The 243,505-nt window shown below is 40.7% G+C and overlaps 63 protein-coding genes and 1 pseudogene across 70 annotated transcripts; 31 read left to right on the top strand and 33 right to left on the bottom strand.

The window, feature by feature from the left end:
* Positions 1–6,898: 6,898 nt before the first annotated feature.
* Positions 6,899–12,260, bottom strand: LOC108064666 (zinc finger protein 91). Its single transcript, XM_017152287.3, has 5 exons — positions 12,132–12,260; positions 11,757–12,076; positions 11,619–11,699; positions 10,025–11,558; positions 6,899–9,971 (listed from the first exon to the last, which is right to left on the bottom strand). Exons 1-5 carry the CDS (start codon positions 12,258–12,260, stop codon positions 7,743–7,745), a joined length of 4,293 nt encoding a protein of 1,430 aa, XP_017007776.3. The 3' UTR covers positions 6,899–7,742.
* A 222-nt stretch (positions 12,261–12,482) lies between these two features.
* LOC108064682 (zinc finger protein 420) lies at positions 12,483–16,623 on the top strand. Of its 2 annotated transcripts, XM_017152309.3 has the most exons (6): positions 12,483–12,621; positions 12,699–13,198; positions 13,263–13,520; positions 14,069–14,924; positions 15,214–15,762; positions 16,038–16,623. In XM_017152309.3, the coding sequence occupies exons 1-6, from the start codon at positions 12,502–12,504 to the stop codon at positions 16,569–16,571; spliced, it is 2,817 nt and encodes a 938-aa protein (XP_017007798.3). In that variant the 5' UTR covers positions 12,483–12,501; the 3' UTR covers positions 16,572–16,623. The 2 variants fall into 2 exon arrangements, with proteins under 2 accessions (XP_017007798.3, XP_070072496.1); XM_070216395.1 differs by lacking the exons at positions 15,214–15,762; positions 16,038–16,623 and adding an exon at positions 15,029–15,085.
* Positions 16,624–16,838: 215 nt separating this feature from the next.
* Positions 16,839–18,519, top strand: CHKov2 (CHK domain ov2). Its single transcript, XM_017152190.3, has 5 exons — positions 16,839–17,064; positions 17,117–17,613; positions 17,672–17,846; positions 17,905–18,096; positions 18,161–18,519. Exons 1-5 carry the CDS (start codon positions 16,890–16,892, stop codon positions 18,349–18,351), a joined length of 1,230 nt encoding a protein of 409 aa, XP_017007679.3. The 5' UTR covers positions 16,839–16,889; the 3' UTR covers positions 18,352–18,519.
* Positions 18,520–18,773: 254 nt separating this feature from the next.
* On the top strand, positions 18,774–20,348 carry LOC108064758 (uncharacterized). Its single transcript, XM_017152448.3, has 4 exons — positions 18,774–19,005; positions 19,065–19,558; positions 19,620–19,986; positions 20,050–20,348. Exons 1-4 carry the CDS (start codon positions 18,831–18,833, stop codon positions 20,244–20,246), a joined length of 1,233 nt encoding a protein of 410 aa, XP_017007937.3. The 5' UTR covers positions 18,774–18,830; the 3' UTR covers positions 20,247–20,348.
* Positions 20,349–20,509: 161 nt separating this feature from the next.
* Positions 20,510–22,197, top strand: LOC108064770 (uncharacterized). The gene is made up of 4 exons (XM_017152459.3): positions 20,510–20,882; positions 20,935–21,428; positions 21,496–21,862; positions 21,920–22,197. Exons 1-4 carry the CDS (start codon positions 20,708–20,710, stop codon positions 22,111–22,113), a joined length of 1,230 nt encoding a protein of 409 aa, XP_017007948.3. The 5' UTR covers positions 20,510–20,707; the 3' UTR covers positions 22,114–22,197.
* Positions 22,198–23,356: 1,159 nt separating this feature from the next.
* LOC108064442 (uncharacterized) lies at positions 23,357–24,913 on the top strand. The gene is made up of 4 exons (XM_070217008.1): positions 23,357–23,546; positions 23,602–24,095; positions 24,158–24,524; positions 24,598–24,913. Exons 1-4 carry the CDS (start codon positions 23,372–23,374, stop codon positions 24,792–24,794), a joined length of 1,233 nt encoding a protein of 410 aa, XP_070073109.1. The 5' UTR covers positions 23,357–23,371; the 3' UTR covers positions 24,795–24,913.
* Positions 24,914–25,728: 815 nt separating this feature from the next.
* LOC108064589 (uncharacterized) lies at positions 25,729–27,218 on the top strand. Its single transcript, XM_017152181.3, has 4 exons — positions 25,729–25,998; positions 26,059–26,540; positions 26,607–26,973; positions 27,034–27,218. Exons 1-4 carry the CDS (start codon positions 25,791–25,793, stop codon positions 27,216–27,218), a joined length of 1,242 nt encoding a protein of 413 aa, XP_017007670.3. The 5' UTR covers positions 25,729–25,790.
* Positions 27,219–28,503: 1,285 nt separating this feature from the next.
* On the top strand, positions 28,504–30,030 carry LOC108064535 (uncharacterized). The gene is made up of 4 exons (XM_017152113.3): positions 28,504–28,753; positions 28,811–29,295; positions 29,363–29,729; positions 29,788–30,030. The coding sequence occupies exons 1-4, from the start codon at positions 28,546–28,548 to the stop codon at positions 29,970–29,972; spliced, it is 1,245 nt and encodes a 414-aa protein (XP_017007602.3). The 5' UTR covers positions 28,504–28,545; the 3' UTR covers positions 29,973–30,030.
* Positions 30,031–30,668: 638 nt separating this feature from the next.
* On the top strand, positions 30,669–32,317 carry LOC108064429 (uncharacterized). The gene is made up of 4 exons (XM_017151941.3): positions 30,669–30,878; positions 30,944–31,434; positions 31,502–31,874; positions 31,940–32,317. Exons 1-4 carry the CDS (start codon positions 30,689–30,691, stop codon positions 32,134–32,136), a joined length of 1,251 nt encoding a protein of 416 aa, XP_017007430.3. The 5' UTR covers positions 30,669–30,688; the 3' UTR covers positions 32,137–32,317.
* A 1,020-nt stretch (positions 32,318–33,337) lies between these two features.
* LOC108064477 (uncharacterized) lies at positions 33,338–36,209 on the top strand. The gene is made up of 6 exons (XM_017152032.2): positions 33,338–33,434; positions 34,585–34,802; positions 34,865–35,355; positions 35,419–35,601; positions 35,662–35,845; positions 35,903–36,209. The coding sequence occupies exons 2-6, from the start codon at positions 34,592–34,594 to the stop codon at positions 36,088–36,090; spliced, it is 1,257 nt and encodes a 418-aa protein (XP_017007521.1). The 5' UTR covers positions 33,338–33,434; positions 34,585–34,591; the 3' UTR covers positions 36,091–36,209.
* A 72-nt stretch (positions 36,210–36,281) lies between these two features.
* Positions 36,282–37,853, top strand: LOC108064635 (uncharacterized). Its single transcript, XM_017152240.3, has 3 exons — positions 36,282–37,208; positions 37,385–37,568; positions 37,629–37,853. The coding sequence occupies exons 1-3, from the start codon at positions 36,363–36,365 to the stop codon at positions 37,799–37,801; spliced, it is 1,203 nt and encodes a 400-aa protein (XP_017007729.3). The 5' UTR covers positions 36,282–36,362; the 3' UTR covers positions 37,802–37,853.
* A 911-nt stretch (positions 37,854–38,764) lies between these two features.
* On the top strand, positions 38,765–39,507 carry LOC108064399 (uncharacterized). Its single transcript, XM_070216597.1, has 3 exons — positions 38,765–38,968; positions 39,048–39,446; positions 39,484–39,507. Exons 1-3 carry the CDS (start codon positions 38,765–38,767, stop codon positions 39,505–39,507), a joined length of 627 nt encoding a protein of 208 aa, XP_070072698.1.
* A 738-nt stretch (positions 39,508–40,245) lies between these two features.
* Positions 40,246–43,368, top strand: LOC108064888 (uncharacterized). Its single transcript, XM_017152643.3, has 4 exons — positions 40,246–40,328; positions 40,837–41,063; positions 42,161–43,027; positions 43,087–43,368. The coding sequence occupies exons 2-4, from the start codon at positions 40,850–40,852 to the stop codon at positions 43,281–43,283; spliced, it is 1,278 nt and encodes a 425-aa protein (XP_017008132.3). The 5' UTR covers positions 40,246–40,328; positions 40,837–40,849; the 3' UTR covers positions 43,284–43,368.
* Positions 43,369–44,227: 859 nt separating this feature from the next.
* LOC108064456 (uncharacterized) lies at positions 44,228–45,781 on the bottom strand. The gene is made up of 3 exons (XM_017151992.3): positions 45,197–45,781; positions 44,490–45,015; positions 44,228–44,425 (listed from the first exon to the last, which is right to left on the bottom strand). The coding sequence occupies exons 1-3, from the start codon at positions 45,749–45,751 to the stop codon at positions 44,244–44,246; spliced, it is 1,263 nt and encodes a 420-aa protein (XP_017007481.3). The 5' UTR covers positions 45,752–45,781; the 3' UTR covers positions 44,228–44,243.
* Positions 45,782–46,106: 325 nt separating this feature from the next.
* LOC108064816 (uncharacterized) lies at positions 46,107–47,966 on the bottom strand. Of its 2 annotated transcripts, XM_070217530.1 has the most exons (4): positions 47,905–47,966; positions 46,951–47,776; positions 46,370–46,883; positions 46,107–46,313 (listed from the first exon to the last, which is right to left on the bottom strand). In XM_070217530.1, exons 2-4 carry the CDS (start codon positions 47,455–47,457, stop codon positions 46,147–46,149), a joined length of 1,188 nt encoding a protein of 395 aa, XP_070073631.1. In that variant the 5' UTR covers positions 47,458–47,776; positions 47,905–47,966; the 3' UTR covers positions 46,107–46,146. The 2 variants fall into 2 exon arrangements, with proteins under 2 accessions (XP_070073631.1, XP_044251489.2); XM_044395554.2 differs by having other exon boundaries at positions 46,951–47,940.
* Positions 47,967–48,168: 202 nt separating this feature from the next.
* On the bottom strand, positions 48,169–49,318 carry LOC108064824 (uncharacterized). The gene is made up of 3 exons (XM_070216596.1): positions 49,069–49,318; positions 48,519–49,032; positions 48,169–48,462 (listed from the first exon to the last, which is right to left on the bottom strand). The coding sequence occupies exons 1-3, from the start codon at positions 49,204–49,206 to the stop codon at positions 48,338–48,340; spliced, it is 777 nt and encodes a 258-aa protein (XP_070072697.1). The 5' UTR covers positions 49,207–49,318; the 3' UTR covers positions 48,169–48,337.
* A 282-nt stretch (positions 49,319–49,600) lies between these two features.
* On the bottom strand, positions 49,601–51,212 carry LOC108064783 (uncharacterized). The gene is made up of 3 exons (XM_017152486.3): positions 50,472–51,212; positions 49,889–50,414; positions 49,601–49,830 (listed from the first exon to the last, which is right to left on the bottom strand). The coding sequence occupies exons 1-3, from the start codon at positions 51,012–51,014 to the stop codon at positions 49,646–49,648; spliced, it is 1,254 nt and encodes a 417-aa protein (XP_017007975.2). The 5' UTR covers positions 51,015–51,212; the 3' UTR covers positions 49,601–49,645.
* Positions 51,213–53,240: 2,028 nt separating this feature from the next.
* LOC138913489 (uncharacterized) lies at positions 53,241–54,836 on the bottom strand. The gene is made up of 3 exons (XM_070217353.1): positions 54,112–54,836; positions 53,529–54,054; positions 53,241–53,470 (listed from the first exon to the last, which is right to left on the bottom strand). The coding sequence occupies exons 1-3, from the start codon at positions 54,643–54,645 to the stop codon at positions 53,286–53,288; spliced, it is 1,245 nt and encodes a 414-aa protein (XP_070073454.1). The 5' UTR covers positions 54,646–54,836; the 3' UTR covers positions 53,241–53,285.
* Positions 54,837–56,897: 2,061 nt separating this feature from the next.
* Positions 56,898–58,489, bottom strand: LOC123003323 (uncharacterized). Its single transcript, XM_044395519.2, has 3 exons — positions 57,742–58,489; positions 57,159–57,684; positions 56,898–57,100 (listed from the first exon to the last, which is right to left on the bottom strand). The coding sequence occupies exons 1-3, from the start codon at positions 58,282–58,284 to the stop codon at positions 56,916–56,918; spliced, it is 1,254 nt and encodes a 417-aa protein (XP_044251454.2). The 5' UTR covers positions 58,285–58,489; the 3' UTR covers positions 56,898–56,915.
* Positions 58,490–58,694: 205 nt separating this feature from the next.
* On the top strand, positions 58,695–62,028 carry LOC108064776 (uncharacterized). The gene is made up of 4 exons (XM_070217029.1): positions 58,695–58,956; positions 60,762–61,264; positions 61,321–61,690; positions 61,759–62,028. Exons 1-4 carry the CDS (start codon positions 58,749–58,751, stop codon positions 61,962–61,964), a joined length of 1,287 nt encoding a protein of 428 aa, XP_070073130.1. The 5' UTR covers positions 58,695–58,748; the 3' UTR covers positions 61,965–62,028.
* An 884-nt stretch (positions 62,029–62,912) lies between these two features.
* Positions 62,913–64,697, top strand: LOC108064850 (uncharacterized). The gene is made up of 4 exons (XM_017152595.3): positions 62,913–63,182; positions 63,366–63,868; positions 63,928–64,297; positions 64,356–64,697. Exons 1-4 carry the CDS (start codon positions 62,978–62,980, stop codon positions 64,562–64,564), a joined length of 1,287 nt encoding a protein of 428 aa, XP_017008084.3. The 5' UTR covers positions 62,913–62,977; the 3' UTR covers positions 64,565–64,697.
* A 9-nt stretch (positions 64,698–64,706) lies between these two features.
* LOC138913535 (uncharacterized) lies at positions 64,707–65,760 on the top strand. Its single transcript, XM_070217474.1, has 2 exons — positions 64,707–64,914; positions 64,974–65,760. Exons 1-2 carry the CDS (start codon positions 64,710–64,712, stop codon positions 65,282–65,284), a joined length of 516 nt encoding a protein of 171 aa, XP_070073575.1. The 5' UTR covers positions 64,707–64,709; the 3' UTR covers positions 65,285–65,760.
* Positions 65,761–69,533: 3,773 nt separating this feature from the next.
* Positions 69,534–72,791, top strand: LOC108064861 (uncharacterized; annotated as a pseudogene).
* Positions 72,792–72,978: 187 nt separating this feature from the next.
* LOC108064409 (uncharacterized) lies at positions 72,979–74,533 on the top strand. Its single transcript, XM_017151919.2, has 4 exons — positions 72,979–73,278; positions 73,338–73,834; positions 73,892–74,261; positions 74,328–74,533. Exons 1-4 carry the CDS (start codon positions 73,074–73,076, stop codon positions 74,531–74,533), a joined length of 1,278 nt encoding a protein of 425 aa, XP_017007408.2. The 5' UTR covers positions 72,979–73,073.
* A 693-nt stretch (positions 74,534–75,226) lies between these two features.
* LOC108064908 (uncharacterized) lies at positions 75,227–77,809 on the top strand. The gene is made up of 4 exons (XM_017152681.3): positions 75,227–75,720; positions 76,249–76,748; positions 76,818–77,181; positions 77,237–77,809. Exons 1-4 carry the CDS (start codon positions 75,516–75,518, stop codon positions 77,428–77,430), a joined length of 1,263 nt encoding a protein of 420 aa, XP_017008170.2. The 5' UTR covers positions 75,227–75,515; the 3' UTR covers positions 77,431–77,809.
* Positions 77,810–78,205: 396 nt separating this feature from the next.
* LOC108064790 (uncharacterized) lies at positions 78,206–79,995 on the top strand. The gene is made up of 3 exons (XM_017152500.3): positions 78,206–79,143; positions 79,329–79,545; positions 79,601–79,995. The coding sequence occupies exons 1-3, from the start codon at positions 78,301–78,303 to the stop codon at positions 79,792–79,794; spliced, it is 1,254 nt and encodes a 417-aa protein (XP_017007989.2). The 5' UTR covers positions 78,206–78,300; the 3' UTR covers positions 79,795–79,995.
* LOC108064797 (uncharacterized) lies at positions 79,920–81,440 on the bottom strand. Its single transcript, XM_017152511.3, has 2 exons — positions 80,332–81,440; positions 79,920–80,272 (listed from the first exon to the last, which is right to left on the bottom strand). The coding sequence occupies exons 1-2, from the start codon at positions 81,395–81,397 to the stop codon at positions 80,088–80,090; spliced, it is 1,251 nt and encodes a 416-aa protein (XP_017008000.2). The 5' UTR covers positions 81,398–81,440; the 3' UTR covers positions 79,920–80,087.
* A 781-nt stretch (positions 81,441–82,221) lies between these two features.
* Positions 82,222–83,620, bottom strand: LOC108064526 (uncharacterized). Its single transcript, XM_017152101.3, has 3 exons — positions 83,063–83,620; positions 82,471–82,999; positions 82,222–82,406 (listed from the first exon to the last, which is right to left on the bottom strand). The coding sequence occupies exons 1-3, from the start codon at positions 83,612–83,614 to the stop codon at positions 82,222–82,224; spliced, it is 1,266 nt and encodes a 421-aa protein (XP_017007590.2). The 5' UTR covers positions 83,615–83,620.
* Positions 83,621–85,530: 1,910 nt separating this feature from the next.
* Positions 85,531–87,051, bottom strand: LOC108064517 (uncharacterized). The gene is made up of 3 exons (XM_017152090.3): positions 86,466–87,051; positions 85,876–86,404; positions 85,531–85,809 (listed from the first exon to the last, which is right to left on the bottom strand). Exons 1-3 carry the CDS (start codon positions 87,009–87,011, stop codon positions 85,625–85,627), a joined length of 1,260 nt encoding a protein of 419 aa, XP_017007579.2. The 5' UTR covers positions 87,012–87,051; the 3' UTR covers positions 85,531–85,624.
* Positions 87,052–87,571: 520 nt separating this feature from the next.
* Positions 87,572–89,128, bottom strand: LOC108064544 (uncharacterized). Its single transcript, XM_017152125.3, has 3 exons — positions 88,485–89,128; positions 87,897–88,425; positions 87,572–87,830 (listed from the first exon to the last, which is right to left on the bottom strand). Exons 1-3 carry the CDS (start codon positions 89,037–89,039, stop codon positions 87,646–87,648), a joined length of 1,269 nt encoding a protein of 422 aa, XP_017007614.2. The 5' UTR covers positions 89,040–89,128; the 3' UTR covers positions 87,572–87,645.
* Positions 89,129–92,521: 3,393 nt separating this feature from the next.
* Positions 92,522–93,559, bottom strand: LOC138913320 (uncharacterized). The gene has a single exon (XM_070216595.1). It carries the CDS (start codon positions 93,557–93,559, stop codon positions 92,522–92,524), a length of 1,038 nt encoding a protein of 345 aa, XP_070072696.1.
* Positions 93,560–95,042: 1,483 nt separating this feature from the next.
* On the bottom strand, positions 95,043–96,604 carry LOC108064436 (uncharacterized). The gene is made up of 2 exons (XM_017151955.3): positions 95,435–96,604; positions 95,043–95,370 (listed from the first exon to the last, which is right to left on the bottom strand). Exons 1-2 carry the CDS (start codon positions 96,549–96,551, stop codon positions 95,171–95,173), a joined length of 1,317 nt encoding a protein of 438 aa, XP_017007444.2. The 5' UTR covers positions 96,552–96,604; the 3' UTR covers positions 95,043–95,170.
* Positions 96,605–98,675: 2,071 nt separating this feature from the next.
* Positions 98,676–100,114, top strand: LOC108064569 (uncharacterized). Its single transcript, XM_017152163.3, has 2 exons — positions 98,676–99,746; positions 99,812–100,114. Exons 1-2 carry the CDS (start codon positions 98,711–98,713, stop codon positions 100,015–100,017), a joined length of 1,242 nt encoding a protein of 413 aa, XP_017007652.2. The 5' UTR covers positions 98,676–98,710; the 3' UTR covers positions 100,018–100,114.
* A 1,300-nt stretch (positions 100,115–101,414) lies between these two features.
* On the top strand, positions 101,415–102,857 carry LOC108064466 (uncharacterized). Its single transcript, XM_017152004.3, has 2 exons — positions 101,415–102,516; positions 102,581–102,857. The coding sequence occupies exons 1-2, from the start codon at positions 101,442–101,444 to the stop codon at positions 102,778–102,780; spliced, it is 1,275 nt and encodes a 424-aa protein (XP_017007493.2). The 5' UTR covers positions 101,415–101,441; the 3' UTR covers positions 102,781–102,857.
* Positions 102,858–103,543: 686 nt separating this feature from the next.
* Positions 103,544–104,928, bottom strand: LOC108064552 (uncharacterized). The gene is made up of 2 exons (XM_017152138.3): positions 103,838–104,928; positions 103,544–103,778 (listed from the first exon to the last, which is right to left on the bottom strand). The coding sequence occupies exons 1-2, from the start codon at positions 104,904–104,906 to the stop codon at positions 103,582–103,584; spliced, it is 1,266 nt and encodes a 421-aa protein (XP_017007627.2). The 5' UTR covers positions 104,907–104,928; the 3' UTR covers positions 103,544–103,581.
* A 593-nt stretch (positions 104,929–105,521) lies between these two features.
* On the bottom strand, positions 105,522–106,916 carry LOC108064491 (uncharacterized). Its single transcript, XM_017152053.3, has 2 exons — positions 105,846–106,916; positions 105,522–105,785 (listed from the first exon to the last, which is right to left on the bottom strand). Exons 1-2 carry the CDS (start codon positions 106,888–106,890, stop codon positions 105,589–105,591), a joined length of 1,242 nt encoding a protein of 413 aa, XP_017007542.2. The 5' UTR covers positions 106,891–106,916; the 3' UTR covers positions 105,522–105,588.
* A 248-nt stretch (positions 106,917–107,164) lies between these two features.
* LOC108064641 (uncharacterized) lies at positions 107,165–108,485 on the bottom strand. The gene is made up of 2 exons (XM_044395687.1): positions 107,426–108,485; positions 107,165–107,361 (listed from the first exon to the last, which is right to left on the bottom strand). Exons 1-2 carry the CDS (start codon positions 108,483–108,485, stop codon positions 107,165–107,167), a joined length of 1,257 nt encoding a protein of 418 aa, XP_044251622.1.
* A 1,080-nt stretch (positions 108,486–109,565) lies between these two features.
* On the top strand, positions 109,566–111,001 carry LOC108064629 (uncharacterized). The gene is made up of 3 exons (XM_017152226.3): positions 109,566–110,151; positions 110,216–110,744; positions 110,817–111,001. The coding sequence occupies exons 1-3, from the start codon at positions 109,600–109,602 to the stop codon at positions 110,999–111,001; spliced, it is 1,266 nt and encodes a 421-aa protein (XP_017007715.2). The 5' UTR covers positions 109,566–109,599.
* Positions 111,002–111,277: 276 nt separating this feature from the next.
* LOC108064560 (uncharacterized) lies at positions 111,278–112,613 on the bottom strand. Its single transcript, XM_017152150.3, has 2 exons — positions 111,554–112,613; positions 111,278–111,487 (listed from the first exon to the last, which is right to left on the bottom strand). The coding sequence occupies exons 1-2, from the start codon at positions 112,611–112,613 to the stop codon at positions 111,291–111,293; spliced, it is 1,257 nt and encodes a 418-aa protein (XP_017007639.2). The 3' UTR covers positions 111,278–111,290.
* A 380-nt stretch (positions 112,614–112,993) lies between these two features.
* LOC108064509 (uncharacterized) lies at positions 112,994–114,333 on the bottom strand. The gene is made up of 2 exons (XM_017152077.2): positions 113,246–114,333; positions 112,994–113,190 (listed from the first exon to the last, which is right to left on the bottom strand). The coding sequence occupies exons 1-2, from the start codon at positions 114,300–114,302 to the stop codon at positions 112,994–112,996; spliced, it is 1,254 nt and encodes a 417-aa protein (XP_017007566.2). The 5' UTR covers positions 114,303–114,333.
* Positions 114,334–114,691: 358 nt separating this feature from the next.
* On the bottom strand, positions 114,692–116,023 carry LOC108064500 (uncharacterized). Its single transcript, XM_017152064.3, has 2 exons — positions 114,952–116,023; positions 114,692–114,894 (listed from the first exon to the last, which is right to left on the bottom strand). The coding sequence occupies exons 1-2, from the start codon at positions 116,006–116,008 to the stop codon at positions 114,698–114,700; spliced, it is 1,254 nt and encodes a 417-aa protein (XP_017007553.2). The 5' UTR covers positions 116,009–116,023; the 3' UTR covers positions 114,692–114,697.
* On the top strand, positions 114,998–121,947 carry GlnRS (Glutaminyl-tRNA synthetase). Its single transcript, XM_017152424.3, has 2 exons — positions 114,998–115,137; positions 119,464–121,947. Exon 2 carries the CDS (start codon positions 119,561–119,563, stop codon positions 121,886–121,888), a length of 2,328 nt encoding a protein of 775 aa, XP_017007913.2. The 5' UTR covers positions 114,998–115,137; positions 119,464–119,560; the 3' UTR covers positions 121,889–121,947.
* RIOK2 (RIO kinase 2) lies at positions 117,032–118,951 on the bottom strand. The gene is made up of 4 exons (XM_017151979.3): positions 118,653–118,951; positions 118,217–118,595; positions 117,969–118,160; positions 117,032–117,914 (listed from the first exon to the last, which is right to left on the bottom strand). The coding sequence occupies exons 1-4, from the start codon at positions 118,858–118,860 to the stop codon at positions 117,077–117,079; spliced, it is 1,617 nt and encodes a 538-aa protein (XP_017007468.2). The 5' UTR covers positions 118,861–118,951; the 3' UTR covers positions 117,032–117,076.
* On the bottom strand, positions 121,919–122,491 carry LOC108064750 (peptidyl-prolyl cis-trans isomerase NIMA-interacting 4). The gene is made up of 2 exons (XM_017152436.3): positions 122,332–122,491; positions 121,919–122,269 (listed from the first exon to the last, which is right to left on the bottom strand). The coding sequence occupies exons 1-2, from the start codon at positions 122,405–122,407 to the stop codon at positions 121,953–121,955; spliced, it is 393 nt and encodes a 130-aa protein (XP_017007925.1). The 5' UTR covers positions 122,408–122,491; the 3' UTR covers positions 121,919–121,952.
* A 407-nt stretch (positions 122,492–122,898) lies between these two features.
* Positions 122,899–124,881, top strand: Kdsr (3-ketodihydrosphingosine reductase). Its single transcript, XM_017152019.3, has 3 exons — positions 122,899–123,222; positions 123,282–123,850; positions 123,913–124,881. Exons 1-3 carry the CDS (start codon positions 123,006–123,008, stop codon positions 124,135–124,137), a joined length of 1,011 nt encoding a protein of 336 aa, XP_017007508.1. The 5' UTR covers positions 122,899–123,005; the 3' UTR covers positions 124,138–124,881.
* A 231-nt stretch (positions 124,882–125,112) lies between these two features.
* Positions 125,113–127,033, bottom strand: LOC108064806 (protein RER1). Its single transcript, XM_017152524.3, is given in 2 exon segments — positions 125,113–126,432; positions 126,492–127,033. Coding segments are annotated over 2 exon segments (822 nt in total). The 5' UTR covers positions 126,561–127,033; the 3' UTR covers positions 125,113–125,679.
* A 396-nt stretch (positions 127,034–127,429) lies between these two features.
* On the bottom strand, positions 127,430–139,904 carry Nup358 (Nucleoporin 358kD). 2 transcript variants are annotated; one of them, XM_070217815.1, is made up of 7 exons: positions 139,534–139,904; positions 135,325–138,349; positions 131,633–134,679; positions 130,371–130,877; positions 130,154–130,301; positions 128,548–129,663; positions 127,430–127,933 (listed from the first exon to the last, which is right to left on the bottom strand). In XM_070217815.1, the coding sequence occupies exons 1-7, from the start codon at positions 139,603–139,605 to the stop codon at positions 127,566–127,568; spliced, it is 8,283 nt and encodes a 2,760-aa protein (XP_070073916.1). In that variant the 5' UTR covers positions 139,606–139,904; the 3' UTR covers positions 127,430–127,565. The 2 variants fall into 2 exon arrangements, with proteins under 2 accessions (XP_070073916.1, XP_017007766.2); XM_017152277.3 differs by having other exon boundaries at positions 130,154–130,877.
* A 787-nt stretch (positions 139,905–140,691) lies between these two features.
* Nup37 (nuclear pore complex protein Nup37) lies at positions 140,692–141,778 on the bottom strand. The gene is made up of 3 exons (XM_017152201.3): positions 141,635–141,778; positions 141,159–141,567; positions 140,692–141,101 (listed from the first exon to the last, which is right to left on the bottom strand). Exons 1-3 carry the CDS (start codon positions 141,776–141,778, stop codon positions 140,692–140,694), a joined length of 963 nt encoding a protein of 320 aa, XP_017007690.2.
* Positions 141,779–142,294: 516 nt separating this feature from the next.
* Positions 142,295–143,774, top strand: RpS27 (ribosomal protein S27). The gene is made up of 4 exons (XM_017152618.3): positions 142,295–142,387; positions 142,520–142,549; positions 143,279–143,498; positions 143,564–143,774. Exons 2-4 carry the CDS (start codon positions 142,544–142,546, stop codon positions 143,590–143,592), a joined length of 255 nt encoding a protein of 84 aa, XP_017008107.1. The 5' UTR covers positions 142,295–142,387; positions 142,520–142,543; the 3' UTR covers positions 143,593–143,774.
* Positions 143,775–144,570: 796 nt separating this feature from the next.
* Positions 144,571–147,019, top strand: bam (bag of marbles). Of its 2 annotated transcripts, XR_011419265.1 has the most exons (4): positions 144,571–145,353; positions 145,760–146,130; positions 146,195–146,729; positions 146,791–147,019. XR_011419265.1 is itself a non-coding variant. In XM_044395685.2 (3 exons), the coding sequence occupies exons 1-3, from the start codon at positions 144,869–144,871 to the stop codon at positions 146,659–146,661; spliced, it is 1,323 nt and encodes a 440-aa protein (XP_044251620.1). In that variant the 5' UTR covers positions 144,571–144,868; the 3' UTR covers positions 146,662–147,019. The 2 variants fall into 2 exon arrangements, 1 of the variants encoding a protein (XP_044251620.1); XM_044395685.2 differs by having other exon boundaries at positions 146,195–147,019.
* Positions 147,020–147,239: 220 nt separating this feature from the next.
* On the bottom strand, positions 147,240–148,635 carry LOC108064845 (protein takeout). Its single transcript, XM_017152582.3, has 4 exons — positions 148,325–148,635; positions 148,031–148,268; positions 147,606–147,745; positions 147,240–147,544 (listed from the first exon to the last, which is right to left on the bottom strand). Exons 1-4 carry the CDS (start codon positions 148,401–148,403, stop codon positions 147,240–147,242), a joined length of 762 nt encoding a protein of 253 aa, XP_017008071.2. The 5' UTR covers positions 148,404–148,635.
* A 632-nt stretch (positions 148,636–149,267) lies between these two features.
* to (takeout) lies at positions 149,268–150,748 on the bottom strand. Its single transcript, XM_044395600.2, has 4 exons — positions 150,594–150,748; positions 150,296–150,536; positions 149,696–149,835; positions 149,268–149,636 (listed from the first exon to the last, which is right to left on the bottom strand). Exons 1-4 carry the CDS (start codon positions 150,652–150,654, stop codon positions 149,332–149,334), a joined length of 747 nt encoding a protein of 248 aa, XP_044251535.1. The 5' UTR covers positions 150,655–150,748; the 3' UTR covers positions 149,268–149,331.
* Positions 150,749–152,594: 1,846 nt separating this feature from the next.
* Jhbp7 (Juvenile hormone binding protein 7) lies at positions 152,595–154,220 on the bottom strand. The gene is made up of 4 exons (XM_044395601.1): positions 154,078–154,220; positions 153,781–154,018; positions 153,011–153,256; positions 152,595–152,945 (listed from the first exon to the last, which is right to left on the bottom strand). The coding sequence occupies exons 1-4, from the start codon at positions 154,145–154,147 to the stop codon at positions 152,744–152,746; spliced, it is 756 nt and encodes a 251-aa protein (XP_044251536.1). The 5' UTR covers positions 154,148–154,220; the 3' UTR covers positions 152,595–152,743.
* A 2,189-nt stretch (positions 154,221–156,409) lies between these two features.
* Sil1 (Sil1 nucleotide exchange factor) lies at positions 156,410–158,579 on the top strand. Of its 2 annotated transcripts, XM_070217271.1 has the most exons (3): positions 156,410–156,690; positions 156,752–157,907; positions 158,433–158,579. In XM_070217271.1, exons 1-3 carry the CDS (start codon positions 156,555–156,557, stop codon positions 158,461–158,463), a joined length of 1,323 nt encoding a protein of 440 aa, XP_070073372.1. In that variant the 5' UTR covers positions 156,410–156,554; the 3' UTR covers positions 158,464–158,579. The 2 variants fall into 2 exon arrangements, with proteins under 2 accessions (XP_070073372.1, XP_017008119.2); XM_017152630.3 differs by lacking the exon at positions 158,433–158,579 and having other exon boundaries at positions 156,752–158,056.
* Positions 158,580–160,134: 1,555 nt separating this feature from the next.
* Positions 160,135–169,709, top strand: Cad96Cb (protocadherin Fat 4-like Cad96Ca). Of its 3 annotated transcripts, XM_070216836.1 has the most exons (6): positions 160,135–160,277; positions 161,732–162,092; positions 164,607–164,908; positions 166,547–167,590; positions 168,028–168,763; positions 169,226–169,709. In XM_070216836.1, the coding sequence occupies exons 2-6, from the start codon at positions 162,020–162,022 to the stop codon at positions 169,471–169,473; spliced, it is 2,403 nt and encodes an 800-aa protein (XP_070072937.1). In that variant the 5' UTR covers positions 160,135–160,277; positions 161,732–162,019; the 3' UTR covers positions 169,474–169,709. The 3 variants fall into 3 exon arrangements, with proteins under 3 accessions (XP_070072937.1, XP_044251465.2, XP_070072936.1); XM_044395530.2 differs by lacking the exons at positions 160,135–160,277; positions 161,732–162,092 and adding an exon at positions 164,126–164,468; XM_070216835.1 differs by lacking the exons at positions 160,135–160,277; positions 161,732–162,092 and adding an exon at positions 164,138–164,468 and having other exon boundaries at positions 169,238–169,709.
* A 10-nt stretch (positions 169,710–169,719) lies between these two features.
* On the bottom strand, positions 169,720–172,164 carry Alg9 (alpha-1,2-mannosyltransferase Alg9). Its single transcript, XM_017152413.3, has 4 exons — positions 171,916–172,164; positions 171,492–171,854; positions 170,954–171,431; positions 169,720–170,896 (listed from the first exon to the last, which is right to left on the bottom strand). Exons 1-4 carry the CDS (start codon positions 172,074–172,076, stop codon positions 170,024–170,026), a joined length of 1,875 nt encoding a protein of 624 aa, XP_017007902.2. The 5' UTR covers positions 172,077–172,164; the 3' UTR covers positions 169,720–170,023.
* Positions 172,165–172,301: 137 nt separating this feature from the next.
* Positions 172,302–174,423, bottom strand: LOC108062885 (synaptic vesicle glycoprotein 2C). Its single transcript, XM_017149738.3, has 9 exons — positions 174,333–174,423; positions 174,111–174,272; positions 173,887–174,049; positions 173,668–173,789; positions 173,192–173,606; positions 173,001–173,127; positions 172,654–172,937; positions 172,470–172,597; positions 172,302–172,414 (listed from the first exon to the last, which is right to left on the bottom strand). The coding sequence occupies exons 1-9, from the start codon at positions 174,403–174,405 to the stop codon at positions 172,368–172,370; spliced, it is 1,521 nt and encodes a 506-aa protein (XP_017005227.2). The 5' UTR covers positions 174,406–174,423; the 3' UTR covers positions 172,302–172,367.
* A 642-nt stretch (positions 174,424–175,065) lies between these two features.
* LOC108062883 (synaptic vesicle glycoprotein 2C) lies at positions 175,066–177,546 on the bottom strand. The gene is made up of 9 exons (XM_017149736.3): positions 177,378–177,546; positions 177,149–177,310; positions 176,860–177,022; positions 176,484–176,605; positions 176,120–176,426; positions 175,956–176,063; positions 175,767–175,899; positions 175,245–175,656; positions 175,066–175,181 (listed from the first exon to the last, which is right to left on the bottom strand). The coding sequence occupies exons 1-9, from the start codon at positions 177,478–177,480 to the stop codon at positions 175,147–175,149; spliced, it is 1,545 nt and encodes a 514-aa protein (XP_017005225.2). The 5' UTR covers positions 177,481–177,546; the 3' UTR covers positions 175,066–175,146.
* Positions 177,547–179,155: 1,609 nt separating this feature from the next.
* Positions 179,156–185,657, top strand: Saysd1 (SAYSVFN motif domain containing 1). The gene is made up of 3 exons (XM_017152358.3): positions 179,156–179,369; positions 179,432–179,618; positions 185,129–185,657. The coding sequence occupies exons 1-3, from the start codon at positions 179,226–179,228 to the stop codon at positions 185,329–185,331; spliced, it is 534 nt and encodes a 177-aa protein (XP_017007847.2). The 5' UTR covers positions 179,156–179,225; the 3' UTR covers positions 185,332–185,657.
* On the bottom strand, positions 185,560–201,873 carry LOC108064698 (uncharacterized). Its single transcript, XM_044395466.2, has 6 exons — positions 201,486–201,873; positions 189,371–189,734; positions 189,202–189,313; positions 189,012–189,151; positions 187,538–188,738; positions 185,560–187,274 (listed from the first exon to the last, which is right to left on the bottom strand). The coding sequence occupies exons 2-6, from the start codon at positions 189,684–189,686 to the stop codon at positions 186,161–186,163; spliced, it is 2,883 nt and encodes a 960-aa protein (XP_044251401.1). The 5' UTR covers positions 189,687–189,734; positions 201,486–201,873; the 3' UTR covers positions 185,560–186,160.
* Cad96Ca (tyrosine kinase receptor Cad96Ca) lies at positions 191,952–203,937 on the top strand. The gene is made up of 11 exons (XM_017149768.3): positions 191,952–192,117; positions 193,232–193,412; positions 195,953–196,218; positions 196,504–197,313; positions 198,865–199,132; positions 199,924–200,012; positions 202,578–202,717; positions 202,777–202,882; positions 202,939–203,078; positions 203,140–203,281; positions 203,336–203,937. The coding sequence occupies exons 2-11, from the start codon at positions 193,277–193,279 to the stop codon at positions 203,558–203,560; spliced, it is 2,322 nt and encodes a 773-aa protein (XP_017005257.2). The 5' UTR covers positions 191,952–192,117; positions 193,232–193,276; the 3' UTR covers positions 203,561–203,937.
* A 1,354-nt stretch (positions 203,938–205,291) lies between these two features.
* On the bottom strand, positions 205,292–206,063 carry LOC108062891 (uncharacterized). Its single transcript, XM_017149744.2, has 2 exons — positions 205,907–206,063; positions 205,292–205,839 (listed from the first exon to the last, which is right to left on the bottom strand). The coding sequence occupies exons 1-2, from the start codon at positions 206,061–206,063 to the stop codon at positions 205,292–205,294; spliced, it is 705 nt and encodes a 234-aa protein (XP_017005233.2).
* Positions 206,064–208,309: 2,246 nt separating this feature from the next.
* On the top strand, positions 208,310–240,198 carry lobo (lost boys). The gene is made up of 9 exons (XM_070217226.1): positions 208,310–208,854; positions 208,931–209,059; positions 237,427–237,786; positions 237,863–238,577; positions 238,845–239,026; positions 239,091–239,306; positions 239,376–239,597; positions 239,651–239,845; positions 239,901–240,198. The coding sequence occupies exons 1-9, from the start codon at positions 208,438–208,440 to the stop codon at positions 240,156–240,158; spliced, it is 2,694 nt and encodes an 897-aa protein (XP_070073327.1). The 5' UTR covers positions 208,310–208,437; the 3' UTR covers positions 240,159–240,198.
* On the bottom strand, positions 211,619–219,564 carry dan (protein distal antenna). Its single transcript, XM_017149818.3, has 2 exons — positions 219,495–219,564; positions 211,619–214,540 (listed from the first exon to the last, which is right to left on the bottom strand). The coding sequence occupies exon 2, from the start codon at positions 214,485–214,487 to the stop codon at positions 212,469–212,471; it is 2,019 nt and encodes a 672-aa protein (XP_017005307.2). The 5' UTR covers positions 214,488–214,540; positions 219,495–219,564; the 3' UTR covers positions 211,619–212,468.
* Positions 240,199–243,505: the final 3,307 nt, after the last annotated feature.

Genomic DNA, 243,505 nt, shown 5'->3' with positions numbered 1-243,505 from the left:
TTCTACCGCTTTAGCAAAATAATCAAACTTCTTGCTTATGCAGGCATTTTTTATTGCAGCCCACCAAATAAATGCATTTTTTCGTCATTAGCATTCTTTAGAATCAAAAGATGTTTCCATTTATCTTTAGTCCCCATATGGAGCCAAACAAATCACTATTTTCTCGAAAGCAAAGCAACAAATTAAAAATCAAAATATGGAATGTTGCACCGTGTATTGGCATTCAAATCTCAGAACTTTAATTTTCTAAATAATCAAAATATTTCTACCCGAAAGTGGTGTTGGTTGTAAGCCTAAAGTGGGCAAGGCAGTAAGCCTTTAAGCTAGGACACCTAGGAACCGGAAATTAAAAGAAGAAAAAAGTTCTGTTTACACACATACATTTTTTATACAGCTCTGCTTTTATTTAGTTAGGTTTGTTATAGAAAATCCCCATGACAAATTGTATCCCCCGATAACGTGGCAAAGTGATCGTGTTTTACACATTTACTTTTTTAATAGAGCTCTGCTTTTATTTACGTAATTTTGAAATTTTGTGATGTATATTCCGGGACTTTCTTCTCATGGAAGACATCAATGTCAAAATGTATACCTTGAGTATTTTTCGAAGTGAACGTCAGCGTTGCTTCATGAAAAGGGGGCTCTTGACTGATCGAGACCTCAACGTCATTTCGTAATTTATCATATAATTTAACACAACTGACTAGGTTTCTAAACTTTAATTTTACAGTACGGGTAACACTTTTTAGGAGCTCCCAATCTGCCTTTACCTCTTTACTGTGTATAACATCGCCTTCGTTTGGCCAGCCGAACATCTGACTCTGATCATTTCCGAAAGTTCTGTTCAAAAGTGTGACAATCAGAATTGCCAATAAAATGGTATGTGGCTTCATCGAAAGTACTTCTTCCCTTGGAAAGACGCTGCAATGTAAGTAACTATTTCGCTATTTCGCTACTTTATAAATAGTTACTTAAACTCATCTATATTCATACATCTATATGAAGCATGACAGTGAATAGTTATAAGTAGCGAAATAGTTGCTTACATTAATTTTTATTCATTCTTCGACATGGAGCATGCCAGTGAAAGGTATAAATAGCGAAATAGTTACTTACATTAATTTATATTCATTCTTCTATATGAAGCATGACAGTGAATAGTTATAAATAGTTAATTACATTGCCACTTTTGAACCGGAACATTTCAAGAAATCAGTTTAACTAATTTGGAAAACTCTATCTATTTTAATAACACTTCTAAATATCGTGTATACCTTTTTTGAAAACAAATATGCTTTTTATTTACGACCATTTTTTTAAGACTAACCGAAAAAAGAATCTTAATAAGCAAATAAAACAAATGTATGTAACAATTTTTATAAACAGCGGGACATTTAAAAATAAATTTATTAATATTTGTAGCATTGGGATTCTTTCACTTGAAATTGCCATTAGCCACCCAAGATTCGAGCTAGCTTACCCCTTTTTAAAATTTTGAAAAAAAAAACAAGCAAAAGAAAGCTAGCTTCGGCCAACCGAAGCCTAAACATATACCCTTGCAGATCATTCCTATTAATTTACAAATCGCCAAAATGTTAAATTTCGTATAATTTTGACATTATTTTTTATTAGCTTCCCATTACAGCTATATAATATAGTCGTCCCATTTTTGTTATCTTTAATTGGAAATTCGGAAATATTAAAATACAGCCATATCCTAGAGTAGAAAAGAATACAAAAGAAGCTATAATTTACTTTCTATTATTTTCCCATTATTTTCCGATCGTTCCTATGGTAGCTATATGTTAAAGTCGTCCGATTTTTTTTTGAAATTTATTCAGAAAGAGAAGAAGGTAAAATTTAAAAAACACCGAAGCTATAATTCGCTTCCATTATTTTTCCGATTATTCCTATGGGACATGCACGGATCCACGGGGGATAATATGGGTGATAAATCACCACCCCACTCGTGTGAAAAATGAATGGAATTTTGGTATTCAAAAAGTATGCAACAAATTATAGATCCGCCAATGCTATGGGAGATATAGGATATAGTTGTCCGATCCGACTGGTTCCGACTTATATACTACCTACAATAGAAAGAAGACTTTTTTGAAAGTTTCATCCCGATAGCTTAAAAACTCATATACTAGTTTGCGGTCAGCCTTTAAGCTAGGGCACGTAGGGAGCAGAAGAAAAAAAGTCCTATTTTCACACATACATTTTTTATACAGCTCTGTATTTATTTAGTCGTCGATAAGTTCAGTGATAGGTCTGCGTGTGATCCACTCTTCTTTCTTATGAAAGACCTCCATGTCAAAATGTATACCACGAGTATTTTGCGACATAAACGAGATCGTTGATTCATAAAAAGGAGGCATTTTAGTGATCGTGACAGTAACGTCATTTTTCAGTTTATCCCACAATCTAACACAACTGACCAGGCCTCTAAACCTTAATGTTTCATTATGGTAAAGAACTTGCAGGAACCTCCATTCCTCCTTTACCTCCTTTCTCCATACAATATCGCCTTCGTTTGGCCATCCGAACATCTGACTCTGATCACTTCCGAAGGTTCTGTTCAAAAGTGTGACAATCAGAATTGCCAATAAAATGGTATGTGGTTTCATCGAAAGTACTTCTCCCCTTGGAAAGACGCTGCAAAGTAAGTAACTATTTCCCTATTTCGCTACTTTATAAATAGTTACTTACATTCATCTATATTCATACATCTATATGAAGCATGACAGTGAATAGTTATAAGTAGCGAAATAGTTCATTACATTGCCCCTATTGCTTTAATAGGATTAAACGGGAACATTTCAAGAAGACAGTTTAACGCTTTCTAAAACCAGAAATGCTATTATATAATGAAACAAAATTTATTTATACCTAATAAACTCCCTGCAGGAAACGGAATCAGTTTTGGACTATTAAAATACTAGTTGGGTCAAAAAGGTTAACTAGTTTAAGTTATGTCCATTTCCTTGTAACGAAGTGGTCCATTTTTCATATGCTTGTCGTCGGAAACAACTAGTCCATTTGCTACTAGTTTTGCACTAGTGACTGTTAACCAATTTATAGTTACAGCTGTTAAACTACACTCAAAAAAATATTTTCACGAAAAAGTTAAAAATAATCTCTAAACCTTTAAGTGATTGAATTTCACTAGTACTTGACGATGCCTAACTTGACGCTCTCCTAATTTAGTATCCAATCAATAGACGCAGTCCTTAGAGAATTTCTGATAATTATTATGTAATCAAATACAGTAAATGATAATTAAATGGAATTAAAACAAACTTACTTTTTTTGAGGCAAGTCGCCCTCTCTAGGAATTGAACCCGGGACCTTTGGATTTGTAGGCACACTAACTGATTGAGCCATACACGCATCACATTTTGTAATGCCCTAACAAGGTTTATGAATTTTAGTGTGACATAATTCATAAACATTGATTTTTCACATATATATTGCCTCGGACAGATTAAACAAAGTTTAAAATAAAACTAAAGCATCACCTAGCAAACAAAAACAAAAAAAAATGTACAGAGACTGGGGATTGAACCGAGGACCTCGAGTGATTGATTTGTTTATTGTTAAATTTCCCAAGACATTTACCCTCTAGGCTATATTTTTGGATCATATGTGTTTCATTTGCAACTAGTTAAATTCCAGTTGCCTTTTAACTAGACCCTAACATGTAGTTGTTCTACCAGTTAAATATTTTTAAGGTTTTTTTTTGTCAGAAAGGTACTAGTCCGAGACAAGTTTATTTTTTACTAGTTTTGTATTAATCATTTTTTCGACTAGCACAAATTTTCTAGACCCTGTGTAGTCCAAATGCATTCAGACAAATTCCGGTTGCTTTATATTATTTATTTAACTAGTTGTTTTTCAGACTAGTTCGCATTTTTCCTGCAGGGCTAATTTGGAAAGCTCTATCCACTTTAATAACTCTTTTAAATTTCGTTTATACAAACCCTTTTTGAAAATAAATTTGTTTCGATTTACGATTATTTTATTAGGACTAACCAAAAAAAGAATCTTAATTAGCAAACAAAAAGAATGTATATAACAATGTTTATAAACAGCGGGACTTTTAAAATTTAATTTCAATTTCTTTCATTTAAAATTGCCATTAGCCACCCAACATCCAAGTTAATGTCAGCTTATCAAAAATTGCAAAAATAATTGTTTAATTGTACCCGAAAGTGGTGTGGGTTGTAGAGCTTGAAAATTATCGATGTCAGTATCGATATTATCGATACTTCTGATATATTTCAAACATCGATATTTATCTATAACATCGATGTTTTTCTGACGTTTTATTAGAGAGAAACGAACAGATTTCACTCTTTAATTTTGAGGACCAAAATAACTTTAAATACAAAATCACTTTAAGTAGGGACAAATTACCATACAAGAACCGCGAGTTCTTGGTACTTTATTCTTCTTTGGTCCCATAGATATTATGAAATACTTAAAAGTAGGCGAAAAGGGCATAGGTTATGGCAAAAAATGGTCAATAAAAGAACCGCGAGTTCTTGGGAAGAGGAGGAACTTTGGTTTTTTTAGTACCAAAAACAAAATCTTGGTTGCAGCTACCGACCTTCTGTCCGCTATTAAAAAATCTCAAGAAACCGCGAATTCATAGCCTTTGATAGGAATTGGTCGCTTTTCGAAGATCGTTTGAGCGATTTGGACTCAAGGATCCAAAAAAAAACAACCGCGAATTCTTCAGAAGAGGAGGAATTTTTACTTCTTTATGGTATAGTATCAATTAAAGTAGGGGTAAATAACCATAGGTTATGGCATAAAATCGAAAATGAAAGAACCGCGATTTCTTGGGGAAAGGAGGAACTCTCGTTCTTTTAATACCAACAACAAACAAAACGAAGACCGTTTGAGCAATTTTGGCAAAGGATCAAAAAAAAAAGCAACCGGGAATTCTTCAGAAGAGGAGGAATTTGTTCTTCTTTAGTACCAAAAAATGGGATGGGACAAAGGTTTGTTCCATTATTTTACATAAGTATTTCCTCAGAAGATATTTAAAAAAAAATTCTTAAGAAGCCGTGAATGTCTTTGACTAAGAATTGGTGTCTTTCTAGACATGTGACGCAACTCAACTCAATGTTAAAAAAAAAAAAAAACCACGAGTTCTTAAGAGGAGGATCCTTTAGTCTAAAATTGCATTTTAATAATGAAAACCGGAAATTAAAATTAAATAAATTAACCGCGATTTTTTCTAATAATAATATTAATAATAATGCAAGTGTATTATGCATGTATATAATAATAATACGTGGTATTAACAGAATTATAAAATTGTTTTTAATTTGTCTTTGCTTTCCTTGAAAACATCGATATTATCGATACGATAATGATAAAGTATCGAAAATATCGATACTATCATTTATCGATAATTTTCAAGCTCTAGTGGGTTGTTAGCCTAAGTTATAACGTGGACAGTCAGCCTTTAAGCTAGGACACCGGAAATTAAAAGAAGAAAAAACACATACATTTTTTATACAGCTTTGCTTTTATTTAGTTATCCCCATGACCAAATGTGTTTTACACAATTACTTTTTTAATAGACCTCTGATCTTATTTATTTAATTTTTTTTGATATCTAAAAGAACTTCCGGGACTTTGTCCTCACGGTAGACCTCAATGTCAAAATATATACCTTGACTAGCTTGCGAAGTAAACGTGATCGTTGATTCATGAAAAGGGGGTTCTTTAGTGATCGAGACCTCAACGTCGTTTGAGTATTTATCATACAACTTAACACAATTGACCACGTTAGCAAACCTTAATGTTACATTACGGATAGAAACTTGCAGGAACTTCCATTCTGCTTTTATGGATGATCTCCATATAACATCGCCTTCTTTTGGCCAGCCGAACATCTGACTCTGATCATTTCCGAAAGTTCTGTTCAAAAGTGCGACAATCAAAATTGCCAATAAAATGGTGTGTGGCTTCATCGAAAGTACTTCTTCCCTTGGAAAGACGCTGCAATGTAAGTAACTATTTCGCTATTTCGCTACTTTATAAATAGTTACTTACATTCATTTATATTCTTTTTTCCATGTGAAGAATGACAGTGAATAGCGAAATTGTTAATTACGTTCATTTATATTCATTCTTCTATTTGAAACATGACACTGAATAGTTATAAATAGCGAAATAGCTACTTACATTCAGCTACATTCATTCGTCTATATTCAGTCATCTATATGAAGCATGACAGTGAATAACTATAAATAGCGTAATAATTAATTACATTGCCACTATTGAATTAATAGGGTTAAACTGAAACATATCAAGAAGACAGTTTAACGCTTCCTAAAACCTGAAATGCTATAAAAAACACTATACTTTTATTTTTAATAAACTTATTTGGGAAACTATGTCTATTTTAAAACCGCTTTTTAATTTCGTTAATATCAAACCTTTTTGAAAATAAATTAGTTTGAATTTTACGATCATTTTTTAGGACTAACCGAAAAAAAATCTTAATAAGCAAGTAAAAAAAAATGTATATAACCATTTTGATAAACAGCGGGACATTTAAAATTTAATTCTTATTATTATTATTATCTAATGCTAACTTATAGTTAAATATTCATAAATGTATGCTAGCAGTGGGCTTATTTTAGAGCTACCAAATTGAACTTATTAATACCTTAGCATTGGGATTCTTTCATTGGAAATTGTCATTAGCCACCCAAGATCCGAGTTAATGTCAGCTTACCCCCTTATAAAAACTTGCAAAAAAAAATATAATTCTACCCGAAAGTGGTGTGGGTTGTTAGCCTAGGTTATAACGTGGACAAGGCAGTCAGCCTTTAAGCTAGGGCACCTAGTGAACAGAAATTAAAAGACGAAAAAATTTTTGTCTGCACACATACAATTTTTATACAGCTCTGCTTTTATTTAGTTTCTTTCTTTAATTTATTCTTCTTTGAATTTGTTCTCATGGTAGACATCCATGTCAAAATGTATACCTCGACTAGATTGCGAAGTAAAAGTGAGGGTTGATTCATGAAAAGGGGGTTCTTTACTGATCGTGACCTCAACGTCATTTTGTAATCTATCATACAATTTAACACAATTGACCAGGTTTTTAAACCTTAATGTTACATTATGCATAAGAACTTGCAGGAACCTCCATTCTTCCTTTACCTCTATTTTGTATATAACATCGCCTTCTTTTGGCCAGCCGAACATCTGACTCTGATCATTTCCGAAAGTTCTGTTCAAAAGTGTGACAATCAAAATTGCCAATAAAATGGTGTGTGGCTTCATCGAAAGTACTACTCCCCTTGGAAAGACGCTGCAAAGTAAGTAACTATTTCCCTATTTCGCTACTTTATAAATAGTTACTTACACTATACCCATACATCAATATGAAGCATGGCAGTGAATAGTTATAGGTAGCGAAAAAGTTACTTACATTCATTTAGATTCATTCTTCTATATGACGCATGACAGTGAATAGTTATAAATAGCGAATTACTTATCTACTTATATTCATCTATATGAATCATGACATTGATTTAATTGTTTAAACTTAAACATTTCAAAAATACATTTTAACGCTTCCTTAAACCTGAAATGCTATTATATAATGAAACAATATACTTAAATATTTAAATTTCGTTTATATCAAAGAAATTAAAAATAAATTTGTTTCAATTTTACGATTACAATAGGGAGTTATTTTATTCCTTATTTTACACACTAAACTGCTCCAGAACCGTGCGCCTCGTAGGCTCGCCCAACTCCTGGCCATCCTCGTAGTGGCCCTGCTGCATCCGATGGTTCTTGAGGGCGGTGCCCTGGATAAAACGCTCCCCGCAGACGCCGCACTGGTAGGGCCGCTCGCCTGTGTGCCGGCGGATGTGGAGAGTCAGGTCGTTGGACTGCGTGAAGCTCTTCTCGCAATAGGTGCACTTGTAGGGACGCTCCCCGCTGTGGATGCGCATGTGCTGCTGCAGCTTGTACGAGCGGGCGAATCCCTTCTGGCAGACGGTGCACACATGCGGACGTTCGCCGGTGTGCGTCCGACGGTGGCACTGGAGGTCAGAGGATCGGGGGAAGGCCATGGGGCAATAATCGCACTTGAAGGGCTTCTCCCCGGTGTGGCGGCGCATGTGGATGATCAGATTGGACGAGGAACTGACCGCCTTGCCGCAAAAGGCACACAGGAAGCGCTTCGGTTCCTTGGGCGATGTGGCTCTATTCGAGACCTTCGCTTGACCGGGGCCCTGGCCATCGGGACCATGGAACTTCTTCAAGTGCGCCGTGAGCCGATCCTTGCGGTTGTATTTCCTCGTACAAAGGCCGCACTTGAAGACCTGGCACTCGGCTTTTGGTTCATCGCCAGACGCCTCCTTGGATTCATCGAGATCTTGATCCTCCACCTTTTCATGCTGCAACTGCATGTGCTGCAACAGATTGGATTCCCACATGAACTTAAAGCCGCAGCGAGTGCAGGTGAATTGCTTTTCCCGGTTCTCGCACTGCGTCCTCTTATGATGGGCAATGATTTCCGGACAGACGCTCTTGAAGATGCACCTGTCACAGCCGTCGGGGATCTTCTCCAGCCGGTGCATGGCCTGCTGGTGCTGATATAGCTCGTACTTCCGCGAACACCTCAGTTGGCACATGCCACAGGTGTAAGGTGGTTTTGTATGCCCGCTAGCGTCACCATCATCAGTCTCCGAATCATCCAGATCCATCTCGTAGCCCAACTGGCTGGTAATCGAGTAGTTTTGAAGTGAGTGGAGGTCGTGGTGACTTCCGGTAGGCATTGTTTCCAAATGCAAGCGCAACGCCGCGATTGTGGGAAAGCTCAGGCTGCACACCCGGCACTCCACCTTCTTTTGACCTCCGGGATTCCCGTACGAGTCCAGGATGGCCTCAGCATAGGGCAGTTGGCCTACACTTATCCCATGCCGTGCGATATGCTGCAGCAGATTGGCCCTACGATAGAAGCGACGTGCACACCAACGGCACCGGAAGATGTTCGACTCCTGGCCGTGCATGAGTGTATGACGCGTGAGATCCTTCTGCATCTTGAAGCTGCGCTGGCACTTTCCGCACTGCAGATCCCCTTCCGCTTGAGGGGATTCATCGGGGGCCGCAATTTCGGCTTGCTGATGGAACAGCTCCATGTGGATCTTGAGATTCTCCCGCCAGCGGAAGCGCAGCGGACACTTGCGACACTGAAACAACTTCTGCGCATTATGACAGAGCGTCCGGGAGTGATGATCGAGCAGAGATTCGTTGACGAACCTGGCCTGGCAATGACAGCATACAAGGGACGCTTCCTCCCACTTGTGCTCTGCCTGCTGGTGGGCATACAACTGATGCTTTCTCCTCACAACCGCTGCACACAGATTGCAGGCATAGCTGCGAGCTGATTTATCCTCCTCTTGCTCGGACTCAGTATCAGTTTCACTGCTGTCGAGATTCAGTTCTAGGCCAGCCTCACTTGTGATGGAAACAAATCGATCCAACTCGAATCCCCTTTCCACATCAGCCATAATCCTTTCGGCAAGTTCGTTTCTCTCTAAGGCAGTTTCCAGTTCGGGGTAAAAAGCCTTCGAGGCACTGGGAATATCCCTCCCTTCGGTGAAACTTAAGCCGTATTGATGGGCGCCCATGTGAGTCCTCAGATCACTGATCTTCGAGTGGCGTGAGAGGCATATCATGCACTGAATCAACTTGCAGCCATGAGGACGACTAAGCCGGGACAAGGTCAGTAGTCCTTGGGCAGCGTTAGGCACTGTACGCAGCTCCCTTACTTGAGCCGGTTCTCCCGCATGAACTTTTAGGTGGGACTTGAGGTTATCCTTGCGGTGAAACCTGCGCTGGCAATGGGGACAGTCGAACTGGGCTGCCGACTGCGGTTGATGGAGTCGCTTGTGACGGTTTAGATCCTTGTGCCAGATGAACACCTAAGAGTTAAAGTGTTAAATATAATTATGTATAATAAAATAACATAGCTTACCTTATCGCATTCGTCGCATTGCAGCTTGGTGGCCAGTTCTTCGTCTTCATTCTTGTTGTGGTGCGACTTTAGGTGCCGCTCATAGTTGGACTGCCACACGAATCGCACACCGCAACTCTGGCAGTGGAAACGAGAGTGTTTCTTGGCGCACCGATGCCTGCGGTGCTGTTGCAGCAAAGCTTTGCTGACGAATCGAGCTCCACAATTTTCGCAGGGACAGGGAAGATCGGTGGCACCGTCCGCATGCAGCGTCTTTTGGTGCTCCATTAGAATCGTTAGAGTACTCGCAACCTCTCCGCATAGCAGACAAGTGTGTGTCTTGTTGGTCTCCTCATCGCTCTGCTCGGTTTCGGAATCAAAAAGATCCAGTTCCTGTCCACTTTCAGTACAGACGTTGTAGTAGCGATCAAACTCCTGAATCTCAAAGTCCTCAGCTATGCGAGCCGCAAGATCCGAGGCCGTGCAGTCCAATCCATCGGGGTAAAAGGAGCGAAAGAAGGAGGAATTGTACTCCGGACTAATGCCATTCAAATCATGCTGGTGAGTGGTCAAGTGAATGCGAAGTTCAGCCAGACTGGGCAGCGCAGCATCGCACAGGGAGCACGATATCTGCTTGGGTATCGTCTTGTCCTCGTCGCGGCGATGTGAGCACGCGTGGTTTAGCAGGTTATCCGGCCACATAAACTTCCCTGGACACTTTCGGCAGCGATATCGCTTTGTTTTGCTGTGGCAATGGTGGCTCAAGTGTTGGCTGAAGAGTGTTGGGCACAGGAAACCCACTTTACAGGAACTGCAGCGCTGCCAGGGAAGGTTTGAAGCGTTGGATTGCGAGTGCTCCTCCAGTGTGTGCTTAATCAAGCGATATTTCCGAGTGAAAAACAGATTGCACGCAATGCAATTATATTTGGACTCTTTGCTGTCACACTCTTCATCAGAGTCACTGAGTTCCAACTCATATCCGTGGAAATTCACAATGCAGGCAAACTTCTCAGAATGCCCTTCGGCTATTTCGTCGCAGATCTGTTGCTTGATAGTGTCCAGGTCGCAGGGAAAGCCAGGGAAGTGCTCCCTGACCACATCGCTATCCTTTCTCAAATTCCCCAAGCTCTCGACGTTTATATGACTCTTAATGTGACTGCGAAGTTCCTCCATTCGCTGACAACTCAAGCCGCACAGCTTGCAGTCGATTTTCTTCAATTTGCCGGAGCTGTAGAGACGCTCGGCGAAGCGCCACTCCTTGCCCACCTGGAGAGCCTTCCACTTGGCCTCGCGCTTCTTGTGACAGCGCAGGTGGAACATGTACTTGTCCTTGCGCAGGAATCCCTTGCCGCAGGTGTCGCACACGAACGAGGCCTGCTCGAAGTGCATCCTGGCGTGGCGCTGCATGTCGCGGTACCAGGAGAAGGTCTTTCCGCACACCTCGCACGCGTGGCGGCCATCGGTGGTCATCGATGTGCTTCTAGCTGGACCAGGTGGACGTCCTCGCCGCCGCTTGACGGGCGATGGTTCAGGTTCAGGTTCTGGTGGTTTAAAGCTGGTAGGGAAAAGGGCTTTAGTTTAGCCAGCACAGAAGCTGTACAGAAATTAGACTTACTCCTCATCTTCGCTTTCCACTGGCTGCTTGACCTTCCGGGAACTTCGACGCAGATGATAGGTCTTCTTGTCCACTTCATCTCTATAAGGAAATCTGGATATTATTCGAATCTGGATAGAGTAAGCCCAGTAAACCTACTCAACGCTCTCCGCTGCATCAAGAAACTCCTCATCGCTGCCACTTTCCGGCTGCCATTTGAGCTCCAGAGTAGCTAGTCCAGTGGATTCCACATCCTCGCACTTGGTGCCCTCGTCATCGAGATCCACCTCGGTCTTTATGTTCTGCTCCTCCTGCGGAATGTCGATGGGCATTTCATCCAGACATTCCCTCAGCCGAGCTAGGAGTTCTCCACTGACCCTTTTGGCCTGCTCCACGAAGGCATGGGCATTCTGCAATCTCGTCCAGCAATCGGCGCACAGATGCTGCGGCAGATTATCATCGGAGCTCTCCAGCGGTGCCTAGAAATGAGATTGAGTTGGTAATCCATAAAACCACCTGGTTAAAGCCACTCACATCGATTTGCGTCAGTTCCTGGAGCACTTCGTAGTAACTTTTGGAGGCGTCTCTGTCTAGGGAGGTGGACAAAGCTACCAACTGACCATTTTGCAACCCACAGGTGCGACAAATGTCCGGGGGAAGCATATTTGCTTACAGTCAGCTATAAACTTCCTTTACACATTATGCATTAATTAAATAATAAATAATAACAAATCCGAAAATCAAGCGAATGCAACAAGAGCCTTTTTAGTATGACCGTTGCAGGCGAACAGCTGTTGTGCACTACCAAACTGCGTTTTGCAACACTTACCCAACAGCTGTTTGTCAAATCAGACACTTCTTATCAACAATTTTTTCGGAAAAACTTAAATAAATGTTTTAAGCAATGACGCGGACTTGCAGAATATGTGGCGGCGACGACGGTCGCTACTGGATTGAAACGCCCGTGGAGAAGTACGCCGAGAAGACCTTTGGCCAGCTGCTGCTCGAACTAACGCGCATCGAGGTGGGTCAATTGTCCTTTTGTCGTCCAATTGCCACCCGCATTTATATTAATTTTATGTACTTAAACGACAATAAAAGGTGCCCATGGCGCAGGCGGAAAAGTTCCCACAGTGGTTGTGCAACGCGTGTGCCGAGAAGCTAGAGAGCACCTATGATTTCGTGCTGCAGGCGCGCCAGACGCACGAACTGTGGGTGCAGAAACTGGGAGAGGATGACCAAATGGAAGGCACAGAGGTCACCGAGGCTTTGGAATGCCTCCGTGAGGCACCCATCCACCTGTTCGAAATCGAGGGCGTGACCATCAAATCCGAGGATCTGCCTACCACGCAGCCAGCGGCCAAGGCCGATCCTTTGGTGCGCACGCGCTTCGTCAAGAGGAGCATCGTGCACTTCAGCGACTCGGACGACGACCAGGACGACGTGCCCCTGCGGCAGCGCAAGATGACCTCCTCGCTGTGCGCCTCGGAGCCGCCGAAGCCCAATGTTTGCGAGCTGTGCAACAAGGCCTTTCGATATGTCACCAATTTGTATCGCCACAAGCAGCGGGACCACGGCATATTGGGAAAAAACGGAGAAGAGTAAGCCAGCTGCTCCTATCTGAAGTTGCTATACAAATCCTTATGTACTGCTTCCTCTCCAAAGCTATGAAGACGACTACTACAAGTGCGACCAGTGCGACAAGACCTACAAGTACGTGATGGCACTGGTGAAGCACAAGCACAGCGAGCATGGAGCCAGTCTGCTACCCTCCAAGACTTCCCGGCGAAAGTTACCCGGCAGGCCGTCGACTTTGCCGGAGGATGGCAGTCCATCCAGTCCAGCCTCCACCTCGGGAACCTCCACGCATCGCAGCAGGACCAACAACGACACCCTGGTGCACAGCATCATCAAGGCAGTGGAGTAAGATTCTTATAATTACCTATTATGCGGGTTGATCCTAGCCGGAAGTCTTTTGTATCCACCCGCATTAGAGCCCTGCATGAATGGATTCAATGAATTATTTTGAATTTTTTGTTTTACATAATTAACTAATTAATTAGAATTTTGAGTTTAATACAATTGAATGAATGAATGGCATCAATTCCGAAATAATTCAAACGACACTTTCTTTTAAAAAAGAAAGGCCCATAATTTTGTTTTTAAATCTGCCCGAACTTTATTTACTAAGCAGTTAACATAGATTTGTTAAAAATTTTTCACTTTTTGTTTTCAAAAAAAAGCACAGAATAAAACTGGCAAATTCAAATAATTCATAAAAATTATTCATTCATTCATTCAATTCAAAATTAATCTGAAAAACTTTCAATTTATTTCACATAGAATTGAATTAAACAAATCAGAAATTTCATGGCATACTATGATAAAGCAAAAATTTAATGATTCACGCAGGGCTATAACACGCATCTTTTCTACTCCTCAATTGACAATTTTATTAATCTATTGTCCAGACTATCGGATGAGGATGGCCACAGCAGCGCCGACAACTACTACAAGTGCGATCAGTGCAGCAAATCCTACAAGTACATAGTCAGCTTGATCAAGCACAAGCACAAGGAGCACTCGGACAAGCAGTCCGATAGGCAGTCGGAGACCGAGGACGATCAGCCATTGGCCTCCACATCCTCGGCCTCGGCACTTCCACCGGCAGCCGCCAAGCCATCGAGGATCAACCGAAGAGTCGACGGCTTCGACTACCATCGCTGCGAGCCAAATGGCGCCAAGGAAATCAAATGTATGATCTGCCTGCGCCGGTTCACCAAACTGCGTGAGCTGAGGGATCACCTGCAGGCCCATCCCACGGACTTTGGCTTCGAGGCGCATGGCGAGCCGATTGAACGCATTGCCGAGGGGTTTTTCAAGACGGCCGTGGAGTCCACAGCGGAGGGCTTGAAGCGGCGCATCTTCCGGGATCTCAGGATGGGCGTGTACGGGCGCTACTACTCCATCACCAATCAGGCTCGCTACGAGATGACCCTGGACAGCTCGGATACGGACAGTGATGGCGATGTCGAGTCGGATGTCGTCATCAGGCGTAGCTATTCCTGCGAACTCTGCGACTCCCCAGAGGCCAGGTGGCCGCGCAAATACCTGCTGCACCAGCACCACCGAAACGAGCACACCTGGCTGGAGGCGCCGCATGTCTGCCAGCGCTGCGACTCGCGGTTTCTCAGTGCCCAGCTTTTGGAACACCACACCAGCCAGCTGTGCCAGAACACCCTGAAGCGCTTCATGTGCGACAAGTGTCCCCAGCGATTCTTTTGGCGACGCAATCTCCGCGCCCATCTCGTCGAACACAAGAGCAAGGTGAGGAGCTGTACAAGTCAGAGGATAACAAGAAGTTGATTAGCATAACATCATTTTAGTTTCTTTTGTTAATTTTCGTTTAATTTTCACTGATTTTACACTAGACAATTTTAATTAAATTTTGTTTAACCAAAACTTTGGACTGATCGACCATAAATTCATCGTTTTAATTCTGTTATCAATTTGATTTTATAACGGGGAAAATTCTTTAATAGGAATACCAGGTTTGACTTAAAAAAATGCATATAAATTTGTTTAGTTTTCAACTAAATCCCTTTATCCATTTCAGCAAGAGACCTACCCATGCGACCAATGCTCCCGCAGCTTTCAGGACAAGAGCGCCGTGACCAAGCACAAGTTGATGATGCACCGCGATAGTAACATGCAGCTCCTTCCTTGCCGCTGGTGCACTCGCACCTTCTACCGCCCCGCCCTTCTCTACAAGCACTTGCACAGGCACGGCTTCACGGGTCAGGATCTGCCTCTGGCTGAAACTCTACTGGCGGATGCCTCAAAACCGGCCGGACCGAAGAGCATCCAGTGCAAAATGTGCGACATTCAGTTCATCAGCGTTGCGGACTTGCGAAGGCACATCTCGATGCAGGGCCACAGCGATCAGCCTTCGGCCTACATGATTAGCACTGCAACTGGATTTGAGCTGCTGCTGGAGGATACGGATGAGAGTGATGAGGAAAGCACCGGGAGGTCGTACACTTGCGATCTTTGTGATCTGAACTTCCGGCGGCGGCGGGAGATGAGTGAGCATCAGTACTCGCTGCACAGCTTCGACAAACTACCACATTCCTGCGAGCACTGCATTTTTAAGACAGTGGATAAGGTAAGATTATAATTAATTAATCCGATCTCTAAGATTTTAGGCGAAATCGGTTTTTTTTAAATACGATTTAAAGCTACATTTGATTAGTTACAAATTTTATTTATTAAGTTATAATTAGATTTAGGCAAACTTCATCATTTTTGTAAAAAAAATTTTAACCAATCAAATGTGACTATAAATCATATTTAAAAAAAACGTTTTTACCTAAAATCCGATGTCTAAAAATTACTTATATTTTAATAAATTCGTAATTATTTTTAAATATTATATTTCAGTTCATGCTGGATCAGCACCTGCGCACCCAGTGCATGAACACCGAAAAGAAGTTTGTCTGCTCGCGCTGTGGCTACAAGTTCATGTGGGAGGAGAACCTGTCGCTGCACCTGGCCACCCAGCATCCCAAGCAACCCACCGTTCCGGAGCAGCAGCCGCCGTTGAGGAGGAAGCGGCGCTTCCGCTACCAGTGTCCCCACTGCTGGCGCTCGTTTGTCGTGCAGCCGAGTTTGGAGAAACATATCCGGGACATGCATGTGGCCAAGAAGAATCCGGGAAAGAAGTACCTCTGCTCGCTGTGCGGCCTGGAGTCGCTGACCCCTAATAAGCTGAATATTCATATGCGGCGACACATGGGCGAGAAGCCCTTCAAGTGCGATCTCTGCGACATGCGCTTTACGGTCCACTACGAACTGAAGGTTCACCGCCGGAAACACACCGGCGAGAGACCCTACCAATGCACCTTCTGCGCCAAGGACTTTGCACGACCCGATAAATTACGGCGGCACGTCTTCATGCACAACGTCAAGTCATAGGGTAGTTAATTTATATTTTATTGGTAAATAAAGCTTAATATAGAATCCATTAGATCATCAAACTCTGATATATATAGCCTATAAAATCCTCCAAAAACGAAACTTGTATATACTTTCATTCATCTTTGGTGATAAAGAATTCAAATGCTCATCCGAATGCAATATCCTCTCTTAAAAGTTGAGTATCTGTAAAATGAAGAATGACGTCAGGGTCTTTAAGAGAGAAATCTAACGAGCTTTTATTCAGCGAAACACTTTGGGGTCCAGTTACTACTTGGAAGGCATTAGCATCAGACGCTAGCGCATCTAGTTAAAAACATGACGGACCAAACAACTCCAAAATGGGTCAATAAAGAGATTTTCCATGGCTTGTTGGAACAGAGTAATCAAAATTTCAAGGCGATACTTAAATTTGTTCCCACATCGGCGATCAGCAAGGGGGAGAATTATTTGACAATCGTGCTACGTATACAAATTGAAATGCAGCTGAAAGGTGAGTAAGAATGCCGAAAGCGTCTTTTCAAATAACTCACGATAAGATTCAGATGATAGCACAGAAGATGTCAGCTATATACTGAAGATTCCCTTGGTGCCGGAAGATCAGGAGAACGATTTTCATGATATGTTCGAGGCGGAGATGGACATGTACGATCATCTCATCCCGGAATTGGAGGACCTGTATGCCAAGAATACTCCAATCTCACCGAAATTCAAGCCTCTGCACTTGAAGTTCCCAGGCTCAGAGATTAAGAGCGACTACATTCTGTTGGAGGACCTACGGAAAAAGGGATACAGAAATGCCGACCGATCTAAGGGCTTGGAGCAATTCGAAGTGGAGGCAGCACTCAAGAAGTTGGCCCAGTGGCATGCAGCCTCGGCCAAAAGAGTCGTTGAACTCGGGGAGTACAAGAAGGGTATTAGGGAAAGTTACTTTACGAGCGAGCATCAGAAACTGTTGGATGATTTTAACATAAATTTCTGTATGCCCTTCCTGGAGTGTATGCAGAAATATAATCTGGACCCAGGACAGCTGGTCCTAATAGTGTGTTTTCAATAAAATTATATATAGAAATTTATTATAATAAGTAATTTTTTTCCAGAGCGACTACACATCTAAATTGACCGATCTGAATATAGAGTTCGGAAAGAACGATCCTATGGAGTTAAGCGTGCTAAACCATGGCGATTTCTGGTGCAACAATTTTATGTTCAAATACAAGGATAGTTCAGAGGTGGAGGATGTTTGCTTTGTCGACTTCCAACTGCCTAAATATGGTAATCAAATTGTTGCCATAAAAAAGAAATGATTTAATAATTAAATTCCTATTTTTAGGCACTCCCGCCCAGGATCTTTTCTGCATGCTAATGACCTCCCCCAAGTTCTCGATCAAACTGGCAAAGTTCGATCATTTCATAGATTATTATCACCAGCAGCTTGTCGATCATCTCGCTCTGCTCAACTACAATCGGAATGCTCCCACACTAGCTCAGTTTCACACCCATCTGCACAGATACAGTCTCTGGGGTAAGACTTTTATGCGAAGCGTATTTTATAGTTTTATTCTAAATGCAAACCCCCTTAATTTCAGCTTTTATATGTGCACAGCGAATGCTGCCTATAGTGCTGCTCCCGCCCGGTGTCGATTCAAATATAGGCAATATTATGGGAAACTCGGAGGAGGCGATGGCGTTCAAGCGTAAGATGTTTCTTCTGCCGGCTTACGTGGATCAGATAAAAGTCATACTACCTTGGCTTATTAACCGGGGTTATATAAGATAAACTGCATGCAATGATAAACAGGTTCTAGCAGAGCTCAAAGTGTAATACAAGTATTATAATAGAAACTCAATTTAAACATATTAATCACAAAACATACTAAAAATGTAGATAATTTAGAGATAGAAATAAATTTTTTGTAATTTTAATAATTTGTACAAAAATTTAAATTATTATTTTTGTGTGTAAAACATTTAAAATAATAATGGTAGGTGCAATTTCGGGGATTACCACGAAAATTGCTCATGGTGAAATAAAAACACTACAAACGCTTTTTCCGCCAACAAAATATTTGGAATGTTATTAGCAGAGCTTTCGAGAGAAGATCGAGAGAAACCTGCCGAGCTCCACGGAACTACGAAAGCTCCTCGCTGATATAAAAATATCTAATTCTCAGTTTTCGTCAGTCAACGCAACACCGTCAAACGAGGCGTATACGTATTCCCAGTGTTTCATTAATAAAATTCCCGACTAAATCTACAATGGCGGCTAGTAAAGTACCCGAATGGGTGAATGCGGAACTCTTTGAGGATGTTCTCAAGTCCACCGTGGAGGGGTACTCAAAAGTGAGGAATTTTAAGGCGGAAAGTGGTTCCGCTGCCGGCGACAACTACGCCACTATTATGCTACGCGTTAACATCGAAGTGGAGCTGCAAGGTGTGTTGGGTTCGCTTTTAACGGGGGAGCTTTATTGATTCCGAATTTCTGCCCTGCAGATGGTACAATCAAACAGGTGTCCTACATGGTCAAGTTGCCCCACCAGCTGGAGGTGTACAAGGAGATGATGAAGCACACCAATATCTTCGAAATCGAACGCACCATGTATAATGAGGTTGTTCCTGAGATGGAAGCACTTTACAAGGCGGCCGGTGTGGAGGTTACCTTTGGAGCCAAGAGCTACGATCTGAAGAATGCCAAGAGCGAGTACATAGCTCTGGAGGATCTCTGCACCAAGGGCTTCAAGAATGCCAATCGTCTCGAGGGACTCGATCAAGCGCACACGGAGAGGGTTCTCCGGAAATTGGCCCAGTGGCATGCTGCGACCGCCGTGAGAGTGGCCACCAAGGGGCAGTATCCGGAAATAGTTCTAAAGGGATTCTTCAAGGAGGAAAACAAGCCGATGATGAACGAAATGATGAACGGCATGGGTCAGGTATTCCTCAAGTGCTGTGCCACCTACGAAGGCAACGAGGCCTACATAGAAAAAGTGGTAAGTTGTAACTATAATTTTAATAAATATTATTTATACTTATTTATTATATTGTTATTAGAAAGCTCTGAAGGAAGTGATAATAGACGAAATGTTCCGGCTGGGTGAAGTTGATCCAACGGATTTCAATGTGCTGAACCACGGCGACTCCTGGTCGAATAACATTATGTTCCAGTACGATGAATTTGGTAAAATCAATGAGGTCTATATGGTAGACTATCAGGTCTCGAAGTACGGATCTGTTGCTCAGGACCTGCTCTACTTCCTGATCTCTTCCACTAAGCTGGAAGACAAATTAAGCAAATTCGATTACTATATAAAGGTGTACCATGATAATCTGGTGGAACATCTAAATATCCTGAAATATTCAAAGCCAGTGCCAAGTCTGCGAGACATACACAAGGTGCTATTCAAATATGGTATTTTCGGTAGGTATATTTTACTTTTGGTGTTAAGGGATAATGTAATAATAAGATTTTATAATTTTACAGCTTATTCAGTGGCCACAGGTGTAATGGCTGCCGTTCTTGTAGATCCCACCGAAAGCGCCAGTTTTGAGAACTTTATTGGCGACTCTGCCGAGGGAGTGGACTTCCAAATGCAAATGTACAACAATGCGCGCTACCGAAAACACATTCAGGTCATCCTGCCATGGTTGCTAAATCGCGGAGCTCTGGATATCAATTAGGGAAATTGCCCCCCTTCCCTAACTCATTCCGCTTGAAAGTATTAAACAAAATAAATATAAATAACAGCTTTTTTAAAGCGTTAGATATAAATATTTACTAAAAACATTTTGTTTTATGTTGGGAATTTGGGAATATGACTTCCCTTCACCCTAACGACGGATCATAAGTAAGCCCAATTATAATGGTCATCGCCCCGAAACAGTGTATATAGTAAAAAATCTACAACTATGTATGCGATAAAGTGATCAAAACAACAGAATTAGTTAAAGTGCAATTAGAAAAGCTTGCTCGGAAAAAACAGAGAGAATGCCCACTTGTTCTACGAACTGAGGTATAAAAGCTCCCCAAACAGATATATAACTATTGATCCTCCCTAACTGGCCTCAGTCCACTTGCTCAGCACAACTAGGCGTATACGTGTTCTACGCTTCCATAGAAAAGCAAATAACGATTATCTATAATGGCGGCCAGTAAAATTCCCGATTGGATAACTGCTGACTTGTTTGAAGATATACTCAAGGCGAATGTGGAGGGATACTCGAAAGTCAAGAGTTTCAAGGCAGACATTGGATCAGCGGCAGGGGAAAACTATGCCACTATTATGCTGCGGGTTAACATAGAAGTAGAGCTGCAGGGTAAGTCAGTTGGGGTTAAGGTCGAGCAAAATGTCTAATTTCCCTCCCCCAGATGGCAAATCAAAACCGGTTTCCTATATGGTAAAATTGCCCCACCAACTGGAGATGTTCCAGGAGATGATGAAGCGGACAAACATCTTTGATATCGAGCGCACAATGTACAATGAGGTAGTTCCGGAAATGGAAGCCCTTTACAAGGCTGCGGGAGTGGATATCACTTTTGGCGCCAAGAGCTACGATCTGAAGAATGCCAAGACTGACTATGTGGCCTTGGAGGATCTGGGGATTAAGGGATTTAAGAATGCCAATCGTCTCGAAGGACTCGATCAAACCCATACGGAGAGAGTGCTACGAAAGTTAGCACAATGGCATGCTGCTTCGGCCGTGCGAGTGGACACCAAAGGACCGTATGCTGATATCCTGTTAAAAGGTTTCTTTAGGGAAGACAGCCGTCCCATGATAACTGAGATGATGAAAGGAATGGGCGCAAATTTTGTGAAAAGCTGCGCTACCTACGAAGGTTACGAGGTCTTTATAGATAAAGTCGTAAGTAGGAAATACTTGAAAGTTCTGATTAGCCTTGTAAATATTTTATTTTGTATTATTTTACTAGAAAGCCTTGCAGCCTGTTTTAGTCGACAAGCTTTTCGAGTTTGTCAAGGTTGATCCCACGGAGTTTAATGTGCTGAACCACGGCGATTCCTGGTCGAATAATATTATGTTCCAGTATGACGCCTTTGGAAAGATCAAGGAGGTTTATATGGTCGATTATCAGATCCCAAAATACGGAACCGTGGCCCAGGACCTTCAGTACTTCTTGCTCTCCTCCACAAAGCTGGAGGATAAGCTCACAAAATTCGATTACTATATTAAGGTTTATCATGAAAACCTGGTGGAGCACCTGAAAATTCTAAAGTACTCAAAACCCATCCCCAGTCTGCGGGACATTCATTTGGCGCTCTTTAAATACGGATTTTTCGGTAAGTATTTGCGAATTTTTAAAGCTACACCATTAAAATTCTAAATTTCATATCTAGGCTATACCGTGGTCACTGGTGTGATGGCTGCCGTTCTGCTGGATCCCACAGACTCGGCAAGTTTTGAGAACTTTATGGGTGATACTGAAGCAGGAGTGGACTTCCAGATGCAGATGTACAATGGCCCTCGGTACCGCAAACACATCCAAGCGATTATGCCCTGGCTGCTAAATCGTGGCTGTTTAGATATCTAGAGCAACCAACTAAATAATTTCCAATTTTCACAATAAACAATACAAATTGAGTCATAAAAATGTGCAATCCCATGATAGTGTTATCTCTATGCGCGATAATGGCAACGAGTGTATTTTTGGAGGAAAAGCGGTTATGAGAATGACATGAGGGGTAAGCCAACCGTGGCTTGAAAATAAAGTTGCCATATAAGGAAGTAAACAAAAAATATACTTAAAATCTCTGTTAGGCGTGACAGATAAAATTTTTTTTCCATAACATAAACTAGAAAACTTTTTAACAAATAATTCTTTAAATTTTGGGGTATTTTTGAAGGAAACATAGTCTGTAAAGAATCCTGGCTTAAATATAAAGTTGCCATATAAGGAAGTAAGTATAAATATACTTAAAAACACTGTTAAACGTGGCAGATACAATTTTTTCCAATAGCATAAACTAGAAAGCTTTTTATCAATTACTTCTTTAAATTTTGGGTTATTGTTGAAAAAAAAACGTTTTCTATAAAGAATATTAATTTAAATAGTATACTAAATATTTAAGAATTTTATTTTTTAAATAATAAAATTTGTATTTTTTTTTACAATTAACACGGTGACTCCCCAAACTAATTTAGTAGTTTGTTGACACACAATTTGTATGATACAAAGTGATTAAGAGATAGAGGTAGAAGCCGAAACCCATATAAGGTCATAAGCGGACAGTGTAGCAAAACAAAAGTCCGAAAACATTGGCTTCATAAGCTTATATTTATCAGCTCTTTCAATAAACCGCACTATCTTCTCAAACAAAAAAGCTCACAATAAAATGAGGGAATAGTAACGAGCGAATTTGAGGTTCAAACCTTTCTGGGGAACAAATTTTTAATACTATTTCAATTGTTAAAAAAAATTGTAAATAAAATTAAAGCGATTTAAATGTTTAAGATTGTAGCTAATAGCATCGATAGTTCTTCATTCTTAAACTTTCAATAAAGCTGGTAAACATTTTTAGAGACCCATTCCCTTATATGGAACTGAAGAGACCGCCTTCCATTTACGGACAAATTTACTCGCCATTACTCACTTATTGAGAGCTTTATAAGAGACAGAAATGGTACAAGTGAAATAATCAAAGAGAGAAGATCGATAGAAAGCCCTTGGTGAAAGCTCACCAGTTTGTATAAGAATATGGGTCCCCGATTTCTGCAGTCAGTCAACACAACACAGTGCATCCAATTAACTTAATTGTTCTTGAACAAAAAACTATAAATTCTAAATAGGAATGGCGGCTTCTAATATTCCCGATTGCGTAACTGCGGAACTCTTTGAGGATGTGCTCAAGAAAAGTATCGAAGGATACTCCAAAGTAAAGACTTTCAAGGCGGACTCGGGATCTGCGGCTGGAGAAAACTATGCTACCATTATGGTGCGAGTTAAGATCGAAGTAGAGCTAAAAGGTAAGTTAGTGCAAAGTGGCGATATCTGGAAAAATATCTGACTTATATTTTATAGATGGAAAAACCAAGCAGGTGTCCTATATGGTAAAGTTGCCCCACCAGGGTGAAGTGTTCAAGGAGATGATGGAAAAATCAAACGTTTTCGATATCGAGCGGTGCATGTACAACGAGGTGGTTCCCGAAATGGAGGCTCTCTATAAGGCGGCGAATGTAAATGTCACTTTTGGCGCCAAGAGTTACGATCTCAAGAATGCCAAAACTGACTATGTGGCGCTGGAGGATCTGGGCGCTAAGGGAGTTAAGAACGCTAATCGCCTGGAAGGATTCGATCAAACTCACACCGAAATGGTGCTCCAGAAGATGGCACAATGGCATGCTGCAACGGCTGTGCGGATTGCCACAAAGGGCCAGTACCCCGATATCGTATTGCATGGCTTCTACAAGGAGGAGAACCGGCCGATGATGACTGGAATGATTAAAGGGATTGGTGGAAATTTCGTAAAAAGTTGCGCCACCTACAAGGGTCACGAAGAATACATTGATAAAGTTGTAAGTAGAAAATAGTTAGATATTAAACAGTTATGCCATTTAATTTCTCTTACCTTTCTTAGAAAGCCCTAACTGATGTTTTTGTCGATAAAATGTTCGAGTTTGCCAAAGTCGACCCCACGGAGTTCAATGTGCTAAGCCATGGCGATACCTGGGCCAACAACATCATGTTCCAGTACGATGCCTTCGGAAAGGTCAAGGAGGTATTCCTGGTGGACTACCAGCTACCCAGGTACGGAACTGTGGCCCAGGACCTGCTCTACCTCCTGATCTCCTCCACAAAACTGGAGGATAAGCTGTCGAAATTCGATCACTACATAAGGGTGTACCACGAGCATTTGGTGGAGCACCTTAAAATCTTAAAGTACTCAAAGGCTATTCCCAGCCTAAAAGACATTCACTTGACGATTATCAAGAATGGATTTTTCGGTAATTAACATATTAGTTTCCTTAAAACTTAATGCATTACTTTAATGGGTTTTCTTCTTTTAATTCTCTCCAGCATATTCAGTGGCCAGTGGTACGATGGCCGCCGTTCTTTTAGATCGTACGGATAATGCCAGCTTTGAGACCTTTGCAAGTGACGGTGAAGAGGGTGTTAATTTCCAGATGCGGCTATTTAACAGTCCCCGGTACCGGGAACACATCCAGGTGGTGTTGCCTTGGCTGCTCAATCGTGGCGCCCTGGAACTGAATTAGTAATATAACTTCACAGACCAAAAACTACATTAGCATTTCAACATATTTATGTTATATTTGTAATATTATATTTGTAGTATTTGTAATTACAATAAATAGTAAAATTTTGTTGCTTAAAACCGCTGTCTTCTTTGTAGTCAAATACGAACCTGAGTCACCAAAGAAGAGCGAGGTCTTTTAGGTATACGAATATTCCTTATATGGGCATAAACAAACAACCATAGCAAAACATAACGAAAGACGACCACAAGCAAACTTTTTTGTTTTCTTCCCCTTCTTTAGTATCGCTTCTATAGCAAAAAGCTTTTTTCGACCGAAAAAGATACGAACTAATGATAAGTAAGCTAAGAGAGAGAGAGAGTCATAAAACGTATACCATAAAAGGTAGTTAGCGAAAAGGGTAGCAAAACAAATCCGAAAATAAAGCCCCAGTATGTACTTTTTTAGTTATCTGTATTTATGTACTACTATGTATATACATATCTCCATTATTTTGCTTACTCACAATAAATAATAATCACAATTAACTGCCTCGAGAGCTAAACAATCTATACGTTGCCTCAAATTGTACTACCAACTTACATAGCTTTAATTTTATGTTAGGTAGTAATGTATTGTGATTTTATTATCGTTTGGGTCTGTATATTTAAACACAGAAACAAATTATGTTCCAGTCCACAGAAAAAGGAATCTATTTTGAAAAACTATACGAAAAGTAATATAATAACGACAGAAAGTTATATCCTCGCAAAACTGCAATGTCAGGTTCAAAATTAATGTAATGGGATGGTTTAGGCAAAACTAAAATGGTCCAAAGGTGGGAAAATGTGCGCTGTCATTCTGAACATTGCAATTAAGGAGCAATTAAGATTGTCTGTGGGGATAAAGATAATGTTTATATTTCTTATCGGTGCTCTAAACCAACCGTATTTAAGTGAAGACGCTGCTAAAGAAAGTTCATATTAAGTGAGATCAAGTCCAGTAGATCTTTCAAAAATGCCGCCGCAGACGAAGGACGAAGAAATTTGCCAAAGGGAAGTACAAATACCGGACTGGGTAAAGCCGGAAGCATTTCAGGATCTGCTTAAAAATGAGGTCAAGGATTACAAGGAAACGAAAGCTTTAAGGACCACGGCAGGAGTCGCTGCTGGCGAGAACTATGCCACCATAATGCTTAGGGTAGAACTGGATGTGGAGACCAAAGGTTTGTTCATTTTTTCAGAACCTTCAAAAGTAATTCCAAAAAATACTTTTATTATTATAGATAAATCAAAAATTACCAAGGCATTTATGCTAAAAACACCCCACCATACTGAGGCCTATCGCAGACTTCTCGAAAAGTCGGATATTTTCGATGTGGAACGTGGAATGTATCTGGAAGTGGTCCCCGAATTGGAGCAACTGTATCGCGATGTGGGTCTTGAGATTAAATTTGGAGCTAAAGCCTACGAAATAGAAGCCAGCGATTACTATGTCCTGCTGGAGGACCTCAAGCCTCGAGGATTCAGAAACTGTGATCGCCTCCAAGGTTTGGACCAGGCTCACACTGAAAATGTCCTGAAGAAATTCGCCCAATGGCATGCGGCCTCTGCAGTTCGCGTGGACCTCAAAGGACCCTACAACGAGAAGTATACACAGGGTATTTTCAGTTCGGAGGAAATTACTGATGCTTTCTGTCGGAGTGGTGAGAACTTATTAAAACATATCGATCAGTTTGAAGGACACGAGGCTTACGTAAAGGATTTGGTAAGTAAACATTTATTTTAGAATCCTTAGATCTATTTTTTAACTTGTTCATCCTTTTTCCAACAGCACAGTGTCTCAGAAAAGTTAATTGATGTGGTAAATGATCTGAAGGAACCAAAATCCGACGAGTTCAACGCCCTGAACCACGGCGATGGTTGGTCTAACAACATTATGTTCCAGTACAATGACAAGAACGAAATTCTAAGTACTTATTTCGTTGATCTGCAACTGCCCAAATGGGGATCAGTAGCCCAGGATTTGTACTACTTTCTGATTTCGTCAACTAGCCTGGACATTAAAACGCTGAAATTCGATTACTTTATTTGGTTCTATCACTCAGAGTTGGTTAAGCATCTAAAAATTCTGAATTACTCAAAAACATTACCCACTTTAAAGAGTATTCGCGACGCCCTTAACAAATACAGTGGGTGGGGTAAGTAGTATCATCTTAATAAAAATGTATATAATTTTCACAATTATCTCCATTCTGCAGCCTTCATCTGCTCTGCATGCGTAATGGGAGTTGTCCTGCTGGATCCCACCGATGATGGTGATCTCGATAAAATCTTATCGAAGGAAGACTCCAGCTTTAAAAATTCCATTTACACTAACCCCAGATTCCGCAGACATATGGAAGTCCTATTGCCGTGGCTACAGCACCAAGGGGCCCTAGAGTAGAATTAAATCATTCTAAAAATCAATAAAAGTTTTATTAAATTTAATTTTATTTCTACAATCAAAGCATTTAAGGAGTTATATACCTTTTTTGAGCGAAAAAATTGAGGGAACTTTGGATTTTTTTTTGGTGTGTAGCAATTATTTTATGACAGTGAAGTTATTATTTATTAATAGTACATGTTTTTATCAAAACAACAAGCCTTTGTTCTTGAAAAAATATGAATAATTTACGAAGTTATGGCAATTCTTTCGGAACCCTTTTTTTAAATAGCGGCTTGCGGTGACCACGATGGAAGTCCAGCAGGTCAACTTATATCAAAAAACCAAAAATAGTAAGTATAGTATTATTTCCAGTTCGTGAACGATTATTTTTAAGAATATTTGCTTTTTTCTGCATACAGTAACAATTTTTCCAAAAAGTTGATTTTTCGAGTTCTAAAAATTTTATTAAAAAAATCTGATCTGCGAAATTAAAATTGGCGCATAAAAACTGAATCGTTCACGAACTCGGCACAATCATTACGAATAATTAAAAAAAAAATTGAAGAAGATCGATCAAATAGTTCTTGCGCAATCGTGGTCACAGCGAAGGCACTTTTGGAAAAACACGACTTTGAGATAATCGCATTCAAAGTTTTACGTTGACGTTGCAACTATTGAAGTCGAGCGCGGCAAAACGCTGTTTTCCTATCGAACTATTATTCGGATCTCTATGAAAATTTGGGAAGATGTTCTCTAGGGGATATACTTTAGGATTCCGCAAAAAAAAAAATTTCGTTTTTTTGAAAAAAAAAGGTATATAACCCCTTAAAAAGGTCTGGCTTTTATATGTATTTATTTTACTGCTAACAGTATTCTTAACAGATAAGATAAATGCATTTATTGCACCAAGTAGTAAATATCTTTTATAATGACACTCTTTAAAACACTTTATAGATAACGTTTTGTAATAACATTTCATATGTGGGTTGAAAGATAAGATATTTATAAAGACTTATTTTTAAAATATAACTTATTAAATAAACCTTTAAGCAAAAAAAACGATTGTATTTTCCACCACTGACCCAGAAATCGCGATGTCATTATGTGAATCTAATCTGTGGGGGGGATTGTATTAATTATTCTAGCCGCATCAACCGAGTAAAGGTGTAACAGACTGCCTTGTCACTTTGGCACAAGCGAATTAAAAACAGATGGCTGATTGTTAGGTAAGAGATAAGGTTTATCGCTCGCATTGTCATTAAGATTCCTCCACAAGTATTTAATAGATGCTCTTAGTACTCCAAGCTTCCAGTAAATGTGCTGAATTCATCGAGACCTCTTCAAAATGCCGCCCCAGACAAAGGACGAGGAGGTCAGCGAAAGAGCAGTCACAATTCCGGATTGGGTGAAGCCGGAAGTCTTTGAAGATCTGCTTAAAAAGGAGGTTAAGGATTATAAGGAGACGAAATGCATGAGGGCTAAAGCAGGAGTCGCTGCTGGCGAGAACTATGCCACCATAATGCTGAGAATAGAGCTAGATGTGGAGACAAAAGGTTGGTATTATTATATATTTATTATACTTCCTTAATTTTCCCAAATAAATCTCCTAGATAAATCCCAAACAACCAAGGCATTCATGCTAAAGACTCCCCACCCCTCTGAGATGTATCGCAAGATGATAGAAAAGACGGATATTTTCGATGTGGAACGTGGAATGTATCTGGAAGTGGTGCCCGAATTGGAGCAACTATATCGCGATGTCGGTCTTGAGGTAAAGTTTGGAGCAGAAGCCTACGAGATAGAAGCCAGCGATTACTATGTCCTGCTGGAGGACCTTCGTCCACGGGGTTTCCGGAACATCAATCGCCTCGAAGGAATGGACCAGGCTCACACCGAGAGTGTCCTGCGGAAATTCGCCCAGTGGCATGCTGCTTCTGCCGTCCGAGTGGAAACCAAGGGTCCTTACGAGGAGAAGTACAGGAAGGGCTTTTTGGAGAACGAGGAAATCGTAGATGGGTTCTGTACGCGCAGCATGAAGGTTTTCATGGATAACATCGAGCTGTGCAAAGGTCACGAGACTTATCTAAAGGATTTGGTGAGTGCAACTTATCTTGCCATATCCGTATCTCTGATTCTTATCTCTTAGGTAACAATCGCTGCAGAAAATCGCCTCTGCCAAGACATTGGAAGTTGTGGACAGCCTAAACCATCCGGGACCTGATGACTTCAAAGCGTTGAATCATGGCGACGGTTGGTCCAATAACATTATGTTCCAGTACAATGAGAAGAACGAGATACAGGATACCTATTTCGTTGATCTTCAAATCCCCAAGTGGGGCACAGTGGCGCAGGATTTGTACTACTTCCTGCTCTCTTCTACAAGTTTGGATGTCAAGACCTCAAAATTCGATTACTTCATTTGGTTTTACCACTCCGAGTTGGTCAAGCACCTCAAATTGCTGAATTACTCAAAAGAACCGCCCACTTTAAGGAGTATTCGTGATGCTCTTAACAAATACAGTGGATGGGGTGAGTTCATCGTTTTAAGAAATAGTGTTCGGAACTTATAAATAATTTAATTCTCAAGGTTTCATCTGCGCCTCAACTATAATGGCATATGTTCTGCTGGATCCCGTAGATGGCGCTGATATTGAGAAAGTCCTTGGTTCCGACGACACCGAGTTCAAAAGGTCGCTCTACGTTAATCCCAGATTTCAAAAACATATGGAAGTGCTACTGCCATGGCTACAACATCGAGGTGCTATGGAATAGTATTTATGTTTCTACCCACTTATGTAAAATTTTAGAAGTAAACGGATATAAATATTGTATTATAATATATTTGGGAAGATAGGAACCCAAGTTGTTAATTAATAGAAAATATACCTTCATGTATACATTACATTTTTAAACTTTATCTTATAAAGATATATCATTAATTTTTTAAAATTTCCAAATCGCGAAGAAAGGAAATCTAAGAGGTTTGCTGTAAAAAGCAATGGCGTTAATTACCTGTACGACTAAATTGATACAATCTATGGAAAATATTCCTAACGAATAATCAATTTCATGAAATAATGGTAAATTGCAACATTATAGGCAAAATAATCTAATCTATTTTCCTTTGAATTTGTAACTTACCATTATTTAATGAAATTTATTAGTTTTTTTCCATTACGTTTCGATTTGATATGGTACAAAAGAGAGGCATCAGGCCCAAATATGGCTTTTATATACTTAGTATTCCCTCAGTTTGTTTTGGTTGGTATGGGTGCTGTATACACTTTATGTGTTTGGAAACAAGTTGTTTTGAGAACTCTCTGTTTGCCGGCACTCTCTGTTTTGTTTGCCCAAGCTTTTTGAGCTTTCCGATCGGCCTTTGTTTTTGTTGAACAAGCTATTGGACAAAGAGATAAAGGGAAAATAAGTTTGTGCGCTCTCATATTTTAACACCACCAGCCGGCCAATTGACATTCAGTTTGTTCACGATGTCGGAGGAAACAGCAACGGTTCCACTGCCCACCTGGCTGAAGGCAGAGCTATTTGAGAAATTGCTGAGTGAACGATTCGGCGATAAGTATGTGGGAATCAAGAGCTTCAAGCCGGTGGCTGGTCTCAAGCCGGGAGAAAATTACTCCACCATTATGCTACGCCTCCACTTCGAAGTCGAGCTGAGTGGTAAGTGTGAGTCATTCGCCTGGCCAGACAATGGAAAGTAACGCCGAAGATTTCGTCATCATCAGATCACACCACCGAAAATGTGAGCTATATGCTGAAGACGCCGCACGATTTCGAGATGTACCGCGAGATCCTGAAGAAGAACAACATGTTTGTGGTGGAGCGGGATGTCTTCCTGCAGGTGGTTCCCGAGCTGGAGAAGATGTACAAGGACGCGGGTCTGGAGGTCCAGTTTGCGGCCAAGGCCTACGAAATTCAAGCCCCCGATGATTACGTTTTGCTGCAGGACCTTGGACCCTTCGGTTTCAAGAACGTCGATCGGCTGGTGGGTCTGGACATGGCCCACACCAAGAGTGTGCTGAAGAAGATGGCCCAGTGGCATGCGGCCTCGGCCAATAGGCTTCATCTGAAGGGTCCCTACACCCAGAACTACTTGCAACCCACCTATTCGGATACCATGAGGGACAATATCGAACAGGTGGCCGAGACTCTGGGCAAGTACCTCTTGAAATGTCTGCCTCTCTACGAGGGCTACGAGGAATATAGCGAGGCGGTGGTGAGTAACAGTTTCGAAAATGTATAATTTATGGATTATAACTAATTAAAATACGATTACTATGCAGCACAAGATCCAACCGAAAATGGTGGAACGTATCTATGCCATGAACACGCCGGATCCCGAAGATTTCAATGCTTTGAATCATGGGGATTGTTGGACCAACAACATTATGTTTAGATATGAGGATGAAAACCCTGTGCCAGCTGAAACCTACTTTGTGGACCTCCAACTGCCCAGGGTGACCTGCGTGGCCTTTGATCTGATGTACTTCCTCCTCGGGTCGACGCAATTCGACATCCAATTGAGTCAGTTCGATTTCTTTATCAAGTACTATCACGATCAGCTGGTCGAGCACTTGCGACTGCTCAAGTACCCCGAGGCCAAGACCCCCTCGCTGCGATTCCTGCACACTCAGCTGTTGAAATATGGCAGCGTTGGTAAGGCGAAAAGCTCTCTCTGAAAAGCTGGGAAATTATTAGTTTTCTTTTTTTTATACTCATAGGATATCACGTTGTTCTGATGCTCTGCCCACCGGTGCTACTCGATCGAACTGATGACGCCAATTTGACCGATTTCGTCACCGAATCGGATAATGGCGATGGTCTCAAGATGGCTATGTACTCGAATGCCCGCTACAAGAAGCATGTTAGCGCCATTCTAACTTGGCTTAACAACCGAGGTGCCCTCAGTACTAACTGAAATCGTTTGATATCCGTAAAGAAGCTTTAAAGTATTAACATTTTGGTGGAGGTCTTCGCTTTCATGACAATTATATTACTAATGAAACAAAAGAAGAAAAGAAAACAAATTAACAAGAAATGCTATTATCAGACAACTAAAATAAAATTGAACATGACATTTAATAAAACTGCAAAGCAAATTTTTTATTTATTTATAAAGGGCAACTTGGGAAACAAACGAAATTATTATATGACCGGTTCTCATAAGCACAATCATAAAAAACAGAATTTTATGAACTATTCCGTTTAATTTGATGTCGATCGAATCGATTTACAGGTAAGACAATAAAAAAGCACAACAAGAAAAATGGATTTTATTTAAAAATGCAATATGATTATAATTTGGCTGCCAGCATTTTAAGCATTAATGTAGTAAGAAATTCAAAAACATTTTTAATAATCGGAATTTAAACTAAAATAAATAAAATAGAAAATTCTTTTTAAGATTTGATGATGAAATCGATGGCATGATATTGAAACTCGTGTCATCCAACTGTTTTCACCTGACCAAAAGCTCGCCTAAAAAAATAATCCACATAACGTGTTCCTCGGAGTGTAAGATATTTACTTATGGGATAGACTTACCACATTAAGTTAACCAGAAAGTTAAGTTGATTGGTAAAATGAAGTCAAACCATGGGTATCAAAAATGATTAAATAAAGGCCATTCACATTGAACGGAAAAGCTCGATTGTGTCTTGTTTATGCCTATATTTAGTATGGTAGGACTACTAAATTATTCTAATAATAATTCAATGAGTGTCTGGCGCTCGTGCAGAAATCACAGGAGATCCCCGGGAAGGGGTATGCGTATGTCTATCTATCTACTCGTCACATGTCACGCCCGCAAACAGCAATTAATGAGGAAGCACGAAATAATTAGAGCGAATGGCGAGCGCAAAGAGGAACATGGGTGGCCGATAAAGAAGTCGAAACAAGAAACAGTTTTTGTTATCAATCAAACAATTGACGGCGTTCGCCTCCATATCATATATCACTTGCCTCTCGCTCTGGCACACACTATATCTCCCTCCCGCTCTCGCCACCGCAGATTGCCACCCTTTTTTCGCCGGTTTTGGCGAACTGAACTACAAAATAAACTTCAATCGAATGCATGCGATAAGGAATTTCTTTGCCCATAGCCAAATCGGGGCAATAACGTTGCTCCCGACTATCGCGACTCGTATTTCCCACTCGACAGTTGCGCGGACTGCAGTCGATCTATCAGAACGCTCCGTTTACCTATTAAGGAAAAAGGTTTGCTACCGCTGTGTACTTTCCCAGTGACACATTCCCTGGTTCGAGGGATCCAATCTCTTAGATTTGATTATCAGAAATGAAAATTTCTATAAAAACGTAGCTCAGATTGGCCTAAAATCTAGTATAACAACATATATTGTGGTGGAAAGAACGCATTATATTTGAAATAGTTTAAAAACCAAGTATAGTGAATAGAAATTATTAAAAGTGAAGTTTTCGCTGCCCTCAGTCAATATTTGATCCTGACCCAGGTAGGATACCTCATTCTCTATGTCGTAATGGACAGCAGGTGTTTCACTAACTGACATGTGACCTGATTTATGATTTTTGTTCATTAAATAGCGATAATTCTGATAATTGCCTAATCATTGAAAGCCCCACAAACGGTTGGTAATTAACGGCATTCGAATGAGCACCGTTTGTTAAATCACGTATTCGTAACTATATTGATGATGATTTGACTGAATTTATCTAAAGGAAAAAATATATTTTCCATGGAATAGGAATACTCACTATACTATAGTACCAGCTAACTACATATAAAATAAAACCCTAGATTATCAGGCGCTGCACCAACTATCTTCAAGTATTAGTAAAAAAACACTTGAAAAAGGCATTAGTTTACCAGCTATTACCAAGTATTTGTGTTCCTTAAAGTAGCAGATTCATACATATAAGTGGACTAAGATAGCCCAGCCTTTTCTTAGAAAATCTCATAGAAAGTGTATTCGATTTGATGGTCCTTCAGATGTAGAGAAACATTTATACTGCAGCAATTAGAGTACTTGATACGATATGGTAATAATTCGCCGCCGCATTAGACCCCTTCCTCAAGATAAAGTTCTTCGCCTCAAGTGATGCAATTTCTAAAAGTATTCACATTTCTTATAAATTTTATGGGATGGGTTGGGCCAAGAGCAGAGCAGAGCAAAGCATTTTGTTATTCAAATATTCCGCGCCTTTGACCAAACAAAAAGCGCAGTGGCGCCATCTATGTTTGATAATTGGTCGAACAGTCGTTGTGTATACGACCTGTTGGCCATGTTAACATTAGAGTAAAAGCGTTAGAATCGTTGTTATCAGCCCGTCATTTGTGTTGACCAAACATTTTAAATCCAAGTAAATAAATCGGGGTCTTTTATGGCAGATTCATAATGTCTGAGGCCACCAATACCAATGGACATCCTGAGGTGCCAGCCGATAATCTACCCAAATGGCTGCCCAACATCACTTTGGAGAAGGCGGTTCAGGCGCTGATCGGGGACTTTGAGAAGGTCATTTCGATTACCCCCCAAAAGGGCAGCGGCGAGGGCGAGAACTATTCATCCCAGTTCCTGCGACTCCTGGTGGAAGTGGAGCTGTTGGGTGAGTGATAATCAAACCTCTAAATAAATTTGGATGGATAATAAGTACTTTATTCCTCACAGATCACAGCACCAAGAGCCTTTCCTTCGTGCTGAAGGCTCAGCACAACAACGAGGTGATGGCCGCCATTCTGACCAGGTTGAAGCTCTTCGAGAAGGAGGATCAGATGTACCACAGCATTCTGCCCAAGTTCGAGAAGCTCTACGCGGATGCCGGCAAGCCGATTCAGTTTGCTCCCCAGGCCTTCAAGGTGGATCGTGACCTTGGAGTCGACTACATTCTGCTGGAGGATCTGCAGCGCAAGAACTTCAAGAACGCCAATCGTCTGGCCGGTCTGGATTTGGTTCACATGCAGAAGGTCCTCGAGAAACTGGCCGCCTTCCATGCGGCATCCGCCTGCTATGTGGAGCACCATGGATTCTTTGGCGAAGAGTTCGTGGTGGGCGTGTTCAGTGAGGCCAACCGCCAGTTGCTGCAGGAATTCAATGCCTCCGGTGCCTTTTTGGCGCAGCTTAAGAAGTGGAAGAATGCCCAGAAAATCTACGAGAAGCTGGTGCGTTTCTTTCGATGGGAAAACTGAAATTCTTTTATAAATATATTTTTTTGATTTTTCCAGGCTGATAGCGATGACTACTTGGTAGATCGTCTGCTGCAGGATCAACAGTACAATGCCAGGGAATTCAATGTACTCAACCATGGCGACTGTTGGGCCAATAACATAATGTTCCAGCACGATGCCTTTGGAACGATCAAGGAGACTCTCTTCGTGGACTTTCAAGTGGGAAAGTACGGAAGTCCGGTAAGATTATGAATTATGTCTGCAAGTTCTTTACTAATATCTCTAATTTTACTCTTTCAGGCCAATGATCTGTACTATTTGATCTTGTCTTCGGCTGCCCCCGAACTGAAGACTGCCAAGTTCGACTACTTGGTGCGCTACTACTTCGATAATCTGATCGAGAATCTGAAGCTGCTGCAATACCACCGGCCACTGCCCAAGTTGAAGAATCTGCATGCAGCGCTTTTCCGCCACGGATTGGCTGGTGAGTAATTAAATCTAACAATTATAAAAACAAATATTCATAATACTTTGTCAACAGCTTATATGGTGGTCTCTAAGGTGCTGCCCGTCGTCATGCTGGACAAGACCAACAACGCCAATCTGGAGAGCTATATAAGCGACGAGTCGAAAATGAAGAACGCCATGTTCACCAACCCGAAATATGTCCAGGTGATGACGGAGGTGCTGCCATGGTTGGACAACCGCGGTCTGCTCGACTGGAAGTGATTAACTCCCAAAATGATATAATGATGTATTCGTACTATAATAACGATTATTTAATAGCGTCATCTACAAATTGTTGAAACGCTGCAAGGTTAATAAACAACTAATTATATTCGAAATAACCTTTGACTCTCTATTAAATATTTGGTATGCTAAATATAAAAACAAATATAATTTCAGCTTGAGCAGCTTCCTTTAGTAATTTCACTCAGTAGTTACATAGTTTTATATCTCTTAAATTCAGGGGTAAAAATTTATTAAGTGATTTTAGAGCGATGAAAGTACCAAAAACTCCCGATTGGGTTTCCACATTGTCCCTCAACCAGGCGGTTGCCTCCATCCTGGGGGAAGGACACCACATCGTGACGGTCATTCCAAGCATTAACCACATCCAATTCCGCAACTGCACGGTCCTCGTTCCCATCCGGGTAAAGGTCCAGTTGCCGGACTTCACGGTGAAGAAGTTATCCTTTGTGCTGAAGGCTCCGCATGGCAGCGACTTTCAGGCCAGGGTGATGAGTCAGCTGAAGATGTTCACGCGGGAGCACCATGTCTACCACAATCTTCTGCCCAAGCTGGAGCAGCTCTACAGGGAGGCGGGTAAGGAGATATCCTTCGGACCGAGAACTTTCAGGCTTGACCACGCAATCGGTGTTCAGTACATCCTGATGGAGGACCTGAAGTCCCGGGGATTCCGAAATGTGGAGCGACACGAGGGATTTAATGAAGAGTGCCTGAAGCAAGTGCTCAAGAAACTGGCCCAGCTGCATGCCGCCTCCGTAGTGTTTGTGGAAAAGAATGGAGCCTTCGGCAAACTTCTGGCCAACGGAGTCTACACAACGGCCAACCGATCCGTTCTCCGGGAGCTAAACGATCCGGATACATTTCTCTCCCAGCTGCGAAGGTGGCGCATGGGCGACCATTTCCACAAGCGATTCGTGGAGAAGGAGCAGCACCTGGTCGATCGGATATTGGAGCTCCATGCCCCCAATCCCGAGCAGTTTAACGTCCTCAATCACTGCGACTGCTGGGTGAACAACGTAATGTTCAAGTTTGACGATATCGGTCAAGTGGAAGATACCGCCCTGCTGGATTTCCAGGTGGTCAAGTATGGCTCTCCGGTAAACAAATAAATATTAATCAATATTAAAATTAAACAAAAAATTAATTTTATACATTTAATATTCAGATATGTAATTTAACCAATCGAATTTTTTTAATAGTATAATATTTAACTCATTTTAAGTTTATCTGCTTACAAACAACAAATTCCATTTACTTAATTTTCGATTTTCAGGCCATTGATATTTACTTTACCATCCTTTCATCCGCCGAGAAGGACATCAAGCTGGTCCAGTTTGATGATATGGTGCAGTATTATTTCTACCACTTACTGGATAATCTCAAAGTTCTGAATTGTCAAGGCACCCTACCGCAGCTGCAGGATATTCGTGATTCCCTAAATAAGAATGGCCTGGCTGGTAAGTTCTAGAGTAAGTTACTATTAAGTAAATTAAATCTAATCGGTGGGGTAATTTCAGCCTATGTGGTGGTGACCCGGGCTCTGCCCATTGCGATGATGAGTCAGTTCGAGGACGAGGTCAACGAACGATATGCCTCCAAAATGAAGTGTGCCATGTTCACCAATCGAAAATACATCCAGGCGATGAAGGAAATTCTGCCCTGGATGGAGGAGCGCTTACTGCTCAATTAGGTCTTAATGAAATTAAAATAAATGATTTCCTCTTTCTTTTTATAAGATTTAATGAATGGTATAACTAATCATATGTTCATTTTAAAATAGGTGCTAAAACAATGATTAAACACCTTATCAATACTGTTTGGACTGATTTCCTTTTTAAAAGCCAGTCATGTCGCTACGCTCTTTTTACACATTATTTCGAATGTTCCCCATGGGTTACGTTTGCTATTGATAACGACATAATCGTTGACGACAAACTAATTTTAATTGAGCCTCAATCTAAACTGATAATATTTATTATCAGGCCACAACGGCCACAAGCAAATACTCATGGCACACTCCCTGAACTTGGACGAGCCCCAATTATTTCAATTCGGGATGACTGCGCTGCTTCAACAAACATTTCTCAGTTGTACAATATACTATATGGCTAGGCCAGAATATGTGTATCTATAGAAATAGGAAAAACGACAATGAACAGCACTATGCGGAATTTTAATTAATTTGTTGGACAACAATTGAATATTTCTATGTGAGCTCAACAAATACCGAGAGGAGATATACGTATAAAATTACAACTGCTTTATGCGAATTTTATTATTTTAACTGCTTGTTATTCATGGATGTTTCAATTAATGTATTACTGCTTAAAAGCTCAATTATGACAAGAACTGTAATATTTTATAGATATTTATAAATATAGAATGTAAATAACCTCGAATATTAAGGCGTAGACAATTCGATGGCATAAATGTATTTTTATTGCATTGGCGATATCAAATCGCTAATTTTTGCTAATAAGCGTTACCCTTATATTCAAAGTACTTCATTGGCTATTTAACCTGAGCCACCGGTAGAGTAAACTTTAGTATCACTTCGTTCCTTCGGTTAAGCAGAACTTTCTTGTAATAACATTCGTTGTACCGGTCGGTCAATAATAACCATCGAAATAAATTTATTAACTACATTGTAATCATGCCACCAAAACCAATTAATCCCAACGAGCACTTGGTCATTCCCGGGTGGATAAACGAGGACTACTTCCGACCGATTCTTGAGAAAGATGTGACTAACTTTGATAAAATTGTAAACTTCACTCCGATTGCGGCTACGGCTCCCGGCGAGAACTATACCTCCATTATGGTTAGGGTGGTAATAGATCTACTTTTTAAAGGAGTCGTAAGAGTCCATGTTTACGCCTGAAAACAAACCGATGGCCACTAAAATTAGGGAGATGAGAGACCCTGGTTTTCTCAAGGCAATGCGCGAATGGGGCATTCCAGATGTGGAGAAATACATTCGGAAATATCCCATTCCTTCCAAGTTCTTTGACGAGGGAATCAAAATGAATCAAGTGGACGAGAGTGACTTCAATGTGCTGAACCATGGCGACTCCTGGTCAAATAATATAATGTTCAATTACAAAGATAACGGGGAGATTGATCGCACCATTTTTGTGGACCTTCAAATGTGCAAGTGGGGTTCCCCGGCGCAGGATCTTCTGTACATGATCATCACATCGGCCTCGCTGGACATTAAGACTAAGGAATTCGATCACTTTATACAGATCTATCACGAACGATTAGTGGAGTGCCTTAAGCTTCTCAACTACGCAAAACGAATTCCTACTCTAAGGGATAAACTGAATTTTACCGAGGTAATAAAATTAATTTAAAATGTTTTCCCCATTTCAGCACCTTTCACGGCCAATGGAGTGATGGTGGCCACTTTGATGCCCTCGGATAAAGATTCCAATATCGATAAAATTCTGGCACCCGGCCCCGAAGCTGATGCGATCCGCTACAGGACTTTGATAAATCCTTACTATGTGAAGGCCATGCAGCAACTGCTTCCCTTCTTGGATAGAAAGGGTTTCCTGGACTTTGAGTAGTCCGCTCAACGTTTTTGTAAAATATTAAAAAAAATATCTATAAATAAAGAATCAGTAAAGAAAATAAATATTATAGTGCATTAAATAAATTAGGAATAAGATTTTAAAAACACTTTATAGGCATGATGAAATGGAATACCAAATTTCTGAAAATATATCTGAAATTCAAAGTTCTTTTAGATTATGAATGAAATTTCATAGGTCTCCTAGGAAAGCCGTCCATTTTAATGACAAACCCATAAGTTGATAAGATAAGTTAGAAGGCTAGGCATGCCTAAAACAAAAGCGTTACCTACAAATGCGTTTGCAAAGGGTCAACGATGATTTCTTTTACGGCTACGGCTATCCAGAGATATTGGAAGCGATTACATGGTTCTATTCTATTACTACCTTTGTTCAACACCACATGCAGTATCGTCAGTCAGTCAGTCCGCCTAAACAAAAACGAGTTTACGCTATCAGCTCGGCCCAAACACATAGACCTCTACACACAAACCGCCACACTTGTCTACGCGGGGTCTATTCGTATAAAAGTATGGGAATCGCACGGAGAGTTCAGTATTTGTTTGTCGTTAGAAATCGTCGGACACAGCCGCAGTCTTTTCTCCCAGCGGGAATTTAAATTCAATCTAGAAATCCACAAAGTCGGTCAGTAATAAATAACAATTGTGGCAAATTTGGTGGGCGGTTCGGAGGCAATCATTTAATGCGGAAATAAACTTTGCTCCGTGCTAAATCTACGGAAATACCTTCAAATAAACAAATGATTTAAAGCTGGTTGAGCAAGTGATTTTTTAATACATTGAAAATATAAAATAATTATATGTCGTTTACAAACATGAGTTTCAGTGAATTTCAAACAGAAAATTATTAAAAATTCAACTATTGTAATAAACAATGTAAAGAAAAGCGTATAAAAAATGTAAATCCCCAAAATGTATTATCTAAATTAGACAAAACGGAAAAGAAAGAAAGTTTTTATATTTTCGACTTTGATCACCCATCACTTTTAAGATTTTCACGTAAAAGGCTGCTTTCTCTGTCGTAAACATTAATTAAAATGAACGGGAATTGTAATGAAATTGTTTAATTATTTTGATCTTGAACCGCTGATCATTTCCGTCGAGAGTCAATTAATTGATTTCCACGATTACAGCATCAGAACAAAAATGTCGCCGAACAGCAACTCGGAAAAGCCAATCAATCCAAACGAGCACCTGCACATTCCAAAGTGGGTGAATGAGGACTACTTCCTGCCAATTCTCCAGAAGGATGTGGAAGCCTTTGACAAGATCGTGAACTTTATACCCATTGCGGCCACCGCGCCTGGGGAGAACTATACTTCCATTATGATACGGGTCATTGTGGATATACTTTTAAAGGGTAAGAAAAGGGCATTTATTTAAAACTGTATCTCTACACTGATAAAAATACGTAGTAAATCCATTAATTGTATTGAATAATATGGAAATGTGACTTAATATGGAAATATTATATTCAAAAATTTTTATTAGTTTACTGATTTTAAACTATGATTTCAATATGACATTTTCAATTCAAGAAGCTTGTCGTAATTATTACTAACATCCTAACCACACCCAGAAAAATGATGGACAACATTTTAGGTCATGCATAGCCTAAAACATTTTAAATGGACTAAAAGTTCCTTTTTAGGTCATGTACTGCCTAAAAATTTAAATTTTTGGTATATTTGCCCTACTATTTAGGTCCCGTATAGCCTAATATTTTAGGTCAGCGTGGGCCTTAAAATTAATGCCTTTTACCTAAATAAATTTGCACGGAACTTTGATACCGTTTTGGCGACGCTATAATTCCCATCCAGTTATAGCGCGGCTTGCATGGTAACCCACTTCGATCGTTGAATAAGACAGCGATTTCACTGCTGAACTGTGAAGCCTCCTCGCTCCTTTTTGTGTGTTGGCATAATGACGACTTCTTGAAGACTAAGCCCGACATTGACCTCGAGTTTGCTATAAACTTTTCTGTATTTACTTTATATTATTATAAATTTTTCAGTACATATTTTTAGGCCAAAGAAGGCCTAAAATTTTGGATAGGGGTTTTCTCATATTTTTAGGCAGCCAATTACCTAAAATCTAGGCCAAAAATTACCCTCATTTTAGGCCTATAATGGCCTAACAATTTAGGTCATGGAATCCTAAATTTTAGGCCATTCAAGGACTTAGCTCCAGTTTTAGGCCAATTTTACCTAAATTCTAGGCCATTTTTTGACATTTTAGGTAATTTTTTTTTCTGGGTGCAGTATTTTCGACACCAATTTACAAATTTTTAAATGGTAAAATTTAGTTCTATTAGTTTAAATATTTAATACGATATTTTGACCATTCCACTTTTCTTCACTTTAGATTTTCCTTTATTTAAATAAAACATAATTACAATCTCAAATATTTAAGCCCAGAGAAATACAAAATATTTATGTTGATTTTCTTTACTTTCAGATGGCAGCGAGCAGAAACTCTCGTATATTTTGAAAACCATGCTGGAGGCGGACAGTGGAGCGGATGTGGTCAATGGCATGGGACTGTTCCCCAAGGAGAGGAAAATGTACGAGGTGCACATACCGCAGTTCGTGAAGCTCTACAAGGAGGCGGGCCTGGAAATTGAGTTGGCGCCCAAGTGCCTGCATGTCGAGGCCACCGCTGAGTTGATTACCCTGGTCTTCGAGGATCTGAGTCGGCAGCATTTCAAGAATTTCGATCGGCTAAAGGGATTCGATATGCCGCACATGCGCCATGTGCTCCGGAAATTGGCCGAACTTCACGCCGCCTCCGTGGTGGCGAGGGAAATAAATGGACCCTACGATCCTCTGTACTCCATGTCGATGTATAATGAGCAGAGTCGTCCTCTTTTCGAGGCTCTGGGCGAGATGCGTCAGGTGATGTTCCTGAAGGCGATGAGGGAGTGGCAGCTCGAGGGCGTCGAGCGATACATCGCCAATATGTGGAGCCCCGTGGAAGTGTTCGAGGAAGCTCTGGCCATCAATCAGGTGGACGAGACCGAGTTTAACGTGCTCAATCACGGTGACTGCTGGTCCAACAACATTATGTTCAATTACAAGGACAACGGTGAGATCGATAGAACCATATTTGTGGACCTGCAGATCGGCAAGTGGGGCACTCCGGCCCAGGACCTTTGGTACCTGATCACAACCTCCGCCTCGCTGGACATCAAGGTCAAGGAGTTCGATCACTTCATTCAGATCTATCACGAGCGCCTGGCGGAATGCCTGAAGCTGTTGAACTACTCGAAATCCATTCCCACACTCAGGGATCTGCACATCATGATGCTGAAGTATGGATTCTGGGGTGAGTTGGATATTTAATTGGATATTTAGCAGATTAACAATATATTTATTGGATTGCAGGACCCCTGACCGCCATGGGTGTGATGGTGGCCACACTGATGCCCACCGACAAGGATGCCAACATGAAAATGATGATGGCCCCAGGACCCGAGGCCGATGCCCTGCGTTACAGGACCTTTATCAATCCCTACTACGCCAGGGCCATGAAGTTGCTTTTGCCGTTTTTCGAGAACAAAGGACTTTTGAAGTCGGTCTAGGTTTCATTTCGTGTAGCCCCATTGTACATTATTTGTGATATCATAAATCATAAGAGCGAACAATAAATAAGCAAATTTTATTTAATTTAAACATACTTTCGACCGTTTTCCCAATGAAATCGCTAGCTTGGACCTTGGACAGTAACAATTCGCTTGGCGGAATCGTATAAAACAATCATCATGACTGGCTAAAAATGGATACGCGTGCGTTGAGCTCGGAATGGGGGCTTTTTTTATTGAGCCCAAAGAGAAGAGCAGTTCATCAAATAGTATTTTATTTTTATTAAAGTGTAAATTCTTCAATTCTCTCTCTAGAAATTGGTGGGTGTCAAAATAGTGACGTATGTGTCAAAAGCAATACGCAGTTGTTGATCGTTGTTATCACTCAATCAATTAACGGAAATTGACATTGTCAAGGCGATAACCATTTATTTGACTCGTTTCGCACAACTGGAAACCTGATAAACAATAAATAGCAGAGACCACAGATTTGTCTTTAATCTATTTTCTCATATTTATTAATCTGTTGAACCTCAAAACCACACTTGTTTTCCACACTTCATAGATAGAGATGGTATTTCGCTTTTATCTATTTGCCGCCCATTTAATCAGTCGGAAACATTCCATAAATAAGTGCACTCCTCATAAATGGCATTGAGCGAAATATGGCTGGGTGACTGCATCATAAATGGGGTTTTAATTGCCCGCGGCAGACGGACTACATATATAATTAGGAACACGCAAATAATTCTCATTCACGGGGCTTCCAGATGAGCGACCATAGAGCGATGGAAATTAGCTATTCAAATGAGGCAAACTTTTAAATTGTTTGTTTTTGAAATCATTTGTTAGGTTTGTTTGACATGGGTCGTTGTGGAGACGTGCTTATCAGACCTAATAACACAAACATATTATAATAATAATATTTTTAAATTGTTTTATATTTTTAGTAAAATTATTTCAAGCTTGCAGTAAACCGAACATATCCCATCGGGCCAGCATTCTTTTCACATCCTTAATGTAACCCTCAGAAAATGAGCATTTCCTTCGCTTCTCCTCATTCTGAAGCACATCGCCAAAGTCAACAGACTTATCCCTCACTGCCCACATCAAAGGAAGAAAGGTACTTAAAAGGAAGAAATCTGAAACGATCATGCAAGGAATTACGCAATGTTATTATTATCATGTATTTAACAAAGAACTTACGGTAGTATTTAGGTTGAAGCAGACGCTGCCAAAGACCCTCTTGGGTGGGCATTTCACCCTTATAGTCGATTTTCTTTAAAACATCCTCAAAAACGAAAAAGTAATAGTCGATTAAATCATCATAGTGCTTAAATCGATGCTCCGCCTCCATAAGCATGTATATCGAGTAGACCAAATCGAATGTCAGGGGAAAAAGATGGGAGATTTGAAAGTCCAGTAGCATGCAGTCCTCGAAAGATCCAGGATCCTTGTACTTGAACATAATGTTTCGAAGGTGCAGGTCGCCGTGGCAAAGTACCCTGTACGGATCTACTTTCGGGTTGTTTCGGATTTCCGTCCACTCGGCCACAAGTCGCTCCAGGAAATCTCCCTCGATGCTTTTGAAATAGGAATGGTACTTATTAAGCTCCGGCTCCTGGCTCAAAAGTTCTACGAAAAACTGCATTCCAGTCTTCATAAAGGGATCAGACATAAAATGTGGCATTTCGAACAGTCCGTGGGTGTAGGCCTCTAAGAATTCGGGTTGCTTAAGAAGTAAAGATTATAATGATATTAATAAAAAATATAAATAAATATAAAAAGACAAGCAAACAAAGTTGTGTAGGTAATGAAGAATTTGTATTTTATGATTGGATTTCTGATATACCTAAAACTGATTTTTTTTACTATTTCTTGTTATTAAATAATATATGTTTTTAAGAACTTACCTCATGCTGTACTTTTAAGCTGACTGCATGCCATTTAGCCAGCTTAAAGTAGACTCGATGAATCTCGTCCAGGGTGGCGTCCCGATCCTTCAGTACGAAGTAGTCCATCTCTACGAGATCCTCAAAGACCAGGACCTGATGCGGCTCTAGACTATGATATATGCAATTCACGTACAACTTGGTGCTATCGCCGGCCTGCCGAAGAATCCTCTCGAATTCGGGCAACACCTTTGTGTACATGCCCGTCTCCGTTTCGAATATGGGCGATCCAACTAGCATCTCCTTCTTGTGACCCTCCGCCTCTGGCATCGTTTTAATGATCACCGACTTTTCGAACTCCCCATTCGCGTTGGCATACTTGACCTTGGCCCGGAACATGATGCTGGCATAGTGATCGCCCTTCGCACTCGCCGGGGACAAGGTCAAGTCGATTACCTTGACCACGGGTTCCTTTTCATGGGACCCCAGAACATGGGCCATGAACTCCGAGTTTAGCCACTCAGGTGGCACCAATTCGTCATCGTTGAACTGACTGTTATCGGGGTTCCCGGACATTTTGTTTACCAACTTGTAGCTCGATTTCCAAAAGAGAGCGAACTGAACAAAGCTCGATTTCGCTGCTACTTAAATTGACTTTCAGAGAGAATTTCGACCTAGAATGAAATGGTGTGGGACTTAAAGAAGCTTTCTCCCAGAGATAAATGAGAGCTTTTCGTTTGTTTTTATAAATACTTGAAAGTATTCTTTTTGGACATCCGAAAGAGAGTGTTTTTATTACCCATCTGGTATCCCATCACTTATGTGCATAGTGAATGATGCACCCACAAAAAGTTTAGATCTACTGGTATCACAGTATGCAGAGAAAGATATTTTATTTATTAGGTACACATATAAGAAAATAGTACATTTAGATTGTTGGATCTTGAATAAATATTTAAAAATTTAAAATCTTACAACTCCGCAAAATATCCTGAACTTTCGAATCGGGCCAGCATTATTTTACATTCTTCAATAAATTCTTTTAATTTTTGATCAGTTTCTGCGTTGGAGTAGGATTCATAACCCCTAAGCCAAACCCCCTGAGACCATGGTAAGTAGGTGCTTAGGAATAGGAATTCTGGAATGAAAATATATATTTTGAGAACGAGAAACTTTTGAGTGCTTTAAACTCACCATAATCCTTGAGACGTTTTACTTCCGCCCAGAAAGTATGATGCGTGGGCATTATTCCCTGGTAGCCAATCTTTCGGAGGGTTTCAAGCAGTACCGAGAAGTAATGGTTCAGTAGGGTCTCCAGTTTCTCAGTGCGCTGTTCTCGGCCCATTATCATATAAATAGAATACATCAAGTCCACGGCCAATGGCGCCACATAACTTCCCTGATAATCCAGCAGCATACAGTCCTCAAGGCTTCCTGTTTCCTTATTGTGTTTAAACATTAAATTTTTAGTTTGAAAATCCCCATGGCAGAGAACGTAGTATCCCGGCTGGGGTTTAGTTTGATACTCCTTCATAGCCTCCCACAGTCGGCCTGTAAAGTTGAGTTCGATCTTCTCAAAGTGAGACTGGTATTTTTTCAATTCTGGGATGCGTCCCAAAAAAGACGTAAACGAATCCATTCCGCATTTCATACAGGGACTTTCTAAAAGACAAATTCCATCATTGAACTCCTTCAGGAACTCAGGTCGCTAATCAATGAACAGATATAGTAATTAATATAGGTTTTTAAATTATTAATTTTTGATATCTTATTACCTCATTAATAAACTTCATGCTGACTGCATGGACTTTAGCCAGCTTGGTGTATGCTCTACAAATCTCCTCATCCGTGAGCAAACGATTTTGCACCATTGCATATCCCTTCTCCACAAGATCTTCAAATATAATAACCTGTCGGGGCTCCAGGCTATAATATATGCATTCTGCATGCAGTTTGGTTGTATCATTTTTTTCTCGGAGAATCTTCTCGAACTCAGGCAGGACTTTTTTATACATGCCTATTTCATTTATGAATGAAGCAGAAACGGCATACCCTTCCGACACCGTTTTTATAATCAGGGTCTTGGATAAGGTTGCTTTCTGGGTTTTGTATTCCACTTTTGCACGATACATACTACATATATAATTATCTCCTTCAACACATCCCTGGGTTAAATCCAAGTTGGTAACCTCAAGGTCCTTTTCCTTTTCGTGTCCACTCAGAACTTCGGTTAAAAATTGCACAGTCAACCATTGTGGGATATATAAATATTCTTTAGCCATATTGTGCTTAGAATTTATAATATTGTTTTAGAATATTATGCGAAAATATTTTGAGATTGCACTATGTACACAAATGACGACCAAACGCTCAATGGGAGCTAAAGTCAACCTCCCTTTCTGGAATTTTCGTTTTTGTTTTAAGCTTTTAAGCTCTTTGTATTTGACCGATGTGTAGATTTGGTTTTGTATACAATTTATTTAATCCTTGCGATCCATAAACACTTTTATTTTTTTAAGAGTTTTGAACTGATAATAGAAGCATCCATATATCTCTTAGTTAAACACCTGTTGAAAAAATGTTACTTTACCAGAATAAAATCTGGTAAAAAACTATTAAAAATTTTCGAAGTAGTTTTCCTAATCAGGGATTCCAACTGATTTGTGTTCAATCATTTGGCATTGAAACATTTAAATTGTGATTTATTCTTAAACTTTTTGTTTACTAACATCTATGTCGATTTGAGAAAATTTGCGAACTGTACCAAGCTGCATTCCGCTGCAGCTTAAATTGACTTTCAGAGAGAACTTCGATTTAGAACGCAATTGTGTGGAACTTAAAGAAGCTTTCTGCCTGAGATATAGGAGAGCTTTTCGTTTGATTTTTTAAATACTAATATTTATTATCTCTCTATTTGAAAGTCCGAAAGAGAGTGTTTTTATCACCGGTCTCAAATGCCTTATCAAAATGTACATCTACTTTTACACAGTATGTTGGGTTTGCAGAGAAATATTTGCACAGTTCTTTTATTTCTTTGGGTACACATATTAGAAAATATAATATTTTACAGTTAATATTGTCCGGTCTTGAGTAAAATACTTCAGTAACAACTTTCATTAATTTGAAATCCTAGAGATCCTCAAAATATCCTGACCTTTCGAATCAGGCCAGCAGTATTTTACATTCTTCAATAAATTCTGTTAATTTTTGATCATTTTGTTCATTTGAGGCGGTTCCAAGGCTAAGGCCCAGCGACATTGGTAAATAGGTACTCAGAAATAGGAATTCTGGAATAAAAACATACATTTTAACAACGAGAAACTCTTAAGTGATTTAAATTTACCGTATTCCTTAAGGCGTTTTAGTTCCGCCCAGAACGCAAGAGGAGTGGGCATTACTCCCTGGTACCCAATCTTTCTGAGGGTCTCTAGGAGGACGGAGAAATAGTAGTTCAGTAGGGTCTCCAATTTCTCAGTGCGCTGCTCTCGGTCCATTAACATATAAATGGAGTACATCAAGTCCACGGCCATTGGCGCCACATAACTTCCCTGGTAATCCAGCAGCATACAGTCCTCAAAGCATCCCGTTTCCTTATTGTGCTTGAACATTACATTTCTAGTGTGGTAGTCGCCATGGCAGAGAACGTAGTATCCTGGCTGGGGATTTGTTTCGTACTCCTTCATGACATTCCGCAATCGGTCTATAAAGCTGAGTCCCAACTTCTGAAAGTGCGTCTGGTATTTTTTCAATTCAGGAATACGTCCTAAAAACTCCGTAAACGGAGCCATTCCGAAGCTCATATACGGAATATCTACAAGACAAATTCCATCCTTGAAATCCTTCAGGAACTCAGGTCGCTATTTGAAAAATGTGTATTAAATTATATGGGCGTAATTATCTCCTTTTACACTTCCCGGGGCGAAATCCAAGTTAGTAACTTTAAGGTCCGGCTCCGTTACGTGACCACTCAGAACTTCGGTTATAAATTGCACATTCAACCATTCTGGGAGATTTAAACTATCTTCGGCCATTTTGTGCTAAGAATTTATAATATTGTTTAAAACTTTTTTATAAAAAATATCTGTTTGTAATAAGAGTTTCGCTTGGCACAATATTCGTCTATTTACACACGTGACGACCAAACGCTCGATATGAACTAAAATCAATCTCACTCTCTTGAATTTTCGGTTTTGTTTTGAGCTTTAAAGCTCATTGAATTTGGCTATTTGAAGCTATTTTAAGCTTTGCGATCCATAAAACTTTTATTTTTAAAAGGGGCTTGCTCTTATGCCATAACACTACAACAAAATAGAAGCAGCCAAATTATAGGTATACCTAAAAAGCTTTTAAGAGAATTGTGTTGCCCCAATAATATAAAATTTTTCCATTCAAAACAATGCCAATAAAACGTTATGAAGCAGTGACTCATTTTTAGTGATTTATTCTTTTTTAAATTGTATGCATTTCACTTTACAAATCCTCGAAATATCCAGCTTTATCCAATCTGGCCATTATAACTTTGGTTTCTTCAACCACTTCTTTCAGTAGATATAATTGCTTCCGAGTTTCTTCGTTGTGCAGCAAATCCGCCAAGTCCATGGAATGGGTTCTAAGACCCACCGACACTGGCAAGAAAGTGCTCAGCAATAGGAACTCTGAAATCGAAATAATTTTAAATAAATATTTTTACTTCTAACTTTAACTTTAAATTACCATAATATCTGTGGCGTTTAATTTCCGCCCAGAAGCCCAATTTAGTGGGCATTTCACCCCGGTAGCCAATCTTCTTGAGAGTCTCTAGCAGGACGGATAAGTAGTAGTTCAGCAGAGTCTCCAATTCTCCGCTTCTCTGCTCCGTCCCCATCAGCAAATAAATGGAGTAAATCAGATCCACGGCCATGGGTGCCACATTGCAGCCCTGATAATCCAGCAGCATGCAGTCCTCGAAGGCTCCGGTTTCCTTATTGTGCTTAAACATCATATTCCGGCAATGGTAGTCTGCGTGGATCAGGACATTGTATCCCGAATGCGGATTAATTCGATAATCTCGCATGATATCCCGCAATCGGTCCTTAAAGTGCAGTGCAATCTTTTCAAAATGAGGCTGGTATTTGGTCAGTTCGGGAATTCGACCCAACATATCGATAAAGGGTGCCATTCCGGCATTTATAATGGGACTGTCCATCAGCCCAGGCATATCCAACATTCCGTACTTGAACTCTTTCAGATAATCGGGGTTCTAAAAAATACAAAATATTTAGTTCTGAATATAAAATAATATTATTTTCCAATATACCTCGTAAATTTTTGTCATGCTGATTGCGTGGATTTTGGCCAACTTTGAGTAGGCACTACAAATTTCCTCCTGTGTGAGAAAACGATCTCGCACCACTTCGTAACCCATCTCTACGAGATCTTCAAAGATTATAATCTGGTATGGGTCCAGACTGTGATAGATGCAGTCCACATACAGCTTGGATGTATCGTTAACTCCCCGGAGAATTCTCTCCCACTCGGGCAAAACTTTACTGTACATTCCAATTTCCGTTATAAATAGGGGAGAATCGGCAAACATATCCTTCTTGACACCCTCCTCCACGGGCATTGTTTTGATGATCAGCGACTTGAAGAAGGTTCCCTTCTGGGTTTTATAATCCACCTTGGCACGGAACATAATGCTGGCATAGTGATCTCCTTTGGCACTTGCCGGTGTGAAGCTCAAATTAGTGACTTCTAGGTCAGCTGCCTTTTCGTAGCCACTCAAAACTTTCGTTATGAACTGAACATTCAGCCATTCCGGAGGATTCAGCTCGTCAGCATTAAAACTCTCTTCAGCCATGTTGTTGCGTCTTTGGTTTTATTTCTAATACTATATTAGACTGGTTCACTGGGGGCTCATATATACGTTCGATTTGTGAAAGCTTTTTGTGTAAATGTAATAAACGCTTTGCTTGACGAAATTATTATCAGTTTGATTTTGGCTCTTAGGATTGAGTCAAAAGCCATGTAGGAAATTTATCCGCTCACGCTCTCTTGACTCTTTGATTTTTTTAGAGCTTTCAAGCTTTTAGAACCCTAAAATAAAAGTGTAATTAATTACCGCTATCTTCTGTTTTCAAAATGCGTTGATTACAGGTAACTGTGAAGTCACGCTGACAACCTTTTACTTCGTAACCCTAAAAGCTTTACGATATACATTTTATCTGAGAAGAGAAAGCTTACGTTCGTCATAAAATCTCTACAACCAACGTCACCAAGTCAGTTGAAACAGAAGCGTTGGATCGCTAGTACCACAGATACGAAATGGCAGGCCCAACAGAGTCAATAGTTAATCCGAACGAGCACTTGGAGATTCCCAAGTGGATAAATGCCGAATACTTCCAGCAAGTTCTGCAGAAAGATGAGCCGGAATATAAGAAGATTTTGAACTTTAGGCCGGTGGCTGCGATTCCGCCTGGCGAGAATTTCACATCAATTATGCTGCGGATTCACTTTGATCTTGAGATGAAGGGTAAAAAGTTTAAAAATCTGTAGTTCTTAAAGATCAAATAAAAACACCTCTTAACGAGGTAAAAAACTAGTGACGACCGCACCTTCAACATACAAAAGTTCTGATATCAACATTTGTGACGAAAAATTATTACACTCGTCATTAAATAGACTTTCTAATATTTTCTCATTCGGCCCGCCCTAGCAAACTATTCCAGCCTTTTTCCCTTTACAGGCATTTACTATTGCAGCGTGCCCGCTAAAGTAGCGGCTTTTTCCAAAAGTCGTAGAACAAAAGATTCCTATATGGAACTCTTAAGTGCAAATTTACTGATTCCATGACCCTAAAATACAGTTCGGATACCCTCCCACAAAATTCAATACTCAGGGAGCGTTAGTTGTTCTGAGCTGGCAAAAGTGGCTATTTTCGTTTCTGAATAACTTTTAAACGCGATTTTTTACATAAACATGATGTATACCAAAATTTAAGGAATCTCAAGGGCTATACAGTTTAAAGTTGTAAGGAAAATCGTTAGAGCCGTTTTTGAGAAAATTAAAAAAAAAGCTAAAAAAAAAGTTTTAACAAATTTTCTTTTGTTCATATCTTTTTAACTATTACATTTACACAAATTGCATATAGAAGGCGTTTATAGCATTTAAAAATACCTTTCAAACGAGATGCAGCACAAGTCTGTAGCTTTAGTAGTATAGAAGTTACGGCTTTCCGAATTTTAGCTATTTATAGCTATTTTTCCGCTAAACTAGCGGGTTTTTCCAAAAGTGGTAGAACAAAAGTTTTTTATATCGATGTGATGAACGTCATATCAAATTTTCAAAACTTAAAAAACATATTTTGGACAAGTGGACAAGTGGACAAACTGACAAACAGAATTAAACTATCTTCGGCCATTTTGTGCTAAGAATTTATAATATTGTTTAAAACTTTTTTATAAAAAATATCTGTTTGTAATAAGAGTTTCGCTTGGCACAATATTCGTCTATTTACCAGGGACCGTAAATAATCATTATTTGAGATTTTTATTTTAAAAGGCCTACTGAGGTTTTTACAAGTTTTAATCAACAATTTAACTGGTTTTTATGCACTTTATAGACATGAACAAATAACAGTTAATTTGCTTTCCAGATTTGTTGAAATGCATATACTTTGTGAACAAGAGTAAAAAGAACGTTATTTTTGACGTTTAAAACAAAATATCACAGTAGTCTTTTTAAAATAAAAATCTCAAATAATGATTATTTACGGTCCCTGCTATTTACACACGTGACGACCAAACGCTCGATATGAACTAAAATCAATCTCACTCTCTTGAATTTTCGGTTTTGTTTTGAGCTTTAAAGCTCATTGAATTTGGCTATTTGAAGCTATTTTAAGCTTTGCGATCCATAAAACTTTTATTTTTAAAAGGGGCTTGCTCTTATGCCATAACACTACAACAAAATAGAAGCAGCCAAATTATAGGTATACCTAAAAAGCTTTTAAGAGAATTGTGTTGCCCCAATAATATAAAATTTTTCCATTCAAAACAATGACAATAAAACGTTATGAAGCAGTGACTCATTTTTAGTGATTTATTCTTTTTTAAATTGTATGCATTTCACTTTACAAATCCTCGAAATATCCAGCTTTATCCAATCTGGCCATTATAACTTTGGTTTCTTCAACCACTTCTTTCAGTAGATATAATTGCTTCCGAGTTTCTTCGTTGTGCAGCAAATCCGCCAAGTCCATGGAATGGGTTCTAAGACCCACCGACACTGGCAAGAAAGTGCTCAGCAATAGGAACTCTGAAATCGAAATAATTTTAAATAAATATTTTTACTTCTAACTTTAACTTTAACTTACCATAATATCTGTGGCGTTTAATTTCCGCCCAGAAGCCCAATTTAGTGGGCATTTCACCCCGGTAGCCAATCTTCTTGAGAGTCTCTAGCAGGACGGATAAGTAGTAGTTCAGCAGAGTCTCCAATTCTCCGCTTCTCTGCTCCGTCCCCATCAGCATATAAATGGAGTAAATCAGATCCACGGCCATGGGTGCCACATTGCAGCCCTGATAATCCAGCAGCATGCAGTCCTCGAAGGCTCCGGTTTCCTTATTGTGCTTAAACATCATATTCCGGCAATGGTAGTCTGCGTGGATCAGGACATTGTATCCCGAATGCGGATTAATTCGATAATCTCGCATGATATCCCGCAATCGGTCCTTAAAGTGCAGTGCAATCTTTTCAAAATGAGGCTGGTATTTGGTCAGTTCGGGAATTCGACCCAACATATCGATAAAGGGTGCCATTCCGGCATTTATAATGGGACTGTCCATCAGCCCAGGCATATCCAACATTCCGTACTTGAACTCTTTCAGATAATCGGGGTTCTAAAAAATACAAAATATTTAGTTCTGAATATAAAATAATATTATTTTCCAATATACCTCGTAAATTTTTGTCATGCTGATTGCGTGGATTTTGGCCAACTTTGAGTAGGCACTACAAATTTCCTCCTGTGTGAGAAAACGATCTCGCACCACTTCGTAACCCATCTCTACGAGATCTTCAAAGATTATAATCTGGTATGGGTCCAGACTGTGATAGATGCAGTCCACATACAGCTTGGATGTATCGTTAACTCCCCGGAGAATTCTCTCCCACTCGGGCAAAACTTTACTGTACATTCCAATTTCCGTTATAAATAGGGGAGAATCGGCAAACATATCCTTCTTGACACCCTCCTCCACGGGCATTGTTTTGATGATCAGCGACTTGAAGAAGGTTCCCTTCTGGGTTTTATAATCCACCTTGGCACGGAACATAATGCTGGCATAGTGATCTCCTTTGGCACTTGCCGGTGTGAAGCTCAAATTAGTGACTTCTAGGTCAGCTGCCTTTTCGTAGCCACTCAAAACTTTCGTTATGAACTGAACATTCAGCCATTCCGGAGGATTCAGCATTAAACTCTCTTCAGCCATGTTGTTGCGTCTTTGGTTTTATTTCTAATACTATATTAGACTGGTTCACTGGGGGCTCATATATACGTTCGATTTGTGAAAGCTTTTTGTGTAAATGTAATAAACGCTTTGCTTGACGAAATTATTATCAGTTTGATTTTGGCTCTTAGGATTGAGTCAAAAGCCATGTAGGAAATTTATCCGCTCACGCTCTCTTGACTCTTTGATTTTTTTAGAGCTTTCAAGCTTTTAGAACCCTAAAATAAAAGTGTAATTAATTACCGCTATCTTCTGTTTTCAAAATGCGTTGATTACAGGTAACTGTGAAGTCACGCTGACAACCTTTTACTTCGTAACCCTAAAAGCTTTACGATATACATTTTATCTGAGAAGAGAAAGCTTACGTTCGTCATAAAATCTCTACAACCAACGTCACCAAGTCAGTTGAAACAGAAGCGTTGGATCGCTAGTACCACAGATACGAAATGGCAGGCCCAACAGAGTCAATAGTTAATCCGAACGAGCACTTGGAGATTCCCAAGTGGATAAATGCCGAATACTTCCAGCAAGTTCTGCAGAAAGATGAGCCGGAATATAAGAAGATTTTGAACTTTAGGCCGGTGGCTGCGATTCCGCCTGGCGAGAATTTCACATCAATTATGCTGCGGATTCACTTTGATCTTGAGATGAAGGGTAAAAAGTTTAAAAATCTGTAGTTCTTAAAGATCAAATAAAAACACCTCTTAACGAGGTAAAAAACTAGTGACGACCGCACCTTCAACATACAAAAGTTCTGATATCAACATTTGTGACGAAAAATTATTACACTCGTCATTAAATAGACTTTCTAATATTTTCTCATTCGGCCCGCCCTAGCAAACTATTCCAGCCTTTTTCCCTTTACAGGCATTTACTATTGCAGCGTGCCCGCTAAAGTAGCGGCTTTTTCCAAAAGTCGTAGAACAAAAGATTCCTATATGGAACTCTTAAGTGCAAATTTACTGATTCCATGACCCTAAAATACAGTTCGGATACCCTCCCACAAAATTCAATACTCAGGGAGCGTTAGTTGTTCTGAGCTGGCAAAAGTGGCTATTTTCGTTTCTGAATAACTTTTAAACGCGATTTTTTACATAAACATGATGTATACCAAAATTTAAGGAATCTCAAGGGCTATACAGTTTAAAGTTGTAAGGAAAATCGTTAGAGCCGTTTTTGAGAAAATTAAAAAAAAGCTAAAAAAAAAGTTTTAACAAATTTTCTTTTGTTCATATCTTTTTAACTATTACATTTACACAAATTGCATATAGAAGGCGTTTATAGCATTTAAAAATACCTTTCAAACGAGATGCAGCACAAGTCTGTAGCTTTAGTAGTATAGAAGTTACGGCTTTCCGAATTTTAGCTATTTATAGCTATTTTTCCGCTAAACTAGCGGGTTTTTCCAAAAGTGGTAGAACAAAAGTTTTTTATATCGATGTGATGAACGTCATATCAAATTTTCAAAACTTAAAAAACATATTTTGGACAAGTGGACAAGTGGACAAACTGACAAACAGAATTAAACTATCTTCGGCCATTTTGTGCTAAGAATTTATAATATTGTTTAAAACTTTTTTTATAAAAAATATCTGTTTGTAATAAGAGTTTCGCTTGGCACAATATTCGTCTATTTACCAGGGACCGTAAATAATCATTATTTGAGATTTTTATTTTAAAAGGCCTACTGAGGTTTTTACAAGTTTTAATCAACAATTTAACTGGTTTTTATGCACTTTATAGACATGAACAAATAACAGTTAATTTGCTTTCCAGATTTGTTGAAATGCATATACTTTGTGAACAAGAGTAAAAAGAACGTTATTTTTGACGTTTAAAACAAAATATCACAGTAGTCTTTTTAAAATAAAAATCTCAAATAATGATTATTTACGGTCCCTGCTATTTACACACGTGACGACCAAACGCTCGATATGAACTAAAATCAATCTCACTCTCTTGAATTTTCGGTTTTGTTTTGAGCTTTAAAGCTCATTGAATTTGGCTATTTGAAGCTATTTTAAGCTTTGCGATCCATAAAACTTTTATTTTTAAAAGGGGCTTGCTCTTATGCCATAACACTACAACAAAATAGAAGCAGCCAAATTATAGGTATACCTAAAAAGCTTTTAAGAGAATTGTGTTGCCCCAATAATATAAAATTTTTCCATTCAAAACAATGACAATAAAACGTTATGAAGCAGTGACTCATTTTTAGTGATTTATTCTTTTTAAATTGTATGCATTTCACTTTACAAATCCTCGAAATATCCAGCTTTATCCAATCTGGCCATTATAACTTTGGTTTCTTCAACCACTTCTTTCAGTAGATATAATTGCTTCCGAGTTTCTTCGTTGTGCAGCAAATCCGCCAAGTCCATGGAATGGGTTCTAAGACCCACCGACACTGGCAAGAAAGTGCTCAGCAATAGGAACTCTGAAATCGAAATAATTTTAAATAAATATTTTTACTTCTAACTTTAACTTTAACTTACCATAATATCTGTGGCGTTTAATTTCCGCCCAGAAGCCCAATTTAGTGGGCATTTCACCCCGGTAGCCAATCTTCTTGAGAGTCTCTAGCAGGACGGATAAGTAGTAGTTCAGCAGAGTCTCCAATTCTCCGCTTCTCTGCTCCGTCCCCATCAGCATATAAATGGAGTAAATCAGATCCACGGCCATGGGTGCCACATTGCAGCCCTGATAATCCAGCAGCATGCAGTCCTCGAAGGCTCCGGTTTCCTTATTGTGCTTAAACATCATATTCCGGCAATGGTAGTCTGCGTGGATCAGGACATTGTATCCCGAATGCGGATTAATTCGATAATCTCGCATGATATCCCGCAATCGGTCCTTAAAGTGCAGTGCAATCTTTTCAAAATGAGGCTGGTATTTGGTCAGTTCGGGAATTCGACCCAACATATCGATAAAGGGTGCCATTCCGGCATTTATAATGGGACTGTCCATCAGCCCAGGCATATCCAACATTCCGTACTTGAACTCTTTCAGATAATCGGGGTTCTAAAAAATACAAAATATTTAGTTCTGAATATAAAATAATATTATTTTCCAATATACCTCGTAAATTTTTGTCATGCTGATTGCGTGGATTTTGGCCAACTTTGAGTAGGCACTACAAATTTCCTCCTGTGTGAGAAAACGATCTCGCACCACTTCGTAACCCATCTCTACGAGATCTTCAAAGATTATAATCTGGTATGGGTCCAGACTGTGATAGATGCAGTCCACATACAGCTTGGATGTATCGTTAACTCCCCGGAGAATTCTCTCCCACTCGGGCAAAACTTTACTGTACATTCCAATTTCCGTTATAAATAGGGGAGAATCGGCAAACATATCCTTCTTGACACCCTCCTCCACGGGCATTGTTTTGATGATCAGCGACTTGAAGAAGGTTCCCTTCTGGGTTTTATAATCCACCTTGGCACGGAACATAATGCTGGCATAGTGATCTCCTTTGGCACTTGCCGGTGTGAAGCTCAAATTAGTGACTTCTAGGTCAGCTGCCTTTTCGTAGCCACTCAAAACTTTCGTTATGAACTGAACATTCAGCCATTCCGGAGGATTCCGCTCGTCGGCATTAAAACTCTCTTCAGCCATGTTGTTGCGTCTTTGGTTTTATTTCTAACACTATATTAGACTGGTTCACTGGGGGCTCATATATACGTTCGATTTGTGAAAGCTTTTTGTGTAAATGTAATAAACGCTTTGCTTGACGAAATTATTATCAGTTTGATTTTGGCTCTTAGGATTGAGTCAAAAGCCATGTAGGAAATTTATCCGCTCACGCTCTCTTGACTCTTTGATTTTTTTAGAGCTTTCAAGCTTTTAGAACCCTAAAATAAAAGTGTAATTAATTACCGCTATCTTCTGTTTTCAAAATGCGTTGATTACAGGTAACTGTGAAGTCACGCTGACAACCTTTTACTTCGTAACCCTAAAAGCTTTACGATATACATTTTATCTGAGAAGAGAAAGCTTACGTTCGTCATAAAATCTCTACAACCAACGTCACCAAGTCAGTTGAAACAGAAGCGTTGGATCGCTAGTACCACAGATACGAAATGGCAGGCCCAACAGAGTCAATAGTTAATCCGAACGAGCACTTGGAGATTCCCAAGTGGATAAATGCCGAATACTTCCAGCAAGTTCTGCAGAAAGATGAGCCGGAATATAAGAAGATTTTGAACTTTAGGCCGGTGGCTGCGATTCCGCCTGGCGAGAATTTCACATCAATTATGCTGCGGATTCACTTTGATCTTGAGATGAAGGGTAAAAAGTTTAAAAATCTGTAGTTCTTAAAGATCAAATAAAAACACCTCTTAACGAGGTAAAAAACTAGTGACGACCGCACCTTCAACATACAAAAGTTCTGATATCAACATTTGTGACGAAAAATTATTACACTCGTCATTAAATAGACTTTCTAATATTTTCTCATTCGGCCCGCCCTAGCAAACTATTCCAGCCTTTTTCCCTTTACAGGCATTTACTATTGCAGCGTGCCGAATGAGAAAATATTAGAAAGTCTATTTAATGACGAGTGTAATAATTTTTCGTCACAAATGTTGATATCAGAACTTTTGTATGTTGAAGGTGCGGTCGTCACTAGTTTTTTACCTCGTTAAGAGGTGTTTTTATTTGATATCAGAAGTTTTTGTTTGTTTACATTTGCTCTCATAGGAGCTAATATATACATTTAAATTTAAATTGGTCAATCATAATTTTTAAACTATTGTATTTTAACAAATTAAGTTAAAAAGGCGTTGAAGTATTTCAAAATACCTTTTAATCAAGGTATAGCACATGTCTGTACCTTTAGTAGTGTAGAACTTACAAACTAACGAAATTTAGCTATTTTTAGCTTTTTCCCGCTAAAGTAGCGGCTTTTTCCAAAAGTCGTAGAACAAAAGATTCCTATATGGAACTCTTAAGTGCAAATTTACTGATTCCATGACCCTAAAATACAGTTCGGATACCCTCCCACAAAATTCAATACTCAGGGAGCGTTAGTTGTTCTGAGCTGGCAAAAGTGGCTATTTTCGTTTCTGAATAACTTTTAAACGCGATTTTTTACATAAACATGATGTATACCAAATTTAAGGAATCTCAAGGGCTATACAGTTTAAAGTTGTAAGGAAAATCGTTAGAGCCGTTTTTGAGAAAATTAAAAAAAAGCTAAAAAAAAGTTTTAACAAATTTTCTTTTGTTCATATCTTTTTAACTATTACATTTACACAAATTGCATATAGAAGGCGTTTATAGCATTTAAAAATACCTTTCAAACGAGATGCAGCACAAGTCTGTAGCTTTAGTAGTATAGAAGTTACGGCTTTCCGAATTTTAGCTATTTATAGCTATTTTTCCGCTAAACTAGCGGGTTTTTCCAAAAGTGGTAGAACAAAAGTTTTTTATATCGATGTGATGAACGTCATATCAAATTTTCAAAACTTAAAAAACATATTTTGGACAAGTGGACAAGTGGACAAACTGACAAACAGAATTAAATTTTCATTTTGGGAAGAAGAAGAAAATCTTATTTTGACTATAACTTTTGAACGGAGAGTCGGATTTTGACAAATGACCCTTCATTCGACGGGTATTTTCAAAAGGAATACAACTAAAATATTGCAAGGGGGCATTTATCCCCACCGGCCCCAACAGCTCCAAATTTCGAAATTTTCACTTTTTCACTTTCACCGCTCTCTCTCCCAAGCCAATTGATTTTCTTAAAGTCTTGGTATGCAATCCTGTTAGTTTTCGCAATACCTTTCGATAGGTGTATTATTCATTATGATCGGACCATCACAGTAGATTTTCATTTCTTCGTGTATATATAGTAGTCGCCTTCGCACACTCTCCTGGTGCGCTTCGTCACTACATGGACTGCCGTCCATAGTGATAGTCGCCTTCGCACACTCTCCTGGTGCGCTTCGTCACTACATGGACTGCCGTCCGTAGTGATCTCATGAAATAACTTCCCGTCTTATTCCCCACTAATATGTGTTAATTAGTATTCGCTTTTGAAATTAGTTATGGATTTTAGTAAATTAATAATTTTGTTTCTATTTCCACAGATGGCAGCACCAAGCACAAGACCTACATTTTCAAGACTATGCTGGCGGAGGAACGTGGTGGCAAGGAGATTCGCGAAGGAGGCATTTTCGACAAGGAACTTATGATGTACCAAAAGTATCTGCCCGCCTTCGAGGAGCTCTACAGTTCCGCCGGAGAAAAGATTCAGCTTTCTCCGAAATGCCTGCACACCGATCAACGTGAGAATGGGATCCATTTTGTGTTCGAGGATCTGGGCGTGAAGAAGTTCCAGAATGTGGATCGCATCCAGGGACTGGATCTTGAGCACATGAAGAGATCCCTCCACAAACTGGCCGAATTCCATGCGGCTGCAGCGGTTTATGCAGAGAAGAATGGTCCGTATCCCCCTCAATTCGAAGAGGGATTCATTGGCAGGGACAAGGTGAAGATCCATGAAGAGGGTTTCTTGGTAAAGGCGAGAACCTATCCCAAAGCTATGGCTTCTTGGGGCTTGGAGGAACCAGAAAAATATATCAAGAGCTTTGTAAGTAAGCTATATAAGTTTAAACTGGTAAATTACTAAAAATATATTCCAAATAGCCTACAGTGAAGCAGTACTCTAAAATGTGCGAGAAAAACCTAGAGTCTGATCCCACAACCTTCAATACTCTTACGCATGGTGACTTTTGGTCCAGTAATCTCATGTGCAACTATCTGAGCAATGGTCAAATCGATGAGGTCATCATGGTCGACTTTCAGCTGTGCAAATGGGGCAGTCCTGCCCAGGATCTGCTCTTCTTCATCACCCTCTCGGCTGCCAGTGATATTAAGCTCAAGGAGTTCGACAACTTTGTCAGGATTTATTGGGAACGGTTGGTGGAATGCCTCAAACTGCTGAAGTACCAGAAACCTTTGCCCAAACTGCGCGATCTGCAGACGTCATTATACCAGGATACCAACACTATCTATGGTGAGTTCATGAATAACTGACTCATTTAATGTGCAAATAATTTACATTTTCGTGAATTCTATTTCCAGCTTTTATTGCCGTTTCCAATCACTTGCCTGTGATTCAATTCCCCTCCGACAAAGAATCCAATTTGCATTCCCTTATGCGAGACGACGAAGAAGGTGATAAATTCCGTATGCGCCTCTTCACAAATCCCAGTTTCTGCCGCCTCATGAAGGAGATCTATCCATTTTTCTACAAGCGAGGAATCTTTAACTTTATTGACTTTGAATAGGAGATAAAATGTATTATTTATGGTTTTTTTTAGGGGTCTCAAATAAAGTATAAATTATTTTTGACTGAGATTTTTATATAATTAGCCGGATTTAATTGGTTATACTACAATCACTATGCAAACTAATCTTACGCTTAACTGATGACGACTCAAACAAGATCATAACATCACGATGACTGGCTAGACACTAGATACGAAAACAAAACAAAGCAAACAAAAATAATTGCTGTCGCAAATAATTTTAAACTACCAATAATAATGACTTGGCAAAAAAAAAAGAAACAGGTGACTTAATTATATACATAGAAGGCGTGCGTGAGTCAAATTAATTATTTTTACTATCTGCGGTGTAGAAACAAACAAATTATGTGACTTGTAACAAATTTCATTGAATAATTTATGGTGAAATACTCGCACAAAAACCGTTCGTTCTTTAGGCTCTCTCAAATTGAAATTGGCTCACTACAGTTGATAGTGTATCGCAAACAAACACTGATTAATGAGTAATGAATACGCTCGTGGGCTATCAATTGGTTGTCAAGGCCAGCAAACTTAAGTAAAAACATTCTCCACCATGGCAATTTTTTAATACTCTTAAAAAAGGAAATTTTTAGCTGATAAGGTAGGAACATTTCTAGATGGCACTAAGGCTTACGTAAGGCTAACTATATTTTACAAATGAAATAAATCTTTATTGAGAATAACCCATAATCATAATGTCTAAATACGTCATTTAGGTGTTATATCAACCAAGCAGTCATAAAAAATAATGAAGATTCACTGAAAATATTTATCAAGCCACGCTTGATAAGATGGAAGAGATAGTTTTGATAATCAAGGAGACAAACTCGAGCAGCGAATAGGTGTTACCCCACATTATGAAATAAGTTATCGATAAGGGAACTCAGAGAATCCCCTTTAAAGCTGCGTTAGAAATGTGTACAAATTCAGTGCCAAACTAGCAGGTGCCGGAAGAGGTTGTGTTAGCCAAATATACTTGATTAAATAGCAAAATGTCTGACGGCGACGAGATCGTAAACCCCAATGAGCATCTAATCATTCCCGATTGGATCAATGAAAAGTACTTCGATGGCGTTCTGGCCAAGGACGAACCCGATCATGCCAAAGTATTGAAATTCACCGTAGTGGCGGCCATTCCGCCTGGTGAGAATTTCACCTCGACCATGCTGAGGGTCTATATTAAGCTGGAAATGAAAGGTGAGTTGGTGATAACCATATGTCAATAGTCATATTAATTATGAGTTATAAAAACCCCATATAGGGGAATTAATAGTTATAGTGCTTGATAGTGGCTGCATACAGTTTAGATACCAATTTCTCTGACTATTTTAGATGGTAGTATCAAATCCAAATGATATATACTTTTTTTTTGTATTTCAGATGGTAGTGTCAAAACGAAAACGTATATTTTCAAGACGATGCTGCCCGAGGAGCGGGGAGGCAGTGATATCACCGAGTTCGGACTCTTTCCCAAGGAGGCCAAGATGTATGAGACCTACATTCCTGCCTTTGAGGAACTCTACAAGAAGGCGGGCTGGGACCTTCAATTGGCGCCCAAGTGCCTGCACACCGAGGAGCGTGAGGGCGACATTCACTTCATTTTCGAGGATCTGTGTGTAAAGCGATTCAAGAACATGGATCGCACCAAGGGTCTGGACATGGAGCACATGACCAAGTCCCTCCACAAGTTGGCCGAATACCATGCGGCCAGTGCGGTGTACGAGGAGCTGCATGGTCCCTATCCCAGTGACTTCAATGAGGGATTCGTTAAGCGGGATGTGAAAAAATTCCACATTGATGGGTTCAAGCTGAAGGAGAAGGCTTACAAGATGGCAATGCTCACTTGGGGCATGAAAGATGCTGAGAAATATGTCAAGGACTTTGTAAGTTTAAGATAATTAAGACAGTTAACGATATGTCAATATCTTCTATTTTTATACAGCCCACTGCCGAGCAATATTGGGCCCAATGCCTTAGCACTTTGGATCAGGATCCCGAAGAGTTCAAAGTTCTTAATCACGGCGACTTTTGGTCTAGCAATCTGATGAGCAGCTATCTGCCCGACGGAAGTCTCGATAAGCTCATACTGATCGACTTCCAGATCACCACATGGGGCAGTCCAGCGGTGGACCTGCTCTTCTTCCTCACCCTCTCCCCAGCCACGGAATTGCGTATCAAGGAGTTCGATCACTTTGTGAGAATTTACTGGGAACGCCTGATCGAGTGCTTAAAGGTTTTGAAACTGAAGAAGCCGCTGCCAAAACTACGCGATCTGCAAAGCTCCATGAACAACAAGCACCATTCGTTTTATGGTCAGTTCTAAACGAAATTGTTATTATTCAATTACTAAAACTAGTGATTCTCCTGCAGCTTTCTTTAGTTTGACAAATCACCTGCCCATTATCCTGTTCCCCACCGATAAGGACAGCAATCTGCACAACATGACCGCTGAAACGGAGGAAGGAGAGAATCTCCGAATGCGTTTGCTCTCCAATCCCGCCTTCGGAAATGTTATGAAGGAGCTCTATCCCTTTTTGTATAACCGCGGAATTCTAAACTTTGAAGACTACGATGAGTGATTTTGTTGACAGGCAATAAACGATAGATAGGTATTACGAAATCATGTTTATCTTGGAGTGTCGAATAAGTGTGTAGCTTATCAGTATGACTTATCTTTTCGAGATAAACTAAATATAATGTTTCCCCTTTAAATCAGTTGAAATCATGTCGTGCCCCGAGAAGATCGAGAACCCCAACGAGAGTCTCGTTACACCGAAATGGTTAAATAAGTGCAAATTTGAGTCCTTGCTCGCAAAGGATGAACCTGATTATACCAAGATTGTTACGTTTACCTCTGTGGCTGCTGTGCCGCCAGGAGGAAATTTTACATCAGTCATGTTTCGTGTTTATTTGGATTTAGAAATGAAAGGTAAAGTGCTTTGGGTTGTATAGTAAAAATCAATGTGAAAGATATGGAGTGTTCTTTAGATGGAAATCAAAAAAGAAAGTCGTATGTGGTCAAGACCACCCTGAATTCAGATAGGGGTGGCAAGGCAGTGGATGAGATGCGCTACTTTCAGAAGGAGCAGCTAATGATGATAACCCTTTCAGCGGAGAAGGATTTGCGCGTCAGGGAATTTGATAATTTTGTAAGAATCTATTGGGAATATCTCATCGACTGTTTGAGAGTGCTGAAGTACGAAAAGCCGCTGCCTCAACTGAGGGACCTGCAGTCTGCCATTTATAAGAAAAATAATACATTCAAATCAAATCAAATCAATTCAAATGATTTGAAATAAAATCTAATGATTTAAAATCAAATCAAATCAAATCAAATGATTGATTTGATTTGATTTGGTTTGATTTGAATTGATTTGATCTCAAATCATTTGATTTGAAATCATTCGAATTGATTTGATTTATATTGATTGATTTATGATTGATATTTATTGCTTGGGAAATTAACATTCATTTGAAGTCGGAAAATAATAAGACAAGATAAGATATCAAACATATTTAGTAAAATATCATATATTGAAGACTATTCATTTATTAATTTTAGCATAAATCGAAATCCAATGTCATAGAACTCATAACTTCAAAACATCTTTAATGGCTTGTTAAATTTTAAATTGATTTTTATTGTTTCCACCCAGAATTTATTATGTTATTGTACAAAAACCATATTTGGAATTAATTTCAGATAATCAAATCAAATCAAATCAAATCAAATGATTTGAAATCAAATCAATTCAAATCAAATCAAATCAAATCAATGATTTCAAATCATGATTCAAATCAAATCAATTCAAATGATTTGAAATAAAATCAAATGATTTGAAATCAAATCAAATCAAATTTCAAATCATTTGATTTCAAATCATGATTCATTTGATTTCAAATCATGATTCATTTGATTTCAAATCATGATTCAAATCAAATCAAATCAATTCAAATGATTTGAAATCAAATGAATCATGATTTGAAATCAAATGAATCATGATTTGAAATTTGAATCATGATTTGAAATCATTGAATCATTGATTTGATTTGAATTCATTTGATTTCAAATCATGATTCATTTGATTTGAAATGATTCATTTGAAATCAAATGAATCATGATTTGAAATGATTCATTTGGTTTCAAATCAATGATTCAATGATTTCAAATCATGATTCAAATCAAATCAATTCAAATCAAATCAAATCAATGATTCAATGATTTCAAATCATGATTCAAATTTCAAATCATGATTCATTTGATTTTAAATCATTTGAATAATGATTTGAATCATGAAATTAAAAGAATCATGATTTGAAATGATTCATTTGGTTTCAAATCAATGATTCAATGATTTCAAATCATGATTCAAATCAAATCAATTCAAATCAAATCATTTCAAATCATTATTCATTTGATTTCAAATCATGATTCATATGATTTCAAATCATTTGATTTTATTTCAAATCATTTGAATTCAAATTTCAAATCATGATTCATTTGATTTCAAATCATGATTCATTTGATTTCGAATCATTTGAATTGATTTGATTTGATTTGAATCATGATTTGAAATCAAATGAATCATGATTTGAAATCAAATGAATCATGATTTGAAATTTGAATCATGATTTGAAATCATTGAATCATTGAAATCAAATCAATTCAAATCAAATCATTTCAAATCATGATTCATTTGATTTCAAATCATGATTCATATGATTTCAAATCATTTGATTTTATTTCAAATCATTTGAATTGATTTGATTTGAATCATGATTTGAAATCAAATCAATTCAAATCAAATCAAATGAAATGAATCATGATTTGAAATGATTCATTTGGTTTCAAATGATTTAATTTGGTTTCAAATCATGATTCCAAATCAAATGAATCATGATTTGAAATCAAATGAATTCAAATCAAATCAAATCAATGATTCAATGATTTCAAATCATGATTCAAATTTCAAATCATGATTCATTTGATATCAAATCATGATTCATTTGATTTCAAATGATTTGATTTGATTTGATTTGAATCATGATTTGAAATCAAATGAATCATGATTTGAAATCAAATGAATCATAATTTGAAATCAAATGATTTGAAATTTGATTTGATTTGATTTCAAATCATTTGATTTGAATTGATTTGATTTCATGATTCATTTGATTTCAAATCATTTGAATTGATTTGATTTGATTTGAATCATGATTTGAAATCAAATGAATCATGATTTGAAATCAAATGATTTGATTTGATTTGATTTGATTATCTGAAATTAATTCCAAATATGGTTTTTGTACAATAACATAATAAATTCTGGGTGGAAACAATAAAAATCAATTTAAAATTTAACAAGCCATTAAAGATGTTTTGAAGTTATGAGTTCTATGACATTGGATTTCGATTTATGCTAAAATTAATAAATGAATAGTCTTCAATATATGATATTTTACTAAATATGTTTGATATCTTATCTTGTCTTATTATTTTCCGACTTCAAATGAATGTTAATTTCCCAAGCAATAAATATCAATCATAAATCAATCAATATAAATCAAATCAATTCGAATGATTTGAAATCAAATGATTTGAAATCAAATCAATTCAAATCAAATCAATGATTCAATGATTTCAAATCATGATTCAAATTTCAAATCATGATTCATTTGATTTTAAATCATTTGAATAATGATTTGAATCATGAAATTAAATGAATCATGATTTGAAATGATTCATTTGGTTTCAAATCAATGATTCAATGATTTCAAATCATGATTCAAATCAAATCAATTCAAATCAAATCATTTCAAATCATGATTCATTTGATTTCAAATCATGATTCATATGATTTCAAATCATTTGATTTTATTTCAAATCATTTGAATTGATTTGATTTGAACCATTTGAATTGATTTGATTTGAATCATGATTTGAAATCAAATCAATTCAAATCAAATCAAATCAAATGAATCATGATTTGAAATGATTCATTTGGTTTCAAATGATTTGATTTGGTTTCAAATCATGATTCCAAATCAAATGAATCATGATTTGAAATCAAATGAATTCAAATCAAATCAAATCAATGATTCAATGATTTCAAATCATGATTCAAATTTCAAATCATTTGATTTCAAATCATGATTCATTTGATTTCAAATCATGATTCAAATCAAATCAAATCAATTCAAATGATTTGAAATCAAATGAATCATGATTTGAAATCAAATGAATCATGATTTGAAATTTGAATCATGATTTGAAATCATTGAATCATTGATTTGATTTGAATTCATTTGATTTCAAATCATGATTCATTTGATTTGAAATGATTCATTTGAAATCAAATGAATCATGATTTGAAATGATTCATTTGGTTTCAAATCAATGATTCAATGATTTCAAATCATGATTCAAATCAAATCAATTCAAATCAAATCAAATCAATGATTCAATGATTTCAAATCATGATTCAAATTTCAAATCATGATTCATTTGATTTTAAATCATTTGAATAATGATTTGAATCATGAAATTAAAAGAATCATGATTTGAAATGATTCATTTGGTTTCAAATCAATGATTCAATGATTTCAAATCATGATTCAAATCAAATCAATTCAAATCAAATCATTTCAAATCATTATTCATTTGATTTCAAATCATGATTCATATGATTTCAAATCATTTGATTTTATTTCAAATCATTTGAATTCAAATTTCAAATCATGATTCATTTGATTTCAAATCATGATTCATTTGATTTCGAATCATTTGAATTGATTTGATTTGATTTGAATCATGATTTGAAATCAAATGAATCATGATTTGAAATCAAATGAATCATGATTTGAAATTTGAATCATGACTTGAAATCATTGAATCATTGAAATCAAATCAATTCAAATCAAATCATTTCAAATCATGATTCATTTGATTTCAAATCATGATTCATATGATTTCAAATCATTTGATTTTATTTCAAATCATTTGAATTGATTTGATTTGAATCATGATTTGAAATCAAATCAATTCAAATCAAATCAAATGAAATGAATCATGATTTGAAATGATTCATTTGGTTTCAAATGATTTAATTTGGTTTCAAATCATGATTCCAAATCAAATGAATCATGATTTGAAATCAAATGAATTCAAATCAAATCAAATCAATGATTCAATGATTTCAAATCATGATTCAAATTTCAAATCATGATTCATTTGATTTCAAATCATGATTCATTTGATTTCAAATCATTTGAATTGATTTGATTTGATTTGAATCATGATTTGAAATCAAATGAATCATGATTTGAAATCAAATGAATCATAATTTGAAATCAAATGATTTGAAATTTGATTTGATTTGATTTCAAATCATTTGATTTGAATTGATTTGATTTCATGATTCATTTGATTTCAAATCATTTGAATTGATTTGATTTGATTTGAATCATGATTTGAAATCAAATGAATCATGATTTGAAATCAAATGATTTGATTTGATTTGATTTGATTATCTGAAATTAATTCCAAATATGGTTTTTGTACAATAACATAATAAATTCTGGGTGGAAACAATAAAAATCAATTTAAAATTTAACAAGCCATTAAAGATGTTTTGAAGTTATGAGTTCTATGACATTGGATTTCGATTTATGCTAAAATTAATAAATGAATAGTCTTCAATATATGATATTTTACTAAATATGTTTGATATCTTATCTTGTCTTATTATTTTCCGACTTCAAATGAATGTTAATTTCCCAAGCAATAAATATCAATCATAAATCAATCAATATAAATCAAATCAATTCGAATGATTTGAAATCAAATGATTTGAAATCAAATCAATTCAAATCAAATCAATGATTCAATGATTTCAAATCATGATTCAAATTTCAAATCATGATTCATTTGATTTTAAATCATTTGAATAATGATTTGAATCATGAAATTAAATGAATCATGATTTGAAATGATTCATTTGGTTTCAAATCAATGATTCAATGATTTCAAATCATGATTCAAATCAAATCAATTCAAATCAAATCATTTCAAATCATGATTCATTTGATTTCAAATCATGATTCATATGATTTCAAATCATTTGATTTTATTTCAAATCATTTGAATTGATTTGATTTGAACCATTTGAATTGATTTGATTTGAATCATGATTTGAAATCAAATCAATTCAAATCAAATCAAATCAAATGAATCATGATTTGAAATGATTCATTTGGTTTCAAATGATTTGATTTGGTTTCAAATCATGATTCCAAATCAAATGAATCATGATTTGAAATCAAATGAATTCAAATCAAATCAAATCAATGATTCAATGATTTCAAATCATGATTCAAATTTCAAATCATGATTCATTTGATTTCAAATCATGATTCATTTGATTTCGAATCATTTGAATTGATTTGATTTGATTTGAATCATGATTTGAAATCAAATGAATCATGATTTGAAATCAAATGAATCATGATTTGAAATCAAATGATTTGAAATTTGATTTGATTTGATTTCAAATCATTTGATTTGAAATTTGATTTGATTTCAAATCATTTGAATCATGATTCATTTGGTTTCAAATCATGATTCATCAAATTTTGATTTGATTTGAAATCAAATCAAATCAAATTTCAAATCATTTGATTTCAAATCATGATTCATTTGATTTCAAATCAAATCAAATCAATTCAAATGATTTGAAATCAAATGAATTTGAATCATGATTTGAAATCATTGAATCATTGATTTGATTTGATTTGATTTCAAATCATGATTCATTTGATTTGAAATGATTCATTTGAAATCAAATGAATCATGATTTGAAATGATTCATTTGGTTTCAAATCAATGATTCAATGATTTCAAATCAATTGAATCATTGATTTGATTCATTTGATTTCAAATCATGATTCATGAAATCATTTCAAATCAAATCAATTCAAATGATTTGAAATCAAATTAATTCAAATGATTTGAAATCAAATTTGATTTGATCATTTGAATTGATTTGATTTGATTTGAATCATGACTTGAAATCAAATTTGATTTGATTTGAATCATGATTTGAAATCATTGATTTGATTTGATTTGATTTGAATTGATTTGATTTCAAATCATTTGATTTGATTTGATTATTTCAAATCATTTGAATTGATTTGAATCATGATTTATTTGATTTCAAATCATGATTCAAATCAAATCATGATTCAAATCAAATCAAATCAATTCAAATGATTTGAAATCAAATGAATCATGATTTGAAATCAAATGAATCATGATTCAAATCAATTCAAATGATTTGAAATATCAAATGATTTGAAATCAAATCAAATCAAATTTCAAATCATTTGATTTCAATTCAAATGATTTGAAATCAAATTTGATTTGATTTGAATCATGATTTGAAATCATTGAATCATTGATTTGATTTGATTTGAATCATGATTTGAAATCATTGAATCATTGATTTGATTTGATTTCAAATCATTTGATTTCAAATTATGATTCATTTGGTTTCAAATCATGATTCAAATGAATCATGATTCAAATCATGATTTGAAATCAAATGATTTGAAATTTGATTTGATTTCAAATTATTTCAAATTTGATTTGATTTCAAATCATTTGAATTGATTTATTTGAATCATGATTTGAAATCAAGTTTGATTTGAATTGAATCATGATTTGAAATCAAATCAAGTCAAATCAAATGAATCATGATTTGAAATCAAATGATTTGAAATCAAATCAAATCAATTCAAATCATTTGAATCATGATTTGAAATCAAATGAATCATGATTTGAAATCAAATGATTTGAAATTTGATTTGAATTGATTTGATTTGATTTCAAATCATTTGATTTTATTTCAAATCATTTGAATTGATTTGATTTGATTTGAATCATGATTTGAAATCAAATGAATCATGATTTGAAATCAAATGATTTGAAATCAAATCAATTCAAATCAAATCAATTCAATTGATTAGAATCATGATTTGAAATCAAATTTGATTTGTTGGGGCATGAAAGATGCTGAGAAATATGTCAAGGACTTTGTAAGTTTAAGATAATTAAGACAGTTAACGATATGTCAATATCTTCTATTTTTTATACAGCCCACTGCCGAGTAATATTGGGCCCAATGCCTTAGCACTTTGGATCAGGATCCCGAAGAGTTCAAAGTTCTTAATCACGGCGACTTTTGGTCTAGCAATCTGATGAGCAGCTATCTGCCCGACGGAAGTCTCGATAAGCTCATACTGATCGACTTCCAGATCACCACATGGGGCAGTCCAGCGGTGGACCTGCTCTTCTTCCTCACCCTCTCCCCAGCCACGGAATTGCGTATCAAGGAGTTCGATCACTTTGTGAGAATTTACTGGAACGCCTGATCGAGTGCTTAAAGGTTTTAAAACTGAAGAAGTCGCTGCCAAAACTACGCGACCTGCAAAGCTCCATGAACAACAAGCACCATTCGTTTTACGGTCAGTTCTAAACGAAATTATTATTATTCATTTACTTAACCAAGTGATTCTCCTGCAGCTTTCTTCAGTCTGACAAATCACCTGCCCATTATCCTGTTCCCTACCGATAAGGACAGCAATTTGCACAACATGACCGCTGAAACGGAGGAAGGAGAGAGTCTTCGAATGCGTTTGCTCTCCAATCCCGCCTTCGGAAATGTTATGAAGGAGCTCTATCCCTTTTTATATAACCGCGGAATTCTAAACTTTGATGACTACGATGAGTGATTTTGTTGACAGGCAATAAACGATAGATAGGTATTACGAAATCATGTTTATCTTGGAGTGTCGAATAAGTGTGTAGCTTGTCAAAATGACTTTGACTCGAGTCAAGTTGATGGTTAGTTTAGATATAAGAGGTTCAGTGTTTTTGGAGTGACTATCTGCAAAAGTCTTAGTTAGCTTACGAAAATGTTCTAGTCATCATAATTCCATAAAAATGTTTATTTACATTTCGAAAAAGCTGTGAATTGTTATCTTTTCAAGATAAACTAAACATAATGTTTCCCCTTTAAATCAGTTGAAATCATGTCGTGCCCCGAGAAGATCGAGAACCCCAACGAGAGTCTCGTTACACCGAAATGGTTAAATAAGTCTAAATTTGAGTCCTTGCTGGCTAAGGATGAACCTAATTATACCAAGATTTTTAAGTTTACCTCAGTGGCTGCTGTGCCGCCAGGAGGAAATTTTACATCAGTCATGTTTCGTGTTTACTTGGATTTAGAAATGAAAGGTAAAGTGCTTTGGGTTATATAGTAAACACCAATGTGAAAGGTATGGAGTATTCTTCAGATGGAACTCAAAAAAGAAAGTCGTATGTGGTCAAGACCACCCTGAATTCAGATAGGGGTGGCAAGGCAGTGGATGAGATGCGCTACTTTCAGAAGGAGCAGCTGATGTACTCCACTTACTTACCCGAGTTTGAGAAAATCTATCGCGAGGCTGGACATCCAGTGCAGCTGATGCCAAAATGCTTGGAAATCGGAGAGATAGAGGGAAACCTCTATTTCATATTTGAAGATCTTTCTGCCCAAAACTATGTGGGTGCAGATCGAAACAAAGGGGTGAATATGGAGCATATGCGAGTATCTCTTCGAAAGTTGGCCGAGCTGCATGCCGCAAGTGTTATCTACAAAGATCGAAATGGATCCTACCACCCCGACTTTGAGCATGGATTCACCAAGAAGGATAATCTCAAACATAGCGTGAGTGGCTTCGAAACAAAGGCTCCCGATTACAAGGCAGCCATGCGAACTTGGGGCATGGATGGGCGTTACCTTAAGAATTTCGTAAGGATTCTATTTGATTTTCCTGATAAAATATAGATATAATAGATTTCATTATAGCCCACCACTGAGCAGTATGGCAAACTCTGTTTGGAAGCCCTCAATGTGGATCCCCAGGATTTCAATGTCCTCACCCATGGCGACTTTTCTGCCAGCAACATTCTGTACAAGTATGATGATTATGGCTCTTTATGTGGTGCACTCCTACTGGACTTTCAGATCTGCAAATGGGCAAGTCCAGCACAGGATCTTCTAATGATGATAACCCTTTCGGCGGAGAAGGATTTGCGCGTCAGGGAATTTGATAATTTTATAAGAATCTATTGGGAATATCTCATCGACTGCTTGAGAGTGCTGAATTACGAAAAGCCGATGCCTCAACTGAGGGAGCTGCAGTCGGCCATCTTTAAGAAAAATAACACATTCTCTGGTAAAAATTTCTTTAAACAAAAGGGATCTTGAACAATTTACTAAATAATATCCCATATTTCCTTAGTTTTCTTTCCCGTGATAAATCACTTGCCCACCCATTTGCTGCCCAGCTGCAAGGAAAGCAACCTGCACACCCTCATTTCAAAGGACGAAGAGGGCAGGCAGTTCCGAAACCGATCCTACACAAATCCTGCCTTCGTGGAGGTCATCAGAGAGTTTTATCCCTTCTGCTGCAACCGCGGTCTCTTCAATTTCGAAGACTTTGACTGATTGGAAGTTCATTCCTCCTCAACTGCAGCCTGCATACGATTCCATTAAATAAATTGTGTGCGAATATTGATTCTGGTTTATACGAGTTTTTCATGGCGAATGCCGCGACTGCAGCGCAATTGAAACGGGAAGACCTTGAAATAGTTTTTCAGCTTTCGAAATACTTGCATTTAAATATTTTCTTAAAAATAGTAGAACTTATCTAAATAAAATTAATTTTAATTTTTGTACATTTATTTTTCTTTTGCATATTAAACTTTGAGATAATAAAATATGGTGTGTCTTCTTATCACGTACTCACCGTATCTACATCAAGAAGCTGATAAAAGCTCTAAAGTGATAGCCAAGTTAAATAGTGTGCACTTCAAGAGATATACATATGTATAAAAATTCTTACGAGCAAGGTTAAAAATATATATTTTTTGTGGAGATTTAAATAATAATTATTTTTAATTTTTTAAAATATTTTAAATAAAAAATGTGTTAAGAATTTTTAGATTTCCAGAGCTTTTGCGGCTCCCCGGACTGTCAGGTTATCAGGTATTCCCATCACTGCTGATAAGACCGGCGCCTGCTGCACTGCTTGACCGTTCGGGGTGTTCGAGGGGGAAAGCTCTACCCATACCAATTATCACCCACTGTCTCCTGGGAGAGTCTTTGGGCCAGACGATGCTCAGTTTACCAGCTGTTGACGAACCAGTTGGACGGGCAATCGGCATTGCTTTCGGGGCGTTGATAAGTGCGCACCTCACCCACCTCGACGTACTGCGGTTGTTTTGTTTTTTGTTGTTGCTGTGCGTGCAGTAAAACAAAAATAACATCGCGTCGCTCAAACAAGAAAAACATTCTCGATAAGGAGCGGCGAGGCAAAACAGTTGCGCCGCACACTTCGGACCGGGAACAACGCATAACCGTTTCGATCCGATCCGAAAAGATACGATCGGTGGGCAGTGAGCTCACTCCGGCGGAATCCCAGCGAAAAATGCCCGATAACAGCAACAAGTTCTGCAAATCCAGCGATGTCCGCATTCCGGACTGGATCAATGAGGCCTACTTCAAGCGGCTGCTCAAGCGGGATTTTCGGGAGTTTCGGCGCATCCTGAACCTCTCGATTATACCGGCCACGCCGCCCGGAGAGACCTACACCTCGCTGCTGATGCGCATCGTCATCGACATCGAGATGAAAGGTGAGAAAAAGGGGGCGGTCATCTACACTATTCACGTTAAATAACATTTATTAGCTTCGAACTTTACCCCTTATAAACATTTCAATATACACCTTTTGTTCAAAAGCTATACAAATCAACTGTTCTTCAAAATGATTTATTTTTATCACTCATACGCACTGTTGCCTGTTAATAGAAAAAAGTTAGATCAGCCATAAAAAGGATTATTATACGGAAAAATTGTCACAAAAAATATTTTAATATTATACTATATTGTCTAAACTTGGAATGGCATGCCTCGTTAGACTCGTAAAATCTAAACAAAATGGTTTTCTGACCATTTTTGCAAGAATATTTATTCTTGACTTCATGTGAAATGTAATGAGAATCGATTCGATTAGCAATAAGTTCTAATCACTGTCGTTTGTCATTTGCTATTATACTTATTCTAATTATAGAACCTCATCTGAAGCAATGAGTAATATTTCATTTTATAAAATCCTAATCTTTAAATCAAATATTTAAAACAATTAACCTATTTTTTGACAGATGGATTCTCACAGCAAAAGTCGTACATAGTAAAGACGATGCTGGACGATGCCCAGGGAAATGGTGGCTTTGTAAATACCCTAAATATATTTCCCAAGGAAAAGATGATGTACGAGACGATCATACCGAATTTGGAATCCTTATACGAGGAGGCTGGACTGAGTGTAAAGTTCGCACCCAAATGCCACTGGGCGGAGGACATTAAGGGAAGGATTTGCTTGGTGCAGGAGGATCTGCAAACGAAAAAGTACCGCAATATTAATCGACTGAAGGGTTTCGACATGGTTCATATGCAACGAGTCCTGGAGAAATTAGCCGAATTTCATGCGGCAAGTGCCGTTTGGCGTCAGCGCAAAGGACCCTTTCCCGAGGATTTTCAGAGGATTTACCTGCCCGCCAACTACAATCGATCCAAGTCGTATCAGGCGCGACTCCAGAGTTTTAAAACAGCAATGGCCAGTTGGGGTCTCACCGATCACGAGCAGTACGTGAGTCGCATAGTGAGTACAAAAAAAGTTTACAAAATACATATTTTATTCATTTTTTAATATATATTTTTTTTTACACAGCCCACTGCCGATCAATTTGTGCAATCCTACGCCCGCTGTTTCAATAACAATCCGCAGGAGTTCAAGGTTCTCAATCATGGCGACTTTTGGTCCAGCAACATTATGCTAAGCTATACTCAATCTGGTGAAATCAATCAACTGCGCTTCGTGGACTTCCAGCTGTGCAAATGGGGCAGTCCGGCTCAGGACCTGTGGGAACTCATCATTTGCTCGGCCCGTCACAGTATAAGGATACAAAACTTCGACTGCTTCATCAGGATATACCATACTCACCTTGTGCGCTGCCTGAAGATCCTTAAATATGGAGAAAGAATGCCGATGCTAAGGGAACTGCATATGAACATGATCAAATATGGTTTTTGGGGTGAGTTTTTAGGAGACGATGCTATAATTTGTGTTTAATTTGACCTTTTTTCCAGGTTACTTTAACACCTTTACCCATTTGGTATTTATCCTGTTGCCGGTGGACACGGAGGCCAGCTTAGTGAAGCTTATGCAGCCCGGAGAGGAAGGAGATCGCTTCCGGTCGAAGGTCTACACAAATCCCCTCTACGTCCGCGCTGCACTCAGCATATTCCCCTTCCTTTACAGGCGTGGAATCCTGGACTTTTAAAGCTAGTCATCTATGTACTTATAACTAATAGCCCTGTCTGATATTTTTATACACTTTATTCCGAATTAAAAGCGAAACTTAGAATTTAACCGAACAAACCGGTAATCACTAAACACACACAAATTTTTACTTAGTTGTACAATATATTTCAAGCTAATGTAAAAGTATTTTATTATATTGCCTTATCATATCTCTATACCCTATCCAAAACGAAGGCCGTTAGCTTCAACATTAACTTTTACAAAAATCGATTTTTTATTTAAAGAAATAATAAATTCAAGCTATTTTCGATTCACATTTTCGTTAATAATTAGATCAAATATAGCAAACGGTTGTCAAGTCATTGAAGCTTATCGCAACAGGTGCCTGTATTCAGATCACGTTTTGTTTATCTCTGTTAAATAGAACAGTAATAAATCGATAATAAGAATCATGAAACGTTTCATTTATTTTATTTCTTATTTATAGAAATAAATATTTAATACTAACTCAGTTATACTGAGTCATTTTATATTTTGCTGTTCCAAGAAATATGGAAATGGGAGCACAGTCTTTGTTATCAGCCAACAGTATCCACAAGATTCGTTCCACATTTATCCACAAACTGGTTTTGAGTGCCACATGCTTGGTAGCTCTCTCATGTACAATATACATTGTACATATTATATATACCTAAATCAGCTGATAAGCCAGCTAAAAACAGAGAGAGCTTTATGGAAGCTCTATCATTCTCCCAGCCGTCACATGTTTCGCCCCACATTCTTGATTCGATAGCCCCCATATTAAGTTGTTGCTCAGCTGCTCTGCTCTCGGTTTTTTTCTTCCATTCGGTGCGGTCAGGTGACTTGAAAAAAAAACAAAAAATAAATAATGGGAACCGGCAGCAAGAACTACCAGGCTCCGGAATGGCTAACCGCGGAGTTCCTGCAGGATGTGCTGAAGGAGCACTTCAAGGAGGAGCAGCTGGCAGTCACCGAGTTGCTGGTGAAGAGCGCCCAAGTTGGTGACCAGGCGGCGGGATTCGCCAGTGAAATGCACCGGGCCAGCTTCAATCTTCAGCGGGGTTCGGCGCCGAAGAGCAAGTTCTCGGTGATTGTGAAGGATCATCCCAAGGGGCAGACGGGTGCAGTGGCTCAGCGGAGTAAGCTCTTCAAGCGCGAGATTCTGGCCTACAAGGAGGTGCTGCCGCGGGTACAGGCCCTCCTCCAATCTATCGGAGATCAAACGAAAATCGCACCCACATGCTACTACACCACGGAATCGCCGGAACCCTTTCTGATTCTGGAGGATATGCAACAGTCGGGCTTTGAGAATTTCGAGCGGGGTCGTCTGCTGAACCTGGACTACGTACTGCCCACCATCGAGAAGTTGGCCAAGCTGCATGCCGCCAGCGCCGTCATCGCCCAGGACAACCCCGAGGTACTGGAGTTCTTCGACGAGGCGCCCATTTCCCGGAATCCTGATCGCCGCGACTTCCTCACCTTCTTCCCCGTGAACATAAGATGCGTCGCCGAGGAGGTGGCCCACTGGAAGGGCTACGAGGAGATCACCGAGAAGATGTTCAAGCTGGCCGAGAACGTCCTGCAAAGGGCTTTGGCCATGTTCGAGTCCACCGGCAAGGAGTTCCGCGTCTTTAACCTCACCGACATGTGGATCAACAATCTCTTGTTCCATATCAACAATGAGACCAAGGAGCCAGACGATGTGATTGCGGTAGGTATTTAAATAGGAGCTGCAAAAACATCGAAATTATCGATATTTTTCAAACATCGAAATTATCGATATGTTTCAAACTTCGATGTTTATCGGAAATATCGATATTTTTCAAGCTCTAAAATTGTTATTCTTTTATTAGAAAAGAAAATTAATAAATATTTATATACCATTTTGCATTCCAGCTGGACTTCCAGTTGGCCTACGTGGGATCCCCAACCATTGATCTCAACTACTTCCTCTACGGTTCCTTGAACGAGAATGTTCGCAAGGTTCACTTCAAGTATATCGTTCTGAAGTACCAGAGGGCGCTTACAGAGACACTGCAGAAGCTGAACTACAAGGGACACATTCCCACCCTCAAGGAACTCCACATCGAGATGATCCACACCAGCCTAATGGGTAAGTTTACTTCTCATTACTTCAATATATAAATGCTAATGATCTACTCTTTCAGGTGTCATCGGTGCCACCTGCCTGACTCCCCTGATTTTCCGGGAGGAAGCTGGCTTCGAGAACCTCGAGGATCTGAACTCGCGCACTGAGGACGGCGATCGTTTCCGGCGGGAAAATGTCGAGAATCCCAAGTACCGGGCTTTCCTGCAGCGAACCATCAAGGAGTTCGAGCTGTCCGGATTCTTGGATATTTAACTGAATGAACCGAGGAGAGAAATTGACATATAGAGAGCACTTAAACAAAGAACCTTACATTCGATCAAAAGTATTTGGGCTTCCAGATAGAGTAAGCTTTTATTTTTGCAGACACATGAGTATTTTCACACAAACAAATATAGTATCGACAATTGTTATAAAATTATATTAAAAATTAATCCTAAATGGGGGCTAAACATATATACATATACAATTATTTAGCACCTAGAAATTTCAATCTTTTATAGCAATATCACAATTTTGAAAAGCTATTTATCGATTCGCCACCTGCCTTACAGATCCTTAAAGTATCCCAATTCTTCGAATTTGGGTAGAAGCTTTTTGATTTCATCAACAAAGAAATCGAATGAAAAGGCTAATTCTCTGGTTTCTGAGTCCTGAATTATTTCGTTCATTTTCAGCTTGTTTTCTTTAATGGCCAGAATCATTGGCAGAAAAGTGGTCATGAGGAAAAAGTCTGTTGGTCAAAAGATTCGAGTTAGTAATTAAAAACAGAAAGTAGATATAGTAACTTACCATAGAACTTGTGACGGTGAATTTGCTTCCAGAGACCAGCTTGAGTGGGCAATTCGCCCTTGTAGCCCACTTTCTTCAGGGTTTCCTCCAGAACGGAGAAATAATAGTTGATAAGATCTTTGCCGAGATCCCATCGCTGCTCTGGGTTCATAAGCATGTAGACCGAATAAGTCAGATCGATAGTGATGGGACACAGATTACAGATTTGGAAGTCCACGAACATCACATCTCCGTTTTCCTTGAACATCATATTACGCAAATGGAAATCCCCATGACACATCACGTAATATCCATCGGATTTGATATTTTTACGGTACTCCTGCAGCACATCAGCCATTCTCTGCATGTAGTCGTCCTTTATTTTCTCAAAGTACGGCTTGTACTTTCCAAGTTCAGGAGTCTTTTCTAGCATTCTTATGAAACTACCCATTCCACTGGTGACCATGGGATCGGACATCAAGGTGGGCATCTCAATCAAGCCATATTTGAATTCTTTCAAGAAATCGGGCTGCTCGTTCATAACTTTCATGCTAACAGCATGCCATTTGGCCAATTTGGAAAATACTGTTTTCAGTTCCTCCTCTTTGACAGGACGATTCCGAATGACAGAGTATCCCTGTGGCACCAGATCCTCGAATATCATCACCTGTCTAGGCTCTAGACTGTGATAGATGCACGGGACATATAGCTTTGTATTATCGCCCGCCTCCCGAAGAATCCTTTCGAACTCGGGTAGAGCCTTGGTGTAGGCCCCAATTTCGGTGGAGAACAAATGCGATTCGCTCAGCATATCCTTCTTGTGACCTTCCTGCTCGGGCATTGTCTTGATGATAAGGGGCTTGGAGAACTTTCCCTTCGCGGTGGTATACTCCGCCGTAGTGCGGAACATAACGCTGGCATAGTGATCTCCCTGAGCACTTGCGGGTGTGATTTTAAGATCGGTTACTTTCAGTTCTGGGCACTTTTCGTAATTGCTGAGAACGTCACCAATGAACTGGGCATTCAGCCACGTCGGAGCCTCCAGCTCGTCGGCATTGAACTGTTCTGTATCTGCGTTATCTGGCATTTTCGTTTCGCGGTCTCGGAATCTACAACTATTCGGAATACTGTGCAAGCTGGTTATACTAACATCAATTGGGTATTCGCTCGTTTTAAAGGTTGGCCGAGTGAGCTTTCGAAAGCGGTTTGAGCTTTTTTGAACTTAAACTTTTCAATTTTGTGTGAAATACACGTACTCATCTATCTTATCAGTAGGATAAATACCTCTTGATCACTGGTAATCTAAAATCAAGGAAGGAATCGAACTTGCAAAGCCGAAGTTTATATACCCTTGCAGATCGTTTCTATAAAATTTAAAAATTATAACAATATACTATTACAATTATAAAATAGTGGTCCAATTTTTGAAATTTATTTTGTAACTCTAAAATATAAAACAAATACTTTTTACGAAAAACGATCAGAATCAACACAGCAATTATATTTTCAAATTCATTTCCTATGGAAGTTTTACGATATTAGTCTGATTCTTCCAAAATTAAATTCGAAATTTTGTAGGGTATGATGAAATAACCATTCAAAAGTTTCATGAAAAACCAAAATATTTTCATTTGCTGGAAGCACCTGTTGCGAAATGGTTCCTTGCAAACACGGAAACAAATACGTTGTTCTGTTTGTTTAGTAAGCATGACTATCAGTTAAACTCAAAAGCTCGAGAGACACGACCATAATTTTTGATAAGTCCTAGGCAATCAGCTGCAAATTGCTCTAGTCCATGGCGATGTTAGTTTGAAATGAAGTGATAAGAGCAGTAGTATTTCCTTATAATTGTTGTTTATTAATTTCATTTAATTGCTAAGAAATTACAATTTTTAGTAACAAGTATCTAAGTTATAAATTTTCAAAATATCCCAATTTTTCAAATTTAGGCAACAAGGTCTTAACATCTTTAAGGAAAGCATCTAAGAAATAACTCTTCTGCCTTGTTTCGGGATCCAAAATTAAATCGGTCAATTTTAAACTTTTGGTTTTAATGGCGAGCATCATGCCCAGGAAGGAGGTCATCAGGAAGAAGTCTGCAACGAGGAATTTGAATGAACAAATTATAATTAAGTTTTTTATATATTTTATTCCGCTTACCATAATATCTATGACCACGAATATGCTCCCACAACCCACTCTGAGTGGGCATCTCACCCTTGAAACCCACTTTTTGGAGTGTGTCCTCCAATACGGTGAAATAATAATTGATAAAGTCCTTTCCCAGTTCACAGCGCTCCTCCGATTCCATGAGCATGTAAACTGAGTAAGTGAGGTCGACGGTGATGGGACACACATTGCTGATCTGAAAATCCACCAGCATAACGTCCTCGAAGGCTCCGGTTTTCTTGTTGTTCTTGAACATCATATTGCGAATATGGAAATCCCCGTGGCACAGCACATAATACCTATTTGCCTGCGGACCGTTGCGGTACTCCAGCATAATTTCACTCATCCGCTGAATGTAGTTTTCCTTTATCTTTTCAAAATATGGCTTGTACTTCATGAGTTCCGGAACTTTATCCAGCATTTCAATAAAGCAGGGCAACCCAGAGGTCACCATTGGATCGTTCAAAAATTCGGTCATGTCCCACATACCATATTTAAATTCTTTAAGGAAGTCCGGTCTCTAAAGGGGAAAATAATAGATTTAAATGGTATTTAATATTTCCCAAATAATGCGGTTAATTACCTCATTTATAACTTTCATGCTGACTGCATGCCATTTGGCCAACTTGGAGAAGACTTTCTTCAGTTCCTCTTTGGTGGCAGGACGATCCCGGATAACGGTGTATCCCTGTGGCACCAGATCCTCGAAAATCATCACCTGTCGCGGTTCCAGACTGTGGTAAATGCAGGGCACATAGAGCTTAGTGTTATCCCCCGCCTCTTGCAGAATCCTCTCGAACTCCGGTAAAGCCTTGGTGTACATCAAGATTTCTGTCTCGAAGATGTGTGACTTCGAGAGCATATCCTTTTTGTGACCTTCCTGCTCCGGCATCGTCTTAACGATGAGGGGTTTGGAGAACTTTCCCTTCTCTGTGGTGTATTCCGCCACAGTTCGGAACATGACACTGGCATAGTGATCTCCCTGGGCAGTCGCAGGGGTTATTTTCAGATCGGTAACGTGCAATGGAACCTTTTCGTATGCACTTAGAACCTCTTCAATAAACTGGACATTGAGCCAAGCTGGTGCCTGCAGCTCGTCGGCATTAAATTGCGATGTATCTGTATTTTCTGTCATTCTGGAACCCCTTTTTAAACTTTAACTAGAATGATTAACGATCGTTCGGGTTATGGCGAGAACTATTGGGGGTCCGCTCATTTTATACGATTCTAAATAAAGCTTACCCGCAGGTGAGAAAGCTTTATTTTATTTTTGAAAATGCGAAGTTGTGTCTATTTTCATAATTCTCCTTTTAATTGGCCCATCGTCCCTATGGCAGCTAAAGATAAATTTTTTTTAAGGCTTTCAAAATCTTAACAAAATTAAGAACCACTGAAGAGAATAAGATCAAAAACAGCTAAGCTATAATATTTTTCCTCTTGCTTTCCCAATTATTGCAAAGCTTTATAAAGTTTAACGAACAGTGCTTTTCTAGTGAATATTTAACCAAGTCATGCTGATGTTTAGCAAACATTTAGAAACTATTTTAGATTACTGTTTTCTGACTTACAAAACTCTTCAATTGCATCACCCACGGAGAACAAATTCTTAAAAATATATGTTTTTTAATTTAATTTATTTATTTTGGTTTTATCCCAGTGCTTATGTATTTATGCCTAACGGAATGGTCTTGCAAAACCATTGCTAAAAAAGTAATAGTCAGAAAGAAATATAAAATATATATAAAAAGTAAAAATAGCTTGAATGCTGAAATTTTCAGGGTTCAAAATATGATGAAATCTCAGATCCTTTTTCTGTGCTCCCAGTATTTCACCAAAGAAGTGTTCAGTTAGATAAGCCGGTTCATTAGCGTTTAATTAATAAATGTCATCGTCCGACTTTTTAGAGCCACTTCTGCAATCTTATCATTCGAAATCGAACTATTTACTTAACAATTTAAGCTGGTTTGGACTGCTTAAAACATTTTCACTGTACTGATTAATATAAGATTTTAGCACTATTTTGTCTATCCAAAATAAACAAATTAATCTAATCGACTGTAGTGGAATACAAAATTTAATGTAAAAATTACCAGGCCTTATCAATATGAATTTATTTTTAACTTGTATAGCCTTTTAAGCTTTTTTTAAAAACAATTCTCATGCTTATGTATTTAAATTCAAAGTTATTAGGAAATTAAAAAGTCTTTGGCTTATCTTTAAAAACAAAGCTTTTGCCACAAAATCGTATAAAACAACCGGACTTTCAAGAATTCCCACCATAGCCCAACCGATCGCAGTTTGCCCACGCAAAATGGATTGTGGGAACAAATACATCGCAACAAATATTTGGGTAAGAGGATAAAGCAACATAAAATTGGATATTAAGTAACTAACATTCTTTTTTAATTCATTAAAGATTTCTACATGATTACCACATCGTTTCCAATTATGATGGGTATTAAATCAAACGCGATAAATTTACACGAAATAATCCACGATCCAGAGGCTCGGCAGAAGTCCTTTTTTAACGATGCCTATGTAAAAGGTGATTCCAAGCTTCTTAAGAAATATGAGGAATTGGGATACTTTAAAGATCTGTAAATTAAAAATTTTAATAAAAAATAAATATTGTTCTCAAATCTTCCTAATTCAACACCAATTCTAAAAGTGACCCCATTCGTTCAAAGCATGCCAATATTTCGGTCAAATTTTATGACCAAGCGTTCATGAACTGACAACAAACGGGCTTACGCACTTTTTGACCCCGTTTGGGCTTGATTTTTTAAAGATTCGAACTGATTTTTTTCTGGGTGTAGGTACCTCCCATTTCATAACAAAATGGGCAGCTTTCCAAATTTGATGATCATCATTGTTAAATTGACAAACGATTGTTACTTCTCAAAAATGTATTTATTTGTTTATTTGCTAGAGAAGTAGATAAGAGTTGCGTCACCAAGTGCCATTGAACTTCACCTTTCAATAGAACCCCAAGACTTCCTTACAATTGGTACTTCAATAAAAGTAGGAAGATAACACAGTGTTTTGTTGATTTGCAGTTCAAACAATTCTTTATTACAAATTTATAATCGTAATGTTAGTATTTTACTGTTCAGATACCGTTTCAGCCATATTTTAAATTTATAAACTATAGATCATTGAAGTAACCCAATTTTTCAAATTTGGGCAGGAGCTTAGTGACATCTTTCACATAGCCTTCATAAAAGTAGGACTTCGCCCGAACCTCTGCATTTTGTAGTGCTTCGTGCATTTTAAGAGTATTTGACTTAACACCCATCATCAGTGGAAGCAATGTGCTAATCAAAAATAAATCTGCAATGGATTAAAACAGGATGTTAGTACTTAAATCTCCAATTGCAACTTGAGCCACACTCTTACCAAAGTATTTGTTGTTGTGTATTTGATCCCACAAACCAGTTTCCGTTGGCATATCCCCCTTGTATCCAATTTTCCTAAGAGTCTCGAGCAAAACAGAGAAATAGTAGTTGATTAGGTCCTTTCCCATATCCCAACGCTGTTCCGGCTCCATCAACATGTAAATGGAGTATGTTAGATCAATTGTGATGGGAACAAGATTGCAGAACTGGAAATCGACTAGCATGACATCATCGTAGGCTCCCAACTTCTTGTTGTGCCTAAACATCATATTGCGAAGATGAAAGTCTCCGTGGCACAGGACATAGTTTCGATCATTCCGCCGATATTTGTGATACTCGTGCATCTCAACTTTCAGTCTGTCCAGGTAATTATCTTTTATCTTGTCGAAATGAGGCTTATACTTTTTCAGCTCTGGGGTTTTGTCCAGCATTTTAATAAAGTCTGACATGCCAGTTGTTATAAAGGGATCAGTATTGAAAGTGGGCATTTCAAAGAAGCCATACTTGAACTCCTTCAAGAAAGTAGGTTGCTGAGGGACAAGGTAATTATAAAATCATACATTTAAAACCAGAAAAATGTATGTATCCTACCTCATTAATGACTTTCATGCTGACTGCATGCCATTTGGCTAGTTTGGCGAAGACTAATTTCGAATCCCCCTCCGAGGGAGGACTATTCCGAATGACGGTGTATCCCTGGGGCACCAGATCCTCGAAGATCATCACCTGACGCGGCTTCAGGCTGTGATAAATGCAGGGCACGAACAGCTTGGTATAATCGCCAGCCTCCTGGAGAATTCTTTCGAACTCTGGCAGTGCATGGCAGTACGTTCCGATTTCCGTTTCGAACAGATGCGATTCGGCCAGCATGTCCTTCTTGTGACCCTCCTCCTCCGGCATCGTCTTGATGATCAGCGGCTTGGAGAACTTTCCCTTGGCGGTGGTGTACTCCACTTTGGTGCGGAACATAACGCTGGCATAGTGATCTCCTTGGGCAGTCGCAGGGGAGATCTGCAGATCGGTTACGTTAAGATCTACCTTCTCGTAGGCACTCAAAATTTCCGCGATAAACTGCGCATTCAGCCATGCTGGCGCCTGAAGCTCGTCTGCGTTGAATTCAGTAATTTGGCTTTCCATTTTATAGATACTCTTGATATTCCAACCGTTCAGTTAGCAATCAAAGTTGATAGTGCGAGAGGTTTGTGATACTGCAATCGCTTTAAATAGAACTGGGCAAGCTTTTATTTAGCTTTTCAAAGGCTTCTAGCAGTTTTCATTCCTATAACTTTCAATTGCTCGTGAAATTTTGTTATCTTATCAATCCTATTCGTTATCCTTGTTATAGATTTTTTTTTAAATTCGATTAAATACATAAAAATAAAACAACCGTTTTTATTTTTTCTGTAATTTTTTTTTAGAAAAACCAGACCTGTCAAGAAAATGTTTATTTTCTAATGTTCATAAATCTTAAATCTAAAATAAGCAGCGTAACATTCTAGACAATTGCCGCCTACAAAAGTAAATTAACCAAAAGCTGCGATATAACAATGACTATACATTCTTTTTTTCAGCTCAATAGCGTTGTCATTAAAATTATTGCAATCTCCTCTATTTTTCTTTATCTTGAATACGCTGAGTGAAAATTTCTATAGTTAACATGTATGCAACCAATACTAATATTAAATAAACGCATTAGATTCAGTAAACTCACTTCAATACTTTTATTATTAATTTACAAACCATTTTTTATTTCAAATATTAGTAATTTCAGTTATAGCCCCTTAAAGTAGCCAAGCTCCTCGAATTTGGGCAAAAGTTTGGTAACATCTTCGACGTATGTATCCAAAAAGTAGGTCTTCTCACGACTTTCCGGATTCTGAATAAGGTCATGCATTTTAAAACTATTTGATTTGATCGCCAGAATCAGGGGAAGAAAAGTGCTTATCAAAAAGAAATCTAAAAGTAGATTAAAAAGAGTATAAGATTCTTCAGCTCCTGCTTTCGACGATCTAACTATCTCACCATAATACTTATTGCGATGAATTTGCTCCCAGAGTTTCGCTTGGGTTGGCATATTACCCTTGTATTTAATTCTCTTGAGGGTAGCGACCAGAACTGTGAAATAGTAATTAATCAAGTCCTTTCCCATTTCCCTCCGTTGTTCCGGTTCCATCAGCATATAGATGGAATACGTTAAGTCAACGGTAATGGGACAAAGGTTGCTAATCTGGAAATCCACCAGCATGGTATCCTCGTGGTCTCCCGTCTCCTTGTTGTTCTTGAACATCATGTTGCGAAGATGAAAGTCCCCGTGGCACAGGACATAGTAACCATCGTTCCGGCGATTCTTATGATATTCTTGCATCTCCGCTTCCAAACGTTTCATATATTTCAGATTAATTTTTTCAAAATATGGCTTATATTTTTTTAGGTCAGGTAATTTATCTAGCATTTCAATAAAGCTCTTCATGCCAGTGGTTATGAAAGGGTCGTTCTGTATGGCGGGCATATCAAAAAGGCCATATTTGAAGTCCTGAAGAAATGCAGGTTGCTAGGAGTTTAAAAATTTCATTAAAATCATATAATATTTCCCTTATTTATTTAACTCACCTCCTTTATAACTTTCATGCTAACAGCATGCCATTTGGCCAACTTCGAGAAGGCTGTTTTGAGTTCATCCAGTGCTACAGGACGATCCCGAATCACATAGTATCCGTGAGGCACCAGATCCTCAAATATCATCACTCTACGCGGATCCAGGCTGTGATAGATGCAGGGAACAAAGAGCTTGGTGTTGTCCCCTGCCTCGCGTAGAATTCTCTCGAATTCCGGCAGAACCTGGCAGTACATCCCAATCTCGGTTTCGAACAGATGCGATTCGCTCAGCATGTCCTTCTTGTGTCCTTCCTGCTCCGGCATCGTCTTGATGATAAGGGGCTTTGAGAACTTTCCTTTCGCGGTGGTATACTCCGCTGTGGTGCGGAACATAACGCTAGCATAGTGATCTCCCTGAAAACTCGCGGGTGTGATTTTCAGATCAATCACTTTCAGTTCCGGGGCCTCTTCGTACGCGCTTAGAATTCCCTCGATAAACTGGGGATTCAGCCAAGCCGGGGCCTCCAGTTCGTCGTCGTTGAACTGTTCCGCATCTATCTTGTCACTCATTCTGTATTATTGGGATTGCTATTGCACAATCTATAAGTCGACAAGTGCCACGACTATTCTGAGTGCTGTTGTAGTTTGTTATGGAAAACCCGATCACGGGCTTGGCCCATTTTAAGCAAAATGGTTGAGCTTTCAAATCTTTTTGCTCAAGCTTTTCGTATTCATCGCCACCCTCGGTTCTAGTGATCAATAATTGTTATTACTGAGTATAATCAGTTTTAACTTATAAACTTATGATTATTTAATATCAACAACTAGGTTCTGGCAGGAAATATTACAAATAAATAAATAATTAATTTAGTTTAATTGCGTTCAAATGTATTGTGCTTGCAGGAGATTTGTCACAACTAAATAAAATATTCTAGCCACTTAGGAACTTTTATTTACAATAGTTACATACTTCAGCAAAAAACAAGAAAGGAAGCTAGCTTCGGCAAGCCGAAGCTTATATACCCTTGCAGATCATTCTATTAATTTACAAATCGCAAAAATGTTAAATTTCTTATTATTTCACATTAATTTTTCGATCGTTTCTATCACAGCTATATTTATTGGGGGTTTATAGTTAACAATAAATCTGCTAACTTATATTAACATAATTATTTACTTAAATAAATATAACTTAAATAAGAGTTTAACAAAGCAGTGTTATTAGTACAGATTATTCGAAGATTCAAGAAAGGAGTAAATTTTAGCTGATAAACATTCAATCGAGTTTTCCAATGATATTTCAGTATACAATAAATTATAATTTGAACAAAGAACCCTAAAGGGCTCATGAACTGCAAAATTTGACCTACAAATTGGCAGGTGAATTGGGCGAAAAGTTCGAGTGAATCTTAAAGGGACAGCGATGTCAATGTAGCTCAGGAGACGCGGGGAATTTACCTCACCCAAAAGCAGTTTATGTAAAAAAATTACTCCACCGCACATTCTGCGATGTTTTAGAGATTGTAAATCAATTAATTTTAATCTCGATTCATAGGGTGGCAAGTGTCTATTCGGATCCCAGTTTAGCTGACGCAAAGCGAATAATAGAAACTGCTTTTGAACTGACTCAATTAGTTTTTGTTGTTCATTATATTGAGGGCTCCATACACTCGAGCAATATTCCAAAATAGGGCGAACCATGGAAACATACAAAGTTTTTGTTGTGTATGGATCGTCAAACTCCTTGGCCCAACGTTTTATGAAGGCTAAAACCCCCCTAGCTTTACCAATAGTAACGGAGATGTGGCTTTTGAAACATAATTTGCTGTCGAATAAAACACCTAGATCATTTACTTTGGAAATACGTTCCAAAATACAATTCCCGAGATAGTAGGGTTGAATATTAGCTGAAGTTCGATAAAAAGACATCGACTTGCATTTTGCATGGTTAAGATGTAACAAGTTAATGGAGCACCAAGACTGTAATTCATTTAGATCCGATTGTAGGCGGTGGTGAGAGATTTGGTCGGAGTATGAAAGGCAAATTTTTACATCATCAGCATACATTAAAGTAGTGGCGAAAGATATGACATTTGGAAGATCGTTTATAAAGAGTACAAACAGTAGTGGACCTAAGTGACTGCCTTGGGGGACACCAGAAAAAACATTTACAACAGAAGACAATTGATTATTAAAGAGAACGCGTTGAGTTCTATTTGAGAGATATGCCAAAATCCAGTTTAGTAAAATTGGTGGAAATCCAAGAAGAGACAGTTTGTGAAGGAGAAGGCTATGGTTTACTGAATCAAATGCCTTGCTGAAGTCCGTAAAAATAACATCAGTTTGGCATTTTTTAAGGAAACTTCGATGAATGAGACAAGAGAATTCGAGGAGATTTGTAGTAGTTGACCGATGCTTAACAAAACCATGCTGAGCTGGAGAGATTATGGATGTACACATATGTTGAAGTTGGCAGGTGACCAACTGTTCGAAAAGCTTAGGTAAAGCAGAGAGTTTGGCAATACCGCGATAGTTTTCAACATCGGATCTTGAGCCTTTTTTATGCAGAGGAATGATGAAAGATTCACTCCAGATTCTCGGGAATTCAGAAAGAAGCAGAGATTGGTTGAATAAAAAAGTAATTGGCCAGGACAAAGTTTCGGCACAGTTTCTAAGGACACAGCTTGGTATCTTATCAGGACCCGGAGAAAACGATATCTCAAGAGACAGAAGGGCTTTCAGAACGTCTTTGACTTCAAAGTATGGTACATAGATATTATTAATGTGGGATAGAGGGTATGGATAAGGAGTCGAGGAGCTATAGGACTGTGGAGAGTAGGTTGACTGGAAAAATTTGGCAAAAAGATTAGATATGTTTAATGATGAGGATTCAGAAGAGCTTTTATAATGAAGAGATGAGGGATAACAGTTACACTTTCTTTTAGAATTCACAAAGGAATAAAAGTGTTTTGGATCCGAGCGAATGTTTTCTCTACATTGAGCAATGTAGCGAGCATAACTCTGATTAGCAGCCATAGTAAATTCAGAGCGAATCGATACGTACTTCGCCAGGTCAACGGAGAGGTTGGTTTTTAGATATTTTTTGTATAGCCTTGATTTTTTGTTTTTGAGGTAAGATAAGTGCTTATTAAACCATGGAGGCTTGGATGAGTCAATAACAGATACATCTGGGACGAAAATGTTGATCGACGAGTGCAAGAACTCATAAAACGTTGACACTGCGGTCTCTAGATCATAACATGATTTTAATAATGACCAATCGATGGCACCCAAATGTTGACTCAAACTGTAGAAATTTGCTCTGCGAAAACATTTGACTCGTGTGGCCGATGTACTACGAGTTTCAGCGTTAATCTCAACTTTCAACAACAAGGTTGGGTGGTAAGGATCTTCTGGTGTGGAGAAGGGTGAGCATCGGAGCACAATTGTAAGGGTCTCGTTATTAACAAAGATTAAATCTAGGAGCCTGTCTTTATTGTTCTCCACAAAGTTAATCTGACCCAAAGACAAATCAGATAGGCCGTCGATAAAATCATGTTGACTCTCAGTAAAAAGAAGATTGGAGTCCGGTGAAGTCACCCAAAGCAGGTTAGGCAAGTTAAAGTCACCCATTACAATGAAATGATCTTCATCGCCAGTTGCAGATGAAACTAAATCAATTGCAGAAAGGTGCATTAAGTACAGAGATTCATCCGATTTAGGTGGAATATAAGAGCAAGTTATGTAAATGTTGCTACTATTTAAAGATATTTTGACTGCTATAAATTCAATGGAATGATCATTCTGAAAAGCAAAAAGCTCTGAAGACAGTGAATTGTGAACTGCAATTAAAACGCCTCCACCTAGGGTGGGGCGATCAACTCTATAAACAACAAAGTTATCAGCAAATATTTCTTGATCAGAGACGGAAGAATTAAGCCAAGTTTCAGTTAAAGCTATTACGTCGGCATCGGTGGAAAGACTGTTAACATACACCCTACTCAGTTTTCCCAGTAGACTTCGCACATTTTGGTAGAGTATTGACAAGTTATCTAGTTTTTTGAAGCAGCTGAACTGGAACCCCGAGTCTTGTCCTTTTGGAGATACTCGTGAACTAACGTATTCACTGGCCAAATTGTAGAATCAAGTGCTTTAGGGAACAAATGGTCTGTAAGAAGAATTTTAAATGAAGATATGTTACGCTTTTGCTTAAAATTAAATTTGTAGACAGAAATAGCGTTATCTGGAGCAAGAAGTTTATCGCAAAGGTAGATTTTCACATCCTCAGCAGTGGCTTCTGGGTTGAGTCTGGATACAAATATGGATTTTTGAATGACACCACTTAGAGGGATGCCCGAGACTGCAGGAGTCCCCACGCTTTTTCTCTGGTCCGTTCGGCTTGGAACACCACTCAAAGGGATGTTAGAACGACCTGGAGCCAGCCGTCTTGGGCTAGGCAGATCGTTTATAGTAGAAACTGCACATGATGCAGAGACTGAGACATCAGGAACCAGCTGCAATCCAGGAGTGGCGAGGTTTTGTTCCGGTGGAATATTACCAGGGGATGCCGCAGCTAATGCAGAGTGCGACTGCATTGGTAAGTTGTCTGAAGATCCAGATGGAGTAGTATGAGCAGGTGGAAGAGACGGTGTAAGATAGATTGGAGAGTGTTCCATGATGTTAGCACCAGTAGGAGTAGAGAGCATCGTGGTTGTCAGCCCGTTTGCAGGAAGTTGGAGATTATTTGGAATCTTCCTTTTCGGTGATTCACTTAGAATCTTGAGACCGAGAAACTGGGATTCCACTGCCAGGAACTTGTCGTTCATAGAGGTGAGGAGTTTTCGAACCTCCATAAATCCGGTCCTAGTTTGCCTCATGAAGGTGCGCATTTCATCCGTCATCTCACGGCATGCCGTGCAAGACCAGGTGAAGCCGACTTTTTTGGAGATTAAATCCCCAATACGGCCATTGAAACCGGCTCCGGCGCACTTAACGTGCGCGCAATTGTCGCACAGCCAGCATATAAGGAAAGTGTCTCCGCTGATAATGTTATTATACTCGCATTTTTTAGCAGTGCAAATGATAGTCATTTTGGCTGAGTATCAGGTCACTGTGCAGCAGACAAGCGTAGGTGTATAAGCGGCAATAGCGGCAGGGCAGAGCGGCAGCAGGGCAAAGAGCAGTCGGATGTAAGCGTCGAAGAGCAGAGCAGCAGCAGAGTAGAGAGCAGTCGGTTGTAAGCGTCGAAGAGCAGAGCAGCAGCTGGGCAGAGAGCGCTTGGATGTAAGCGTCGAAAAGCAGCGAAAGGCAGCAGCACTCCAGAGAGACGAAGTTAGCGCTGAAGAACCGATCGAAGCGCAGTGCAGTGATTGCAAGTTCGTGTAGATGTTCGTGGCAAGCACAAAGAGAGCAGTTTCACCAACAACAAACTTTATGTTTAGCTGTGACGCTGGCAAAACAGAGCGCGATTGTGTGAATGTTCGCGGCAAACACAGAGAGAACAACAAAAACAAACTGTAGGTTTAGCGGTAACGCTGGCAAACAGAGCATTAGCAAATATATTCTGTTGCCAATTTTGTTTTGCAAGTTATTATGTTACTGTCTTTTTAAAGTATCCAAACGGCTCGTATTGTTTAAGATTGCAGTGTTACTGACAATATGTTCAAAAACTGAGATGAACCGAATAGGTTTTCACAGGGAAATCGCGATGTGAAGGAGGAGCTTAGAAAAACACGTCCGAATACTAGTTGAGCTGAGCTGGGTATATGACGGTGATATAGTAGTTCGATCTTTTAAAAATTAAAATCGAAATTCGGAAATATTTCAAAATAGCCATATCCCAGAGTAGAAGGGAATGTAATAAAAACCAACAAAGATATAATTTTTTTCCCATTAATTTCCATTTAATTTTTCGACCGTTCCTATGGCAGCTATATGATATAGTGATCCGATTTAAAAAACAAAAAAACCGAAATTCAGAAATATATAAAAAAAAATATTCCCAAGAGTAGAAGGTAAAATTTCAAAAAACACCGGAGCTAGAATTTTTTTGCGTTTTTTTTTTTTGATCCTTCCTATGGGAGCTATAAGATATAGTTGTCCGATCCGGTTGGTTCCGACATATATACTACCTGCAATAGAAATACGACTTTTACGAAAGTTTCATCCCGATAGCTTTAAAACTGAGAGACTAGTTTGCGTAGAAACGGACGGACAGACGGACGGACAGACGGACGGACAGACGGACAGACGGACATGGCTAGATCGACTCGTCTTGTGATGCTGATCAAGAATATATATACTTTATGGGGTCGGAAATGTCTCCTTCACTGCGTTGCAAACTTCTGACTGAAATCATAATACCCTCTGCAAGGGTATAAACATTGATATCAAATCTTAGTTTTTTAATCAATAGCTGCACTCACGGAATCTTTTCGATTATTAAAGTTTTTACCCACTGCCGGTATTCCTATCAACCTGATTAGATCACTTACAGAAAGAGTGATGAGTGGTAAGAATAAGTGACCACACTTCCATGTAAAAAACAATTTCAGTTGAATATTTTCTATATTTCTGTTATAAAATACAATTGTGATTACATTATCTAAACTATAATACGTATAATTTTTCTACTATTTATCTATATACAATTTGGTATAGTGTGTACTATATAACACAGGTGTAAGGTCTGTACATCTCCCTCACTGATCGATATCGAGCAAACCCTCGGCCTCGAAACTGGGCAGAAGTTCACGCAAAATCCTCTGAGAAATGGGATTCCTATAGCAGGCATCCTTGAAATTAATGGCCCGCTGGTTGGTCTCCATTAGAGCATTGAAATCGGCATCGGCGGTCTCCACATTTCGCTGAATCGGGAACACCGAGATGGAAGTGTGAGCAGCTGCAAGGCAAGGAATAAATTAGTACCCAAAAATAAATATTTTTATACATCACTCTCAACTTACCGTAGAACTTCTTCTGCTGCAGCTGCTGGTGGAACTGATGCAAGCTGGGAATCGAAGCCTGGTACTGCAGCTTCCTCAGTGTGTCCGTGAAAAAGCCGAAATAGTAGGCGATCAGCTGCTCCTGATGATTCTGATGGAGATCGAACTCCAGCGAGGTGTTCATGAAGTAGAAAAGATCCAGCGCAGGCGATCCCCAGGCGGTGTATTGAAAGTCAATGATGACGACATCCAAGGGTTCCCCCGTCTCCTTATCGTACTGCACGAGTACATTATTGGTCCAAAGATCTCCGTGGGCCAGAACATTTATGTGACCGGGCGAGATGTCGAAGATTCGCTTGCCCAGCTCCATGTAGATGGGCACCAGAGCCTCCATCTTCTCGGCGTACTTTTCATATCCCGGCCACTGGGCCACCCGGCGAGTGGCCGCCTCAAACATTCCCACAAAAGCGGGTTCATAATTATCGGTGTACCGATTGAAGAAGCCCCGATCGTAGGACTCCAGCGAGTGATTCTCACGTTCGTTCAAAACCGCCGAAGTGGCATGCATCTTGGCCAATTTCCGCAGGACAATTCGGGCCAGTTTTAGATCCAATCCGACCAAACGATCGGGCATTACGAAATCACGAGCATTCAGATCCTCGAATATCAACGCCGAATTATCAATATCAACAGCCATGGTTTCGGCAAAGATCTGCTCCGTATCGCCGATCTCGCGGAGCAGAGCCTTCTGCTTGGGCAGCACCTGTTCGTAGATAATCATCTCGCGATTGAAGATATCGTAGGGTTCCATTGTGTTCTGTGCAAATTCATTGCCCTCGAAGGTCGACTTAACAATGTAGTGACCCAGCTGGGAGCTACCATCACCGCGGGTGAACTGGGCCTTGACGCGGGTCAGGACTCCACCGTAGTTTTCACCCTTGCCCAAGGCGGGATTCACCTTGACCCAGTTGATCCGGATCCTTTGGTCCTTGTAGTACTTGCGCAGGGCATCCTGCAGATAGCTTTCCGTTAGCCATTCAGGAGCATCAAGGAACACGGAAGTTGGAGGCGCAGGAGCATCGGAAACTGTGATCTTGGGAATGGCCTCGATGGCACCGATCAAATCCGAAACCGACATATTGAAGATGATCTTTGACTGTGGGACTGAGTGAACGAATTGGTGCCTAAAACTCGGAGCACTGCCGCTTTTATGGGAAAATTCTCAGACCGTCTAAACTGTTCCCAGTTCCTAGATATGAAACTGTGTGTATATCCGAGGGCTTCTCGTCACAATTGTGATTAATATAACCGTAAAATTCTGTAGCAGATTCTGTAGCTGTGAACACGGGCGCACAGATTACACTTTTTATTGGCCTCCCACCCCCAGAAACCCATTTCGGCATCCGCCCCGTGCCTCCAATCCCGTCCAGTAATCTGGATGGCTCTTGGGTTCCACCTCTCACGCCGTGGCTACTGCCTAATTGCGAATTGTTTGTGTTTGCCAAAGGCAAGCCAGTTAATCTTTATAGCACTTGCTGTCGGTTTAGGGCAGCACAAGTGTTCTTTTTTTTAGTAATTTAGCCTCAGAAATGCTAAACGTTTGCCAGCCATATCATTCCGAATGGGTGTGATTTGTCAAAATGCTAACGTCAGCCGGCGGGAGAAATCTTAGGGATGCACGAAAAATTTACAATAACTGGATTATAAGCTATCAATGATAACCCTTTGCGCAAAGTTCATTAGAATTGAGATATAAGTACAAATTTAAATTAAATTTAAAAAAAATTACTAGCATTGAAAACATAATATTATCTTTAAATAATACATTTTAAGTAATGGGAAAAAGAGTTTGATACTATATCAAATCTAAACAAATGTTATACATTTTATTCAAAATTTGAGTTTCAAATCGCTTTATCACTCGGCTTACTAAATTTAGTTAGCCTTTCCCTGATAATCTAGGTTTACTTTGTCTAGGTAAACATGAGTATTTAAACTATTTTCTCAATGGTTTACAGCTTGTTAATAAAACTCCAAGTTTGCAAAAGTCTCCCATTAGCCAAATGAATGATAATCTTTATAAGTTATACGTCAAACCAAAAACCTAGAAAACATTTTTTTAAACTTTATATTTGTGTAGGTAAGTTTCATTTAATGTTAAATCGTTTTTGAAAAAATTTAAAAAAATTATAAACAATTTTAAAAAATTTTTTTAATATATTGCTTTTACTAAAACATCTTTAATATACTTAAACCAATTGTACAATCTTTACATGACTCGTTAAATATTTAAACAGTTACTAAGGAGTCTGGGCAAACAACTCAGAAAGATGTCATACTACCCTGTTGACACAATGCAATTCTGGGACTTTGTGATAAAATATCATCCTAAACAGTACGTGTAGAAAAGTGTCCATTAAAACGGTTTACGTAAGACAATGAGAGCAGTCGATTGCTAAGTTATGATGATGAATGGGCATACGCGTGATAAGTCGGGCACAAAACTTAAAACGGAATAGAGAAATGAACGTTAATCTTAACGAAATCGGCCGAGCCTCAAGCGAAATGGGAACTTTCCTGGGATTTCGGGTATCTTAATGATGTGAACCGTGGGCGTCTGTTCCCGGCACATAAATCCAAAGATATAATGTTTATTTAGAAGCGCAGTGTTGAGCAATGGCACGATTCTTGGCACACGATACGCATATTTGAGACCTGTTGCCAAACGGAGGTAATCCCTATGGCAAATGTAGCTGCAATTGTTTGCCAAGAGTCATAAAAGCCAAGAGCGTCAGCTAAAGTCAGAAGAAATAAGTTGCAAAAAAAGAAAAGCGCAGATAGGAGTACGGAATCGAATACACTTTGAGAATTGAGTTAAGGAAAAGTTGAAGATCATATATAATGGTATATGATATATTATCATATATTAAGTGAAACTAATAAAAATTATATTTTACATCGAATTTCTATATTATAAGAGAATGGTATTATTGTTTTCCCGTTGTAACTTTTAGGATTATTATTATTATTTTAAGTGAATCTAATAATAATGGATATTTGCATAGAATTTTATATTATGTAAGAATGGTATTATTTTTTCCTCACTGTTATTTCTAGAATTATGAACTTCCCTCGATTCCAACAATGTGTTTTTCCGAGTGCAGCACAACATCTCATACAGAGGGTACAGGTAAGTGCACCGTGACAAATGTACGTCATTTAGGGGCAGTATAAAAACCAACGGCTTAGGGTCGTCCGTCAGTAATTCAGTCTGAGAAACTAAAGCAACCAAACAGGATGGCAGCAGCACCCGAGTGGCTGACCCACGAATATATCGAGCACGCCCTGCGCTCCCACTACAAGGATGATGGACTGGTCATCACTAATCTCCAGATAAATCCAGCCTTGGGTCCTGGTGAAAATTATGGCGGGGTTTTGACCCGTGCTCGGGTGCAATTTACCCTAACTAATGGAGAGAAACAGCTGCAAAATCTGATTGTAAAGACGGAAATCGATGACGATGAGTTGACCCAGGAACTGATGGCTCCCTATGATATCTACAATCGGGAGATGACCATCTACCAGGAAGTGTTGCCGAAACTTAAGGAGCTCCTGAACGAAATCGGAGATACCGAAAGTATCTTTCCCACAGCCATCTTTGTGGATCGCGAACGTATGGCCATCATTTTTGAGGATCTTTCCGTGGCCGGTTATGTAATGGCCGATCGAGTGCGTCGCTTGAACGAGGAGCACACCCATTTGATCCTCCGAAAGTTGGCCAAACTCCATGCGGCCTCGGCGGTTTTGAATGAAAGGCAAAATGGAAGTCTCGAGAGCTTCGATCGTGGGTTCTTCAATCGCTATACCAATGCCTATAGTGGCTACTTTGTCGGTGGTCTCCTGGCTGCCGCCCGCTGGATGAGCCAGGTGCCCAAGTTGGCCCATTACAGTGAGAAGCTATTCGCCTTGGCGCCCCACTACATGGACATCGGGAGGGAGTGCTTCGCACCCAAGCCGGGGCAAGTGAATGTCCTGGCGCATGGCGATGTGTGGACCAATAATGTGATGTTCAAGTACGATCCCAAAACGGGACGACCCTTGGACGTGCTGCTCATTGACTTTCAGTATTCCTTTTGGGGCTCGCCCTGCATCGATCTCCACCATCTGTTCAATACTTCCCTAAAGGAACCACTGCGTCGGGATCAGCAGAGTGGTCTCTTCCAGTTTTACCACAGTATTTTCAGTGAAACACTGCGAAAGCTCGACTACCGTCAGAATCCCATTCCCAGTCTGCATCAATTCAAATTGGAGGTGGAGCAGAAGCGTTTCTTCGGTGAGTTATCATTTTAAACCAATAAGTGTTATTCCTATTATAATAAATTAAATTATTTCTTATAGCTATGCACTCCACTGTGGTCGTTCAGCCAGTGATGATCAGCCAGGATCCCACGGACGCCTGTTTCAATGCCTTGATGAACGATGATGAGCGTGGCATTCGGTTCAAGAACCGCTTGTACAATAATCCCACAGTTCAACAAAATCTGCATTCGTTAGTCCCCTTCTTCGATAGAAAGGGACTGCTGGAGGTGAATCAAACCTGTTGATGGGTCACACGAGAGTGTTTAAATGGGCTTCCACTTTTGTTAGTATAAATACATGTATTAGGTTAAGTTATAATAAATACTCTTATTTTTGAAAATATTTTTGGATTACCTTTATTATATAGAAAACTTTTTCTATTGTAGAAGATTTACCATCTTCCACTAATATTCCAGTTTGGCATATATTTGTATTAAATGCAATTAAATTGACGAACTTACGAATGTAAGTAAGTAATCGCTTAAAATATTCAGAGTACTTGCAGGTGGGGTCACTGGCAAATATAGAATGACATGCAGCGTTGAGCTTGTAGAAAAGTTCCCAATATAATTTATACATAACCATTTTTTGACAAAAAAATAAACACGTTTTATAAAAATTTCTTTTATTAACTTTATCAAAGAAGATCTTTTGTATAAAACAAGTTTTTCAAATACGTGATGTCATACCGCCTAAAGTGTCCAATTGATTGGCGTTCACACCTAAAAACACCTAATGAAATATCACGCACCTTCTATGTATTTTAAGCTATGTGTATTGGAAAAAGAATTTGCTTAAGTCAGTGTGTTTATGGATCTGCAGAAAAAATATGCCTAAAAGTAAGCAATACTAAAATCTGTAGAAAAAATTCTTGTTGAAAATAATTAGGTCTTTTCTTATAATTGTCAAGTTAATATCTCGTATCTCGGCAGATTAGCTATCGCTAACACCTGAAAGTATGCAGCGGCTTATCAAACCTCTTGAAAACGTTTCTAACAGTTTTTCTTCTAGTTCATTCGGCTGTGAAAATCCTTGTGAAATTCCAAGTTCACGACCAATACCAATAAATGGTAAATAATGTACTATCATACTGTTCCTAAACGTTTTTCTTCTAGCTCATTCGGCTGTGAAAATCCTTGTGAAATTCCAAGTTCACGATCAATACCGCCTATAAATAGGTAAAATCAAAAACAATCGGACTAACTGTAAATGCGAAAATACAACCCCGTCAAGTGAAACCCACTCAGATTCCCGATTCACGTTTATGTGGGCTTGACTATGCAAATGGGCGTATGGCACATGGATTTACGACTTGTGAAGCAGATTAATTTGACAAGGGACCGTCAGAGCGATCTTTAAACGCCACGTCAGCAGGTTTTAGAGTGAATTACGCCGGGCACACTTACATCATATAGAGAAGCGTGTACCGATCTACGGGGTCTGTTATCTCACCATCGCGCTCTGAGCTCTGCCTTTATCTAGTCAGCTTTAGATACTCGCGAATCTCTAACGTAGGAATCGAAATCTACGCTACGTAATTGTCTGAGTCGACTTGCTTTACGGCTACCATAATGTGGGATCTGTCGTCGCCAAGATTGTACTATCCGGCTGCCTATAAATGGGGCCACCGGCGGCATTTAGCGATCTAGAAATCAAGTAGAGCATCATCATGGTAGAACTGGCCAAAGAAGAGGAGGCAACCACCGACTTCCATCCGGCGCCCGTTTGGCTGGATGAAGCCTATTTGGAGCGCCTGCTCAGGGATCTGAAGAAGGATCCGGGTCTTAGGATCACCGAACTGTTAATCAAACCCGCCACTGCCAAGGGTGATAACTATGCTAGTGTAATGACGCGCGTTAAGATTTTGTATTTGAAAAGTGGCGCTAAAAATCCTGAAACTGAGTACTATATTGTGAAGACCACGTACGAGAATGATGCCTTTGCCTCGGGCATATTCTCCCAGTACCAGGTCAGCACTACGGAAATGCGAATGTACGAGAAGATTTTGCCCCAGTTGACTGGACTCATTGCGAAGACCAGCCAGCCGGAGAAGCTCTTTGCCGAGACTTTGCATGTGGACTACGAGCATGAGGCCATCATTTTTGAAGATCTGGCGGTGGCGAAATTTGAACTAGCTGATCGACTTATAGGCTTTGACCTGGAGCACACCCGTCTGGGTCTCCGAAAGCTGGCCAAGATGCATGCTGCTGCTGCTGTTTTAAACGAACGTCAGCCGGGTGTACTAACCAAATTCGATCATGGCATCTTCAATCGCCATACCCAGGGTTTTGCGCCCTTTTTTGTGAACACGGTGGGCGTGGCAGCGGATTTTGCCAGCGAGAGTCCCCAATTGGGTGAGCACTACGCCCGGAAACTGAAGGATCTGCAGAAGCGAGTGATGGAGTACTCTACGCGGGTCTACGATCCACAGCCGGGGGATTTTAATACCCTGGTGCACGGTGACTATTGGGTCAACAATGTGATGCTGCGGTATGGGGAGCAGAAGGAACCGCTGGACATGACCCTCATCGACTTCCAGTTCTGCAGCTGGTCCTCGCCGGCAGTGGATCTGCACTATTTCTTCAACACCTCGGTGCAGACCGCCATTCGGTATGAGCAGCAGGACGCCCTGATTCAGTATTACCACTCGGTGTTGGTCGAAACGCTCAAGGATCTCAACTTTGCTGGCTATACGCCCACACTGAGGCAGTTTGTTCTGCAGCTGGAGAGGGGAAGATTCTTTGGTGAGCTGATTAGGAACCTTAAATATATAGTTAATTTAATAACTTAATTAATTCTCTTTAATAGCCGTCACTGTCTCACTGGTCTGCCAGGCCATTTTGACCAACGATCAGACCGCCGATGCCGATTTCCATGCTTTAATGAAGGATGATGAGCGCGGTCGCAACTTCCGGAAAGTGCTGTACACCAACAAGAGATTGCAGGATAATCTCAAATATATGCTGCCACGCTTCGATCGGAGCGGTCTACTGGATGTCACCGACTGAAGCCATAATCTCATTAGAATAACTAGTCCCCATTTGAAATGGAAAATATATTAAAAAGAAAATGATTTAATTACCTATTTTATTTGTATTATTCTCGGTAAAGTGTGAAAAACCTTAGCGAATAAAAGACTACAAAATACGTCAGGTATTTGCTACTTCGTTAATGTTTGCACTCATATCACCATCCACATGTAAACCGTGAAGCGTGCTTATAAAACCGAAAGATAAGCAGAAACAACAGTGCGTATAAGTGATAATTACTGTGCTACCAATAAACTTTGTTTTCTTCCCTTTTAAACTTTTTTATTATTTTATGAGATAAATGTAGCTAATTCTACAATGCGTACATACATTTACATTTTATAAAATGTACGTATCCTCTTTATTTATATATTTTAAATGCATTTTATTTTATTTTATTTGCTTAGACATTTGCCGTCTATCTTTTAGCGTATCTCGCCCATTTGTATTTCACCATGATTCAAGGGCATGTAACTGTTATCACCTGAGATTTTTATTATTGTTGGCACTGCTTGTTGGTCGAGAAGTTAACACTATCTTGCCGTTTTCAAGTAGATCCTTTTGTTATCAGTCAAGAAAAGGTCAGTTATGGCCGAAATAAATGCAGGAATTGCAATTATCTACTGATAGGGCTAAACAAACATTCGTAGACAACAAAGTGCGAAATTCTGATAGCTAAATTTCCTGGAATATATACATATATGTGATTAGCTACCAAATGGAAACGGCGGTATTTGTTAAATACATACTATATCTATAACTTTTATTTACTTAAACTATTCACATTTCATCTAGCAATCCGAACTGATCAAGAAATGGTAAGACGACACTTAATTTCTTTTTAATTTTTTCCGGTGCATAAACGGAATCTTTGAAACGCATTCCACTTTCGGAATTGGAAATGGCCTGCTCAATAGAAGCATCCTCCTTGCCCTCGTATTGCATAACAGGCTCGAAGACCAGCGAACAGAAGACAGCTAAGGATATTTACAATTTTCAGTTAATAAATTAGGAAGTTATAAAGATATATACCCACCATAGAAACCTCTCGAGCGAAACTGCAATTGGAAATCAAACAGGCTGGGTATTCGACCAGAATACTTGAACTTCTTGAGGGCCTCCACTAATTTATAGTAATAGAACTGAACCAGTTCCGACTGATGGTTGAAACGGAGATTATCCTGCAACGAGGTAGTGAAGAAGTAGTGCAGATCGATGGCCGGTGAGTTCCAAACGCTGAACTGAAAGTCGATGAATATGGCATTTTTGGGATGATCTCTATCATCGTACTGGAACATAAAATTGGTGGTCCACAGATCTCCATGGGCTAGGGTTAGAAAATCGTCGGGCTGATTTGTCGTCGATCTTTCGCCATAATCCATTAGACGTTCGACTAGCCGATCAATCTTGGCCTTGTACCGCGGACCCAACTCCTGATCCGAGCTGAGGGAGCGGGAAAGGGCCTCCAGGAGATTGGTCATGATGGGTCCGTAGGCCCGGGTGTGTTTATTAAAGAATCCTCGATCGTAGTTCTTTGCAAAGATTCCCGGTTGCCGCTCGGCGAGAACGGATGCGGCTGCATGGAAACTGGCCAGTTTCTCCAGCACCAGATGAGTGTGCTCCAGGTCCAGTTTCTTTCGGCGACAGGCCACCTTGTAGTGTTCCCGCGACATATCCTCAAAGATGATCGAATCCCGCTGACGATCCACATTCATGGTGGCCGCAAACAGCTTCCTGGGATCCTTCAGCTCCTTCCTCACCATATCCGCCAGTTGGGGCAGGATGCTCTCGTATATATCCATCTCACGGGAGTAGACGCCATAGTGGATGAGAATATCGCCGGCAGGATCCCGGTCCGCAAATGTCGTCTTCACCAGGAAGGTGGTGGCCTGTTTTTCCCTTGATTCCTTGGTGGTGTACTCCACATTGATGCGCGTCATCACACTGCCGTAGTTTCCTCCATTGGCAACGGCTGGCTTGGTGTCCATCTTCGCCAGCTTCAGGGAACTATCCTTCAAGTATATCCGCAGCTTTTCCTGCACATAATCCGCGGTGAGCCAAACGGGCGCCGGATGAACCTTGTGGGTAGTTTTCTTCTCAGCCATGATCCTAACCGTAACTCGGAGCTTTAGTTTCTGCGACATTCGCGACTGGCGAGCACTACTTTTATAGCCTTATCCAGTGGAAGGTGATAAGTATAGTGCAAGTATGTCGTGGCGATTAGCCTAGTCATGGTCAAACAACACTTGAACGATCTGCGAGTCTAGCTGAATGCCTTTACAATGCACTTTCGTTTAAGTATTCAACTGGCATTACGATTTCCAGGAAATCCAAAATACCAACTGATAAGTCTACAGATTCACTACAAAAATAATTGTTTTAAAAGTGTGTGTCTCTCGATTCATTGTGGAAATGTATAATGAAATTATTTAAGCTTGTTCTGTATACATAAAAAATAAAAACAAAATAAATTTATAAGGCAGAGAATTAAATTATTTGTGCGCACTTACAACTTTTCTAGGAATTTCCGCTTATCAACTTTATTTTGCTAATTTCAAAGTCAATATCTATAAAACAATTAAGAAACTATTTAATATGGTGTTTGTGGCGTTTATTTGATTTTCTCACATCTACGAATGCCCCAAATTAACACCCATAAACCATATAAAATCAATATTTTTGAGTACACTTTTAATTAAATTTAGATAAGAAGAAGTAACTAGGTGACAATATGAATTGTTTTATTTATTGCTTAGATTGTGTTAAAAGTAAGGTTTAGTTTTTATTTTACATAACATCTAATAATCCCAAGTGGTCAAGAAAGGGCAGGGTGAAGTGCATCTTTTTTCTGATTTCCTCCGACTGATAGAGGTCATCCTTGAACCGCATTGCTTTTTCCGAAGACGACATAATCTGCTCCATGGAGGCCTCCTCCTTGCCATTGTAGGCCATCGAAGGTTCGAAAATCAGGGATGCAAAGGCAGCTAAAATATACGATAATAAATTTAGTTAAATTATTTAAATAATAAGTGCTATGTACCCACCATAGAAGGCTCTGTTTCGGAACTGCTGATGGAAGGCAAACAGACTGGGGACCTTTCCCGAATACTTGACAACCTTCAAAGCATCTCTTAATTTATAGTAATAGAACTGAACCAACTCCGGCTGTTTTTTCAGTCGGATATTGGCTTGCAATGCGGTTGAAAAGAAGTAGTGCAGATCGATGGCCGGTGAGTTCCAAACACTAAACTGAAAGTCGATAAAGATGGCATTGATGGGATGACCCTCGTCATCGTACTGGAACATGACATTGGTGGTCCAAAGATCTCCATGGGCCAGGGTCACAAAATCGCCGGGAATAATAGAGGTCGATTGTTCGCCGTAATCCATTAAATGGTCGACCAGGCGATCGATTTTCGCCTGGTAACGCTCACGCAACTCCGGTTCCAGTTCCAAGGAACGGGAGAGGGCCTGCAGAAGGTTCCGCATAATGGATTCGTATCCCCGGGTGTGCTGGTTGAAAAATCCGCGATCGAAATTCTTCGAAAAGATTCCCGGCTGTCGTTCCGCTAAGGCTGCTCCAGCTGCATGAAAATTGGCCAGTTTCTCCAGGACCAGATAAGTGTGCTCCAGATCTAATTTCTTGAGGCGATCGGCCACTCTGTAATTCTCCAGCGATAGATCCTCAAAGATGATCGAGTCCCGTTTGCGGTCCACATTCACAGTGCCGGCAAACAGTTTTCGCGAGTCTCCCAACTCATCGCGAACCAAAACCGCCAACCTGGGCAGAATCTGCTCATACATGTCCATTTCCCGGGTGTAGACCCCATAACCCATTAGCACCTCCGCCGCTGGATCTCGGTCGGGAAAAGTTGTCTTAGCCAGGAATCGAGTGGATTCCTTATCCTTCGAATTCTTCTTGGTGTATTCCACATTGATGCGGGTCATCACGCTGGCCCAATTCTCCCCATTGCCAAGTGCCGGCCTGATGTCCAAATTCTCCAGTCTTAAAGACTCATCCTTGAAGTAGGAACGCAGCCTTTCCTCCACGTAATCCCGAGTGAGCCAAGCAGGTGCCGAATGAGACATTATACCGATCCGTAGCGCTAGTAACTTGTTACTGGAGATTTTTCATTGCTGGCGCTCGGCTTTTATAGCCCCTCGTTTATAATTGATAAGTAGGTGTTTATTATTCTAGCCCTATCTATCAATCTATCTCACTTATCTGTCACAGATAAGAGCTATTAGCTCACTTGAATTAACGATGAGAAAATGTGATGAAAAACTATTTCATACCAATTTGAAACTACTTCTAATAAATTAATTGGTTTTAGAATTTTTAATGGATTCTAGTACATTTATATTACATTTCATCCAACAATCCCCACTGATCAAGGAACGGCAGCTCCAGAAGCAATTTCTTTTCGTTCTCCTCTGTCTGATAAACGGCTTGCCTTATCCGTGCTCCCTCTTCATCATTGGTCATGAAGCTCTCTATGGATGGCTCTTCTATGCCATCATAGACCATAATGGGATCAAAAATCAGTGAAGAAAATACAGCTAAGAAAGATAGAAAAAATGAATTTAATAAATTATATTAACTGAAATTCTAATGAGAACTCACCATAAAAAGCCTTCGCCTGGAACTGTAGTTGGAACTCAAATAAGCTGGGAACCTTACCCGCATAGTTAACCTTTTTCAGGGCCTTCACGAGTTTATAATAGTAGAATTGTACCAGCTCCGTTTGATGATGCAGACGAAGATTTTCGTGGATCGAGGTGCAAAAGAAATAATGCAGATCGATGGCAGGAGAGTTCCAAACACTGAACTGAAAGTCGATGAAGATGGCATTTATCGGATGATCTTTCTCATCGTACTGGAACATAACATTCGTGGTCCAAAGATCTCCATGCGCCAGGGTCACAAAGTCCCCGGGATTTATATTCGTCGATCTCTCGCCGTAGTCCATTACATGATCGATTATCCGATCGATCTTCGCCTGATAACGATCCTTGAGATCCTGATTCGACTCTAGGGTGCGCGACAAGGCTTTCAGAATGTTCTTCATTATTCCTTCGTAGCCACGAACATGTTTGTTGAAAAATCCCCGATCATAATTCTTCTCAAAGATGCCACGCTGACGTTCGGCTAGAGCTGCTCCGGCTGCATGAAAGTCGGCCAGTTTCTCCAGGACCAGATGAGTGTGCTCCAGATCTAGTTTTTTGACCCGACAGGCCACTTTGTACTTCTCCAGCGAGAGGTCCTCAAACATGATCGAGTCCCGTTCTCGATCCACATTCACGGTGGCCGCAAAGAGCTTTCTGGAATCGTGGAGCTCCTTCCGCACTATGTCCGCCAATCGGGGAAGAATCCGCTCGTACATGTCTATCTCTCTGGTGTAAATTCCGTAATTAATGAGCAAATGGGCGGCAGGGTCTTTTTCGGCGAAGGTGGTTTTCAATAGGAACGTGACATCCTGTTTATCTGCTGAATCCTTTGTGGTGTACTCCACACTGATGCGGTTCATCACACTGGCGTTGGTTTCACCATTTGCAGTCACCGGCTTGCTCTCCAGTTTCTCCAAATTCAGAGTGTCGTTCTTAAAGTAACCTCTTAACTTTTTTTCCACGTATTCCTCAGTCAGCCACGCGGGCGCCTTATGGGTCGTCGTCTCATCAGGCATTATGTTGATACTATACTATTTTATGTCGGAGGTGCAAACGACTTTATATGCCGACGAGGGCATCTCGAGAGACGTGCTCCTTAATTGCCAGTAATTGAAGATAGCCGAGAGCAAATGGGAGAAAATTAATCAAGAGAGTAGACTGATACACATTAAAAAAAAATGTTCCTCTAAAAGTTTAGAAAATCGAGATAAAATAAAATATTTTCTTAATTCTAGAAAATGTTTTTAATTTCAGAAATAGCTTTCTTGAATCTAAGAAAAAAAAACCATAACAAAAGAATATTCTGAAAACTTTTCTTTAATTAAAAAAAATAATTTGTTTTATTAAATTTATGTTGATTTTTTAAAGGTGGCCATCCAAAATTGTTCTTAAATTAATGACGATTTCCTTTTTTGCGAGAGAGTTGCTTGAACCCTTGTGCTAGAGACCATTCATTAAAAAGTTATGACCAAATAATGGAACTCAAGCAGTGCAAGCAGTCGCTTTGATGCGTGCATATCTCCATCTCCCTTTAGCTGTGTAACAGTATCGAGTATAGCGTTCTCTCTTGTTTTAGAGTTCTCTCTTGTAACTTTTAAAATTGACAAAATTTCTGGGTATTACTTTTTTTAAAGTTAGAAACCTGTAATTTAAAATAGTTGTGAAATGTTTCTATACATTAGAATGACTTGGTTAAACTTTTTTAAGCTTTATCAAGCTTTTTGATTACAGCAAATATACTTACAAAGATAAATTCAATGTTGTCAAAGGTTTTAGTAGCCAATTTGTATACCCTTGCAGGGGGTATCATAATGACATTTCCGACCTATAGTATAGGTATTATTGATAAGAGAATAGCTGCTTTTGATCCTCTTCTGTTTAAATAACCCAAACAATCTATTTAGTTTTACAAAAATTTAATTCATTATGATGGTTTTTTTTCTCTGCCTGTAATATGTCAACACTTGCAGTGTAAAACAATGATACAACTAAATGAAATAAAAAAAAGCTTTCTCACCTATGGGTAAGCTTTACTTAGAATCGTATAAAATGAGCGGACCCGCAATAGTTCTCACCATAGCCCGAACGATCGTTAATCATTTTAGTTAAAGTTTTTAAAGGGGTAGCAGAATGACAGAAAATACAGATACATCGCAGTTTAATGCGGATGAACTGCAGGCACCAGCTTGGCTTAATGCTCAGTTTATTGAAGAGGTCCTAAATGCATACGAAAAGGTTCCATTGCAAGTTACCGATCTGAAAATAACTCCTGCGACTGCCCAGGGAGATCATTACGCCAGCATCATGTTCCGAGCCGTTGCGGAATACACCACCAATGGGGGAAAATTCTCCAAACCCCTCATCGTTAAGACGATGCCGGAGCAGGAAGGTCACAAAAAGGATATGCTCTCGAAGTCACACATCTTCGAGACAGAAATCCTCGTCTACACCAAGGCCTTACCCGAGTTCGAGAGGATCCTTCGAGAGGCGGGGGATAATACCAAGCTCTATGTGCCCTGCATTTACCACAGTCTGGAACCTCGACAGGTGATAATATTCGAGGATCTGGTGCCACAGGGTTACTCCGTTATCCGCGATCGTCCTGCCACCAAAGAGGAAGTGCAACAGGCATTTTCCAAGTTGGCCAAATGGCATGCAGTTAGCATGAAAGTTATAAATGAGGTAAGTTAACTGCATTATTTAGGAAATTTTAAATACCTTTTAAATCTATCATTTTCCATTTTAGAAACCTGACTTCCTTAAAGAATTCAAATATGGTATGTTGGACATGACCGAAATTTTGAACGATCCCATGGTGACCACTAGTCTGCCCTGTTTCATTGAAATGCTGGACAAAGTTCCCGAGCTAACAAAGTACAAGACTTATTTTGAAAAGATAAAGGATAACTGCAGGCAGCGGTTGAGTGAAATTATGCTGGAGTACCGCAACGGTCCGCAGGCGAATAGGTATTATGTGCTGTGCCACGGAGATTTTCATATTCGCAATATGATGTTCAAAAACAACAAGAAGACCGGAGCCTTTGAGGACGTTATGCTGGTGGATTTCCAGTTGAGCAATGTTTGTTCCATCACCGTTGACCTCACTTACTCCGTTTACATGCTGATGGAATCGGAAGAGCGCTGTGAACTAGGAAAGGACTTTATCAATTATTATTTCACCGTTTTGGAGGACACTCTGAAGAAAATTGGCTTCAAGGGCGAAATGCCCACCCTGAGTGGGTTGTGGGAGCATTTTCGTAGTAATAAGTATTATGGTAAGTGTATAAATTATTTGTTTTATAATATATATTGAATTATACATTATTTACTAAAATTCCTCCTTGCAGACTTCTTCCTGATGAGCTCCATCCTGGCCATGATACTCGCCATTAAAACGAATAGTTTGAAAATGAGCGATTCAGTTTTTGATCTCGAAGCAAAACAAAATACTTATTTCTTAGATGCATACCTCAAAGATGTTAAGAAGCTGTTGCCAAAATTCGAAAAAATGGGTTATTTTGAAAATTTGTAACTAAAATTTGTAATTTGTTAGCAATAAAATAATATCATTTCGTTTCAAATTATCATCGCCATGGACTAGAGCAATTTAAAGCTGATTGCCTAGGGCTCATCAAACTATGATCGTGTCACACAAGCTTTTGAGTTCAACTGATAGTCATGCTTTTTAAACAGACAAAATAACGTTTTTGTTGTGGCTATTTTGTTTCCGTGTTTGCGGGGAGCAATTAAGCAAAAGGTGTTATTTGGAAATTGAAAATTTTTTTTAATTCCAATTTTTAGGTGATTCTAGTACATTTATATTACATTTCATCTAGCAATCCCCACTGATCGAGGAACGGCAGCTCCAGAAGCAATTTCTTTTCGTTTGCCTCTGTCTGATAAACGGCTTGCCTTATCCGTGCTCCCTCCTCATCACTGGTCATAAAGCTCTCTATGGATGGCTCTTCTTTGCCATTATAGACCATGGTAGGTTCAAAAATAAGTGAAGAAAATACGGCTATAAAAGAAAGAAATAATTATAAATATTATATAAAGTAATATTCTATTTATGAAAAGAACTCACCATAAAAAGCCTTAGCCCGGAACTGTAGTTGGAACTCAAATAAGCTGGGAACCTTTCCCGTATAGTTGACCTTTTTCAGAGCCTTCACGAGTTTATAATAGTAGAATTGTACCAGCTCCGTTTGATGATGCAGACGAAGATTTTCGTGGATCGAGGTGCAAAAGAAATAATGCAGATCGATGGCCGGAGAGTTCCAAACACTAAACTGAAAGTCGATGAAGATGGCGTTTATCGGATGATCTTTCTCATCGTACTGGAACATAACATTGGTAGTCCAAATGTCTCCGTGCGCCAGGGTCACAAAGTCCCCGGGATTAATTGTCGACGATCGTTCGCCGTATTCCATTACGTGATCGATTAACCTATCGATTTTCGCCTGGTAACGCTCCTTCAGATCTGAATTCGACTCTAGGGTGCGCGACAGCGCTTTCAGAATGTTCTTCATTATGCCTTCGTAGCCGCGAACATGTTTGTTGAAAAATCCCCGATCAAAGTTCTTTTCAAAGATTCCACGCTGACGCTCGGCTAGAGCAGCTCCGGCTGCATGAAAGTCGGCCAGTTTCTCCAGGACCAGATGAGTGTGCTCCAGATCCAGTTTCTTGACCCGACAGGCCACTTTGTACTTCTCCAGCGAGAGGTCCTCGAACATGATCGAATCCCGTTCGCGATCTACATTTACGGTGGCCGCAAATAGCTTCCTGGAATCGTGGAGCTCGTTTCGCACTATATCCGCTAATTTCGGCAATATCTGCTCGTACATGTCAATCTCCCTCGTGTAAATTCCGTAGTTCATGAGCAAATGGGCCGCCGGATCTTTGTCGGCGAAGGTGGTTTTCAGTAGGAACGTGGTATCTTTCTTATCCTTAGACTCCTTTGTGGTGTACTCCACATTGATGCGGGTCATTACACTGGCGTAGTTTTCTCCATTCGCCGTCGCCGGCTTGATCTCCAGTTTCTCCACATTCAGGGTGTCGTTCTTAAAGTAACCTCTTAACTTTTTCTCCACGTATTCCTCAGTCAGCCACGCGGGCGCCTTGTGGGTCGACGTTTCCTCAGGCATTATGTTGAGATTCTATTATTTTTCGCCAGAGGTGCAACGCTTTTATATGGCGGCGAGAGGTAGAACGTACATGATAATAATAAATGACACTGAGCGTATCTCGTGAGACGTAAGCTCCTTAATTGCCAGCAATTGAAAAGATAGGCGAGAGCAAATGCGAACAAATTTATCGAGATAGTCGTACTGCTACTATCATGGAATAGCCACCATTGTTTAGCCAGCGCTTACATTAACTTAAATTATTATGTTATTTAATTAGCTAAGATGCTTGTTTATGTACAAGATCTGTTTTTTGAAAAATGTAATGTAGTAACTATTTAAAAAATATTATTTTTATTTTCAGAAATATTTAATTTTTTATTAATTTAATTTAAGAAACTTTACAACTCATCTAGCAGCCCCAACTGATCCAGGAAGGGTAGTGTGAAAACCATTTTTTCTTTGATATGATCAGCGTGATAAACAGAGTCTCTGAATCGGATTCCACTTTCGGAAGGGGATAATCCTTGTGCAATGGAAGCCTCCTCTTTTCCAGTGTAGAGCATGCAGGGCTCGAAAATCAGTGAAGAAAAAACAGCTAGACAAACATTTAGTTAAAAATACATTTTTAAAATAATTGTAATTTAGCTTACCATAAAAAGCTCTCGCCTGAAACTGCAGTTGGAACTCAAATAAACTGGGGATGTGTCGTGAAAACTTCAGCTTCTTCAAAGACTCCACGAGCTTGTAGTAATAGAACTGCACCAACTCTGGCTGATGTTTCCAGCGAAGATTGTCCTGTATCGAAGTGGAGAAGAAATAGTGCAGATCGATGGCCGGAGAGTTCCACACGCTGAACTGAAAATCAATTAAAATGGCGTTGGAAGGACGATCCTTTCCATCGTACTGAAACATAACATTTGTGGTCCAAAGATCACCATGGGCTAGGGTTAGAAAGTCTCCAGGATTGGCTGAAGTAGATCGTTCGCCGTAATCCATTATATTCTCAACTAGTCGATCTATCTTCTTTTGATAGCGCTCTTTGAGATCCTGATTTAGTTCTAGGGAGCGGGATAAGGCCTCCAGGAGATTCCTCATAATTGGCTGATAGCCACGAACATGTTTGTTGAAAAATCCTCGATCGTAGTTTTTCTCAAAGATCCCAGGATTTCGCTCGGCAAGAACTGCTCCGGCAGCATGGAAACTAGCCAGCTTTTCCAGAACCAGATGAGTGTGTTCCAGATCCAATTTCTTGATACGGCATGCCACTTTGTAGTGTTCGAGGGAGAGATCCTCGAAGATGATCGAATCCCGCTCGCGATCCACATCTACGGTAGCTGCGAACATCTTTCGGGACTCTCCGATCTCGTTCCTAACCATTTTCGCCAGATGGGGCAGAATCTGTTCGTAGATGTCCATTTCTCTAGTGTAAACCCCGTAGTCGGCCAGTAAGTTGGCCGCCGGATCCTTGTCGGCAAATGTGGTTTTCAGTAGGAACGTGGCAGCCTGCGTGTCCTTTGAATCCTTTGTGGTGTACTTCACATTGATGCGGGTCATCACGCTGGCGTAATTGTCTCCTTTGGCAGTCGCTGGCTCAACCCCAAGTTTCTTCAACTGGAGGGAGTCTTCCTTGAAATATGTACGTAACTTCTTTTCCACATAATCCTTGGTGAGCCATGCCGGTTCCTCGTGGATATTTTTCTCTGACATTGTGTGATCCAAACGTTAGCTCTGTACTTTGAATAGTGTAGCCTTTGTGCTAGAATTTCAGGCCTTTTATCATCTTAAATGGGGTCCAACTGCAATGAGACGTAATAGCTTATAGAACTACTATCTCTCACTAAGCTCTCTAGTTATTGCCCTCAAGATAATCGTAGATAAGTTTTTTAAGATGGATCATCGCTTTCTCTCACTTTACTGAAATATTTAATATAATATAGACACCAGACTTTTACGTTTTAGTAATTCATAAAATACTTTTCTTAATGCTGAGATTAAGATGGCTACTATCTCCGCCTCTAGAGTTAAACAAAAAATTCTGGAAGCTTTTTATAAAATTTTGTCGTTATAAACAATTTTATTTATATTTTGCTTTATTACAGACTCTACATATCATCGAGCAATCCCCACTGCTCCAAATGAGGAAGTGTAAGATGCAGCTTCTTCCTTAAGGCCTCCTGCTGAAAGACGTCGTCCTTGAATCTCATTCCACTCTTGCCCTCTGACATTATCTTCGCCAGGGAGGCCTCCTCCTTTCCATTGTACACCATCAAGGGCTCGAACATCAGGGAAGCAAAGACAGCTATGAAATAAGAAAGATTTGAATCAGATCTAAAATATACACTCACAATTTACTCACCATAAAATGCTCTAGCTCGAAATTGTAGTTGAAAGTCGAACAAAGTGGGAATATTACCCGCATACTTCACTTTCTTGAGAGCATCCTTCAGTTTGTAGTAGTAAAACTGAATCAGTTCCGGTTGATTGTGCAGGCGGAGATTGTCGTGGATCGAAGTGGCGAAGAAGTAGTGAAGATCGATGGCCGGTGAGTTCCAGACGCTAAATTGGAAATCGATAAAGATGGCATTGGTGGGATGTCCCTTTCCGTCGTACTGGAACATAACGTTGGTGGTCCACAGATCCCCGTGGGTGAGGGTCACAAAGTCCCCGGGATTATTTGTGGTGGACCTCTCACCGTAGACCATTACATGATCGACAATTCGGTCAATCTTTGCCTGATATCGATGATGCAGCTCCTCATCCAAGTTAAGAGAACGGGAGAGGGCCTTTAAAAGATTCGTCATAACCGGTTCGTAGCCCCGGGTATGTTTGTTGTAGAATCCACGATCATAGTTGTCCTTGAAAATACCCTTTTCCCGCTCTGCAAGAACTGCACCTGCAGCATGAAAACTGGCCAACTTCTCCAGCACCAGATGCGTGTGCTCCAGATCCAGTTTCTTTAGCCTGCAGGCCACCTTGTAATGCTCCAGCGAAAGATCCTCGAAAATAATAGAGTCCGTAGATCTGTCAACATTTACAGTACCTGCGAAGATCCTGCGAGGATCCCGGATCTCTTCCCTCACCAAATCCGCCATTTTGGGCAGGATGCGCTGATACATGTCCATCTCACGGGTGTAGACACCATATTTGATGAGAACATGGGCAGCCGGATCCTTGTCGGCGAATGTGGTCTTTACCAGGAAATTGGTGGCCTGTTTTTCCCTCGATTCCATTGTGGTATACTCCACATTGATGCGGGTCATCACACTGGCATAGTTTTCTCCATTCGCAATTGCCGGCTTGATATCCAATGTCTCCAGAATCAAGGAATCACTTTTGAAATAGACACGAAGTTTCTCTTGGACATAGTCTTTAGTGAGCCACGAAGGTATTGGATGGGGTTTGTCTTCCGGCATCTTGGGACTCTATCTGTAACGCTCTGGGAATGTTAGTGCTGTTATTTCGTCAGAGGCTGTGAGCTTTTATAAGGTAACTCTGGGGGTGTAATCATAGCTGGTGCTCAAAACACCTATCGCCAACCTGCTTCGTCATTGTCCGCAATTGAATAATATTGCCCAAAGCTCACTGCTCTCCGACTAACTTGAATGCCCTGGGAGAAATAGATAATCGAACGAATTATACAATATTTGTTTTATATTTTACTTGAGAAACCATGTAAATTTAAATTTTCCTAAGGTGATATTTTAGTTTCCTTAAAAATTTGTAAAAGTCAATTTATTAAATTAAATAAAATGATAAATAATACGTTTGTACCTTGCAATACAAAGAAGTTTCCATACTAAAGATGATATAATAAGTAATATTTTAGTTTCCTTAAAAATTTGTAAAAGTCAATTTATTAAATTAAATTAAATGATAAACAAGACGCATGTACCTTGCAATACAAAGAAGTTTCTATACTAAGGATGATATAACATGTGATATTTTAGTTTCCTTAAAAAGTTGTAAGTCAATTTATTAAATTAAATTAAATGTTAAATAATACGTATGTACCTTGCAATACAAAAAAGTTTCCATACTAAGGATGATATATTTTTTAGATACACTCTTAAGAAGAAGCCAGACACGTCTGAAAACCATTTAAACCCCTTGCCTGACCGATTACAGACTACCTAAACAGATCATCCCATCTTGAATAGGTATCATTTCTATCCCGCATTTTGCTTACTCATTGAAAGCCCGAGCACTTAACAATGCACTGCACGCCCGAATAATGCCGATATCTGTTTAGCTAGGGATTACACTAGATAAAGAAACTTGGCCTTTAAATTTTATGGACTAATATATGTACGTAACACACCAAACAGAACTGAACTAATTGGGGTTGAGTGCAGAGAGCGACTAGCGACTAAAATTACCAAATATGGACATCAAATTGAAAGCGAACACGTCAGTGGTGGCTTTTGTTAAAGGGTTTTTATTTTAAATATACATATCACTATAAAAAGTACATCGAACTTGATCTAGAAATCCCAGCCGGCGTATTCTTTTACCACATCCTTGTTCTCCTTGCGGTGGCGATGGACAGCACTGGCTTCACCCTTTGCAACGCACTTCTTTCGCTGCTCCCGCTTCTCCTTAACGTCCATGTTCTTGCGTATCCGGTCGGTGATCACCGAGGGAGCTATTGTACTGGTTGTGGTCGAGTAGGACCGCTGACTTCTCGCATCATTCAGCATTTGCTCGACCATTTTAAGGCGATACATGCGAGAGTTGGGATCGAGGCCAGCTAACTCGGGCACTTCATCCGTATCCAAGTCGTTTGAGCTAATGGACCTAGCATCTTCCGTTGCAGTTTCTACAACTGGGGTTTCCACTTCGACTGGGATGACTTTTGGAGCTTCTACGGGTAGAGAAATTTCTACTTTCTTGGGCAGCGTTTGATCGGGAACCTCTGGACCCACGTTCAGATTGCCCAGATATTGCGTACACGATTCAATGTAGCGACGCACTGCGTCATCTGTCTTCTGAGTTGGCTTGGCCTCGCTGTAAGTCACCTCGTTCTCCACCTGACGTCGATACTCGTCAATCTCTACGGCAGCCGAAGTAACAAGAGTGGGAGGCTCCTCCTCCTCGTCAACATTCTCTTCCTCACTATCCTCATCTGCCTGCTCTATCATTCCGTATTCCTCGAGAAGATCCTGCTCCATTTCCTTCGTAAAGCCAAAGCCCGTACAACGTACTTCAGCATCCAGTTCATCCTCGCGCACCAGATCGCTGAACTTGGGGTAGTCTTCGCTTTCGTAGCCAAATTTGCGACGGAACATTTCGCGCACGCAGTTAACATCGCGATCAAAGAAGCTAAAATGCATTTTTGGTTAAATACCATTCAAAGAATTATAGATTTATGCTCACAATTCCGCATTCTCATGCGAGGTGGACATCATCTGAGGGAAATCAATCAGTATGGGCTTGCCATCATCGGTAACCATTAAATTGAACTCATTAAAATCGCCATGAATAACGCCAGAATTTCCCAAACGGACAATTAGGTTCATGAGGTCATCGTACACCTGTGGAGCATCCAGCAGCTCTTGAACTTGGGTCCTATGAATTAATAATTAATAAATAACTTGTATATTTTCGCAAAACAAACATCTTACATGGGCCATCCTTTGACGAGATCCATTAGAACGCAGTGACGATTGAAATCGATGGGTTTGGGCACCGGAAATCCGCGATCATAGAGCGCCGACATGTAGGCGAACTCGCGGGTGGCCGAGATGCGGGATAGATACAACCAGGAGGCCTTGTGCCGGCGACCATGGTAATCTCTCTTGGCCTTTACGTTCCTGAAGCAAGTGCGTCCCAATCGGTGGAGTTTCAGGCAGATGGCAGTGCCCTCCTCGTCGGCCACCACATAGATGTTGGACTCCTTGCCAATGCCAATTTGGTTGCCAAAGGAACTGACCGATCCGCGCAAGGTGAGCGATTTCAGAGCCAGGTAATCGTAGCCCGTGTTGGTCAAGCGGTAGCCATCATCTAGTAAGAATAGGAGGTATATTAATTAAAGGTTTTCCATCGGTTTCACATACCTACACTTCTTTCCGCGCTCGTAGGCCAGCAACTTGTGCTTGCACAGCTCCTTGAGCAGCTTGTGGACACCACCCGTCTTCAGATTCGCAATGGCAGCGGCCAGGGGTCCGGGGACCAGCTCGTGGTTCTTCATGCCCATCTCGATGGCGGTGAGGACGCGGAAGTCCTCCTTGGTGAGGTAGCGCAGCACTGTCACGTTTAGTTTACCCATTTTCGCTTTATTCTGGCAGTTTAACGGCGCATTTATCAATGTTTTCGTTTCGTTCACACGTGCAGGCACTAGAGGTGGCAGTAAATCGATAGCCAGTAGATCGATTGTATCGGGAATACCCTTAATGTTTGATTAATTAATGTGCAAACCATAATTTGTATTTATTTATTTATTTATATAAAGCTAACTTACAGTGTAAAACTATGAGCTAACTGAGAATTTAAGAGCGCTAGCAACTAAGGCTGTATATTTTATTCAGGGAAAGTTTTCTTAAATTTTATGTGCTAATTTAGGTATACGGAGGAACGAGATGATTTTGTTGATGCTGACGTTAATAGGGTTTGCAATGAAGTGAATTGGGTTTTCGGAGTTAAGGATATCTCTTCTGTGTTGGAATAGAGAGCGACAGCTATTTATTATGTTGTTATAGTTAATTGTCGAGTTGTTGCAAAACGGGCATGTATTTGGAAGTGATCTATCTATTAAGATTCTATATTTGAAACAAGTGAAGTTTAATCAAAAATACAAATTCCCAAAAATTTGATTAAGATTTTTTTTTCATTAAATAAAACTAACCGTCAATTTTTGTGAGTGTACCGATAGTTTCTAGCAATGCAACTGGTGTTTTCCATCCCGGCCGTAAACGGTCACACTCAGCTGCACATCGTCATCAAAAGAAAGAGACAAAAGAACCGAGGACATGGCTGGCGAGGATCTGATTGCCCAATTCCAGGCGCTCGGCATGAGCGAGCAGAAGGCGAAGGAGACCCTGAAGAATGCCAACGTGACCAAGAACCTCCAACTGGCTTTGGCGGCGGCGGGCAGCGCAGCCTCCCTCTCCGACGGCACCGGCATGCTGATCTACCACATGGCCACCAAACTGAAGCCGCAGACGGCGGAGCAACTGCCTCTGCTGGTGCGCTACATCGTGGAGCGCAAGCTGGACAACACGCAGCGCGTGGACGCCGCCCTGGAGTACGTCCTCAAGTGCGGACAGAGCCTAAAAGCGAACATCGATGTCCAGGCGCTGGAGAAGGAGTGCGGCGTGGGTGTGGTGGTCACGCCGGAGCAGATCGAGCGCACGGTGCAGGCCAAGATCAAGGCCAGCTACAGGGAGCAACTGCTGGAGCAGCGCTACCACTTTAACTCCTTCAAAATCCTGCAGGATGTGCGCGGGGAACTAAAATGGGCGGATGCCAAGTCCGTAAAGGCGGCCATCGATGTGGAGATCTTCGATTTGTTGGGCCCGAAGACAGAGGAGGACCTGAAGCCACCCTCCAAGGCGAGTGAGAAGCCCAAGGCAGCGAAACCTAAGGCGGAAGCAGCTCCAACTGAAGCCGCCTCCGATGGAGCCACTACCATTGCCGAACTGATGAAGACCAAGGTGCACTTCCATGCGCCCGGCGAGAACTTCAAGGCCGACGGCTATGTGGTCACCGAGCAAACGGAGCGCCTGCTCAAGGAGCACTTGGCGCGGACTGGAGGCAAGGTGCACACGAGATTCCCGCCCGAACCGAATGGCATCCTGCACATCGGCCATGCCAAGGCCATCAACATCAACTTTGGCTACGCGGCGGCCCACGATGGCGTGTGCTACCTACGCTACGACGACACCAATCCGGAGAAGGAGGAGGAAAAGTTCTTTCTGGCCATCAAGGATATGGTGGAATGGCTGGGCTACAAGCCCTACAAGATCACCCACTCCTCGGACAACTTTCAGCAGCTGTACGAATGGGCAGTGGTGCTAATCCAGAAGGGATTGGCCTATGTGTGCCACCAGAAGGCCGAGGAGCTCAAGGGATTCAATCCGAATCCGAGTCCCTGGCGAGAGCGTCCCATTGAGGAGTCGCTGCGTCTGTTCGAGGACATGAAGCGCGGCAAAATCGACGAGGGAGCGGCCACGCTGCGCATGAAGGTCACGCTGGAGGAGGGCAAACAGGATCCGGTGGCGTATCGCATCAAGTTCATTGCCCACCACCGCACGGGCTCCGATTGGTGTATTTATCCCACGTATGATTATACTCACTGCCTTTGCGACTCGCTCGAGGATATTAGTCACTCGCTCTGCACCAAGGAGTTCCAATCGCGGAGGTCCTCGTACTACTGGCTCTGCAACGCTCTGAATATCTACTGCCCGGTGCAGTGGGAGTACGGCCGGCTGAACATGAACTACGCTCTGGTTTCCAAGCGCAAGATTGCCAAACTGATCACCGAGCAGATTGTCCACGACTGGGATGATCCTAGGTTGTTTACTCTGACGGCGCTGCGCAGGAGGGGCTTCCCCGCCGAGGCTATAAATAATTTCTGCGCCCAGATGGGCGTCACAGGGGCACAGATTGCCGTGGATCCAGCCATGCTGGAGGCGGCGGTAAGGGATGTACTCAATGTTACAGCTCCTCGGCGTTTAGTTGTCCTGGAACCGCTGAAAGTAACCATCAAGAACTTCCCTCATCCGGCGCCCGTGCAGCTGGAAGTTCCCGACTTCCCGCAGAATCCACAACAAGGCTCCCACAAGATCACCCTAGACAAGGTGATCTACATCGAGCAGGGCGACTTTAAGCTGGAGCCGGAGAAGGGTTACCGACGGCTGTCTCCCAAGCAATCAGTGGGTCTTCGCCATGCAGGACTCGTTATCAGCGTGGAGGAGATTGTCAAGAATCCGACGACGGGGGAAGTAATCGAACTCATTTGCAGCAGCCAATCCGCCGAGCAGGCCGAGAAGCCCAAGGCCTTTGTCCAGTGGGTCTCGCAACCGATTCAACTGGAGGTGCGCCTCTACGAGCAGCTCTTCAAGCACAAGAATCCCGAGGATCCCAGCGAGGTGCCCGGCGGCTTCCTCAGCGACATCAGCGAGCAGTCCATCGCGGTGGCGGTGGCCTTTGCCGATCGGGCGCTCCAGCAGGCCAAGGTCTACGATAAGTTCCAGTTCGAGCGGATTGGCTTCTTCTCCGTGGATCCAGATACCACCAGGGATCACCTAGTGTTCAATCGCACCGTGGGTTTGAAGGAGGATGCGGGAAAGAAGTGATCCACTCAGAAAGGAACAACAAAATCCGTATCACAATAAAATTCGATTTATAAAATCAACCCCCTCATTTCTTTCCCTCCACCATGATGATGTGGTAGCCAAACTTGGTCTTCACCGGGGGATCTGTGTACACGGGATTGTTGACGGTGGAAATGGGCAGCGCGAAGGCGGCGTCCTGGAAGGGACCCACCATCGCTCCGCGGATCTGCCAGCCGAGATCTCCGCCAGATCGCGCCTTGTCCTCGCTGTAGGCGGCCGCCACCTCGGGGAACTTCTGGCCCGCCTTCAGCTTCTCCATGGCCTCGGTGATCTTGCCCTGCTTTTCGCACAGGATGTGGCGCACCTTTACGGCATTGCCTCCCTTCTTCTCCTTGCCGGCAGCTGTTCAAGTGGGATTAATGGGTATTTAAAGGGTTTATGAAAGGTATTTTATGTGCACTCACACTTGTCCTCGGCGGCTGGCTTTTTGCCACCTTTGCCCGCGTCCTTGCCGCCCTTGGCGTCCTTCTTCGGTGGCATTTTCGTTAAAGATTTTCTAAATTGCAAGTTTTAACCGGATAAATAACAATAAATTCGGTTGGAGCTGCCACATGGGGTCAGTGATGCTCGACGAAATATAGCTGTTTTTTATATGGCCTTTTATTTAGCTAGCTAAATTATTTAGCGTAGTTAAGTAATGAATTCCTGTTGCTTTGTTAAAATAATCTATTTGGCATTTAAATAAAAAAGTTCAAATACATTAAGAAGCATTTTTTATTCATTTTAGCTTTTTTATTTTAGAAGTGTGCTGCACTGAATCGAAAAGGTTTTTTCTTTATCTAGCTAAATTATTTAGCGTAGTTAAGTAATAAAGTAATTCTATAGATGTATTAGGTACTTAAATAAAATATTAAAAAAAAATTAAAAGCCATTATTATTTTAATTCATTTTAGCTTTTTTTATTTCAAAAGTGCACATCACTGATTCAAAAAGTCTTCAAAGCTATCGATAGCACTGCAGTCCTAGTTGTTATCGCCAACGGTCACACCTCGCTGCACTTTCTAATCAGAAAGTTAGCCGTTTTTACTTGGAAGATAACCCGCCTTGAAGAGATTATAGAATTATAATCTCTCTCCACATGGAACTGAGCTGGGAGATAGTGCTCTGCGTGGCCATTGCGGTGCTGGTTCACGTTGCGGTCTACCTATTCGTCATGGGCAAGCGGGAGAGGAGCATTGTGGGTCGTCATGTGGTGGTCACCGGCGGATCCAAGGGAATCGGTCTCTGCCTGGCGGTGGAATGCGCCATGAAGGGCGCCAATGTGACGGTGATAGCGCGCGACGAGAAAATGCTGAGTGAGTAATGAGGAAACCCCACCCGAAGTTCCCTTATCAATGATATATATCTTTTTCAGGCGGAGCCGTGGCCCTGATGGAGGTGATCCGCCAGCGACCGGATCAGAAGTTCCAGTACCGCAGCCTGGACATTGGCGGCGACTATGAGCAGGTCGCCCGAGTGCTGGGCGAGATCGAGGAGAGCTTTGGTCCCATCTACACGCTCATTAACTGCGCTGGGATGGCCATTTGTGGGGTGTTTGAAGAGGTTTCTGTTCAAGATGTCCACAAACTGATGAACGTCAACTTCTTTGGCACCTACAACTGCACCCGGTATGTCCTGCCCAAGATGAAGAAGGCAGGCGAGGGCATTGTTGTGATCACTGCCTCCCAGGCGGCCATGTTTGGGATCTATGGCTACGGACCCTATTCGGCCACCAAGTACGCCTTGAGGGCGATGGCCGAGACGATAGCCATGGAGTCCAGGGAGCACGGTGTTAGTGTTACCTTGGCCATGCCCTGCGATACGAATACGCCGGGATTCGAGGAGGAAGAGAAATCCAAGCCAAGGGAAACGAAAATCATATCGGGCGGTGGAGGATTAATAGAACCAGAAGTTATGGCCAAAGCTATACTCAAGGATGCCTTGGTGAGTCAGTCTTTAAGGCTAGATCTTCAGTCAAGACTAAGATTATTATTTCCCATTTTTAGAAGGGCAACTTCACCTCAACGGTGGGAGCCGAAAGCTGGCTAATCACCACTTTGGGTGGAGCATTGCTCCCCTGGGACGGCTTCTTCACCAATCTCCTGCACGCCATCGTTTTGGGACCCTTGCGATTGGTTAGCTATGGTCTGCACAAGTACTTTAACAGTATCATTCGCAAATGCGCTCGAGAGGATAAAGCTAAGGCTCAATCCGAAGTAGAGGCCAAGTGAAATGTGTCGTTGCCTCTTTAGTATTCCAAGTGCCCAGTATATTAAATCACTTTTTCATTGTTAAGCACAAAGTGCGATCATTTTGCACGTAAGCCGGCTATTCCAAATATTCACATGATCCGTATTTATCAGCCATTTTATATATTTTTTATATTTGTAATAGAGCCCTGCATGAATGGATTCAATGAATTATTTTGAATTTTTTGTTTTATATGAATAAATTAATTAGAATTTTGAATTTAAAAGAATTGAATTAATGAATGCCATGAATTCCGAAATAATTCAATCGATAATTTCTTTTAAAGAAGAAAGGCCCATAATTTTCTGAATAAATCTGCCTTAGTTTTATTTACTAAGCAGTTAACATTAATTTGTTAAAAAATTTTTCACTTTTTTTTCTCAAAAGAAAGCACAAAAAAAATCTGGCAAATTCATAAAAATTATTCAATTTTTTCATTTAATTCGAAATTAATTAGAAAAACATTTAATTCACATAGAATTAAATTGAACAAATCAGAAATGTCATGGCATACTATGATATTCACGCATACTATATATACTATGAATATACTATGATATACTATGAATGATTCACGCAGGGCTCTAATTTTTAGTTTAACATTTTTATTTTTGCCTTGTTAGCTAACTATTTGTAACGCATTTTGTAGTCAAGATTACGTGTTCTTGAACTGTTGGTGTGAGCTTCATTTGAATAAAAACAAAGTGTTACGTTTGTTGAGAAAATCAGGCGGTTTTAAATTATTCCATTCCGCTCTCAAAAGAAAAGATTAAGCAAAAGAGCCACTTGAACGGCTAGTGTAATGTGGAGCATTAATACGAAATGTATTTGCCTTATCAACATGGTTTGTCATATACTCCCCATTAACTGCTGCGATCGAGTGTGCGATTAGATAAACACACAGACCACGCCACTGAAAAATTCACCTGTTCTAAGTAGGTCAAAACTCTGGATAATTTTGGTTTTCTTGTGTCTTCCTTTATTCATAAGACGCACCCAGTGTACACCTCCTATAGTTTCAGTTTTCATTCCGCCTTCTCTAACATTTTGTATAGTTAACGCTAACAAAAATTGTATAATCGTAATGCAAAATATATATATGTTTGTATATATATTTAGGCATACATTGTTATAGCATCTAAGCATGATAATCAAAAGTAATTCTTTTCAAAATACAGTAATTCTACTTTTTGGATAGAAGAATCATTAAATAATAGTTTAGTTTAGGATGAAAAATTAAATTAGTGCTGATCGGCTGTAGTTTCGGTATCGTTGGGGATTTACAATAGAGTTAGAAGGCATTGTAAATAAATATAAATTTAAACAAGGATTTAGATTAAACAATAAACAAGGTATTCTTTTTGCACAATACGCCGGTATGACAACTCAACAGTGATAAGAAAAGAAAAATGCTACGCAAACCGAAAAGGTAAATCATATTTTTAAGCTTGGTTCTGGTTGATGTTATGCTTGTGGATCCGTAGATCCCATCATTCCGGGCTGCTTTTTCGGTAGCTTTCTCTCTAGTAGTCCTCAATGGCAATGATCTGCGGTGGTTTGATGGACGATGATCCTCCCACTGTTGGCGACCCCACATCCTTGGTCGCTGCGCTGTCGCTGGTTGTCGCTGATGGTGGCGCTCCGGCCGAGGAAGAGGCGGTGGAAAGATCTCCCGCTGCTCCCGCTGCCGTCGTCGCCCGAGTGTCCGGCGTCTGTGCGGCTAATTGTCACTTCGCATGACCCGCCGACGCCACGGATCCTGGTCCCGATCCCGCCAGGTCGTTCACACGCTGATACCTTGGCTTGTTGCGCGTAAACGGCAAGTACTTGTACTTGATCATATGCTTGATCTGGCGCTTCATCGTGATGCAGAAGAGCGTGATGAAGTACATGACCAGAATGGGCCAGAACACGGGCACATTAAAGAAGTCGAAGAACGTGCAAATAAGACCGATCAGCGTGCTTTTCGCCACCGACAGCCAGAACTTGAACTCCGGCAGGCGGCGGATGAAGGGCCGGAACTCCTCGTTGCTGCGCGTGGGCAGATTGGGTCCCTCGTCCTCGTCCTCCTGCGAGTAGGGATCGAACTCGGGATCGATTTTGGGCGTCAGAAAGGCGATGAACAGGTTGAGGTGGTAGATGCCCAGCGCATAGCAGACGATGTACCAGCCCTGGTGGATGAAGATGCGCAGCACGAAGAGCAGGAGCAGGAAGCCGGCAAAGACCCAGCGCATCCGTGTGTGCGGTGTGCTGCGGTCCAAGGTGGATTGGTAGGTCTGCAAAAAAGGATATGGGTTAGCTTATATCCTGGTTGAATCTCTGGGAGTTTCCTTACCTGTGAGAGGCGCTGAAAGAACTTCTTGACGCCGCCGCCGCTGGCAGCGCTGCTGTCCTCGTTCATCATGGTCGTCGCTTCGCTAGCCTCTCATTAATCTCCGGCCTTTAAGTTTTTTTATTGTTGACTTTGACGCTGCTGCACACGTGTATCGATTCCGGATTCCGAGGATTGGCTTTGCTCCGGGCGGACGGGGGGGTGCGGGGCTGCCGGAAAGGGGCTAACAAAACACAAAACAGGGCGCTCCAATCGCTAATTATTCTCTAATTCATATTCTGCACCGCCCGCAGTCGTTGTCGCCCTCTGCTGCTTCTTCTTCTTCCTCCCTGTTGTAGGGTTCTTAAGATTAGATTGTGTCGGAGGATGGCGAGATTGAGATTGCCAATGTTCCAGGAATCGCAGGGATGAGCTCCTGGCCAAGTGCTTTCCTGTGCGGTAACTAATTTAATTACACTAGAGATTTGTCGGCAATTTATTGTTCTTTTTTTCACACAGAACCGAGTTCACCACGTCATTATGCTCTCTCTCAGTGGCAGGGCTGTCAAACTATCGCCTGGCGATGGCACTATCGATTGTTTTGCGGCTATCGTGGGGGTATTTGGAAATTTTATTTTTAGCTACTAGTAAAACCAAATTAATAACCACCATAATTTTTACAACTAAATAAAAAAAATTGAGTAAAATTCATTTAAATATGGCTAGCTTACAATTTAATGTTAGTATATCAGACTCCTCTCTAATATATCGATTGCTTGATAGCGCCTTGACTATTCAAACTATCGATAGATTAAAATAAAAAAAGGTTTATTTTAAAATTTAAATGCATAAATATTTTTATAAATTTATTAAACAACAAAATCCGTTAACGTTAAAAAGACAATTATTTTTGACAAATTGTTTTTTAGATTTTCCCTTAATATTTAAAAGACATTTCAAAATTTGATCTTATTATTTATGAAAGTTTTATTATTAGGAAAAGTGTGCTTTTTCAACAATTTCCGATACTTTTTTTGAAAGACTATCTTATAAACACGATTGTAAACATGCTAAATATTATATTTAGTTCCAGTTTCCTTAAGAGCTTTCCTGCTCCTCCGCCGCGTCCTCCTCGTCGTCGTCCTCCTCCTCCTCGCCGCCGTGCAATTCCTTGACACGTTCTATGCAGGAGTTGACCGACTTGAGGAACGCCTCGGCGATCTCCTCCTTGCCGAATCGACAGGCCAGGCGTTCCAGCGCGCCCTCGGTGGCCACCTTGCCCTCGGCGTCCACCGCATAGTTGAAGCCGGCCCACAGGAAGCTCTTCTTCTGCTCGTTCATGTACTCTATATGCATGGAGGCCGAGATGCCCATGTTGAGCACCAGCTTGTGGATCTGCTCCTGCCGCATGACCAGTCGGAATGTCTGCAGCTCCGGGTGCTCCAGCACCTTAATCTCGCCGGCGCCTGAGGATTAAAGTACTCATTAATCACCTTACTCAGTCAAATAAATTATTACTTGGTCTCTCACACAATAAAATATACGGTAGATATAAAAAAAAAAAGCAAGAGAGAACGCTATAGTCGGGTTGGTGTCCCGACTATCTAATAATCGAACCTCAGCAAAAGGCAGTGCGAGGGAGATAGATATATAAACAATTTTGTTTGCGCATAACTTTTTAATGAATGGTCGGATCTGAAAAATTTCTTCTACATTTCGATACCTATAAATACACACAACAAAATTGCATTTATACTTCTCGTAAATCTTTAAGTGTGGGCGCCATACACATTTTAAAATCGTTAGTGGGCGATTGTGGGCGTTAGAAGGGCCGTGGCGCTCGGCTGAAATAAACTTGCGCTGCGTAGGAAGCCCAAGAATATGTGTGGGAAATCTCAACCTTCTAGCTTTTGTGGTTTCCGAGTTCTCAGCGTTTATACGGACGGACAGACAGACAGACATACAGACGGACATGGCTAGATCGATTCGGCTTCTGTCTAGCTGATACATACTTTTGCACGAATACAGTATACCCTTTTACTCTACGAGTAACGGGTATAAAAATATTACTCAATCTCACCTCGCTCCTTCCACTGTTTGGTCTCGGGATCAAAACGATAGAGCTTCGTCCGCTCGCCAAACAGCTTAGTCTCGTTCTCCTCTCCAGTGGTGACCACTATCTCATCCGGCAGCTCCACAATGGGATCGTAGTGCGGATCGTAGTTGTCGTCGTTGGTGGCATCGCCATCATCATCGCCACCACCACCGCCGTCTGCAGCTCCAGACTCATTTTTACCCGTTTGCGGCGAGGACTGGAAGTTCTTAAAGGCGTTCTGGTGCGTCAGGTTGTAGAAGCCGCCGCTGCCGCCGCCACTGGCCGACTTGTTGAATCCCACGGCGTTGGCTGAGCTATTCGCAGACAGGTTGGCAAAGTCATTGCCGCCCGCCTTGTTGGCGAAATCGGCGAAAGTTCCGCCCGGTTTGCTGGCCAATTCGGCAAACGGATTGCCACCCTTATTGGCCAAATCGGCAAACGTACTGGTCGGTGGTTCAACTACAGTCGGAGTTTCCTTCTTGTCCTTGCTGTCTTCTGGTTTCTCCTCTTTTCCGGGCGTTGCCTCTTTGGTCACATCTGTGAAGGAGACGGCCGCTTCCTTTTGCCCAAAGATGTTCGAACTACCGTTGCCGCTGCCAAACACAAAGCCTCCTAATGACGAGCTTCCTCCAAACAGGGATTTGGGTGCCTCCTGGCTGGCCGGTGACTGGGCATCTACCTTGGGGCTTCCAAAAGTGCTTGAGCCTCCTCCGAAAATGGATGTGGTACCGCCAAAGATGGACTTTGGTGCTTCCGCGCCATCGGATGGCACAACCTTAACCCCTCCGAAAGGATTAGCGCCTCCGAAAACAGGTGCAGTGAAGCCGCCGCCGCCACCAAAGATGGATTTGCTTGCCTCTTGGCTGGCTGGTGCCTCCGCTTTGGTGCCTCCGAAGATGGATTTGGGCGGAGAATCATTCTTCTGCTGCTCAGTTGATTTGTTTCCACCTCCGAAAATGGATTTCGCAGAATCCTCAACCGAATTTTGGCTGGCCAGGCCACTGCCAAAAATGGAACCCAAAACGTTGCCTTGACCTGCGTTATTGATCGTTTTCTGCAGATTGGCCAGGGGATCGGCTGGTTTTCCAGACTCGGATTTATCTAAAATGAAAGTTATTGGGGTAAATGATATTTTAGATAGACATTAGAGCCCTGCGTGAATTATTCAATTTTTGAAATGTCTGATTTGTTTAATTCAATTCTATATGAAATAAATTGAATGCTTTTCCAATTCATTTCGAACTTAATATATGAATGAATAATTTTTATGAATTTTTTGAATTTGCTAGATTATTTTGTACTTTTTTTTTGAGAACAAAAAGTGGAACATTTTTAACAAATCAATGTTAACTGCATAGTAAATAAAATTCATGCAGATATAAACACAAAATTATGGCCCATTTCTTCTTCAAAAGAAATTGTCGTTTGATATTTTGGAATTCATGCCATTCATTCATTCAATTCTATCAAACTCAAAATTCAAATTCATTCAATTCTATTAAACTCAAAATTCGAATTAATTCATTCATATAAAACAAAAAATTCATTGAATGCATTTATGCAGGGCTCTAATTGGCATTCTATCACTTACCCGTGCTTCCAAACAAGAATGTTGCTCCTGAGGTTTTGTTAACCGAGGATACGGATAGATTACCGAAGCCCGAGTTGCTTGTACCCAGCGAACTGGCTTTGAATATTGACGAAGCGGGCGACGAGGAATTATTACTTTTGACTGTGGGCTGGGGGAGAGTCAGGAGGGGAAGGGTCATGGGTAGGGGTGGGTTCACTTCGTAGTTGGCGGCGCTTACAGATGAGGCCTTGGCGAAGGCAATCTTATCCTCCACCTTATTCTCCACCTCTCCTTTATGATCCGCGTGCAAAGTATCGGACGAATTCTTCGCCTGAGTTACTTCCGCTGAAGGGATCGCATCGGTTTTATCTTCTATCGCCTTGGCGGTGCCATCGAGTGCGGCCTTAACCGCTGCGTGGAAGCCTTCTGCCACCTCCTTGTTCTTGAAGCGCAGCGTGAATCGCTCCAGGACACTCTCGCCCTCGCTGAAATCGTGGGCAGCAAACAGCCACGATGTCTCCGTCTTCGGTCTGTACACCACATTCGAATTGAGCACATGGTTGAGACAGATCTTGAACACCTGCTCGCGACGCATCACCACGCGCAGCTTCTTGGTCTCCCGGTGGCGCAGGATCTTTATGTCGCCCAGGCCGCGCTCCTTCCATTCGCCCTCCGTGTGGCGATACAGCTTGGCCTTGTGCACATACAGCAGTTCCTCGTCCTCCTCGCCGGTCTTCACATCGATCTGAAAAGAGCAGGATTTTTTATTATATTTATTATTTATTTATTTATTTATTTATTGTTTTGGCTTCATAACACTACAAGTTGTATAACTTATAAATGACTGCGCTAGTCAAAACGGATAATCTATTTTATATTCGAACAAAATTGGTTCTAAAATCTAACATAAATGATAATTATTTTCACAGATTTGAATGTGAACTGTACTTATATTTTGAATATAAATATAAATTTTTGGCACCTATAGAAAGAGCACTTCAATTCCGTTTAAATGTCACAAAAATGTTCTTAACCCATTAAGCACCCTTTGAAAAGTTAGAAAATTTTTTAAAAGTCAAATTTTAAACTTTTTTTCTGGGGCTTAAAACAAAAATGTTTTGATGCAAAGTTTTTCCCCAAGCAAAATTAATAATAACTGAAAAAAAAAATTTCTAAATATTTTTCCTTGTATTTGTTATGATTTTTTGAATGGAAAAATCTCAATAAAATGTTTTATGAAAAGGAGGAAAAGGGGGCTAAAATTGTCATTTTTTGTATTCTTTCTTGTAGATCTGGAGAATTGTAATTTTTCAAATAAGTATGATGGCTCCCTGGTGTACATAACTTTTAAAATAATCTGCCAAGCTAAGGTTAAATATTTTGTAAGCAAATTGAGTTACATGGTCGAATCTAAGCAAATAAAATATAAAATAGATATTTGCATAGATCTGTAAATTGTTAGTCAATAAAAACGGTTATGGGATAACTCGATTATCTTACCTTATCGGGCAATGGAATCACTGGTGCAAAATAGGCGTTGTTCTCCTCCTCCTCCTCGTGCGAATCGTTATCGTCGCCTTCGTTGGCAGCCGGACTCTTTGGCTGCAGTTGACCCGGCTTGGGCATGGAGAAGGAGAAGCTGCTGGAGCCGATTGAAGTAGCCGGTGCCGCTGGCATAGCTGGAGCAGCAAAGTTAAAGGTGGCGGATCCGAAGACATTGCTGTTCTTGTTGGCCGCATCGGCTGGCTTATCCGTTTTACCTGCTGCAGCTGCAGGAGCTCCAAATCCGAAACTAAATTGTGTGGTAGCTGGGAGACTGATCCCCGATCCCAGTGTGTTCTCCTTCTTTGGCACAGTATCATCCTTGGGTGTTTCGCAGGCGGAACAATGGAGCGACTCGCCGGGATTGTTTACATAGCAGGCGGAGCACGACCAACTACCCACTTTCGGCTTGAAGGCGTCTCCGAATCCAGAGGTAGTTGAAGTCTTTCCAAATCCTAAAGCTGCAGCTTGAGATGGTGGTGCAACTGCAGCAGGAGCCGAGGATGTGGCGGTCACAGCTGCCACCACTGGCTTCTCTTTGGGCTGAGCAGTTCCTCCGAAACTAAATCCTCCAGTGGCGGGAACAGCTGCTGGTGCAAAGCCAAACGAGAACTTGCTGGCGGAGCTGGTTGTTAGATTTAGAGCATTTCCTTGATCCAATCCCGTTTGCTTGGGCGGCACAGTGGCATCTTTGGGCTCCTGGCAGGCAACGCAATAAAGCTGATCCTGGTTATTACTAGTATAGCAAGCCTGGCAATTCCAGCTGCCTGCCTTGGGCTTGAAGGCATCGCCAAAGCCCTTTACCGGCTTCTCCTCCTCCTTCTTTTTTTCAACAGCGGCGGTTTCCTGACTTGCAGCTGATTCCTTGCCTAAATCCTTCTGAGCCTTCTGCACGGCATTGAGGAAGTCCTGGCAGACATCCGTCGACTTAAACCGCACAGCTAGCAAGGCGGCGTCCATCTCCTCATCGGCATAATCCTGGCCAGCCCAGGTGACGGCCGCCTTGATGTTTGCCGCAGGTGCGAAATTGGTCTTGGCCGTCAGACGCTGATTGCAGCACAGCTTGTGGACCTGCTCGCGACGCATCAGCAGACGCACCTGGCTGGGATTGGTGCGATTGCGCAGGAGCTTCATGTTGCCCAGTCCACGCTCCTTCCACTCGCTCGTCTCCCTGTCCCAGCGGAATAGCTTGGCGCGGTGCTCGAAGAGGACTTCTTCGTCCTCCTCCCCGGTGACGACTTCCACCAAATCGGGCAGCGCGATAACCGGCGTAAACTGGGCGGTGGGCACGTACTCCTCCTCGGCATCCGAGGCAGCTGACTTGTTCAGATTTTGTTGCTGCTGTTGGGTCTGACTTTGAACTGTGTTGTCCTTAATCAAAGCCGTGGTAAATAGAGTGCTGTTGTTGCTGCCGAAGGAGAGGTTGCCAAAGGGAGAGGCGCTGACGGCGGTGCCAAATCCTGATGTCGTTCCATTTCCCGTGAAGCTAAAGTTGGCAAAGGGCGCGGGAGTAGAAGATGCAGTGGTAGCCGGTGCCGCAGCTGGAACCGCTGAGATGGTTCCAAACAGCGACTTGGCCACTGTGGCTGGAACCGGTGGCACCGTTTCGGATTGCGAGGATTTTGTCTGCTCCTGCGGCTTGCCGAAAATCGAAGTGGGAGCGGGAGTGCTCGTTAAAAAGGTCTTGGGAACGCCAAAAGCAGGAGGAGCAGTTGCTGTAGCTTCCTTATTGACCTTCAGAGGATCCGCTGCTGTTTTCTCCACCGGTTTCACCGCTTTCTTCGCCGCCTGTGTCGCATTTGTAAAGGCCAATCTAAACTGCTCCGCCTGTTCGGGTGTCTTAAATCGCACCAGGAATTTCTCCAGCGTTACCTGCTCATCGGCAAAGTCATTGGCTGCCCACAAGAAGGATTTCTTATCCTTATCCTGGACGGGAGTGACCAGCGTCATGTCCGCAGTGATCTTGTGATTGGCACACACCTTGTGCGTTTGATCGCGACGCATTAAGACGCGCGATACGCCGGTGGCCTTGTCGCAGAGAACCTTAATCAGCCCCGTGCCGCGCTCCTTCCACTCGTTCTCGGCGAAGCGGAAGAGCTTCGAACGGTCGCTGAACTTGACCTCCTCATCCTCCTCGCCGGTGCGAACCTCTATTTCGTCGGGCAGCGGGATGATGGGCTTGAAATCGGGACGAGGATCGTAGTCATCCGCTGAGGTGTCTGCCGCGACACTTTTGTTGGGTTCACTGGCTCCACTTTGATTGAGTTCCTCCTCCTGTTCCTTCTGTTTCTCGGCCGCCGCCTTGGCCACCTGCGACTTGAAGGAGAAGGGACTCTCGGCGGTCTTGGTGCCAAAGTTAAAGCTGAAAGCGGCCGTTGCTGCTGGAACTGCTGGTACCGCTGGCTGCTGCGGCGCCTGTTGCTCTGGGGGCTGCACCAAACTGGGCTTGATATGCTGGGCCGGAATGGTCACACTCAAGGTGGGCTGGACACTCGAACTCGTTGGCTTTGGCAAGGGATCCGAGCTGGTGATCACCACATTGGCCGGCGGCTCCTTTTCCACGGGCTGGTTGTTCAAAGCCCGGTTAAACATGGCGGGAACGGGAGCGGGAGCAGTGGGAGCCACCACTTGGGGTACTTGAATAGGAGCGGGAACAGCAGCTGGCACTGCAGGAATCACAGGAGCAGCAGCCGGAGGTACTGGAGCCGCTGATGGAACACTCAGAGGTTTGGTTGGAGGCACCTGAATGGGCGAAGCACCAAAGCCCGGCGATGGCGTGTTGAAGAAACTCGGAGTTGGCAGTGCAGCAGGTGCCTTAGACTCCAGCAGATTAAGAGGAGCTTGAGCCGGAGCAGGAGCCGGTGCTACAGCTGGCTGAACGGGTGGAGGTATTAGGCTTGGAGGCGGCTGGGTAAAGTTGCCCATGGCATCGATGTAAGGTGCTACCGAAGCCCCTGTCGGCGGTGGAAACATGCTGGGCAGTCCAAAGTTGGGATTCCGGGGACCTAATTAAGATTAATCATTAGAAATATTTAAATGAAATAGAGCCAAACCAGGATTCGGAATTTAACACACGTGTTAAAAACATGTAAAATTGTATTTTACAGTGTGAGCAAAGTTTTTGACATATGTGTTAAAATGTGAAAAATAATTGTTAACACACACAACTCACTTGTGTTTTTTACACAATGTGTTATTAACACGACGTGTTTTTAACACAAATGAAAATTACATTTTATGGACATTAATCGAAAAACGAAGAATCAAAATTGGGACAGGATATCTTAATTGTTATTTTTAACCGTTTCAAAGCATATATGAATTTTTTCAACAACAGAAAACCGTGAATTTTTCAGCTCAACATATATTTCTGACGTTTTAGTGTCAAAAACTCATTGTGTTAAAAACTCATTGTGATACACGTTGTGAACAAAAATTTTTCAGTTAAACATATATTTCTGACGTTTTAATGTCAAAAACTCATCGTGTTAATAACGCGTCGTGTAAATAAAACAAATGTGTGTTATTTATGTTTCTAACATATGTAAGCTACACTTTTTTACACACATGTCAAAAACTTTTTTTGAACTTTGGCATTTAACATGTTACAAAGTGTGTTGTTTTTTCCGAACCCTGATCCAAACACTTACCAAACATATTCGGAGGTGGAATCGCTCCTGGAGCTGGTGGAGTACGCAAAAACTGAGCCTGCGCCTGAGCCTGAGCAGCGTAGTAGTTGTACATCTGGTTCTGGTTAAACATGGGACTGCCGTAGGCACCCGGCAGGAAGCGATCCTGTGCGGAAGGAGTGTTGGGCAGGCCATTGTAGAAGCCAGGAGTGGCGCCACTGTACGGATTGGGAACCACCTGATGCACAGCCGCTTGATTGTGGTGCTGCTGTTGCTGCTGCTGCTGCTGATGGTGTTCCGCAAGCGCATCCTCAATGATAAACAGATCATCCAATCCCAAAGCAGCCGCTGGATCCACATCCCTTGTCGGCGTATCTCGACTGCTGATCTTGATCTTCTTTAGCAGATCCTCCAAACCAGTAAACTTCTCTGTTAGATTCTTGATTTCCTGACGCATGGCCTCCATGCCCAAACTCAGATCGTCCTTGAGCACACACAGCGACTTGCTGATCTGCTTGACAGTCTGCTCCATCTCCTGACTTGGTTGTGCCGCCACCACAATGGGCGTCACTGGGTGAGCGGGTTCCACCTGCCTACGTGATCGGTTGGCCGACAAGGCGGCACCCGAATAGAAGTCATCCTCGGCATCCTCGTAGGTCGACGAATTGTTGTGCACATCCGGGCTGCCGAAGCTGTCGTCGATAGCCTGACTACTGCGATTCTGCTGGTAGCGTCGCATTGCCGAGTGCAGCGGATGCTTGGCGTCGTTTTGGATCAGCTGCTGCGTCTGCTGCAGGCACTCCTGCCGGCGCTCTGAAAAGCGAGCCCTCAAGACTCTAGTGGTCTTTCCGGAATCCTCAAGCAGCCGATAAGCCTCCGATTGCATAAAGTAAGCCATGGGTAGATCCAATCCGCGAACCTCGTCCACAAACTGCTCGTACTGGTGCGCCTTGAACATCTTCTTGCTGAAATAGGAGACCGCATGCTCGGCCAGCGATTGAAGCTGCTGCCAGGCGGCCGTTGATCCTGCTGCTCCGTACTTGAAGATCCGCACAAAGGAGTCATTCTGCTGCGAGTGCTGGCGACGCAGAATTGCGAAGCCCTGGCGGTACAAAGTATCGATGCGGGACTCTAAGGGAAGGTCCGTTCGTGACTGCAGAATTTTGCCCAGCTGGAAAATGATGATGGCATCTGCTTTGGGTCCATTTACCCCACGCACTGCCTCCAAACCGACCTGCAGTTGAGCCCGCTGCTCGGCGCGATTGCCCTCGGCTGTTAACTGATTCGCGTGGAGACGCAGCACCAGCTCCCACCAGTTATTCTGCTCCGTGGATCCCAGTTGCTGGCCCAGCAGATTGGCAAATGGCATCATATGCGGCCGGGCGGCGGCATTGCGGTTGCCCAAATTGGAGCTGTTGTACACCTCCCGCTGGAGTTGCAATCGCCGCTGGGCCTGAATAACCGTGGCGTACAGATAGAGATCCACGTCCACCTGGCTGATGGAATCGTGACCGCAGTAGTTGAGGTTCTGCTTGACATCCCGTCGAAAGCCTTCGTAGAAAGCAACGCGTGGCGCATCGCCCAGATGGTCGGGTTCGGTGCTTAGCGCCAGGTAGACATGTTGGGCCAGGGAGTGCGGCGGAAGCGACAGAGCCTGCTGCTCATACGTCTCAATCTCCGCCAGATGCGGCCACTCGAAGACGGGCAGCTGCAGACGCGGGTGACGCACCAGATGGGAGGATTGATCCTTGAGCTTGTGCTCGGCGTGGGTGAAGAGCAGTTGGTAGAGCTGCCTGCGCCAGTTCTTGTCCAAACACTGCTGGTGGGCCGAGGACAGCAGCTCCTCGGAGTCGGCAAACAAACCAGGTAAAGTCTGGGCGGAAACTTGGTTCTCATTGGCGTGGCTGTTCTCCTTCTGGCTGTCGTTATCCCTTCCCGATTTGTCCAGGCATCCCAGCAGAGTCCTTCCCAACTGAGCGCAACGGAAAGCTCCCTGCTGGCGCCACAGCTGCATCAGTTGCTTCTGCTCCGCATCGCAGTGCTTCATCCACTGATGGACATGCGACTCTTCCAGCGGACGCACCTGATAGCCAAGGAGCAGGGCAGGCAAAGCAGAACGCAGCGTGCTCAGCCACTTGTTCTTGTTGCCCAGCAGCTCACGCTTAAAAAGCAGCGCCACCGCGTGGAGCAGCAGCTGGCCGGTGTAGTGATCGACACACGATTGATGCAGTTCCCTTTGCGGAGCATCGCCCGCCCGCTCTATCGCATTGCTGAACTTGTGCAGGTACTGATCGAGGCGGAACAACTGACTGCTGCTGTCCGCCATGCCGCTGCCTCCCGCCTCCAAACTGAGTTGCATGAGGCGATCGAGGGCGTGGAGCGCCAGCTGCCAGAAGCGCCAGTTTTTCTTCACATCCTTGGCCAGCTCCATTTTGGCGAGCAGCGTCCAGATCATGTCGTACCACTCGCTCGACTGACTCGTGCAGCTCGTGGACTCCAGTTCGGTTTTTATGGCATATGTGAAGGCCTGATCGAGTTTCTTCTTCTCTACGTAGCTACGCAGCAGCTTCACCCGCACATTCACATCCTGGGGACGCGCCAGCAGTTCCTTGTGCATCAGCAGCTCCAAAGTGTTGTCCTCGCCGTCGGCTGAACCGCCGGTATCTCCTCCGCCGTTGCTTTCCTGCAGATTGAGACGCATCCGCAGGGCAAAGACGTGCTGATTGTCGCCCAAATCGAGGTCATTCGCCAAATCCAGCCAATATCTGGCCCGTTCAGTGTTGAAAGCGGCATTCTCGTTCGTCAGCAGCTCGCAGGCACCCACAACAATCTCCGACTGGCGAGGATTGAGCTGCATGCTGCGCTGGTAGTGCTGCAGCGCCTTCGGCACATCGGGCGTCTTCAGCCTGCTGTAGCAGGTGGCTATCAGGTTCTGGGCCACCGCCTCATCCTTGATCCTGAGGTAGCTGGTCAGATACTCGATGGCCGTGGCGAACTCCTGGATCCTGTAGTACAGCTTGGCTATCGCCAGACCCTTGATATCGCGCTAAAAACAAAGGTTTTTAGGATTTATTAAGGAAGTTTATTAATAAATTTATTATCAAGGTAAATAGGTAAAGTCTAATAAATATTTTAAATAAATTTTACAATATACAGTTTGAAAAGTAAACTGTATTGTATTACTTTAAATTAACACTAAAAACAGTTTTTAAGTTTGTAAAAAAGAATTTTTTTTAATTTAAATAAATTTATATTTATAGCGCCATTAAATAAGAAAATTGGAAAATTGATAAATATTTTTTGATGATCCAGCTTAGAACTCTGATTAATTTAAGCCGGAAGACCTGAGATATACAAGGTTTTTAAGTTCATTTTTTTTTAAATTTATATGTTGTGCATAGTTTGAGATTTTCGAGAGTCTGTAATATAATTTTAGATTTATAGCGGGTATGATAAACTATGGAAATTGGAAAATTTTAAAATAGTTTTTGATGATCCTGCTTAGAACTCTGATATATATTTTATGCATAGTTTGAGATTTTCTAGAATATGTAAAAATTTTTTTAGATTTATAGCGGGTACGATTAACTGCAGAAATCGAAAATAGAAAAATATTTTTTTAAGGTCCTGCTTAGAACTCTGATGAATTTAAGCGGGAAGAACTGAGATTTGATAATAATTTTAAACTTTAATTTTTTGTTTTCTAAAATTTAAAGGTTTTATAAACAATGGCAAATAAGAATCCAGCGCTTCCGTTAGTGAAACAAATCTTCACTGTACTAAAACAAGAAGAAAAAGTTCAATCAACATTTTTAAACTAAACTAATTGGGAAAACAATTTGGTATGAATATCCTTATTGCAATTCCTAGCCCTCTCACATATTGAGTGTCTACTGTAGATGTAAATTGAAATAAGCGGCTGCTGGCCACCTACACATAACCTCAAATTTCTATTTTGATTGATGAGGAGAACCGAAATGTCATGAGGCTTAGAGAAAAGCAATTTCTTTTGTAAATATACGAAATGCTGGCGTCGCCAGAAAAGCGCGCAATTTTCCTTTTCTATTGCAAATCCGCCAGCCAAGTGACGCCGACTCACAGACACGCACGCACACTCACACACCGACAAACGCACACAAAGGCGCGCTTTCAATGGCGGCGCCGAAGATTTCGCAACTGCTATTTCTTTCCCCTTTGAAATTCCTTTGCACGATGTGGGCATTTATTTACCTCATTTCCCGGCGAGAATTTGCCCAGCACTTTGTGGACATGCTCGTCCACCTCTTTTTTCGTCCCGAACATTTCGCTGCCTGTGTTTTAAACGCTTTCCAATCGCTGTGGTCTCGACCTCGCAAAAATGTGCTTCGCGCTCGACTCTTCTTCACTCCGTCATCCGATCGACTCCGATTTCTCGAACGGTAACGTGCCGCGGCCGGAAAATCGGGTAACTCCGGCTGGACAATTGCAGTTGCAACTCGCTGCACTCGTTTGCGGTGCAGATCAGAACGTATATATCGCTAAATTCCTCTTTAAACTTTGGCTGCTGAGAACGGCCAACAAAAAATATGCAACAAAATATGAAGTGTGACCGCACGGCAGCTGTGAACCTCAAACGTTTGGGTCTGAGAAAAATACCAAATGTATACTAAATAAATATATAGGGTATTCAGCAGATCAACTGTTTGGGGAGTACCTTTAACTTTTTGTAGGCATTTATTAATTTTATTTTATATTATAAGGTCAGATAATTTATTTGAGGCAGGCTAGTAAAATATAACTAATTCGATTTTATAGCTTAAGTAAAGCTCCAATTCTTTTTAAATAAATAACTATAAACCAGGGACCGTAAATAATCGTTATTTGAGATTTCTACTTTAAAAGGCCTACTGAGATTTGTACAAGTTTTAATTAACAATTTAACTTTATAGGCTTAGTACTCAACCCAACAAAAAGTCGTCCAAAACAAAAAACTTCATATGAAAAACAACGTCAAAAAATTTTGTTTCATATGAAGATTTTGTTTTGGACGACTTTTTGTTGGGTTGAGTACTAGCCCATAGACATGATCAAATAACAGTTAATTTTCTTTCCAGATTTGTTAACATCCATATACTTTGTGGACAAGAGTAAAAAGAACGTTGTTTTTGAAGGTTAAAAACAAAATATCCCAGTAGTCTTTTTAAAATAAAAATCTTAAATAACGATTATTCAAACTATTTTTGAGAGATCTGTCTAGTCTCCTAATAATTGTATCTATAATCCCAATATAAGCCAAACCTAACTTACCCAAAAGCAAAAAATTAGAAAATCTCTTTGAAATTTAACCTAGAAATGTTTCATTCTTTATATTAACAATATTATTTTATTATTCTTGGTGTTCTGCATGCTTTACTTCATCTGCACTTTCCAGAAGAGCAGTTTCCTATCAGAAACCGCGGAGATATATGGCAATCGCTGGTGCCAGGCCATTCCGCCAAAGGTTTTCAGGGGAGCCTCCAGCAAGGGAACCGTGGACTTGGCTGCAAAAACCTTTAAAGTTAGCCCAATGATCAGGGCAATGACCATTTCGGAGCTTCCCGGTGCAAATCGCACCACTCGGCCGCAATCCTCGTGAACCTGCTTCACATCGGCGGGCACAAAGGGTCTGTTGAGATCCCAGGTGATCACATCTCCGCCGGCGAGGGAGGTGATGAAGAGCCTATTGCTATTGGCCCAATCCGCCGACATGAGCGGGAATTTGGGTGACTCCACAGAGATGACCGTCTGCTTGCTCCGCACATTGTACAGATGGATGATGCCTATTAATAGATTCTTTAGTTAAAAGGTTTCTTTAGTTAAAGGGTCTGGTATACCACCTTTCTTCTCCGCCACAAGCACCTTGTTGGGATCCTCGGGATGACTCTTGATGGACATTCCCGCGGAGGACAGGCCGAAGGTGACTACATTCTCCCCACTGCCGGCAATTGTCCAGAAGCGGCAGGTGAAGTCATCGCTCACGGAGGCCAGCAGTTCACCCTCGCAGACCCAGGAAACATCGTTCACATAGTCGCCGTGGCCCTCGAGCACCTGGAGGGTATTAAATTGCCCGAGATCCGTGCGGAATAGATTAAGTTGGCTGCCAAGGGCGGCGCACAAAGTCACATTATTCGGCGTGCAGTTGAGCGAGGTGTCCGGCGAAAAGGCCAATGCACTGACGCTCCTTTGATCCTTGTCGAAGACGTCCAGGTCCTGCAGGTGTGTGTAACCAAACTCGCCGCTCTCCTCCTGCAGATTACTCAGAAATCCATTAGTTTCATTAAAAATTCACTGATTTTCTAGAGTGCAAACCCACCGGCAGTCCCACGAGTATCAAACTCAATTGCTTCTTGAGCGCCACTGCAATCAGATTGTAGGCAAAGTCATTGGTGCAGATTTCGTAGCAATAGATAGTCTCGTTTAGCTGGATGGAATGATCGGGTTCTGTAACAGCTCGCATTTTATATTGTTTATTATTCCTGGATAAAATAAATGCAACAAATTGCCGGTAAAAATTACCAAAATTGTTTACTTCAGTATGACCTTAATTGGTTTGCAGAAATATGTATGAATATCTTAGAAATGTATTTACTTAAAAGTTAAATCAAGAGCAATTAATTTAATTTAGAAATGTAAATTAATAAAATGTTTAAATTATTTTTTATATTTAAATTAAATTTTTTTACATTTTTTAACAAAACCACAAATACAACTTTTCTTTTTGGTAGAGCGAAAGCTTAGTATTTGTATAACAATTAATATTATTTGTTTTTATAAAATATATATGTTATTATAATAAAACAAACAACTTAAAGTTAATTTTCAAATTAAAAAGGCGGCAAATCCAGTGCTGGAAAACGTCTGCGCCAGAGTTGCCACCCTCACACGGTAAGGCATTTTTTAGCACCTTTTCGACCAAGTTAACGGCCGAACCTTTTCCAAGGCTCCAACCTTAGTGGTGGGATTTCTTCGACTGGCGACTTCGTAGCTACCCTGCATTTCACGAATCGAGGTTTCCCACCTCTAATCCTAACCTCAAATTTTTCTTTTCTGCCATCTTTTTGACGGGGTGAGTGCGTGTCTCCACGTTTTTAACTAAATAATGTGTAATTTCTCATTTTATTAAAGTTTAAACCCAAAATATTCATTTAAGTGTAATTTGTGACCAATTTCTAACCAAAATATCTCTTATTTTTTGCAGGGTGACGTAAATACTTGGAAAAACATGCCGGTTTGTGCCCAAATTGCGTTAAAATTGATTTTAAATACAGAAAACTCAACCGAAAGTTGACCAAAAGCTGGCCGGCAGCTAGGCCAAAGTGTCTAGAGTAAATGGAGCAAGTGTTGGCCGCTAGAAACGCCCCGAAACGGGCTTAAAACAAATGTCTGGCTCGCTTCCATGAACGTGTGTGTGTGGTTTATTGGTGGCCACGCATGGCGTGCGCCTGTGAAATTGCAAACAGTTGTGAAATGTATTAATGAAATATAATTTGCTTGACTTTAACGAAGAGTTGATTGAAATGCCAGAAGGAATTATTCGAAAGTCCTTGCACATAACCTAGAACACGCATTGGCGAATTTATGTTGTTGTTGCCTGGATTTGTTGATACACCGAGCAAAAAAATGTGCCAATTGGATTTTTTATTGAAACCTTAAAAATTTCTTTAATTGCCTTTAAAAAGTTCTAACATTTTTGTTTAGTTTTCTTATCAATATGTTATGATCTTTAAGATCAAACTGATTTTCATCCTATCAATATTACCTTTATATTATCCCTTATTTACATGAATTAATTAAATGTAGAATTAAGTTCACTAAGTGATTTTGCTAATCTTGATATAAAACCGCCAAAATAGACACTTGGTTTCAAAACTTATTCGGTTTAGTTTTCGATTTAGACATTTCTAAACAAAGATTTTATACTAGCATACTAATTCCTGAATTCCCCTCTCCCTTTCAGCTAGCTAAAGATCTTCTGCACCCGCTGCCCGCTGAGGAGAAGCGCAAGCACAAGCTGAAGCGCCTGGTCCAGCACCCCAACTCGTACTTCATGGACGTGAAGTGCCCCGGCTGCTACAGGATCACCACCGTCTTCAGCCACGCCCAGGGCGTCGTGGTCTGCGCCGGATGCGCAACCATTCTCTGCCAGCCAACTGGAGGACGCGCCAAGCTGACAGAAGGTATAAATCTATTTGCTATCTATTCTTGCTTGTCAACTTACTAAAATCCCTTTTCTTTCTTACAGGCTGCTCGTTCCGCAGGAAGCCTCAATAAAATGGGACTCGCGATGAACCACAAATTATTAATTTTTTAATAAAAATCTATAAAACGTAAAGATACCACTGAACCCATACGAAAGAAAGCTTGTAATTCAATTGCTGCGGTCCTTGCGGTTCAATGTGCTTTGTGAATTAAAGAATTAACGATCTTGTGGTTGGCTAAGTGAAAAAAAACAACAGCTCTTGTCGTATTTGTTTATAGAAAGTGGATAATTGACAGCAGAAGAGATAGTGGAATTCGATTGATTGGTTTTCCTAATTGCTATTACCCTCCCCCCCAAAATGTTATCCATGTGGAAGCTTTTATGAACGAGTAAATACATCTTTGGGTTTTGTAACTAACCCTTTTGTGCCGCAAATCTTCAGGAATTTTTCACTAGTTATGCTTAAATCTAACGATTAATTGACTTCACGATAATAAAGAATGTTTCATAGGCTTTAAAGCCTAAGAAGGCTACAAAATTCTAAGAAGGGGAATTGAAATACGTTGAAAGGAATTAAAGCGTTTAATTAGGAAGATATGATTATGGAAATTTAAAAATCCCGTTTTGGAAATTTTCGATCTGATATGCTTTTCTATTGGTTAATATTCCAAAGATGTTTCCCCAATTTCGTTATCAAACAAACCAAACATTTTTCAAACCATGGGTCTTGCTGGAATATATACATATATTATTTTAAGTAAGAGATCTTTTTTATACAAAATTTGGCCCAATTTCAAACAGTTTTTGTTGCAAAATCCGTATACAGATTTAATTCGCGTACTTTCCAACACCTTTTCTAGCCAATTTTCAAGCCACTACATGTAAAATAAAAATGGGGTTGAGTCCGGGCTAAGCCCTCTACTTAGTGGAGTTCCAAACATTAGCAAAGCTTACTACCTTGCCGTTTATTGCCACCTTTTTAATTATTCATCGTATAAATTAAAAGTCAAGTTGATATTTTTGTTATCTGCCATAGGAAGGATCGGAAAAGTAATGTAAAAATAAAATAATAAAAAACTGCCCTTGGGCTTTTGGTATATAGTAGCCATAAATCATCCAATAGTTTGTCCGCTGATAATAGCTAATTGCTACGAAATACTATCGTGAGTCAACCAACACTACCCACCAGTGTTGCACACTCTCTTTTGCTCTGTCTCTTCTGTCTGAAACGCCAGACAGCGTGGCGTCGCGCTTTTCAAACGGTAAATTTGCCTGGTCAGAAAAAAAAAAGTTTCAGACTTTTGTGGTTTTTTGTGATTTGGTTTGATTTCGCTTGGTAAGATTAAGATGTTCAATGCACGTGCTTATGGCGTGGGCCTTTCGGCCCAGGATGACCTGCAATTGGCTCGCAATTTGGTGGATCTGCAGGAGGAGCTGTCCTCCATGTTGGATATCAATGAAAATGCTCCTTTGGCTTCGGAGGACTCAGAAAATGAGGGAGTCTGCAGCGCCAGCTCCTCGTCGGGCGTTCTGTCGGAGATTCAAAACAATTTCCGGGGCCTGCGATTGGACAACAATGCGCCACGCTTCGAGTTCCACGGCTTGAATTGCGTGCAGCAGCTCTACAAGCGCTCCCGCCACTCGGGATGCGGTGGCTCCACGGCCAAGAAGTCCCGCTCCGGCTGCCCCGCCCTGTTCTTCGTCTCCGGTCCGAAGCAGGAGCAGCTGCAGAAGGAGAACATGTGGAACCAGCGGCGCCGCGAGGAGGTGAACAACTTCGCCCAGCCCATAACCATCGAAAAACTGCGCTCGATCGGTCTGCACGGCGATTGGTGAGTGTGATACCCTGTAATACTTGTCTATACCCGTATAATTCCATTAAAATACCCCTATAATACTTATATATTCCTTATAATATCCCTATAATATCCATTAAATAACTTATAATACCCTGGAATTATACCCTGTAATACCCAAAATTTAGATCTTATATACCTTTTTAATACCCTGGAATATTACCCGATAATACCCTTATAATATCCATAAAATGTTGTATAATACCCTGTAATATCCTAATTATATACCAATATAAAAGCCCTATAATATCCCTGAAATACCTTATAATACACTAGTACTAGTACTACTACTACTACCCTAATTATATCTCTATAATACCCTCATAAATCACATATAATACCTTTATAATATTCTGTAATAATACCCTTTCCCCACTTTCAGCTTGGAGCACAATGCCGTGGTGCGCGTGTTGAATCTGTTCAGGTCCCTGCATGATCACCTGACCGCCGATCTGGGCTTTTCGCGCCAAAACTCCATGCCCTCGGACTATCTGTTCGCCATGCCCGTGAAGAACACGATGCCCAAGAGCCTGAATGTGCGCTACCAACTGCAGGTGCTCTGCACCAAGGTGGAGCGCTTCCTGGCTCAACAGCGTCGCACCCTGGAGACGAATCGCCACTTTGATTTCGAGAAGTACAGCGAGTGCGATAAGTTGCTCAAGGGATCGACCTCCTATTTGCAGTCGTTCAAGCAGTTTCTGACCACCGAAATGCGCCATCGCAATGGAAACTTTATCAACAATTCGGCCAAGGGTAAGTGGTTAAACCTCCCTGAAACCTCTTTTGTTATTTTCTCTAATATATGTTATTCCTTTAGCTAATGTACAGCGCCTGGAGAGTCTGCTGATGGGCCTGCGCGAATGGCTGAAGGCCACCCATCTCAGTGTGCATGTGTTCAACTGGGAAATGGACCTGGACCATCGCTATTCGGCGGCCATGACTGATAGCCACCGGGCTTTAAAAGAGCGAGCCATCCTTTTGGCCGGTGCCGAGCTTGAGGCAGCCAAACCACGCAGCCTCACCGACGAGGAGAAGTACATCGCGCATCACTATAAGCTGGAGAATGCGGTGAACTGTGCCATCGAGCAGGACGAGTTCCTCACCGCTTTGCTGGCCCATCCGGAGAACTACTTTCCGCCCAATGTGATGGCCATTTGCGGACCCAAGTTCGCAGAGGTTGAAGAGCAGCCCTCTGACTGGATGGAGGAGTATGAACTTGAAGAGGAGGCGCCATCATCGCCGCCACGACTCCAAGAGCGTGAATTTTTTCGCTTCCGAAGCTAAGCTGGATGTGTCAGAATCAAAAAAAGTATCAAATCAAATTGGTAATTTAAAAAACTACCAATTTCCAGGTACATATATTTATTTTTAACCTGATAAATACTTTTATCAATTACTTTACGCATCCCAAAGGCATATCTATAATCGAAAGACTCAACATATATATTTTAACATTTATTCAAACAAATCAAAAACTGGATGCCATATTTTGTAATCATAAGAAATCCATTTACACTTTTAAAAAATATTTGTATGATCCACATAACCGAAATCAAAACGAAAATGATTGGCTACCAAATTTGTACGACTTTACACAACCAAAAAGCCAAAATCAAACGAAAACATTTTTATAATAATATTTTTACATTTATTTATCCAAGCCAAAAACGAGGCTTGCTAACTTTTACATAACACTTGATTTTATTCGTAGTCTAGTGAGATGAAACTACCTGCCTGAATTTATTTTGCAACTACATTTAATTTGTGAGAGGAACTTACCAGTGAATTACTTGTTTGCTTTGCATTTGTATTTTGAAAGTCAAATAAATATATTCACATTAAAAGCTTTGTACTGAGGGGAATTAGACTATAAAGAGCTGTTCCAGCGACAGTTTGCCGAAGATCCTGTCCAGCACTGACTTGGCTATCAGTCCGAAGGCCTCGCTGACGCCCGGTTTCAGTTCGTTGAAGATGTCCTGCCAGTTCTCGTTGATGAGGGCGTGCATGTTTTCGCTCAGATCCTTTTGGCCATTGAAGAGGTTCTCCAGGTGATAGGTGACATGCTGCGGCGTCACCTCAACCTTGATGTCGACCACCTCGGCGTAAGTCTGGTGCTCGCCCTTGGAAACAGGCCTGAATTTGATCACAGCGTGGACTTTTGTCTTGCCTGTGGTTTTAGGGAACTCATGTTAGAAGGGAAATGGCGAAAAGTGTTGGCCAAAACTTACTCAGCCGGATCTCAGCATTTCCCTTGCCTGTAATGGGTAAAATGAGTATTCTGCCGTCGACGGAGTAGGGTCCTTTTACCACGATTTCGGGCACATCCATGACCAGCTCAATGGATCGGCTGAGATCACTTGTGAAGCCGCTGAAAACAGAAAAGTAATATTGTATAATTTTTGTTTTTTAGTATATATATTAAAAATATCTCTTTCTTCTTTGTAGATCTCACTGAATATAAATCAAAGTTAATTGGTAAAGTACAAATAATAAAGTAAAGTAAAGTAGTAAAGTAAAAATAATAATAGCATAATTTCTGTTTTATAGCATATAATCTTAATAATATCTCTATCTTCTTTTTAGAACTCACTGAATATAAATCAAACTTAATTGGTTTAAAGAGAAACCCGAAAATTAAGAAAGATTATCTCACCTGGCTTTCCTTGCAACTCCCTGATGAAGACCCAGTAGGTCCACGTCGCGGAAACTGAGATCAATGTTGACCGGACTGTGCGGATTGCGGCCAATCTTGAACTTCTTGATGTGCAGCGGATCCAGCGGGATGACGTTCAGCTCCTTGATGCCGCTCTTGGCGTAGTTCCTCAGCACATAGTTAATACCGTTTATCAGGCAATGCTCGTCCATAAGCTTGCACCTCTCGATGCCCGAGGCTGTAATTCAAGGGATCAGATATGTGTGGAAACAAAGAAACAAAGGCTCAACCCACGTAATTCGGAGGCGTGTCCCTGAACCGATGATACGGATGCACAACCGAGCAGCAGGACAATAGCCAGTGGTAGCTCCATATTTGACGCCGGCAAACACAATTGAATACTGATCCATTAGCCTCGGATGATACCACTTATATAGTCACTTTCGACCAATTGAACATTCCGAGTGCGGGCTAAATGTATCATGTTTTTGTTGCCCGTAAACAGCTTTTGCGTCTCAGCCTGCCAGAATTTGACTTTAGACCGTCACACTCACCACTTGAGTCAGTTAAATGGACTTGGATTGTAAACCAAACCGGCAGGCAGGCTGGTTATAGCCGGCGAATTTATTTTACGATTCCCTTTAATGAACCCCCAATTTGAACTTGAACCTGCCGGGTTACAGTCCCATCACTTGCAAGTGCCAACGACCCCGTCCGTCAATCCCATCTCTCCTAATCACGTTTTGCATGTAATTTGCTCGATATATGCAAATTAGATTGGCCTTCCCAAAAATCGGGCATTAATTCCTGTTCCAGCTCCTGTGACACTTTTGAATTGTGCCTAATTAATGGCTGTTTATCAAGAGCTTTGGAGAGTCAAGAACATTTAATGTAACGACCTTTTATAGGGCAAGGTTTTTTCTGAAACAATTCAGAAAGCACATACTTTCAGGCGGTTCCAGATTTTCAAATAATAAATAAGGGCAATAAAGGTTCAACATGATTGGGATTAAGTAAAGATTGTTATATCATAAATTGTTATGTTATATATATAGAAACTTTATTGCCGCACACTTTGAATTTATCTACAGAAGATGCCGCTTAGATTATATGATAGTAGTTAAGCATTTCCCTACTTATTCTAACGTTCTAATTGGACTCACGACCCTCATTAAACCTAATGATGATTGCCTAGCGCTAAAACTTACATTTTTCAGTGCGCAAACAACCTGAGCTAGAGTTTGCGATAGGTATCAGTAGTAAGTGGGCTATAGCCAATCCAAAAAAGTATATCACATAGGTTATTCCTCGGCAAAAAACTTGGCATACGGCAGATTAGAGAACACACCCTTTACGATTCCCATATAAAGCTGGCTGAAGGAACGATCGATGGCCGCCGCGGTCTCCTTGTAAATGGCCTCCGAATTCTCGTTCAAAAATACATTCATATTATCACCCAGCGCCTTGTCGCCATTAAAGAGATTTGTAAATTGATAGTGGGTGGAGTCTGGCCTCATCGTAATTTTGAAGTCAGTAACATCCAAGTAAGTCTCCCCGTTCTTCTCCAACGGTTTTCCCGAGAAGCTAATGATTGCCTTGACGTTAACTAAAAAATGGTTGTTAATCCTTCGGTTTCTTTTGGATATGTATATAGATGTATCTTACCCATGGTCATGTTACTTTGTCCTGTTCCGCTAATCGGTAGAATCAGTACCTTGCCGTTGATGTTATAGGGTCCTACCAGTGAGAAGTTCTTCGCAACGATCTTCACTTCGTGTTTTGTGGTGAGATCCTTGCCGAATCCCCTTAAAATAAATAAAAAAATGCAGTATTATTATATTTAATTTTTACGGTATTTTAGGATCTTTTTTTCAAAATGTAATTTTAAGTTTTAACATAAGTATCTTGATTTAAAATTAATATTATAAGGGCCGTTTTCTCGTCCGCCTGTTTTTTTTTTTTGTGGTAATAAGTTACTTTTAACATCGAGTAGCTGAGAGATTTATTTGACCTCCTCGTCTAAAAACGGGTAAGCGCCATCTCCTGCCTGTCAAACTTAAAGGAAGCTTTAAACTCTGATTTCCCATACGATTTCAAGGTTTTATCCCTACTTTAAGTTTAACAAACGGACGAGAAAACGGCCCTAAGAAGAATTATCTTTTTTTGTTTCTTACAAATTTTTACAACGTTCCCAGTTTTTTATTAAACAATTGTATTTAAAAACTTTAAAAGCATCTCATTATTTTTAGACAGTTATGCACTTACTTCACTTTAACTATCCTTTGGTCCTTGATGCCGTACAGTAAATTATCGGTAAAAGTAAGAGTTATGCCCACGGGACTGGCACTCTCTCCCTGGCTAATGACCAGTTTGTCCACCTTGAGGGGATCCAAGCGCTCCAGGTTGAGACCAGGATCCGCCTCCGAAGATCTCTCACTAAACAGTGTGTTGACCAGTTTTATGATACATTCTCCATCGCCATATTTGCAAGGTTTGGGATCGTCAGCTGCGAGGATATCGGGATATTATTTAAAGGATAGTCCAAATATATTTTGGTTCTTACGAAATATGCCTTGAACCGAAACGGATAAACAGAGAACAATTGCCAACGCGATTCCGAACATGTTGTTAACGCGTCTATAACCCAAAGTAACTGAATATGAACGGGAATTTAGTCTAGTATTTATAGTGGCACACTAAGTGCAACTCAAATAAAGTCTAACGGCAACCTTTGATTTGGCTTTTATCTGTGGCGTTACTGAGTCTGCTGTCAATTTGAGAACTCGTTCAAATTCCGCTAATATATAAAAACTGAATCATCTGATGGTGTTATGTAAGAGTAGATTATCAACCCTAATAAGTATTTTCCAAAATAATGGGATCAGTGGGGAGCAATTCAGAGTACTGTTATTCAAAGTAAACATACATATATTACATTTTATAATTTTCTTTAACCATTACTAAGTTACATTACATAGTTACATCAAAAACTGACTCAACTAATTGGTGTATCAGTCAGATTTCAGTCTGTCCAATTAAGAACCTCTATAATTGGTTTGGGGGAACAATCATAACAATATTGGCTACAAAGTGTGTGCAACTCACTAAAGGGCCAGTTCCAAATATAGCCAAATTGAGATGCGAAAACAACAGAGTCATCATGATCGTCACTTCCCAAGAATCGGAGTAAAGTTGGAGCGAAACAGAAACAGGTCCTAAACTTCAGTTAACTTAATTGCCCAACGCCCCGTTTTGAAGCCCAGCCTCCGTGGAGGAGAACAAAAGCAACTTGTTTCACTCGGATTCGCTGCAGTTGATTGACTCGTGGAAGATTTTCACTGACCCAAGGCCAACTGGCTTGGGATTGCAGGTTTACCGTTGGCTACTCTTGAACTTGGCAAGTAAAACTGAAATTGAAACGAAAAGGAAAGGAAAGGGGGATGATATGATATGATATGATATGATATGATATGATATGATATGATATGATATGATATGATATGATATGATATGATATGATATGATATGATATGATATGATATGATATGATATGATATGATATGATATGATATGATATGATATGATATGATATGATATGATATGATATGATATGATATGATATGATATGATATGATATGATATGATATGATATGATATGATATGATATGATATGATATGATATGATATGATATGATATGATATGATATGATATGATATGATATGATATGATATGATATGATATGATATGATATGATATGATATGATATGATATGATATGATATGATATGATATGATATGATATGATATGATATGATATGATATGATATGATATGATATGATATGATATGATATGATATGATATGATATGATATGATATGATATGATATGATATGATATGATATGATATGATATGATATGATATGATATGATATGATATGATATGATATGATATGATATGATATGATATAATATGTAATTATGATATGTAATTATGAACAGAGAAATAGCACTATATTGATTTTGATATGTTTTTTCAAATATTTAAAATGTTTCTGGTTTCTAAGATTTACTGTTTTATACTAGTTTAAATTGGAAACATAAATTTTAATAATATTCTAAATGGCAAACCTATAAACTATTCTGTGACGTCAAGTCAAATAGATCAGTTTGAATTATAAAGATTTCCTATTTAATCTAAATTCATTTGATATTCGGTTTAATAAAATATCTAATAGATATTATCTATATCATAAATAAAATATCTAATAGATATTATCTATGCCATAAATAAAATATCTAAAGATATTATCTATATAATTTTTCTTAGGAAATGCAATATATTTCCTTCGGGATTGAAATACTATATCTTACCAGCTAAAAAGCTGCTGTAGTGAATCTAGTGATAAAGCCTTTGTCATGCAAATTCCCAATCAATCGCTCGATCACGTGAGCTGCCTGCTGATTGCCGATTGCTTGCCAAAAAAGTGTGTGCGACAGTTGTGCGGAAATGCCGAGATCTACTATATACAATAGCCCCCCGCAGAAACACAACCAGTTTCTCGTATTATGTTTGTTTTTATTCTACAATTTAAAGCTTAGCTTAGCAGATACGATGATGATATGTCAATGGCCGGAATGCAATGTGTGTTTGAAATGCTGGTGAGGAAATACTCGTACACTTAGCCTAATGCCGACTAATGGACGATCTAGTGCTCAGTTCTCCAGGAAGAGGTCCTCGTAGGCGAATCGCTTGAAGAGCTGCGACAGGACGTTCTTCGCGATCTCGGCGATGGCCACGTGGATGGAGGGATGCAGCTCGTTCCAAACCTCCGTCCAGTTGTCGTTGAGGAATTGGTTGAGATTGGATCCCAAAGCCTGGTCGCCGTTGAAGAGGTTCGCCAGTCGGATGTTCATCCTGGTAGGTAAAAAAACTATCTTTATAACTGAACTTTAAGGGATTGTAATCTCTGTTTTACTTACTTTTGTGGCTCTACGAGAACCTTGAGTTTGTCCACACTCAAATGGGTGCGTCCATTCTTCAACTGGGTGCCTGGCTTAAACTTCACCGAGAACTTGGGATTGTGCAGTACGATCTCGGCATCGCCATCACCGCGAATGGGCAGGATCAGGATGCGTCCATCCGCCACGTACTTGCCCTTCAAAACGATCTTGGGAAACGATCCGTACATCTCAAACTTGCTGGTTGCAGGATCTGCGCCAAAGCCACTAAGAGGATTTTTATGGAGGATTGGAAAGGTAAGTAAAATAAAGTAATAAATTTCAAAAGAAAAAATTTAAAAACAAATGTATACCTAAAAACTAAAAAACGATATAGCTAATTAAATAAACTTGAAAAGTTTGTTTGATTCTCTAAATTTGTATTATTAATTATTTTAGAAATTAATGTGATATTTTTAGATTTTTATGTCAATCCGTTTTGGGTGAAATATGCTTCTGACTGATTTCTAAATTATTATTATTAATTATTGTAAGAATTACTGTGATTTTTTTAGATTTTTATGTCAATCCATTCTGGGTGAAATTGGCTACTGACCGTTTTTTATAGGGAGCCTTTTATAAAGTAGTTTAGATAAGGACATTACTTAAGTTATATATTAAAAATTGAGAGTGAAAACAAGAAAATATTTATAAGCAACAGCTTAATTTTCCCTTGATATTTCACAGGATTTTTTCGTTGCACTAGTATTATTTTTAATCTGTAACTATATAACTCCTTCACAATTACTTACACAGCTCTATCGAACTTCACTCCCGACAGACCCTCGACATTCACATCCTTAAAATTGAGCTTGAGATTGAGGGAGCCAGTGCGTCCGTCGGAGATGTCAAATCGCTTGATCAGGAAGGGTTCCACCTGGGGGAAACCAGCCGCCGGGTAGCCAGTTTTGGCATACTGACGGATCAGCATGTGGGAAACGCTGATGATGCAGCTGGTGTCGCCCACATGACAGCGAGGCAGCTCGGGAGCTGCAAGAATAAACCTCGGATTAGCACGGCACAAAGATGAACTCCTCCCAAGGACTCACGGAAATTGGAGGCGCCACTGGCCAAACAGATGAGCAGGGCCACGGTGGCCAGTTGGAGCGGCAGCATCATTTTTGGGATCTCAGATTTATAAAGGCACTTCGAAATTCAACCGTTCGATATTTTTGGCGAACGCCCGACCAGGTTCAATGGCAAACTGTAAATTGGCTCTGGACAGACGGCGGCATTTATAAAATTTCTGATCGGCCAGAACGACGGAGCGACGGAGGTTGGCCGACAGACAACCAGTACACTTCATAGTTTATTCATTCCTGACTTGTCTTGGACCCCCGTTGTTGTTGTTTCCCGCCTGATTGGTGGCTATTTTCGTATTTATTCGTATATCTCTATATCTCTTTCGTTCTGTGCTTTGGCTTCTCCTCATAATGATCATCATAATGAGTATCGTACCTAGCCAGAATTGGCAGCAACAATATTATTAATTAATATTATTAGCATGTGCCTGGTTTCGCGAGAATAGCAACAAATAACAATAAACAATAACAATGGTTAAAATGGACAAAAGGCAGCGAGAAATCAAAAGTGATTCTATAAATTTTAATGTTCGAACCGCCAGCAAGTTTTCGAGCTGGTCGTCGTCTACAGTATAAATTCTCCCTTTCCTACAATGCATTATAAATTATAATTCAGACTATTTCGGCTACTTTTTGTGTACTTTTTATAGATCTCTAGATCTCTGTGAAATGGAATCTGCGCTTTGTTCGCAACTTATAATGAAGTGCAAATAATAATTCGTACTTATCTTGGCGATTATATTAACCATCTTGTGTTTGCTTTGAGATCAGCACTTGGATTTTAGAACTCTGGGTGGATTTCCTAAGTGAGTTTGATATATGTATACCATGTGCTAAATGGTTGAGCAGGTTTGAATAGCATGGTAATGATATCATTGGCATAGGTCAAGGTTAAGGATCCTTGATAGTAATTTATAGTAATTTTGATACCATTATTTTTTTGATATGATATAAGATTTATTTTGAATTTATTTTGAGCTGGTATAAAAAATAGTATATTAATCTTCATTACTTTGCAGAAGAGAATACTGCACTTCAAGGCTTATAACTATAGGAAACTTAAAGAATTTCCGTTTTGCACCAGGCAAAGATAGATACATAGCTCAAAGATAGCTCAATTCCGAAACATAAACCATTTAGACATCATCGGGCATTTCAGGCGACATCAAACTGGTTCCAACGGCATTCTTAATGGATTCACCGGGTAAAAAGTTGCCCCTCGAGTTGGCTTCACTTTCAAACTATTTTGACAGGCGGCGTTTGGAACGGGCCGAGTGAATTTTGAATTTTAATTCAATTTGCCAAATTCTCGTTAAAGGTTTCTGGCTTCTGGCGTTCGTCATCGGCAATTAGCATATGCGGTGTGATTGCTTTATATACTATAGTATTATGCGATTGGCATGAAACCGGCATTTTGTTTATTTACCCATCCAATTGGCGCCAGGTGAGTCCACATATTTTAGCTCGGGCACTTTGCTTCGTTTGCATAGCCAATTCCTAGACGCTGTCGTAGACATTATCGGGATTACAGCGCTTTTTGGGGGCGCCTAAGAATGATGTAGAAAAATGTTAATATATGCGAACACGCGTTTATTTTATTACGGCGGGCTGCCCTGTGAATTAATTTGGTTCTCAGTTTTAGTTATGTTTGCATTTGATTCATCGGGCGTAAACATGATTCGGTCTTTGTAAACTTAATAAATAGTTTATAACATAACTAGTCTATCAACTTTGTAAAGCTGTGGAAAGCTGGCGGATGACTGTTACTTTTTAATTTAAAGGAATTCACCATGAGTTTGGGAATTTTTCTGGCATTCTGGTTTAAATCTGGATCGTTCTGAATGTCATTAATTTTATCTGGTTTTTTAGTTCCACTTCCTAAATTGTATTTTAAAAAGCTTGTTTACAAACCATAAAATTGAATCGATTTTTAATAACAGTTATTAGAAGCTATTTCCATAAAAATACCTTACCTTACCTGAATTTATTTTTAGTATAATAATTTTAAGTTTAACAGACTGGAAAATTAAATAAAATGGAAATTTTAAAACAAACTGTAAGTTTTGCCAAGGAATTTCTTTTAATTGGTTGTTTGATTAAGGTTTTTTTTAGTAAATACCATAGTTATGTATATTTCAGGAATTTCTTTATACTTTAAAAGGTATATTTAAATTTGAAATTAAATTGTAACCGTTATTCACTGGTTCCCAATTACTGGTTCCATTTTGGAACTCTTTGAAAGATTTGGTATAACTACGGGAGCAGACAACGGGCACACCACCGACCACGTCAATTTCGATAGGTTTCGATAGGTGGAATGAAAACAAACAACAACAAATCCACATCACTGCTCCGAAGTCGGATTTAAAACCCCCACGAAACTCATTAAAAGCCAGGTGAAATACCATTTGGACACATTCTGGAGACAAGACAGGTGAATCAGCATGAGTGGCAAGTGGTTGGTGGTCCTTTTGGCCGGTGTCGTGATCCTGGGAAGCCTGCAAGAGGCAGCGGCCACTGAAACGGAGAACAAAACCCATGAATTCGTGGCCACCAAGGAATGGCAGGTGATTGCAGAAGGTAGAACATTCGGGTTAACTTACGAATGACGTGTACTAATTAGTTACTCCTTAACTTCCAGGTCAGCCCATCCCCAAAGGCCTCCACGTGCGCATCAACCTGCAGACGGGACTCAAGGAAGCCAAACTCTTGGATGAAAGCGAACGTGGCACTGCACTGCAGAGTCAGCCGGAAGAAGAGAAGATCGAGCATCAGGATCAGGATCAGGATAATGAACCCCTGGCGCTGGACTACAAGCCGGACATCATCGAGGAGTCGCTGCGTCGCGTGAAGGAGCAGAAGAAGAGCTACGCGGAGCTGCGCAAGGCCTACAAGGAGTTCCAGAAGAACTTTCGCACGGACGGCGAGCTGATTGTCCAGCTAATCGATCAATATCGCAACTTCAGCAAGACGCCGCAGGAGTCGGAGATGCGCTCCAAGCTGGATTGCCTGGAGAATCTGGAGTATCTGCTGCATCAGATCGACAATGCATTGATGTTCATCGATAATGGAGGATTGGACGATGTCCTACTGCCCATTGTGGTCAACGATACGAACACCTCGCTGAGGGTCTCGGCCATGCGAGTGTTGGGCTCCCTCGCGAGCAACAATCCCAAGGCCCAGATCAAGGTGTTCGAGAAGAACTTTGGCTCGCATCTGGCCCAGATCCTGACCAGCTCCGGGAATGCGGCAGAGATATCCGCCGCTCTCCATGCCTTTGGAGCTCTGCTGCGGAAATTTCCGCTTGCCCAGCAGCGAGTGCTCTCCACATCGGGCACACAGGCTCTGATCAAGGTGCTGCAGAGTTCGGATGTGGAGCTGCGCAGCAAAGCCAAGGTGGTGACCCTCATCAGTGATTTGGTGCTGGAGAAGCGCTCGGTGCTGGAGGCCAACAAAGATGCGCCCGAAGCGGCCAGCACGATGGCGCAATATGTGCTCCTGGAGTTCGAGCCCTGGCTGAAATCACAGGGCTATTGTCCAGCGGTGGATAGTGTCCTCACCAAGGACTTTCTGCATCTTCTAGAGCAACCAGAGGTGGTGGAACAGTTTGCCACTGCCCTGGAAACCACCGAGGATCTTTGCCTCGACTCCTGGTCGCAAAGTTCGGGCCTCAGGCACGCCCTGTTAACCGTTCGCAATCGATTTGCCAACAGCAAGGACGAGTACCGACTGGAGGTCTCCCAGATCGTGGCCAAACTGTGCGAGAGATTGTTCAACAAGCCCAAACACACCGAACTGTAATCCTAGCCAATTTACTTTCTAAAAGTTTTAGTTAGCTGTAAGCTCAGTTTGAATGTAATTCGTAGCCAAAAACCACAGACCCCAAATGTTCAGGTTAAGTGAGTGATAACTAAGTTGCCAAGTACTTGTGATGCGAAAATAATGCTCCTTTTGCGAAAAAGTATACACTTTGTCATTAATATAAGAAAGCTACTTATAAATATGATTTTTTTTTCGCAAGCTAGGTTCGATAATAAAAGTTAATTTATTTTAATTGAGGCTGGAAAGAGGTTATGCCAATTCTAGGCTAAGATCTCATTTATAAGATTTTCGGTAATAAAAACAGCCGACTTTCTCTATAGCTCAAAATTCTTTAAATTTAAAAATAACTTACCTTATAGTTTCCATACTTTAGTAATATTTCTTTTATTATTTGTTAGAACTTTTCGTATGCGAACGTATTTATACATTAAGTCTACTTTTTTTATTATTTAATTTAAATATTTAGCTAAAATAAATTTCTCTCTTTTACTAACTTACAGAGCTGAGCTCGAAAATAGACGGTCTGGATAATTCATCAAATAAATAATCACCTGGTTCCAAGGATCCTTTACCTTGTACATACATAATTGTTTAAAATAAAATAGCAATATTCAATTTCCTAAAAACATTTATTTAATAAATATTTAAAAGCAAATACATAAATAGATCTTTTCATCTTAATTCGGCTATTTTCAATGGCAGAAAAAAAGAGTTATGATCCTAATCAAGAAAAGAAAATGTATTTTCAATCAGGAAATCACATTAGGAATTCCAGGCCCCTGTAGAACTGTAGACCCACTTAAAGTCCGATAAGGCGGGCATAATCGACCAGGCCATAAAGTAAGTCAAAAGTGTCGGAAGGAAAGCAAAAACCAAGGAAAGCATGTCCCAAAAAAGTACTCCAACTTTTTCAGGTATGCGAAGGAAGCCAACGGGGAACAAGAAACAAGGAAAGACTGGCACGAAACTGTACAGGAAGAGAAAGGACTTTGGAGCGGGAGAGTGCAATTATGTGGCGGCGACGTCCAGGACGGGAATTACAGCAATTAACGGCAGTCACATGCAAATGCAATGTCACTGGAGCTGAGTCACGAAGGAGGAACTGGGAAACCGCAGGACAGGCGGAATGGAAGGAGGAGAGCCTGGAAGAGAAGAGCCAACGGTAAACCGGCTAGGACGCCGCCTTGGTTCCCATGGCTACTCCACACAATGTAAACAGAGAGAGGCTCCCAAAGAGCGAAAGAGAGAGAGAGAGAAAGGGGTTGCAAAGCCGGCTCAGTGGAGCACAACGAAGAGAGCTTCTTAGGGCCTGCAATCCACTCGTACTCATCCATTTCCAGCTGGGGCGCGTGCGCAGTGGCAGCAGGCTGTTGTTGTTGTCATGGCACTACCGCCGCCGCCGCTTTCCGTTTCTTCTTGCTTCTTTCCAGCCGAAACGCTTGACGAGTGATGTGGAAACATTTTCAACACAAGTAAAAGCTAGCGTCCAGAGAGGCTTCCAACGTTTAGCCACAGCAGCGGTCAAAGTAATAGAAGGAGTTTGAGATTAAACCCTACTTAATTATCGAATTTCAAATTTTTTTTAGAATAAACAGAATTGTTAGAAAATAAGTTGATGCTTTTTAAGCCTGTTTTTGGTTCAAGAAGTTCAATGGATCAACACAAGTTTCGATATTGTATAGATGTTTTTAAAAAACAAATTCTCCAAATCTTTAATTTATTTTTCATAAATGTTTAGCTGATGCTTTTTAGGCCTGTTTAACCTGTTTTTGGTTCAAGAAGTTCAAAGGATCAACACAAGTTTCCATATTGTATGTTTTTTAAAAACAAAAGTCCCCAAATCTTAAATATTATAAATAAATGTTCATATCATATGTTGTTAAAAGAAGTTTTGCTTAAAAAGCTTTTCCAACCTTTTAAAAATTAAAATTTTGTATTCTTCCACATTTGAAAAAGGATTTTTTAATAAATATTTGTATAACGGTATTCCAAATCTCTATACACTTAAAATATTTTTTTAAAAACTCTTTAAAACCTACTATTTTTTTGGCCAGGGCTGTAGGCATGTGTGCATGCATGATAGTGGGCACAAGTCCAACGCACACCGGCTTTACAGGCTGTTGCTGCTTTTATTGCTGTCGGTTGTTAGGGGGCGCGACTTTGGCAACATTATGGAAAATCAGTTTGTGTTTGGATCGCGATGCGAGGAGCTCGTTCAGCGCTGCGGAGTATACTAAATAAAACGCTTTTTGGCCAACTTTGTTCTTTGTCCATTGCAATCACAATGAAAACGAATAAATAAGTCAAATTTAGTGCACCTGAAAACAAACCCCAAAAAGGATTAAGTGCGTGTTCGTAAAGAATTAAAATTGCAAAAGGGAAAATAATAATAGTTAAAATTTAAAAAATCATGAGTCATATGGAAAAGGGTTTGCGGTAAAGAAAGTGACAGAAAATGCATTCAGATATGGAACGCTTTTTAAAAAAAACTATATTTCGAAAATCATTTCAAGCTGTGTAAACAAACATTTTACAGGATTAGATTATAATTGCGTCTTAATAAAACTTTTAAAACGGGAAACAGATTTTATTTATTGAGATTAATGTGTTACTTTCCATTTTGTTTAATTTTAATGACATCTCTTAATCAATCCCTGAATTTATAACATGTCTCCTATTAAACTTCCCATACGCCATAAATCAGTAAACATTGCGAGTGAAAAAGCCGAGGGAAAACAAGTTCACAGTCCGCGGCCCAGGCGAATATTGGAAAATGTAACCGTTTTTACACAGGTGAATGACTTTTTTGTGCGCTTCCGCGGGCTTCCGGTCAAAAAAGCGTTTTCATTTTCGCCATCGGCCAACGGCCAGCGGCTGATTTGTATGCAAATGTTTGTCTGTCGCCTCAAACCTCGGGTTTCAACCATCGACATCAACCACCACCCCAATGCAACACGCCTCTCACTCCCCCGAACTTTCCCCACCCACCTGCTGTGTGTGGTATGCCATAAATCCTGGCCAGGAGGAAGCTCCTTTGGCCCGTGTAAACGGCGTTTGAAATTCTTCCACTATTTCGAAAATACCGGAACCAAGGAAACAAAAACAAAAACATTCCCACTGTTGTTGTCTCTCTATACCCTTTAAAGTTATAAAGGTAGTGTGGTTTTATTCAATTCAAAAATAAAATATCTAAAGGAACTATTCCAAATTAAAGGCTTTAACATCAATAATGTTTAATATTTTATATAAAAATATTGGATCTAGTTTTTTAACGTATTAGTGAGTTTAGTTTTAGTGAGGATAGCTTTATTACTAAAAAGTATACTTTTGAGATCTTTTTATATTCCGTTACTAAAATATATTTTTGAATTTATAAAGTACCTAAGCTTTCGGTCTTAAGAATACAGATCCCCTTTTCGCTTGTGTTATTCTTGGAGTTTCTTGGTGGAATAAAATGCCGCCAATTCCGTTGGTGACAACAATGTGGCAACCGAGCAAGCGACCCGACATCCACCTCCAAACTCGCAACTTGGAGGTGACATGTGTGCGACATTTGCCCCACAACCAGAAGACAATGGAAAAAGGAAGCGGGCGGGGTGGTAGAATATGCTAAAGATGAGGAACAACTTTCAGTTGCTAGATGGTTGGGGGCGCTGAAGAGTGCTAATGTTCCAGTTGCTTTGGTTTCTGTGCCAAAGTGTTTTGTCTATCTAATAATCTTGTAATAATCTAGAAGACTCTAGTTTCCCCCTTTGCCCTTGCCATTATCCATTTCAAATTGCCATTTTGCCAATTACAGAGCTGAACAAAGGAAAAGTTGCACATAAATTCAATTTGAGAACGTTTATGGCACATCAGAGATATACTCAAATTTATTGCTAAGATAAAAAATTTTCTGCAATAAGAAAACGCATACCGGTTAAACAAGAGTGTTAAAAATTCAATATGGAAAGTGTGAAGGAGTTTCAAGTGAAGTGATCTTAAGTCCAAAGATATAACGATTATTTTAAAATAACTGTGAAAGTGTTATGTTGCTCTGAGAAGCTTAAGAACTATCAAACTCACTTGATTAACGGATGCTACAATAATGCTATACAAAATGTGGATAATTCATCATTGGATATGCTACGTGTTCTTCGTTCTCTGCTGCTTGAATAATGGTGAGTTATTAAAAAATAGTTTAATAATAATAACCGCCCTTTAGCAAAGCTACAGTTATTGACTTGGAATGTTGGTTAAGTAACTGCGGATCCAAGTGTTGTCTTTGATAATCGAAAACAAACAAAGTAATTAACCGCATGTAACCCTCGAAAAGTAAAAACTGAAAAATAGTGAAATTCCTAGCGAGACTCGATAAATTAAAGAGAAAAGTCAGCCAAGAAAACAAAAACGGAGACGTCAACGTCGTTCTGGTCCAACGATTTATGACGGATAAAAGTTTTTACGTGACTTACTGGGGTTTTACGAAGTCCCGACCCAATCTCTGTAAAAACCCCCCCTGGAGCAGCTGTCAAATGGTTTGCCTTTTCGGGATTTGGATACGCAGGCCGATTGTGGTCATGAAGTTGCTCCAGTTTCAAGTTCCATTTAGTGCATTAATTTCGGTTCATTACATTGTCACACTTGAGTGATATCGTTAGTCGGCTCGGGCCAAGAATATATCACATAAATTTAATGGCTCTGTCACAGTTCAAGTTCTTCCCTAACGGGTTTTGCCATAACCTCTATAAAGCTTGACCTGTGCCACAAAAATTGATTGCGAAATACTTATGTCGATGCTTACGATGTTTAACCAGACAGAACTCGCATGGAGCGGAGCCACAAGTTGCCGTTGAATCGGAATCCCAAAAATATACCCCCTATATGCCATATACCTTTTGCCAAAAGTCAGTGGCCCAGACCGAGGAGTTTGTCGTTTCGTTGGCGTTTTCATGAAAATCACCAAGCTGAACGGGCACTTTTTCTCTTTTTGGGCTTTCATGGTGTTGTTTTATCAAAAGAAACCAAAACAAACCGAAATGAAAATTTGTTTTCTGAACTTTTTGATTGTTGAAACTTTTCTTCCACCATATTCATATGCACATTCACGTGTATTTGGCCAAATTTGTTCAGCCGCCCAACTCACTTTCATTTGTCTTACACTCTCCGACTTTGCAAAAAATACACCAAATAAAAGTAGAACTTATGTAATCATCTGTAGGTGGGTTTTGGGTTTGGTCTTTAATCTCCACTTTATTTGTGTAAAGCTTCGCGGATTTACGCTTGAGGTATTTGCACCTTATGGATGAGTTTTGGAATCCGATGACTCTAATTAGTCTTGGTTTTTGGATAAAGAGGATTGCATACATGCATTTGCCACTAATTAGTAGGATAGTTGGGTAATCGAAATGACTCTATTTTTTCTGTTGGATTCCAGTGCGTAATCCCGATTTCAATTTGCGGTTTGTAAAACTTTCCATTTTCTCCAGAAAGTAGTGCATGTAGTTTACGTTCATACGTGAGCTATCAGCACACATCTGAGAGATTTTGTAATAAATCCGGGGAAATTAGACTAATTTCCAAAACACTTTTAACTGTCGAAGAAAGTCCACGAACGGAGATCTTCATTGTCATGTGCATTGCCCAATGTCACAACAATTAACCTACAACAGAGATCTTGAAAACGAGTAGAAGATTTCTCTTGGCCATATACATATCTTTTCTGTAGGCCTCTCATGGAGAAAATCCCGCCGGAGATGACTGGCGACCCACAGTCAGGGTCATTGCAAACCGTTTACAAACCGAAAAACCGTTTACCAGAACGAAATTGAAAAAAACAAACAGAAATTATACTGTTAGCACATAATAAGAACTTGTTGTTCAGGTGGTCAAGGGGTTGGAGGTAAAAACCGGAACATTTCAAGGGAAATACTTGTAAGAGTTTATAATTGCATTACCCAAAAAAAAAGGTGTTATGTCATGCTCCCATGGGATTTAAGTAATTACCCTTGTTTTTTTCAAGAAACATATTCAGAAACCATATAGGTGTTATATGGGAAAAAATAAATAAAGTAAAAGTTCCTAAATTAGTTAGGATAATTTTATAAACAAACTTTCTTCTTCGATTATTTGTCGAATGATCTTGTACCCAATTTGCATACGAGGAGGGCAAGTTTACCCATTGCACACTAACACAATTAGATATCAGAGCTTGTCCGGAAACGCAAATCAGCTGCGAATCGCCGAATCGAGGAGTCGAGAGATGTTCCATGTGGCCAGTTGCCCACATGGATGGATATATCTACTGGGAACCATGGTTTGTGGTGGTTGCTCTTCGCCTTTGCAGCTCTGGCCGAAAATTGCAGCACTCGAAATGAAAGAAAACGGAAGCTTAGTAGAGCGTATCGGAGGTACGAGCAAACATGTCTGGCGATTCGGACAGGTGGCTCACTGGAACACAAACACTGGACCGACCATCTCGGGCACTCTCTGTGGTGGCTTCCTCTGCCTGTCGCTGCAATTTGCTTTTAATTTGCAATTATCAGGACGGACCGAAAGTAAGCCTGAAAGGGAGAGAGAGTCCAATTTGTAGAGCTTTGTAGGCCAGAGATATTCGTTTTTTACCTTAATATATGATCTATATACCATATGTTGACCATCATGATAAGAAATGCTTTCTTTTTCTCCCCTTTTAGCCACCTTTGGTGCCATTCTGGACTCACGCTGCTATCTCGAGGGCGGCGGTTCCGCTGAAAGTTTCCTGGCCACCGAGGATCTGGCGGTGGGTTCCATAATCGGCAAGCTGAGGATAAACGGGGATCCCAATGCCGAGACAGGGGACATCAATCTCTCGCTGAGAGAGAAGAATGCTCCCGTAGAGATTCATGCCGGGACCAAGGAGCTAGCATTGTCAGTAGAACTCGATAAGGAGGGTGTGAGAGGTCCTTCGTCCATCTATGTGAATGTCATCTGCATACGACGACATTCAACGGATCCGGTAAGAATTTTTAATATACTAAAATTGTGTCTATGACATTTTACATTATTTAAGATCAATTTTAATTTGATATGAGGCCAGGTAAGTTTGACCTGGTCGAAATGACCTGAAATTTACATGGTCATATCGATTTTACGGTTACATGCTTTTTTTTGTGTGTAGATAAAATGATACTTAGCATAAGGAAAATTATAACTTATATTGGAATCTGGGAAGGTAATTTAGAAAAAAGTGTCCTTTTTACATTAAGGTTAAACAAATTAGTAAGCTTAGGATAATGGGAATCGATTCGTAAAGTTCTGTTCTTAAGAAATAGTCCGTAAGAAAAGAGGGTGGATGGGATTCAGTTAAATCTACCATAATGGCAATCAATATAGCTGCTAGCTATTCGAATTAAACCCCCAAAGTTGGTGGCTAAGCACTTGTCGTTCAGGTTAACGCCGCAATTAATCAGACGTTCTGGTCAGTGGCCCACATCGACCACACATTTCCTTGAAGTTCTTCCTTTCGGCCACTTTCCAAACGCCGCATTCCGCACCTGCGAAGGACCCTTTCGTGCAATGGGCAACCAATTAACCTATATAGCCAAAGTTGCCACCTTCTTGAGCCCCATTCCTCCCCTTCTTGTCCTCCAGGCAGTGCGTGTTCCCTTGGGGGTCTCCATCAGCCAAGTTTGTTAAATTTCGGTAAACACGATTCTATGCTTGTGGCTTCTGCGGCTATTCGAGGAACTCTATAAACAATTGAAAACTTTTTGGCCAGACAATGAACGCCCATTTCAATTTTAGAATCAACAAAACGCTAACAAAGTTGAAGCTCCAGCAACTATTGGCTGCCATTGCATCTGCAAGTGGAGGAGCCATCGAAAGGAGGAGCTCCTGGCAGTCAACCCCTTTTGGCGCCTGCGGTTAGCCCCAGCTTGGTGGCCATAAATTAGCCATTAAGGCTTCCGTTTGCGGGTAGAATACTAGGGGGCTACTTGGGGATGATGTCCTGGTTTGGGTGGAGGGGTCCGCTAAACATGCAAATGTATGCAGGACATTCGGCGGCGTGCTTGGGCTTTGAACTCCCGGGAGGTCAGTGACCAGCACACATATAAGGTGTTTGTCTTGAAGTGCACACACTCGAAAAATTGGTTTAGCTACACTTAAAGAAATGGGGAATAATAAGAAAAGGATTAGAAAGGCAATAGAAAAATAGTTTTTATAATAATAGTTTTTATGTTAATAGTAAAGATCTTTAAGAATAGTACACTCAGATTTTAAAGCGCCATTGAATTAATAATATTTTCTTCAATATAGAAAAATTTTCTTAAGTTTATGCAAATTTACCATTAATTTTTTTAAAATTGAATAAAAAGAAGAGTCGTTGAATTTTTTTTTGGATTAATAGCGATATTTTCTTGGATTAATGGCGATATTTTCCGGACTTTCTTGAGTTAATGTCGAAATCGTCTTTAATTCTAGAAAATAAATACCTATTTTTTAGGAAAGTTGTCTAATTTTTTCTTATAAGAAAATCATTATAATCTATTCTAAAGATAAAAGTAATTAATTTTAAGTAGAAAACCCTACAGATACTTTTTCTAAGTGCAAGGATTTTCTAATCGAATTTTCCCTGTTCCTATTTCCTCCACAGAGTTTCGTCATCCCCGTGAACGTGCGAGTGACTGATGTGAATGACAATGCACCTGAGTGGATTGGAACGCCGTACACTTTGACCCTTTCGGAGGTAACCGTTCCGGGAACCAGAATCCTGCAGGGCGCCCGTGCGGAGGATGCCGACCAACCGGGTCCCTTCTCCACGGTGGAGTACCAGGTGCTGCCGGGACCCTACTCGGAGTATGTGCAGTTCCTTAATCCGCTCGAGGGAACGCTTGTGCTGAAGAAGGCTCTCGACTACGAGCAATTGCAGAACTTCACCGTGAAGCTGAGGGCTCAGGATCAGGGCACACCGGCTCGTCACTCGGACACGCTGCTCCGCGTGGTCATCACGGATGCCGATGACCAGAACCCCAAGTTCCAGCGGGAGTCGTACAGCGCCGAGATACCAGTGGATGGCAGGCCGGGGGAGCTGCGCATGCGGCCGGAGCCACTGAAGGCGGTGGATCAGGACGAGGGCATCTGTGCGCCCATCCAGTACACAATTGTCCAGTCGCAGGACGCCAAGTACTTTCGCATTCATCCGCACAACGGAGCCATCAGTTTGCTTACGCCCATTGGCTATGCGGATGTGGCCAATGGCGCCACTCTGGTGGTGAAGGCCACGCAGATCGACAATCCCGATCGCTATGCCTTGACCACTGTCCAGTTGACGCGGCCTGGTAGTCACAGTGATCTCAGCACTCTGGCCTTCGTCCAGAAGAGATTCGTAATGCGCATTCGCGAGGATACGGCGGTGGGAAATCGGATTCTGGCTCTGCCCACCAATAAACCTGGGAAACATTTGAAGTACACCATTCCCGATCCGGTGAATTCGCAGTTCTTCAGCGTGGGTTCTCTGGGAGAACTGGTCCTGGCCAAACCACTGGACTACGAGAAGATGACCAAGCACGAGTTCCAGGTCCTGGCCACCGATGGAATGACCAACAGCACGGCGGAACTTACGCTGGACGTGATTGATGTCAATGACTGGGAGCCTCGGTTCCGGGAAACGCACTACGAGTTTATGGTGCCCAAGAGTGTAAGCATTATTAACATGTTAAATGTCATAGTGTTAAGTACAAAACAAGTTATGGACTTGCCTGTAAAAACTTGTATCCTCCTTGTGTTATTTACACGGCGTGTTATTTACGCGACACAGCGTGTTGTTAACACAATGAGTTTTTGACATTTAAGTGTCAGAATTGTATGTTGAACTAAAAAATTCACGGTTTTTTAGAGTATAAGAATTCATATATGCTTTGAAATGGTTAATTTCATTTGTGTTAAAAACACAGTGTTAATAACACGTTGTGTAAAAACAACAAATGAGCTATTTTTCACATTCTACCACTTTTGTATTTGACACACATGTCAACAATTTTAATCACACTGTAAAATACAATTTTCCATGTTTTTAACATGTGTGTCAATTTCCGAAGCCTGTTCATCGTATATCTTTTTCTTTCCCTCACCCAGCAATCCTTACAATCCCGCGTGGACTCCTTCGAGGGCGTGCTCATCGGCAAGGTGGAGGCGGCTGACGGAGATCGCAACGACAAGCTGGAGCTCTCGCTGCGTGGCCAGCATGCCGGTCTATTCGAGATCGATGCCACTGGGAATATCTACATGCGACCGGAGCAGCTGCAGAGCCTCAATGAGTCCACAGTCCATCTGATAGCTATCGCCACGGACACGGGCGTACCGCCCAGGAGCACCTCGGTCCCGGTGAGCGTGACCATGGAGGGTCTGACCCTGGCTCAATCCGGCTGGAACAGCAATATGCTCGGCATGTTCGGCATGATCATGGGCCTCTTCCTGATGATCATAGTGGCGCTCAGTTGCTACATTGTGCGTTCGAAAAAGCAGGGCAAGAGCGCTGCCAGCGGCTTGGGTCTCGGCCGGAACCGGGTGCACAGTCAGGCGCACAGCAGCGTGTCCTCGGCCAATCTGGTTACCCACGAGAAGCTGGCCGGGAATGGCAACGGCAACGGAGCCAGTGTGACGAGCGGCGGGGTCTCCGTGCTGCATATGAAGCACGGCGGTAATATCACCATGGCCAATCCGATGAACAACGGGCTGCATCATGTAGCCAGTGGAGCCAGCAGTAGCATGGCCCTCGGAAGCTCGGCAGCTTTGTTGGAGCGGGAAAGGGAACGAGAAAGGGAGCGGGATCGGGAGCGCCAGCGGGAGAGCTATGCGGCCACAGTGCGCAGTAAGTGGCAGTCAATCGTTATCTTCCAAAAGGATGCAAGTCTTCAGGTTCTGAAAAATTCAATGAAAATTTAAAAAATATAAAAAAGTGAAACATAATTAGTAGACCTAGGATTTTGCATATTTTTCCATTTTTACCAAAATTTCTAGGTAGGTGTCACATTTTTCAAATGGGATAAATTCGGATGCATATCAGAAATATGCAAATTTACATATATTTTAAATATTTTATGCATATGCCTTTATGCAAATATGCAAAAAAAAAAAAAAAAATATGCCATTAATTTTAAACTATATTTTTAATGAAACGAGCTTTGGTGTTTTCGGAATTGATCTATCTATAAAAAGTATGCAAATATGCAAAATCCGAGGTCTATTATTTAGCTATTGAATCTGACTTGCATCCCTGACATTTCCCAAACATTTCACCCCCAATCTCACCCGAAACATTCACTATTAAAAGTCTTCTTGCCAGGCATAGTTTCGCGCGCCTCCGCCAACGGGCAGCTTTTCGAGGAGGATGAGATCGAGCACGACTCCCTGCAGACGGAGAACAATAACCGCAAAGTGGGAGCCGCAACGGGAGCGGCGGCAAGTGGCGGCGGGGTCACCACCATCACCACCACCTCGGCCAACGCGGGCCAATCCAATCTTCTATCCGCCACCGATGCCATGGGCTCCTCGGAGAACAACTTGACGGTCTACTTTTAGAACTGCGGGAGCCAGCTCCGCCCGGAGTGCTTGTAAATATCGCTGCTAAGTCAGTTTAGGATTAGGTTTAGTCCCCGCACACGTGTATGTACATTGAGTAGACCAAATATAGCATTGTAAACAGACCCAGCACACGATTTATAGTTAAGTCCAAGCGATTTCCATTGTAAAGTTTTGCTTCCCAGTTTTTTAAGTGGATCCATAAAGTCCAATAAAGTTTGGCCCCTTCCATGCAAACAGTTCTCCTTACGAATCTCGTTGTTTTATATTGTTGACGCTTAAGTTCTACTTCGATTCTGGTGATCGGTGATCTTCACAACTTTGGCATGGACAAAACAAAAATAATTATAAAACGATTGAGTGACATAGAACATAGGTAGGTAGGATATTACATTTCAATGTTGGGTAAGGAAAGTTTTTAGTTGGAAAAGACTAAGCTTAATCGCTTGGAATTACTTTTAGTTTTAAGTTTTTTTTGGTATCAAAAGAATAAGGATAAAATGCTGTTTCAGTGGCACGACTGCAGACTCCCTTCGATCTTCGCCTGCCTTTACCTGCCATTTCGTTTCGTCTTTCGCTTGAGCAGGTTAAAGTCTCCATACTGAATGTGATTGTCGGTCAGGAATGGCACATAGAAGGCGCGCAACACCTTGTGCGACTTCTCGGGAATTAGAAACGGCAGGCTCTTCATCACCGACCACTCCTTGGATCGCTTGGAATAGTTGGGCTCCAGCGGTGTATATTTTCCCTCATCGAAATCGACGAGGAAATCGCAGCGGTCATAGTCGAAGTACATGTGTTCGTTTTCCTGGTTGAGATCATTGAAGTACGGATGCGCCACCTTTGTGGCATTGTCGCCTGCAACATAGTACGCTGGCAGCATGCCCCGGAACTCGGATTTCAGGAAGCGCAGACGGAAATTCTTGGCGGGAAAGAAGAAGCTGCCCGGATAGCGGTGCCAGTCCTTGCCAATGCACACATTGTAGATCATATCCGGGTCGTATTGCGGTGTTGCCTTGAACTGATTCAGCTCCAACATCAAATCCATGGGGGCGTGGTAGTTCCTGTACAGGGCAAATACCCGGGAAAGTCCCAGCAGCGTGCTGGTCACCATCACCAGAATGGCTATGAACATGCTGTGGTCCAGATAATGAACTCCCGACTTGATTTTGAACACAAGCGATTTGAAGCGAAAGAATATGCGCTGATACACATCCACGGTGATGGCGCCACAAAGTGAGATCAGGGGATAAATGGGGAACAGGAAGCGCTCCTCCTTGTGCGGCTGGGCGAAGAAGACGAGGAGCCACAGGTAGAGCGGAGCCAGCGAGATGTAGTGGGGGAAGTTTAGCGTCGATTTGGATTTGGCTGGCACAATCAGATAGTCCATGACCAGCATGATGGGTAGTTGTAGAGCCAGAAGCTATTAAGAACATAAATTTATACATGTTTTTGAATAAGATAACAGATAAGAACTCACCCAAATAATATTAAAGTTGAGGAAACCATTGATGATGTAGTAACTTAGAGGTTCAGTGCCGAAAATGTTTGGTCCATGGCTGGTGAACACATTGTACCACACAATATTCAGAGGAGCAAATGTCAGTTGGCCAAAGTAGCTGGTATCGATGGCAATCATGGGAATGGCCACTGTGGCCGCCGATATTAGAGTCCACTGCACAAAGGTCTTCCAATCGCGCTGCCTGATCAGCATTTCCAGCACCAGTGGAATGCCAATCAGCGCGGCAAAGGGCCAACCAAGTAGAGCTGAAATAGCAGTCAGGAAGATGGCTAAACAATAGTTTTGCTGCCACCAGGCGGCCAGAGCAGCGCAGCCAAAGTACATGGAAAAGGAGGAGGGCAGCAGGGCGGTGCTGGACACGAACATGCCCACACTGAAGAGCTGGAATATCAGCCACAGACGACCGATGTGTATGCCAAACTCCTGGCAAATGGACCTGGAAATAATAGATTAATGTTATTATTCTTTCCTGGAGGGATTGTTCTGCTATCCCTACTTGTACATATATCGCTCCATCACCGCGCAGGCGAAGCCCAGCATACATCGCACCATGTAGAAGATGAGAATGGGACTGGGATTGAACATCTTTTGGTAAAAGTAACCGGGCACGCCCTGCAGCAAAAGGTAGGTGTACGAACGCAGTCCGAACTGCGGGCTGTACTCCCACGTCTGCAGTCCATGGCCATTGATGATGTAGTGCAGGGGCTCCCAGTAGTTGAAGGTCTCGTCACAGTCTGCGATGTAGGCCCAAATGGCGCTGCACAAACGGGCGCTCACAAAGGTTTTGAAGGCGGTCTGGACACTGGGCATTATGGGATTGGGCAGGCCCTTCTCCTGGCCTCCACTCACCGATTGCTTGCTGTGAGAGGGGCAGTAATCTTGATCAAATCTGGATTTACCTATAGACAACACCCACTTACCGCTTCTTGGTTTCCTTCTCCTTCTTTTTGCCGGCCGGTGCGGCTTCCTTGGTCTTGTTGTTGCTGCCATTCAGGCCCAGTCGTTTGGGCGGCTTCTTGGACAGAATCTGGTTGTCCGCCTTGTTGGCTATGTAGCGAGCCCGCGCAGCCGGAGGCGCCATAATCCGGACTTTCTGCGAAAATTGCCTGAGAAAAAGTCTTGCAAAATATTTATCAATATTATGTGGCGAAGGTTATCGATAGCAGCAAAGCTATCGGATATGCTGGTCGTGAGTGTATGCATTTCAGCTGGGGTATTCTTGCGGAATCGGACTGTTATCGATATATTACAAATTTCGGGGTCACCTATTTTTTTAATAAATAAATTAAAATAGAATCAACTGTTATATTTATACATTTAATAATAAAAATTGAAGAAGAAAAAATATACAAAGACAAAGATGAAAAACGATTTAAGCTGAGTTCCGAATTGGCAGGTAATGAACAATAACAATGCACACTGAAATAAACAAAAATTTTAGAAATGCTCAGTTAATTAGGTTTAATTCACCTACCAATAAGAGTGCAAGTAAACATGGCAAAGGTGGTATTGCAATAAGGTTGGAGCATAACGCCCATTAAGTTTGTAGCTGCGATGATGCCAAGTCGTCCCAGGGACATGCAAAAGCTAACTGCCTTTGATCTAATCGTAAAAGATAAACAATAAATTAAAGTGTATTTAAATGGTTTCAAATTTACCTCAAGTTTGTGGGAACCAGATCAACGATGGCGCCTATCATAATTGAAATCGAGAGACCAGGCAAAAGAATGTAAAGGCAAAATAAGACAAGTACTCCCGTGGGATTTTCCATAAAGTGCAGCAAAACTCCGCTCAGAACTGCAACTGCAAGGGCCGCTAGCAGGACATTCTTTCGACCCAAAGGATTAAGTATCACTCCTTGAATAGAGAAACCAATTAAAAATGCAAAGCCTACAATAAGGTTGTCGATATAGGTTTTGCTCGAAATGGGATCAGAGCAGTCCTAAAATATTAGAAAATATAAATATTAAAAAAAGATATTTTGCGAAATATTAAAAATATTTACCAAAGTTTCAGTTACGTTGGGTTTTTCTACAGGTACACTCAGAATTTCGCAGACTGTAGAAGAATTATTTTCTGCACCCGATGAGCGGTTGACAATTTCTGGAAACCAAAGTTGCATCCCGTTTGAACTAAGGAAAATAAAATTGATGTGTAATTTAAACTTGTTAAAAAACGCTTAAAGAAAAAGATTACCTGAAAAACATTCCAAACAGTGCCAAATTACAAAGAATGAAATTAAATCCATGGGGCTTGTGGAAGAGTGGAACTGTGGCTCTGCAAATTTTGGATAATATACCACATCCTTGGCTTTCGGCCAACAAATTTTCGCCAGCTGGATCTTCTGATTTCAGTGTGAACTCATCACAATTTAGGACTTGATGTATTGATTTGCCTCGGTTAAATTTGCTAATCCATCCAACGGCTTCTACAGCCTCCTTGTTCTTATCTTGTGATAGTAACAGTTTCGGGCTCTCAGGATATAATAATAATATCAAGCCGCCAATAAGTCCTGGGAGAAGACTAACTAGGAGCAGTAGACGCCATGGCCGAAATACAAAATCCCCAATGGTAATGGCCCAATTTGAGGAAAGCACCAGCCAAGCAGTTGCTAAAGGGTTAAGAAACTTAGATGCATTATTCATTACTAATCTATTAATAGACAAGCATACCTGGAACATATATTGCCGTAACACTAACAAACATTGTCGAATAATTAATCGCCACCGCTCGATGTCGGGGTATATTGAATTCACTTAGATATGCATAGAGTGCTGCCGACACTGCACCGACACTATTATAATTGAATGTGAGAATTACATCATTAAATGGTATTTAAAAGAAAAACTGCATAGAAGTTAAGAGTACAGATAGTACTCCCTATAACTCACCTGATTCCAACAAGGAGGTTGATAATGTTAAAGACCCAAACGCTGGTAACGAACATCAGAATAAATTGCAGGGCATTGCTAGCGAAATTACCATAGAGTAGAACTTTCCGGCGTCCTATATCGTCGCTTATGTATCCCCATATATAGGTCGATAGAAAAATACCTGTTTAGAATTAAGAAAATTCAACTGTTTTCTCTGTAATATATTTTTGATCTTGACTCACCTGTAACACTAGCCGCCATCATCACGCCTTTTTCAGCCTGTGTCGTTTCAAACTCACAATGCGAGGCGATCACAATAATACCCATGACTTGTTGGGATGCAACCGATGTGATTGTCAACAGCCCGCTGACAAGCAGGAGTATCCATTGCGTTTTTCCATAACCTGGTATCCCCAAAAATCCCCATTAGTAACGTGTGAGATCGAGTGTGAGATTTACTTTACCGATCTTCTCCAATATCAGATCGTAGTCCCAGACATTGGGACCGAGGGTATTGCTCTCCAGCGAGCTGTGCATCTTGACATTCCCAAGATATTTGGCGACTGGTCAGCCAGTTAGTGCAACACTTGCTTTTAAGCATTGTATTCTAATAACCCCCCGTGTAAAACACTTGAGCGACATGTGAACCGCAAACCAGTTTTGAGATTAAAGCATTCGCGATTTTATTTCAATTTAAACATTTTGCTGAGAGATCTTGGGCACATCAATGAATTGGATTTTATATGCAAACTGGTCGAGAGAGAATCCGAAAATGCTTTGTTTATATTCACAGCACCGTGGGGGTAGTTCATTTTATCTTGGTATCTTGACTAAAGTGCACTTAACTATTTTGGATTTAATTCAGCAAACATAAATATCTTAATATTGATAAAAAAGTAAAATTCGTGGCCAAAAATACCTCAAAACCTGTACGATATAAAAAAAAGACTGTATACAAGTTCTAAGTGAATTTTCATTGTAATGTTTCGGTCGGTTTAAGTGAGGGAGTGGCCATTCTCTTTTTTAGGTTTTTTTTTTAAGAACAAGGTAATAAAAAAAGCTATTCCACTTTATTGTACTCTAAATACCCCAAAGAAGCGACTTTAAAAACTCATAAAATTAAACTCTAGACAAAAGAAAATGAATTTACTTTATTTACTTTTGTTGTTATTTGTTCAAAATATATTTATTTTCATGTACATTCTTAAATTAAAACATTTATTTAAATGGTACATATATTACTAACTAACTAACCTACTTAAATTATAATGGCAAATCTCAAATGGGTAACAGCAACGTCAAGCTCGCACAAACTGCAAAGGGAAAAAGCAAGTATTAGCTATCATAGTCTCATTAAATGTGTAGATAATACTAACCCAGAACAAATCCAGAGAAAACCCCAAAAGTGAGAGAGCAATACGACTCTAGAAGAACTCCGATGATATTGCTGCCAAAAACGCTGCCCGTACGCCCCAACATGAGGCAAATACAGACGGCTTTTCCGCGAAGGTGAGTGGGTACAAGGTCTACGACCGCACCACTCAGAATCGAGACACAAAGTCCCGGCAATACGAGATATAAGCAGAAGCAAACCACAATTACCACCTCGTCTTTGATAAAGATTAATGCCACTGCACAAGCTCCGGCCAATGTCAAGCCAATCGAAATTGAGGCCTTGCGACCAATTGTGTTTATAATCAGACCCATCACAATGTAGCCAACAATTAGGGCAGATCCATAGGTGATGGTGTCTATGTAGCTCTTTGTGTTGATATGATCGTCGCAAATCTGAAAAATATATTGAAGAAAGCATGCGGTTAGTTTAGATGCTAAATATAGCCTACTTATGAGCTTAAAGCCCAATCCAAATTAATGGTATTATAATCCTGTTAACTTACCTTATTAGTAGCATTGGCTTCCATTTGATCTATTGATGCATCGATAACTTGACAAACTGTCATTGAATCTTCAGCTTCATTGGAACCCAAACGATTTTGTATTTCTGGATACCAAAGACCCATTCCCGAAGAACTGTTTGGAAAATTGTAACTTAATTATTTTCAAAAATCGAAAAGTAAATCCCTTACCTGAAAAACAGACCACACATTATTGTACAGCTAATAACGAAGTTAACCAAATGAGGTCTTTGCAGCAAAGGCAAAGTTTCCTTCCACATTTTCTTGATTGTGGTGAACCTAAAGTAAATTATTAGTTTCTTAGCTGACATATTTGACCAGCAATATAAACTTACGCTGACTTCGAAATAAGTAAAATATTTTCTCCATCCGAATGGTCTTCTGTTTTCAGCTTATGAACCTTGAATTCATGCAAGTGTTTACCGGAATTCGTTACTGCAATCCAATCGACGGCAGCGAAAGCCTCTTCAGTTTTATGCAGGGACATTAGGATCTTGGGACTTTCAGGAAGGGACCACAACATGAGTGTTCCTATGACACCAGGCAGCAAATAGCAAATTGTTAGCAATCGCCAAGGACGGAATGAAAAGTCCTCCGTTATACTAACACTCCAATCCATTGAAAGGATTAACCAGGCAGTTGCTATAATTTGCGAATTATAGTTTAAAATAATTTTAAAACCTTACAGATAGTAATTACCTGGGACATAAACGGTGGAAATTCCCACAAAAAGACTAGCATAGTTAATAGCGATAGGTCTGTGACGGGGAGTGAAGAACTCGCCAAGATACGCATAGGTTGTTGATGATGCTCCCGCAATGCTGTTTAAATAATTATAAAAGAAGAATGTAAGATAACAATTTAGTAATGATGTGAACTAAAACTAAATAGTTTTCCTCAATCTAATATTTAACTAGTTTAATACCAGGAAAAAGCGGTTCATTTGCGTTAAGGTCGGTTCGGAACAGGCTTACAATCCTTATAAATAATAATAAAACACTTCCCCTGACAGCAGTTAATAAACTTGTTATTTGAGTAAGTTGTAAATTACGATCTTAGTTTTTAATTTACTTACAAAAATCCAACTCCGAAACGAATGAAGACGTAAAACCAGTAACTCGGAATCACTGTGGAGCATAAGGATAAGACATTTCCGGCGATCGTCGTATATATCAATACTGGCCTTCGACCAATAGTGTCACTCAGGTAGCCCCAAAAGTAGGATGAACAGAATATGCCTGCAAAATAGTTAATGCCCACGTGAAATATACCGCCATGAAAACGTGAAAGATAAAGTTTACTACCAATGCTGATTAAAATAATTTATGTAATGCGAATGCGAAACGCAAAAAGTGCTCACTCACCGATAAAACTGGCAGCACTCATGATCGCCTTATCCACTGAGTTCATGTTAAAATCGCACTGGGATACGATCGTTATGTAGGACATGCCCATTGTCTCGTTGATGACCATCATCAGGAGAAGTCCTGCCGCAAAAAGGACAATCCATTGCACTCTTCCGAATCCTTGGATATATTAATTAAAACACATGTTAATAACAGATCGCAGGACATTCAGGACATTTTGCACTACCGATTAACTGAAGCACTTCCTCGTATTCGTGACCAGCACTGGGATCTCCTGCCACCGATTTTGGCTTCGACTCAACATCTTGTTGGCCCGATTCCGCACTCATTTTGATCTCGCGGATTGACTTTTTAGATTTCTATCGTTCCCGAACCTGCGACAAACTAAAACTGAAGAAGACCCCGAGGTTGATGTGGGTATAAAAGCAGTGGCAGTGGCAGAATTTGATTCGAGTGATAGAGGACGCCCCTAGAGGTTGGGCTGGGTTATCAGACAGAACAATAAAGATAATTGAGGGGCTAGATGATATTCTGTTTATTTATCAAATGTGTATCACTCATTTGCTACGACTAGAATCTTAAAAAAAAAAGAAGATCGCCCCCCTCACCTACCGGAACTGTCTCGTTTATTCCGTTTTTTCAATTCATTAGAGCAAATAATGCAAAGGTTGGCTTCATTCGCCACCAGGTGCTGTCATAAATTCGCGTGTAATGACACAGAGTAACAAATTTTGGGTATCAATTACATTGACACAGCCAATTATAATTCTTAAAATTTAATAAAACTATTTAATTTTTAAAAATATATTATTAAATTCCAATTACTTACGTAGATACATTTATTAAGGGGGGAAAAAAAGAAGTATAAAAAAAATTATGTTATCTTTCCTTAAGAAATAAATATACAGCTTTTTAACATAATAAAAGTTTTTTTAATAATATCTGTAAGATCCCAAGGTAAACACTTGTTTTGTTGAAGAGTGATGCTCTTTGGGGCAATAATTGTTGATGAATGCAATTAAGTGTTGGCTTACTTACAGTAGCAACAGTTCTTTCACAAAAAATATTATGTTTATCTGTTTACCCTCTAATGTTTATGATAATTAAGAGTGTGAAAACGGAATGCCACTTGGGGCTTACCGGCATAAATCCCGGACCCACATGTCGACATACATGTTTGCTTGGGGGAAGTTTACGTACGAGACTGCACCTTGAAGCGACCCTATTGACATCCACAAAAGGCTTGCCCCACAGATCTAGCTTAATTCTAATATTTATAAAACTCTAAACTGTCTAACAAAAACATTTTTAAAAATTGCTTTTTATCGTTTTTTGCAACTTAATTAAAGGGTATCTTCAGGTTTTATTAAGTAAATATACAAATTTTATTAAAAATGCTGTGAATGCTTTTTTTCAATAAAATTGAAACAGATTTATTATAATAATTTATGTCACATCATGTTACAAAACCCTACATCCTTTTGTCGAGTTAAAATAAATAATTTTTACACGGCAACTTGTCGCTTTCGATCTTTTCACTCCACTGAAAAATAAAGCACTGAGTCAAACCCCATTTAATATGAAAATATATTGATTTTAAACAGCAAATTGTCTTAAAAAAACAGGTTCCAAAATAGAACAAATTGAAATAATTACATAGTTAGAAACCTTGAAACAAAAAACCATTTTAAATCGGATTATAATCTGGTTTTTATCAGACGGCTTTGAAGAAATGTAGTTGGAGTGTTTTAATTTTACAATACAACACAGATAGGCAAATATTATGGTCAAATTATTTAATATAAAATCCAAACAAAAAATAACTTAAAATATAAAAATTAAAAAAAATAAGAAATATTTAGGAATGTATTATGCATGAACTTAAAAATCTCACTAAAATAGTGAGTGATTATTATTAAAATAAATTCAAATAAATTGCGTTTTGTTCATTCTCGCGAGTTTCACCGTAATATATCGATAAGATTTCGTGGAGGTATCGCACTATGCCTACCGATATGCTGTTGACACGTCCAGTTTATTTACAATTTTAACGAAATAACATAAATTGCAATTTATGGCTGATTTTCAAGAACAGCTGCGACAATATCGCGTTCAAAAAAGGAGGAAGGAAACGGTTGACAACTTCAAGGACAAATTGCGCAGATTCTGGATGTTGGGGACCGGAGCTAACAAAGATACAACAATAGAGGTACAACAGGTAAGAAAACTATGAAAATGTATCTTTACATTTAATAATATTTATTTGCTTGATATACATAGGTACCCCCTAAAGCGGAAGTTATTTCGGAAAATTCTTTGGATGAGGCTGGGACCTCCAGTGAAAATGAACTGATGCCAGAGGAGAGCCCCTCAAGATCCACAGATCATCATTTCAAGGAAAACAACGGCCTGAAGTACACCCTCTGGGCCGTCTATCTTTTGTTTTGGATAACTCTCTATGTAATAGTGTTACGTCGGCATATTAGTGCCCCAGTCCTGAGAAGGACTTGGGCCGAGGAAGTTGCGTCCTGAGCAGGCACGCTGGCTGCCGGCTAAGCTCGCCGTATTTGGGGTGGGTTCTTTGGAAGCCACTTCCTCTCCAACATAATGAGAATAAATTTATCGTGCCTGAAAAATGGATAGAATTCGTAAGGTCCGTTGGTCTTCTGTCTGCACTGCCCCACAAGCTCAGCTGTAGCTTGATCGTAACACGATCGGGCTGTGTTTCGGCCACATTCCCTCCCCTTCACACGTTCGTGTGCCAAATGGATCGTCGCGGGCCGCGCAATACGATCCCCTAATGTCGCGGTCGTCAGTCAAAAGTTATGTCATTGTTCTTGACCCCTTCTTCCATGTTTACCAGCTCCCCTTTTAATTGGTTTCTACCAAGACATTATTTATAACATTGGCAGTGTTGCCTTCCGCTTTTGAAACTTTGGATCCCATTTTGCTGTTTTGGGTCCTTTACACGGAGTTTATGTGCAACGCGAAACGAGGATTCATGTTCCTGTTTGGAACTTTCCGTCGAACGGATTATTTTGTTCTTTGCGCTCGATTTGTAATAGTACCGGCCGTATCTGAGAATCTGACTGACTTCTCCGTGGAGTTTTAGTTCTTTTATACAGCAGCTGAGCTTTTCTTTTTGCTTCCGGGTTCTTATTTTCGTACCTAAGTGTTCCCATCTAGGTACTCATTTCCCCTTTTTCTAGCTAACTGGCACTCTTTGGATTTAGCTAGCGTCAGCTCTCGGGTTCATATCAGTCTTTCGTTGCTTTGCGGACCGCTATATTTTTCCATTGAATTGCCCAATTATTGCATTATATTGCATTGTGCAAATTTTGGTCTTTCTTTTCTCTTTCGCAACTTTAGAGACTGTGGCTTCTGCTGCCCCCTTTTTGACTCGCTTCCCGCCCTAACAGGCCCTCGTAACAGGCTCGATGTCGTCGATGCGGATTCCGTATGGAACGACCTCGCAAAAAGAATTCTACGACAAGCGGTTACAGGGTGTTTTTTTTTTTCATGTGCCTGAGTCCAGCCCAACGTGTGGCCTCGACCCATACCCTGGGATACAGAGTCTCGTGCTCTATCGACAGAACTAGCCGGGATAATTTTTTGTAAAAACATTTGTGAAAAAAAAAAAAATGGGACTATTGTTTTTTTTTTTTTTCTCTTGGATATTCCATATAATTTAATGATGAAGGTGTTGAAGCTTCTTGTCCTTCCGGTGCTGTCTCTCGTCCTTTTTTTTATCGTCCGGGTTAAAGATGCGTGCGCGAGCCGCCTCATACTCCGTCTTCCGCTGCTGAAAGGATTTATGCGGAGAAATCTGCGCCGGGCTCGCGATCGTGTTCTCTATTGCTTCTGTGTCTCGTTTTTCTGACCGGGCTCCCCTGCGTCCCTGGTCAGACCTTTCGATAAAAAAGGAGCCTGCGTTGAGTGATACGAGTCACTTTTGCCACAGTAATGACACTGGGTGTCATGGAACCGGGCTTGGCATCCTGTCCCCTCTGCTTGGTTGCGATGGCGATAGAAATCGGCCGGCTTGTTGCAAGTGTAACACAAATATGTGTGAAACGGGGATGTGCACTCTCCTCCTGCTTCTGGCCCGCTCCCTCCTGTGAAAACTTTCTTGTTTGTATTTTGCCGGAATGGGTTCGTCCTGCTCGGCTTTTCCGCATTCGCTCCCTGCGGTCGCCGGTCTTTTTGGAACGCCTCAAGTTGGTACTCTTCTGATTCGCTGTCTTCTTCTGACTCGTTGAAAATCTCGTTGACTTGACGCGGACGTGTTCTCTTATCTCTTATCCACTTCTCCAACCGTCTTCCCTTCTTTTTAAACTCTGCTAACGAATCTATTGGAGAAGCCAACATAAATGCTCCGAGTTGGGAGTTCAAATTCTCTTTCAAAATCTCAACCAGATCTGATTCCGGAATTTTCCTTCGCATCTTAAAATGCAGATTGTGCATTGCCGAGATGTAATCGTCCAAACTCTCATTATACCCCTGGTGCCGCTCCACCAGATCTTTGATGGTAACATAATCGTTTTCCGAGGCTGAGAACGCCCTGGTCATTTCTCGTGTCAGCGAAAAGTAGCCGAATTCGTACTCCTCAGCTCTGTCTTCTATCAGCTGCCAATACCACTTTAAGGCGGGGCCTGTGAGTAACACATGAAACTCTCTGAACACCTGTTCCTCCGTGCACCCGTATAAATCCTTCATCCTTTCCACCCGAAACAGAAAACTCTCCACGGACATACCCCTGGCAGTGCCATCAAACTTGAGATTCCACTTGTCGAGTCTGGCGTTTTGATTTCCAGCTGATCGACTAATGAGCTGTGAAACTTCCTGCATACTAGTAGTCTCTCCCCTCTCTCGTTCATTCGGAGTAGTCGGATCCCCTGAAGCCTGTCCAGGATATCTTGGTGGTTCTGATTCTGAACCCATCCCGTCGTGATTCCTATGTCTGGTATCTCGACCATTTGCTGTTGGTTCTCGTCCCCTTGCTAGTTGTGGAGTGGAGCTATTGCCTCCTGATAAGTTTCCGGATCCCTGTGCTTCGCTTACTTCAGCGACTCGCAACTGGAGATTTATCATTTGTGTGTTTAACTCTGTGATCTGCGTTGCGAGTGTTGCCTTTAGTTCGTTGCCTTGTATAATAATGGCTGACATCATCCTCTCCAACCTACTTTCGGAGGTGGAATGACGTGGCCTGGCTCCTGTGTTTGGGAGCATGCTGGACCTTCCTTGCGGTTGGCCTAGCCGGTTTGTAACTCCCCCTACGGCTCCTAATGAGTCGTCCATCCCTGAGTTGTCGTATTCCGCCAGGCTTCCCAAATTATCGAGCTTACTGCTGAAGCTCACCGATTGATTGGGTGCTGAATCCGTTGAGGTGCTGGTGCTCGCTGGTTCCTGATCTCTCCTGGTATCGCTGATTCTTGCCTGACCAGCCTGTCGCGCCGCTAATGTGGATGCCCGTGCCGATCTAGTCAGAGGTAATCTTATCGCGACCTGCTTCCTTTTTCCTGCCATCAATTCTCACTTATATAATCTATTCGTTAGCTCAACTCGTACCTGACCTACCTTACTTTATATTCTCCTACGTTAAGCTCGTGCCGTGGTAATAAGAAACTGACTGGCACGCGCCCTTCAGACGGTCAACCAAACACATAAATATTCAAGAATAAAAATAATTGAGGTAAATCTTCAAATTACCCCAGTGACGGTCAATGACAATGACGACTATATATGTATGTGGACGTATGGGTGTATTTATGCTGACGACACTTCTTTTTATGCATACGCTGTCTTTCAATGGACAACGACTTGGCAAAACAATAAATAAAATTTTAAATCGGGTTTGCTGGTATGATTGGGTATATACGGGTCAAGAAACCGTCCAAAATGAAGCCCCCGAAACTACATAAAAATCCCTAAACAATAGAAATCCATGGATGAATTCAACTGGCCTCCACCGGAGCTACCAGTTCCGTCCATGTCCTACTGATCTCTTCCCAGGACTACAGCCTCCACCGGAGTGCTGATTCCCCGTAGAAGATACTGTCCGAACCCCCTCCCCCCGTCATCGGAAAACAGCTAAGCTCACTCATAGACAGACGAAAAGAGCTTTATTCCAAAACAGACACTAGGAACTGCCTCGCTGCTTCCTCTCTCTCTGGTCTCGAACCTCTCGAGCGACCTGGCATCGCCTAGTACAAACGGATAGCGTCGGCCAGAGAGATATATTTCGTCACCCGCCCTTGTAGTTGTGGTATCCATACAGACTCGAACCTCTCGAGCGACCTGGCATAGCCTAATACAAACGGATAGCGTCGGCTGTATGGATCCGGTCAGTACGCCCCCTCCCCCCTGGTCATGAGAACGCTGATCAGCCACGTAATCGCAACATCCTGACACCGCCAGTTGTTACGCCGCAGCCTTTGCAGCAACTCAGCTTGATCTGGACTCGAACCTCTCGAAAGACCTGGCATAGCCTAGTCAAGCGGATAGCGTCGGCCAAAGGAAGCCCTTGAATTTAAATCCCTACAAAAAAAATAAAAAGTCGGTCTTGCACGTAGTGTTATAATAATATTATAAAAAGGAACACTCATATTTCTCTCCGAACGTCTTAGTAATTTTTGCCATGTTCAAACAAAGGATATCTATGATTTTAAAAAGGAACCAAAGTATAAAGTCATACCTCAATTCTGAGACAATTTTCCTATTGAGAGGCCTTCTCAATTCTGACTGTCGCAGAAGTTGCGGACTTTACATTCTAAACATTTTGCAATCTACCATAAAACAAAACAACAACAACAAAAATGAAGCTAGCATTGATTTAAATTACTTATCTCCCTTGCGTTAACCATAGCGAAATTAAATTTTGGTATTTAGAGATGTGGGTTATACCGAAGGTAGAAGGTACACCAACTCAGACACCATAAGTATCTAAATGGTGGATCCTACAAAAATTCCTTAAAGAATATACCAAAGGTCCTTCGTTGGGCGCCAATTCTGTTACGTCGGCATATTAGTGCCCCAGTCCTGAGAAGGACTTGGGCCGAGGAAGTTGCGTCCTGAGCAGGCACGCTGGCTGCCGGCTAAGCTCGCCGTATTTGGGGTGGGTTCTTTGGAAGCCACTTCCTCTCCAACATAATGAGAATAAATTTATCGTGCCTGAAAAATGGATAGAATTCGTAAGGTCCGTTGGTCTTCTGTCTGCACTGCCCCACAAGCTCAGCTGTAGCTTGATCGTAACACGATCGGGCTGTGTTTCGGCCACATTCCCTCCCCTTCACACGTTCGTGTGCCAAATGGATCGTCGCAGGCCGCGCAATACGATCCCCTAATGTCGCGGTCGTCAGTCAAAAGTTATGTCATTGTTCTTGACCCCTTCTTCCATGTTTACCAGCTCCCCTTTTAATTGGTTTCTACCAAGACATTATTTATAACATTGGCAGTGTTGCCTTCCGCTTTTGAAACTTTGGATCCCATTTTGCTGTTTTGGGTCCTTTACACGGAGTTTATGTGCAACGCGAAACGAGGATTCATGTTCCTGTTTGGAACTTTCCGTCGAACGGATTATTTTGTTCTTTGCGCTCGATTTGTAATAGTACCGGCCGTATCTGAGAATCTGACTGACTTCTCCGTGGAGTTTTAGTTCTTTTATACAGCAGCTGAGCTTTTCTTTTTGCTTCCGGGTTCTTATTTTCGTACCTAAGTGTTCCCATCTAGGTACTCATTTCCCCTTTTTCTAGCTAACTGGCACTCTTTGGATTTAGCTAGCGTCAGCTCTCGGGTTCATATCAGTCTTTCGTTGCTTTGCGGACCGCTATATTTTTCCATTGAATTGCCCAATTATTGCATTATATTGCATTGTGCAAATTTTGGTCTTTCTTTTCTCTTTCGCAACTTTAGAGACTGTGGCTTCTGCTGCCCCCTTTTTGACTCGCTTCCCGCCCTAACAGGCCCTCGTAACAATAGCCATAAAACTAAGTTTTGGATTAGTTTTCCTTATGTTCTCCGCACTTTTTGGCATCTATTTTAATACCCGAACGGATCCAAAGAAGGGGAACGAGATGAGCGCCTATAGTGTTTTCAACAAAAATTGTGAAAGTATAGACGGCACCTTGAAGGCCGAGCAATTCGAACGAGAAATTCGCTATGGATCAGGAAGTGTACGATAGTAACGTCTAAGAGATCCCTCAATAACTGTAATATAGGCAATATAAAAAAATATTAACATACAAACCCATTTATTGTAATTGTTTGGCTGTAATAGAACAATCTTCAAGGTATCTCAAGATGTGTTACCATTAATAGTTTTCCATTTACTACCCAAGAAAAATTTAAATAATGTAAATGTGCAATTCTAAGGTTGTATCTTTTTTATTGGTAAAGTATAAATTCATTAATTCAAACGTTTTCCGCAACAAAACACAAATTGAAGTCTCGAATTTTGTATATCAATTTCTTCAATATCCAATATCAATAAATTGATTATTTTAAATAAGTGCAGACGATATTTTAGATTAGGTCCTATTTATTAGCTAATCTTACAGTCTGCGATTTATCTAACAACAAGTATTTATGTATATACACTATAAGTTATGGGATACATTCATTACATTTAATAAGGCTGTTGAAATAGTTTCTAGAAAGTTTATGTTTTTAGGTCTTAGTGCATAGATTTTCATGGCAAAGGATAGGTAAACGAACATCATAACGATTGAGTAACTGTATCCATCTATTTATCCGTGCATCCATTTAGTGAACATTCAGTGCTCAGTTGATCAATTCCGCGATCTCTTTAGTTTAGCAACTACATCTATGAGTATTGTTATGTACAAACTAAAATAGGGTTTTTATTCTACCGTACTAGTTAAGGTCCTGTAACGTTGTTGTTTCCCTGGGTTAGCGAGGGAAAGCTATCGAGTCACCTATTTCCACTCACATGTGGAACTCCTGATCCTGAGCCAGCAGGAGCTCCCTGGCGTGGGAACTGTACGCCGCGTGCTAGCACTTCGGCAGGAAGGACTTTCTGGAGGGCAGCAGGCAGAGGATGCTCAGCGCCATCACCATGTGCCAGATGGAGTGGACAATGTGGTAATTTTGCTTGGTCTGCAGGAAGGCATAGCACACCAGGCCGGCGACCACGAGGGTCAGACCGAAGGGCAGCCACACCGAGAGGTATCTTCGCGAGGGGAATAGCTTCCTTGACTTGGCACATCTCAGTCCCCAGCTGGTCGAGATCAGGCAGATCCCCGTTAGAGCCGGGGCCAGGAATACCCACAAGCTCTGCTTATTCAGCTCCGTTCCAAAGGCCAACAGAATGGCTCCAAACATATGCAGCAGAGAGACAAACTCCGAACGGACATGAGCCATGGCCACCAGGGTCACCCAGATGCTCAGCAGGCCGCAGTAGAAGTCGCAGAACTGCAGCACCCCGATCTTCACCAGGCAGAAGCTGTACTCATCCTCGCCAGCGTCGCAGGCGTGGTAGAAAATCGAGAAGAACATGGCGAAGAAGTAGATGACGCCCTCGGTGTAGTAGCGCCTCTTGACCGCCATGTAGATGCTCGGGAAGAAGAGCAGGTTGCTCAGCGTCAGCAGCAGGGTGGCCATCAGAATGGACATGTTGGTGGGCACCTGCGAGTCCTCCGTGCAATCCCATCCGCGATAGCCCTTCGAGCAGACGCATGTGGAGAATACGAATCCGCCGGACATGTAGTGATAGCACCGCCCAAAGCGTCCACATCTCCCCGCCACACAGGGACTGGAGGACACCGAAAAGACCACCGAGGTATTGCAGTTCTCCACCGCCACATGCTGCTCCATGGCCGCCTTGTGGTGCTCGACGAAGAGCCGCGTCATCTGCTTGGAATTGCTGCTGCACTTGTCGTCCATAATGCACTCCTTCACCTTTAGCGTCTCGGTTTCGTTCATTGCCTCCAGGCAATCCGGTGATTTCAAACAGTCTGTGTAGCGGGGTACAGATTCGGCACAGTCACATGGGGAACGCATATCCCCCAACATGTCCTGGTGCTTCCTGATAAACTCCTTCACGCTCTCCATGATGGACACTCGAGCGGTTCCGGATCCGTGACAGAACAAGCCCATGGTCACATACCTGCGAGAAGAATGGTATAATAATTAATTATTCTAGTATATCCTTCAAAACTGTATTTCTTTCCCTGTCCGTATCTTTGTCCGTATCTCTGTCCGTGTCCCTGTTCGTTTCTTTGTCGGTATCTCTGTTCGTATTTCTGTCCGTATCTCTGTCCGTTACTCTATCCGTACCTTTCTCCGTAACTCTGTCCATATCTCTGTTTATATCTCTGTCCGTATCTCTGTCCGTAAATTCTGGAATATTATCCTATACTACTTTCTCACCATCGTCCGCTCTCGGGGAAGGGTACGTGGACCAGGCCCATGTTCTCCGTGTGGTTCACAATAATGGAGGCCTGCTTCAGCCGCTGTCCGTAGCGACACTTGTCCGGATATTCCGGCTCGCCTGGCTCACCCAGCTGCATGCAGACGACAATCTGCATGCTCTGGTTGCTGGATGTTTTGATGGCGGGCACTACCTCCTCCTTGGGATCCCCGATCAGCCGCTCGGCCAGGATACCGCCCAGATCCGGTGACTGAGTGGGCGGGCTCAACCGCAAACTGGCGCGATGCGACTCCTTCATGGAAATGGCGAAGGTTAAGGTCCCACCGATGTCCGAAACTTCGCCCAGGTCAAAGGAAAATCCAGAATGGGTTTTGGCCGTGAGATTGAGTGTTTCGGGCACCGTGCCATTGACGTCCGGCCGCAGATCGTAGTCGAACATAAAGAATTCGCGGTACGTCTGCCGTAGCAGCGAGTAAAAGTTCATTTGACGGAATTTGGTGGGTTCCCAGGGATTCGGAGTGGAACTGTTGGAGGTGTTCGTAAGACTCTTTGGTTTCTCCGCCAGGCTAACCGGCTCTTCGGCTATGTAATCAATTTGCAAAGCATACGATAAACTATGATTGCTGCTTTCGACTGGTATTTCCGATTCATCCGCCCCGTTGACAAAGGTCAACAGGGCATAGTGCCAGGCATTTGGCTGCACGCCGAACGGAATAGAGATTTCCGTCGTCTGGTTTGGCCGGATGATGGTCCCATGGCCATGGCTCTGATCCGTAGTACCGCCCATTGGGTATCCATTGGCCCGCACATGGAAGCCCACCGCCGGACAGTCGTCGCAGACTTGGTCGAATGTTATCCGGACCGTGGCATCGCCTATATCGTCTGGCACATAGAATCTGTAAATGATTTCATTGTTTGCGGTCGGTGTGCTGTTGTGGTTTTCCGTGATATTCTGAAATTGAGCAGCTTTCGATTCGACAACAGCTGTTGTTGTCCTCTGTTGCTGCTTGGGCGGAATGGAGCGCAGGAGTCTGGATGCTCCCTCCTTGATATTGGTTCCATTAACTCCACTGGGCTCGGAGCCCAGAACATGACTAGTTAGATTGTCCTGATGCTCCTGGCCATTGTTTATGATAATCGGACGGAATCGGGACACGGACATCTCGGCGGACAACAGTGTGTCACATGAGGCTGTGAGTCCTGCAAAAAAAAATTAAATTCATAAATATTCATGGGTCTAAACACAAAGCCAAAATAATCCCAATCGGTATTTTTGCATATATATGTATATGTATATATGCAAAAGGTTTTTATCTCTGGGGGTAACAAAGTCCAATTTGGCAAATATCTTTTGTTTTTATCATGCTGGGGTGTCGAACAAATATTTGCATACTTTTTGAAATAAATAAATAATATTCTGTGTATCAAAATATGACTTTAAAAACCATAAATTGAGCCTAAAAGTTTCTTTACCTTGTTGTTCAATGCGGTCATTATTGGGATCTGACCAACTCACAAAAGCCACTGCAAACCAGTTGCCTATGTGAGGACCCTCTATGGTGATACGCTGCTGCTGTTCATCGGATAAGAACTGCAGATTATATACCTTGAATCTGTAGGAAATATTGTGATTATAATTATTACCATCCTAAATTTCACTTACCTCTGATCCGTGGTAAAGAAGTTCTTGGGAAAGGTTATATTTTCGGGACTTATCACTGGGTAACTGCTCGCCTTCAGATGCAGCGTGACATCCTTGGGCTTGCACTTTCGTTCTGAAAAAAAACAATTAGTTACAAAGTGTATTCCCAATTTATATAAACTATACTAACGAAAGGCACTTTTGGGATCCTCGAAAGCTTTGAATGTGAAGTAAGCTGTTCGGGAATCGGGTGGAACATCGAAATGCAGGATGGAGACATCCTTGTAGGATGTGTACTTGAGCAGTGAGTTTGAGGGCAGTCGCACAACCAGCTCCTGATCCTCTGGCAATTTCATTTCCTCAATCGGCACATACTTTGTGTATTCATCTGAGGGATTTTGCAGCACAGGAACACTTGAGTCCACCATCAATCGCTGGTCGATTAGCAGTAACATGAACACCACCAGAGGACTGCAGTTGGGACGATGTGTCAGTCTCTGAATCATCCTGACCGGCGTAACTCTATCTATATCCTTTACGAGTAATAGTAACTCCTGGAAATAAATGAAACGAAATTAAAATTAAATGAGTTTCGTGTATGTATGATTTAAAGACACCATTATGTTAAAACTTTCGATTGGGTAATTTGTTTTTATTTCGCGTGCCATTTGCAGGGGCAAGCTGGCTCAACTAGATTGCGCTATAAGCCGTATAGGGGCCATGGTTTTGAGCACAAACACACGAAATGCTGGGCCTACGGATGAGCATAAATGTACATATTCCCACACCAAAAGTTTTTGGCACAAGTACGGCAGACATAAAGGCTTTTTGTATGCTGGTGCAAGTAAATTGCACCGTTTGCAAAAATGCCGAATTCCGGCCCATTTATGTGGCGCGACCAAAAACCAATGGGTGTGTGTGTAAAGTCGGAGCTGTGGAAGTTGTCCGGCAAAAAGCGAAATAAAAAAGTTCTGCACTCGATGCGGTGACGCTGGGCCTGAACTGTGCATTGTTGGCTAACACCTACTATAATTTATGGCCGACTTGTAGCCCCGGAAGACTCAAAAGCTATCTCGACCAGACTGTTGGATGCGTTGGATTAAAGAGCGGGGTTTACCTCTTATTCACAAAGAATTGATATTCCACCTCATAATATATGAAATAAAAATATATCAAACTTAAGTTTGATTTACTCAGTAGAACCTGTTGCAGTTTCAAGCACAAAATAATATTTATTTACATTCAACTTTTTATGCACTAAACGAGCACAAAATGCGGCCGAATTTATATATTGTTTATGAGGTATATGGTTCTATAATATATACATATGTGGGTTTCAGAGAGCTTTTAATTAGCAAACGTATGAGTTTTCAGCCAGAGAGACGCGACACATCTGACGCCTCTGGGTTTTTTGTTTATAGAATTCGTGTTTGACCTAAAGTCTTATCAGTGCCACTCAATTTTCTTATCGAATCATTGTAGAAACATGTATGAGCGCTTATCAGCTTGGCTACGAGCTCACTCATTGTATGAGGCTATGACGATTTATTATAGCACAATTTATATTTCTATTCCATTTAAATGCATTTCAATTGAGAGCCATTTTTATAGGGGGTGAATATGAAACAATAGCACACACAACCGTTCAACTTTTCGCTCTAATATTTAGTGAGTCATTCCTGCCGAATGACGTTCAATTTTTTAATCATTAATTAAGTTGATAAGATCTTGATATATTAATATTGAAAATATTATGTTTGGCCGAGAAATTACCGAAACACTCGACTCTGCCGGTCAGCAATAGACTGAAAGCATGAGCTCAGCTTACCTGCTTTGCTTTTGTTTATATTACTCGCAGAATGCAGGTTTCGAAATGGCCAAGACTTGTGAATGAGTCTTGGGAGAGGTTTTATACTTTTTTGGCTAACACTGGTCCGCGGGGAAAATCCGCGTGACGCATTCAAGTTTACGATGCATTTGGGTAAATAAATAAGTATGCTTCGCTTGGCACTTAGGTAAATAAACTGTCGCGGAAAAGCTTCGTTTCGACTTGTTTTGGAAATTCCTTGCCGTTGTCATTGGCGACGCTGCTACTGCAATCGACCGCTGATATTGGATAGTCGTAAAACAGATAACGGCTTTGATTAAATGGCTCGGGGCACAAAGCTCCATTGTTTCTGGGAAAATGGGGGAAATCCCAGAGCAAAAGCGTAATGAGCTTGGGGTAAGGGTTTAGTAAAACTATAAAAGATAAGACCTGAGTTTAATGAATAATATTTTGAAAGTAAATAATAAAAAAAAATGTTATTTGAATTTTATAATAGTTTACACATGTTTTCGCTATGTTAATTATTATAAAAATTTTAAATTAAAATACTTACTCAATGTAAATGTGTTTATAAAATAAATGTTATACACCAATTCAACAAACACCCAACTCGTTCAAATCCACATTAAAGACGCTAATTATTCTTATCAAGAGTCGACTATGTGTCTTATTTGAGTAAAAATACAGAATGAACTGGCACTGGTTACTGATAACTAAATTAAATTGAATCTGTGAATCCACAAAACATAATTCTTTGGGCGAGAGATAATTTGAGAGCGGGTTGAGAGAGGGTTTTTGAGAGATACGATCCACAAGAGAGCAAGTTCAAGTTCGTTTCCTACGGCTACTAAACAAGTTTTTCGTTTTCGAGAGAGCGGAGAGCAGACAATTCGGGGGATCGTATGGGGCTAAGTCTTTGGGACTGGGCTGGGGCACAAGCTATAGCCTCAGTTGTCAGTCCGCCGAGTGGTTAAACGCATCGCCGTTCGAGTCCCGCTTTGGGATCGCCCCATACGCAACCCGTGAAAGTTTGTGGATACCAGTTTCAGTGGCTTTGTGTACAATCTATATATGTGAAATTCAGCGCAAAATCCCACCCTAAAATAAAAGTAATAATAGCTGGAAATGAAAATCAAATTTAAACAATGTGCCAAGCGGTGACTCATTGTTACCAAAAAGAGATGCGTGTGAATTTGTTAATTAGCATATTGGAGTGGCCTCTTTCGCTGGCTTAAAGTCGATATATTTATATAATTCAATTATCAGCTAGTGTTTCGTGGTGCCATTCTAAAGTGCAAACACGCCTCAAACCGGAGTTTTGTTTGCTTTCAAAGCGTCCTTATAAATTATTTAAATTATTTAAATACACAAAAGACGACACATTGCCAAGCATTCCCATTCCCTCTCTCTTTCGCCCCAATCCATCCGTCTCTTTCCGTGCGATCTTAAACTATGCGAGAGTGTACATATACAATTGCGGTCAAAATGGTAAAAGAACATAGCTACAAAAATAAACTATAAAATTAAATATGACTTCTGGACGGCCAAATAATTCTTCCCCAATTTGTTGATTGGTTCGGAAATAACTTAATATCAAAAAAAAAAAATATGACTTCTAACATTTTTGTTACCTGGTCGCTTTTTAAAGACTTTTAATATTTTAAAGATTGTAAAATAAATATAAAATATGAAATAAATGTCTGCCCCGTCTACTAAAATTATTAGAAAAACCATTTAAATGCTTGATAACTTGTATTTATTTTTTCAAAACATGAGTTAGCACTTCTATTATCTTGACCGCTGCTGTTCATATATTGGGGCTGTGCTCGGTTGCCCAGTTTGTTTTGCTATTGCGCCATGCACCCGATGCCGTATACGTCAAAAAGAGAAATCGCCGACCCGCTTCATGACGCGCAGCGTCTTAAGTTATATTTTCTTTTAGTTGAGAGCGTGTGATGTGTGCCCTTCACTCAAAAATATATATTTCAACACTCATATCCTGGTTCATTGCAACCAGTTGGAAGCGGCAGAGTGTTTTTAATATTTCCGGGATATAACAAGTGTCTGTCTCCTTTTAGTTAATTTAATAAAACACATTCCTACGCTGGAATCTGCAGGATCCGGACTTTGTGAACTCCCACGCACATACATATATGTTATTCGATTTTATTTCACCCAGAGTAAACAGCCGTTTTTAATTAAAATTTCATCACCTTGTCTCAGTCCTCGGACATCTGGCAGGCTGCCGCTTAGGCGGTTGATTGCGCAATGGTTTATCACCATCACAACCACGAAAGTCGGATAATACACTGCAGAAAACAATTACTTTCCTGGCGCCGGAGGAGCTTGCTGTTAACCATTTTTGTGGTGACAGCCACAGCGGTTTCACTGATTTCACAAGAAGGTAAGTTATTATTTTCCCTCATGAGCTTTAATAAATAATATTTAAACGGATCCATATTTATAGAGTCAATCTTTAATCAAAATATTTCTATCATGTTGACACTAAGCCCTTAAGCATGCCTATCTTTCTTATCCATATCCCATCCACCAATTAGAAAATATCATTAGGTAAATATGAGGGTACCGGGTCAATAGTCTCTGCCTATCTTGATGACAAAACAAGTTAATGACCACAACACCGATGCGTAATTGGTACCCAAAACAATGCGAATCGCTCTTGAAGTCCCACAATGGTCCACTTGTCCCCGTGGGCGAGAAAAACAAATGGATCCAAATCCGAGCTCCAGTACATTTAGCCTTGACCGTGAATGTTTCACCAGCTTCGTAGATGTAGATGTCATTCCATCGAAGGCGTTTAATTCCCAGTGTTTTGAACTGTTTATTCGACTAATGGACCGGAAATAAGTTGCGATTGTTTATAGCCAAAATAAAATCCAATCGATCTCTTGAGTTTTAAATTAGATAGATTTAAGATAGATAAATGAAAAGAAATTTATTTAGAATTTTATTATAGTTTATCTGTCGGCAATGAATTAATATAATCGATACCGCTATCAATCAAATATGTTCTGTGAGATAAATATATCCTTCATTATGAAGCACTCTATATAATTAATCATTGTTAAAAGCACTATCAACAGTTAAATAAATACTTGGTTACCATCTTTATTAGTACCGATATGAAAATTGATTGAGCATTTTGTAAATATGGTATTTATAAAGTGCAAATAAAACTAAATCTTTAAAGCACTAAATTAGAACCTAGATGTGAAATGAAAATTTTTTAAACTCGTCAAATGAACCCCAGAAAAATTTAAGTAGATAATTTATAAAACTCCTTATTAATATGGCTGTCAGGCTGAAATTCTCATTCACGCACATGCCTCATCAGCATATTGTGCAATATTTAAGTGAAACGGAACATTTCGCCGAGCATCGTAATATATAACGCAGTCGTGAATATCTGGATGTGGATGGGCTTACACGCGGACCAAGTTAAGTCCCCAACGAGAGCGTGTTTCATCCGAGACCTCAGACCTGTTTGGCCACGCAATCCGCAGCGCCAAAAACATTCTGCTCACTTAAGCCATGCCGTCAGACACGCTGCTCTTGGCCAAAAAAATAAGAAAATAAGAAAATACTCTCCTTTAGCCGTTCTCCGGGCCACAGACATATCGACCATATAGCCATATATCACGTATACGTATTCGTTACATGTGTGCGCATTTGTATCTGAAGGTCGAGAAGAGATATGTACAAGTGCAAACAGCAAACAACCCAAGCAACCGGTTATCACGTCACGTCGCTTAGGTCCATTGAATGATGCTTATGGCTGACTTATGTTATAGAGCGCAAAGAAATCAACTGAATATGCGAATATTTCACGGACATTCTCGGTGGACAATGAACCGATATTGATATTGAGCTATTCGTTAGGAAAACTATTTTTCCCCAGATGTTGCAATCTGGCCTCCTCCCAAATACCAAAAAAGTGGTTGCCTTTGTCTGCCTTTGGCAATTGTTCAAATCACTGGCTCCTAAGTGGGAGACATCCGGGTCAATAGCTGGCACTCGGAATATCTGAATGAACTTGGCTGCCAACTGTTGTTGGCTTGGCCCATAGAAATGCAGGCAAAGTCGTCGTCGCCTTAACCAATTAATCGCTCTGTCGTCATGGGTTTCGACGGCTTTAACTGGATTTAATAAGCGGTTGCATTGAGATTACAAAACAAGTTAATCTCTTCACACACTCGCGCCATTTTGCCAGTGATATCACGTTTTTGTCTCGCGGTTTTTTGAGTGGAAAAAACAGATTAGAGAATCGGAATTAGGGCACAATTGCTTAAACACACAAATTTTATTACCTCTAATTGTTACTTTAGTTGTACAATTATACAAAAGGGTGTTAAAAGATTAAGTGAAAAACCTTAGAGCTTAAAAAGTAACGGAAAGAACTAAATGCCCCAACAAACAAGTCTCCCAAAAAAAAATAATTAATAATTCTTTTTACTTTAGAATCATTAAGAAGTGGTTGTAAATAGCGTTTATCAGTGGGAAAAACAGAACGGGAAGGTAATAATATTATTATAAATGATTAATTGCTTAAACACCTAATTATACAAAAGTGTTTTTAGATAAATTAAAAAGCCTTAGAGCTTCAATAGTAATGGGAAAAATTCAATCAAATTCTAGGTAAATAGTTCTTTCCTGCTTTATATAAGTCATTAATAATAATGTTTAAAAAAAAATCGTATACAAAGAATTGTTGTTACATATAGAAACTTTAAGAAGCTCGTTTTAAAATGTATAATGAAATGAAATAAATGATGGGATTTCGTTGCATTGAATGAACACTTTTCAAAAACCGGTACTGTAACATCCGAGAATCTGTCTTAGTACAAAATAACCTGTTGTTAATGGACCTGCTATAAGACTGCATTTTAAGCCATTAATTCTTAATTCATGTATTTCAACTTACAGCCGAGGCCCACGATCAGAATGCTCCGCCGATTCTCTATGTTCGCGAGCGCAATTGGCGAATTTCGGAGACCGAGAAAGTCGGTCAGATAATAGATCGAGTGCGGGCAGAGGATCCGGATGGCGATGACCTGATATTTGGCATCGAACCTCGATTTAGCCTGCCACCGGGAAGTGGTGGAAAAGACGCTAGTTCAACGAAAACGATACCCTTTCAAATTGATCGGGAAACGGGAGTAGTCACTCTCAACGAAAGTTTGGCGGGAAGGGTGAGTACACTCAGAAAATGAATCGCCCTGAATTTTAGAAAATCGCCTATGGATTTGCTTCACTGGCGATTTTTTTCTTTAAAATAAAAAAATTTTCTACTGGTAAAGAAAATTTTCTTCCAATTAATCAAAATTCATTAAATTCAAGAAATATTCCAGAAATATAGAAAAAAATCGCCAGTAAAGCAAATCCATAGGCGATTTTCTAAAATTTTTTTTTTGAGTGTAAAATAAAAGATATCATATATGCTATTTTTTTTACAATAAATTTCCCTCTCTTCCCAGGCCGGTGAGAATTTTCTCATCTATATAACTGTCACCGATGGCCTTTATACGGCGAAAAATGAGGTTTTCATCAATATCTTGGGCGAGCGGGAGAACAGCTCGGGCTACCGACCGCAGACATCGATTTCGAACGTGGTGTCGCAGTTTCTGCCGCGTTTCGACCAGCTGCCCGGTGTTCAGTCCATCCGGAATGGCCTGCCAAATAGCCGGCCAGGTGGGGGTGGTGGTCTATATCCACCGGTGCCGCAGAACAATATATTCGGTCAGCCGTCATTCGGTAACTTTTACCCACCGCCACCGCCGAATATTGGTGCGAATGAAAGTGCCGAGGAGGAGGAAGATGGGGTGACCACCACCACCACCACAACAGCCGTCAGAAGCAGCTCCACCACCACGCCGAAGAGTCGCACCAAACTGACGCCGATAACTGCCAATAATTCGACGAGGGTCGAGCAAATCCCCACGGAGAAGGAGACTACACCGAGTTATAACAACAACACCAGCTCCAACATCAGTCCCATTTTCTCACTCAAGTCCGGGACAATTCCGATTGTGGTCACTGTTGGCGGCTTTTTTGCCGCCATCGCCGTGCTGCTGGCGTACTTGTGCCGCCGACGGTTGTGTGCCATCAGCAGGACCCTCAAGAAGTCCAAGGAGAAGGAGGAGCTGGCCAAGAAGTCCAATCAGAGCCAACTGAGCAGCACGCTGACCGACGACAGCCGCAACTCGATGGTCATGCAGCAGTGGCAGGGCCCCGTGGCCTTCGCCAATCGCTATGTTCCCTGGGAGCGGGATCAGCAGCTGGGCATTGTGAGTGGAATAGCACTAATTTTGAAGGACACTCCTGTAACCACTAATCTCCCAGTGGGTTTTCGTCAAGCTGGGCACATAAATCTTGTAGGGAAGTCTTGGATCTTGGGATTTTCTTATCAGATTGGCAAAATTTTATATTAGGTATCTAAGATAAATGAAGAAATTTATTATGGGGAATTATAGACATTTAGATTAGGAAAGCTGAATTTACTGAACACAAGTTTTAATATCTGAATATATTTTGGGGATTTTAGGGATTTCCTTATTAGATTGGTAAAAGTATAATTTACAATAATTGGCTTTAATGATTTTTTATTATTATTATTATCCTGGCTATGTGAAAAAAGCCTCTGTGGTTTCTTTAGAATTAAATTTTTAGGAGGAAATTATAATTTTAAATATTTTAAATGTTCTTATTAGATTGGGAAAACTTAATATTCTGAACGAAAGTTTCCCTAACTTTTTATTATCACTTTTTTAGTTTATTCAACATAAATATGTTATTATTATTATCATTTTAAGACAATTGCATTTAGTCCGGTTGGTTTTCGAAAAGGTTTACTTTTTGTTAGAAAAATATTAGGCACAAAGGGCATTATAAAATAAAAGCTTTAATCTAAGCATCGAAATAGAAGCCCTAGTAATCGTGAATTCATATCTCAGGTCCTTTTGAAGTGATTGCATAAAATTAGTGAGCGATGCACAAAAGCTTATGCAAATATCGATCGATTTCCAGCCCCCTCACCGTCACCCCCTTCGTTTTGGGAGTGATTGAGGCTTAGAGCCCGGAGTCCCTAATCGACAGCTACTCGAGCAGAGATTTCAACCTCAGTTGGCTCACTCAACGCCTCCGCAGAGCCGTTCTGTTCATCTCGTCCTGCGACCTGCGTCCTGCGTCCTTTGGTCCTGTCACCCACACAGCAGCGGCCACAGAGCACAGCGGCAGTGTAATTGACAGGAAAAAGTAGCTCAATGCAGCTGCATGCGAGGGCTTAGAGCCTGACTGCCTGACTGCCGGGAATGTCCTTTCATTCGATTCCCATTTATTGACAGCGAATGCCAAAACCCCGCGTCATCAGCATCGCATCCAACGTAACCAATCCGCGCGTAAAAATTTGACATTCAATGGTGCTGACAGGCGGGTTTTTTCAATTCCGAATTGCGTACTTTGTTATGACAATGAATTTTATTAGTTGAATAAATTAGGTAATTTATTTTGACATAAAAAGGAAAATACAATTTGGGTTTTTGTAGTTAAATGAAATTTATTTTTGCTACCTCAACAAATTTTCTGCATTTAATTTTTCATGCTATTTTGAAATGTGTCGCTCTGCACAGATTTTATGTCAATCCAAGTTTATCCAGGATTTCTTTCCCGTCACCCATTTAAACATAATGACAACCAAAAGGGGAACACAACTAATCAATGTATTTTATCTTGTATTTCTGAATCCTGAAACCTGAAATTCCGACACAAATATCAACATCGATGGCATTTTCGTTTCCTTGGACGCTGCTGCCAACTACCAACAATGCTGTCGCTCAAAGGCAACATCGCAGTTATCAACAGGTGTCACAAACGGTGGCGAGTCCTCCGGAGTCGGAGTGTCCAGTGGTCCTGGGACAGGTGAGCCGGGATCTCCTGGCTGCCTGGCAGGTGGAGCCGGAAGTCCTGGTGCAGCGGAAAATGGTTTTGCCAACGGAGAGGCCAACGGCGACCGCTGGGAATTCCCCAGGTACCGATTGAAGTTCTTCAATATATTGGGCGAAGGCGCCTTCGGACAAGTTTGGCGCTGCGAGGCCACCAACATAAATGGTAAGTTTTAATTGAATAAGGAAAGTATTAACTGAATAGCGAACATCGACTATGGAAAGTTTTATTGAACAGGAATAACTTATAGCCATTGGGACAGATTAGATTAGGTTTAATATATTTTATTATTATATAATATTATATCTTATAGATTGCAGATATATAAGAAGATCAATATTATTGATAAAAGTGTGATATAAGTATCATATTCTATTATATCCAGGAAATCTATTATCCACAGAGGTTTTGATTATTACCTTAAATTTATTTCACTTAAATATCATATTTCATTTTAAAGTTGCAACAACTTCAGAAATGTTAGGACTTTAAATCGGGGAATTGCATAATTTCAACAGAGTAATTTCATCAATTTCGACATGATGCTGCCGAAAGGTATTAAAAATGGAGCAGATTGTGCATTCAATCAGCGGAGTTCCACAAAGCTACTGGCTCATGCAATCCGGCAGTTGTTGCCCCATATTCAAGTACTCAGGTGGTGCAAAATTGTGCATGTGGGTTGGAGGGATGCCCATCCGCTAGCCACCATCCACCCACTCGATATACCACATTCCAGTGCTCCATAGAGAGCTCTCTTTTTTATGAGCACGTAGAATGGACATACAAAACGAAAGGCAAGTGATTTTTGGATTTATGTAAAGGCACAAAAATAGCCGAGGTCCAAATTGAAAACTATGAATATAGAAAGAGAGTCTAAGCTTTGTATGTCCTTAAGGTTTTTATTATAATAGTTACATATCATCTTTAAATATTAATATTTATATGCTTATTTACAGACACCGAAGGCATTACAACGGTGGCCGTGAAGACACTCAAGGAAAGCGCCACCGAAGTGGATCGCAAGGACCTCTTATCCGAATTGGAGGTAAGCCGATTGGGAAATCACACAATTCTTGTGAATTAGCATTTACAATTTCTTTAAGTCATCCGTAAAGGGTATGCAAAATACCGACAAAATCGTTACATCTAAAAGTTGGCCAAAGTATCTCGCCTGCCTTTTCCTCTGTCACTTTTCATTCAATTGGTTTGCAGTTGCCTTTCCCGCCCAAAAAATAAAAAAAAGAGAAAAAAGAAGGGAAAACATCCTGACAGACTCGCTAACTCGACGACTGAAAACTGGGAACTGAAAACTGGGAGGGCTGCTGCTGGGCAAATCTTGCGAGTTGGTTTTTCTGGTTAGATGAAAAAGTTTTGTAAATTGAAAATTAACGATGCTGAAAAGTTTTGAAAGAATTCCTTTCCTGCTCCTTCGGCGGCTGCAGCAGGATTCCCCTTGAGTTTGGATTTAATGTTTGCCTTTTTAATGAAAGCGTAAAGGAGTCTACTTATGTGTCTCTCCAGGAAGTTTTCAAAATGTTACGAGTGCGTTCTAGGTAAACTCAAGAAAGTCTTTCACTTATTTTTATAATAATTTCTCCTAAGTGGTGGGTAGTTTTCGGGAGAATGCTTCCCTATTTTAGCCCAACTTTTGCCTGATTTCTTGACCACTCTGTGAGTGAAGACTGTAAAAGTCTCCGTCATTAGCAATTGTCAAAAAGTCCATCCTCCATTGGAGAGTTTTCTAATTTAAAGTTTTTCTTTTCCCTCACCCTCCACTCTCCACTTTTCTTGTCCCTTAGTTTACTCTACTTATTGTTTACTAATTAGCTTTGTTTCGTGCACTTTGAACTTCAAAGGACAAAGGTAATCGTGTTAAAAACTTATTTCCCCAATGAAATTTAAAGCCATTTGCCTGGAAACTATGTGAAATGCAATTTGAATATGGGCTAAATGGCAATTCCAATATTGTCGAGTCTTATTGCATATTTATGTTCGCCAAAAATACTGCGACAAAATTATTAATTTATGCCCTTGTAAGTATCCCGGTGTCAGACGTGCATATTTAATGAGCTTACACACATACCATATATATAGTATGTGAGAACTCCGAAAAATCCAGTCGGTTGGGTGGCTTAAAAAACAAAAAGTGCGATGTAAACACATATATTGTGTAAATCAAATTGCGCTGAGCAGCACAATTGTCCGTAATCAGAGGGCTAAAAATATATATGTTCATTCCGTGGGCGAATCAATAAATTTGCATTGCAGTTGCATTGGTGGATGCATTTATGGTCCTTTAATGGCATCAACACTTGCAGTTGCCATTTGCATACTGGCCAGGCTTGACAATCGAAGTGACAATGTATTTATTTAGCACAAGGACTAAATGGATATTTTCCCCCGCCTTTCGAACCAATTATCTTCCCCTAATGATAGTGACACAAGCGAGCTAGGGCCATATTCCATTTTCCGTATCGATTAGCATTCACATACTATACACTTGGTTGCATTATATTACCTATGATTTGGCCGTTGTAGAAAAGTCGATGGCTAGCTAATGAGTTCAGCATTTGGGGGCACTGAGGAGCATTTATTCAAAGCACACACACAAAACAGACATGGCACACAATACACAACACACACAGAACAGAGGAACTGTTTTGACAGCAGTTGCGGGCTGTAAACACGAGGAAAGGACCCGCAGCCTTGCAAAAATACGAGAAAGAAGCGCCTCTACAGGATACCAAATACAATCCGAACTGTGCGCTCCGACGCCTTGAAACAAACTGATTCCTGTTGCTGTTCCTGCCACCAAAAACACAAAAAAAAAAACACTGACAAACCGCAGCATCCTCTCGCCTGGAGGGCAACTATCGTACTTATACCTCTCGGAACCCCGAAACCTTTGAATCCCCCATCTCACCGACCTGCGCACTGGAACTTTCGGAGTTCGAGACCTATTCGGCCTGGCCTTGCCCCCTGTAATCAGAATCTGACTCTGACTCTGGACTATGACTATGAATCTAAAGCTGAAAAGGAAGCTGAATCCAAGGAGCCACTCTAGGGTTGCCCTCGTCGTCGTCGTGTGGGTCGCGTCCTTCATCATTAAAGTCGCATTTGGTTTCGGTCGTCCTGTTCTGTTCCTGCAACGGCAGCATTGTACGGCGACGGCAGTATATCATGTTCTGCGGATTACCATTACCAACCCAGAAACGAGAATAATTGCACTTTAATTTTAGAACAATGAAAAATTATGAATGGCCCTCGGCTAGGTTCCCAGACTCATTCCTCAAGTTTCCCTCGCATTTTGCCTTTTGTAACGGCGGCAGTGGCGTTGGAGACCTGGAAAATTACCGGGCTCGGTTGCTCAAAAGTTTTGGATTTAAATAGTGGGGTGGGAGGATTAGAGGCAGGACCGAGTTATTAACTGCAATGAATTGCGGCTACTTGGGCAGATCTGATGGTCCAATAAATAATAACCGGGTTTCTTAAGATAAAAAGGGCTCATTAGTGGCAGCTATTAAAATAATAATAAGACAATCTCACTCGTTAATTAAATAAACAGCTAGATTACGACATTTATTAACCAAATTATTCTTAATATTTATAGGTAATGAAATCTCTGGAACCCCATATCAACGTGGTTCGTTTGCTGGGCTGCTGCACGGATAAAGATCCCACTTTTGTAATACTGGAGTACGTGAATAGGGGAAAATTGCAAACGTATTTACGCAGCTCCCGCGCCGAAAGGTAGGCAATATATTATTATTTAAAAATAGTTACTATTAACAACCTTATATTGATCTTAGACACTATGGAAATACGCACGGAAAGTCAAATATTCTGACTTCCTGCGACCTAACATCCTTCATGTATCAAGTAGCCAAGGGCATGGACTACTTAACATCTCGAGGGGTATGATATAATATGATATATGATATGATATACTGATAATATCTCCTTTTTTCCAGATTATTCATCGGGATTTGGCTGCTCGCAATATTCTTATAACCGAAGATCACACATGCAAAGTGGCTGACTTTGGATTCGCAAGAGATGTAATTACATCGAAGATTTACGAAAGGAAGAGCGAGGGCAAGCTGCCAATAAGGTAGTTTATAGATTTTTAAAACCACTATGAGCAATAATATTTAATATTTAATATTTTCCAGATGGATGGCAACCGAGTCGCTGTACGACAATATATTCTCCGTTAAATCGGATATCTGGAGCTTCGGCATACTGATGTGGGAAATTGTTACTCTGGGATCTACGCCTTACCCGGGAATTTCTGCAGCAGATGTTATGCGGAAGGTTAGTACAATTTTATAATGGTTAAAAAATAACTAAAAAAATGGCTTTTCATAGGTAAGAGATGGCTATCGTTTGGAGAAGCCCGAGCACTGTCGTCGGGAACTATACAATATAATGTATTACTGCTGGTCGCACGATCCCCAAGAGCGTCCTCTGTTCGCGGAAATAATCCAGATGCTGGACAAACTTCTCCACACCGAAATGGATTACATTGAACTGGAGCGCTTTCCCGATCACAACTATTATAATATCGTTAGTCTTAGTGGTGAAAAACTGTAGGGCCGCTTTTCTTATGCACTGAACATGAACCTGAAACCCCATCAGCTTTATTACCTCCAAAAAAGACTATGGGATGGCCCACTAAGATAATAGAGAGAGAGGTTATACTGCCATTACGAATCACACTGTATCTTCCTGGATATCAGATAAGTCTAAATACCAAATGGTTTAGCATTCATGAGAGAATCGTATGCATTAAATTAAAAAGGCAATTGTAATTCCTCTTAAATTGTAAGATAATTGCACCGTTCACGTTTTATTTATTTGATTTGTATTATGTACTTTAATTTATCAACCGTGTATAGAGTTATGAATGTAATTTATATTATTGTTAAACTAAAAATAAAACTCAAAATAAATACCCAAAAATTTGGAAACTTTTCCTTGTGTACCCTAATGCTCAGGACATAACTCAGGCAAATCTTTGACCCATAGTTATTTACGTTAACTGTGATGGAAGGCTGTGACAGACTTTTTGCCGTAGCAAACTTTGCAGCAGCTTTGGCAAACAGAGTACGTGCATAAATGATGCCAATGGCGTCAAAAGCTGGCGTTGCTGATACCTATAAGTCTTACTACGTGACGTGCATTTTAAAATTTTGCATACCCGTATTAAATATATCGATTTCACCACACTGCAGTAGGAAACTATGATGATTTTTTAACTTTTTTAAAGATGCTGAGAAAGCATTTCTGAGATATTTAACGAAATCCCTTTTATTTACACCGAAAGTTATTTGTGAAAAGAAAACGCAACAAGTGGGATGTGCACATTAAAGGGATTATTTGGTTTGGCACTTTGGGCTGAGGAAGTTAATAGGGTTTAAGGAGCTTTACAAAATTGCCTTGCTAAGTACGTAAACTGCGATTGGCAACAAGTTATATTTATCTTTGAATGAGGATTGTATTTATTACCGAGTAAGAACAGCAACAGACTAATTGTGGGTTCGCATGTGTACGGCTTTTATATCCTTTAAGAATTCATCGTACAACACGGCGCATGAGTGCGCTCTTCTGGAGCACGTGTTTATGTTGTTGGTAGCAGAAATAAACTATTGTGGAGCCATATGTCCCCCCATTAAAGAAATATTTGTTGTCATGCTGCGAAAGAGAGAAGAAACGTAAGAATCAGCTGTTTTATATAATCGTAATCGTTTTTTGTAGTTTCATAACAAGAAAGAGACAGTAAAAAAAATATAAGTATAATAATATAGTGAAAGGCCAGGACATATTTTCTAAAATATTTATCCTTCAAAAAGATGTAAAATATTTAAAATGAGAATATTTATGAATACAAAATCTATTTACCATTTTCGTTACTAAGAAAAAGCTTTTTGTACTGAGAGGACATGCGCAGATAAGGATAAGTTAAGAGCTTGAAAGCGCATATGCTCCACATCATATTGGACTCCGAAATTGAAGACTCCAAATAGTCATAATAATAAACCAATTTTGTATAAATTCATATATTAACTTCTTAGTTGCTTTATTTATAATTTTCATTTTGAAAAAAATGTTAAAGTTATGTTGAACAAATAATATTTAGTATAATTTTATAATATAATAATATTATTAAATATACAACAAATCGTGGTAATAGATATTGTTTGAATTAAAGCGCGCTTCTGGCATATATAACTACTTTAACCTAAAGATGAGTCCAATGCCAGCATATGAACCTCTATTGCACAGCCCTTTCACCTTCTTTATAGGATATAAATATTATCGGATTTAAATATAATCATCGTTGTCTGGGCCGCGCAATTTGGTTTCTTCGTTCTCTCGCTCCCACTCGTTCATCTTGGCCTGCATTATCAGATCCTGGAAGGATCCGTACTCAGAATTCTGCCTCGTCTTGGCCGTCAGTCCCACGTCGCCCACGTCGTCGTAGAAATTATCAGAGTCGTAATCGGTATCCCGGGCCATATCCAAATCGGGATAATCGTGCTCCTCGGCGTTCCTGGCAATGCCGTGCTTCAGATAGAACGAGTTCAGCAGGCTCTCGATCTTCCACGATGGCATATCGGAGACCATCTTCACGGCGATCTTGCGGCGCGGCCTTTTGAGTTCCTTTTGGGGCCTATCAGCCAGCTCGAAGTTGAGAGAGGTCTTTAGCATCCGCTTGGAGGCGGTGAGTTTTTTGAGAATAGATCTGTAGAGCCCGAGGAACTGATCGGGTTGTTTTTTGGCCTTGGGCAGAGCTTTTGGGTTCTCCAGAATAAAGCGATTGAGCAGCTCCTTGGTGCCCTGTTGATCCTTTTGCGACTTCAGGAGTTCAACTAAAGAAAAAGAAATTCAAAGTTAATAAATGTTTCAAAGGGTTATAGTATTTATGCAATAACTTACCTTTTTCTTGGCTTAGTCCGAGTGTGTTCTTGAAGACTCCCCAATCGTCCTTGGAGGCAGTCTTAGCAGGATTCTTCTCCACGTTCTTGATGTACATGGCCAGGCAGCTTTGCTGGATGACAGCCAGCAGCAGAATGATAGCTTTTCCCAACTGCATCTTGAATATATATCTTCCTTTAGTTCGATGTGCTTCGTTCGGAGTGTCGAGTGAATGTGATGTCCTTAGCCTCGCAGGACTGCCTCTTATATACTCAGATCCTTTCGCGACTGCTGATCCGCGTTAATTGACATAACCGCACATCAGCGTTGCGTGGCTGCGATAATCAGACAAAGGCTGCACAAGGCGCTTGACACTCGAGACATCCGGGGCGCCTGGGCAAGGACTACGAGGACTACAAGGAGTCAAGACAGGACGACATGTGCGCTTGATTGAACGCCGCGCTGCTCTTTGTTTTTCTAGGGAACACTTAGCGCGAGCCGCGCGGCAATTAAACGGCAAACTGAGTGCAAATACAGAAAAATTAGTGCTTACGCATCTTGCCCCAGACGCCGAAGAATCCAGGTAGCGAGTCCTGGCCGCAGGACGAGGCGACTGCTGATGAGGAGGAATGTGGGAATCAAAGTGCGTAATTGAGTCGCTTAAAAGCGCCAAATGGTTTCGGTTTCATGAATGTACCGATGCCGATGTTATTGCACCAGGTAGACGCTCGCCTTTCAAATGCGAAAGGAAGTACAAATAAATCCTAGCGCCAGCCATAAACGGATCAACTGCGCCGATCGCCCATCGACGATCGCCCATCGCCGATCTCAATCCGCTGCTCTTTCTCCTGGCCGCTCCTGCTCGACAAGTTTTTCGCTAATTATTCCTGAATGCGGGTTTTATTGACGCAATATAAATAATGCAAATGCAATTTGCGGTGCATGCCGACAAGGGGGTTGGTCCTTAAAAAATGTCCCACCACTGCCATCTGCGGATGACAGGCCTCGCGTATCGAATGTCGGACGGCTAATTATGTAATGTTTAGTTATTTATTTATAACTTACTAATTGCAAATACTTGCTAACAGCCAGGTCAATTAGTATAAATAATCCAAACAATTACAATTCCACAAAATGTGCTGTAGAGGGAGATTTATTTTGTATTTTTTATATTTAATAATAATTGAAATTGAAGAAGAAAAGACCTGCTGCTTAAAGCGTTTACGACACCATAACGCAGTGTCGGATCGAGGATTTTGTTGTAAATACCAAAATTCCTTTAATTTTTCACCCCTGTGGGGGTGATATATCACCCATATCACCCCCCGTGGATCCGCGCATGCCATAAAGTATAAATATTCCTGATCAGGATCAGGAATCCCGGATAGTGATTCTAGTTAGTTTCATCACAATGCTTTGCCCACTCAGCAAAGTTTTTTACGCCCACAAATCAAAAAAGTCTGTAGCGGCCACAATTTTGAGGTTGAACTTAAAAAATTAGTTAAACAGACACGTTTCAAAGGCCTTATTACAGAATAACTTTCCTCGTTGCTTTCGTAACTGCTAAGAGCAGTCGGTACTTTAAATGTGAGCTTTGTGCAAACTACGACTAAAAAACCACAAAAAACTCTAGTTTGTATTACTACCCTATTCCTTATATTCGGCTCTAAAAATCAGTTTTGTTGGTTTGAATCTAGGCAGGTTTTTTACCGAAAAAAACAATAGGTACATATTTTGCCCAAAACAATGGAAAAAAATAGAATGTCATACCGCGTTGTGTCCGTAATAAAATTTCCAATTGATTAAAACTCAAACATAAGAACACTATTTGTTTACGATATTTTGCTACAAAAAAATAAAAGATATATTCTTTTAATTTTCCCGAAAGTGATGGGGATTGTTTGCATATGTTATTCCTACACAACAAAATCGGCATTTATGATGGGCACTTATTTTAACAGAATTACCACGAATAAACACAGAAAAAATTCTTGTTGAACATCTACAAAAATGATTATTATTTTTGAATAAGGGCGCCATTCATTCTTCTTCTTCCATTTCCGGTCTGTGTAAAATTTATTTTAGTTCTGTAAATCACCGCTAGGCGCCAAAGATACTGGGCGTTAGCGAAGACGCAAACCGGAAAAGCACAATAACAAAAAGGCTTATAAGAATTTTCCACAAACACAAACCAAGGATAACTTAGTTGGAATTTTAGAAATTTAAAAATTTGTCAGTTTAACGTATGTTTGGATAATATCAAAGGGATATTAGCCACCTAATATTCAAGGGATATCAGCGATCATATATTTTGATCTTAACATTAAATGTATTCAAGATAAATACGATTTTAAATGAAAATATATGTTTCTGATTCACTTGAAATTTCTCCCGACTATGTTATTCCTATTTATTTCTCTAGCAACACTCTTTTCAGTTTCTGTCACATCTGGCCGTATTGAAAAATATATTTTCTACCAACATCGTAGTTATAGAAACGACGCTTCTTGTTTTGTTTATTTTGAATAGCCGGCAATCGTTACCAAGCCAAAATGCCGAAAGTATTATTTCAGAAGTACAAGAAGGTGGTTAGCAACATCGACCCGACGCGTCATAGTGCCAAATTCAAAGAAATCGACGAATGGAGGCGCTCACAAGTTACTGAGTCGGAATTGGCAGATGAAATGGAGGGGGAGTACGAGCCGGAAATGGAGGAAATGAGGGAAAGTGAATTCAGTTTGTCCGAGGGCGAAGCTTCGCTGAATATCGGAAAGATCGATCTATCGTTTCCCGAGACAATCGAGGAGTTTGAGAACAGTCCGCAGTGCTATCCCCCCACATATTATACCCTTTCGCCCAAAGAGCGATTGCTGCTTCTTTATGCTGAGAATTTCCGGAAGCAATTGGTTCTCAGTTATCCAAAGAGACGAGCGATGGTTCTGGCTCTGCCCAATGAATGCAAAGTACAGGTAAAGTAATGTCCTGCCCATATTCTTTGTTACCAGATAATGTCTTGATAAATTGCCCCTCTTAACCGACTTGCAGAAATTCGTTTGCACCACCATCAGGCCAACAGCGTTTATTTACACGCAACTCATTTCAAGCGTTGAGGAAATTGCCAAGTTTGTCGCCGATTTTATTCAGTATGAACCCCTAGAGGATCCAATTAATTTGGTAAGTTTGCCTGCTTTTATTTATGCCAATGTTTTCTCAGTGTTTCTTGCTCTGAAAAACCTAAAAAAGTGTGGAATATAACTAACATATTAATAAATGATTGTTTCTAACTGCTGATAAATTATATTTCGATTAATACCATTTGTGTTATTCTTAATTTTTCAGGTTTTTCATTTTAACGTGGATAGATATTCTTTATACAATTTCAATACATTCGATACTTGTTTCCATTATCGTGAACATTTTTTTTTTTTTAAATGACTTAAAGAGTTTATTATGTTGATCAGCCAATTTAATGGCTATAAAACATAGATTACAAATAGGAACAAATAACGTGAGATCATAACAGGGTGGTGAATAACAAATTTTTATAACCTATACTACAAACTAAGACAACAATTTAACAACGCATTACTGCTTCAGGACTCGTGAGACGTGACGTCCTCTTGTCCAGAGATCGCCGGGATGCCTTCGCTTCAGCCTTCTCCTGTTCGTCGGGTTGGCCAAGGAAGCTGCTAGGTGGTTGGGGTGTCCTGTGAGGCGTTCGTTGTACCGACTCGAGTGCCGGTTAATCTGATCCCTGACCGAGGGCATGTGGAGATCGTTGGCTAGGTCTATGTTTCTGACGTACCACGGCGCATTCGTGATTGTTCGCAGCGCCCTATTTTGGACTCTTTGGACCTTCATGACGTTAGAGTCGGAAGCCATGCCCCAAAGTTGGATGCAGTACGTCATTGAGGGCACCACTATTGCTCTAAACAGCAACACTTTGTTGGCAAGGCTGAGCTTGCTCGTTGATTTGAGCATCCAGTTGAGCTTCCTTAGCTTAGCGCGACATGTAGCTGCAATTTTTGTGGTGTGCTGCTTCCAGGTGAGCCGTTTGTCCAGGATCAGACCCAGGTACTGCGCCTGAGGAGATTGTGGGATGGTGGTGTTAAGGAGCTCAACTGTTGGAAGGATCTGACCTCTCAGGGTGAAGTTGCAGTGTTGAGACTTTCTGCCATTAATTGCAATGTTCCACCTGTTTGTCCACTTGCCGTAGGAGTCAAGAAATTCCTGGGTTATCCTTGATGCTTCAATACGGCAGGTGGAATTTACAAGGAAGGCAGTGTCGTCAGCGTAGGTGGCGAGAAGAGTGTCCGGTACATTGATAGACGGCAGATCGGAGGTGAACAGGGTGTATAAAACGGGGCCCAGGACGCTTCCCTGTGGAACGCCAGCACGAGCAAATCTTATGCTTGACCTTTCCCCTCTTACCTCGACCATGAAGCTACGATCAAGCAGGTAGGATTTGAGGACAAGGAATAGGCCTGTCGGGAGTAGGGTCTTCAACTTATGGAGTAGTCCTTCGTGCCATACACGGTCAAATGCTTCCTTGACGTCGAGGAAAATAGCAGAGCTGTATTGCTTATTCTCAAAAGCATTTAAGATGTGCTGGACAAGTCGATGTGCTTGCTCTGGGGTCCCATGATGATGCCTGAAACCAAACTGGTGGTCGGGAATGGCATCCTGCACGCTTCTTACTCCCAAAATTCTACTTAGAAATATTCTCTCGAATATTTTAGAGAACGTGGGTAGCAAGCTTATCGGTCGATATGACTCGACAAGATTCTCCGGTTTTCCTGGCTTTGGTATCATCGTTATCACAGCACACTTCCATTGAGAGGGGAAGTGGTGTAAACGTAGCATTGAGTTGAAGAGGAGAACAAGGAACAGGATTCCCTTTTTAGGCAGAGCCTTGGCAATTCGGCTGTCTATGCCGTCGAAACCCGGCGCTTTACTGGGATGAAGCTTTTGTATGTGACCGCAGATTTCTTCTGGACTCACATGTAGGATCGGTAATGCTTCCGGAGAAGGAGCATTAAGAAAGGCCAGTGTTTCTTCAACGTCCTCGGGTCTCGCCAGGTCGAATGGCTGAAAACGTTTCTCGAGTTCGTCTGCAAAGGCCAAGGATATTTCGGGGTCGGACTTACACCATGTATCGTCAGCTTTCCTAATGGGGATCGTGAACAAGGAGTTTAATTTATGAGGTAATTATTTGCACCCACCAAGTCTTCCGGTCGTTTTCATATTTTTTAAAACTCTGTTAATTTCGTTTAATTGGTTTATTTGGTTTAATGCTTATTTTCTAATGCCATTATTGGTATTTTTACTAAAAATTTAACTAGGTATAACCTTTTATTTTGACCATGGTTTCTTCTATTTTACTCGAAGCGTTTATGTTTTTTGGATCTGAGATTTGGTTAAAAATTTCATTGCTTGAAGCCCAATCAAATTAAGAGCTCAAGTAGTCATCATTACTTTCCGGCTGATTCCAACAATATTATGACATTTTCTATTTCGTAAAAATATAATTATTTAAATAGAAATTGGTGATTACGCTAATTTTGAAAATTGTAAACTGAAATGGCTAGCCGATTGCCAAAGGATTCCCATGGCTTTAATAGTGATTCCGTGCTCCATTGTTATAAGAACAAAACATCTTTGGCAAACCTTGCTCAACATTAACCAAATGCGCCCCTGTAAAATACCCAAACACCAGAATAAAAACCACAAGAATTCTAAGAGTTTCATAAAAATTATCTAATTATTTTTTATTGAACATGTATTTAAAATTACATTTAAATTTGTAAATGTTTTTTATTTAAATATCGCATTAATTTCGAATTAAGAAAATTCTTTTGAGCACATTTCCAAGTTATTGATATACGAAATTTAAAAACGTTTGATATCAAATGCATGTTAATCGCGCTAACACACCTAGCAGTTCGAAAGGGTTTCTCGTAATTGGTAACAAAAAATAAAGGCTATAACATTTTCGCTAGAATGCATTTGGGGTAGAAAACACAAAACACACGGAACACAGTCGTTTGTTTTTCTTATCCTTTTTCTTATTCCTTTTTCGTTCAAATTGAAATTGTTTAAATTAAATGCATAATAGGCTACAAATAGAGATTCTCGATATATACACTTTAACCGTACGATTAATTAAGACAAATGGAATTGAAAGAGTGAGAGACTGAAAGTATGCTCGATAGGTTTGTCACAGCTAGGAGATAAATTCAGTGGAGTGGAGTGGAGAGTCCTGTCCTCCGGAATGGCGTCTAGTTTTGGTCCAGTCTAGTCTAGTCTAGTCTAGTCTAGTCTAACTGCTGGAGCTCAGTTCGTCGTACTGATGGTACTCGCCGGTGATCTGGCAGTCATCGGGGTCATCGTCGAGGTCACAATGTACAAATTCGTAGGGGGGGAAGAACAGTGAGCTGAGCAGGGTGGCCGAGGATCGGTAGACGGCCGGCGCATACAGGTGGCACCTGGTATCAGGAACACCCAATTCCGATGCTCGATTATTGCTTGGGTAATCCTCAATCGTATCCGTGGCTGGCTCCGTGGGCGCCAACTTTGGCTTTTCCTATTTGCGACGGCGACTCTTGCCCCGGCTGCTGCCCTCCTCCTCCTGGGGATTCTCCTCGCTGTTCTCCTCTGCAGGCAGACTCAAGTTCGTTTCATTCCCTGATTTAATAGCAGCTATCAGGAATCTCAGCTGCATTAATTGCACGGCCGTCACCCGGGGATTGCTGCAGTTCTCCAGCCACTGCAGGAACTTCTCGCCATGCCGAATGGCCTCCACATCCTCATCGTCATCCCTGGTGCAATCCATATACTTGGCTTTCTCCTCCTCGTCCGTTTTATTCGAATTATTATTGTTATTATTATTATTGCTGGCACTGACATCGTTGTTGTTCGTATGCGAATTGTTGGCCTCCTGGAAGCTGCCCTCCGATTCGGATTGATGGTCGGAATTCAGGGGATTGCCGCCCATCTTGAAGAGCATGTTGTCAAGGATATTTTCTGGGTTTTTGATCTTAACTCGCGGCTCGGGACTTCTGCTGCCAGGTGGCGATGGGTGGTTAATGGGACTTTGCGAGGGTGTCATTACCTTGCCGGCAGCTGAGAGATCCTCGGGTTTGCCAGAGGCCTCTGCCTCCGTTTCCGCTTCCCCCTCCGCTTCCCCTTCCAGATCATCGGGTTCATCAGCCTCTTGATTCTGTTCATTCGAGGATAAACTCCTCACCGATGGCGTCTCAGTCTCCTTGGTGAGATGCGAGTACAGGATGTTCGAGGGATCACCGCCTCCGCCTCCTCCTCCCTCGGCAGCCGAGTTAGCCGCCTGCTGTTGCAACTGATTGGCCTGCAGGGCGGCCAAGGTGGCGGCATTGGGATTCAGGGTATGCAGACTGGCCCCGAAGGCCTTGCACCAGTTGTACCACGCCGCATTCTTCTCGTCCAGACTTCCCGATGGCGTGGACGAGGGTGTCAGCGGTGCCGAGGGAATCGGCGGCGTCTGCTGACTCATGTGCTGCTGCTGCGGAGTGGAGGAGCGTATCGGAGGACTGGTCACGCCCATGGGTATTGTGGGGGGATACAGTGGATTCAGACCGAGCATTGTTTGCTGGGATTTTAGCCAGTAGAGCAAGGGATCTTCGGCCAGATTGGAGAGCGTCATGGGGCCACCAACCATTTGCGGGGGATGCGAGGGAGCCAGCGAGGGACTGGGACTCTTGATATCACCACCCTGACCTCCTCCACCCTTCGCTGCCTCATTCTTGATGCTCAGATTTAGGCTTTCTCCTCCCGGCTGCTTTTGCTTGGCCCAGTTCTTCACCGACAGCCCCTGCGTCGCACCATTGTCGCTCCTGGGACTCTGGCCACTGGGCTTCGCTATCCTCAGGTTACTAGCATTGCCACCCGGGAAACTCTGCAAACCCGACATGGCAGCCAATCCTGGATTAAGTTGAGCCAGCAGATTGAGGTTTGTGGTCAGCTCGTTGAAACTGATCGCCAGCGGGGATTGCGATATGCCCGTGAGACCCGACAGGTGGGTCAAACTGGAGAGCGGACTGATGGCATTCAGGGAGGGATCGGCGGCACCGGCTTGTCTATTAATATCCGCCCCAAAGACCTTGGCCTTGACCCCCCCATTAAACGCCGCATAGTCGACGGGCAGGCCATTGTAGCCAAGATCGGCCAGATTCTTGTTTGTACTGTAATCCAGGCCGTTTAGCGGTGATCGCTTGAAGGCCAGCTCATCGAACTTGAGTTTGTTGGAGAAGTTCAGGGGCAGGGCGGCCTCCAAACGCTGTCGCTTCTCCGGGGGACCCAGGAGGCCACCTCCAGGTCCACCTCCTCCATCTAACTTATCACCCAAGGAGTCGGCGCAAAGGTTATCCGTTGTCGATTGCCGCGACATAAAGCGCAGCTTGTCCTCATTTTTGCACCAGCCGCGCAGCGTCGACTCCGGCACACCGATATCCCTGGCCACCGAGGCCTTGGACTCGCCATCGTGGATCCGCTGGATGGCATGGATCTTGTCGCGGGGCGTCAAACTCCTCAGAGGCCGCTTGCCCTTGGTGCCCATGCGGATGTTCATGTGGGGGTAGCTGGAAATATCCAACTTGAGGCCGTTGTCGAACAGTTTGGCGACTGGAAAGGAAGGGAGAAGAGAGAAGAACAGGTTCTTAATTAATTACCGTGACACAGTTGGCATATCGGCGTGCCGATGCGTTCCCATTCGCCAGTTTTCAAGCACATAGCGAATATATATGTACTTCAACGAACAGCGAATGCCGTGTGCGCGCGTTTATGTACCGAAAGGGAAAAAGGGGTTGGGGGTTTTTGAAAACAGAAAGGGGGTTGGGGGCTGCTCTTTCGCATGTTCGCCGCTTGTTGCCTCCAATAAAATCGCCGCGCGCTTTAAAGTTTTACAGACAAGTCGCGGTGTAAATAAACCGCACAACCGGGCGTATGCGCTATATTGCGTATACGTAGAGGTGGCTCGTATATACATAGGTATGCCTTACAGGATGACAAAATTTGCTCTCTCTATGCTCTTCTTGCAGGCAAATGAGCTGCGTCACGCCCCTTGCCTCTTTTTCCATTTCGCTCGGCGCACGAAGGATGCCAAATTTGCAAAAAGGACTCGCAGCGGGTGTATATGTCGTAGTGGTGTGTATACTGGGGAGACAATGGAATATGCTAATTGGTGCGTTGCCTTCGCGCCGCGACGCGCCTGCTCCAAAATGCAGCGCGCAACGCGAGGCAACAAGAACAAGAGCCAAAGCCATTCGTCGGCCGAACTTTGCCGACTTTGCCGACTCTGCTGAGTTGCCGAGCTGCCCCGCAAATTTATAACTTGTTTACCTGTTTCGGCGCTGCAGCACAGCACAGAACATCCCCCAAGGTTTTGGGGGATACCGAGGGATATCCATGCCAATGCCAACGCACGCCTGTTGCGTCTCCAGACTCTTTCCTTCTTCAGACCCAAAAAACTAAACTGTATCTAAAGGAAAGAAGCAGGTGCAGCAGCAGCAGCAGCAGTCTCAAGTCTTTTTTCAAGACCTGAAAGACCTGAGCGAGCAACAATATGCTCCGCCTCCATCTCTTCAGAAAGTGAGGCATGCAAAAGAGCTCGCCCCTCATTCCATGGTGCAATTTTAAAATGAAAAACACGTTTTGCGCATGACTGACACATGATTTCTTTCCCTGCAGATATACATATATATATATATCTGGTTATATCTATATAGCATTCAAATATACAGGAATAGTCTCGATGTGTGTGTGGCAGAGAGAACTCGTTGAGAAAGAGAAACTGTTCCGAGTTAAGAGAGACCATTTAGACAAACTGGCGGAGTCTTTCGTTTGGCCATCCATCGCAATGCTGTTTACAAAACGCAAAGCGTTTCTTGGCCTTTGGAAATGGAGTTTACACGTTGCCAGCTATTAACTGGAGCTCCCTGAATCACTGTACTTATCTCCTTAAGTCGGCTACTTGAGCAAACATAAGCTCATGATTCGGAATAAGCAGTTGGTGGAAGCTAAGATTTCTTACACAATGCATCGCAATGCCAAATATTTAAGCTGGCTAGTGTTATAAAGGGGAAAAGTTATAACTGTTATCATATTTCCGTTAACTATAGGGAAAATTTGATTGTTTTTTCACATTTCTTAATATTATAGAGATATTTTAATATTTATTCCAGATTATTAAACTGGGACTAAGACCATTTACTTAGTATTCTATGACACTGCATAAAGAATTAATAAATATTTAACACAATTTAATTATGTTTAAGTCAAACTGGAATTAAATAGATATTAATTACGAATTTTAGTGCCAGATCTGTAGTATTGAAGTCTAGAATTTAGGTTTATTTAATTATGTTAAGGCTATAATATACTATTAATAAGTCAGGATTTTGGACCTGAATTTATTTTAATTATGATTTTTAAATCCATAAAAAAAGTGGTTTTCAATAAGATAAATATTTTCTTATTCACAATGTTAATATATGAGGATCTAATCGAATGAATAATTAATATGTAAATACTACAAATTCAGTCATACTAGTCCTATTACAATGTGATTAGAATAACTTTCATTAATAAGCTCTTGACTGATCGCCTCCATTGAGAAGCTCTACGGCTATTTACCCCTCGACACCTGGTTGAACATGCGGTTTAATGCATACTTGTGCAGGTGGTTACCCCCCCGAACTCCATAAGGCAGACACACACTGGTAGGTAGGTGTAGGTTCATAATAACTGTGTCGACTCCACACCTAAACACCCAAGCATCCCAACACACCCCCCTCAATCCAGTGAATCAGATCCACCGACCTGCCAACAAACGACCTGCACCCAAACACATATCGAATAAAACTTTTACAGCTGTATAAAAATTACAAGGTCTTTGGCCATTCAGCATTGGGAGTTGGGATGGGGATGGAGATGGGGTAGGGCAGAAGGAAAAGAATTTTTACTTTCGCTTTCGACCGGGCTACGTAGTCCTCAGTCGGTAGAAGTCCGTCCTTGTCCTAGCCGGCTCGCCATTAAACTTTTCACGAACCGAACTGGGACAGTGAGAAGTGTGTAAAAAATCTAGTAACAACAGAAAAAGATGAAAGAAATAAATATAAAAGAATTACACCAAGTTTGTCAGTGTGTGTGTGGGGAGGTCTGTCTGTGTCTGGTGCTGCTGCTGCTGTGCACACACATGCACACTTACACAAACACACACCTATCCAACGACAGGACATTCATATGTATGCCGGAATGACCATACTCGTCTGTATGTCTGTAATGGCCAACCGTCTGGCCATTCGACTGTTTGTGTGAGCTCCTCAGTGTGTGTGTGGGTTAAGAGCTTCTGATTTTCCTATATACAATTATAATTTTATTGTATTTACTATTTTTTCGTTTCTTTTGGCTTCGTATTGAACTCACTCACAGACACACAGGGGCAAATGCATGTGGCAAGGACACCAAGGAGGTTCGAATGGGGGGTTCTCCGAGGAGGGGTATAAGGGGGGTTCCAGGAAAGTCTGGCAAATGGAGGTCAACGACTGAAACTAGTACTAATATGTGCAAGCGTTTGATAGCTCCATTCGGTTGTGCTAATGCAAAAAGAAATAAAACACACAAAAAAGAGGCAACAAATAAAAATAAGAATTCCGTAGATAAAAGAAAAAGTTGCTTTGGTCGGAATCTGAACCCAATTGTGTTTGTTTTCGTGTGTGTGTGTTATGTGTGTGACTGTCTGGGGTGTTCCTCACACCGCAGTTATGTGTGGGCAAATAAACCATGTGTCTGCTGTAATTTCGGACCTGTTGGAACCAATGATCTATGTGGCTTTAAGCACTATTGCACCTTTTTATTGTGTGCTTTCCTTTATGATTATCCCGATTAATGTTATGCAGGATTATGGCAATCAAACACTTATAATCGTTTATCAATTCGTTGTGGGGAACTTAATACTTTTTTGGGAATCGCAATTAAGAAAAGGCTATTTGTATATATGGAAAATTAGGGCATAATCTGTGCATATGTTTTAAAAGTTCTCTGTCAACAATCTTTAAAATTAATTATTTTAAAAACGTAAATGCAAATTGTGGGATTTCTTTGTAAACATTTAAAAATTATTTAAACTTTTAAATGTTTTAGGTCCGTTTTCTTGTCTGCATGTTAAACTTAAAACATACTTTTAGTTTAACAAGCAGACAAAAAAATAATAAATCAAATAACTATTATTTAAACAAAAACACAAAAATACAACAAGGTTGTCTTCAACGTAATATTCGACATAAAACTTTGGTTGTATTTCCCGTGCACTGTTTATAACAGGTTCAGCTTCAGAGTCAGGCTCAGTACCTACTCAAAAAGCCGTTCAAAACCAAACCTTCCAAATATCCAAATTAAAATTTTTGTAAGGGTATTTCTTATGAAGTTTTTTGTTTTAGTCGGCTTTTTGGTAGGTTGAATGCTTGGACTTATTTAAAAATGAATTTTCATATTTTCTAAAGGAGTTTTTCATAAATTTCTATGATGTAATAACATTAATATGTAAAAAAATGTTTTTTTACATTATAATGTGTAAGAACCTATATTTCCATAAGTGCCAGCAAAGCAATACTAATAAACTAAGTGGAAATATAACTATACTCTGGCAAAATCTGAAAAGATATGATTTCTTGGCCGCAAAGTAAAGAAAATGTAAATTTCATTGCATACTTCCTGGCGATGAACAACGCGATTACGTCCTTATTCACTGTAAATGGCAGAATACTGGTGTTTTTCAAAAAGCATTCCAAATATTTTGTGTTAGATTTATATAATTGTAAACTTTTTTGAAATCACAGCGACTGATGAAAACAAGGACTTTCGGATCGGAATAATAAACGCAACGCCTTATAAAATTTAAGAAATATGTTGCATATATCAAGGCGCTCGTTTGATTGGCTATTAAAACTAGTTATTGTTCGATTCAGTGTTTTGATGTTAACTATGTTGATTTAAATACAATAATTATTAAAAAATATTTATTTCAATTTTTTTACCTAAATATAATATATTTTGAAAAAACCCAATTATATACAGCTTTTTTATGAATAAATAGATAAACATATTTTAGAACGCAGCGATAATATTTTTAGTCAGTTACTATAATTCAGTTACTTTATAAAGCTAAAGCTGACAATACTCTTGGGAACATCAATTTGTCTTTTTTTGGTAAATCTAAAAATATTTAATATTGGGAGGTTTATTATTTACATATTGAAATATGCTCTTCTGGTTTATGTTGCGTTTTTCAACGATTTTTCATTTCTTTGTTATATTATTAATATGTGTCTCCAAACCCAAAAATTCTTTCAGTTTAAAAGTATATTTCTGAAACTAAGCTTTTAAAATTCACCATCATAAATTTTTGTATACAACTTTTTTAAAACCTGTTTCCTATTCTTTTGAATAACTTCCTATGTCGTGTCAGCAATTAATCAAATCCTTTTATAATCCTTAAAATACTCTCCATACCACTCCATAATTAAATAATTTTTGAAACACTTTATTGCTTAATTCACTTGATAAGACAAATACTAACCTTTTAAGTAAACTTCCGGGGCGAAAAGTGATCGGTGCCTTCTTCCAGCGAAGGCGGGATAAAAGCGGCACAAGCTAAATGAGTGCCTCCTTAGCACACCTATTTGTTATTGTTTTTATTTCTCGTCCAGCGATATTTGTAATTCACGTTATATGTTTATAGTTCACATGGATAGTGGGTAATGTTATTGTTTCGTGATGGTAATATTAATTCAGGACCAAACACAATCAAACACTGTTTCGCGATGCGATTATTTAGCGCTGCGGCGTGCGAATTTCAGCGGTGACATGACATTCAGGACACTCGAAAGGACATGCGGTGCGGTGCCGGTGCGATTGCGAATGCGACCTCTCTCTCGCGCTCGTCGAAGGATATTGTGATATTGTGTGACGTGGATATGTGGATATGCGAACCTGAGCGGCTAGCGTGCGGCGACAAACTACCGCGGCGGACTTGAGTGAATTTTGATTTTAGCGCGGCGAATTTCCGCACGGCGACGACGACGGCGCGGCGGCGGCGACGTCACGGGAAATTTAAAGTCGCACGTCCACGAAATGCGGCGTTTCGTTCTCACTCACACACACGGCCGATATATTTAGTGGTGGCTGTGTGCTGGTCAGTTTGTCTTGGTAGTTGTGTTGTAGTTGTCGTTTTTGTTTCTTTTACGTGTGTCGCTCACGTAGGTGTGCGTAAGTCGCTCTCACTCTCTCTCTCACTCCCTCTCTTACTCGGTATGCCCTCTCTCTGTCGCACACACTCTTTCTCCGCTCTCTCTTTCTCTAGCGAATTTCGCGGCCTTTTTCGGTGACAGCCAAATGTACAATGATTAATAACGGCCAAGACGGCGACGGCGGAGAAGAAGTCCTCTCGCTTCGGCTTCCCCGCTCGCTTTGCTTTTGGCCTCTTCGCATTTTCGCAATTTTCGCATTTTGCCATTTTGGCCGGCCCAACCACAGGCCACTGTCCACTCACACACACACACACAGGACACAGGATACGCACACCCTCGCAATCAAACTCACACACACACACTCACACCGTTGTGTGCAACGAAGACGACGCAATACTCGTGCTAGGCTTTTTGAGATTGAGAGACGCACATCCTTTTCGGCCTCCTTTCTTGCGCCCACGTGTGTGTGTGAGTTCACTTGGAGAAAAAAAGTCCTTGAAAACTAGAAAGTTAAAAAAAAAATTTGCAAATTGAAAAGAAAAGCAGTGTTAAAGAACCCGAATCTTTTAAGTAATAAAGATGAAATTAAAATCAAATGGTCTTTAAACGTAATACCCTTAAAAATAAAGTCTTAAAATTTTAAAATGATTTAAAATAAAAAAAAAAAAATTGTTTAACATATTATTTTAAGCTCAATAAGGTTAAATGAAAACCATTTCCTATAAAACATATTTTTTTTAAGTTATAAACATTTAATATCTTTTATGAAAGCTCAAAAAAATATGACCAATAAACTTGACTAACGCAAATCATTTTTCCTTGACTTCACAAACTATTTGTAAAGCCTTTCATTTCTCTCAGTGTAAGAGTTTGTGTAACCTCAGGAGGTATTTGCTTGCGTTTAGCTAAGCCATATTCCGCTTCCTTAAATGCCAGAGAACAGCCGAAAAATAAGGATCTCCGTGGAGAACGTGAAAAACCTATGGCCGAAGTCCTTGTCTAATTTTCGCAATGGGGGGTTCCATTTTATCGCCGCTGATTCTGATAATTCTGTTAGTTTTCCCGCTGTCATGTGCTGCAGTTGTTGCTGTTGTTATTGTGGCCAGTTTTCCTCGCTTTGTTTTGATACATGCCTTCATCGCAGATTACGTGGGCTCGCCTCTCTTTCGCGCCCGTTAACAAAGAGTCCCATTTCAGAGTCCCGAGAGCCGAAAGAGCCGCTTCCTTAAGAGAGAGAGACAGAGAGAGTGAGTAAAAAGAGTGGACAGCTGGGCAGCTTTCGTATTCGGCTTCTTGCCGCCCGAACGAAGTTTTGGCGGCAGGAGGTGGTGACCCCAAGGGGAATCCCACCCCCCTGGGAAACCCCCTTTCTGAAAAACAAGGCGAATCCGTCCCACAGAGCGGCTTTCTTCGCTCTTTTCGCTCGAGCATGACGGGCGATCGCCGAAGGAACCGGAATTCTTGAAATGGTCTCTCGATCGGAACACTAAAGACCAGAGATATATGCAAATATAGTGGTGGTTTTTTAATCGGCTTCTTCGGGCAAATTGTTGTGGCTTTCAAACGTCAGTTGGCGAAATAATTAAATGCATGTATCAACTTCTATAAATTTGCAATAAATATGGTATTTGGGTCATATAAAATTTATAAATTCGTCTCTACTTAATACGCAAACGAGAATAAATACAAGTATAAATAAATCACCACAGAAAGAATATCTTTTAAAGAACAATTGCTCAAGGATTAAAATTTGGCACAATATTAATAAATAAATGGACACAATTAAAAATGTATCTTAAAAATAATAAAATTAAATATATATTAAACCAATTTGACTCGAAGGCGTTAAGCTCATATACGGGGTGACAAAAAATGCAAAGGGAATTTCACACTAAATGATTTCTCTGTCACCCCTAATAATGCTAAATGTGAAAGGCAAAAAATAATTATAGAGGGGGTAGTAAATTCAAAGATTAATAGAACAATTTTAAGTTCCCCGGTCTTCAACAAAACATATATTTTATTATTGTCTTGAATACGTAGATGTCCTTACAAGCAATCTTTCAGTTATCATTTAGGGTCCAGCACGAAAGTGTATTTTGATTAGTTGAAAGAGATGAAAATCCTGACAAGTATTTGCACCATCTTTGGGATATCCCAGAGATTACGATCTTATATAATGTGTGTACACGCATAGGCATTTTTGAGGTCGTAGACTTTGTAGTTGCTACACTCATAAAAATAATTTTCTACATTTTAGAAAATCGCCCTAAAAAATTTTTCGCCTTTGAACTGAGAAAAATTTTCTATTTTTACGACAAATTTGCCATAAATTTAAGGCAGGTGACCATAAATAAATATTTTTAGGGTTAATTTTTCTATTTTTCTAATATTTAGGGCGATTTTTTTCGATTTGCTTCGTTTTGACCTTTTCTAAATCCAACGGCGAATTGCCCTAATTTTTTTTCTAAAATTTTTCTAAATACAAGGGCGGTTTGCCTTGAAAATCACTCCAAAAGTGTGAAATTCGGTAGCCCAGCGGTCTAATCACTTGCGCTTTCAACTTTGCTATATGAGGACTAAGGTCGTGGGGTTGTGGGTTCGAACCCTGTGTGATTCAACTTGATTTTTATGTTTTTTTTTTTTTGTAAACATTATAATACTGAGGACATTTTTTCGTCCGAATTTTAAATTAAAGTAGTCTTTAAACCTTAAAAACGTATGGGAGTTCTGAGTTAAAAGCATACTTTGTGTTTGCGGGCAAGAAAACGGGACTAATTGTCACAGTCGTCAGAAAAAAAAATATACGGTTTAGTTGCCTTTAGTCATATTATAACGTAGACCTCAAGAAAATAAGATGTGTGCAGAGTTTGTTCGTCGTCTTGCGCGAGGGGTCTGTGGTGCAGCGGTAGGACGTTAGACTCTAAACCGAGAGGTCGTGGGTTCGATTCTCGCAATGACCAAAAAAAGTAAGTTGTTTTTTCTCCTCATATTCATTTCCCTAATTCATTTACAAACATGATTTTTCAGTTTTAACGGCTGTGCTGTATAGATCGGGCCCCCCTCTTAACGCGGCTCCCATATAAGCTACACACCAATACAATAATATGAAACGGTGTCCTCCGCCGGTGTTGTTTAATTAAAGCAGTCCCAGTTCCCAGAATATAGACGATTAAAAAAAAAACATGCTTCCCAAATTCAGTTAAGCATGCTCAAACACGATTTTTTTTAATTTGTCTAATTTTTTAGGGCATTCGCCTATAAAAACAGAAAATTCGCCCTTAATTTTAGAAAAATACACCTTAAAATTAGGGCAAATCACCCTAAAAACAGGAAAATATTTCTTATTTCAAGAAAAATCACCCTAAATTAAACCAAATTTCCATCGGGATTTTTTAGAAAATTTTTCTAAATACACGGGCGAATCGCCAGCGGATACGATTTATGGGCGATTTTCTAAATCCACGGGCGAAAAGTCAGTTTTTTAGGGCGATTTAGGGTAAAAATTTCTATGAGTGTATGCAAAACATTTGCGCAGAGAGGACTCACACACACACAGCCGTACATATCCCTATTTCCCTATTGTATTTGTATATCTGGCCAAAACGGAGGCGGAGGCCACTGACCATAATAACAACAACAACAACAAATGGCAACGAAAAAGACAGCAGCAGTGTCGCCAGAGTTGCTAGTTGCTGCCTTTCGGGAAATCGCTAAGAAAGGTTTTTGAATCCATGTCCGAAACGCACAAGCATAAGCACACGCACACGAACATGGATAAAGTACATATAAGCAGAGGCGTATACACAACAAGGAGCAACAATAACGCAGGACTACGGAATACAGGACTACGGACCACGGACCACGGACTACGGACTTCGGACTACAGATGGCCGGCATGGGGCCGCATTGGCAAGAAACATATCCTTGCCACTAAAAAGCCAAGCAGCCTGCCCGGGTCGCTTCATTTCGTCACACACACACAAACACACGCACAGGCAGGACACTCACACACACATACACACACTGAAGCAGTTTGGCAACACGCTACCCACACAGACGGACATTCTTCTTAGCATCCGCAGGCACATCAGCATCTTTAGCGTAAATTTTGCTGCTGCGAAAATTTAGAGTTGTTGCTTTATGCCAATGTGCGTACTGCTGTGTGTGCGATTGTGTGTGTGTTTTTGGGTATATATACTTCAGATTTTCATCGGCCAACCTAAAAACCCCCCCACACCCCCCAACCACCGAATCCAAGCCAACCCGTCCAACCAACCGACCGATTGTCCATTGTGTCCACCAAGGCAACATTTTCCATTTTCGTTCGTCCTCTCTTTGGCCGCCGCCGGACTTTCTCTCATATCTGCAGCTCCTTGCCTTACCGCCTTCGTCCTGGCCACCCAGCCACCCAACCACCCCCTTCAGATGGTCAAAACCCCCTTTTTCGGGATGTGTTTTGTATGTGAGATGCCTTAATGTCGCTGCGTGTGTGTGTACAATTACGAATTCGTCGTCCTCGACCAAACTCAATTCACTTTCTCCCCAACTCTGGGCGAAACCCGCGTCGTTGTCACCGTCGTCGTCCTGCGATGTCCTTTCACCCCCCTCCTGTCCACCACCCCCCTCTCCATACTCCAACCCCTCATGTCACACCTCTGGATGGCGAAGGAAATTTTCGCGTGAATTGAAAGATGAAGGCGCACTGGGCTCTGGACTCTGGACGCTGGTCACCCCCGATTGTTGGCTATATGCACACGCATAGAGGTCCTTGTTTATTTCACTGTGTGTGTACATATCCTCGAAGACGACGACGTGTGTGCGTGCGCTTGATTTTCAGCACCCATCTCATCTACCAACGCCCACTAGTAGCCCAGGGAATCTGCATCCTCTCACAACACATTGTCTTTGTATAACTGTTCCTAAAACAAAATTTTCAGTTTGCCTTCAAAAAGATGAATGTGTGTACACGGGTCTTATATGTGAGGTTGTTCTTACTGAATCTATGTGTGCGTTTCTGGATATATCCTTGGATGCGTACTTGCCTGCACCTTGCCTTAAACTCGATTTGTCCCTGCCCATTTCAATCAACTAATCGATCATTTATTTTGATTTCGATCACTATCAGTTCGGTTTTGGTTTTCAATTCGAAACCAGTTTGAGTCTGAAGTGACATTGATGGTTATGAAAGATTATCAAAAAATATACTTCACCTGGAATTGGTATTAGAAGAGTTTTCTAATACTTCAAAAATATTATTTCCCTTGTTTTAGGGTTTTTATAAAAATTTTTGATATTATATGGTATGCTTCTGGGGGTCCTTTGACATTTGCATATCTAAATATTAAATCAAATAGAAATTAAAAAGGTTTATGGAGCATTCCAAATTATATCATATTAATTCAGAAAGTATCCTATAAAGTTTACATGAAAACTATTTTATAGCCATAAAAGAAGAGGTTCCCTTTTCCATCCACCTGATTTCGCGTCTTATAGTATAGATATATATTTTTGCAATGGTCAGGCCGAACATCGTCGCTGGGAGACATTCTAATCCGTTGTCCGCAATCGTGCTGACCTGGGCGGTCCTCGGAGGTCCTGGAAGATGCCCGCACTCGCATGTCCTTGCTACCTAGCATCACCCCGCCTCCTTGGCCATTATCTGCAGTTTTGTCTAAGCTAAGGCGATTTGAGCAGACAAAACCGCAGCTCTCGCAAGTTGTTTGGACCCAGTTCGTCCTGCGTTCTTCGTTCCGTTCCCTTCCTTGCCTGCAATCGTGTGGCATTCTATTCTATTTCGTCCTGGCTGCTGGCTGCTGCTCCTATGTTCCTATGATTTGCATATTCGAGCTCTCGTAGCTCCTTTGTTTTAATGCGCCTCCACCCCTTTTGGTCCTGCGAGTCCTGGCTCTTTGTCAGCAGCATTTACCTGATATAGAGAGTGAGTGTGCGAGTGTGAGTGTGTGCGTGTGTGGCACTGGTCTTTGGCCAGGATGCCGCGTAAGAAGAAGGCAAACGGCCTGGCTGGAGCTGGAATTTGTCCTTCCAATCTAAGCCAAATGCAGGCCGTCGTCCGCTCGCCTTGGTCTCCATCTCTCCAAGCAGGGAAATTGAAACAATTGAAGAGGCAGTCCAGCAGTCCGGCAGCCCAGGACAACCAGACGCAGCATTTTCGACCATCAACTACTGGCCACTTACGGACTCGCCTCCTTTACCACCACATCGCATCCTCGAATGTCCTGCTGCTGCGGAAACGAAAGAGAGAGAGAGAAGCAGAGCTTTAGCCTTTACTGGCAAGTGCGAGCGAGATGTCCTTTTTGGCCAGGGCAACTCTAGCAACCGGCAGACGAATCCTTTTCAAAATTAAACTATATGCAGCAAGTGGAAGAGCAAGGCAAGAAATCCTGCCACACACACACACACACTATTGCACCCAGCTTTCGTATCCTGGTCGGAGAATCAGTCGAGTGCGAGCCACATGCAAATAGCAAATAGCGCAGACACATGCACTTTTTCTCGTATCCTTGGTCCTTGTCCGCATCTTATGTATTCGGCAGAGCTTTGTTAAGATATTCTTTGCACCTAAGATGGACGACGTTAGATACGTTGGATGCGAAGGATACGTTGGATACGGGCGGTAGCTAGCCAGCTTGCAGCTTATATACAGGTTCAATCAGTTGCTAATTGCTATAGGTCCGAAAACAGTCATGTGCAGCACACACACACATGCACACGCCACTATTTGTTTATACTCATATGCTGCTAGGATATATAAATGAAGGCACACATACGTACATTTGCTTATGCGGCGAAAAATATGTAAGTGCAGTGGCTGCATATTCAAGTGGTCAAACATCGCGCCAGATTAGTTATTTCTGCGAATTTAGAGGTCTTAATAAAAATAGTAGAGCTTATAACCAGAATAGATCTGTTATATATCCCAGAGATCATAACGTTTGACCTTAAAATTCGATTTCACTTCCACACTCTCTGGCGCAAAATAATCACACAATTTGTTTGGCACAGTTTTTTCTTTTCCTCCTTTCTTGTCTGCATTCTTTTTCTTGTTTTTAAACAAAAAAGGGATAACACACAAGAGGCGAAGAGAAAAAGTTTGTCTGAGTTTTTGCCGTTTTCTTCTCCTTTGTATGTTGCAAAAAGTAATTATTTTCATTTTATTTTTATGTGCCAGTCTAGCCGGTTTACTTACTTTTCCTCCTCGTATCAATGGCAAAAAGGGGATAAGTGGGTGCTTAAAAAAAAAATTATGTCACTAACTTTCTTACTTTCATTATGCAATTTGATATGCATAGGCTGTATGTTAACAACTCTTAAATTTAATTAAGTTGATTTGGAATAGTTTATCTTTAGTTAGTAAGTTAGATAACGTTGATTACACCTTGAAATAAATACTCAATCGGCCTGACTAGCGAAATAAAAGCAAGGCAAGCAAATCAATTCTTACACCCATGTAAACTAGCATTTCCTCACCGCGTTTATGAATATCCATTCGTTAGAACTCACGCCACCACTTCAAATAGGCTTCCTTTTGCGCCTTTTCTCATACGTGTTCGACATTCCCTGCACTGCAGCATAAAAAGTAAAAAAGAAGGAGTACTTTCGGTGGGGAGTGCTCAACTAACAGATACCCAGTACCAAGTATTTGTCCAAAAAACTCTTAAATTTATAAAAAAAAACAATCAATGAATGTCAAATAAATGTGAGAACGAATAGATAAATACACTTTTTACTTACGGTGGGAAGTGCTTAACTAACAGATACCCAGTACCAAGTATTTGTATAAGAAAAATCTCAAATTAAAAAATTAAAAAATTCAATAAATCATTGATAAATATATGAATGAACATATAAATACACAATTTCTAAAATAACTCTTATACCGTCTATAAAATGGATAAACCCCTTACAGCAAGTGCCAAGGGGTACAGAAGCCACAATGCGGTTAAATGATGGCGATATGCGCTGACGCTGTAAACTCAAGAGTAATGTCCTTTGCCATTCACTCGTCGCTAAGAAATACGAGAGCCTGCAAACGCAAAAGGATGCGACGGCGACGAAAAGCGATAAAACGCGATTTTATGCACGTGTTGAGTGGCTGCCAAAAAGGGATCCATATGCCACATACTATTCTCATGCCTAATGAATGTGCAGATAGGCTAGAAGAGTATATAGGAACGACTAAAATTATGAAGCTTTGAGATATTTTAAAATTAAGTAACATTTTTAAAATACGTTTTTTTGTTACTTGAAATATATGGCCATATATGTATCTTAGTTCATAAGTAAGGTGTTAAGACTAACAACCAGCTAGAAAATTAGTTTTTTAAAGATTAATTTCTGGGAATAACTGTTTTTTGTAATTCTAAAATTAATAAAAAATATGGGCATCTATTTTAGTTGATAAAAAAAGAAGGGATGTATAAAGTTCTCAGACATTTATGTCACGTAAGAGAAGCTTACAAAAATAGGAAAAAAATAAATGGACATTGCATTAACCAAACTGTGGACAACAGATGTCTAGGGTTGGTCCCCTGATATTACAAGTCAGGAAATAGAGGCGTAACATGCTCGATGAAGTGCACATGTCAATAAAATTCCCACAGTACATTAATAATAAAATAATATCTAGGCCAAAACGATTATAGCTTCAAATATTCGCTGCCGGAAATGAAAAAGAGACTTTTGATCTTGTAATATTTCGCTGCACTCGAAGTTAAAGCAAGCTTTCATCTTTTGTCGATTTTAGCACGGGGTTACAAATAAATTTCGGTGCGAAGTGAGGGCAGACCATTCCAAGTCGTTTGGCGAAACCAAATACGATACGGCGCGATGCTCCTTTCCTTTCCATTCCTTTCCTTGCCTTTCCTCGAGGGGATGAAAACGCTGTCGCTTCCGGTTGAGTGCACAGAGTCGCGGAGTTCCAACCTTCCAGCGATGTAGAATAGCGTGTCGTGTTGCTTGGTCAGTTTTGCAATTGCGAACCTTGTCGTCTTTCGACTTCAATGACAAAAACCAGCAGTGACGGTGTTTTTAGCAAAAATAAGAGGGTAGGGCGATTATCGTAACTGCGACGACAGAATACCCTTTAATATTAAGGAATGTGTTAGGGATTATATGTTAGAAAACTTATATAACTTTAATATTTTATTCATTAAAATTGGGTAATGAAAATGTATTTTCAAATTATGCTATTTTATTAACGGTACCTATTTTACAAATTAAATAGTTGTGTAGTTTTTTGAAAATTAATCAAAAATGTTAGGAAATTTTAATGTAAGAAGTATTATAGTATTTTAAAATTCAATGTTGGTATTTTAAAAATAACCATTGGTATTCAAACGCATTAATTTCAGAACAAATTTTCTTAAAATAATTTAAGAAAAAAAAGAAAAAGGCGACATAAAAAAACTAACAATGCGGCAACATATCTTCTAGATACTCGTCTTTCGCCATTCCCCGCCGACTATGCGCATATCGATTTCCTTCGGCTCGAGAGCAATTCACTCGAGATCGGGCCAAGTGCCACAGGCAAAAACCCAGCCAAAAGGAGGGTCCCCGGCCCCAAACTGCGAACTGCAGTCCCTAACTCATTTCCCTGGCTCGGCCAACCCTTTGACAAAGAAAAGCGTCTCCCTGACGGAAAACTGGCAGCGGGTCTTCGCGTCCAGACGCAGGACTTGGCCATATATGGTCAGACAGGCGAGAGCGAACTGATGACGTTGCTGCCTCCTCATCCGCATCCGCATCCTTCCAGCCCCGCGGCTGCTGTTTACCATGCCATGCTCGGTTTAAGTCGCAGAACATCCGCAACCACCGCTGACCCATCCTTGCAATGGACCACCCTTTGCCACCCCAAACCACCCACCACGTCCCACCGCCAAAGGTGCTCCGGCAATGGCCAACAGCCTTCGTGGCTACAATAAACTAGACGCCAATTTCGCTGTCGCTGACACGGCCATTGCCGCGGCCATCGAGCTTCGACCATCTACATCTACACGGAGAACAATAAAGAGGGCTTTCTTATGGCCGAGATAATTTGAATATGTAATAGTGAACATGAGAGTAAACATATGTTTTTACTGCACTTGTGCGCCACTGCAGGGTTACCATGTTCAATGGGGTGTAAAAAGACTGCTTTGTTATGAGAACTCATAGAAACTTAAAGATGATATTCAGTTTATAGGACTTACTGAACTTGGGGGTATGTAAATAAGATAAAGGTGCTTTTAAGATCGTTTTTATAATATTTATTTATAATTGTTTCTTTTTTATTTATTATATTCATTTATAATATTAATCATAAACTTAAAGATGATATTTAGTTTATAAGACTTACTGAACTTGAGGGTATGTAAATAAGATATAGGTGCTTTTTTAAGATCGTTTGTTAATATTTATATATTATTGTTTCTTTTTTATTTATTATATTCATTTATAATATTAATCATAAAGCATTTAATATAGTTCTTCCTATCTTAATTACCATATTATTATTATTAATTTAAGATTATATTCAGTTTATAAGTCTTTCTGAACTAAAAGTTTTGTAACTAAAGGGAACTAATGGGTAAATCTAAGATCTAGGATTTCATGTTATTTATTTACTTTTTATTTTACTAATGTTATTATAATCGACTTTTATTACTAATAAATCAAATAATTAGTATATTACTTCATAAAATTATATTCAAAAATCTTTTATTTGATTAGGATAATTCCACGTCCCTTAAATCTTTACATAAATCACTAGGATTTCTCGCTCTGCACCTTCTAGCTTCTACCGTCGACCATTGTCGACTGCAGGACTCGACGGCTCCACTTACTCGCCTTGTCCGCGGTGGAGTGGCGTATTCCTTTGCTCAAAAGCAGACCAAAACCAAACACACATCGACTTTGTGTCCGAGTCCTCGCATCAGTGTCCGCATCTGTCTGGATTCGCGACCCCCGTCACATCACCGGGGGTTCAGAGTTGCCCACTCCGAGTCGGGAGACTCCGGAATCCCCAATGCCCGCGACCCCCGACCTCATCCCATCCTGATTCTTAGCGACGTCGTCTGTCCATCGCATTTATCCTCGCTGTGGGCAACGCCATGTGACTTGGATCGAATCTGTGATTGTAAGTTGTGCGCCGTCGTTAGGATGCCGCATTGGCAGTCGGTGGGTGCCACTCCGCCACATGTCCTTACCCTCCTATATCCTAACCATATCCACCCCCCGCTTTTGGCTGGCCTCTGTCCACGCGGCTGTTCAGGGTCTGTATCCCAAAGACAACGGCGGAGTTTAAAACCATCATCATCGTATACACACTTGGCTCAGACAGCGCGATATTGAATAAGAATGCCTCCCGAAGGCAAAGGCAGGGCTGGAATTTAATACAGAGCCGGCCATATGTGAAGAGGTATTGATTAGGAAAAATAATGCCTGACAATCCAATTACGAAAAAATACAACGAATTTTATTCAAGAGGTTTTTTAAATGTATTTTATTTTAGGAAACAATGCGGATAAATCATTGATTTTAAAAATAATTTATTTAATTTATATTTAAGTTCAAATGAGAAGATTTAAAAGGTTTTCTGTGGTATGGGGCACTTATAAAACTAGGCTAATATCGTGGCCCATATTAATAAATCCAAGAAGGGGGTTTATTACCAAAACTATGATGATAAGACCCCTTTTTAACCCAACCCATTATACCATTATACTCCAAAACTGAAAGGCACTGGCTTTGACTGACTGTTCGGGGGGAATCAAATGTCTTAGTTTCGCGTGTTTATATCTTAATCTTGGCCGTTTTTAAGAGCGTCTATTGGCCGGGACTTTTATGTGCCCGGGGACCCGGGTCGCGGAAGCCGGCCAAATAATAAAATCCCAGCGTGGTGAATGGTGAATGGTGAATGGCGAAAGGAGCTATAGACATCCACGTACATCCAGGGGCGCAATATTAAGGAAGACGCGCAAATAGTGAGGAGGTTGGGTTAACATTAGGCGGTAAAATGGGGCCGGAAAATGGTGGATGGGTGGGATCTTATGGACCGGGGGGGCATTGCGCGTATTATGGCGACACTAGCGACGCCGTGTGTCCTTTTGTCCCCAGGACAATAACACTTCCGTGCAGTACATTATCATAAAGGGGTTAAGTCGCTGATTTTCATCGTGTGTGTGTGTGGTGTGTGCTCATTTAAAAACTTACACATGCTGCCGCTGGCCCCGCAAAAGGCCCGGCTTGGGATTTCCTGGAGGAGGCTAAGTCTCCTGTCTTATAAGGCCCAAGACCCAAGGAATCGCGCTGAATTTCACCGCTTTGTTTCAGCGCTCTTGCGGAAAAGATGGCAGCGGCTCATTATGCATCCCGATAAGCAATGTGTGCCTCCCCAGCGAGTCCTTGCGCCCCCAGGTTAGTCTAACGAAGGGTTTTTCGAGATGGAGTGGGCGGTGTGGTGTGGTATCGTATGGAATAAGGATGGTTAAAGGTGGAGGTGGAGGCACTGCATTGTGTCAACGAGGGAAGGCCGGCCGCCGCCTGTTTGACAACCCCGTCTTGAGCCCTCGTCGGCCGCATTGTTTTGAGTTGCGACCCGCGAGCGGTGGCAGTGGCAGCCATTCAGCAGGGTGGCAACTGAAAGTGATTCTGTCTCGGCAGACTCTGTTACTTGCCACCCTTTTCCTTGCTTTTTTTTTCGCAATTTTTCGCCGCTTTTGGCGCAGTTTTTTCGCTCTTTTTTCTGTACTTCTTCCTTCAGATGGACGTGGTCGCTTTATACCCAGTAGTCTTGATGTCAAAGGGTATATCACTTCATGACAGATCAATATTTTGATTTAAAGGTTATTGAACCACAAAAATTTTAAGATATAGCTCTTTACAATCAAAGTTCAATTGTTGAAGATATGGACCAAACATTAAAAGTTTTTTTGGGTCACCCATCTGAGAATTTTGAAAACTTAGAAGATAATAGTTTCATAAATAATTAGAGCCCTACCCAATAACGTAATTCTTTATTTTTAGTGCCAGCTAATTTAATAACAAACAAGATATTGATACAAACAGCAGGCAGGCAGATTTTGGGTCACCATTTGGGTCACCATTTTTGGAAATTTCAACAAATCTAAAAGTAAGCGGTATCTAATGGTCCATAACCTAAAGTATATCCCTTTTACTGGCTGTAATTTGAGCTGTGGCCCCTGTTCTCGCAACCGGGCGCCCGTTGCTCCATTCTCGCTGTGCATTCGTCCCTTTGTTTTCGTCATGTTCGCTCCTCCATTGTTGCCACTGCCGCTTCTACCAGGCTCGATCCTAATTTAACACGTTCGAATAACCTTGAAGCGTTTCTTATTACGCGCGACCGCAGTGATAGCGGCTCTGGAAACGCGGGAACTGCTAGAGTTCCAGTGGGCCTGGGCTCAGTGAGGAACTCAAAGGGGGAGGAGGACTGCCAAGGAGTACTGAACAGAACTCAATCGGCTGCCCAGGTAATGCCGTTTGCATCGAATTCAATTTGACGCCGCTGACTGACTGGTTTGCTGACTAATCGATTCGAACGAGCGAGCGAGTGTTTGACCTCGAACACTGCGAAACACGCCGTTCGCCTCGCTGATAACCGATGACTCCGGGCCTCATTGTGATTCTTATGGCTTCACACGGCGATTTTGCATTTTAATGGCCTTCTTCGCAGCGACGGGGGGCGTATTTGCGCAGGGTGGAGGAAGTGGAAGTGGAAATGGAAAGGTGCAGGACCCTCGAAACGCTAGAATCCTGTTTAGCACAAAGTTGGCGAAGAACTTTCCCGCGAAAAAGTGTTATCAACCCTGATAGTTGATTTAAGGGATCGATTTTCTATTATGTATGATTTTAGAAATTATTATTACTTTTGAAATATAAGAAAAGGATACAAATATTTACTATTTTAACAATAGCCCCATTTATTTCTGATTTATGGTTTATCTAATTTGTATTTTAAATTTAAATTTTGGTTTTCATTTTTCTTTTCTATTTTTTTTTAGTTTTTTTGAAATCTTAAGAACTGGATTCCAATACTATTTATTGAAAACAGAATTTTAAGTTAGTTAATATACAAAGGATAAGAGATCTATATTTTCAAAAATTCTTTCAAATTCCGCCAAATTCTATCCCAAAATGCAAAACCAAAAACACAGCGCTGTGTGTTTTTGAGTTTCCAAACTGCATCCTCTGTTGCAATCTCAGAGTGCGGATATGTCAACGACTGGAAGAGAAGGGAAGGCAATGAAACAGAGGGGAAGGGGCAGGAGTGCAAAGGACAGGCCCACAATAATTGCCAGCGTTTCCCGCGTTAATGGCCGTTTCGCTACGCTTCACAGTTTTCGAATCGGGCGCACATGCACCGAATTCCTGGCAATGGCAGGATTGTCTCCGATTCCGATCCTAAGTCTTCGCGGAACAGGAAAGAAGATGAATGGCACGGGGTCACGCAGCCACCTACGGGGCAGTCGCAGATGTGCAGGTAAACAACAATCGGGACAAAAGATAAAGATAACCCAAGGCGGATTAAATGGGAGTGGGTCTCGGCCTCTATATCTGACTACCTCGCCGAAGCGAACCGAAGGATGCAATGAAAACAGACCGCTGATTGTTGTTTGGTCCTCTGAATGACATCCAAAAATCGGCAAAAAAAAAAACATTAAAACGAGCGGGCATGAGTAAACACTATATGGTTAATACCCCCGTTAGAAAACATCCTCCTTTTCAGCGGTCAAGGAAGATTGCAGATTTCAGGAAAAATTCGGTATTTCAATTTATATATTTTTCAAACCAAAAAATATAAATCTAAAATTCCCTTTAATCTAGTACATGTTTATAAAGAGTTTTAAGTTTATATTTCCTGTTTTGATTCTATCTCATCCTATCCCTATTAAGGAGAGTTCCAGATTAACACCGCACAACAGGTTAATTTTCCCAAATCAAAGAATTCAATATCTATGCAAAACGGATATAACTTTTCCAAGGTTGTAAAACATAGCCCATACGATCTTGACTCCTGCTGCTTTTACAGGGCCATATATTTGTACAAGGGTACATGTATTTTCCACAGTCAGGTAAACGGTGTTAAAGGTAATCGAAGATTTCCTTTTTGTCTCGTGCTGCGCAATAGTTTGTGCCAAATTTCCTGGAAACTGGCATGCTGTTTCCTGAGCCCCGGTTTATATATGTATGCCTGTATATATTTATCTGCAGCTAATAAACTCATGTATTGCAATTGCATATTGGCTTCCAATGACGTTCGTCAGAGGATGATAGCACAGGCCGACAAAATGTGACATGGGTCGGTGTCCAGGCCTGCCACCATTTTATTTCGATAAATGAGGCTTTTCTAAGCATAAGTTGCCACTACGCCTATAGTCCATCAGCTCTGGTATTTGCGGTATCTTTAATTTAAGAAAATCACAAATTTTCTTCGTCTTTTGGGATATATCTTCAAGAGTGGTCAACCAATTTTGGAAATCTTTTCGGAATTAAATAGTTACATGTCTGTTTTATACGGTCGTTTTGGAAAATTCAATCTAACTCAACCACAAGAGGAGGTGGGCGCATTCAAAATTTTAAAGTCACAGCTAAGTTTAAAAATCTTCATTTGTGAACAGCGTTTAAAAATTAAATAAAAATATTTTCTTCAACAATGCATTTTTGATCCAAAGACACCTTGTGTCCTTACTGTTTAGGACACTCATCAGGTTTTTGTGAATTGTTTTGGAATTTTTAAAATTGTTTTTCTTACTTCCTTCACAGTGACGATTCACAAACAGTGCCCAAACCTGTCACTATTTTACGTAACGCATAACTATTTTTGAGCACAAGTGACCCTTGCTTTAAAAATATTTATACATGGGCGTAAGTTAAAAGCTGGAGGGGGATAACACTTCAGGCATTTCAGCCCCCAAAGATTAGTAGGCTACGCTCATGTGCTTATATTCAAAGCAAAACTACTTAGATCGTTTAGAAATATGTGATTTAAAATTGTGACAGGTTTGGGCACTGTTTGTGAATCGTCACTGTGAAGGAAGTAAGAAAAACAATTTTAAAAATTCCAAAACAATTCACAAAAACCTGATGAGTGTCCTAAACAGTAAGGACACAAGGTGTCTTTGGATCAAAAATGCATTGTTGAAGAAAATATTTTTATTTAATTTTTAAACGCTGTTCACAAATGAAGATTTTTAAACTTAGCTGTGACTTTAAAATTTTGAATGCGCCCACCTCCTCTTGTGGTTGAGTTAGATTGAATTTTCCAAAACGACCGTATAAAACAGACATGTAACTATTTAATTCCGAAAAGATTTCCAAAATTGGTTGACCACTCTTGAAGATATATCCCAAAAGACGAAGAAAATTTGTGATTTTCTTAAATTAAAGATACCGCAAATACCAGAGCTGATGGACTATAGGCGTAGTGGCAACTTATGCTTAGAAAAGCCTCATTTATCGAAATAAAATGGTGGCAGGCCTGGACACCGACCCATGTCACATTTTGTCGGCCTGTGTAGTAAATGCTTTAAAAGGATTACATTCCCAGGCTAATGAGAGCAATTCATTTAGCTATCGATTTCTTTGAAAATAAAAATCTAGGCTTTGTCAAAACGAAAAATAAATAAGAACAATTAAGGGAAATGAAGCCAAATAAGCTAAAGCTGCAGAACAAATACTAAGGGCAGTTTTCTCGTCCGTTTGTTAAAATTAAAGTAGGGTTAAAGCAATAATTTTCCATACGATTTAACGGTTTTAACTCTACTTTAAATTTAACAAACGGACAAGAAAACGGCCCTAAGAAAGATAAGTGTTTACCAAAAATGTTATATTATGTTGATATTATTATGTTATACTTTTTCGTAAATCAGCCAGAAAGTGGTTGAAATCAAAGTAAATTTTACTTTTTGCTCAATTTTTGCAAATACTGTTATGTAACCCCTTATAAAAAATTTAAAAATTGGGAAAATATTTTATTTTAAAAGTCAGCGAGAAAGTACACGGAATCAATTTATTTGTTTATTGGCTGTTCAAAACAGAACTGTTAACAACTTTGTTAATTTTGATTTCAGAGTATTATTATCGAAGTTAAAGCAAGCAACTAGCACCTAAAACATTTCTTAAAATTACAAGATATAATATTTCGAATTTTACTTTAATGGGAGTGAATTGGCGATTTTAAATTATGTGTGTCTTTCTTAATGGTTCCTCTTTACTGACTATTTCTAATGTTATTTCTTTTAGCCGAACCGCCTGATATCGCCGGATACCTTGTTGCGAAGGCGCAAGGGAAACTCCTATGAAATGGCCACTCTGCTGGTCAGCATGCTGATTGGAGCTGGCCACCCGGCTCTGGTGGTTTCCGGAGTGGCTCGCGAGGAGACGATTCTCAACGACCAACTGGCCATTCCCTACCCGTATCCGATCGTCGAGGTGGAGGCTGAGGAAATAAAGCCAAAGGTTGAGAAGACGGGTCAAAAGTATAAGCTGCGCGGATTACCCGATTTGGAGAGTCATCTCGAGGAGGATATGGCCGAGGTTCACAGGCTCAAGGCGGCGGAGGAGAAGCGGATTCAGGACGAAATAATCCGGAAGCAAATGGAGGTGAGGATAGTAGATAAACATGCACTTGTGCATTTGTAGCGAGGATTAATGCCCGGAAATTTCCCGCGAAAAATAGGAACTCGAGCTGCTGGCCGTGGATCGGCATCATTATCGACGCAGTCATGCCTGGGTGGTGATCATCAACAATGCCCCGTGGAGTGTGAAGCCCAAGACTACCTACACGGATGTCAACGGCGATGTGGTCGAGGCTCCTCCCACGGCCATTTTCATCGAACCCTCGACCGGATTCATCTGCGAAACGGGATGCAAACAGTACATCCTGGTGGATAGCATCTGGAATGACTACAACTACTATGTGTGCAAGCAGAAGCATCAGAGGGTCGGGGAGCTGCGTTGGGATCTGCGGGACACCAAGGACTGGGAGCACATGCTACCCGGTGAGCCGCCCGAGATGCGCACCTATAAGATGTCCTCGGATGAGAATATCGCCGATGAGGAGCACGATATCAGCGAGGAGAAGCACTTGGATTGCATTGGATCCTGGGTGGAGCGACTGCACATCGGTTTGGCCGACTTTGAGCAGCGTTTCCCCAGCTCCGAAAAGAAAATCCAGTACAAGGGAGCCATCCACGAGCGGTTCTCTCCCTATTCACAGCGCGACGGCAAGGTGATGCAGCTAACCATTTTCAACAATGACGAGTGCACCATTCCCAAGGTCCGCTACGAGTACTATGAGAATCGATCCGATCTCATGCGTCATGTAAAGTACACATATGCCACCGATCAATTTGAGGAGATCTTTAACAAAGGGCGGAATGACAGTTTGAAATGTAAGTATATAACTACAATTTTTAACATAAAAAACTAAGAAACTACATTAATTAAATCGTTTATAATTTGTATTTTAAATTATACTTTTGAGTTTATAATCTTAATTTTATCAAAACATAAAGTCCAACCTCTTTAAATGTGACATACTTTTTATCTTTTTTGCGGAATAAATAAAATTAAATATTTATTTATTTTAGGACTAAGAAGTGAACATTATGCTCCATGCAAAATTAGTTTTTAACTAACTTATAAACTTCTTCATTCAGCCATAGAATATTTCTCCGACACCTCGCTGCCTCGGAAAGTGCACTTTTACTCGGCTTCGAGGATAGATTCCTTGGATTTGATGGTGGTTGAACCAGGCTCTTTGGTCCTTCATTATAAGGGTCGCAGTGACAAGTGTTGGTATAAGGAATTTGAATTCACTCCAGCCGGAAACGTTCTCAAGGTGACTTGTATAATTATTTATTTTACCACCAAATTTTAGGATTTAATCAAATCAACTCTTACAGAAAGTCACTGAGAAGTTTCTGAAGGCCAGCGCTGACGATGTGGGCACAAATGATATAGCAACACGCATGTTTCTCTTTCAACAAAATAAAATTGTTTTGAAATTTCACTATACATTCGGGGCTCTAACCGCTACAACAGTGGAGTTTACGAAGCCACCAAGACCGGATTATGGCAAAGAGTTGGTTTACGATGAGAAACTTACCAAAATCTACAAGGTATGTGGATAATTCAAATATTAAAATTCGTTTTACACCAGTGTGCGTGTGTGGAAAACTCTTCTGCAGGCTAATCCTCTAGATCCAACTCGCACTAATCTCGAGCTATACAGATTGCTGTGTGCTCAACTGAAGTATGAGGATCAGCTGAGGAAGAACTTTGAAAAAATCTTCGAGGACATAAACAACATATTCGATTTGCGCAAATTCGAAAAGGCGGAACCTAAGCTCAAGTTTAGCATATTTGATCCACTGAGGAATGGAGCAGCCAGAGCTATAAGAATGAGACAGGTAAGGATAGTATTTAATTTTTAAAGAATTTATTTTTAATTTCTTGATTTAAGTTTGAGGAGGAAGAGGAACTCAAGAAGGAAATAGCCAGCAAGCCCGCTGATTTCTTGGCCCCATATCTAGTGCCTTATAAACACCAGGATGAACTTACTCCCGAGCAATCTCTAAATGCATATAATGCCTGCCTGAACGATTTAAAATCTCGGTTTGTCAGCTTGCTTAATAACCTGCAGCGACACTACGAAGATGTAAGTCCCTTGTAATTATTAAAACCTAAATACTTATAACTTCCTTGATTTCCAGCTTACCTCGGAGTCAAAGTCCCTGAATCGATTTCTTAACAAATTTGAGAATCAGTTTAATAACTACGATTACAAGCGCCTGGTGCAACAGTCGAAGGATCTGGAACTTAATAAGCGAATGGTTCAACAGCGCTTGACCCTGACCCATGAAGAGTCCCAAAAGAAATACGAAATAGTCAAAAATTCCTTGCTAAAAGACTCGCGTCTTAATTTCAAGAAGGAAGATTTGGGAAGGAGGCCTTCGGAGACATCGAAATAAATATACGTTCGTATAAATCAATTAAAGAAAAATGTTTAATAAAATTTAAGCAAGAAATTAAATAGAATTGATTTAAATATTAAAAAAAATATCCCTAATTTAGCATCCTTGATTCTCGGCAAATTTATAAGTTTGTCCCTAAAAGACAACCAATAACCATTAAATTCAAGTCCCTTTTATGACCAGAAAATAATCATAAATGATACATTTTTTGTGAACCATTTTTGCAATTAAACAGTTTTTAATATACGCCCTCAGAAATATAAAATTCGTTCATGGTCAAAAAGTATTCATAAATTTAACTAATCCATTTCTTGTGAATCATTATGACAATTAGATTGCCAAATAAATAAATTGAGTTCAATTGCTTCATTCACATTTAACGAGAACAGTTGACTTTCCGATTAAATCGAAATCAAAGGTTGGCCTTTAAGATGCAGATACGGGATTTCTGAGAGTTTCTTCCTCCGGTGGTTAAGTGGATTCTAAAATGCGAATGTCGATTTCATGGCCTAGAATCATTGCCGCCGCCTCGCGAACAACGTCGCTAAGGGCGAGTTTCGGGTGGTTTCGAGTGGTTTGGGTGTTTTTCGGCTGATTTTCGGTGATTTGGGTGGCCGGGTGGTTGGGGGTGGTGGGTGGTGGCCACGACGACGGCGAGGAAAATTCGTTTCAAAAAGTGACCGTTTGAAAATTGGACAAAGTGGCTGATGCTGCTGCCGTGTACGATGGACCCGCGCCCAAGGCACACAAGCCGTACAGCCGAAGAGCCGTGGTTGGAGGCATCGCACACACACACTCACAATCGCATTCACATACAAATATCCTGGAAAATTCACACACACACACACACACACACTCACGAATGTCTGAGCTGGGCGGCTGTCCATTTAGCGCGATACTCATACCCACACCCCTTAAAAGGCGCTCACACAATCGTTCACGACCCACGCATACACATGCACTCACACACACAACGAACTCATATGATGTCCGTGACCCCCACCCACCGCCCAGCGCCCAACCACCCCTCGTCGTCCTGATGGGACGGCGAAATTGGGTTCGTCCCTTGAAAGAATCGTCCTAAGATGAAAGTGCTGTCCCTTGTCCGCCTACCGTACGTTAGCTTCGCTGAAAATTTGCTCGTGGCATGAACACATGTGGCGTAATTTCGTCGCAGATTTTTGTTCGCTAACTGGACAAGGAGATTTCGTGCACTGCGCGAAAAAAGGGCAGTTTATTGTTCATTGTTAGACTTCAAAAAAATTAAGATTTCTTAAGTCATCTTTCAGAAATTTGTTTTTCTTAGGATTTTGATACAATTTTTTTTATTTTTCTTAAAGAATTATTAGTTTAAATTAAACTTAAAAGCAGTTAATCCCCAAAAACTACTTTCTACATTTTATAATGTAAACTTTTTTTATTTATTTCACATATAATTAGCTTTAATAACATTTTTTGGCAAAAAATGCATTAATCGAACCCTAAACCAAATCTACATATTTCTAAAGTATAACAATTTTTTGAAAAGGGTTATTACAAGCCTTTTTTAAAAAATAAAGATCATTGTTATAAAAACGTGTCTTTTGGATAATGAGACGTTTTTTAGCTCTGCGTCGCCTTCCTTAATTTGGCCCCCAAAAAGTGTGCTACTTTTTTCGCAGTGTCCTTTTTGGACTTCCGAGTCGCGGGACCCCGTAATAGCGGCTAGTCAATGTTCTGCGCCAAGGCGTGGGTCGTGGGCCGTGTGTTGTCGTCCCCCGCGGTGGTGGGACTTCCTTTTCGTCCTTTCGGCCAACCCCTCCCCCCACCCCCTCACATCCTTGCCATCAGCATCCCATCCGTGGCTGCCTCGGACTTGGCCAGTGACCGGCTGGGCATAAGTACAGTTGTGTAAATACACTAGCGGCCAACGCCGCGGCCCAAGAATTTGTATTTTATCAGCATCATTCACATCGCGTAGTCAAGGACTCCCAATATTTACGCGAAGTATACACATACAAGCATACGCGTGAGTGTGTGTGTTAGATTGTGTGTGAGTGTAAGTGGGTTCTTGCCGAAGCAAACAGGACATGTGATGGCAATGGTGGAAGTGGTGGGGGTAGCGCGAGGGTTTTGCACACGGGTTGTCGACTCCGTTCGTGTGTGAGTGTGGGTGCAGACGAAAAAAATATTATATTGGATTTGAAAATATATAATTTAAGTACCGCCTAACCAGTCTTTGTTATCTTAAGGTATATTTTTCCACCAGATTAATAGAACTTTTATGACTTAGGTTTTTAATCTTAATTAATCAGCATCACATTTAAATTATCTATTTTTCTAGGTGTGACTATTTTTTCAGCAGTGATTATATGGTGATATTTATATAAAAATTACTTTTTAATAACAAGTTGGATATTTCATATCTATTATAATAATTTTAAAATAAGAAATATTAAAAAAACCCTAAAAAAAGCACTTCATTTTTTCTGCTTGTGTGCGCGAGGACACACGTTTGCGCGGGGCGGTGGCGGTGGGGTGCGATCCTTTCATTTTATTCCTAAATGTCCTTCCTTCAATATTTCAAACGTGCTTCGTGACGCGTCCGTTTTGCAAAGCCTGGGCGACTTGCAAGTGGGCCTTCGCCTTTTGTCGCGCTCCGTTCTTCAGTTTGTTGTTATTGTTCGCCGCTGACATGTTGCTGCTGCGCCGCGGTGAATTGAGCGGCGGAGTGGGTGGTGGAATGGGATGTGTGGATATGGATGTGGAACTGGGAAAATGGGACGTGGGTGGACCGAAGGACAGAGTGGAATGGGTGGCCGAGCCGAGCCGAGACACCCAGGGGTTGGAGGGAAAACTTTTATCTCGGCGCATTTATTTTTCTATTCCACTTATAATATATGCCAGAAACAGGATACACACCCACATGGGCATATATTGGATATTTATTTTGTATTCGAACGCCCGGCGACGGACGGACAAACGGACGGACGGACAGCGAACGTGTCAGCATCAGCAGCATCGCCATCAGGAGCATGAACTGTAGAAGGAGGTGGGGCAGAATCGGCGGACTCGCCGGGTCGCCGGACGGTTAAGTGGGGTAGCCCGTTATAGGACTTATAGGACTGGACCTGGTCTCAAACCCATACTCATGGGGGAGTTTGTAATGTGTGTGTGTGTGTCCGTGTGTGTGTTTGGGCCTTCGTCCGGACTCAGGACAAAACGACGGACGCTGAAAAATGGCGTGAATTCACTTGGGTGATTTGCGCGACGTCCTGCACGATACACACATTTAAGGATGATGGAAAAAATGTTCCTTTACCTTTTCATTTTCTGCGCTTAGAACTTCGTCTTGGCATATAGCA

Source organism: Drosophila takahashii, chromosome 3R, assembly GCF_030179915.1.
Source record: "Drosophila takahashii strain IR98-3 E-12201 chromosome 3R, DtakHiC1v2, whole genome shotgun sequence".
Taxonomy (NCBI): domain Eukaryota; kingdom Metazoa; phylum Arthropoda; class Insecta; order Diptera; family Drosophilidae; genus Drosophila; species Drosophila takahashii.
Note: the sequence above shows the minus strand (reverse complement) of the source record. Positions and strands in the feature narration are given on the sequence as shown.

Bases quoted from the DNA above. Each gene is read 5' to 3' on its own strand.
- LOC108064666 (XM_017152287.3), bottom strand. From the start codon at position 12,260: ATGCTTCCCCCGGACATTTGTCGCACCTGTGGGTTGCAAAATGGTCAG. The intron at 12,077-12,131 runs GTGAGTGGCTTT...TCTCATTTCTAG, and splicing joins AGGAACTGACGCAAATCGAT to GCACCGCTGGAGAGCTCCGA. The intron at 11,700-11,756 runs GTAGGTTTACTG...ATTTCCTTATAG, and splicing joins GATGCAGCGGAGAGCGTTGA to AGATGAAGTGGACAAGAAGA.
- LOC108064682 (XM_017152309.3), top strand. From the start codon at position 12,502: ATGACGCGGACTTGCAGAATATGTGGCGGCGACGACGGTCGCTACTGG. The intron at 13,199-13,262 runs GTAAGCCAGCTG...TCCTCTCCAAAG, and splicing joins TTGGGAAAAAACGGAGAAGA to CTATGAAGACGACTACTACA. The intron at 15,763-16,037 runs GTAAGATTATAA...ATTATATTTCAG, and splicing joins TTTTTAAGACAGTGGATAAG to TTCATGCTGGATCAGCACCT.
- CHKov2 (XM_017152190.3), top strand. From the start codon at position 16,890: ATGACGGACCAAACAACTCCAAAATGGGTCAATAAAGAGATTTTCCAT. The intron at 17,065-17,116 runs GTGAGTAAGAAT...GATAAGATTCAG, and splicing joins AATTGAAATGCAGCTGAAAG to ATGATAGCACAGAAGATGTC. The intron at 18,097-18,160 runs GTAAGACTTTTA...CCTTAATTTCAG, and splicing joins GCACAGATACAGTCTCTGGG to CTTTTATATGTGCACAGCGA.
- LOC108064758 (XM_017152448.3), top strand. From the start codon at position 18,831: ATGGCGGCTAGTAAAGTACCCGAATGGGTGAATGCGGAACTCTTTGAG. The intron at 19,006-19,064 runs GTGTGTTGGGTT...TCTGCCCTGCAG, and splicing joins CATCGAAGTGGAGCTGCAAG to ATGGTACAATCAAACAGGTG. The intron at 19,559-19,619 runs GTAAGTTGTAAC...TATTGTTATTAG, and splicing joins AGGCCTACATAGAAAAAGTG to AAAGCTCTGAAGGAAGTGAT.
- LOC108064770 (XM_017152459.3), top strand. From the start codon at position 20,708: ATGGCGGCCAGTAAAATTCCCGATTGGATAACTGCTGACTTGTTTGAA. The intron at 20,883-20,934 runs GTAAGTCAGTTG...TCCCTCCCCCAG, and splicing joins CATAGAAGTAGAGCTGCAGG to ATGGCAAATCAAAACCGGTT. The intron at 21,429-21,495 runs GTAAGTAGGAAA...TTATTTTACTAG, and splicing joins AGGTCTTTATAGATAAAGTC to AAAGCCTTGCAGCCTGTTTT.
- LOC108064442 (XM_070217008.1), top strand. From the start codon at position 23,372: ATGGCGGCTTCTAATATTCCCGATTGCGTAACTGCGGAACTCTTTGAG. The intron at 24,096-24,157 runs GTAAGTAGAAAA...TACCTTTCTTAG, and splicing joins AAGAATACATTGATAAAGTT to AAAGCCCTAACTGATGTTTT. The intron at 24,525-24,597 runs GTAATTAACATA...AATTCTCTCCAG, and splicing joins TATCAAGAATGGATTTTTCG to CATATTCAGTGGCCAGTGGT.
- LOC108064589 (XM_017152181.3), top strand. From the start codon at position 25,791: ATGCCGCCGCAGACGAAGGACGAAGAAATTTGCCAAAGGGAAGTACAA. The intron at 25,999-26,058 runs GTTTGTTCATTT...TTATTATTATAG, and splicing joins ACTGGATGTGGAGACCAAAG to ATAAATCAAAAATTACCAAG. The intron at 26,974-27,033 runs GTAAGTAGTATC...TCCATTCTGCAG, and splicing joins TAACAAATACAGTGGGTGGG to CCTTCATCTGCTCTGCATGC.
- LOC108064535 (XM_017152113.3), top strand. From the start codon at position 28,546: ATGCCGCCCCAGACAAAGGACGAGGAGGTCAGCGAAAGAGCAGTCACA. The intron at 29,296-29,362 runs GTGAGTGCAACT...CAATCGCTGCAG, and splicing joins AGACTTATCTAAAGGATTTG to AAAATCGCCTCTGCCAAGAC. The intron at 29,730-29,787 runs GTGAGTTCATCG...TTAATTCTCAAG, and splicing joins TAACAAATACAGTGGATGGG to GTTTCATCTGCGCCTCAACT.
- LOC108064429 (XM_017151941.3), top strand. From the start codon at position 30,689: ATGTCGGAGGAAACAGCAACGGTTCCACTGCCCACCTGGCTGAAGGCA. The intron at 31,435-31,501 runs GTGAGTAACAGT...ATTACTATGCAG, and splicing joins AGGAATATAGCGAGGCGGTG to CACAAGATCCAACCGAAAAT. The intron at 31,875-31,939 runs GTAAGGCGAAAA...TTATACTCATAG, and splicing joins GTTGAAATATGGCAGCGTTG to GATATCACGTTGTTCTGATG.
- LOC108064477 (XM_017152032.2), top strand. From the start codon at position 34,592: ATGTCTGAGGCCACCAATACCAATGGACATCCTGAGGTGCCAGCCGAT. The intron at 35,356-35,418 runs GTGCGTTTCTTT...TGATTTTTCCAG, and splicing joins AGAAAATCTACGAGAAGCTG to GCTGATAGCGATGACTACTT. The intron at 35,846-35,902 runs GTGAGTAATTAA...CTTTGTCAACAG, and splicing joins TTTCCGCCACGGATTGGCTG to CTTATATGGTGGTCTCTAAG.
- LOC108064635 (XM_017152240.3), top strand. From the start codon at position 36,363: ATGAAAGTACCAAAAACTCCCGATTGGGTTTCCACATTGTCCCTCAAC. The intron at 37,209-37,384 runs GTAAACAAATAA...TTCGATTTTCAG, and splicing joins TGGTCAAGTATGGCTCTCCG to GCCATTGATATTTACTTTAC. The intron at 37,569-37,628 runs GTAAGTTCTAGA...GGGTAATTTCAG, and splicing joins AAATAAGAATGGCCTGGCTG to CCTATGTGGTGGTGACCCGG.
- LOC108064399 (XM_070216597.1), top strand. From the start codon at position 38,765: ATGCCACCAAAACCAATTAATCCCAACGAGCACTTGGTCATTCCCGGG. The intron at 38,969-39,047 runs GTAAGAGTCCAT...GGTTTTCTCAAG, and splicing joins ATCTACTTTTTAAAGGAGTC to GCAATGCGCGAATGGGGCAT. The intron at 39,447-39,483 runs GTAATAAAATTA...TCCCCATTTCAG, and splicing joins ATAAACTGAATTTTACCGAG to CACCTTTCACGGCCAATGGA.
- LOC108064888 (XM_017152643.3), top strand. From the start codon at position 40,850: ATGTCGCCGAACAGCAACTCGGAAAAGCCAATCAATCCAAACGAGCAC. The intron at 41,064-42,160 runs GTAAGAAAAGGG...CTTTACTTTCAG, and splicing joins TGTGGATATACTTTTAAAGG to ATGGCAGCGAGCAGAAACTC. The intron at 43,028-43,086 runs GTGAGTTGGATA...ATTGGATTGCAG, and splicing joins GCTGAAGTATGGATTCTGGG to GACCCCTGACCGCCATGGGT.
- LOC108064456 (XM_017151992.3), bottom strand. From the start codon at position 45,751: ATGTCCGGGAACCCCGATAACAGTCAGTTCAACGATGACGAATTGGTG. The intron at 45,016-45,196 runs GTAAGTTCTTAA...TTACTTCTTAAG, and splicing joins GCTTAAAAGTACAGCATGAG to CAACCCGAATTCTTAGAGGC. The intron at 44,426-44,489 runs GTAAGTTCTTTG...TGATCGTTTCAG, and splicing joins GCTTCAACCTAAATACTACC to ATTTCTTCCTTTTAAGTACC.
- LOC108064816 (XM_070217530.1), bottom strand. From the start codon at position 47,457: ATGGCTAAAGAATATTTATATATCCCACAATGGTTGACTGTGCAATTT. The intron at 46,884-46,950 runs GTAATAAGATAT...TTCATTGATTAG, and splicing joins GCATGAAGTTTATTAATGAG to CGACCTGAGTTCCTGAAGGA. The intron at 46,314-46,369 runs GTGAGTTTAAAG...TTTTCATTCCAG, and splicing joins AAAACGTCTCAAGGATTATG to AATTCCTATTCCTAAGCACC.
- LOC108064824 (XM_070216596.1), bottom strand. From the start codon at position 49,206: ATGGCCGAAGATAGTTTAAATCTCCCAGAATGGTTGAATGTGCAATTT. The intron at 49,033-49,068 runs TACGCCCATATA...TTTTTCAAATAG, and splicing joins GAAGTGTAAAAGGAGATAAT to CGACCTGAGTTCCTGAAGGA. The intron at 48,463-48,518 runs GTAAATTTAAAT...TTTTTATTCCAG, and splicing joins AAAACGCCTTAAGGAATACG to AATTCCTATTTCTGAGTACC.
- LOC108064783 (XM_017152486.3), bottom strand. From the start codon at position 51,014: ATGGCTGAAGAGAGTTTTAATGCTGACGAGCTGAATCCTCCGGAATGG. The intron at 50,415-50,471 runs GTATATTGGAAA...TGTATTTTTTAG, and splicing joins GCATGACAAAAATTTACGAG to AACCCCGATTATCTGAAAGA. The intron at 49,831-49,888 runs GTAATTTAAAGT...TTTCGATTTCAG, and splicing joins TAAACGCCACAGATATTATG to AGTTCCTATTGCTGAGCACT.
- LOC138913489 (XM_070217353.1), bottom strand. From the start codon at position 54,645: ATGGCTGAAGAGAGTTTAATGCTGAATCCTCCGGAATGGCTGAATGTT. The intron at 54,055-54,111 runs GTATATTGGAAA...TGTATTTTTTAG, and splicing joins GCATGACAAAAATTTACGAG to AACCCCGATTATCTGAAAGA. The intron at 53,471-53,528 runs GTAAGTTAAAGT...TTTCGATTTCAG, and splicing joins TAAACGCCACAGATATTATG to AGTTCCTATTGCTGAGCACT.
- LOC123003323 (XM_044395519.2), bottom strand. From the start codon at position 58,284: ATGGCTGAAGAGAGTTTTAATGCCGACGAGCGGAATCCTCCGGAATGG. The intron at 57,685-57,741 runs GTATATTGGAAA...TGTATTTTTTAG, and splicing joins GCATGACAAAAATTTACGAG to AACCCCGATTATCTGAAAGA. The intron at 57,101-57,158 runs GTAAGTTAAAGT...TTTCGATTTCAG, and splicing joins TAAACGCCACAGATATTATG to AGTTCCTATTGCTGAGCACT.
- LOC108064776 (XM_070217029.1), top strand. From the start codon at position 58,749: ATGGCAGGCCCAACAGAGTCAATAGTTAATCCGAACGAGCACTTGGAG. The intron at 58,957-60,761 runs GTAAAAAGTTTA...CTATTTCCACAG, and splicing joins CTTTGATCTTGAGATGAAGG to ATGGCAGCACCAAGCACAAG. The intron at 61,691-61,758 runs GTGAGTTCATGA...TTCTATTTCCAG, and splicing joins GGATACCAACACTATCTATG to CTTTTATTGCCGTTTCCAAT.
- LOC108064850 (XM_017152595.3), top strand. From the start codon at position 62,978: ATGTCTGACGGCGACGAGATCGTAAACCCCAATGAGCATCTAATCATT. The intron at 63,869-63,927 runs GTAAGTTTAAGA...ATTTTTATACAG, and splicing joins AGAAATATGTCAAGGACTTT to CCCACTGCCGAGCAATATTG. The intron at 64,298-64,355 runs GTCAGTTCTAAA...ATTCTCCTGCAG, and splicing joins CAAGCACCATTCGTTTTATG to CTTTCTTTAGTTTGACAAAT.
- LOC138913535 (XM_070217474.1), top strand. From the start codon at position 64,710: ATGTCGTGCCCCGAGAAGATCGAGAACCCCAACGAGAGTCTCGTTACA. The intron at 64,915-64,973 runs GTAAAGTGCTTT...AGTGTTCTTTAG, and splicing joins TTTGGATTTAGAAATGAAAG to ATGGAAATCAAAAAAGAAAG.
- LOC108064409 (XM_017151919.2), top strand. From the start codon at position 73,074: ATGTCGTGCCCCGAGAAGATCGAGAACCCCAACGAGAGTCTCGTTACA. The intron at 73,279-73,337 runs GTAAAGTGCTTT...AGTATTCTTCAG, and splicing joins CTTGGATTTAGAAATGAAAG to ATGGAACTCAAAAAAGAAAG. The intron at 73,835-73,891 runs GTAAGGATTCTA...ATTTCATTATAG, and splicing joins GGCGTTACCTTAAGAATTTC to CCCACCACTGAGCAGTATGG.
- LOC108064908 (XM_017152681.3), top strand. From the start codon at position 75,516: ATGCCCGATAACAGCAACAAGTTCTGCAAATCCAGCGATGTCCGCATT. The intron at 75,721-76,248 runs GTGAGAAAAAGG...ATTTTTTGACAG, and splicing joins CATCGACATCGAGATGAAAG to ATGGATTCTCACAGCAAAAG. The intron at 77,182-77,236 runs GTGAGTTTTTAG...CCTTTTTTCCAG, and splicing joins GATCAAATATGGTTTTTGGG to GTTACTTTAACACCTTTACC.
- LOC108064790 (XM_017152500.3), top strand. From the start codon at position 78,301: ATGGGAACCGGCAGCAAGAACTACCAGGCTCCGGAATGGCTAACCGCG. The intron at 79,144-79,328 runs GTAGGTATTTAA...TTTGCATTCCAG, and splicing joins AGCCAGACGATGTGATTGCG to CTGGACTTCCAGTTGGCCTA. The intron at 79,546-79,600 runs GTAAGTTTACTT...CTACTCTTTCAG, and splicing joins GATCCACACCAGCCTAATGG to GTGTCATCGGTGCCACCTGC.
- LOC108064797 (XM_017152511.3), bottom strand. From the start codon at position 81,397: ATGCCAGATAACGCAGATACAGAACAGTTCAATGCCGACGAGCTGGAG. The intron at 80,273-80,331 runs GTAAGTTACTAT...TTTGACCAACAG, and splicing joins TCACCGTCACAAGTTCTATG to ACTTTTTCCTCATGACCACT.
- LOC108064526 (XM_017152101.3), bottom strand. From the start codon at position 83,614: ATGACAGAAAATACAGATACATCGCAATTTAATGCCGACGAGCTGCAG. The intron at 83,000-83,062 runs GTAATTAACCGC...TTTCCCCTTTAG, and splicing joins GCATGAAAGTTATAAATGAG to AGACCGGACTTCCTTAAAGA. The intron at 82,407-82,470 runs GTAAGCGGAATA...TCCTCGTTGCAG, and splicing joins TCGTGGTCATAGATATTATG to ACTTCTTCCTGATGACCTCC.
- LOC108064517 (XM_017152090.3), bottom strand. From the start codon at position 87,011: ATGGAAAGCCAAATTACTGAATTCAACGCAGACGAGCTTCAGGCGCCA. The intron at 86,405-86,465 runs GTAGGATACATA...CTTGTCCCTCAG, and splicing joins GCATGAAAGTCATTAATGAG to CAACCTACTTTCTTGAAGGA. The intron at 85,810-85,875 runs GTAAGAGTGTGG...AATCCATTGCAG, and splicing joins ACACAACAACAAATACTTTG to ATTTATTTTTGATTAGCACA.
- LOC108064544 (XM_017152125.3), bottom strand. From the start codon at position 89,039: ATGAGTGACAAGATAGATGCGGAACAGTTCAACGACGACGAACTGGAG. The intron at 88,426-88,484 runs GTGAGTTAAATA...TTAAACTCCTAG, and splicing joins GCATGAAAGTTATAAAGGAG to CAACCTGCATTTCTTCAGGA. The intron at 87,831-87,896 runs GTGAGATAGTTA...ATCTACTTTTAG, and splicing joins TCATCGCAATAAGTATTATG to ATTTCTTTTTGATAAGCACT.
- LOC138913320 (XM_070216595.1), bottom strand. From the start codon at position 93,559: ATGACTATCATTTGCACTGCTAAAAAATGCGAGTATAATAACATTATC.
- LOC108064436 (XM_017151955.3), bottom strand. From the start codon at position 96,551: ATGTCGGTTTCGGATTTGATCGGTGCCATCGAGGCCATTCCCAAGATC. The intron at 95,371-95,434 runs GTAAGTTGAGAG...CTTGCCTTGCAG, and splicing joins GCAGCAGAAGAAGTTCTACG to CTGCTCACACTTCCATCTCG.
- LOC108064569 (XM_017152163.3), top strand. From the start codon at position 98,711: ATGGCAGCAGCACCCGAGTGGCTGACCCACGAATATATCGAGCACGCC. The intron at 99,747-99,811 runs GTGAGTTATCAT...TATTTCTTATAG, and splicing joins GGAGCAGAAGCGTTTCTTCG to CTATGCACTCCACTGTGGTC.
- LOC108064466 (XM_017152004.3), top strand. From the start codon at position 101,442: ATGGTAGAACTGGCCAAAGAAGAGGAGGCAACCACCGACTTCCATCCG. The intron at 102,517-102,580 runs GTGAGCTGATTA...TCTCTTTAATAG, and splicing joins GGAGAGGGGAAGATTCTTTG to CCGTCACTGTCTCACTGGTC.
- LOC108064552 (XM_017152138.3), bottom strand. From the start codon at position 104,906: ATGGCTGAGAAGAAAACTACCCACAAGGTTCATCCGGCGCCCGTTTGG. The intron at 103,779-103,837 runs GTGGGTATATAT...AAATATCCTTAG, and splicing joins TCGCTCGAGAGGTTTCTATG to CTGTCTTCTGTTCGCTGGTC.
- LOC108064491 (XM_017152053.3), bottom strand. From the start codon at position 106,890: ATGTCTCATTCGGCACCTGCTTGGCTCACTCGGGATTACGTGGAGGAA. The intron at 105,786-105,845 runs GTGGGTACATAG...CGTATATTTTAG, and splicing joins CCGAAACAGAGCCTTCTATG to CTGCCTTTGCATCCCTGATT.
- LOC108064641 (XM_044395687.1), bottom strand. From the start codon at position 108,485: ATGCCTGATGAGACGACGACCCATAAGGCGCCCGCGTGGCTGACTGAG. The intron at 107,362-107,425 runs GTGAGTTCTCAT...TATCTTTCTTAG, and splicing joins CCAGGCGAAGGCTTTTTATG to CTGTATTTTCTTCACTGATT.
- LOC108064629 (XM_017152226.3), top strand. From the start codon at position 109,600: ATGACAGAAAATACAGATACATCGCAGTTTAATGCGGATGAACTGCAG. The intron at 110,152-110,215 runs GTAAGTTAACTG...TTTCCATTTTAG, and splicing joins GCATGAAAGTTATAAATGAG to AAACCTGACTTCCTTAAAGA. The intron at 110,745-110,816 runs GTAAGTGTATAA...TCCTCCTTGCAG, and splicing joins TCGTAGTAATAAGTATTATG to ACTTCTTCCTGATGAGCTCC.
- LOC108064560 (XM_017152150.3), bottom strand. From the start codon at position 112,613: ATGCCTGAGGAAACGTCGACCCACAAGGCGCCCGCGTGGCTGACTGAG. The intron at 111,488-111,553 runs GTGAGTTCTTTT...TTTCTTTTATAG, and splicing joins CCGGGCTAAGGCTTTTTATG to CCGTATTTTCTTCACTTATT.
- LOC108064509 (XM_017152077.2), bottom strand. From the start codon at position 114,302: ATGTCAGAGAAAAATATCCACGAGGAACCGGCATGGCTCACCAAGGAT. The intron at 113,191-113,245 runs GTAAGCTAAATT...ATGTTTGTCTAG, and splicing joins TCAGGCGAGAGCTTTTTATG to CTGTTTTTTCTTCACTGATT.
- LOC108064500 (XM_017152064.3), bottom strand. From the start codon at position 116,008: ATGCCGGAAGACAAACCCCATCCAATACCTTCGTGGCTCACTAAAGAC. The intron at 114,895-114,951 runs GTGAGTAAATTG...CTTATTTCATAG, and splicing joins TCGAGCTAGAGCATTTTATG to CTGTCTTTGCTTCCCTGATG.
- RIOK2 (XM_017151979.3), bottom strand. From the start codon at position 118,860: ATGGGTAAACTAAACGTGACAGTGCTGCGCTACCTCACCAAGGAGGAC. The intron at 118,161-118,216 runs GTAAGATGTTTG...ATTAATTCATAG, and splicing joins CTCGTCAAAGGATGGCCCAT to GACCCAAGTTCAAGAGCTGC. The intron at 117,915-117,968 runs GTGAGCATAAAT...AATGCATTTTAG, and splicing joins TCGCATGAGAATGCGGAATT to CTTCTTTGATCGCGATGTTA.
- GlnRS (XM_017152424.3), top strand. From the start codon at position 119,561: ATGGCTGGCGAGGATCTGATTGCCCAATTCCAGGCGCTCGGCATGAGC.
- LOC108064750 (XM_017152436.3), bottom strand. From the start codon at position 122,407: ATGCCACCGAAGAAGGACGCCAAGGGCGGCAAGGACGCGGGCAAAGGT. The intron at 122,270-122,331 runs GTGAGTGCACAT...CCACTTGAACAG, and splicing joins GCCAGCCGCCGAGGACAAGT to CTGCCGGCAAGGAGAAGAAG.
- Kdsr (XM_017152019.3), top strand. From the start codon at position 123,006: ATGGAACTGAGCTGGGAGATAGTGCTCTGCGTGGCCATTGCGGTGCTG. The intron at 123,223-123,281 runs GTGAGTAATGAG...TATCTTTTTCAG, and splicing joins GCGCGACGAGAAAATGCTGA to GCGGAGCCGTGGCCCTGATG. The intron at 123,851-123,912 runs GTGAGTCAGTCT...TCCCATTTTTAG, and splicing joins CTATACTCAAGGATGCCTTG to AAGGGCAACTTCACCTCAAC.
- Nup358 (XM_017152277.3), bottom strand. From the start codon at position 139,605: ATGTTCGGGACGAAAAAAGAGGTGGACGAGCATGTCCACAAAGTGCTG. The intron at 130,878-131,632 runs GTAAGATAATCG...TGCTCTTTTCAG, and splicing joins TGATTCCATTGCCCGATAAG to ATCGATGTGAAGACCGGCGA. The intron at 127,934-128,547 runs GTGAGATTGAGT...TTTAATCCTCAG, and splicing joins CAAACAGTGGAAGGAGCGAG to GCGCCGGCGAGATTAAGGTG.
- Nup37 (XM_017152201.3), bottom strand. From the start codon at position 141,778: ATGCGAGCTGTTACAGAACCCGATCATTCCATCCAGCTAAACGAGACT. The intron at 141,568-141,634 runs GTGGGTTTGCAC...AGTAATCTGCAG, and splicing joins TGATACTCGTGGGACTGCCG to GAGGAGAGCGGCGAGTTTGG. The intron at 141,102-141,158 runs GTGGTATACCAG...ATCTATTAATAG, and splicing joins GCTTGTGGCGGAGAAGAAAG to GCATCATCCATCTGTACAAT.
- RpS27 (XM_017152618.3), top strand. The intron at 143,499-143,563 runs GTATAAATCTAT...TCTTTCTTACAG, and splicing joins ACGCGCCAAGCTGACAGAAG to GCTGCTCGTTCCGCAGGAAG.
- bam (XM_044395685.2), top strand. From the start codon at position 144,869: ATGTTCAATGCACGTGCTTATGGCGTGGGCCTTTCGGCCCAGGATGAC. The intron at 145,354-145,759 runs GTGAGTGTGATA...CCCCACTTTCAG, and splicing joins ATCGGTCTGCACGGCGATTG to CTTGGAGCACAATGCCGTGG. The intron at 146,131-146,194 runs GTAAGTGGTTAA...TTATTCCTTTAG, and splicing joins TATCAACAATTCGGCCAAGG to CTAATGTACAGCGCCTGGAG.
- LOC108064845 (XM_017152582.3), bottom strand. From the start codon at position 148,403: ATGGAGCTACCACTGGCTATTGTCCTGCTGCTCGGTTGTGCATCCGTA. The intron at 148,269-148,324 runs GTGGGTTGAGCC...CTTGAATTACAG, and splicing joins GGGACACGCCTCCGAATTAC to CCTCGGGCATCGAGAGGTGC. The intron at 147,545-147,605 runs GTAAGTTTTGGC...CTAAAACCACAG, and splicing joins AAATGCTGAGATCCGGCTGA to GCAAGACAAAAGTCCACGCT.
- to (XM_044395600.2), bottom strand. From the start codon at position 150,654: ATGTTCGGAATCGCGTTGGCAATTGTTCTCTGTTTATCCGTTTCGGTT. The intron at 149,836-150,295 runs GTAAGTGCATAA...ATTTATTTTAAG, and splicing joins CAAAGGATAGTTAAAGTGAA to GGGATTCGGCAAGGATCTCA. The intron at 149,637-149,695 runs GTAAGATACATC...ACCATTTTTTAG, and splicing joins ACAAAGTAACATGACCATGG to TTAACGTCAAGGCAATCATT.
- Jhbp7 (XM_044395601.1), bottom strand. From the start codon at position 154,147: ATGATGCTGCCGCTCCAACTGGCCACCGTGGCCCTGCTCATCTGTTTG. The intron at 153,257-153,780 runs GTAAGTAATTGT...AAATCCTCTTAG, and splicing joins GTGAAGTTCGATAGAGCTGT to TGGCTTTGGCGCAGATCCTG. The intron at 152,946-153,010 runs GTAAGTAAAACA...TTTACCTACCAG, and splicing joins GTTCTCGTAGAGCCACAAAA to GATGAACATCCGACTGGCGA.
- Sil1 (XM_070217271.1), top strand. From the start codon at position 156,555: ATGAGTGGCAAGTGGTTGGTGGTCCTTTTGGCCGGTGTCGTGATCCTG. The intron at 156,691-156,751 runs GTAGAACATTCG...CTTAACTTCCAG, and splicing joins ATGGCAGGTGATTGCAGAAG to GTCAGCCCATCCCCAAAGGC. The intron at 157,908-158,432 runs GTAATCCTAGCC...ACTAACTTACAG, and splicing joins AAGCCCAAACACACCGAACT to AGCTGAGCTCGAAAATAGAC.
- Cad96Cb (XM_044395530.2), top strand. From the start codon at position 164,174: ATGTTCCATGTGGCCAGTTGCCCACATGGATGGATATATCTACTGGGA. The intron at 167,591-168,027 runs GTAAGCATTATT...TCCCTCACCCAG, and splicing joins AGTTTATGGTGCCCAAGAGT to CAATCCTTACAATCCCGCGT. The intron at 168,764-169,225 runs GTAAGTGGCAGT...CACTATTAAAAG, and splicing joins CTATGCGGCCACAGTGCGCA to TCTTCTTGCCAGGCATAGTT.
- Alg9 (XM_017152413.3), bottom strand. From the start codon at position 172,076: ATGGCGCCTCCGGCTGCGCGGGCTCGCTACATAGCCAACAAGGCGGAC. The intron at 171,855-171,915 runs GTAAGTGGGTGT...CCCCTCTCACAG, and splicing joins GAGAAGGAAACCAAGAAGCG to CAAGCAATCGGTGAGTGGAG. The intron at 171,432-171,491 runs GTAGGGATAGCA...TATTATTTCCAG, and splicing joins ATGGAGCGATATATGTACAA to GTCCATTTGCCAGGAGTTTG.
- LOC108062885 (XM_017149738.3), bottom strand. From the start codon at position 174,405: ATGCACAGCTCGCTGGAGAGCAATACCCTCGGTCCCAATGTCTGGGAC. The intron at 174,050-174,110 runs GTGAGTCAAGAT...AATTCTAAACAG, and splicing joins GATGGCGGCTAGTGTTACAG to GTATTTTTCTATCGACCTAT. The intron at 173,790-173,886 runs GTGAGTTATAGG...CAATTATAATAG, and splicing joins AACCTCCTTGTTGGAATCAG to TGTCGGTGCAGTGTCGGCAG.
- LOC108062883 (XM_017149736.3), bottom strand. From the start codon at position 177,480: ATGAGTGCGGAATCGGGCCAACAAGATGTTGAGTCGAAGCCAAAATCG. The intron at 177,311-177,377 runs GTAGTGCAAAAT...AATATATCCAAG, and splicing joins GGAAGTGCTTCAGTTAATCG to GATTCGGAAGAGTGCAATGG. The intron at 176,064-176,119 runs GTAAGTTTATAT...AATTTACTTTAG, and splicing joins TTACTTATTTCGAAGTCAGC to GTTCACCACAATCAAGAAAA.
- Saysd1 (XM_017152358.3), top strand. From the start codon at position 179,226: ATGGCTGATTTTCAAGAACAGCTGCGACAATATCGCGTTCAAAAAAGG. The intron at 179,370-179,431 runs GTAAGAAAACTA...TGATATACATAG, and splicing joins CAACAATAGAGGTACAACAG to GTACCCCCTAAAGCGGAAGT. The intron at 179,619-185,128 runs TGTTACGTCGGC...TCGTAACAATAG, and splicing joins GATAACTCTCTATGTAATAG to CCATAAAACTAAGTTTTGGA.
- LOC108064698 (XM_044395466.2), bottom strand. From the start codon at position 189,686: ATGATTCAGAGACTGACACATCGTCCCAACTGCAGTCCTCTGGTGGTG. The intron at 188,739-189,011 runs GTAAAGAAACTT...TTTTTTTTGCAG, and splicing joins TGACCGCATTGAACAACAAG to GACTCACAGCCTCATGTGAC. The intron at 187,275-187,537 runs GTGAGAAAGTAG...TTCTTCTCGCAG, and splicing joins TTCCCCGAGAGCGGACGATG to GTATGTGACCATGGGCTTGT.
- Cad96Ca (XM_017149768.3), top strand. From the start codon at position 193,277: ATGGTTTATCACCATCACAACCACGAAAGTCGGATAATACACTGCAGA. The intron at 199,133-199,923 runs GTAAGTTTTAAT...GCTTATTTACAG, and splicing joins CGAGGCCACCAACATAAATG to ACACCGAAGGCATTACAACG. The intron at 202,718-202,776 runs GTAGGCAATATA...TATTGATCTTAG, and splicing joins CGCAGCTCCCGCGCCGAAAG to ACACTATGGAAATACGCACG.
- LOC108062891 (XM_017149744.2), bottom strand. From the start codon at position 206,063: ATGCAGTTGGGAAAAGCTATCATTCTGCTGCTGGCTGTCATCCAGCAA. The intron at 205,840-205,906 runs GTAAGTTATTGC...CTTTTTCTTTAG, and splicing joins CGGACTAAGCCAAGAAAAAG to TTGAACTCCTGAAGTCGCAA.
- lobo (XM_070217226.1), top strand. From the start codon at position 208,438: ATGCCGAAAGTATTATTTCAGAAGTACAAGAAGGTGGTTAGCAACATC. The intron at 209,060-237,426 runs GTAAGTTTGCCT...TATTTCTTTTAG, and splicing joins TAGAGGATCCAATTAATTTG to CCGAACCGCCTGATATCGCC. The intron at 239,307-239,375 runs GTATGTGGATAA...ACTCTTCTGCAG, and splicing joins AACTTACCAAAATCTACAAG to GCTAATCCTCTAGATCCAAC.
- dan (XM_017149818.3), bottom strand. From the start codon at position 214,487: ATGAACATCCGCATGGGCACCAAGGGCAAGCGGCCTCTGAGGAGTTTG.